Raw genomic sequence first — 243,793 nt, 5'->3', positions numbered from 1 at the left:
CTGGAATTAGTCCCCGATATGGTGATGTGCCCTATCACATGATATGGAGTACACACCAGTGGCGATGTGTGACATTTTTCAAAAGGAAAGCCGATATAAATAAAAATGCCCTAGTAATTGTATAGAGGCCAATTTAACGGAAATCAAAAACTAAGACAAACATAAATAAATCTAAAAGGGAAGCCGGTAGGAATCTGGTTATATGGACGCTTCGCCACTGAGGAAAATGGGTGCACCAGTTGCGCCTTTGCCTACCCTATCGGGGATAAATTGCCTTTTATCCCTTTATTTTAAGTGTGTATGTGTTGGGAACACATACCTACACATCATACCCTTTTATAAGTAATTACACTGGCTCGTACAATGTTCTTCAAACTTGAACAACAATTCGTGCACAACACAATCTTAGAGTAGCGATTGATGAGAAATGATACGAAACGTATGCCGATTGTTCGACATACTTATATGCCGACTGCTAGAAACATATGCCGACTGTACGAAACCAGATATGCGAAAAATGGGTGGGATATTATGACAGGTTTCACACCTTAGTTTTATACACATCAGTGGCGAAGGGTGAACATTTTCAAAAGGGAACCCGACGAAATATCTTTTTCTACAGTTAACATAATATAATACGCTGTTCACAATAAATTAAAATCAGTAAAATATCATAATACTTAATAATTTCTTTCTAACATAAAAATTATGTCTAGTCTCTAAATTTACAAAATAATCATATATTTTGAACATAGGTACCTAAAAGAGTCCAATAAGAATTAATAACGCACAAACACTAATTATACATTCTAAATTATTAAAAATATTTCACGCCAATAGCTCTACATGAAGCCGCAAATTCTCGGGTTACCCTGAAGTATGTAGACACGCACGCATAAATGTATTTGTACGTCACTTCAAAAAAAAAGACAAATCACCGCGCTGCGTGTGAAAGAGACAACAATATCTCGAGAGAAGCTTCAAGCTATGCGCAGCCGGTTCACTTCGAATACTATAAGGCGCGAGCATTGCGCGCGAGTTAGAGTTGATTAGGACATGACATAAAAAAGAGTTTGTAAGAGTAGCCTCTTTTTAGCATTGAGCCGGTACACCGTCCTACTTCAAATGAGGCGAGGCGTAGTGAGGCTCGGCGCTTCAATGCGTATCTTACAGTATTTTGTAATGTTAACCCTCAAAATATTTCCCTCTCGCTCGCGACTCGAAACGCAGTAATGTAATGTTCATTGTAAAATAAGTAACGCGACTGCCGCGATATGAAATTTTTAGTAGTACAATATATAATTTTGAGCCACTCTTATATTTTGACGTCATGTCATGTCATTAGCGCGAGTTACGATTTAACGAATTGATATGAACGACAGATATCATTGAAGTATTGATTTAATTTAATAAATATAAGATGACTTGTTTGAATATACTATTTTTATTTTAGTTATATTGTTATGTTTTTCTTTTATTATTTTTAATTAATTACAGAAGGTAACCCGGTAGGAATCGGCTTGTATGGACGCTTCGCCACTGATCCACATTGATTGTACTAGAATTATTTTCACTTAAGATATTCTTTATCAATAATCGTTCGCGTAAACGGCGAAGGAAAAAATCGTGAGTAAACTTACAATACCTGAGAACCTATACAATATTATACCTGTATACTATACGATAGCTTATTAGAATTTTGAAGGTATGAGAACTGCCAATCTGCGCTTGGCCAGCGCGGTGGACTAAAGAAATAGGCAACATAATATAATAAGAACATGATTTATTATTATTAAGGTCAGGGCTGAATAAACAGCTCTAACGTATATTGTATACCATAAAGTATAAACAAACAGTAGAATCAAGTATCAACACATCAAGGAACTAAATTTACAACACTCTTTTCAAATATAGCCATCGCAAACTTCATAGGATTTTCCCCTACATTCATAGCTTTTAATATTTATTACAAATTACCATCCTAGTGAGTAAACAGTTTAATAACACTGAATAATTTTATTTCAATGGAATTTGCTATCGTTCATACGAATTATCTGTAGAGGGACGCTATCAATGATAAAAATAAAGTTAACGACACAATGAAGTACACTACCGTGCAAAATAGCCATAGTGATATATGTCACGTTGATATGCTACAAAAATAAAATAAAAAATACGATTATTTAACCGTATTAATAGAATAATAATATGATAACCATAAAATTACATAAGTCACATACCACAAAGAAAGAAATAAACAAGCTGTTGAGAGCCACATTATGCTTAAGTTTTAGACTTGAAAACCAGCCGTTGTGTATGTCTAATCACAACTTTGGATTCATAAATAAATCCTAGTATTCACCAATGTTAAATTCTTTATCATCCTAATAATTACCATGTTTTACGCCATCGACTCTTGCGCATGATATTGGGATACAAATTTTAACTTCTAAGTATTTTAATACCGGTGTGCCTAGTACCCAGTACACCTTTGATATAGATAACAGTTAGCAGAAGTACACTTCGCGACAAGCACAGTCCGCGGGCGCACGCACCTGCTGCTATCTATGATGCTTCTAAACATTGTACGGATTTTTGTGTTGTCTATAATAATTCCTGGTCAAAATGCGGAGAGTGTTGTACGTAAAAAGTTAAGCGAATTATGCACGTGCAGTGAAATTTATAATGTGGAAAAAACGTATTTGATATTAAACATACATTGTTCGGAAACTGATAGAAAAATTCATATCACCGATTTGGACAAGATAGAATGGCCGCCGAATCCCAACGGATTGAAAATCTCAGCCACATTTGAGGGTATGCAGTTGTCCACTGTTGGCAAGTAAGTTTTTTCTGATAATTTTAGTGTTTGTCTAAGAGGTATGTAGTACTTGAAAATAGAAAAGACAATATTTTATATAAGGTTTCACGAGACAATTTAACCACGTGACGATTGGGTACTTTACTTCCAAGTGTGGCATATAAGTAAAGCGGGGTTTTGAAACCTTAGTGGAACCAAGTTTTAAATGGAAATCTCGAAAACCGGACATAATAAAATAAACGTCATTATCAACAGATATTACTCATTCTTTTATTTGAGAAATAGTATTCATGTTTCAATAATAGATAGCAAATGAAATTGATACTATAAGTAGTAAAAACAATAACTGAATAGTTGATGAAACAACGTAGCGAGATGCCGACCAGTTGAGAGTTTACACACTTTGTGCCGCCCGCCCTTTCGCTGCGCTGCGCTACCGAGTAGATCTTGAAAAAGTGAGCCAGTGTATGGCGGGATATTTGATTTAGGGACAGCCTGTCAATAGGTATCTGGCCACTGCGCAACGTTGGCATGCATTATACAAAGTTATCTCGACATTACCTTACTAATTAATAATCCCGCTGTTTGTTTTCTGGGTTTTTGATCATGCAGTGGTTTAGCTTGACATTAATGATCGTGTGAGTGTATTTCTGATTGTATTTGTCACGTTAGTATAATATACAATACAACTATGCCACCAAGATATAAAAATAATCTTTTAATATCTCTGTTTTTATTATTTATAAAATCAACACTCTATTGAGTAGAGTGTTGATTTTATATATTTACTAGTAGAAACATTCTTCGATGATTACTGTCGTAAATTTTGAAGCGATTTGGTATGTGCTTCGTACCAGATTCCCTCGAAATTTACGACAAAACACATAGGCTATGTTTTATATTCTAATTAAATGAATTCCATGCGAGCAAAGTCCAGAGCAATATATACTTTACTATCTGAAGTGGTTTCCATTGTCTATAAACATATATGAATTAGGATGAATCATGAATACACTATTCGCATTAAGTTTAAATAAGGAACATAGCAGTAAGGCAGTGTCTTAATAAATTGTGTATTATCGTCCCTCATCTCAGAAAAGGTGGAGGGCTGTCGAGTTACAGCGGTTTTCTGTAAGACACAGCATCAATTTCTACCTTTGTTAATTAAGTAGTATAGGCCACTCAACAGGCACTCAATTTGTTCCGCCCCAATGACTCACGTACTTTTGCCTGTTTTACGGTAGTTAAAAAAGTTCCACAATTGATAGAATATCTTTTTTTCATTCATGCAAGAGAAGCTGCTAGTATACAGCTAGTTTTACAATAAAGATATTAATTGGCCGTCAAAATACCATTACGTTGCCTACGTCATTTTATTTTGTTTAATTACCTTGATTCCTTATCGCTAATCATTATGTTCACAATGGTTTTAAGGGCATACTTGTTTGCAGCCACACGTAAAATAAATCTTTGTTTACAGCGTGCAGTATTTTAGTGAATGCTTTTATTTTGGCACTATGTAAAGAACGGGGAAACACTGTCACTGCCCTAAAATAATAAATGTTCATTTGTTTTGATATTTTTCCATTTCAATTAATTTGAAATTCAGAGAACTAACATGCTTTGCCGACGCCTTATAGGCATATCCAATATCCATGTCTGTATATTAGTTATAGAACTGTCATGGTCAAGTTAATATACGCCCCAAGATCAAGTTTATTTGCGCGAAAACATCCAAACATTCATGTTAATACGGACGAGGGCGGGAAATGACTGGTGGCCGCCGCGCCAGTAGCGTCGAATGCTCTATGTGCAACATTGATGTCACATTGCATCATGCTATATGCGTCCCTACATGTATGTACAACAGCGTAATGCCATTCGTAACCCAAAACACTAAAGTGAGATGACATATTACGTTTTCTCTAAAAACTGGTGATTCCCAGGTCGAGCTGGCCCATTAACGCAGTAGATGATGTACTGTATAGATAAATACGGCAGCAGCGCGGCGCAGCGTGGCTTTATCATCCTAGAATACCGAATATACAATACATGTATGGAAAAATCTAATACAGATTTGACTATATATTTGATGTATTTAAATAATGTATCCCACTCAGATTACGTCAATCATGTATATAAACATTGCAGTTGGTGACGTGCAGATTTTAAATCGCCAAACAAAGTTCATTGACGCGGTTTATCTGTATTTTTACTCATTGCGTTCCAAAACTATGAGTTAGATGATTTCTGAAGTAATGAATGCGCTGATGAGTAATCAAATCGCATCAAAATGAATATCCTAGGCATTATTGAGTATTATCTTATTTATTGTGTAACCATAATCTAGATCCTTGGTTAAGCGATTTTACTTTTTAGAAAGCATAAATAAATACTAAAGAAGTTAGTTTTTTTATGTAATGACCTATTTAATTATAATAATAATAATATATATTTTTTATTACACAACCAATAAAACACAAAGAAAAGCAAAAGAAAGCAAATACAAGACATGGTTACACAATGGGCGGTCTTATCGCTAAAAGCGATTTCTTCCAGACAACCTTTGGATGGACAGAAACAAGAGTAAAAATAGATGGCGGTGTACAATAACCACTATGAAAATTAAACTTACCTAACCTAATATACTATTTAGTTAGGTAAGTTTCATTTTCATCTTCGATACCTCCCTAGTGAGAATGCTAGAGATTTAGTTCCTTTGCTCTCTTGCGTACGCTCCGTGACATTCGTCTAACTATTGTTCCTATAAATTTTTTGTTATCAAAAATACAAATTGGACCTAAAACATAGACATAAAATAGGTCATTAGAAAAAAGTGCTGTACATTTTTTCGTTCGGGATGGTCCAATAACTAAAGGCATGAGTGTAGGCAGGTGGGGAGAGGGAAGGCCGCCGGTTGGATTGAAATTTGTGATTTTGCTCCCCTCTGAGCTAGAAACTAGCTACGTCCATGGCTAAAAGTCGTCCCTTAACTAGTTCTTCACATCCCCTTTTTGTACAGATACAGAAAACTTACTAATTTATATATTTTTTGTAAAGTTGCTTCATTAGTCACCTGATTAAAGTTCAGTGCGATAGTTTAGCATACATGATACATCCATCATGCCGTTGGCCCAGTTTGCACAGCGAATCATCACGGTCACGTTATCTTAAGTCTGTGGTCATTACACCGCATACTTTCATACAATTTTAAGGCAAATCTTAAGAGATAGGAGTAATATACCTCAATCTTATACAAGAAAAGCATGCACAATAATCAACGAGCATGCTTAATAATAAAATTTACAGTTTTATCGTTTTCACTCTATCACAAATCAAGAAATTATTCACAAGCGATTTAAAAGGTACGTAAGATCAAATAGTGGATTACGCATTGTTCGTATATTTATTATCTAGAGTAGTACACTAAATTACAGAAGCACAACTATGCACCTGAGCGTACGCCGCGCCGATGCGCTGTCAAGACACAATACACCTTGTGCGAGCGATAAAAAGTTGTCTCAGACACATTTAAAAGCTAATCGTGATTTTACAAAAGATTTCGATGTTTATGTAACAGAAAAAAAAAATCCGGTCATGTCGGATTGCTGTCTCATCGATATAGGAGAGTGAAAGAACAGAGAGTGCACCTGTGTATTGCGCACACACTTGTGCACTATAATATCTCCTGCGTACCTGGCAGTCCACCGTCAGCGATTATAGCATTATCATCAGGTGAACATGTTGCAGATAGCTTGGGAATGGAACAGACTGCCGAGATAAATGTCCGCAGGTTCAAAACCCAAGGGCATGCACGTGACTAGGCCAGAATGAGGCCTGAACCCACTCAGAAGTAAAGAAGGGGCGTGCCCAGTAGTTGACCCACTGTATACATACCAGACAGGGCTGACATTATTATACTTACGAATGACATGCTCGTGCCCCCCGATAAAACACTATTTCCATATACTTATTATATGATTTTGTATTCCAGGTTACCGCCGAACTCCCAAGTGGAGGCCCTGAGATTCACGAATAACGGCATCAAAATGTTCTGGCCGGATCCATTCGCCAACGTCCCGCATTTGAAGAAGCTCTCTTTCGCTCAGAATGACTTGATCGACTTCTCCCCTGATCTCTTCACGAATATCGAAGGATTGGAGGAATTAGACCTATCCGACAACAAATTTAATAGGTTCAACCCACTGAACTTTAAAAAATTACAGCAATTAAAACGTCTATATCTACAAGGAAACGTGTTTAATAACTTTCCCTTGGAAGCTCTCAAATCTAAGATGTTGGAAGAATTGGATATAGGAAGAAACAATATAACTGACCTGATGCTGCCAAATGAACACAAAGTTCTGTCTGGATTGAAAAGATTGCATCTTTATGGTAATAGAATAAAATCTATCTTAAAGGACTCCTTCCCAGAGAACAATAATTTGTGAGTGTTTTATGCATTTATAAAAAATATTCGTACTTAGGCGACAATATCTAAACAGAATGTAATTAAAATAAACTATGACTACACAATCTTAAGCTCCCAAAAATCAAGAATGGGTACCATGTGTAAGCTGAAATATAAGCAATTCTTAGTAAACTAGAGGCACGTCGTGGATGGCATACAAGAAATTATAAGTTTATCAATGAAGAATAAAAGTTGTCTTATTTTTTTTAATGGCACACCAAAGTTTATAGACTAAACATGCTCAAATAAAATTACTATGTTATCGATGAATCTACTCACTAATTACAAGTGTGAAGCTTATCGTGATGAGAGGAATCACGGTTCTTGTTGTGAGCAATCGGCTAATAAATAAAAAATAGACGAAACTCGATATCACTGTGGATAGCTTATAGATAGTTTCATTGTAGTTATAAAAGTTTCTAAGTATGTACAGAACACAGGTATTAGCCGGTACAGCAACGATTCAACCATTTCATAATTTCAAAAACTATTTATGTTACGCAACAACTACGCTAAAAAACATTAAAAATGTGTTCCATCACTCAATCTTTGCAATCTACCGTCTCGCAAATATTTTTTTAATGAAAAATAATAAACTTCACTCATCCAACATGAAATGGCTGATGATAATATCGTTTTTACTACTATGCTGGTCCATACGTTAGTGGATATGCAATTCACACTAGGGACCCCTGGAGAAGGTCGTGATATCAAAACCCTTAGAACTCCGTTCGTAAAACAACAAACAATAATTCTTAACCAATCAAATTAAATTTCAGGGAATTCATTGATTTATCGAACAACGCAATAGAAAATATCGAAGAAGGGTCTTTCCTAACCTGCACAAACTTAAGGGAACTAGATGTAAGTCAGAATAACATCACGTTTGTGTTCTCCTTGCCGCCGACGGTGCAGATCATGAAGCTGCGTGGCAACACTATGTACAACTGGCCGAGGTTCCCCAGCGGTATCAAGTACATAGATCTCTCATACAACAGACTGTCCGATTTGTATGATGAGGCGGCGGTCAATTTTGATAATCTTGAGGTAAGGATCCGTATCAGAATTTGTATATTGAAGATTTGATATGAAATCAATGTTGTCACAATTGTTGAGTTGGTTAAATGGGGGTAGGCAGGCAGGGGCCGCAGGGGGCTGGTGGGGGTGCGCTGCACACCTTAGATTCAACATAAGTACATACTTTTGTTAAATTATTGGGATTAGTTATGTAATAAAGTAGCTTGACCCTAAATCGAAAGCTGGCTACTCCATTGGTTGGTAGAGTTCATAACAATTTTGTTAATAATATTCATAACTTGAAATTTTAATCAAATATTAAATTAATTTAACATGAAATAAACTCGTCCTATACTATAAAGGTTTTGACGAAAATTAAATATCTTATTCGTTTTTATGGCATAGTTTTTCTCAACTGCAATATCTTATCGTATTCTACAGAGTGTTTAATCAGCCACTGCTCGTAATGTAAACAAATATGTAACCACTTATTAATTATACACACTTATTGTATACATATATATGGTATAACTCCATAAAATGTTTTGTTTCGTGTCTATTAAAGTTAATTCTAATTCATTAATACGTTTTTTTCTATGATATGGGGGTAAAAGAAGATACGGTTCACCTGATGGTAAGTGATTACCGGATATACATTGCGTGGAAGGAATATATATATAGAAATATAATGTTTATAAAATGCGGTCGAATTTCGAGTCGGCAACCACAAATATGTATATATAACAAGTTCCATAGCAAATGTAATTTATAGTAGTAGGTATATGCGTACATGCAAAGATCTTGTTATCTAGGTAGGAATAACAGAATTAATAAATCTATACAAATATTATAAAGCTGAAGAGTTTGTTTGTTTTTAAAAGCGCTAAGCTAACGAACTACTAAACCGATTTTTATTTTTTTCACTACTAGGAAGCTATATTACTTCTGCATGCTACAGGCTTATCCCGGAAATAATATTTCTCCCGGAAAAACAGTTTTTCTCAGGCGGATTCGTAGGCAGGCTGATAGAAGTTGGGTGTACGATCTCGACTTTATCTTCAGTATTTACTAATGGTAACATGTATTTAACAATTCCAGGTACTGAACATAGCTGGCAATCAAATCGCGAAAGTGGACATCAACAACAAACTACAAAAACTGTACTTCCTCGATCTCTCTTACAACAACATCAACGACATACCGAAGTCACTAAGCTCGCAGCTGTTGCCGAACTTGAGTGACCTGCGGCTAGACGGGAACCCTCTTAAAACCATATATTTCAAGAACATACTGGCTATAAACCGACTGTATATGACAGACCTCAAATCGTTAGAGGTGGTGGATGAAAAGGCGTTTAGTAATGTGTTGGGACAATCTACTGGCGAACTTCTGGAGACGCCTTGTTTCTCTTTATATTTGTCCAAATGCCCATCTCTGAGAGAGATAAAAGTCGGAGCTTTTGATGGCACGTCCTTGTGTATGGTAAGTATTAATTAGGTGGAAAGATCGAGACTGCTACTTAGTAGTGGGGTGATAGAGGATTTTTGTAGTATAGGTTAGTAAAACAGTGGGTTGCTTAAATAAGGAATATTGATCACCCATTAACAACCACCATATCAGAAAAACCATTGGTGCGCTGCCGGTTATAAAAGAGATAAATAAACTTTAGGAAGTTTTATTTCTAATATCGTGATACTTACTCCCACCACAACGTGAGAAGGAAACAGGTTATCATTCTATCTATTTTCTGTGAGAAAGAGATATTACCTTAGTCGAGTCCATTCATGCTGTAGACCTTCTTTTTAGTTTAAGTAATTATTTAATGCTATAACCTATTTCCAGCTGGACGTGAGTGAGAACAAGTTGAAGCACATATCTCAGAACCTGACGGACTGGTCGACGGTAGTGGAAGGCGTCAACTTGCAGCACAACCCCTGGACTTGCTCCTGCGAGCTGCAGTGGGTCCTCAACGAGCTCATACCGAGGATGTACAAGACGAGAACCACAAACCTTTTAGTCGAATTGAGGTGAAAATTACAGCCTACTTTATTTTTTCATATAGTCACGGTAGAGCAAGGTCGATAAAGTATGGACTGACGTGAAATACTTATCCCGCAGTCGTGACAATTATGCCGGCCTGTTTTTCTTCCCCCTGTTATTATATATACTATAAGTAGCAATATACTTTTGATAAAAAACGTATTGACGTTTAGAAGACATGCGTTCTATGTGTTCTCTATTTCAAATTTTGATAAGTAACAAGGGAGATTTTTACCATTAAATGAAAGATAAAGAAGCCGTTCTTCTGATCGTGAAAGTCATCACTCGTTAGAATAGTAGAAAGTAAAAACACCTTACAAACCATCGAATTACAAAGCTCTACGTGGCTATTTATTTTGCAAACAACATTATAAGCTTTTCAGTGCTATTTGGGTCCTAATAAGAACTATCTTAGTTGATCTTAAGTATTTTTAAAGTGCTTAAATTGAGCTTACAATAAATATTTCTTTATTTCATAATATACCAAAAAAATGTTTGCAGGTGCGAGTCGCCTCGCGAAATTAAGGGCACTAGGCTGATACACTGGTACAACAGAAGCGACGATTTCCTGTGCTCTGAAGATTACCGGGACACCGGAGCTCCTTACCCTTCCACTGTAAGTATTTAATCATTTACTAAGGTCTATGAAAGCGCAGCACAAAGAACCAGCGAGCTATGCCATAGATAATATATTTTTAAAAAGCCACAACAGGTTATATAAAGCCATGTTTAATAGCTTGATGCATTTAACATGGTGAGTGAGACCCGAGGATTTAAATTTTTAACACCTGGGTTTCTATAATCTTTTTTCCTGGCCTTTCAGGCCAGCAGTGCCTACTTACCTGGTGAAGAGCTTGATTATGACCAACCAATGCTAAAAAAAACTGAAACATTATCTAGTAGATTCTTATAATACAGTTGCAATTTATAATGTATTTTATCGTGATGTGCATTGTCCTTAATTATTTTTCTGCTAAGTATGTTAACATTAGTAAAAAAATTACATAATTATTTATTATTAGTTATTTATTTATTCACATTCAAGTTAATATTTAATTTAATATTTGTAAAATTCGTTTTCAACATGAAGTACACGAACATTGTTTCAGATGCAATCTACCGAATCAATTCTAACACCGTGGCAAATACGTCTTCTAGAGATCATTGGATGCTGCATCATCGTAATCCTTGTCATAGCTATCGTAGTAGCGTGCACGGTCAGAAGGAAGAGTTTACGAGAGAAGCGCAGACGGCAGGCCAAAGAAGATCTTAAAAATGAGAGTGTTAAGGCCCACATACAAGCCCTCAATAGAAGCTAAATAGTTCCTAATAGATCTTAATTAATTTAGGCATTGAAATAAAGTTTACGGATTTCATCGTGATTACGTTTAGGAGGCTATTCAGCCATGGACATGGGGTAACGTAAGGTACGGGACTGATTCAACTGCGAATAAATTTTCCATATTGTTACTTAGTTCTTTTTTATGATGGTGGTCATCAGAAAAGTGTAAAGTAATAAAATATAAGTATTAAGTTTTAACAGCAGTTTCCAGACAGTATAAAAAAATATTTACTTATTGTATTAATTGTTTGATTTGTTTGAGAGTTTTATTGAAAAAGATTTTGTTAATTATATTTTAGTTGGTGTTGCTCGTGACTCCGCCCTCGTAAATAGCCTCTCCCGTTACAAAGAGAGTCACAGTAACGATGCATAGCGCCATCTATACGACACCGGCGCTATCTATTTAAGATTTTAGATTATGAAATTCCAGTATTCAGGTGAAAGGTGAAATTATCCAAAAGGGAATCTGACGTGCTACATATAGATACTGATATACTTAAAGACGGTCTGCAAATTGTTTTGACGGTAATAAGATTTTACAGAAATTCTCCATAAAAAGAAGCCGGCAGGAATCTGTTTATATGAACCCTTCGGTACTGCCATTATTTCCAATGGGAGCAAATTACCGTGCCTATGTGTTAATCTAGGACATGGTTTATCCGTGTGCTAAATTTCTTCAAAATCTGTTTAGCTACTACTGCGTTTACTTATAAGAAACATTTAAATATTGTCACAAATTGTCATATTTATAATATTAGTAGATGAGACTAGTCGATACCTTATCTTATCTTTCTTCTTTCTTTCTCGTACTACGGTTAGTAGAAAGAAAGAAGAAAGATAAGATTACACGACACATCGCATAATACTGTTATAGGTAGGTACTTATAACACATTCCAGTTTTAGGTACCAGCTTTAAATTCGAAAGTGAATACTAGGTTTAATCATATAAGCACTTAATATGATTAAGGGCTGATTGTTTAATCGTTTTATATTAATTAGAGATAATTTATTTGAGTATGTTACGACTTAAAAATTTGGCGTATATCAATACTACATTATAAATGTTTTGTTCTGAAACTTATAAAAAATGATTTCGTAGATTTTTAACTTCACTTTAACTTTCTGTTTAATACTACGTTCGGACCCGCACCGTTTATAAACGCCAAATTTATAACATTATACTGAAAATCTGAATAATGATAAAGTATGATAATGATTTTATGATTATGAGGAAGATTGTTGTTATGCTAGTGCGATTATAATTATAATAGAAAAATTATGATTATGCGTGTGGTTATGATAGACTATGATTACGTGAGATAGTGATTTTGATATGAAAACTATGATCATGATATGATTACTATAAAGAGGTTAATGATTATGCTAGTGAGGTGATGATTAGTATTTTGGCCAAAGGTGTTATCAATAAATTTCATTCACAAAATAGACTAAAATGAAACATTCCCATCAATAAAAAAAAATAATCAGTCCATACTTGTTTTATGTTAATAAAATATTTCCAAACTAACCATTTTTTTCAATTGCCTTTTGCTTACGGTTTCGCCACGTGAATCGTTTCCCGTAATAACAATCCTACTGTATGTAACTTAAGTTTATAACATACTTACACTTTGTAATACAGAGAGGAACATTCATGCGGATTATATAGCGTGTTGTATACTGCGACGATAGCCTAGTTCAGCGAAACGAACTGCCGAGACGAATGTCCGCAGTTTCAAAACCCAAAGGGACGCACCTCTGACTTGTCTAAATGTGTAAATTCTTTGTGAAATGTCGCTTGCTCTATGATGCAAAATGTCGTAAGGAAACTTGCACACCCAAGAAATTTGAAGAAAGAATTTTGAAGGTATGTGGAGTCTGTCAATCCGCACTAGGCCAGCGTAGACTAAGGCCTAATCCCTCTCAATAAGATCATCATCGGGGCGTTTACATGCTAACGCGCGGTAGTAGCAGGGTGGCGCCGACAATAAGACTTTAATTTCACATTTGGGTACGACTAGCGATCAGTAATCATAAAAATAATAACAAAAAATCATAATCCGGAAATAAATTAAAAAAGAACGAACAATATAACAGGAAAAATAGCCTATAACAAAATATCCAAAATATTTTTTTTTTCACAAAGAATATTAAATCTCATGAACCCAAATATTAACTAAAATAACCACTATCCTTAGTTATTTATTGATTATTTTAATAATTACTTAAGATTTAAAAAAACCTGAACTACGATTTCATTTTGAATACTTATTTTTGATCTTACTTCTGTGTAAAATTAAAGTCGTATTGTTAGCATCACCTGTATGTAGTTACCGTGCGTTTTACTAAAATGCGCCTAAGTTTTGCCATCTGAAGAAGTTCTTATGGTTGATTCAGGAGAGCGAAATTAACTTTACTTAAAAAGAGATTATTAAAATTCTTGATACAAGGTGATTCACTATGCAGTTAAACTATTTTTCGGATGTTATCGCGGTTATATATTTTGCAGACTTTGTAGCTTTCATGGTCACAGGGGGGACTGAGGTGTTGGTCATCCGCAAAGTCAAAGTGACAAAAAACACAAAAAAAAAAACGAAAAATAGTTTAATTTCAATGTCTGATACTCGCGTAAACATAAGAAAACATTACCAAATACAATTGTTAAAATTAACTCATATTAAAAAGGGATTATTTACAATACTCCTGAAAGAAGGTAAATTTCTTGATAAAGGCTGCGCGAACACACACACACACACACATACACACACACATAGAGAGAGAGAGAGACAGACACACGCACGCACGCACGCCTATCGCCATATCGGGCACAAATTCCAGACTCCGAGCTGATACTGAGTAGAAAAACCCAAATATCACATTGCCCGACCCGGGATTCGAACCCAGGACCTCGAAGCGCTGTCGTACCGCGCATGCAGTACAACTACGCCACCGAGGGAGTCAATCAGTAAAGGATGCAGTTGTTAAATAAAAACAGAACATACAAAAATATCTTTAATATCGGCACAAGATTATACAATATACATATCTATTCACTTAACGTCATTATATAATACACAACAAAAACCATTGCATTGTTTGGCATTATTAACAATTTTTAAAAATACGTATATTTCACATTTACTTTTTTTATTGGAAGACATTTGAAAGTTTTTTATCTGTTCATATTTCATATTCTAATTATCTATAGCCATTCGATTTAATTATGCGGTATCTATTTGTCTGTACTATTTGCTATTTAAAACTGGAAGCTCCTTTACATAATGCTTGAAGTTAAATCGCTGTGGATTTATATTCAGAGCAAAATAGGTGATAGTCAAGCAAGCGACACAGTAAAACAATTTTTTCGTTTATCTTTTCTTCTGCAATTTATAAATCAACTTAAAAATTTATAAATAAATATAAAATTCTATAAAAATCCAACACTGAAGCGATTTATAGCGCAAATTACACGAAGCCAGTGCCAATTATTAAAAAAAACCATTGGAGCAAATAATTACATTGAAATCAAATTGTTTCTGAGTTTATTTAAAACAACCATCCTAATATTTTCAGAAAATATTTTCACAGGATTTATTGAGATAAACCGTCACCGGTGAAGTTAAAGTGTATCTGTGGGTGACAGATTAACTAAAACTTGTTACTTCGTTTCACTGTGTACCTTACCAATGTAGTATAATTCAAACTCATTGGACATAATATAATCGATACGTATGTTTTCCCAACACGACGATAACCATGTATTTTATCGTTGTTTGGTACAAAACCTATCAACTCTACGTAAAACCGAAAACATAATATAGCTACTGACTATTGCTTTAGTTAAATAAAATATAAATCGGACATGATTAGTGATTAAGGTCGTCGCACACTGAGAATCGCTTTCTCGCAATCAAATGTAAAATTGTATGAGGCAAGGCACAGCACACTATCCATTGATGTTCAGAATATTTTTTGTAATAACGCATTAAGCTATACCTTGCTTTAAACTAGACTGGTGTAAGTTCCGGTGGCACAATCTTCGGCCGAATTTCTTATCTACATCTATGGCCCATAAATACAGCGACCTAACTTCATAGAAACTATATTTAACTCCCTTTAAAAGACAAGAAACTTTCCAATTAAACTAAAAATGCTGAGAGCAGCATACTGGGAAAACAAACGTACGTATGTATGTATGTTTTTTTACTATACAATTCTATCTGCAATAGTGGATATAATTTATTTGACAGGAAGACGTTGCATACAACATACACATTTATATTTTGTTGTTTATTCCCATATACATTTAAGCTGGATGTACATACGATGAAACTGCGCCTTAACACATGGACATAAATGTTCTTTTTAAATGTAGTATAAATAATTTAAACATTGGAATGGTATAATAAGTACATTTCAATCACCATATTTTTATTATAAATGCTAAAAATGGTTAATAATTAAAATATAAAATACATTAATCAAAACGATGGTACAAGGAATTATTTAAACAATTCGATAATATAAGAGTATTTTCTCAATTGTAAAATTAGATGATAATTAGTATTGACTTTTATTTCATTATTATAGTCATAATTAAAATGTTTCGTTTCTTAAGAATGGTCGAAGGTAAGTTATAGTAACAAATAAATGTTAAAAGAAAGCGATTGATTAGACAAAAAAAAGAATAGATAGAAATGTTAGATTTAAAAAAGTGAAAATTGAGCTTTGTTTGAGTCCATGACTAGCACTAAAGTGGTAATTATTATCGTAATTTAATATATTATCGACAAAACGTTCCTTTTAAAATACAATTTAAATCATTAGCCGATAAATACATCCGTTACCTTAAATTTGTGCACAATTTGTGGCAGTGTTGGTCGTTATCCACGAAGGAATCTTATCGATATCGATAAATTAATCGATGGTTTTATAGCTGCTCAATATAAGTAAAATTTAAATAACTTATGTACAAAATACTGAAGTAATATTAATTAGGGTAGTCAAATTATTTACAACCTCAATTGAGGAGAATAAAAATGCTACTCGAAAAAATATATTATATCAGATATCGTTAAACAGAAAAATTTGTTCTTGATGATTAATATAAGTTTTTTGTTCTTGAAACTAAAATTTGGACTATACTACCTAAATGTGTGCTGCAATACGCATCAATACTTGTTAAGAGTGTAATAATTAAACTTCGTTCCGCACCCCACAAAGCCTGTCGATCAACAGTTCAGAGATAATAACAACCTATATATTTCAATAAAATGCCTGAAAAATAAACACTGTAAAAAGAGATCATAAACTAATAAAATAAAATCCATGATCGCATAACTAAATATCAAAAACAGCACTTAAAATTCAAATAGTACATCGATACTAATCTATTTGCAAATTAATTTATCGATGTCGATAAACGATCGCTACGAGACTAGCACGTTACCCGGTCCAGCGTGACGCGTCATAGCGCATCGTGTTCCTTGAGCAAGAAGTGTCCGACCAAACGTTTCTGTATGTCTGTCACGCCACCGTAGATCTGCGTGCCCCGGGCATCCCTATTGACAAAGTTCAATATTAAAAATCTTATAAATGTTCATGCGTAAGTTATAATAATGCCTCAGTTGCGTAGTTGTATGGCACCAGTGTAGTGAAGCGAGACCTCAGCACTGTGTGCAGTGCTGAGGTCTCGAGTTCGATCCCCGTGTCGGGCAGTGATATTGGATTTATCTACTCAATATCAGTGCAGAGTTTAGTATTTATCCCCGATATGGCGACAGGCTCGCCCCCTATCACATCACGGGACGGAATACGCACGACGAAAATTGAGTGTACCTCCAGTCGCGCTTCTGCCCATTATTTCAAGGATAAAAGGTATGAGTATGTGTGCGTAAGTTGATGTTTGTATTTGAGTGTTTTTATAGCAAGCATAACTCGCTGCTATGTACTTGGCCGTGGCGCTGTTGTTGTACAGTATAGTACACACACCTGTAATGTCTCTCGGCGGGGTAGTGCGTGGAGAGTCCGCGACCGCCGAGTATCTGCACGCAGTGGTCGGCGACGGCGGCGGCGTTGCGGCCCGCTATGTACTTGGCCATGGCGCTGTTCTTGGTGCTGACGTCGACGGCCGCGCGGTACGTCGCCATCCGCGCCGTCTCCACCAGGATGCACATGTCCGTCAGCCGGTCCTGGGGGACAATAATAGGCCTTCCTAAGTTTACATCATAAATATTTACCGTTCTTGGACTGGGTCCTGCCGACCGCCCTAGGAGCCAAATCTTGGAGGCGCAACACCCTCGAATACATTTTTAGTTAAACATTATTTTAATATTCGTTAGTTGTGATCTGAGAAAAAGTCTAAGAGTCTTTTTAAAAAAAAAAATATATATAACAATGCATCACGCAAAAATAAATATTAGTGCGCAATTTCTGAAGTAGGTTTATCTCACAAAAGGACGTACGCGGATGGTGCCAGTATATTTTTTTTTTATTGCAATATTACTTAATATTTTCAGACTATCCAATAAATGTCGCGATATCTGCAATCTTGTTACCTTAACTGACGCTAATCTAGTGAGGGGTCTGCCGAACGCCTCCCTTTTCTTCGCGTAGTCAATGGCTGTATCCAGAGCAGATTGGGCAATCCCTGTAAAAGAAAAAAAATTAACTTGAGAAATGTTTCCAGGCGGCAAAACACCTTGTCCTACCTTGATAGTTAAAATGAGTTCTACTCTGAAAAAGGAGAACGGTGATATTATGTATGCATGGGCGAAGACAAAGTTATTTTCCAGGCGCCTGACCCCAGACACCGAAAAAATCATGGTCTCCGTAAATAATAGTTTAAAAATTTGTAGTAGTAAGGTTGCTTCAAAATCGTGGGGCGAGTACCACACAACTCTAGCTTGGGGACAACCTATATATGCGCATGCACAGTCAGCCACATAACCAGCTAAACAAATTCAAAACTTTAAAACGCTTATATAAATTAAGATCAATCGAAATACTCTCTTTTTTTTATCTAAAATAAATTAAATTCTATGAAGTTTATTTTAGTGAAGAAAAAACGATTGTTGAAAAGGCAACAAGTTTAAAGGCGATATGAAATTCTGAACTTGTTCAGCCATTTTTGTAGCTGACCGTACATATCTTATGAATGTAACTCACCGACAGCATGCGCCGCGATCCCGATCCTGGCCTGGTCCAGCTGGCCCATGGCGATCTTGAATCCGTCGCCCTGGTTACCGACCATGTACGCCTGCGGGATACGCACATCCTCCATGGTGACGGTGCACGCGGTCGCCGCCCTGAGGCACACGCTTCAATTCTAATTTATAAGCCCCTTTTGTTTGCCGAAACGGGATTATATTAAAGTCAACGTGTAGTTTTTGTGTTGTTTTTTTTTTCTGATTGCCTCATTGGCGAATAGTGTTGGATTAATTAGTATTAGCATTAATTGTTAGCATGCTAAATCACATTTAGCATATCACAAATTAAATAGAGTTGCTAAATTTCGTGAAATGCTGATTGGTTTATGCGTTAGCTCGCTTCGCAATAGCAGCGCATACTTGCGCGCTCTCCTTAGCGCTCGCAGGAATAATAAATTCCGTGCTAAATGCTAATGCGAATGCTAACGCGGCCTGTTTTGAGTAGAGGAGTGAGCAAGAAAAAAGGCGCGTGTGATGCGTCGCGCGGAGTGGCACATAGAACAGTTAATATTTTTGGAAAATTATCATTACTAGGCAGAATAATATTGCACACAATAATATTATTATGCCTGAATAGAGAATTAAAAGTATTTTTATGAAAAACTTGCACATAATATAATAGTCATTCTATATTTTCTAATATACAAATTATCATAATAATTAAATTTACAAAAAAATTATAGAAGTAAATAAAATTGAGCCTTAAATTTAGTCGGTTAATTGCGCTCAAACTGCTTATTCTTCATTCTGCATTTTAATTCATGTGTCATATTAGCAATTAGCATTAGCTTGATTATTTATCATGCTAAGACATGAAAATTAGCATGCTAATGAAATTGATTTAAAATAATTGCCATCACTAATGGCGAATCTGTATCACATGCGCGGTGCGACCAATCAATCAATCCATCGCAAAAATTGACCAATCAGAATAAAGTTTTTTTGACATTTCTGTCTGTTTCTTTCCATTTTTGAGATAGATCGGAAAAGGGATTGGGATCGTTAATTGAAAATGGCGGTTAGTGCATAGTTACGCTTGCCGGTTCAAGTCGTTTGATTTTGAATGTTACGTGCTTAGTATGAAGAGTGAGGTACAAATATGAGAGGACACTTACCTAACACTCATTATAGGTTCTTTCTTTCCTCTGAACAGTCCCTCAGAGTCCATTGGCACAAGGAAACCTGATAACCATAAAATTAATACGAATTTTTTTAATAGGCATCCCACTAATATTATAAGGCGTTCCGTGTCGACTCCGCCCGCTTGGGAGCTAATTCGCGTTATAAAAAGGCATAATGTTAAATGTATATCAGTGGCGAAAAGTGTAATTTTCCAAAAGGGAAGCCGACACAATATTTAGGTACTGATATGCATGAATACAGTCTTCAAATTGTTCTATTGATGATAAGATTCTACATAATTTCTACATAAAGTGAAGCCGACGGGAATCGGGTTATATGGACCCTTCCCTACTGATGTATTCTATCCGGAGTTAAAACATAGTCTTATACTGATCCCAGTCTATCTGTATACGATATTTAATACCAAGATGTGCAACCATTCTGGTATTTACTTTGACTAATATCCATACATCTTCACAAAATTCTACATTCATATATAAGTAAGATGAGTTATATTAAAAAGAAGAAACATTTAAAATAAGTAAAAAATAATTGTTTGCTATTCACAAATCGTTCTTGGCTTTGTCTCACGGACAGTTCATGCCTTAATTAAAGGCACTTATCCCGGCAAAACCGAAACTTTGAATTTTGTAGGTAAAGAGTGCACGGGTCGAGACGAGTACAAAAACTAGTTATAAAACAAAATTTAAGCACATGATATAAAACGTAGTTTATTGATAAAAAATCAGTTATCATTTATCTGTCCGCGATAATGGTAGTGGAAAAATGTGCAATCGACAACGCCCTTGAACCCAATACTTCGATACAGACGCATGGAATACTAATAAGAATGGGGGCTCTGTACAAAATAAAATAATAATACTAACCCTGTGTTGGTAATAGGTACTTTTCCACGACACACAATGATGAGTGTAAATTTCGATCATCTTTAATATAATAGCTATAGCGGCGGGAGTGGAACGGACTGCTGAGCTGAATGTACGCAGACTCAAAACAAAAGGGCACGTAACTATGACTTTTCCAATGTCTATTTTGTAAATAATAGCTTGCTTCAACGGTGAAAGAAAACATCGTAAAAAAACCTGTCTCCCTAACAAGTTCTCCTTAAGAATTTAGAAGGTATGTGAAGTCTGCCTACCCGCACTAGGCTGGCGTAGTGGATTAAAGCCTAAACAGGTTTACATGCCAGCATAATTAGTGTGTTGATTGGCGAGGAGTTACCTCTCATTAGTCTGCACTATCTGGAACCAACTCCACTAACCCTCAGATGCTGTAGGGTCACTTTGCCGAGCTCTTAAAAAAATATCAACAAATTTTTGGAGGAATCGTATAATCCAGCAAACAGCCTGTATCTTGGAGGATTAATTACATTTACTTACACACAAGTCCCTTGTGTTTCAACTCGGGGTCAAATGTGGCGAAGGTGACAGTGGCAGCGCCCTCTATGGCGGACGTCACCCAACTCTTTTTGCCGTTCAGCGTCCAACAGTCGCCGTCCAGTTTGGCGTGCAGTTTGATACCCGCCACGTCAGTTCCCGCACCTGCCCATACAATACGATTGGTTTATATTTATTTCCTATAAACTACTCGACTAACTATAAACTACTAAATCGATTATCAAAACTTTTGGGAATCGTACTTAGCATGTCCCGTTTTACGGTCCTTATTAAAATTTCTTCAATATAAACCAAAACATACCTGGCTCACTCAATGCGAAACATCCTATACATCCCTTAGTGAAGTCCTTCAAGAATATTTCTTTTTGTTCCGGAGTGCCTTTCTCGTTGACCAGGTTCGCGTAGAGGAAGTTGTGGATGGAGACGATCATGCCCGTGCTTGCACAACCTCGTGACAATTCCTCCACAGCCACTGCGAGAGACAAGTAGTCAAGGCCAAGCCCTCCGTACTCTTTAGCCACGCAGGCGCCCATCAGTCCCATGTCGGTGAGTTTTTTAATCTATAGTAGCAGAAGAAAAATGTACAAGTCAAACGGTCAGATCAAAAAAATCTGCTCGATAAAATCCCCAGCCTCAGAAATGTACCAACGCGAGAGATACATTTGTAAGTTTTTATTGTGAATTACTTATACACTAATATTCTTGGAACGGTCGAATAATAGATTTTAAAAAGGATTTTTTAGAAAGTGGGTAGACATTGTTTACATTTCTGGCACAAGGCTGCTGAGTACATTTTACAGCGCATTATCATACACATAAATGAACATTTTTACCTTTTATTTTTTCATTGCCAAAAATTCTAACCTTAACATACATAACACGTGTATATCGTAAAGTCATTGACATTGTGGATATCCCTATATGTTGAAGATCGTATAAGAAACGATAAGAGTGATAACCTTTAAAACAAAGAAGGACGTTTGAGATAAAATAAGAACATTTAGAAGCGGTCGATAAAGAGCGCAAGCATGTGATGTATTTTTAGCGCTTCACACTTTTCCGTATTTTTTAACATTATTGGTCATATACAATATAAGGTGTTGGTAGCGGCTTCACCCGTGTGGGAAGCCTTTCCTCCTGTAAGTCACTTAAACACTAGCGGTTCATAGCGCCATCTGTACGACGCTAACGCCATCTATTTAAAAGTTCCATTATTTCCCATGAGAATAAATTACCGGGATAAAAGGTGATAAATTTGGTAAGGAGATTGTTTGAGTCCCTGGGAAGGTCAAGGAATACTTTTACACCAGTTAAATATATACCGAGACTCTTGTCCAGAAACTATATCAGGCGGGCGAAGCCGCGATCAAAATCTAGTATGATGTAAGATTATTATGCAAAGACGTAGTTTAATTATTCAAAATATAAATATCCGTTGGCCAACAGACACGATTTAAGTTTTAAGATTTAAGATTTAAGTTTTTATTTAAGTGTTTTAAGATATATTCCATCCTAATAACTAGTAAAATTCATATATACAATCATTTAGTACTGAATTTCTTAATAAATAAGTTAAAATTTCATGTTTGTAATCTGTATATTAAACTAGAGTAAGAAAGTGACGGAATAATATGCTGCTAGAAGTGCAGTCACTGACCAACAGTTTACTTTATCTCCCGCATTTATACCGAGCCATTACTGATAACCGCAAGATTATTAGAAAAATAATGTTATCATATCTTTGTTAGAAGTAAAGTAAGATAAAAACAGACAGATTGGAAAATGTTACATTTATTTATTCATTTTGACATTGCATAACTTACTGTAATCATATTGTATCTTCTTGAAAATAACATAATTAATTTTTCACAATGCGTTACGCGAACCATAGACCTAATAATAAAAAAGTGTTGTTTCGAACTAAATAAATATCAAAAAATATCTTAATGCCGTTATTACTAGTCTTAGCCGACCAGCCGATTAATAGGTTGTAGAGAAGCCGACCAGTCGGCCGACTAGTCGACCAAGCCCATGACGGTTTTGGGAGTACTCGGTAATTTCCGTGACGCTTCGTTAAGCACGGGTCAGAGCGGTAGTTTTTTATAAAAAATAAATACTATTGTTGATTAAAGTAAAACAGCTTAATTAAAATTAAATGTTAAAAAGAAAGTCTTGTGTATGGTTTTTTTTTATCAATTGGACATTGATTATAGTAAAGTCAAGTGGGCAGGGAAAAAAAGCAAATACTATTTCCACTATATACGTTTCAATGAGAAATACATACAAAGTTGGAAGCCGAATAGTCGTCGACTGATAGCCGACTATGAAAGTGGCCGGATAGTCGACTAGTCGGAACAAATCTAGAATTCATCGCAGCGGCATTATCACACTTTCAGTCAGAAATACACTCACGCATGCGCCAAATTCGCGCTAAATTACAAAATTATCAAAAATTCAGAAAAATAAAATCTGAACTTTCAATAAAAACATAAAAAAAATTATTAAAATATTGTTTAGCATAATGTTAGGAGAGGCAAACACGAGTATGTAGTTTCATTTACTAACGCAATATGAAAATGACCATTTATATTGTACAGACACATTTTTTTTTAAACTAGAAGACTAGTATTTCGCTCGTTACACAATTAATAACATTAAATATAAAATGTGCAAAATCAGCACTTTGTAATTCAAAGCTCCGTATGGTGTTTTTACTGTTTATGGGAGGACGTATCGCGTACCAGTAAACTCGTTTCGTCGTTTAATTTCAACACAAAAAATTCTGCGTCGTCCTTAAAAATATATTTTTTTATAGATAGAAGGAGACCCTAAATAAATAATTGTCAGCTGAACCTTACTTTATTAGAAAAATGTTGAAAGTTAGAAAAATGTTGAAAGCGTTTTATAGGAAGAGTTACAATACTCGGCAATGAATATCACACTGCGGGTTCGGAGTAAACAGTTACTTTCGTCTTTATAAAGTGTTTGTCGGTCACCTATGTTTTGTCTTCAGCTTGATGCGCTATGCTTACTGCTGAGTATTATAAAATTTATGTAATTTTATCTAATAGATGACATAATGTAACCGTACGTGCAATATCAAATGTTTGGCAGATGAAACCTAATCCGTATTTATCGTGTGATCTTTGACAATTTACTCCTCTTTATCTACAGCATTGATTGATGACAGATTATCGTTTTGTTTACGATAAACGATCCCAATCTTAACCGTTGATCCGATCCCGAAAATGAACCAATCAAAACAAGTTATTTGTAAGCATGTCAAAAAAAAACTTTATTCTCATTGGTCCATTTTCACTATGGACCGAAAAAGGGATTGGGTTGGATCATTGCAATCGACGGTTAGTGTAATGACTGGATATATTGGTCCGGGACTAGGTTAAATTTCTAAATCAGGCATCGTTTTTGTGTCGTTATTTTACACGATTTGCTCGGGTCCGTCGAAGAGGATAAGCGTGAGGAAGGCGGTGGTCGTAAAAACTAAACCATTTTTTTTCTGTAATATCGTGAAAAAAATTGTTGCGCCAATCCCTGTTTAGAATGAGTAGTAAATGAGAGCAAGTGCAAAAATATACAAAAGACCGATGATAGCTTTCAATATTAAGTTTGTTTGCAATGATGTTATTTTTGTAGCTATTCATACGTAAACCGGTACACACAATATTGGAAAAAAAAATCAACCAATTATATCCTGAATTTACACATACGACTTTTATTTCGAAAGAAAAGGTGGGAAGAGATTGCTAAGGCAGGACCTAAAAATAAAACAATATAAGTATATGTATATAAATTAAAAGTAAAACACTTACAGCCTCAAAAGGGAACCGCCCGTCCAAATCATGCTTAGCGGCTCTGGGCTTCAAGTATTCCGTGGTGAAGTTCTTGGTCATCTCCTGGATAGCCTTCTGCTGATCGTTGAGCTGGCAGCTGAACGTCCTTCTTTGTACAGCTACTGCTTTCATGCATTGTAGGGATGATACTGAAACAATACAATATGACTAGTAATGTAAACGCGAAGATATTGAATAAAACGATACCGCTGAACAACGATAAGTACCGGAATCTAGCGCGTTAATTGTCTCAGGAGGAGCGTAAATGGTGGTTGCCGCACAGTAATTGGCAGTAAATAAACAATGAGTTGTTAAAAACAATATTTGAAAATGAATATCACACATTGGTTTCAGAAGGTTTTATTTTTTTTAATTTAGGTATAGTAGAACGTCATCTGTGTCAGTGTTACTTACTAGTTCGCAGATTCCCTTTCAATAACTTTGCATGTAACATTTTCTGCCGAGTACGGCACAAAATATATCGAGTATACTGTCACAGATATTAAACTAAATGCTTCTTAAGGGAAAAATACCAAGTAGAGCATATTATATTACTTTTATTATATGTGCACGCCAAAGCGACTTCACTGCATCTGATGGTAAGTGGAGTGGTCCAATAGAATGTCGACTGACGATTCATGATTACTCCTCGGCAGTCGACACAATTATACCGCAGTTGGAACCGGATATACTCAGACTGATTTCGGAACGCGACACACTTACGTGCGACATTACGGCGGGTTTTAACACTTTGTGTATGGTGGTCGCTATCCGGGCGGATATAAATTATATTCTACCAGCGTATGTTTAGCTCAAATAATCTTTTGTACAGAGATATTATTATTTGTGAATAACATACACATAATAGTCAATAGATTAATTACAAATACAAACATTATATTATTGTCTTCTAGCGTTTTCACTGAATACATAATTTTAACAAAAAGTTCTATTCATTAAAGTTGTTGAATACAATATCTGCTGACATATAAATCTTTGTCCAAGTGAACACTGAAATATCTAAAAGCGATGTTTCATTTCACTTAAATTATGGATTTTATACAGAAAATATTACAAAATATAGACTGAGATATCTAAACATGTGATAATAATAAAATTATTTACTTTGCTATTAAAAGGAAACTCTTCTTTACTGAAAAGAGTTATTTTTGAAGGAAAGCTTAGAGTGCGAATATAACTAAAACAATATATAATATGTTGGTGTGACTTTAGTTTATCTTTATAAAAAAAATCGTAGAGTAAATGATATCATATTTTATAACATTGATAAAATACTTGTACAGTAGAGATAAAGCATAACAAAAATAAATGTTATACAATATAAAGTAATCAAGACACAGATAATATTTACTTAATCCAGGTCAAAAGACCATCTTATGTATAAAAATAAACAAGTTTCTCGTCACAACTACGTAATTAGTGAAAGTAAATATTGTGTGGTAAACAAAATGAATTAACAATGTGCCTTTATTACGTAAGGTTACAGTATAATATTGTTTCGTATTATCTAAAAAGGTCACAATAAAAATAATATTGAGAATGTTTTGCTTTTTACAGATAAATGTCATATATGATAAATAAAAAAGTATAATCTAGTGTGAATTCCATTTTTGGTGTTATTACAATGAGAGAAATGATTTGCCTGTCTGTTGGTATACATCATAGTACCCACATGTGGCAATTATTATACAGAATTATATGGTACTAGACTGTAATGCTGAGTAATTCTATGGCTAAAATGTCCATTCAAATGGAACAGCAAATCTAACCAGCTGCACAAGAAATCTTGTGTTAGCATATGACCCCTCTCATTTCATTGCACAAGAACTTGTGCAGTTGCCTGGTCCTTTCTCCTCTTAAGGCTGTCTGATACCTAACAGTAAGCAATTAAAAACTCATAGATAGACACTTTAAGCAAAATTTTATAGAAAATAAAGTCTATCTGGTTAATTGGTTCAGGAGTTAACTAGTTGTCTCCCCTTGTCTTTATGCTCCTTCAACTTGGGTATGATGCAACATACATCTTAAGCCAAAAATATAAGACAATATTTACAAATAACTGCCTGATGTCAACCCAGCCTAATATATGAGAATTAATAAAAAAAAAACTCATCTCAACTCATCAGCCTACAACTGTCCACTGCTGAACATAGGGCTCCCATAGAGAGCACCACATAAAAAAAAATTACATAAGAATAATAACAACATATATGTTTTACTATTCTTGTATTATGTAAGCAACATGGATTTTATTTTTTTATCTAGTTTTGTTTATCTTTCATATGAGTTCTATGAATTCTTATATAGTATACAGTTAATGATATTTCATAAAGTATAGATGCGTCATACCCAACTAATTAAATAAAAAAGGTGTTTTGTACACATACATTCTTGATATTTGAAAGAGATGTCATATTTAATCTAGCTTGAAAAAAGAAGACAGCAGGTATTTGTCATTTACACCTAATGAAAGAAAATGACACAATTGTGATAAGTTGGTGTCTTCTTCAGATTGCAAGTTTGAATAGTTTATCTGCTTTCTTAGTAACGAATATCATTGTGTACAGTAAATATTTTTAATATTTATCAACATATATTCTAAGGAGTTGCTTTTCGTATAGTTTATATAACATATAAAAATATCAGGAATTCACTAACCCTCAAAATACCCTCCGAGTGCCCACACCCACATTATTTACAGCTACCCACATTTAAAAAAATCATTGGGTATGCTTTGTGTAGGTTAATATATACTGTAGCCAAAATATACCCGCTATCTCATATTAAATAATTAAATACTTACTACTAAATTTCGATGTTTTCAGGAATACACTCGCGGCCATTTCGATTGTATGAATTATATCACAAAAGTTTTTAACCAAACACGACTCTACGTTGACACTGTACTTATTCAAATACGATAATGTATGATAATGGGCCAAGGCCGGCCAAAATATAATTTACCAACAATAACTGCCTTTACACTGCGCCTTCGACAGGTTTATACTAGTATTAAATTAAATACGATTTTGCTGCTCGGAAAAATAGGGCGTTGTTATCAACTCAGAATTTACGATTATCGGACTTATCACTGAATTTATTTACATTAAAAGTCAAAAACTGCGGTATCAATGGCAAATGCGATAGCCGGCGGAGTTGTACACAAATGTAGTATTTCTGACGCTTTGCTCACAATTTTATACATAATTATGATTTTTATAAAATGACCCTTATCTGTAAAGGAATAAGAATGCCAGTGGTAGTAAAAACCAATGTGATTACTATTTATAATGTCAATGTCATTGCTGTTGACATAAGACAGCATAACGTTCAGAAATGAGAAACAGTCAATTACATGTCTACGTTATGTGTTGATCCGTGAATTTTAAAATATTTTTATTTTTTTCTTTCTTTTTTCTACGCCCGAGCATATTATACATACATAAACTTTAGTTATTGCGTTTCGAATTACCTATACATTATCCACAGGGACAAAAAATTACAAATTTGTAGGCATATACGTTACGGAACGTAGTTATTTGACAAACGAATGACTATGTAGTATATTACTTACTCTATGCGAATGACAATCAATGATAAATGACATAAGTTTATTTTCGATTTTATATATGATTTTTTCCTGATTATAATGAACAACGATATTTTATAATTTAATGCTACAAAGTAATTCTAATGTACATTAGAAAAATCACATTCCAATAGTTTAATAGCCATAAATTGTGTGGTGATATAAAACAATACGAGAAACTCATTGTTTTCGTGACGTGATAAGAAGTTTCTTCGCTAAGATGACTTCAATTTTGGATCAGTACGAGCAAGCATCGCAGTCCACGCAGCGCGTAAAAACTCCCGCTGAACCCATGATATCGTCTGGATACATCAATATGCAGTTAGATGACAATGTACCCATGTTTTCTAAACAGAAAATGAAGTTGAGTCCGACGGATTTGATAACTCATGCGGCGGTCTCCAGCGATAATCTGGTACTTGCCATGGCCAACGGCAGACTCTTCAGACTTGACCTGAAGGCTCCAGACTGTGAAACTGGTAAGTTGTCTTTCTATTATTTATCTAAGTGTTTAAAACCCTTTTTTGTTTAATAATGTTTCACTTGGCTAGTAAAATAAAGAGTTTTAAAACATTCATGCATAGGAATTGATAGAAAATGGAAGAGCCTTTATTATGAATGTTTTTAGTGATATTGTTTATTCAAATAGATTATATCATTACAATGATACAATAAATACATTTTGTTTTAATTTATTATTTCAATTCATCCAAAATCATGTTTCATCTTAAATTTTTTGTTTTGGATACCACAAAAAAAGTGTATTTAATTATTTCTTTGTATTAATTGCTATTTGTGTACTAAAGATTAATACTTTTTGGATATCATATTTTATAACAGATAAAAAAAAACAATGATAAAACTATTCTTTTATGCAATTCTTATATTTGCAATGTTATAGTATCCATTGCACTAATGTATGATTAAAAATACATGTTCAATAAAATTGTGATAGATCTATTAGTGCAGTTAAATATTTAAACTGTATATGCACGCAGTCAAATATTTTTAGGCAAATAATAAAAATGACAATATAGACACACTATTATGTAGTAGTGTGACATGCAGTTTATAATATCCCATTTTATTGTTTGATACATAACACAAATGGTAAAGACAAATTTTGGGAAGGTCCCAGGAAATCTGTGAGGTTCAGAGGCTGGTTAACATGACTGTAAGATAAAGAGAATAAATAATATATGTCTTAGATGTAACTCTATTTCGCTCTGAAGCATGGGCTACACCAAGATTAGTTTTAGGGAGGTGCATCTGCACATATGCACTATACTACATAATATCTTTAAGTTTTTTTTTTAAATTCTAATCGCACAGGCATTATCATAAAAACCCTTTAAGGGTGCTAGGTCCCATTGTTGCGAATGTATTCAGTGACTTATATATTTTGTGATTTATTTCTGGGTAGGGGGGTTGCACATGCACCTACTTGCACCCTCCTCCTGGCGCCCATGCTCTGAAGATATCAGCTGAGATGTAGTCAAGTTAACATCAACAATTTAAAAACGTTACTATTTAATAATCAGATTTCAATAACATCCCAAATAATATCAAAGTCTCCTAAAACCTAAGATTTGTTTGTTACACACCACCAAATCAACTAAAAACTGGCACTAAATGATAACTTAAGGTTTGTTTATTGAATGGTTAAATCAATACCATAAACTTTTACTTAAAATCATACTCAAAGTCAAGACTATTTTATGAATACGGCCCTTGATGTTCCAGGGTTGCCTTGGTTCCCAATTCTATATATTTACACTAACCACTGCATTGCTGTATGGCCAAAAATCCAACTAAAATAAATATGCTGGCAGTGATGCCAGCACTGATCTTCCGTTGGGCCGTTTGTTGTTGATATCACGGAGACAAAAAGTATTTTCAATAAAAGAAATAAAATAGAAAGCATTCTATCCGGAGACTCTGTTTGTATCCTGACTCACCCTTATTGATTGCAGTACTTAGATTTTATTGCTTAGGTACTAGACATTCGGCAAACATTTTGGCTGTCTGCCAAATCTTCCTTGTCTCGGTAGATAAGTAATGTGCCATAAAAATGGCTTTACATACTTCTGTTGTTGTGATTCACAGTCAGATTTCATGTTTTTAATGGACTGATAATACCTAACATTTCTAGGACTTGTTTTAATCATGATAGATCTTATTTAACAAGATTTGTATCGGAATATATTTAATGGTATTATGTTAAGGAATAAATAAATGTAAACAATTATACTATATACCCAATAGTCAATTAATTATTGGTTTGGTTTGTGAGGTACTTTCAGTCCTGTAAGATTCAAATATATAATGTTTATCTACATGCATTTAAACTTGTCACTTTAATTAGGTATAGTCATTAAGGCAATAAGTATATTGTATGCAATTGCTTTATCTTATTTTTGTTTCAGAAATCCACTACACAAAGTTCGTGCAAGCGAATTCGAAGCTCACTGGATTATTCTTGGATCCCCTAGGGTACCACCTCCTCATGGCTTTCGCAGCGAAGACCAAGGACGGTTACCCTGAACTGGTGTACCTACATCAGAAGAGTATGAAATTGAAATCTGTCAGTAAATCTCGGAGTTACGAGGTGACGGAAGTAGGGTGGAACAGCGAGAACACATCTTCGACTACTACTGGGCCTATACTGCTAGGCACCTCTCAAGGTCATATCCTGGAGACAGAGCTGGAAGCCAACAGCGATAGAATGTTCACAGCTAGTGAACAGTATTGGAAACAGGTATATTTTAGTTCTACTTCGAATGGGATAGATGGAGTTACTAATTCTGAAATACCTTCGATTAGACTAATTAAAGAAATTAAAAGGGAGTTGGGAGGTGTTTTACTAATTACTATGTATTTCAATATATTTGATAGGTGACTATTTCTTTATAACTCTTTACTTTTTACTTGGTTATACTTACATATTCTCGGGTATTGATTGTCTGTGTAAACTCTAAACTTTAACTCAAAAATTACCGAACAGATTTCGATGCAACGTGGTATGGACATAGTTCGAGAGGAAGGACATAGGCTACTATTATCCCAAAAAAGCTCTTACGCGGGCGAAACCACGAGCAAAAGCTAGTTCATAATATATTATATCAAAATTTCAATTCCGAATATTAATTTATTATAGAGTAACATAGTCGTCCTATTTCTTTGTATGTAACTTAAAAGTAATTTTCGTTAATTTCTGTCGCAAGCTGCCCAGCTATCTGCCACTGTACGGGACGAGAGAGATTGACGGATTGGTAAATAACGAGTGTCTCATTACCTTTGCATGTTGGGTTTATTTATTTTTTTATTGCACTTTTCTCGTGACTGTAGTCTAGATTTTGATTTACTCTGGTATAATACTTTTTTATAAACGTTGTTATTCAGTGATTAATCTAATCAGCATTGGAATATGGTCAATATTGCGATCGTTTCTCTGCCTATGATGTAGTAAAATGTGGGAGCACTAGTTCGCAAGTAACCCTGAAGGGCTGTAGGCGCGGTATTATAAAAATATTATAAATGAAAATACTTTTAACTACTGTTTCGTCTATACTGGTATAAATGAGAGGACAATCGTCACCAAATCTGATTAGTTTAAACACTGTTTGATAACGTTTGTTGGTAACGGTGTAATTTGGCTTACATTTTTATTGAATAATGGGGAATTCTCATACACAATATTTATCATGGACAATATCCGGCATTCGCACTTATAAGCTATTGTTGCGACAATACTTAATCTACTTTACAACAAAGCTTGCTATTACAATTTCGACTTTAGCATCCAACACTTATAGTAGGTACTGTAAAGAAAATTGCATGTCCATCACAAAAAAAAGTTTGTAGCAAACCAAGTATCTCTTTCTAAAGGTGATACACTGCCGAATACTGTATCGTATTTATGTATAATATATCAATCCTGTATTATATAATGTCCCACTGCTGGTCACGGGCCTCCTCTTCTGCAGAGAGGCATTAGGCTTTAGTCCACCACGCTGACCTTGTACGGATTGGTAAACTTCACACTCCCTCAAATTTGTCAGGCTTGCAGGTTTCCTCACGATGTTTACCTTCACCGTTGAATCAAGTGATAATTCACAAAAAATACACAAATAATTTTAGAAACGTCAGAGGTGGGTGTACTTGGGATTTGAACCTGCGTACACTCGTCTCGGCAGACTGTTCCACACTCACCTAGGCTATTGCCGCTTTTCTGCTTTATGTATAATATTTATTATTTTTCCTGCATTTCCAGATATTCGACATCGGTAAAGGCCAAGACACGCCAATCACAGGGATACAGTTCCACAGAGTGGGAAGCACATCCAAATACTTCATATTTGTTACCACACCCACCCGTTTATACCAGTTTATAGGTCACGCTATAGTGACTGATGATAAGCCGTCGCTACAATCCGTCTTCTACGCGTACCTGACCATCCCGGAGACGGGCTTCCAAGAGATCCCCTCGACCCTGAAGTACTCCAAGTTGCAGTTCTTCTTCGACACCAATAACAAGCCGAAGACGTTTGCTTGGTTGACGGAGCCCGGTATATTTTATGGGCAGGTTAGTTTTTAATTTTAAGTACATGTGGAAAATAAATAAAACATTAACATCTCAAATTGAATGAATTATCCAAACGCCTCCATACATTTTTTGGGCTTAGTTCAAATCTTCTTTATTTAGAAAAACTTTTTACGACTTTTTACTTTCAACAGTATTTACAATCTTCTCCTCTCTGTACGTACACGCATCACACAAAAATTAATGCATGGAAATGAATTAAATTTTCACCCATATACTGCTAGAGGTCTAACTTAACATATAGGCTCCATTTTAATCCGGGAAAATGTAAATCGGGGCTTTTAGCCCGGAAAACTTTTACAAACTGGCGGAACTGTGATCAAAAGTTAGTAGACAATATTTTCGTAATAACTTACGACAATCATAAAATCGTAACATTTATGACTATTTTATTTAGATATTCAGTCTATCCAACGGTAACTAATGGTTGAAATTAAACCGTCAATTTCAGTTGGATCCAACTTCGCAACAAAATTCCAACTCCCTAGTGACTCAAGGCTCCCTCATCAACTATCCCTCAGGACCCGATGGTAAGGAGAGCGCGCCACTGTCTTTTGTCCTTACAGAGTTCCACGCAGTACTCATGTACTCCGACAGAGTCAAAGTGGTCTCTCTCCTAAACCAAGAGTTGGTTCACGAAGACATCTTCCCCGAAGTGCACGGGAAATTGAAAACGATAATCAGGGACGTCATAAAGAGAACGATATGGGTCTTCACCGACAAGACTGTGTACCGATACAAAGTTATAAGAGAAGAGCGGAATCTCTGGCGCATATACTCCGATAAAGAGGAATTCGATCTCGCCAAACAGTACTGCCAGAATAATCCTGCATTTCTGGACATGATCAATGTAAAACAAGCTGAACTATTGTTCTCCAAAGGCGAATATAAAAGTAGTGCCGAAGTGTTCGCGGAAACACAAAGGAGCTTCGAAACTATATGTCTAAAGTTCTTAGAGTGTGATCAAATTGACGCCCTGAAGGTGTACTTAACAAAAAGACTCCAATCACTCACCAGTGAAGACAAAACCTTAATATCCATGATAGTTATTTGGATGACGGAGCTGTATTTATCTCAGCTGGGGCTGCTGCGCCGCACCGGCAAAGAAAACAGCGTGGAGTACAAAGTAATACAGACTGATTTGGAACAGTTCCTCGCCCAGCCGAAGGTGGCGGATTGCATGCAGCACGTGAAGTCAGTCATATACGATCTGATGTCGTCGCACGGAGACAAACAGAATCTTTTAAAACTGACGATCATGAACGAAGACCACGAGAACGTTGTGGCGCAGTACATATACAGGAAGAATTATCTGGGCGCGATCAACACTTTACAGTCGTTGAAGAAGCCAGAATTGTTCTACCAGTTCGCGCCAGTTCTGATGGAGGAGTCGCCGAAGCATTTCGTGAACGCACTGATATCGCAGGGCGCGAGGTTGAATCCAGCGAAGCTATTACCGGCGTTCCTGTCATGTCAGAATGATGCGACGCACGTGTCAGAAGTCACGCGGTACTTGGAGTTCATGCTGCAGCACTTTAACGTGAAGAACATGGCGATTCATAACTACCTGCTGACGTTATACGCGGAGCACGATCATTTGGCTCTGATGAGGTATCTGGCGCGCGAGGGACAAAATATATCGCTCGTCAATTTTGATGTTCACTACGCTTTAAGGTGGGTTGTATTTTAAAACTACCTCTTTCGTTCTGTAATTGAAATATTTATTTTAATTACAATCTAATATTTATAAAACGTTTCATCATATTAATTATCTCTCTCGTCAGACGACACTCTATCTAGATCCTACTCCAGTTGTAATCAGGTGCAGAGGCCTCATTTTGGAGGGCCCGTCTAAAAAATCAATTCTGACTCTAATTTCTTGGTGAAAATTAGATCTATAACTCGATGGAACTTTTCCACAACTAGTTAATCTTACCATTGTCCTGTTCAAGACTATGCCGCGAGAAGAACTTGTCGGAGGCGTGCGTGAATCTGTCGGCTTTGTTGGGCCTGTGGGAGTCCGCGGTGGAGTTGGCGCTGCAGGTGGACGTGGCGCTGGCCAAGAGCGTCGCCAACATGCCCGAAGACGACGAGATGCAGAAACAGTTGTGGCTCAATATTGGTGTGTTCTTGTATTTGCTCCTAGTATTGATGTAGATCAGAGGTTTCTAAACTTTGTTTTCTCATAGAACACTTTCAAAATGTTGCTGGTTCAGGTGGACCCTTTACAGCTAAATTTCTACCATATTCTCTGGAATATGCAAGATTTTACATGTAACAGTCGCTGATCTTCTAAAAATATTATCTGCCTGCATTGTTAGGTGAAGTCAAGACTACATTTTAGTTCTTTACTATTAAAACCAGATAAATTTTCGTAGATTTACGAATTGCGAAGCCCCATTTTTTGGTCACGCCAACGTAGATACCCGTCGAGTCTCCCCTGGACCACTTAGACAATGAATGATGTAGATTGATGTCGAACATTTTATCCATTGCAAGGATGTGCCCATAGGATGGAGCACGATCTCACAAAACGACTAAACCGACGATTGATTAATGGTGAATGGTCGTGTAATGCGATTTCAATCGGGAGTACTGTAATATTACTGTTAATAACTTGTTAATTATGAGTTATAAATTGCTAAACACCAATAGAAATTATCGCTATTGTTACTCATATACAATGTCTCTCCCAGATGAGACACTCTATAGCAATAACCAGTCACGGAAGTTTAATAGGCAACATCAACATCAAAATCACGCACGTTTTGTTATCAGCCGAGCACGTGATAACAAAGAACCAGGATCTGAAGGAAGCCATGAGGTTCCTGGAGGAATGTCCACACATCAAGATCGAGGACATTCTACCGTTCTTCAGCGATGTGGTTACCATCGATCATTTCCGGGAACCTATATGCCAGTCTCTGCAGGTAAGTTTAAAAATATCTGTTGAAGTTTTATCATTTTCTCTTTTTTTATCACGGCGAAATCCGTTATCGAATTTCTGCCGGACTTGCGGGCGTAAACCGTCCTACCGACTAAAACTCCGTCATTCGCCTCTCTTTCCCGAATATCGAAGGTCAGGGGGTGTGCAACTACATGCAACGACTTTTTATCCTAAGGTATCTTGGAATTGTAAAATAAAGACTACATTTTGTGTGCAGTTCTGCTCGTACAAAACTCTTCCTGAAGTAATATGAAACCATTTATTAACTAGGATTAAAATAAGTCTATTGTGGGCTCTTGCCTATAAAATCTTATGTAGCAAATCATCCTGAACCGTGGCTCCTTTCCTACTTCAAAGAAGAAACAATCGCTCACTTTTGCATAACTTATATTGAGGTGGGAAATTTAATTCCTTACTTCTGGAACTAAATGCGTATATTTATAATTATTTAAACTATAATTCTATATTTCAACACCTTATTTATATCGCGTTTTTAGGAATATAATAACCAAATAGAAGAAACGAAAGCCGAAATAGAAGAAGCTACGAAGTCGGCGGAATATGTAAGTGAAATTCCTGTATCATATAAATACTATTTCCTGACGAGGTATAATCAGCAATAAATACACTATCTGAAAGCTACTCCACTAACCATCACAAGCGACGGAATCACTTTACCTTACCTATTAAAATATTTGTGGGATGTCAACCAATGATATTCAAGAAAAGATTTCCTATAGCACGCACTACCATACTTGGAATTATCCATATTCATAAATAGATTTTCCATTAGCACGCACTCGGAATTATCCCAATTGTGACGATTGCATACACTCCGTGTGAATGTGAAATACAAGCTGTCTTTTGTATTTATTGGTTTAAATACGTTATTTCTTCTAAACGTTATATCAACATAGTGATATATAAAAGTGTGTGTACGGAACACTTTTCGTTTCATTTATTAGGGTATGGCATATAGTTTTTGAATATCTGATATCGACACGTTGCAATGTTCTTTTATTCTAGAACTTCATTGCATGTTGTATAAAGTGCGGTTACGTTCAAGGAAAATATCCAGCTAGGGTTGTTTTCCCTCAGGTCCGCGCAGAGATCCATTCGTTCCGCAACCGCAGCGTGCGCGTGTGCGTGACGGCGGAGTGCTGCCTGTGTCACATCACGCTGCTGCTGCGGCCCTTCTACCTGTTCCCCTGCGGACATAACTTCCACAGCGACTGCCTCACCGGCGAGATCATGCCTATACTCAGTACGTATTCCAATAAAAGGACTGTGATAAAATAAAGTGAGGGCTTGTTATTGGCTATCAGTTAACTAGTTTAGTGTTATTTAGGTTTATATAGCTGTAAGTCTTCCATGCCTTAAATGAATAAATAATTATCCAAAACTAGACTTGTGCTATAATACTGATTGTCAATAACTTAGCCATATTTGAGTACATTAAATTTAAAAATATTCATATTTGAATAATCTATAAGCTACGAATAGTATATTCGACTTCGTTTTTAAACTTCATAGCTCCCAAATTATTGACTTTCAGTCAGTTTTCAGGTGACTTGCGTTATAAAATACTAGGTATTTCAAGGTACATTTATAATTTCTCAGGCCAGGCGCGTCGCAACCAACTAAACGAATTACAAACACAGCTGCGGTTACGGACCAACATAGAGTTGTCCACAGAGACCAGCACCGGGCTACCTTACCGTGAGGTGCTCAAGAACGAAATAGATGATATTGTTGCGAGCGAATGTATCTTCTGTGGCGAATACATGATCAACTGTATAGACAAGCCGTTCATCGCAGATGAGGATTGGGACCGGGTCATGAAGGAATGGGAGTGAATGAAACGTCTGATATCTATGGTTCATTTGTCAGCTGTGGAGAGAAAGTATTCCAATTTTGTAATTCGTTTTGTTTTTGTGTATATTAAATTTAAACAAAATGAACTATATAATAAATTAATATGGTAAATACATAGGTCATAACAATATATACATTTTTTACGACCTATTGATGACGAGCAGGTTAATTGTTAACGCTATGCCTGTCCATTGACTAAGAACTGTATGGAACTCACCATGTTAGTCATCTTCTGTTCACAGATATTACAGTGTAAAAATTCCTTATAAATACTGTGAATTGATTGTTATGTACTATGTATCATGTAATAATCTCTATTATATGGAGCGAATTTTGTTACACCTCTTGAAGTAGACGAGAAATTCCATTGGCATGTAATCTTTTTTTGTATTAAGTTCAAATATTTCTATATTTTATTGTTTATTTAATGTTTGATCAAGTTTGTTTAGATTAATCGTGTCATTTTGTGCAGTGTACTTTAAGCCTAGTGACTGAATTTCTGTTTTAGTGAATTAAGTTAAAGAGAGTATATTATTTTTATAGCAGTCATTTATTTCCTGTGATATAATCAGTGTTAAATAAGCTCACGTGTATATCAATAAAAGGATATAAAATAACAAAGTGGTGTACATAATTTATTATTTATTGACAAAATTGTGTTATCAAGTAAATGATAAACAATAAATTAAATTAAATATTAGGATCCGCGCGGATAATTTCAAACCCTATACGACAACAATCTCTTTACACATATGTTTAATATTAAAAACGTAAAATGTACAAACATAAACATTGTCAACACCAGTGTTATTTAGCACAAAGAATTAACACGATGAAGTAAGGCAGATATCTCAGGCCACGTGCGGCGAATTATGCTGTGTATCTACATGACATTTCACTAAGGCAAACTATGATTATTGACTAGCACCAGCGTCGACTTCCATCACTTGCGAATCCCTCTTATCACCTTTGTCGTCCACTTGCATCGCTTCCACTTTGTCCTCCTTTTGTTCCTCTGGTTTCTTATCAGTTTGTTCTACGTTTTCTTCCTTATTACTATCCTTAGGGGCACTTGCCTTATCTTTACTCTTGTCTCTCTTCTTTCCTTTTACTTTTTTGGGACTGGCTTTTTTATCTTTCTCGTCTGGTTTCTGTTCTTCTAATTTCGATTCAGTGTTCTCCTCCGGAGGTTTGCTCTCGTCGGGTCGTGTGTCAGCCGCTTGGGGTTGTGACACTTCTTTGTTTTCTGCAGGTGCAGCTTCTTTGTCGCTAGGTTGTGCTGCCTCCGCCTTATCATCTTGTGGCTTCGGCTCTTCTTTCTTTTCCTCGTGTGCAGGCATAGCAGGCGCTGGGGTCTTCTCTTTCTCTGATTGAACCTCAACCTCAGGCGCTTTTTCTTCTTTGGTGGTTTCTTTCATTTCTACTTCACCGTTTTCAGTCACTGGTTCGGGTGCCGCGGGCTGTTCAGATAATTTATCCACGTTTTCTTTCATTTCCACGTCTTGGGTTAGAGGCTGTTCTTGAGGTTGGGGTTCTGGTTCCGGTTGGGCCTGCGCTTGCCCCTGTGCCGGCGCAGCGTTTTGGCTATCTGCTTTGGCTTCTAAGACCGCAATACATTTTTGGATACATTTTATTGCCTCTTTGCGCGCCTGTCGAATATTTTCTTTGCCGTCTGTTTCAATATTATCTAATTTGATGAGATTTCTTGTGAGCATCTCGTCCAAAAATAAATATTTCTTGTCTTTTTTGGAACCGGTGAAGTTTTCCACTTCGGTCATGAGATTTAATACATCGGTTTGAATACTGAGAATCAGCGTGATTGGGTCATTCGAGGACGGTGCTTGTGGTTTGGTTTGTGGCGGAGTTTGTTCCCGCTGTGGAGGTTGTTGGGGAGGTGCGTGTTGTTGTGGGTGGTGTTGCTGCGGATGGTGTTGCGCATGTTGTTGCGGATGTTGTTGCGGGTGATGTTGCGCATGTTGCTGCTGTTGCTGGTGTGGCGGTGGTTGTTGATGTTGCTGTGGTGATTTCTGCGCTCTGGACGGAGGCTCAGTCTTTTGAGCAGGCTGATCATGATGCACTGGCACCTTTATGTAATGCTCTTCGGGGTGCATTTGAGGCTTTGGTGATTGAGATCGCTGCGGCGAAGCACCCCTAGCAAAAGCTGTCTGGGGATATACTTTCTGTTGTACGAATGGTTGAGGACCCTGTCTAAAGTTTTTGTTAAATGGTGTGCTGAAAGCCCGCGAGAAGTTAGGTGGCGGGTGGAAGCTGCCAGGGCCGTCATCCGCGAAATACTGATCCCTATCGATGTGAGGCTGCTGCGGCGGGGGCACATACGTGGGCTTCGTGTCGCCGAAGTGAGTGCCATGGTCAACAGTTTTATTAATCAGGGGCTGGTCCCTCCCCTCCACAAATATTGGTATGTGTCTAACATTGGACTGTTCCGCATGCGGAGGTTGGTGCGCTTGCTCCTGATGGTTCTGGCCGCTCATTTTGTTCTGATTGGGAGTATCTGGGGGTGCTGACATAGACCTTTGTGTCCGATCGTCGGCATCGACCAGGCTCGGGTCGGCCGCGCTCTTCTGTCCGAGGTCTACTGTGTTCCTGAGGCCGTACTGTGGAATGGAGGTCTGCTGATCCTGTTCTGTGGGCTCGGCGCCCTGTTCAGTCTGTGTGGCGGTCGTCTGTTGCTGCGGTGGTGACTGCGACTGCTGTGTGTGTTGTGTGTGCTGTGGCTCGTCGCGGGAACCGAACCTGCGGTTCCAATGTGACGGGAAGTGCTCTCTGAACTCTGGGGGTATGTCGTCGAAGGGGAATCTGTCGAAGCCGCCGAAACTGTCGCCGAAATCTGCAACCACGAAACGTTTTGTTATAACACCTGCAAACATGAATCTCAGTTCAGTGATTGCAGTATTCATGGATATTGATATTGCTATTATATTTCTTTTAAAAAATTCATGGATCGAGGGACGAAATGTATCAAAAAATATGTGGTACTAATGATTCTTATATGAAAGTAGCATTCTTACTACCTAGTTTGAAGAGCCAAAAATTTACAAATTTTTACACATACTAGTACTTTTAAAACTCAAATACCGATTTCGAGAACATAGGCATAATAATATTTCACACCTTTAAAAAAGTGAAACAAATATTGTTAAGTAGAGTTCTACTCCGAGAATCAAACCCTAACACCTATGTTAGTAGTATTATACTAACCGTCAGTGGCGTCGTGGCTGGAGGGGCGGCGCTTCCTAGCCCAAGTGGCGGGGCGCTGCCTCAGCCGCGCCGCGATGTCGGGGTGCCGCGCCGCTAGCTCGCTCCACGCGCCCGAGCCCTCCTCCTCCTCAAACGGGAATCCTCGCTGCAACAAACAGTCACACGTCAGCTAAACCCATCTTTGATATAAGAGCACACTTATAGTAAGTAGTGAAGAGAGGTTCACGAATTTCGACTTCCTACATGTCCATATCTCTTTAAGTAAAGAAATTTTAAGACTACCTCAAAGGTTTTAGAATTTTCATATTATGTTGCCGCCGTAACGATAAAACGACACGCTAAAGTAATACGATTGCAATAGTAATAAAAGTTAAAGAACATTTCCAAAATATGCTTCGTCCTTACTCATTGTCCCTACGAAACTAGTTAAAGTGCTGTAATACATAAACAGCTTGTGAAATAATTTACACTCTGAAAACAGTATAACAACAATCAATAACTCCAATAAAATAAAGTGTTTTACTGACAGATTTATTCAAGATATAACATTGTGTTATCAACTAAAAGCCCGCATTCAAGTCAAAAGACCTCAATGTTGTACTCGACCGATCCGGTTTCGTCGTCGCCTCAGCTCAATAAAACTGTCCTTATAACAAACAACAACAATTTTGTGCGTGTACATGACAATTTGCGATAACCACGTCCCCGCGACAGATATAAATAAACATAAACCGCGTCAATACAGGAAGCACTCGATTATATCTCCGATTTCGTAAAGCACCCGGACGATAAAGAAAAAAAATTCAATATGTGACAGGTGAAGCCGAAATACTCTGCGAGATCTCGTCATCTCACGTCTCGTTCTTACGTGTGGCTCGCAACTACATCAGGTCGGGAGCAAACGTGTTGCGCGCCTCGCCACCAACGCCATATAAGGCAAGGACGGCCGAGGAAGTGACCTTTGCCGCGATACTTTCGCATATTGTCAATGTGTATAATCGTGCGACTGCGCAAAGTTATCTCTAGTCGCCAAGAATATAACCGTTTATCTCCTTTACACACTAGTCATTATATGAATGGTGTATGGGACAAGTTTCATTCGAATGGCCAGTAATGACCCAGGTGAATGATATTGCCATGTATAATATGACACAATTTTGCCATATGAATGTTAAAAGGGGTGAAATTATTCTCTTTCGACACAGTAATTTATAAATTACGCATAATTACGCCTTATTGCAGTGTTATTATTTCATCGTCGAAGATCGGATAATTATGTAGGTAAATTACATTAAATTAATCTTATATGTGGCAGAGCAGCGGTGTAACTTGTTTAGCAGCATGAATGGGCCGGCTCGACCGAGGTGACACTACTGCCTGCAGAAAACCGATATACATTGCGACGTGAGGTCGCAGCCTTCTTGTAGGCTTTCGTATGACAGACGAGATTGCCTGCGACTCTAAATAAATAACTTTTTAAACGTCTAAGCCTCCTTAAAAAAATAATCAACCCAAGTTCTCCTGGGATTGTAGGCATAGCCGATAACATATTCGCTATTTGCACCATTACCAGTCTCGCACTATATTTTTTTTGTTATTTATAGGTGCCAACTGCCAAATAAGTCCTGAAAACTCTCATAAAATGTACTTTTGTCCAATATATAATTTTCTATAGAATAAGATTTTCATGCACGTAGATGTTCTAGAACAATCTACCCACGCGGCATGACTAGCCAGGTGAGGTGTAGTGAACGTAAACGTTGAATAGAAGGCAAATCATAAGGCGTCAATGCGTAGGCGAAATTTCATATTTCTTCATGTCTACGAGACTGCTAGCAGTGCGTTCAACCTTCGAAAAAAATATTCGTGGGAAGATTTCCATTCAAGAATATACTCAATCGATCGATCAATGCCATTAGGAAATGTAATATGATATTCGTAATTTCTAGAAATAAAAGGAAATCAAGCGATAAGGTCAGCACGGAAATTAATATACGAACTCCTTTCCTTTCCTATACGAACTGACTAAAATATATTCCAAATTTATGTTTTCATAATGTCTAACTGCCACGCGATATAAAAATTGCTAAGAGATTACTGTAACAAAAATATTTATTTAGAATTGGCACAGTAAAAATGTGTAGCGAAAAAATATTATGCATCACTACACCTGATAACAATTAATAATTCCAAAATAAGTTTCACTTGTCGAAAAGAGGATTTCACAGACGATGCCAAAGCTATGATTAATCAATTTAAAATTGCAAGAAGAAGTTCAATATTGTCAAAACCTTTTAAAGGACTAATGCTTTTCAGTTTTTGAAACGATTCACGTTCCAAAAGGAATTAGATAAACATTCAAAACTATCCCGTCTTGCGAAACACTTCACAAAAACTGTCGAAGCTGTCACAAAATATAAAAAATCTAGAGTCTTAAATATAGACAGAACACGTACGCGAGGACGTAATCAAGCAATGTCAACAAGAGAGCTACAGACCATTTACAAACGCTAGCTAAACAAATTATACATAACGCTTATTGAATTAACAATTCTTATGAAACATACGACGTATAAAGACACTTGACACTTATGGCTAGTGGTTATGTCAATCTTTTATAACATTTTCGAATGTTAGCAACATTCTTAAAGTTTCGATGTGTAGTTGAATTGCAATAAGTTATAGCACTCCTCGATAACTCCTCCCACTCCTTATAGACGCCTTCATATTACTATGGTTTTTAACAATAACAAAAATAAATATCATAATATAAAATGGGGAACATATAAATACTGGTATGTATAGGTAATACTTGATATATTTGCAATCACGACAGAAATTATTTAAAGATCTTTAATATTTTACCAAACCAAAATTAATCAAAGTAAATCAAATGGTGTAAACAAAACCAAAGATAGTGACATCAGTAAAGTTTAAGTAAACAACTTAGAACAAGATATTACAGGTTTTAATAATTACGGAGAATAAACAAGTTTAATCAACAGCCTTGATGACAATCTCAAACTGAATGCAATAAACGAACGAAAGACAATGCGAAATTAATTATACCTAATACATAAATATACGCGTGGGCGCCAAATAATCACGATTTGAAACGCAGCACGAAACAAAGGTAAAGAACTTAATAAAGTAAACCAAACACCGAGACAGACAATTTATATTTTGGATAACCAAAGAACCCACAGTTACCTGGTCATAAATATGGCAACGAATGATACGAAATCAACTTTCATGGGCAAGGGGGCAGCTAATGATGATTGTACACACGATGACATCAGCGTGTAGGTCGAAAGCTGAACAAAAACCGATCGCGTTGCGTCACGCCGGTGGACAAACAACAGGGCAGCGAGCGCACGTGCCCGGTCTCGTGAGCCGCGCACACGTTACAACAGATAGCGATTATATTGTTATCGCTAGTTAAACGAGGCCTAATAACAACAGTTTTAACTATTGCATGCATACCTGAATTCAACAACGTGACAGAGATAATTTGTTTACACAGTAACACTTGTAATAAGAAATAGAGCAAAAAACATTTCGAATTCTTCCATTTGTTTATCGAAAGTTACATTTTCCCAGATTTTAATCGAATGTAATTTGAACGACATATCTGCTCAATTTGTTAAAATACCTAAGCATCACAAAAGCTTTTAATGTTTATATTACCACGATAAAACTAAATTAAATCAGGTCTACAATTTTATTATTGCCTATTTCTATTCCCTACATTTTTTACGATATTTAAAGCACCGAAATTTGATTTGGAATTTAGCCAATACAGATGTCATAGAAACTTTTCCCGTTTGCGCTAATCGTTGACAAAAAAGTAATTTACTTTTTCATCTATACACAGTATGCTGAACTATAGACTACAAATAGCAATTGCACATGAATTGTTCCATTGAGATCACGATTCACGTGCAGAGCCTCACTTTGAGAGGGATAGAGTCCACGTGATAAATGACTCGGGGCGCTGAACAATACAACCGTCATTTGTTATCGTTTAGTTGCAATATGCAGCGTTTATCCTTTTAGTAATGTTCAAAACAGATGACGCAATGCTCTATATAGGTAGATTTGCTGGTTTCAAACGTCATGTCAGTGAACATCATATACGCCAGTACGATTTTTTTGTGTTTTTAATAAGGCTTTAGTAGCTCACTCTGTCGTGCCAGAGTATTAAATCTACGGTCTTATCATAGCGAGGGAAATCCCGTAAGCTGCAGCAGGATGTACACGGATAATCCAATCTTGCAGCTGTTTCTCTCTAACCTATGCCATATGATGTAAGCCTTCTAACAGCGACAAATTGCCGACACGGATTGTTAAGCAGTATTTTAGGTATTTAATATGCAATGAATTAAACGTAGGTGGTTAATGAGGCACGCAGCAAAAGGACCTCGATACATAGTGATGCTTAATTATGTAAGATTTTACTTATGCGCAGGCGCAAGTCGTTTAAAGGCTGATTGTGAGCTGGTTCTAACTAGTAAAATAGACATTTCTATAGATGTAATAGCACGATATTTAAGGATCTGAAGCTTACGCCAAAACTCTCGTGTGTTTATTCCACATAACAAACCGTAATTATTCTGACGAAGCTATTCGCGTCGATGACGTAGGTGGAGTCAACGGCCTAAAAAATGATGCTTATGGTCCAAAGTCAGGTAAAGAGATCCGTTACTTGACTGCAAGGAGGTAACAATAATTTACAAGCAGGCAGCGTTTTGGCGAGAAATGATTTCACCGTGACCTAATGCGTTCGATATATTTCAAGTGAGATCATTTCTACGTTTTCCTTATGTCATGTAACACTGGATAAGTCGTTTTAACAATAAAATATTTGTAAATAGGAAACATGTAAAAAAATACACACTACAATAACATCTAGCATTGACATTAAGTGATAAATGATAAGTGTGAGAATTTATTGTTAAAAAATATATATTGCAAGGTACACATTTTTTACTCATTAATAAGTAAATATATAATAAATATTAACACAACGTGTTTAAGGCGATACCTCAAGGTCCATTTTCATACATTTTGTTTCGGCTTTAATCTGGGTAACTAAACAAGTATTGGCAAGTAAAGAATTTAAATTCACGTCTAGTTAGTGATTAGTTCTCGCAGTTGAAGAAAAACGTAAAAATAATTAATAATCATGGATATTTCGGCCTTTAAAATTTAATATGACGAAATTTTAAAGGCAGAAATATCCATGATTATTAATTATTTTTACATTTTTCTTTCAACTGCGAGAACTAATCACTAACTAGACGTGAATTTAAATTCTTTACTTGCCAATACTTGTTTAGTTACCCAGATTAAAGCCGAAACAAAATGTATGAAAATGGACCTTGAGGTATCGCCTTAACTGAAGTTACAAATTTGTGCGATGATATCATTTATAATATTTCCCCTTACAGTTCGTTGGATGATAACATTGTCGTGTTTACAACAATAGCCGCACTAGTAGTCTACAGCAGCGTCTAGTACTGTTAAAATAAGTAATAATGTTAATAATACCAGCATTGTATCATAAATTGCTTACTTCTGAGAACGGACCTCCCCTACTACTGAGAGGGTTTTGGTCTTTGTCCACGCTGGTTTAGATAAGGTTGGCAGACCCCACAAACTTTTAAATATTTTTTTGAAAATTTTTAGTTTCCCTCACGTTGTTTTCCTAAACTGTTAAGGCGAACAACAATTATAAGGCAATACTGTTCATGACTTCGAAGTCAAAGATGGACCTTGGGTTTTGAACTTGCTCGGCTGTCTCGGCAGATCATTCTATTCCCAAGTAGGCTATCGTGTACTTATATCTAGCATCATAAGTAACTAATATCAAGTAATATAGTGAGTACGTCTGGCAGTGACCTATGCGGTGCTATCAAGCTGACTGTAAAGTGAAGTTGCACAGTTGAGTGTGGCGTTCGACCCGACTCTACCTCCACTGCAGATGCTTTCTGCCATTGCATATGCACTGCAGTAGAAATGTTCTCTTTCTAACAACACCATTACTCATCCACATTTTAAAATTTAAGTTATGTGCAGGAGCTTTGTGCTACGTTGTTTTAGTGCTAAGCAAGAGTTGCATTACTAATAAAAAATCATGTCATAATCAGAGTTAATAAGGTACTTCACAAATCTTACGAAGATTACTCGAAGCTACATCGGAATTTATTAAAGAAAGCTGTATTAAAACCGAGAAGAAAACAAACATCTCTCGGCGCCTATTTCATGTCTCGACACTGCAATTATCGTTATCCGACGCATGTGTAGCCATAACAATTTATCTTGTTAATAAACATTAATTATTTGATTGAATATTACTCGTATCGAACACTTGACCCACATTACGGCGATGTGAATCAGCGTGTGGGCACAGACGACGCTATGTGACCGTGTAAGGCCATATAAAACGTCCGGCGTCTAATAATACCTAATAGGTTTTAGAAGGAAGTGTTATTATTAGCATATTCAAATCCGTTTGTATCATTTGCATTTGTTCGAGAATATTCATTTGTAACAATTGAAAGTTGTCAGTGGTAATAATAAAAGCACTTAAATAATTGACGATTGGAATATTAACTTGACGCAAAAAGAAAAATGAGTTTTAAGGACTTAGTCCTAGCGATGAAATAAAACTAGTATACGGACATTTTCGCGATAAGTGAGTATAATTTTTACTCTCGATGTTCTAGTGTGACGTTCTAGCCTCCACGGTCACGAGGAGAGTCTACCCCAATGTCAAAAATTCGCGTAAACATAAGAAATCATTACTCCTAGGTGTCTTAGTACACAGTCTTTCCAAGAAATATTCCCATACGTAATTAAATCTATTTGTCTGATCAATATCCTCGTTTTGGAACGTAATCATTGTCACATCAACAACACAAATCCGTCCCAATAAGCATGCAAACAACAGTCCATAAAATCGTTCCGATTACGGTTTCAATCCAGGTGCAAGTGGGCGACACGTGACGCACCAACGCTCCCCACACCAGCGTTGCAGCAAACCTTCTAAGCCGCAGGGTGACATCACCGTATCAACTTAGCTCGCGTGATGTTTGCTCACCTAGCGTCCGTGAACTTGACTCTCGGATACGTGATTTACACACTTTTTATTTTGTTGGATTTAAGGCCAATTGTAGTGATTTATTTTGGTGCTAAATATATTTACCGCCAGGTTCCATTTATCTAATATACCAAGACTGTTATTGCATTAAGAAAATCGAGGCCTAATTCACTGCTGAATAATAAAATGATTTGAATAGCGTTAGTTGCGTTGCGTATCTATCTTCTAAACATTTCATCTTTACGTCATCGTTCAAATGACGTAGGTCTACATATGCAGAACCTGCACTATATTCCTAAGTAAAATTACAGAATTTACGGTACAACATAGACCAATACTAATTCCTTTTACATTTGTGTAATTTGTGACACTCTATTAATTTTGACTAGCAGCATTCTACTTAATTCAATCCATAGAAATTGATATGCAACTGTCCATTTAGCTACTAATCCGCATTATATCCACAGCCTAGTTCCACGAAGGGTGGAGGCGTCTAACAATACTGTAAGAGCAACGAACTGAAAATTCATCACACTCCAATCAACTGCAACGGAAACCCCACAGCTGTTATTTGTTATTAGAGTTGGTATTTTAAAACGGAAGAAAGTGCGCAAGTAATTTAATATTAAAATATTTTTCGTACTGTAATGAGGTGTTTTAACAAGAAAATTACACGTTGTCACGTGAATTTCGATGTAATTACATGTAATAATAACACAATCCGTTGCAACTCGTAATTAACAAAGTGGTCGGAGCGTCTCAACAGGAACATACACGGTCACTACATTACTGATCTTGCAAAAAATCTAGAAGGATGATATTGATAATATTATCTCTGGCATAAAAATATTAAGATATCATTTTCATTGATATTCGTAACGGTGGATTAAATTCAAAAGGTTACTAGCAAAACACGTATTCAATAATAAAGGATGATTTCAGATTGCAACATAGTAAGAATGAGTTTTAGGAAACTATAAAGATTTCCAATAATGATATCGATACGAACACCGATAAAGCGAGGTTTATAGTAATCTTAAACCTATTCTAGGCTATATCCTATTTTTGATACCGAATGGAGTGTTAAATAAGGAAATATCGACGCAAAACTGATAATTCGAAGAAATGTGGAAATGTTTAAAAAGCATGACACCATTTGTGGTTATCTCAAGTTGATATCTTTAGAACATCAATAGACATATAGTGCTTTTCTAAAGCCCTGATATATAGTTTCGCTAACAAGCCTATTTGTGAGAAAACTCAACTAACATTTCAGAAATGCTCCCAGTTTCCGTACAAGCTTTATACAAATACCACCGGATGCAAGTCCTGTGCCCAACCACTATTATTAATTCTGTATTTAGAACGGCACGCACTTTACAGATAAAGCAAAACAGAAGAGGGATACCGTATCTCCGAAAGCTCTAAACGTAAGTGAACGCCGCAATCGAAATCATTTCGAGATTCGCTACGATTTCACGAGCACCAGGAACTGATTGTGATTGTTTTGAAATTGCCATTTGAATATCTCTTTATAAAGTAGACTAATCTATATGCCGTTGTTTCTCACTTTTTTATCATCTCAATTACGCAAAGGAATACGTTTGATCAAGACCTCAACCCAACCGAAGACAAATGCAATGTTATTAATGAGTTTATATTTTATAATATGAACTCATAAATAACAGTTCTGACGATGCAAACACATAAACAAACCACGGCCCAAATAAATAAAGCGATGTCTCGTTAAACACAACTGATTTGTCGTAATAACACGCGTCTATAATTGGTGTTTCGATAAAGCGCGGGCGCCGGTAATGAGTCAAACGTCGCGGCGAGCCTGGCGTCAGGCGGCTCACATCTGCCTTTATTTGTTGAATGTAAATGAAGAGTGGATGAAATTGCACATCGGTGAACTTTACTTTAGAATGTAAAGTTGGTAAAACGTTATTGTTAAGAACGAAAACATGTGATAAGAAATTGATTTAGTCAATAAATAAAAAAAAAAAGAAATTGATTTCAGCGCAACTTTTTAGATTTATTTTAAGGTAAACAGAGGAGTTTCCGAATCCAGTATTGCATCTTGATCCTGGTGCCATAAGGAAACCGACGATTTCATGTGATTAGTGAACATTTCCCTAACAATACCTTTTACTTAAACAAATCTAAAATACTTCTAGACGAAAACAAAAACCAATATCTATTGAATTAAAAGACACGTATTGTGTTAAAATGTTAATGACTGTACAAGGACCAAGGAGGTGGGTACTTAACAAGGCGATAAGACTTATGAAAACAATTGAAACAAAGGGACTTGATAATTCCCGAGGACCATTATACTTCTACCTGACAATTTATACTACTTAAAGTGTTCCATGCAATAATAACAATTGCTTAATGTGTTTTCTATTTAAAACATTGCAGTATTTAGTTGTATTACGGTACACTGCAGACTGCAATGCTGAGGTCTCGGGTTCGACCCCTGGTCGGGCTAAGTGATATTGGGTTTTCTACTCAGTATCAGCTTGGAATTTGTGCTTGATACGGCGATAGGCTTGCCCCTATCACATTATGGGTCGGAAATCACACAACGTAAAGTGGCTGCACCAGTTGCGCCTCTGCCCAACCCTTTCGGGAATAAAAGGGGTGATTGTGTGTATGCAGTGTTTAGATTTTAATATTTTTACGCAGTTCCAAATATTATAACCAACATAATTAGCATCAAAAGGCTATATATAGATCAACAGCAAAACAAATAAAAATCGTTTACTTTTACGGCATAAAAATCCTTTCCTTAAACATTTTTCATAATTTGTACGATATTTTTTTATGAACACGTGACATGAAATTAATTATTTTTGTCATCAATTTACATAATATGTATAATATGTAATATTCTTAGTAACATTTTTTATCTTACTAATAAAATGATAATTGTGGCCTAATAGAGGTAATATCAGAAATTACTGATTCAATTCTAAATATTGTTGAAATAGGAAGATATCTTGGCATAATATACTTATTATTCCGGATAACGGACCTCAAAAAAAATGATGCACGCGGAGCCGCGAGTAAAAGTTAGTATTTAATATACAACAACCAAGAGTACTGAGCCTCTACCAATTAAAAATGGTTAACTTCGACAACGTGTCAAAGTTCATTCCACCCTCAACCACAAATAATGACATCATCAAATATTTACGGATTTGTTCATTTAAAACCGGACCAATTTGTCTTTTTAACGCCCGAATACTCAAACGCTACTTAAATATTTAAGATGGCCTCACGGATTTAAGCATTCGTTATCTTTGAAATTGGTATACTGAAACGTCACTTATTTCCTAACCTTAAATTTAAGGCGACAAAGGTTTAAGGTCCGCTTATTGATTCAAACGGTATTCACAAACCCTGCTTAAAGTTTGACAGCTATTTAAGGCCGCCTTATATGGCTGTTAATTGGGATTAATTTGAGAGTGCTTGCGACTACTCTCAAATTTTTACGCTAAAATATTTATTGTTGTGTTAGTAGTTATTATATTCTCTTTCGATTTAATAAAATGTCTTTTTCTTCACTATCATCACTGTCTGAAGAAGAATATAGTGTCAATCGAAGAAATCGAGAGAAATTAGACACTTTCGAAGAGTACAGTGATGATGAATTTAAAAGAAGATTCCGACTCAGCAAGGACAGTTCTTCAATTATGTTCATTAATTCAGAAATTGTCCTAAATTATACTTTTTAATTCAGGAATTGTCATTTCAGGAATGTTCATTCATCATATTGATTTAAACTGGATATTGATCCAGCCTAGCCGGTCATAAAAAGAAATACCAGATATTGATTGCCCTTCGTTTCTTTGCCACAGGCACCTATCAAAGGGTCATCTGGGATATTTTTCATGTGTAGTAACCTACGGTACATCATGTTGTACTCATATTATGGAACTAGTTGTGCCTGTGCTTATATCATGGAACTAGTTGTGTCTCTGCCTACCCCTTCTAGGATGATTAGCTTTATTATGTGTGTATGTAACAGTTTTATGGGAAATAAATTTTATTGAAAGTCTGAACATGTCTGAATGAAGAAATAATTATTAGAGAGGCAAGAAGAAACTTTATTGTAATTATATTTTTTAATTGTAATTCTTATATATCAGAGATATAAACATTACATTACAGACATTTTGCTACACATAGTACATATATATAGATATGAGTACAATATGGTATATCATATTGTACTCATATCATGGAACTAGTTGTGCCTGCGCTCATATCATGGAACTAGTTGTGCCTCTGCCTACCCCTTCTAGGATGATTAGCTTTATTATGTGTGTATGTAACAATTTTAAGGGAAATTAATTTTATTGAAAGTCTGAACATGTCTGAATGAAGAAATAATTATTAGAGAAGCAAGAAGAAACTTTATTGTAATTATTATATTTTTTAATTGTAATTCTTATATATCAGACATATAAAATTTCATTACAGACATTTTGCTACACATAGTAGATATATATAGATGCCTGCAGAAGTCTATTTATTGAATAAATTATTGATTGATTGATTATATATATATCACACAAGAGAACCCACGGCCTCTCACTTCACAGCCGGCTACTCGCCCACAGCTCACTGCCTGTGTTTTTCACGGAAGCTGCAAATAAAACAAATATATTTTTAAAAATTATTTAACAAAAAAAAATCATTATCAGCCACATGATATCCATTGCTGAATAAAGGCCTCCCGCAAAAATTTACAGATTGAATGTCGGAAGCAGCCCGCATCGAGCAATGCCCTTTTTTCTTAATTAAGTCGAGGGGCCTCCAAATAAATCCAATACTTACTTTTTCACTATATCCAGCAGTTCTTGTTTTTCTATTTACGTATAATGTCAACCCCTTTTTTGGGGTTTGTTATTTGAAGACTCCATTGATATAATTACAAAATAGAAACTTCTGTGGTAAGACGAAATAAGAATTATGAATATTGTTAACAAAGAGAATATAATCACTACGATTTAATTGTATTTGTTTGTTGAAGAAAATTTGACAGATACAGAAGTTTTTTTTCTTAAGTGACTAATGTCAATACTGATCATGCTGCCAAATGGCAAGTATAAATAAGTTGGAATGTATTTACTACATCCATGTTGAGAATTTAATAATTAAAAATCATTTTTAATTAAACTGCGTATTACGTTATTAGATTTTTTTTTATGTTTCATAAATTATGCTGCGTGAAACGACACATAAATATCATTTTATTAAAATTATGTAAACGAAAACAAACTTTTTATAATCTATAGCAAATTAACTGCTCCTCAACTGAGTTTTCCGTAAAATCTTTTAATGTACGTTCGAGAATGCCATTTAAATTAAGTAGCCTGTTAAATTTAAGTAGGCCTCAGACAAGTTGGTTAGTTGACTAGCGTTTCAGTATTCGGGCGTAAGAACCGTAAATGGTCTTGAATTTATGTTTGAATATTATAGGCTAATTAATTAGTTTGCAATTGCAAAACATAATAACAACATCGTTTTTAATATTTAATAGTGTTTTATGGATAAATGATTGGTTTTAAGTCAAAAATATATTCCAATGTCGTTAATTGTTTTAAAATATTGAAATATCGATACCATCTGGCGGCGACATTTTAAATAAACTATCGCATCAACAAACTACAAAACATTCTCGTCAAGCTGGAAATTTATTAGCAAATCGTAACCAAATTTGCAAACAAAACTTTCGAAGGATGAACTAAACTTTCGCCGCACCCAGAAAAGTAAAAAAAAAATGCAATGTACTCACATCGCTCCCATGGTACTCCGGCGGTTTGTCCACTACTACGGGCGATTCCATTTTTTACTACCCTTCTCAAATACACTTGGGAATGTATCACAAAACACTCGACAATACACTTGTAAACTTAATGAATGTACTCATAAAGCGTACGTACGTTACCGTGTCTCGATTTATACTGCAGCGATCGCCACACGCGAGTCTTATTTATACAGCGTGTGGGAAGCGCGGCGACTCTTCGAGAATTTTCTGGATCCTTCGAGAATTACTTCGACAGTTTGCGAAGAGCGATGTACATCGACATGCTCACATCGCTCGTAGCTGGCCATTGTGTACAAAAACAGCCGTGTATACACAATCGATTTACTTATTATACGACTTAGTGGTAGGGGCCAGAGAGCGCACCGCGACGCGACGCCTGCGCCCAGCTGCCCCTAGAAGATTCGAGAGCGCCTTTACGCGTGCACTGCGGGGCAACCCTCCACCCCTAATGGAAACCACTCGAAACTTGGCGTAAGTTTTTTCACTAGGAAATGGCCGTAAACGACGCGGATATCGAGACGTACGAATTTCGTGAATTTTGTTATTTTTTTACACAATTCTCCGCCGGCGATAAATTACAATGACAATTGACTGTAAAACAGTTGAGAATTAATTTATTTCGGATGTCGAGGCGTGAATCAGCTCGTCCAATCGTTCATACACGAAGACGACAACACAATGGCGTGTGTGTGTTTGTTTAATTTTTCCTTCGCAGCTCCTTATAAACCCTTCTGATTAATGGCGAAGCATTGTGTCGATGAGAAACTCATGCATCATTTCGTTATTTAATTATGTATACTGATAAAAAGTGGTCATTTAGTGTAAATGGTCATAATGCCAAATGAATATGGTGATGAGATAATGAATTCGCAGGACGGCCGTGTTGTGCACGTGTGGTAGAATATACTTTAAATTTATAATATTTATTTAATAGGTACAGCACATTTTTTTAAAATAAAATTAATTTGTATTTGTTTTGTTTTACATTCAATTTAATAGTTTGGCGACAAAAAGTTTATATAAACGTCCATGTTAAATTAACATGGGTGTAGATATGTTCCGGCGTATTCACAAATGTCATATTTATAATATTATCTTTATACAAATGGAGGTCAACGCAATCGCTGATGGTTTGCAAGGATTATATTATTTATCTAAAGTGAGATCGCGGGGGAAAAGTGCTTGTACAATTCACTTTTTAAGTATAAGATTAATCAGTTTCAAATGGGAGTGTGTTCAGTCAACAATAATAAATCTTACAATATTATAAATATGAAACTTTGTAAAGATGTTTAGAAGTTTAGATGTTTGTAAACGCCTAACCAAAACCGCTTAACCCCGAGCGGAATTATAAAATATAGATTATAAACAATAGAAATTTTACTACGTACGCAATATTATTGTAAATAGTTTTTTTCTCTACTAATTCTTTCTACGAGATGTTTATTGACAAGCTGGGGAATGTGGCGAGATCGATGTTATTGATATTTGTTAATTATAATAATTGTAAAACTATATTTTAAGAAATTTTGTAAGATGGCAAAATTTACATATTTAAAACTTCTAAATATACCTGTGTAAAATATTATACACAAATATCACCTGATGTATAGCGTTTCTATATTTACACAATAACATCATACTTCTAAATATAGATAATATATTTAGTTTCTGACAAATCATTGTCTGAAATATCTCAACGATTTTACATTTCATCGTGGATTTGTTCGTGCGTTGCATTAAATATAGAAACTATTTCAATGAGCTGACAAGGTGAGGATGACCTGCTGTTTGGTCATTGAGGTCACAAAGAATTACAACGATAATATTCTAAGTGAACGCATTAATGTAAAACTTTAAGATGTGTATCGAAATTACTTTCGCTCCAAGCGTGATATTTTTCATGGACACGCAAAACACGACGACGTTTATATAAAAATCGAATGGTTATTCAACAGTCGAATATTTTATTTGAGCGAAATAATCATGGGTCTTCAGTCTAGTCAATCCAAGCCAATCATCAAAGGACCCCTTAAAGAGTATACACTTTTAAATAAGTCCATATATGTAAGTCAAAACGAATGGTGTAAATACAACTAAATATTCCTAGAAAGCTTATACGCATGTTAAGAGAATGCGTTGACGCATGTTACCCGTGCGTTACTGTGACAAACTGCGTGAATCCTGTGAGGTTTTTAACAGGGAATCAAAAACAAATTGCTACAATGTATTTGGACTCCAGCTTAATATAAGCGCGAAAATGTTTCTAGTAGGATGGACTACCGAGACGAATGGCCGCAGGTTCAAAGCACAAGCACAAACAGCGTTGTCTTTTCTTAAATCATGTGTTTATTTTTTCGTAAATTAACGCTTGCTTTAGCGGTGAAGGAAAACATCGTGAGGAAACCTGCATACCTTAGAAGTTGCCTATAATAATTTTGAGAGCATGTGAAGTCTGCCAATCCGCAATAGGCCAGCGTGGTGGTCTAATACCTTCTCTGTAGGATAGGAGGCCCGTGCTCAGCAGTGGGACAGTATATAATACAGAGCTGATATTATTACAAGTTTTAAATTTCGTGTAAATCGCAACTAAAATAGAGATAACTTAACACATGTGAGTTGTGTATAAGGATTCTGGAATGGACCAAAAGGATTCTATCGTGAGCCTCGACCGCCCCCACCCAAATCAGTATTTAATTTGTTATGTCAGCCTCTGTATCTTCCTACATACACATGCGTACTGGAGACAACAATCGCAAATCCAAAACGTCCACAAGGTCGATTTTATTACTCATTGCATTATCTACTATCTATAGAATTATCTTCGAGAAAATTATCGAAACAATTTATTTATTTATATCTCGTCACTATTTTTGGCAATGACGTTTATTAGAAAGAGCTAGTGAATTAGATTGATATGGAACTGACAATGCAACTGTACTGTCAAATCTATTATATTAAATTATACCGATTTGGATGAAATTTGTCATACGGATAGATCATATCTGGGATTAACATGTTACACGACTTCCGTGGGAAATGTTTTATTTTTTTTATCAGTATTATTGATAGATGGCGCTGGCGTCGTACAGATAGCGCTATGGATGGCTAGTGATTTAAGAGACTTGTAATGGGAAATGTTTTTTACGGGGGCAAAGCCTCGAGCAACACCTAGTAAAGTACAAACGTATGAAATAATAAACATATTTTGTATTTACGGAATATCCTACACAAATAAGGCGATTCAGACTTCAGCACCAAACCGTTTCAATTCCAATATCAATCTATACAATACCAATAATCGTTCAGTAAATGAAGTTTTATATCCCTCCTCTACAATCTACACTATACGTTTACCCCAGTCTAAAAATACACCAGTTTCATTTTCTATCGCAATTGTATTCATAATTCAATTTACTCCAAGGTATTGTATCTCAGTGCCAATTGTGCCAAATTATTATTATTCAGGTCTATTTTGATTGTTATATTGCGAATTTTAAATTATTATAACAAGCAGCCATAGTGACATTGTCATCAACAAACAGATTTAAAATTCATAAACTCTTATAAATAGTCAAATAATTATTGAATAAAAGTATCAATCTTTGATATTTTTTATTTTTCATCTAGCCTTCCTAATTCCACGATAACTTCAAGAATCGGTGAGTAAACAAATAAAACACGAGGCACACTGCCGAACCACTTTTGGTACAATTTATAACGCCGGCAGCACAAGTACGATGATATACACGCTCGTTAAAATCACACGCGACGGTTGCATCTATCACTCCGTGTCACGCGTATTGAAATATTTTGGCAACGACAAACCTTTTACAAATATCATTGGATCTACCAAGTGATTGGATATTGACATTGTATTTTGTTAGATGGGTTTTGTGTGAAGGTTACGTGAAAATGCAAAGCTTTAAAATATTACGTATAATGCATTGTACTTAATTGTCGAAATAATTATAAAATTAGTATCATAGATTACTTAATTCGTACCTGTTTGATGATCATTTTGAGAACAAACTATAAAATATTCATTTATAGATCAGTAATATCAAAATTCAAATTCAGCAATAAATTCACAATTTACTGTTCTGTCTATACGTGTCTTCAAAAAAACACTTTTTCCTGTACATACATTACGTTGGCAATGATCACTGTTTCGATAAACTAAACAACTGACCCGTCGCAAAAATTCACCCAGTTTCGCAGAGTAGATATATATAAAATGTTTCTTACTGACATTGACGTATATTCTTTAGACACGAACGTCCATACAAACTATTTGTTCAAAATCTGAACTAAAATGGCAACCAAAACGTCACTGTTATAACCTATTTATTCACTTGAACAACAAATAATTTTACTTATTTGACTAATATTTTTATTCACGTCCAGGTTCACACTTTGACTCGAGTTCTTTGAGCGTCAATCCGTACATAACCACACGCTGTCGATGTTGAAATCATACTAAAGTCAGGTGTACGGATTGCAGTACAGTGGAGTCGAACACAATGAGTATACGGAACGCCAGATCTAGTACGTAGTTCATACACATATGTATATATCGATGGTTATTGACGACTTTCTTCCATTTTAGGTTAGCTGACGTAATACTCTTTCAAAAGTGTGACATTCCCTGCATTGACACGTATGTCGACGATCATTACGATTCCCGGTATTTATACACAATCACTCTACTTAATAGATGTTTAAATAGGCGCCTGCCACCTGCTACTAGACGGTGAACAAAGAAATAGTGCTTAGCAATTGTATAAATATGCGTGTTATGCCTTTGTGTAAATTCTTCACTAATCACTACGTGTGATTAAGAACGTTATTATAGAGTTTATTTGTTACTGAAGTTTCCTGCGTGAACGGTTTCAATAGATTTGTTTTATGTTAATTTTGAAGCTACGTCGATGGACGGGACTTTGAAGATATCTGAATTAAAAACAAAAACACTATCCTTTTATTTATAAGTCGACCGATGTTTAGGTGCCTGCTATTCTTTTCTGGCATTATCTCGACCTAAAGCCAAATTCTAGGACCTTTCCAGGGAATGTTTTATCTTATTACTGGACGTAAATAAATGGTTTGTACAATATGCTTTCATATTGACATTCGTCGTACATTTCATTATACGTTAGTCACTGAAAACATTACCTCTTCATCTAGCAAAGAACCTGCCACTTTCTCTCCTCGATTATTAAACAACAAACATCCGACTTCGAAAACTCGTCTAGCACGACTCTTTGTTTACGGAAACATGCCAATAATGTTCGTTAACCAGACGATATACGGCCCTTTGTCGTCTGCATTAACTTTATGATCGAAACAGTTTTTATTGTCGTGTAATGCATTTACATCGAGTTCGAATTCATCATCATCACTGTCACGTCAATGATGATCAGGCGCATAATGACGCGCCGATTTTGCAACAATGTATAAACGATTGCAGTTTTAAAAAACGAATTAATATCTTTTTTATGGAGATCAATTGGCCAGTTTTGAATTTGGAAGAACTCTCTTTGTTCGGAGGACTTGTGAAAGTTGGACTGATTTGTTTTGTTTATAATTAGCGTTTACCCGATAGCAAATTGGCGAAATGGTATTCCGAGAATGAACGGTTTTTACTTTATCCCAAAATTACACGCTTTTACAAACATTACTAATTTAAAACATCAAAGTTCGGAATAATTTATTTAAAATACGGTTTTTACTTAATCCGAAAATTACACGCTCTTACAAACATTACTAATTTAAAACATCGACGTTTGGAATAATTTATGCTCATTTAAAAACACCTCTATTATATTATTATAAACATTTTTGATTAAGCGGAGTTTTAAAAAACATTCTAGAGTCATGATAAACATTTATATGCAAACTTATATTTTGCGTACTACGAAGTGAAATAAATATGTAATACAAAAACGCATTTCTAATTACAATAATAATATATCTCCTCTCCGTTTACCTCCACAAGGACAAAATACTAACGCAATACCACCGAAATCTCTTGCCGCCCAAAATACCTTCCACCTTGACTCGGTCATATATCCCTGTCAACATGCTCGTAACAAATAGCCGACTCTACGAGGTGTAATGGCATAAAAAATATGAAAAGTATTAAAAATATATAACACGAAACTACACTATCAACTTGATTAAAACACGAAGTATACCTTGTCCCATTTATGATAGACGATCGAGTCGGTAGGAGTGAGACGTGGGGACCGTCGTAAGGTCTTTGGCGCCAAGAAAAAAATGTCGATAAAGAAAATTTTAGAACTGGAACTTCTTTTTGTATATCTTTCATTGATACGTGAAACAATTGTTTATCTAAATGCGCAGTAAAGGCAGCCTGAAATAAGCGAGTAAACAAATTGTTCACGATAGTGACAAATTGTTTTATTAATGTGTTAAGGAAAGCGATCCCTTTAAAGAGTAGTTTTTTGATTAGTGTACGGACAGACACCGTAAATAATGGAAGCGTTTCGTCACAGGACGTATATTTTCTCGAATAATTGAACGCTAAAATTGTGCAGTACGTATTTTCCAAATTGTTCTGACATACCATTACAAAGATCGTTAAGAAATCTGAAGGTATTCAAAAACGATGTGACGTTGCATTTTCAATTTATTTTATGATTATGAAAGTGCGTAAGAATAATTATAAGTAAGCTCAACTACAAAATCATCCATTGGACGCTCAAACTCTTACTTGACAAAATTAATTAGAAAACGAAAATATTTACCATTATATTTACTGCCCTCTTCATAAACAAGCACTACTCAAATTTAAAATTATAATAAAATAAAAAAGTGATAATTTAAAACCGCGATAAGATCCGCAAAATAGTTTTTATTTCATCTACTCAACGCGTTAAAACGAAAACGTTTGAATAAATTTCACTTTTGTCACTGCACGCACGATCGGCTACAAAGACAGACGGTGCACAAATGTCGTCATACGACGCGTTAACAGGATGTTATGATAAATTTCGTAAATGTATTTGTTAGCTTGATAATTTAATCCTTCGCTTTCCTCGCGATATATCGAGTGGTGCTCGAGAATAAAAAAAACTCCTTCAAAGTAGTTAGGGTTGTCAGGCGTCCAAATAAACAGGACTTAATTGATCTCTTTAAACACTTGTTCAGATAAACCAGTCAAATTAATTGGATTGTTTAATCCTATGGCTCCCGAGTTGAGTTTTGGTACAACGATACTCGTTCATTTGACCGGTGCCAGTATATTAAATTAGGGGTCTGGCTACTGGCTAAACAGTTTGAAATTTCGTCTTTCTCATATTAACTTGCTGCTTTGACCGGCCACATTAAATTAAAGGTCTGGCTGTTTATTGGCTAAACAATTTGGATTTTCGGCTTTCTTACATTAACATCAGGCAACCCTGTACTCATGAAATAAAAAGAAAACTGTGTTCAACATACGCGGGGCAGATGTTTCGCATTTTCACTCGGCTCGTTTGCTTCGTACAGAAATTCATTAAAATGAGACTAATTACGCGTTTTGCCTTACGTATTTCGCGTTGCTTTATTTCGTGCAGAAATGTGTAGTTAAAAATGCAGGTCACGGAGCATTTTTTTTTATTTATTATGAAAGTGCCTTTGTACAGGGGAAATGTAACTCCTTTTAGAAGTATTCTGAAATGTTAAGAAATTCCCTTACCATTGCTATAAGGGAATTGAATAACAAAACACTTGAATGACCCAACAATTTCTCAGAACATTAGACCAAACCTAAATTCAGAACAATTCAATCGATCATATCTATTGATCATTTATCAAACCTCATTACACAATGGATACGTCCCAACAGCTGACCACAGTTGGGCGCCGATGGCGGGGTCATTGACACGCCATTGTAATGTCAACATTAGGGACGGATTTGGAATACTAATGCTCTATAGTACTCGACAGGCTCCACTAATGATCAATTAGGATTCATATTGTTTGAATGAATGAATATCGATGTATGATAATACAGTTCCATTGACACTTGCATGGATTGTATTACATGATTAATTTACAACACTCCAATTTTAGCACGAGTTATGTGACATGTTTGATTAACCAAATTCCGATGCATAATAATTTACAATCTCCCTGCCCTTGCATTATTGTGTACAGACATTTTGGCGAAATAAATCTGTCCAGCCGCCTTCCTGGCGTCAACAATCAACGTGAATACTTGATCCGAGGTATCCGCGTCTGTTCTGTGTAATTTATGCAGTACTCAAACAAAGCCACGCGTTTCAAGTGAAGTGTAAGCACGCACACCAACGAATCGCCGGAGGGTTAATCAGAAAACTATAAACAACGCGCGCACGTAGGTGTGCGACCCGCTCCAAATACCGAACGCACAACATTGTGTAACATAAAAAATGGCATAAAACATTCAACATGAACAACTGGCACGAAACAATTTTAATAGAAAAAGAATTATCGCCAATTGGACGAGTCGTTTGAATTCTCCACGGCACGTTGGGCTTACAACAAAACATAAAGCAAATGTAAACAAAACATTTTGGCAAACCCCCCGTGACCCGTAGTACCGACATGCAATGCGAACACTATTCCTGTACAATACACAATAGTTATAAGTTTGTTTGCGGTTTTGTTCGCCGCTTTTAGTGTGCGCTTAATGTCAAACTTCAGTGCAAATCGTTCCTCATGAGCGCGTTTAAAACCACTCTATATTTGTACATAGCTAACAAAAACGAAAAAATACTCCATTCTTCGAAAAAAAAAACTAATTTCTATTATACATACAACTCGACTTTCAATATTAATGACCTATAGATTACGAAACATTTGTACGTCACAATAAACAGCCAGCAGATAGACGACAGTACTCACGTTTCGCTTCATATCCGCAGTCCGCACGTCGCGATACGAGTTCGATCTCTTTGTCTCCTCAACAGACGTGTATAGACGCTGTGTTACCGCCACTGAATTTCATACATCCGTCTCGGGTAAACACCACTCGCGCGCTCAAACTGTGGCGGTTTGCATACGCCGTGGGTGCGGCGGCACACAGAAATAGAACTTTTGGAATAACACACACACGCCACACAAATTATATTCATTGCGTCACTGCGCCATGACGCTCTGAAGATCAAGAACGGCTGATTAAAGATTGTCGCCAAATGTAGTTTTTGTTCCGTTAAAAAATTCGAGTACTTTACGACAGGTAGAGGTGTCGTTTAAAACTGATGAAGCTATTGAACGGACCGTTACGTTTGCTTGTGATGCATCTTGTGGATGACATTTTCTTCTTAAAGCTCATCTAGTCACCAGATTAATCATTAAAAGGTAGTTAAAACCTAAGCAAAAGAAACTTTAAAATTCTATACGGTAGATAGTTTTTTTTACTGTCGGAAATTTTATAAATTCAACGGCATCAATGCCACGGCGAGCGACCGACTGACTGAGAAACGAATAGTTGTCGGCTCGAATCTCCAGGCGCGGCCAATGTTTGTGTTATTCACAAATATTTGTATAGCTATTATGGAACCAAATTCCTACACCCACTTTTATCTTTTAAATACTCGTAAATTTATGTCTTCTACGACTCTTCCAAATGGTAACTCAGGCTCGCGCCAAAACGCAAAATAATAAGTTATTACAAATACAATATGAAATATCTAGAATTTAAAAAAGGAACTTACTATCTTTATGAAAGCGCAATCCAGTACAAGTAGTATTAATTGATCACAAAGTTTCCTCAGAACAACCCATTTACAACTGAAAGCCAAAGTACTTGGCGAGCGTGTGTTCGCACCGTACTGAACGAGGTCAATTTCGTTGTCTAAAATAGGTTAAATGCTTTGTTATATAATTATATATTGCAATAGTGTATGTTACAATAGGGAATGGAAGGGAGAAGACACACTAAGTCTCGTTTACCTTAATGGTCGCCAGAATTATGCCGGCCTACATTAATGCTGCTATGTGCCCAACCCCTCTTTTAACAATGTTTACATGACGGTATTGAACTGAATTCTACAACAGTTAAAACAACTACGAACAGTTTTATTTGCGTCAGAAGTTGCCATGTTAGCTATCCTTATGTCCCTCAGATCTAATCCGATACATACTACAAGTAACATGATAAAAGAGCATTTCAGTAAAGTCCAACTAGCAAAAGTATCTCTTGTCTCAAGAGTTAAGTACCTGGTGCATTTACTGCATAGTAAACTTTGTTCACATCACGCACTTCGCCACGTGTGCTAACAATTTCTTCCTCAACAAGTGCAGTAAAAGGGAAGTCCTTGACTACCCACGGTTTTGAATCACGACGCCCACGTAGGCTCGCCGCACGTACAATTTGCGACCCATTCGATAGGATTGTGGTTGCATTATGCGCCGCCTTACAGCCAGGGTTGACAGTTATATAAAACCCTTGTGTGGACTTTTATTGGCCAATAAACTTTTTAAACGAAATAAATTCGCCATAAAATGTGTTTTCGTATTGTTAATGGAGTGTGGGGGTATATAAAACTAAATGTCTTCATTTAATTTGGTGAACAACAAAATTGGCGTACGGTATCTCCTAGATACCATTATTTATGATCATTACGGCCTTTTTCGTTTAAATTATTTGACAGGCAATCTTATTCAATATCATCCTACTTTTAAAACACTTATTTATTAATAATCGCCAAACAGACGACGCTTAATAACTTACAGTTTACGACTCCAATATTTCACTGATAACCATAAAACGGTGCAATAAAAATATCATTAGCAATTTTTATACACACAGCCTATTTCGTCTTGTTCTTAAACATTTTAAACTTTACAAAACTAATTGCATACCATAAGCCACTGACCGACCAATTTAGAAAGCCCCATAAATCCACTTTTGGTAACATTTGAGAATAAACAAACCAGTGATAATCATTATCAGTATCAGCGAACCAATTGCGATTACACATTTTACGTGAAAATGTTATACGAGTGCGAACATACATAGTACATAGTTCTATCTTTTTTACTTCCAACTGATTAGACAAGGATGCTATTGTATATATTTTTTATATAATCACTGCGAGCCATATAACATTATTATTGAAAAAAATGACACAGGCATGATTTTTGAGCTGTACAAATTGATTAAAAAAAATTTAAGAGACTTTTTTAATGCAAAGAAAAACATCTGAATTACAGGTTACTATGATTTTGACTCAATCACACAGAATATATAACCAAACACCAATTAGAAATGCTTATTCTCAAGGCCATGCTATGTTTATGTTCTTTACTATTAAAATAAATAAATTACAATAACTGACAACCCTGCAACGCACGCAGTGTCAACTACTAGAACAAGTTTTAATAGTGATAAATAGATATTATGATGTGATCTCTACTCGGGTTACAGATTTCTCAATGACACCGGTTTCATTACGGTTATAAGTATTAACGATGAGAAATAGGGAACGAGACCTTCACTGCATGTTTTAGAATAGGCAAGCTAAAACGTCACGTGACAGTGAGTGATCTAAGTCTTTGTACTCTGTTATTATCAATATTATTTGAATGTATTGTCCAAAAACATCAACACTCGTAAATAGAATTAAGTCTATTTCCTTTTTAAAAGCCGGTATAGGTGTTAACCCATTTTTCTCTAGATTATTAGATCTAAATACTTATCATAATAATACTAGCAATATATTATAATATACTCTGTTATATTACAGTCTGTTCCAATGTTGAGCTCGGGCCTCCTCTACTACTGAGAGGGTCTACGCTTTAGTGAACGCTGGCCTAGTGCGGGTTGCCAGACTTTACATACCCTCGAAATCCTTTTTACATAATTCTGAACCATGTAGGTGTCTTCACGATATTTTCCTTCGCCGTTAAAACTAACGATAATTGGCATAGATGACATCAAAATGTCAGCGTTGGGTGTCTCTAAATACCTGATTTAATTTAATTAAGAATCACAACAATGAGCTTATTATATCAATGACCCAGTGAAAGCCGGGCGCAGGACGTGGTCACATTAACCGCTAAACCTTAATCCGCTTAATCCGAACACAAATCGAATCTAGATTCTAAACACGCGCAGTGTGTCGTCATTTCGTCGACTCGTGCCTGCACTTGACAGCTGACGGAACCTGTCACGTGTGAATTATACATGCCCTTGGAATCGTGAGGATTCCGGGAGAACTGGAACGTGTGTGTATTTTTTTTACCCAAAGAAAGTATTTGTCAGACAGTCACAGTATATTTCGTTTCAATAGAATTTATGAAAAAAGTAAAGAATAATTAAAAATTCACAAGTAACTTGTATCTATTCAAAATCACGCAACTACAAAATTTAGTCAAAATCCAAGTGACGAACAATCACCACCTTATTTAAGTTTCATACAAATTCTATGGATCTCGATAATAATTAACGAAACAATACAAATGATGAAAGGCCAGAAGAATCAAGGACGGTTCTTGTCAAAGGAAAAGATAAAGTGACAATTAATACTACAATATGTATGATGTGTTTTAATTAAAGCCCTGTTAGCGCCGTTGTGTACATATTGAATGCATAAGGTAAAATAAATGTAACTCATGATTTATAGTTACACAGCAGCGCAATAGCAAATGTTGATGTCATCAGGTAGTAACCGGTGTTATGCAAAAAATGTTTTTGTTTATTGAACATAGAGTAGTAAGTACTACGACATTGATTTTATTAGGTACAATTAAAATTGCCTTCCAATTTATCCATATTGGAATTAAGATTTTAGTGGACACCTGTTGATTGACTGTTGACATTGATTATATCCTTAAAAAAATTATACAAAACAAAGTCCACCGCCGCGTCTGTCTGTTTCAACGCGACAAACTCACAGACCGAACAGATTTCGGTAAAATTTGGTGTGGTAGTTTAAGACCCGGAGAAGGATATAGGTTACTTTCTACCCCAGAAAAACATTCACGGAAGCGAAACTGCAAGCAAAAGCTAATTATAATTAATAACAAAGAAAGCTAAAAAGCTATCTTTCTCTTCACCTAGGAAACATAAAAGTCAAAGACCAGTGAATGTACGTCAACAATCAATCAAATAGATGAAATTAACTTCATCTTCACGCAATACTTCTGAAAACCAAAGCGTAGGCAGACCAGATAGACATAAAATATGTGGTAAACAGATATCACTTTTTGTTTACTTGCGAATTCTAGAGTGTAAAGGAAAGTTGAATGGTTCTTCGAATATTGTCTATGGTCGGAGCATTGTCACGAGTTATGACGTACTTCCATCTGTGTGTACAATGTACACACCAGTTGTGTTGAGTTGTGAATAATTTATATGAAAATCAATATAGCATTGCGTGTTTGCTTTAGCGGTGGAATGTATGATTGATTTTTGTATGAAAGGGGATTTTCTTACTAGTTAAAAATTTTGAACGACAAGAAAGTGACTAGGGTTTTTACTTGTCTAACTAGAAATATTGAAAACGAAGTTGCTCTCAAATGAAAAACAGGAGAAGCGGCCAATTTTGAAAATATTCAAAACACCAACAACGAATCATCAATATGCTGAGAAATTCATATTATTCTAAATTCAATCCAATCCAACAATTTGCATGTAATCTCAGTAGACCTTGTCCCATATCTGAGGTGGTAGAAACAGGGTCAATGAGTGACATGGCCTCTCCACAAATGCTGCACCGCTCGGGACTTGATTTGATGGCGTATGCACCTACCGGAGTCTACACTGTGTCCTGGAGTTTTGCAAAATGTGTAGAAATGAAAAAAGATGATACTCGATAATCCTGGTACCATGTACAATTGTTGTTTTTGACTGTTCAATTTATGCAATTTATTCTAGGATTTTAGGCGTTATACGAAAGACCGCCGGCGGAACGCGTGAAGAGCTTTCACGTAACAAAAATCCATTTATAGCTATACCTATATACTATTTCGACATATAATGTAGTGCCCCAATTAGTAAAGGACAATAAGTGGTCTATGTGCCAAATTTTGTCCTAATCCTTTTAGGGGTTTCTGGGTCTACTTCTAGTACACATTTGAACATCTTCACAAACTTGAATTTATTAAGATTTTAATGCAGCCAAAAATGGTTTCAAGGTGCATAAATATAAGGGTACAAATTGCGCAATAATAGGATACAATAGGATGGTCACCCCGGCGACCTTGCGTCTATAAGTACATGCGACGCGTTATTTCAGCGTGCAAATCGCGTTAATGATGTCACGGCACGGACGAAATAAATAAATTTCGCAAAAATTACGAACGCAAATGAAATTTATGAATTCCGCAATGCGCAAATAGAACAAACGATTAAGAATTGGGGACTTAAGAACATGGAGATAATCGGTTTGTGATGATGTTTCAATAGAAATAGTAGCAGAAACCGCTGAACGAATTTGGGTAGAATTTGGCACATGGAAAGACCAAGTCCTTAATTAACACATAGGCTAGAAACCGTAACGAGCGATACGCCAACGCTGAATGAAGAGGTCGCCAGTCAATTCCTGTACCAAGTAATACTTTATATTAATATTTTGTATCAAGACCGTAGTTGTCTCGGAATCTAAATACCGTAGAGTAAACCCAACACATACACTTTCTTGTAACTGTATATTGAAGTATTATTTTACTGGTCACCTTCTACAAGGTGTTGAGAAATAAAATACCTACAGTACGATCTCGTTGGAGTACTGAGCAATGCTCATGCATTAAATTTCATAACCGCAACCATTATTATTGAATCTTTTCTATATAGATATAACAAATTGTGCTATACTAGTACCTAGGACAGTTATACGTCGGGAGGTTCGCGTCCCGAAGCTGTTCCACATGGACATATGTAGAACCAATGTCAGAGTTCGTGCACCTAATCATCGATTCACAAAACACATTTCCATAGTGTTGAAATTTTCTCTCTTTCAAAGCAAAAATTTAGATCAATTTATGATTTAATTCTGCTCGAATTTATTGTAAACTGTGTTTTACAGATTCGGATTATCTCATACTTGTGACCGGTATGAATGTATGTTGCTTCTTTGTAATGTTTATCTATTAACTCGTGTTTATCTATTAACAGACGTTGTCCCATCTTAACTATGAATATGCAGCGCGCATTCTGTCAATCGCTGACAGTTATTTCAAACAATTGACAGGTATATAAAATTAATATTTTCGTTAAGTTTTCTTAAATTTTCTAATTTTCCGCGCAATTTTTTGAATATTTTCTTTCGTAAGAATCTTCTCCTGACAATAACAAACACAACAATAAAAAATAGTGAAATCGGTCCAGCCATTCGCGCGTGATGGCGTGACCAAGGGAAATAGGGATTCATTTTTATATATAGATACCTATGCAATTTATTCTTAAATTATTTCTCTTAGATAAAAAAAAATATTTTTATTCAAAACATATTTTTCCGATCCCAGGTTTAAAAAACGCGACTCATCGGGTTTGTCTATAACGTCGCTATTGCTTAGCATGTGCCGGTTGTCGCTATCCGATCAGATACAAACTACGTCTGGTACCCTCCTAGCCAGCTACAACATTTAACAAAATCTATGATACAATTATTTGTTAGAACGAGAGATAGCTAGACCTACTTCTACATAAAGTTAATAATAACTTTAAAAGTCCATTAAAGTTTACTAATCAACTTAACAATATAAACAATTTCTGTAGGAAAGGTGGAAAAGTTCTACAACCGATAATGACATTCGATAGAGCTTTCATAAAAGTTTGTTACTGGCCTCAAAACATACAAAGATAATTATTCCAAACGTAATCTCCGCCGGCCTGGAATTTCACATTGCGAAAAAGTTAAAAAAAAATCCCCGTATCGCGGTACATTGACCCAAATAAATAGAGTTGGCGCAAACCGACTGGGAGCATAATTTTTCACGCACTCCAGATCTGTCAAAGATGTGAGTGTACTGATTGGAATGTTTCGCGATTAATGTTTTGTTTAGATAACGATTTAATTTTATATTCGATATATGTATCGATCTAGTCCTGAATAGATTCCTATATCATTGGTACAGTCACACATTAAAATAGTCAATAAAATTAAAACTTGAAATAGCCTTTAATTTTTTGTATATTTCATTTAATTTTTTTTGCTTTGTGTTTAATTCGAAGCTGTTCATGTCACGTGAACAAAAATTATTAAACTTCAAAGTCTCAAGATACTTAATTCTCAACTATTCAGGATACACGTTTTATCGGTAGCGGAAATGGAATCCACGACCTTTCATTTATCATCCAAACTACTTTCCCGCTACATCAATGTCACGACAGCCTTGTGGTAATATAATTTTACATAATGCATGCTAAAACATACACGCTCTTTTCGTAGACGTATTTCCTTAATTGTTAACAAGACGAAGTAATCGTTCAGCTGTTTCAAGCGCCACCAAAATCTAAAAAAAAAGCTTTTTCAAAATGCACGCAATAATAAATGAAATTTTATAGATTTTAAATTTGGTAAAAGGGGTGGCTGTCAAACGAACTTTATAGCAAACTGTGACGTCACCGAGTGTCAAAGGTCATACCGCTGCGTACATGAAATATTTCAATAATGAATAACCATATTCATGTTTCAATAAATTTTGGTGCTGTTTTAACAAAAGATTTTTTTTCGTAATATTTTCTATTATACTATATAAAGTAAAGTACAAAATAAAATATAGGAAACTATCTAATTCCTTAAAATCAGAAGCATTTCCTAATCTAGTCCCTGCAGATTAGTTAACGCAGTGATAGGTACCTGTCTACCGCGACTGACTCGCACATACAAGAGCACCAGCTCCAGTTTTTATGTATTTATCAGTCCAGTTTGCCATTTATTACAATTTCTGTAAGTAAATTAAATTGCTTCGTATTTAATGTATTGCGTGTTTGTTTCGTACAACTCAATATATAATAGTGACAAGTCTGTCACTCACTTTATTTATTGTATAGAAGATAATACTGTTTCACATTATTGTATTACACTTTTGTATTAAACCGAGTTATTTCATCTGGAAAATTATCGAATCGGATTTCCGAAACCGCAACGACCACAGACAATGCATTCATTCCTTATATTAATAAACTAGTCTATCACATTCACATTAAAAATACTACTATTACACTCGTTATACCAATTATCATGGTTAATTACTATAAAGAAGACCATGATTACTTGATAATCGCTTCCAGGGTTATTAGTTCATTCAATTTGAATCGCATTAGTTCAGATACGCGAGTCGGAACGAATCCATCGGTCACCGCTGATCAACACTAGTTTATTCTATGTACTTGTTTATTGTTCTTGAACTTTAGAATGATTAAATTAGTAACGAATCTTCAAGCTTGGTTAGGCGTTTAATTAAATAAAATATTTGATTAGAGTTATACAAATAAAAGATATGTAAGAATCCAAACTTTTTTAAAAGTAACTGATCATTCAAATTGGTCTACAATCTACGTAAACTTAAGCATTACAACGAAACATACAAAACCTTGCCAAATATTACCTGCAGTTATTTTTTTTTTAATGGCATCACGAAAAACCGTTACTTTTGAAGCTACTGGAACGTAAATTCTAAGAAGGATTTCAATTCTCAGCTGTCGCCATTGCCCGAAATGCAATGCACCTCAACATGTGTTTGAAACGGAAGTTCCATTACTGGCTGACTTTCCTTTCTACTTTGGTACGCATGTGGGATCAGAATGTCAACTCTTTCATTTTGGTCATTTGATACTACTAAGTCAATCGTGAGTTTGTAAACCAACGCCCATTGGAAAACCTAATAATAATTTGACCAAAGTGTTAGTACTGTAAGCCTAAGCGACTACTTAAAGTTCCATAGAGGCCGTGATATTGTATTATTTGAGGCTATGGTACACGATTTAAAGACGTTCACCATAATAATGAAACCTTATACTGGAATGTCATAACTCGTAACCTATAATGCAGACAGCAAGATATCGAAAACTACGACTCGAGTTTTTGTTATTAGACAGAGAGCTTCATATTATTTATACGTGCGTAAAATTTAAAAGTACTCCCTACTTAGAAAAGTCTACGTGCAAGACGGACAGAGGGCAAATCCTCGTCATAACAAAATCCTACATTTTATAAACAACGAAATCCTAAACACCTCATTAACACAATAAAAACTGCGCAATATCGATTCAGACGTTTATACTAACAAAGTTGATATTTTTAACCCATATTTTGTTATTTTATGTACACTTTATTAGACGCTTATTAACATACATTACATAAGTTGGTGTGTACACAACATTTCAGAGTCTGAGGATACGACTGCATCGTATAAGGTATCAACCATATACGTCGTGAGACGATTTTTAGAAATTTCTCGGAAATTGTATTTTATGAGACCGTTTTTGTTGTGGCGCACAAAATCTGTGTAGACTTAGCAAGCTGTTATATTTCGAAGGCTATCCCCTGACAAATATAGTCTATTGTGTCTTTAGTAAAAAAAAAATGTTCTTAAGATGTTAATGTTTTGTTTGATGATTCACTGCTTAAAATCCGATTTAAAATATAATATGAGAAGAAGTTGACACTTAAGGCTTTAACATTATACATAAATACAACGTTGCATCCATTTTTTCCCCAACATTAAAATTATTTGGATCCATACCGGAACACAGTGACTTATGAAATCATTTTACTTTGAAGTGGTGCATGTCATAAAATAATTATTCAATTCAGTTATTATACACGCGAAAGGAGTGCATTTCCGTGTGTATTCGAAGACATAAACGTACCAAGGTTATGAGATCATGGCATTAGTTTGTTTACAAAACATGAACCTTAGTTTAAGAGTGATGGGTTGTTAATTATCAAATAAAATGGTGAAAGGAAGCACAAAAAAAAAATTAAGCGTACTTGCTTTTTTACGTGTTTCATTCATTTCATTAACAAAACACTGAAATCAATTTTAAAATAAACAACTCTAATAATTTTTTACTTTGAAGAATATAACGATTTAATTACAACAGGCTTCACTTTAAACTGAAAACCGCAAATTAACATTTAAAAAAAATAGCCAACCACTGCGAAGACAGCGCATCGTCGACATTTTGCCTTTATTGGTGGATGATCCCTCGATACAATGTAACACAATAGTTGTTTTCGTGTGTGATATTATATTCCTGAGACTTCACGCTTCACGCTCTGTTTGTGTCGTTTATCGTTCATTTATTGTTGCCATTGCTCAATGTGACTGAGAGGATGTTGAAGGGCGGTGACGAAGTTTAAGTTGGACCATGTAGAGAAGAAATGATTCAACTCATAAACTACTCAAAGTTAAAGTCTTAACGATATCAAACTATCGAAAATTATGTGAGCTCTTATGTAACATTATTTTTAGTCTATCGCGTTGTCAGATCTATAAATTACGTCGTTAAAACAAAATTGGACTTTTTTACGTAAGAATACAGATCATTTCGAAATTCGACTGTTCTGAATCAATACTTAAATCTTGACTGTTGCATAATGCATTGTATTTTATTATGGCTAAAATATAATTATTGATATCAAGGATATAAGATGTGATCGTAATGACAATGGATTGGTTTCATTCGTAAGGATTACTCTCCAAGTTGCCAAATTAGACCAGTGCTTTGAGACTGCCTTCCATAACATATAATAAAACTTTTAAACAAAACCACCGCTGCCTCATCTTCGTACGAAATGATGTCAATTTGCATAAAATTAAACCTCAATGAATATTCATTGTTACAAAAATCACGCGAACGTGTTTTCCTAGCGTCTTATTCCCAGAACTGTGTTTAAAATTAAAAACCGCAGTTTAATCGAGAACTAGCTTAACATGCGACTTCGCTGTCGTTGGCATAAAATAAATATTATGCAGAAGAGCCCTTTGGTGGTTATTTACTAGTTTTTTTACCGGTATAATACAATCCTGTGAAAATTTAAGTACAAACTTCCTCTAACAAGCCCATAGATTGAATTCAAATTATTGAATAACTAGTTGTTAGGTAGGCCTCTTACATATATACAAGAATTGCTCTCTTCTCAGACAAATATTCTTTATCAACACTTTAGTCCAATACCAATATATTATTATCATCAAAACTAAACCTCTGGAACGAACACAAAATGTCAAAGACATTATCAGTCATAGTATTTCGAGGGTGTTCTAGTCTACGACTTTACGGAATCAATACATGTCTGGAGTGACTATAGCAAGCCCATTATCGCATAAAAGCCAAACAAGCACAATACGCAACAAATCAGTCTGATGTCATTCAACGGATGATTTTGTAAATCTAGGCGCACTAAAGGTACACAGTTTAAAAGGCCAGCAATATACCATTAGAGCAATTGCTTTGTCATTACATCTTGTAGTTAACATGTTTGTATTCTGCAAATATAACGTGCTCAAGTCGCTTGCAATTAGCCAAGTCTTGCGCAGCGTGAATCTTATGTGCTCTGTTTGTAATTTGTATGAATTTTAAATGTACTACGGATGCCGCACTGCAGTGTTGCTATCGTGTGATGCTTTGAGACTAATATCGTGTGATGCTTAGTTGTAATGATATTAATATTGTTTGAGACGAATCGAATAAAGATACGAAATACAATTATATCCCCTTAATACATCGATAATATAAATACGTTGACCTGAGGTTAACAATTTTGATAAGCAGTTTAATAAATCTTAAAATAAATTCAAACAACCAGACGTAGCACCATAAAAGTATTATTTGGTTGATACGCGCTGTTTGGTTTCGATCAGCGGTTTTAAACGAATGCACGCGCGATTAACTGGCGATTCGCGTTAAAAGCGTTTATGGCGCCATTGAAGAGTTCAAATTGAGGTCGGAATAATATACTTTCGTAAATGTAACGTAGATACGTTTGTATAAGCGTGCTGTATGTAAATGCGAGGATTATCGTCAATGAGATCATACAATTTTAGCCATGGAGCTTGTTCTGAGTAAATTTGGAAAATTTACATGTGATTTTCGAAAAGGGCATATGTCAATTGAATACTTGTGGGAAAAACTGTTTATTCAATCGAAACTAAGCATTAGATATAATCAGATGAATCAACAATAAAATACTTAGGGAATATACCAGTAAAGTCCAAGGACAACAAATCTTGACTCAATGTCGTTGTTACCCGAAGCTAATCATACTTAGCAATTATAAATAGGAGACAAAATCTACCCATCTTTAAAGTATTATAAATCCTTCACAAATGACCCTAAAAACAGGACATAAAAACGTCGCATACTAGGATACCCATACCACGAGCAAGGCTCAGCACACCTGTCACGCATGAGTTGCGACAGATTGATTTACGGCACTCCCTAAACGTTTGACAACATAATCAGTCAGGCCGTCCTCAGAGGTATAGCCGACTTGATTAATTATTCTCTTATTTTTTACGTATAAGTATACCGCGGCCAATGTTGACATTGAAATTCAATACGAATATTTCAACATTTATTCCGGTATAAGACTTTTGAACAATGAATAGGAAACTTTTCAAGCGCTAGCCACGATTATTATGTGAATTCCGCATGACAATTACAAATAATGGCAGTTCGTAATAATATAATTAGCCAACTTGGGCACAAGATTCGGCATACTTTAAGTATTTACTATGGCGGATTTCCTCGCTTCTCAGCAGCTCACTAAAAGGACGCGAATTTCTACAATATTTTCTATCTTGCTTTTTTAGTAAATCATCAAAACAAATCTTTAAATACGCTATATTAATGAGAACATGAACACCACAAACAAAAACGATTTAGCCATTTAATCGACAACCACCTATATAAGAACTATCATCTATGATGATTATTGTGGCCATTACCAGCGAGCTTCCTCTACAATTAAGCCTCGTCTTTCAAATTCCATTAAAATGCCAGTTGTGTTAAACAACATTGAGATAAAGGAAATAATACTAGCGCATACGAGGTTTTTGTAACCAGTAAGCAATCACAAGTGACTTTCCTTAACGTTAATCTGATTCGACCGTGGTGTGATGTAAACCCATTAGATATTCTGATCAATTACTATGAAATTGATATCAAATAGTTGTACGTAATCGAAGATTAGCTTTGAAATTAATTCTAAATTTTAGTTAACAGCTACTACAGCTCACGTGTGAGAGACGCAACTCAGGTTTTCAATATTTACCATTACTATATTTGTCTCGGCCATTTTCGAGATAAAGACTTGCACGTCCGCGGAACTGCGAAGAAAACCTAATAAAAGGAAATTGGCAAAAACAAAGATAGCATGACATCAAAACAATTACAGTGCAACGATATTTGGCGTAATTATCCAAAATGAACATTGACCTACGCGGAAACTTTGAACGATTCAATGAACACAAATACAGGTGAGTAGGTATGACTAATTGAAAACTGTGCCAAGTCCAATTTTACTATATTCTCAACATATCTTCCAGGAGCTGACGACAAAACGTAATTGCCAAAATATGTATCAAATACATTTACTATTTATGTTCAAAATATTTCTGTTCAAATAAATAGTCTAATCTTTGAACTTCATATTTCATTTGTTAGTCTGTCAATTTTAGTCTAACTGAAGCATCATTAAAATAATCACTATAGAATAAAATCAATCGGGGAACATGGAAATTAACAAAGTGACAACAAACTGAAATTACGATCCGAGTAGTGGCATTAGAATGGGCAAGTCAATTTGTAAAACTTTGAACTAAACGTTACATACCCAATGTTGTCGGTGCAGGCCAAATCGCGCACAACCATACATTACTCGAAACAATAGCATCAGATGTTCACAAAAACGATGTCAACAGTAATGAGTCAGGATGATTATTCATTCAATTGGATAAGAATCTTAACACACGATACCAATGTATTTACAATAAAAATGTTTCATTCGACCGTTTACGTACAAACAGACTGTCTTACAGGCTGTTACGTGAAGACAATAAATCAATATGACTAATAGCTGTGTGATCGTTTTCTGGGAAAGTAATTAAACCTGTGCTAATCATGACTTTTCGAAAAATTTACAAATTTCGTTTAGCATCATAGTAGACACATCTATTCTATAGATATTTACAAAGACATCGCAAATAGTGCAGTTCAATAATATTTATGAGTGATAACAGAGGAGATATTTAAGCAACATAATATGCTAAAATGGTGTACAGACATAAATATAATGATTATAGATGGCAAAGAGCATAATGCAGTGATTTGCATACAGAGGTCATCTCTATATTTTACCAGACCGTTTATTACACATGCCCCGAAGCTCCATATTACAGTTTTTAACAATAAATAAACGCCGAAACTTGTTTCAATGTTCGCTCGTTCGAAACTTGTACAAATCGAAAATATGATATTGGTTACGAAGAAAATCAAGACAAGTGGATGTTGGCACAGACTCGTGTCTAGGATAATTTTCATCTCATTTAGACGTCTGGGTTACTTGGTATAATAACCTAACTACTGAATATTTATGCGCGATAATTTGATTTATGTATTTCCAACATTGAATTATTTCAGTAAATTGGCCAGATTAAGTATCGCCTGAAACACTATACTTACTAGTACTTTCAGGTTATTATTATCTAACGTAATTTATCAATAGACCTAAAATGTTGATAAGAGCATGGTAGTTTATGGACCCCGACTTAATCCCAAATAATCAACCGCCGTCGTGAATTACATAAATATAAAATTTGGCTCTATTACGTAAACGCGAAACACGATGACTTTCAGAATTCCTCGACATTTGGCAAAAGTTTACGACCGTCTTAACGACGCGTCATGTCAACGACAATTTACAACATGCCCCAAGAAGTATGCTCGAAGATCCGAAGTTTGGAGAAACAAACAAACCAATCCATAAACATTGGCACATAATGATGAATGGCAAGGCCTCAACACCTACAGCACGCCCACTGTATGTCGGTGCCAAATCGTTCCGCGGACTCTGGGCTTCATTCATTGATTGTTATGGCCAAGTTTGGATGAATTTTTTAATCGAATCATTAAACTGATTAATCATACCGACACGGGGACAACCGAATAAGTTATTGATGCGGAAAATGATGACATTGTTATTTTTAAACATTTTAATGAAGTTTATAGTTATTAAAAACATTAAAATTCGCATAATTATTTGATTAAAAAGTATAGGATTTCTTGGATGTCATAACATATAACACTTACGTGGCTTCTTTGCTAAATGAATAACAACTATTAATTATCAAACCACCATATTATGCAGATTGATTGTTTAGTCGAAAGATAAGATTTTATCACGAGATCAAAACCTTCCTACATTGTAGAAAATATTCACGAGAGCTGTTAAAAATACACAGCTAAATACACTGATCAGAGATATAATATTATGTTAATATTGATAAGTATAGAATGAACTGAGCATTTACCAATTGAGATATTGTGACTAACTTGCAAAACATTACAGATTTAGAACTATAGATTTTAAAAGAAAAAACATCACCGATTTTTATTTAAAACAAATCATATTTATCGTTCTAAGTATTCAAAACATATTTATCAAGATAACTCTCATTACAGATACGTTTCCGCGGCACGACAATTACACACAACACAAGATATCTGACCTTGCGGATGTTTCTGAGAATCGCTCAGGTGCTTGTCATACATTCCAGCGTATTGTTTGTTCTGAACGTTCGGAGATGTGTGCTCTCGTACCACAGCTAGTAATGAAATGCATCTTGTGTGGAGAACCACATGTTAAGAATAACGAGCTATAAAATTCAGTTTGCATTGGATGACGTTGTACAGCTGGATGAGATTTGGATAACTGAAAATTGCTGGAACCGAATAAACAGGTGGACCGGTTGGTAAAACAATAGACGTTATTTGGGAGCTGAAGATCGAGAATTGATAATGAATGGTCTGCAGATTTTAATACATGGAATTGGATTGTGACATACGTTGTCATCCTTACGTATTTCCTACGCATAGTACAGGTTTAAGAGTAGAATTAGCAGCAATTTCATAATGTAGCATGAAAATAACAGTGAGTCGATAGTCAATCAAAAGGTTTTATTCGGCGTAAAAGTGATGAAAGTAGAAGCCTGTAACTACTATACAACTAATGATGAAGAAAAAAATTACAAAAATAGCGGTTTGTCTTACCAAACCTGACTAGTGGAACATAATAAAAAATCCATTGTTTCGTTTATAGAGTTTGTACTTTCACTAAATGTTGTGTAACACTCTCTTTGATGTTAGACAAATATTAAGACATTTGCAATATCATAAACGGATTTTAACCAAAATATATTGAAATGTGGAAGCAATTTTATGACGACACTATAATTTTAGAAAGTGTAGACACGTCTGATCTCAGGCAACGACTGCTTTGTTTTGGACCAACGGAGTTCGGTCAATGCGTATTATTAAATGGACCTGACTTCACTCGCTAAAGATTTTTTATAAGTGGAAACCAGCTAAAAAAAATCTAGTTATTTAAGGCAAACTAAAATGACATATCCAGGGTTTATACCATAAACTTATAACCAGTGACGGTTTTATGCTCGAAGGTAGTTACGCGCAAAGACACATTTTAACTCTTAAGAACCTATCGCTTCACAAAATGTATTGCTCAGGCAACGCAATTTAAATTTTTTTGTTACTTAAACTGCCTCTATTTTCTCTCATAATCTATAAATAACTAACATGAACTTTATTTCCCGAACCAATACAGCTAAAAATAACACTAAAAATATCTTTCCAATTAAAACATCTCTCGTAATTAGATACGGCTGTATCCAATGACGTATGTGGAACCGCGTCTGTTTCGCAATCAGTGTTCCGGCCAGATGGAATGACGATCCGCGAAAGTTCGGTAACTACATATCAAGAGTCGATGAACTGAATAATATAGCGATGGCAATAAACATTGTAAATGAGCTTGAAATTATTCAGAACTTTGATTTCAAGTTGTTTATAGGACAAATAAGCTCGGTTATTGGATGTCACCAAGCAGCAATATGCATTGTTGTATTCTAGTCTAAAAGCTATAGTAGTCTGTTTAGGTGTATGGCATTATAGGACTTAACAACTTAGATCTTAGGGTAAAGAACGCAATGTTTCGCATCACATTCCAAATCAAAACTGTAAGTTATTACTAAGTATTCTTATGCTACTGTTAATTATGAGCAATCGAGAAACTTATTATCAACCGAATTATTGTCTCGTTTTGTTAATCGTTTGTATAAATCGTTCACAGAAACTACACTAATATCAGCGTCAGTATTATGAACGAGCTAGAGTAGATGACAACATGAATTCTGATGAAATTAGCATTCTAGAACTAACGGGAACCGACACTCTCCTGTCAAAAATTAAACAGTAATATGTCAACCGACGATATAAGCATCGAAATTAAGTGACCCAATAAAGAAAACACACTATTAAATCCATTGTAAAATCTGGCCACAAAGCACATAATCGCCTAATCCTCACAAACTCCGGAACTGTCAGTCATACCGCAATGACGCTCAAATGTAACATGGTTACATGTTTATTATTAGATGAGATTACTCGTGTCTGTTGCAATAAATGTCAATCAGTGTACATCGCGTATAAATAGAGTCCGGCGAGGCGCGGCATGTGCTCCGTTATCATATAGCCCATAAGTTTTTATGGCGGAGTATGATCTGGTCATTAGTACGTCCATTTCTTCGTACCTCCCAAGTTTTATGGTGGCAATTAATAATAATGTAACATTATAAGGCTGGCAGCTTGCGTCTATATTAACAATAAATATATTCCCACTAAATTTATAATATTACGAAAAACTCAATGCGACATAATTGGTCAATATGAATAAAAACATGAATGTTTTGGGGAATCCAATCGTATCCTTAGAAAAAAATCCTAAAGTCTAGTAAATTAACAGTGAATAAACATTGTAACACATGAGTACGAAATTGTGGAGTTTATATTATACCAACGACGATCAAATAATAAACTAACAGAGCAGCGACAGGGCGACACACCCGTCTCATCCTTTGAAACTATTTTTGTATTCAATTAGCCAACATCCGGCTATTCATGTCGAGCCTCTTTCCCTTCACGGAACATTCCGTTGACAAACCCATCCTTTCTTTCGTGAAATATTCTAGAAAACTATTCACTTGAATATAAAATGGTTTCTGCAATGTGCGGAGGATAGAAGAAACGTTTAGGTTTCTACATTATTTTTAAAGGGCGTAATTTGGGAAAATACATTATTTATTTTACGAAAAGAAAATCTGAATATGTATGCAACTGGATCGATGTATAATGAGGAAGAAAAACGATTATTCAGAAGTCAGATATGCCTATGCCGTATTGTTCCCTATTGAGGGATTATAAACTTAAAATAAACCACCCTAATAATCTACATACATTAATTTACGACTACTAGCATTAATCCTTACATTAAAATATTCTCATACCATGTTTGCTTGTGCAAAGATTAATAAAGCGAGAGACATTCTGGCCTAGAACTGAAACCTTATAAAATTGGCGACGCTTCAAGGACGTATGTGAAGCCTTTGGCACCACTTGGCGCTAGCTTACATTGCAGTAAGATATATTTTCATACCCGTAAAACCAAGAGACTTCAGCCAAGACTAAAAGCCGATTTTAAATTATAAGCGAAAAATCCACATTTGCCAAGTTTCGATTTTAATTATTACATGTCACTGATGATATTTCATTATGTTACAAAAGAAAACAGAAAATGATTTGCTACACTTTAAAACTGAGATTTTAACACGTGCCTGAATAAAGTCATAAATTATGTCACTCCACCTTAAACGTATAGCATAAGCTCTCGATAAATATTGCTCATATTCCGTAGAAATGACATAAAAAAACTTTCCATTGGGTGTATCCGTATGAGGACACTTTCACTCGGTATAAAACGCGAACATTTGCAAAATGCATACTTTCTAGTTCAATACGTTTGAGCACTTTGTTCTTAATTTAGTTGTGCTAATTTTGTTTGCACTGACAACACCGCAGTGCGAATGGCAGTGACAAGAAATATTTTTTATCAAAATTTGGAAATAGCTATACATTCTTTTATATCATTGATAGCTTTTAGAGTTTAGACTTAAGGCTCTCCTCTGAGCAAACGGCCCTGAGCATTCGGCGCACGAGTTATGAGCAGGCGGCGAGTATGAAAATATAATAAATCCTTAAAAAAAAACAATTTAAGGTTGTTTTGGAAATTAAACTATAAAAATATTATTTATCTAATAATGGAGACGCACGGAATCAACAATTTCAGTGGCGGTTCCATTACGATATCAATAAAATAATATACACAGTTCATCAAAAGTAAAGAACCAAAGGAAAGATATCATATTTTAAAAATATTATATAAATTTTTCCCTCTGTATGTATTATAAATTTCGAATAGAGAGCTTCTAAAATTACGGGTAACGCGCCGTTTTGCTGTGAGCACCGCCTTAATTATTTACTCCATTATTACCAACTTACTTCAAGTAAATAGTTCTACGGATGAAAGACAATTTAATTTCTAAATCATAAAATTTTAACTCTATCGACATTTTTACCATATTCTGCGTAGCATATTACATATTGCTTCTTAGAGAGTAATATCGATATATATCGACTTTACCGGTAGTGGCACAAAAAATTACATAATAATTTTCTATAGAATTAAACATGTGATATGCAATTGCAAGTAATTGCTGTGATTCAAATCATTTTACAATTTGTACTAGACTATAGTTCAATATCATCCAAGGCATATGAGATGACCTCATGATTAGTCCAAGAAGACATTAAAAAATACAAAAACCCTTGTCGTATATTTAGCTAAAAACTGTGGACGTCTTTTAGGCACAGCAATATTATCATCAATAATTACATATGTTAAAAATATACATTAACAATTTGCAGATTATGTTAATATTATAATATTATATAATAAAATGTGTAAAAAATTTAAATAAACAAGCCGTGTATACTACAATACAGAAAATATTACAGCAAAATTCCATCCACCAAATATGTCATACAACCAACATAGATATACATATATCTAAAACATACTTTGTGTGCGCAACAGTGTCCAATGTAGATGTACTATTTATTTTTTTTTCTATACCATTATTTGTAACAAAAATATTCACAGTGGGATGTGTTAGTGCTAAAACCACTCATTGGATTCGAAAGCCTAACCTTACTGGGGAAAATTATTAAAATTAATCTTATTTTTATATTATCTTATTAAAATTAGTCAATAGCAAAAAAGTTTCTTATTTTGCAGCGGGGCAGTATATATTAATATACCTATACATAAGAAAGAGTAGATAGAGTTGCTAATACAATGCTCACAACTGGCTAAACCTATAACCATTTCATGATATAATATAGCACAAGCTTGATATCAAGTTGTAAACTTGAAACGCAGGGTATTTCAGATGCAATTTTCAAATAAAACTAACATAATTTTATGTTGCCTCACCCTTAAAGTAAACTCAAACAACAACATATTAAAGTGTACAACCTAAATACACTATCAAAATACCAATCAATTATTAACAATTAAATTTAGCTTAAAATAACATCTTTCTCCTGAACTTGACGCAAGTGTAATACCAATTTTAAGGTCATGGTAATTGGGGAACCAGTTCATCTCAATTGCTCAGTACCTCAATATCCATCAAGTGCCTCTAGCCATTGCAAGACATAGGTTCTTTCCACGCTTAATGACTATTCCAAATGAAAATTAATAAAAGATTCTTTAAGATAATCTTATCATCATAAATCGTGGATGCAGTATTGAATATCCCATATGAAATTATAGTAAGAACCATAATTGTATCCACATTTTTAATTTCATTGTTACAATTAACTATCACTAATTTGACATAGTTGAATTATAGTATGTAGTCTCAGATTTGATCCCGTGTCAGGTAAAGTGATATAGGGTTTTTCTACTTGAATAACAACCTGGAGTCTGAAATTTGTGCCCAATATGATGATTGGCACACCCCCTATCAGATCATGGGCATGGAATACTCTGGCAGAAACTAATTGCACCAGCTGTCCCTATGCCTTCCCCTTCAAGGAGAGAGGTGTTTGTTTAATATTGGTACTGATTATTTGATTAAGTAATGCACTGTTAATATCTGAGTACATATTGCAATTTTCAAGACAAACTGTTGTTTATTCTGGCAACAACATTTACAGATAAAGGTCAAAAATATTTTTATCTACAACATAAAATATAGAAACTATATGAAAACATATAGAATGTTTCAAAAGAGTGAACATCAAACATAGACACTGCTACGCGCACAATACGATTCAAAAACAAATAACATACAGATAGGCACTAACCTCAAAAGCAGGCGGTTAGGAGGCACTCGGGAACACTTGGGTTATACCAGGCACGCATCAACCGTCCTGTGAAAGACCACCAGATCAGACCTGATCACAGCACCTTATTAAAACCCAAATTAATAATTACGTTATTACACAGTCAAGGATACTATAGCTGGATTCGAGCCAAAAATGTGCTGCAACTGTAAAGCAAGCAAAACTAAAATTCATGATGCACCCGCAATGTCTGATAGATATGTTTTAGTAGGTTAGTATGTCACGACGCGTTGTCAAGGGCACCGTGAGGGATCCCGACGGAAAGCTGTTGAATGCATGCATGGAACATTAAATGCCTATGCTACGCACGACATAATGCATGAAATAAAAAAATACACGTCGTGGAACTTACGAAACTTCTTCCTCTCAAAGGCATTTCACTAAAAAGTTAAATAATCACTCAGTTCCTACACTTCGAAACGTCAAGCAACCGCAAAACACTGCAACACCGGCACAAAAGTTACAATTCCTCGTATAGACTCCTGCAGATAAAAATTGACAAGTGTTTGCAATTCTAGAACAATCATTTATTAAACATGGATTTATGAAACGCTGGATATGGTACGATAAACATTAGAACATAGATACTGATCAAAAAGATGTTATTTTTTTATTATGGCAATTGGCAAGATAGACGGTTATTATATTTTATAATAATTGTTTATAATTAATATTTATATGAAGGATTTCATGTTATCGTCTTCTCAGTAAATCCATTAAAGGTTGTTTACAGCACCAATACTTAGCAAAGTTGTCTTGATGATATTAATCTCTTCAGTTTATTATAATCTTTGAAAATTGATTTTCAAATAAAGCACTGGGTATTATTTTATTGTAATTTTTTATTACGAGTATCTTCTATTTGACCCATATAATTACTTATTATATGGCATATATGTATAATTGAAACTGATAGTCGGTGAATATCATTTCAAATATAAAAAAGTGTAGTCTAATGACTAGTGATGATCACAAGTTACAGCTACGAAAATTAGTTACTTTATAGTATAATAATATCATAAAATATGTACGTTTTATAAAGTCTTTCAAAGACTACGTTTTCAAGAATAGGTTTATAATCATTAAATTTACAAATCATTTAAATTGCCATAGGGATGTGACGAATTGTACTTATTTCTTTATGTCACGTTATTCAAGCCATAAGATAATATATTATCAATAAAAATATTAAGTAGTTATTTTAGCATGGTTTCTATAGCTTTAGTTATTTTTCTGAGTTAAAATATATACAAATTGCTACGCATAAAATGTGCATGAAGAAGTTTTGTTATCTGTATTCACCACCGCATTCAAAGATTTATTGCTCTTGGGTTTCTGGTAAACATGTTCCATTTTACGAATCAATTAATCGTTTACAAGTTTAGTTTATATAATGAGGGCGTTTTATTCGTGTAAATAACATATTAAAATAATTAAATAATGATACATGTATTCTAATTAAAATAAAAGTATTTTACTAATGGTTTTCTTCCTTTCCATCATGGTAGGAATAATAGATGGTTCTGGCGTCGTACTGATAGTATTATGGAACGCTTCAAAAATATCAGTACTCAGCTAAATAGCGAACACGTCACCCCCGTCAAGTCGCCCAGTCATGTAAAACCGGGACCAATTTTGAGAGAAGATCTCTCGCTAAGTATCGAAACTTCATCGATATTTTGATACGAAAGCTTACAGGAAATGAAAAGATTTTTTATCTTTACGAATCTCTTTGACAAGCTAAGTTGACAACTGTGAACTGACAGCAGTTATTGACATAGACTAATTGACGTGTTGTGGCATTGACAGACATGTTCATATAAAAATAATCCCTCAGAAGTATTCCATAATCTTGTCTTTGATCTTGTCCACACTTATGTCGGGTCATGTAAATATAATTTGGGTTTTAAGAAACAGAATATTGAATCAGTTATCATGGAGAAGGGCCAAGTTCGTGACAAAATGAGACTGCTGTTTAAGAAGCTAGCAGAGCCGAACTATGTGATGAGTAACTATTACGCCGACCGTTTCATAAACATGCTACGCTATGACGAACATAACGATCCAGGTAGAAATTAAATATTTTATTTTCTCTAAAGCCCTGGTGGTGGCACTGGTGGTAGGTTTCTTATATGTGGAAGTCCGCCTGGGTAGGTACAACCGCAATGTATATTTCTGGCGCCAAGTAGCAATGTGTAGTCACTGTTGTTTTCCGGTTTGAAGGACGTCGTAGCCAGTGTAACTACTGGACATAATAAGATTTAACACCATGCTCAGGATGGCGATCACAGTAGAATACCAAACAATACTTTGTACCTTGTAAGTTTGTATACAAGGCATTGGATGGTGTTTCTACTGTTTATGGGCTTTCGTATCGCTTACCATCAGGCGAACGACAAGCTTGTCTCCTCATTCAAAGAAATAAAAAAAAGTGTGGTCTTGGTAGATTATAATTTTAGCTAACAGTTAAAACATTTAATAACATTTTGCTTGGATAAACTTGCATACAGAATGTTTTCTCAGCATACAGTATTTTTTGGTAAGGATTTTGACATGTATTTGTGTAGTTATTATAAAAATGTTGTTGACCGTTTCTGCCTCATAAATACTTTTAATACATCATCTTTTGGGTACAAAGTATATATATACAATATAAATGTCATTTTAGTATAATTAATATGATATGATCATTGATAAAACTAGTGCATCTGTCGAAAGTGTGAATTTTTTCTATGGTGAAAAATGTATGTAAAAGAACTTTATTTCGAAATAAATAGTGATCTTTCTTACATGGAAAAAACAGTCCATGTAGGTGGTACATTAAGACATAGACTCAAATCTACCCTCTCTTTGTAGTAAATTACTGTTCAACATTTCCGTAACACAATATACATAAAATAACAGATACTGTTGATTGATTCTTCACTCTATGTTTACCATGCTTCCTTACATATTATAACACAAAGTCGACTCGCATCTGTCTGTCTAAAAACAATAAACTTAAAAATTTCGTATGGTGATATTTTGAGGCTCTGGGAAAAACATAAGCCACTTTTTATACTAGGAAAATATATAATTGAACATTTATCCTGGGAAAACTATATGAAGCGGGCAATACTAGTGAGAGCTAGTTACAGAAATAATTTATGTTGCCTCTCAATACTAAATAGGTTGTTCCTTTAGGTTATAATGTTGAGAGAAGTAATAGTCTTTCAAACTTATAATTATTTTCAGAATTAATTTTTATATTACACTAGATTAGTAAAGGACATGCAACCTTATTTTTAACAGGGTCATTTTGAGATTGTGTTACTAAGTGAAACTACATACTTGTGTATTTGTAAAAAAAAATCTACAATAAGTTATTCAAACTGTAGATGTAAAAAAAGTGTAATTTTTGAACATAATAAATAACAACACAAAGTCATTTTGATATTACAGGTCCTAGGAAGAATTAAGGCTATTATTGTTACTTTCAATTAGAAATACACTACACACCATATTAACACTAAACTACAGAGTGATACAAAGTTCAGAAAACTAAAACCAGGATTTTTAGAAAAAATATTCAATATTCTTAGATGATTTTTGGCACAATATTAGCATAGATAAAGATGATGAACGGAATGTTAATAGCACCCTGTATAAGTTAAATCTAGATGCCTAAACAAATTATTTAAAAAGATAAAATGTTTACCTCTTACAAACATATTCTCTTTGATATTTCCTTGAAAACAATATGAAATGAAGTTTCATTTGTTCATGTTAGTAATTAAATGGCACTTATGATATGGCAGTGTAACAAAAGAACAATATAAAAAATCAATAGTGTAGCCAGAATATTTTGTTCAAGTACTTAATTCACAAAAAATTCGCGACTGAAACTTTAAAAGGTATTAAATGTAATGGTCGACAAATTCAAAATTTTTAATAAAGTATGCATCTAGAATTCAATCAGATGAAAATCCCGGTTCGAAAAAATATTAAGTAATTTTTTTTTTATATTTCGGACATATTTGAAAATAATTTGATAAAATTTGAGCCAATTAGTATTTAACTTAAAAATACCGAAATATGCACGGTAAACGTCAAAATGTATGAATATATAAATACTACATGAATGAAAAGAATAAGTGAAAAGTCAACCACTCCGAAATTGGTAACTAGTATAATACATATAGTACCTATCTATACTATTATATAAAGCTGAAGAGTTTGTTTGTTTGTTTGTTTGTTTGTTTGAACGCGCTAATCTCAGGAACTACTGGTCCAAACCGAAAAATTCTTTTTGAGTTGGATAGCCCTTTGTTCGTGGAGTGCTATAGGCTATATATCATCACGCTATACCCAATAGGAGCGGAGCAGTAATGGCTAATCTCAGGAACTACCGGTCCAAACTGAAAAATTCTTTTTGCGTTGGATAGCCCGTTGTTCGTGGAGTGCTATAGGCTATATATCATCACGCTATACCCAATAGGAGCGGAGCAGTAATGGCTAATCTCAGGAACTACCGATCCAAAATGAAAAAATATTTTTGCGTTGGATAACTCTTTGTTCGTGGAGTGCTATAGGCTATATATCATCACGCTATACCCAATAGGAGCGGAGCAGTAATGGCTAATCTCAGGAACTACCGATTCGAACTGAAAAATTCTTTTTGGGTTGAATAGTCCTTTGTTTGTGGAGTGCTCAAAGTCATATATCATCACGCTATGACCAATAGGAGCGGAGCAGTAATGGCTAATCTCAGGAACTACCGGTTTCAACTGAAAAATTCGTTTTATGTTGGATAGCCCTTTATTTGTGGACCGCTATAAGCTATATATCATCACGCTATGACCAATAGGAGCGGAGCAGTAATGGCTAATCGCAGGAACTACCGGTTTGAACTGAAAAAATCTTTTTGTGTTGGATAGCCCTTTGTTCCTGGAGTGCTATAGGCTATATATCATCACGCTATGACCAATAGGAGCGGAGCAGTAATGAAACATGATGCAAAAACGGGAAAAATTATAAGTTTTGAGAGCTTCCGTTGCCTGCGCTGCGTAAACGGTTAAAGTTATGCAACAATGATGTATGACGGGATTGTTCCACTTTAAAAGTTCTAAAAAATATATTATAAAAACAAAAGTCCCCCGCTGCATCTGTCTGTCTGAACGTGTTAAACTCAAAAACTACCCAACGTATTAAGATGAAATTTGGTATGGAGACAGTTTGAGACCCTGGGAAGAACATAGGCTCCCGGGAAACTACTACTTTTATAACGGAAAACTTTAGCCTGAAAAACTTTATAACGCGGGCGAAGCCGCGGGCAAAAGCTAGTAATAATACAAGAGATGTAGTATTATCTTTTGTGGTTATGTTTTGAGAACATTGAGCCTTACGTGTTTTGGGAACATAATTTTCTATTTATTAGCTCTTATAAGAGCACCTTTAAACTTATGGCTAAACGAGAAGGCGTGAATCTAAAATTTGCGGATAAAAACTATCGCGATGTAGATAGAGATCACAACTTTCAATCGCTCGCTGTTTCCAAGGCTTATCAAATTTTTATTATGTGTAACACAACGTTAGATGCATATAGCTGGCCCCCTTATTGCCATATTTATTTAAAAGACCCTTAACATTGTCTCATCTGACCTTAACGCTTTTGTACCCAAGCGCCAGCCTACACAGCGGGGAGAGGCAAGGGCGAGGGGGATCTATCAAAGGGCACCAGTTAACCTAGAGATTCTTAATATGCAGTCCATTTCAATTTGCGAGGAATTTGACTTTAATTTTCATAGCACGATATCATTTCACCATTCAAAGTAGAGTTACCCAATTATCGATAGTTTCGCTATCGATACATGACCTCGAAAACTAGTAACAATATCGATAGCGCTATCGATAGTATTACTCATAAATATACGCTGATTTTCGATATCGATAGTATGAATACCATTGCCCTGTATCATACTATCGATTCTTTCGATATACTATCGATACTATTGATATGACGTCAACTATCGATAGATTATCGATAGTTTAGCGATAGTCGACTATCGATAGGCAAATATATTTCATAGGCATGTAGTGACTTTTAATACTTTTTATAATGCCCCCCCCCCTCTCTACCGGCGCCGGGTCCTCTCGCCCCTCCCTGGCCTGATTGTCCCTGCAAATCGCTTATCGAGCGTACTTTGTAGACTGTAATATTTGTTTTAAAGATATGAATCAACGTTCAATGATTAACTTTTGTACACAGAACGTAACCTTGTTATCTATATCGTGGGCAAATAGATTATTACTATGGTTTCGTATTGACAGCGAAAATTGATAGCTGTTACCTGATTACGGATGTCGAAATACTCATATTAACTTTATCACTACATAGTATAAAACAAAGTCACTTTCTCTGTCCCTATGTCGCTTTGTATGCTTAAATCTTTAAAACTACGCAACGGATTTTGATGCGGTTTTTTTTAATAGATAGAGTGATTCAAGAGGAAGGTTTATATGTAATAACATCCATTAAATAGTGGAGAAATACTGTTATTTTTTATGTTATACCCGTGCGAAGCGAGAGCGGGCCGCTATGTTTTTATATACAACGTTCACAGTTTTTCTGTAGTGTATTTAGTATCAGCATTGCACCCGTGCAAAGCCGGGGCGGGTCGCTAGTATAGAATAAATATATTATTACTGTAATATTGTAAAGTGAAAAGATTTCAGTTTTTGTATGTTTGTAATGGATAAGCTTAAAAAGTCCTTAACCGGTTTTGAAAATTCTTTTACTTGTAGGTAGCTCGCAGCGTGCTATAGGGCCATAGGGTACATTTGATCCCGGAAATGTTCGTTAAGGCGGTTGGAGCCCCGGGCAACAACTAGTATAAAATAAAAATAAAAGTTTATTAATTTGTTTGCGCGTCTTGTTCAAACTGCTAAATGGATTTCAGCGATTGCTCTGTTCTGTTAACCAAAACTGCACGAAACATTTAATTTCAACTTTTTTCCTTACCCCATTAATTTAGAAGTTACAGATAGGGTCCATAAACAGATATGTTTGTTGAATTATCCTTATTGGTGGTAGGTCTCATACGTGAGAGTCCGCCTGAGTAGGTATTTCGGCCGCCAAAAAGCAGTGTGTGGTCACTGCAGTGTTCCAGTTTGGTGGAAATTGTAGCCAGTGTAGCTACTCTACATAAAGAGACTCAACATCTCATTTCTCAGGATGGCGAGCGCAGTCGAATACTAAACAATACGGTGTTGGATGGTGTTTCTACTGTTTATGGGCGGTCGTATTGCGTCATTCAATACAAAAAAAAAGTATACAGTAGTATACCTAAAGTATCATATTTCGTACACATGCATAGTGCAAACTATACGCGGAAGAAGTCACGCGTAGCAAATAATTATTGTTGAGATAAAAACTGTTATTGCTCGCGGTTAAAATCAAGCAAAAAATGAAACTAAAAATATGTTAACAAAAAAATTCATAACTAAGCTTTTATAACGTCTTAAGTAGTACAAGAATAAAGCCGCCTTCATAAAGTTTTGCTTAACTAATATTTTACTAAGGGTTGTATTTATAAATCAATCTCAGCTTTGAGTAAAATCTCAAGTTGACATTTACAATCTTACTTATAAAAAATTCACACAGCTATGCTTAGTTACGTGTTGACTAGTCAACAAATGATTAAAAGTTTAAGAGCAGACTAGTTGCTCTTAAACTTTTAAATAAGCGATGTTTAATTTTGACTGCTATTTAAGAAATTCTTAACCACCTCTTAACGCTAACACAAGTTTGCAAGTAAAATTTTTCGTAATCAGTGGCAAAGCAATTGATTAAAACTTAACGTGTTTAAACGTAAGACTGTTAATGTATTGAATTATTGATAAACCAAGCTTAAATTGTTGTTTGAGAGCTTGTTCTCAGTTGAGTCGGGGTTGTTGAATAAGCAAGACTCAGCTGTCAAAATCCGTATATGTTGACTTAAGATATTGAGCAGGTGTTAATATGGGTTTATTAAATAACGACTATCTTCACATGCGTTGTATTTATTAATTGTATCTTAAGTATCTTGAAAGTTTCATGTCTTAGGCTCGGTACCCACACTAAGATTTGCGATAAATAAAAAAAATTATGACTAACATTCGCGTAAACATAACAAATCATTATTTAATTCAGTAATATAACTATGGACATATTAAATTAAGAATAAATCAATAAAAAAACACAATGTATACGAAAGTGGCTAGATCGGTCTGGGTAAGGTGAGATGAAAACATAACGCGTCGCGATCCCCACCGGTGAAGACGATATGAGCCCTAGCTTAGTTTACCTACCAGCCCTTCACTAACTACCTAAATGATGCCTAGTCGAAGAACAGCATAAAGAAACTCAGGGTTTATATTTTCGCCATTCAATATCCATTACGTTATTTGAAAGTCATTTGTATACAAAGTTAAATTAGTTAACTATATAGCCAGTACGTGCACATCATTATTAATATAGAATGAGTTTGAAAAGAAACCTTGACCAAGGACGTCGCCAAGGGGGGGCAGGGAGAAGCAGCTGTCCCCCCTAGAGATTCTAAAAAAAGTTGCCAAATGTAAAGCAACGAAAGCGCTAAGTCTTTGACTTGACTTGCTTGATCGATCATTCCCGTACGCGGAAACTCGAAGGAATTCACCATTTCCTTTCCTAATATTCCGTGCGCTCTATTACGCCCTGCTCTTTTTTATTGTTAATGGGGAGAGGGGAAAGAACATGAGCTTTTGACTTTACCTACAATTCATACTTTTCTCATTCTCCATATCAACTTGCCCCCCACTGGGCCATCGGCTGGCGACACTCTTGACCTTGACATGCCATGCATGTCTGGCTTTCTCGTAATTATTTCTGATTATCGAAATAAATCTTATATACAAGGTTATCATCAGTGCAAAGTTGCCATGTATTGTAAATGTCACTGAAGTCACAGTACACCAAATTTCAAATCAATCGGGCTTGTGAAAGTAGGAAATGAGCTGGTGATCTTCAAATGCTTGAATCGTAAAATCTGCATTACAGCTAATAATATTCATAACTTTTTATTTATTCTCTATCGGCACAATGTAATATTATGAAGGGAAACGTAACAGAGTTAACGGTTGGTCGCAAACGTTAAACTATATTGTTAGTTATAGACCGAACATCAGGGCCAAATTTTTGCTCCAAAAGTTATTACCAATTGGTAATAAGTCGCTGTCTTATTTGAAATGTCCGTGTGACAAGATGACACAGCGTCCTTAGATATTAATAGAGTAATAACATATTTACAGAAAATATGCTAATATTCGAATTCAAAACGTGCAAGTCATGATATGGAAAAAATATGATGTATTTTACATTGTCGTTTTGGTATTTCACGGTACATTGAGTAACAATCGCATGAGCGTAATTTTTTTCTATGAAAATCTTCCCTATGTCCGCATAATAATATCAGCCCTGTATTATATACTTGCCCACTGCTGAGCACGGGCCTCCTCTACTACTGAGAGGGATAAGGCCTTAGTCCACCACGCTGGCCTAGTGCGGATTGGTAGACTCCACACACACTCGAAATTCTTATAGAGAACTTCTCAGATGTGCAGGTTTCCTCACGATGTTTTCCTTCACCGTTAAAGCGAACGATAAATTCACAAAGAATACACACATGATTTTTTAGAAAAGTCAGAGGTGTGTGCCCTTGGGGTTTGAACCTGTGGACATTCGTCTCGGCAGTCCGTTCTACACCCAACTAGGCTATCGCTGCTGACGGTATAATCTTAGAAATCTGGTTTGTCGTCTTCTACTAATTGTTATGTAAATGAGAGATATAATAACTGAATACTTATGTCTTTAGCAGTAGCGAAGGGTCCATATAAGCCAATTCTTGCCGGCTTCCCTTTCGTAATTTATAAGAAATCATTAGAGCGCTTCGCAGAACGCATTTATTTACTACTTATATTATGTTGTGTCGGGTTACTTTCGGAAAACTTCACCCTTCGCCGTTGATCTTTAGAGCTATTACTTATTATAATTAATTATACCCCGGAGCGATTGTTGGTCTCAACCAACAAACCTAACTCCAACCGTATATGCTAACGTGCTTGTTAACATTTCCTTACAATTTGATCCTTTTCTCCCATTCTGGGAAGTTTCGTCCTGTTTTCGTTTCCAAATTTCCTAACCTGGGCTGTTGCAGTTGTTAAGTTGGAGTCTCCGTCATCTGATGTGATGAAATCCATTCCCCGATCAAAATGTCTTAAACATTCGTTGCATATTTCTACGGGTGGAAATATGCCAAGATTAACAAAATATAATTAAAAAAAAATGTTGGCCTTTTTGAAAATTTTAAATATTCCTTATTAATTTTTTTTTATGTAATACCGTTGGTAGTAAATTAACATGTGACAGATACGTGATTTTTTTTATTTTGAGAGCTGAGTTTTAATAAACAGAGTTGAGTCAGCTGATAATAGATGTTCAAATAACTGTCCAAGTTTTGTGCAAATGTTCACTTAAGATCCAGCTCACAGGTGAGATTTGTTTACCAACATAGACCGATTCATAAATCCCAGTTATCACACTTGACTGCCGCAAACTGAAAACAATATTGCAATAATTATGCAAAAACTTATAAACATTAAGGACATCCAGGTCACGAGTCATTATATTATAAACTTGTGCCAATTAAATCCATCATTACCGCAATTCTCGCGTCGCTTGAATGTTTGTGAGTAGCTCAAATATTTGTTCCAATGAGGATATTACGTTTAGAACTTGTTTTTAAGAGCCTGTTGGCTCGCCACGGCAAAAATTACCTTGTATTGATGATGTCATAATCCTTTTTAATTTATTTATAAACATAGGTTTTGTAGGCTTATATGTCTAGTGTATACAATATATTTTAAGGAAGGAAAAACTAAATAACTCTTCTGAGGTACAACCTTCCTTAAGTTCGACGTCATTGGGCTTTTCATTCTTACAAATATAAATGCGAATTTGTGAACATTTTTGGATGTTTCGATGTTTGTTAGATTACCTTTATATATACAGAAAAAAGTTGAACGGATGAGAGTAAAATTTGGCACACGGTTACATCTTATCTTGGAGCCTGGATAAATATATAGGGTACTTTTTATTCCAGTAATCTGCTGCCGTGGGAAATAATGTATTTTTTTATTCGATTTTTAAATGAACGGCGCTGGCGCCGTACTGGCAGCGCGTTGGATAGCTCTAATGTTATAAGGACTTTTGTAGTGAGAAAGGCTTTTCCCAAAAGTAAAGCCTCAAGCAGCACTGTTTACAAACATTACCCCTTTTTAAGGTTTAAATATGTTAACTTTGCTGGTGGTAGAATATATTTTATATCCGCCCGAATAGCGACCACCTTACACAAGCTGCTAAAGCCATAGTGGCCCACGTAAGTGTGTCGCATTCCGAGATCAGCCTGTGTATATCCGGTTCCAAAAGGCCGGCAATTTTTATAAGGCACCGACTCCAAAATTGGTAACCAATATATAGGTAATGTTAAATTATTTTTTGGTTTTTAGTGGTTTATGGAGGCGGTATAATTATTTGTCATTAAGAAATTTTGAAAGGTTACCTATAAAAATCGACTTAGCGCAGCCTTTTTGCTGGTATCGATTTTATCTGAATCCAGCTTATGGTGTATGCGTCAAACATCCGAAGCTCATATTTCTTTACATAAGTTACAATATGTAAGTAAACTAATAAACACATTATAAAATTACTTAAATATAGTAAAGCTGAATTATTTGTCTTGGTCCCATTTAGTACAAAGGTCGCTTCACATTTGGTGGTAATAAATTAACACTTTCATTGCATTATTCTCATCGTGACTATATATTTTGTCATTTTTATAGCATAATGATGACACCTTTTCCAGTTGTCGAAATTTTACTGCATGAAAATTAGGCTCAGATAAAGTTACTAGTCCTTAATATTTATTTTACTGAAAAAAACCACTAAGGTATCTTATCTAATTGTTGGCTATATTATCATGTTGAAGAGTACATTTATTTTATAGCTAACAAATATATATTATACTTCAAATTGTAAACATGCGCAATTTTTAAAAAGTTTGTTAATAAAAGTATACGTTTTAAAAACTAAGATAATAAAGAGTTTTGGACATAGCAATCGAATGATTTTTTTTCTGAATATTTTTCATTCAACGAAATATCCGTGATAAGCTAAAAGTAAAGTTTGTTGACCTCAAACTATATCCTCGTTTTGATAAGAACGCGACAAGTGTATAAGCTATGGAATGTCGTTCACATAATTCACATGTATTGGATAACTCAGACTCAACTTTTTATAGAAGAATGATGGGACAAGCATTTCGCTCGCATGTTGAGTGACGCCTGTTCATAAACAACTCAATGCCAAGGGCTTTTTTAATGGAGAAAACTCAGTTTTCCTCTGAAGTGCAATAGCACGTGAGAAGCTGTCAAATAAAGCCAGCATCTTAATTGGGCATTTGATTTACTTTTATAAAAAAAGTACGTCGTATAAATTTTAAAACAACAAATTATTGAAATCTGGTGACAAATCCATATTGTATTGAAATTAGGTAATAGGGGTGAGTGTCAAAAAACAAAAAATAGACAAAATACTTGCATGTGACGTCAGCAGGCATTACGATGCGTGCGAAATAGAGAGATGGAGTGATATCCCCATTCCACGCCCACTCTTGCACGTAGCAATATTTCAAATTTGAATTACTGCCTCATTTCTTATGGAATTTTAATGCTGTTTCCACAGAAAGATTTTTTTGTACTAATTGCTGTTACACCAGAATCTGGGTTTTTTAGTCTTAGGGGCACATGTCCTTTTTAAAAATAACTCCCGACACGTCTCTGGTTCTAGTACTACATTTCCTCTGTGTGCGTCATCTTTAGATTTTGAGTGTTGAGTGACAAGTCATCATGCCCACTTATTATTGATATGGTCTAAATTCCATAGTGTTCTTTAAGAAGGCTGAAAAATCCTGAGTTGGTAACCGAGTTATGAGTGTGAAAAGGCGTACAATGAATCTAGTCATTGTTATAATTGGTATGGAAGGTAACATATTTTTTCTTCCATCTGCTCCTATCGTATTCGTCTTTTTTATGCTTTGTATTTTTATCGCTTCGAATGATGATATGAGCTTCCGTTCGCCTGATGGTAAGTGATATGACCGCTCATAAAGAATAGAAACACCATACAACACTTTGAATTACAAAGTATTATTTGTTATTCCACTGCGCTCGCCATCTTGAGACATGAGATATTACGTCCAGTAGTTACACTGGCTACAATGTCCACCGGAACACAACAGTGACTAATGCTTGGTTGCAGAAAAAAGTCAGCGCGTCAATATTGACTGTAATTTATTTATATACTATTATTACCTATTTCCCATAAATGTCGGATTGCTAACAGAACTACAGGTCACATTGTTTTTTTTATAGATATCTCTTATCTCAGAATAATACCGTTCGTACCAGAAGAGCTTTACGATGCTATAATGTGCATCGACAAGCCAGAGACTGATATAAGCGTCAAAGTATTCATCATAAGGCTGCTCGCGCTCAGCTGTAAAAAAGAGGTTAATTTCACGATGTTTGTGTGTAGAAAAACGGATAATTCAGTACAGAGACTCAAAGATATCAACTCTCCGAACATGCACCTGAGTATGAAGGTGGCATATATGGAAATGGCTCTAACCATTGTAAAGCACAGTTCCGGCATATCTTGGCTCCTTGAAACTGGTATATGGAAAGAAATACTCAGTTTAGGTAATGAGAAAAGAACTGTATTCTTAGTTCGACAAACTTATAAATTTGCCGCAGAATTTCTTTGGAGACTGAACGATTTGAGATATTTAGAAGCCATAACAGAAGTTATTCATTTTATAATTAAGCCTTTAGTGGAAGGACATTATATTCAGATTGAATCGCTTACAAGTGACGAGGAAGAAGAGAGAGCCAAAGTTTTAATACCTATAACTCACATGCTAATAGCTATCATAAGCAAAGATAATAGAATTGTCCAGCCGTCTATTCTGATGGAGGTTATGGTCAAAGAAATCAAAATTGTATGGTATTTATATTGTGTGCTAGATAAAATTCATAATGAGGAACTTTTGTTGCTCGTATCGAAATCAGTATTCTGGTTGATTTTGTCGAAATGTTTACTGATAAAACCAATGACACCAGAAACGGAGTACGGGCCAGATGATTTTCTTGAATTGGGCGCTACATACTTCAATACGATACACGCGTTCATTCAACGTCGTTTAGCTACAACCGTGTTGGATTACTGCACTGATTGCGCTGTCATCTGGAGTACAGTGTTCGGGGACAAAGTCATCGTGGTCACGGACAGTGTGAAGAAGTCTCATTTGAAATTGAATATGCTGTTTATGTGCTTGGTACCGTTAGTAGTGTTCATAAAAACGAGTACGTGCGGGCGTACAGCGACCACGACTGATTATATGTACGATTATATACTCAACTTCATTAACTCCTCTTGCGAGCACACTGCCAAGGCTGCTTATGCGTTAAGAAATTTGATGCTCGAGTTGGACACGTTGCCGTTGATATTGCGTGGTGTCAAGAAGCTTACCTATTTGAAGCATCACTTGAGTGATGAACAAGCTAATCTAGTCTTCCAATCTCTATTCTATGCTCTGAAAGAATACGATCCAGTGGATGATTATGGCGAGATGAAGCAGGATGCTTCTGCCGAGGACTCGCAGGACAGAGTGTTCGTGATGACGTACGTGCTGGACATCGTACTGTCGCTGGTCAAGAATCATAACATTAACTGGCATGAGAGCCTGGAAGTGATATGTCTGCACTCGGTCGTGTTCAATATATTAAAGAGGACCAACCTGACTTGTCAGGTGAGTGTCATTTTCTTCATATCCACTCTTGGTATGGTGGTATTTATATGAAATAGCAATGGTTCTCTAACACTTCATGTATTTTTCTAATAATTCATTTCAGGCGATAATTCCCTAAAAATTAAATAAATATTAGCATGTATCCTTATAAAGGTTTTTCACAATTCTGGCGTTTGAAGTTACTGGCATGAAACGCATAGGCGTTTCATGCCAGTATTTCTATTTATAGAAATACAACACGTGTGTGGGCGGCAGTTAATAAATTTCGGGCTGGCATTAGGGCATTTACTTAATGAACGTAATGTTTTTTCATTCAAAGTAATATTATTTATCTATTTTACAGTTTATTGTAACAGCTCTGAACCTGATAGCGGTGACAGTGAAGAAGTTCCTCCCGCCGAATCTGTCGCTTCTGTTAGAGACGAAGCCGGGCTCCACGATGCACGATCTGGGCAAGCTAATATACATGAAGATGCACGACATGCACTGGGAGATCAGGGACTCGGCGCTTGAGCTGCTACACGTGTGCACTGAGCTCTCCTATATTAGTAAGTAGCCTTGCATGACTTTTATACGGATCCGCAGATTGACGGCTCTGCCCCTGATGGTAAGTGGGGGATGACAGATGACTGTCTTTCTCCACTCGACATATTTATTACTAGCTTTTGCTCGCGGCTTCGTCCGCGTGAAGAAGTTTTCCGGGATACATATTTTTTCTGTCTTACTTGATATGTATCGTTATTCGTTATATTATGACCAAATTACGTAAAATGATTATAAATTGTAGCCTATGTGTTATTCTGATGTGTAACCAATATTACTGTAAAGTTTCATCCAAATCTGTTTAGTAGATTTTTCGTGAAAGGGGGACAAACATACATACATCCATCCTGACAAACTTTCGCATTTATAATTTTAGTAGGATTTTGGTCTGTTCGAAACCAGGTATTTAAAGAACTTACAAATTCGACTACAGTAAATCGTATTGTTATTCGGTGGTAGTCTCTTACACAAATCTCTGTTTGTAAGTTATTTTATGCAAGGGCAATTTTATTTTGTTCATATGTAATTACGGCCTGCGACTGCAAATATAGAGCATTATGGAGTAACTCTAATGCCTATAATTATACATTTTATATCTCAGGATGACGATTGCAGCAAGATACGAAGTATTTCTCAATGTATTTAATGAAATCATAAGTTTTATGGGATTGGAATTTGTGATATAGATTTGAATTTGTCTTATATTAACACTATGAATTTAATCGTTCGATAGACCATGGGTGAACTTTGCTAGCCCCTCCAATGATTAGGCTCGACCTTATTATGTATTTAAATGCATTATCGCATATTAGATACTGTATTTGAACTGCTGTATGAAATCATCACTCCATTCCAATTCACACCGTCACCGCGGCTGTGACGATAACAATGACGGCGACCGTTATCATATCATGTTTCTATCACGATAATCGTATTAGCCTGAATGTCGTGTGATAGCCGGCTGGCGTGTTTTGCGTGGCGGTTGGCGAGATTTCCAAGGGCTTAGTAAACCCCAACCGTTCTTATGTCTAATCCTTTTTGGCAGACGTTCATGGTCAGTTTTTAATTAACAGGTGACAACTTAGAGTGTGGATCATTAAAAAAGGACGCGCTATGTGCATATTAATGTGAACAATACTATGTTACTTGCAGTATCACTATTACATTGAAAGAACAATAGGGATAGCCAAATATCTTAAATACGGTCGACTACTGCTGGTAGTAGTCGACCGTATTTCACGCTGGTCCAGCGTGGTGGACTAAGGCCTCTAATCCCTCTCAGCAGTAGAGGAGGCCCGTGCTCAGCAGTGGGCAAGTATCTAATACAGGGCTGATATTACTGCTGGTAGGTCTCTCATATATGTGAGTCGGCCCTGGTAGGTACTACCGCAATGTCTATATCTGCCGCCAAGCAGCAGTGTGTAGTCACTGTTTCCGGTTTGAAGGACATTGTAGCCAGAGTAACTACTGGATATATGATACGACTTAACATCTCATGTCTTAGGATGACGAGTGCAGTGGAATACCAAACGATACTTTGCCATTCACGGTGTTGGATGGTGTTTCATTGAATGAATGGAAAGCTCGTCTCGTCATTCAAAGCAAAAAAAAGTTAGCTGCAGACTTCGGTGTGAGTAATAAACTGTTTTAATCCACTTAAAGCGAATCTGGAAACTAATGTGAGAGACCTACCACCAGTAACTCTTGGGTGGTTTGCGATAGCTACGATTCCACAATAGCCTTTAATTCCTCATTATGCACTTGGTCTCCGACCGTCCACAGGGCTTGTTCTGGAGGCTGGTTCGACATAAATCATCTACGATCCGAAATCACAAACTAGCTTCCCTAACTCACAAGCTTTGTTTTTTAAAAAATATCTACGAAGCCAGTAAGCAATGTAAAGCACACTTAATTCCAATTTCGACACCACTTTCCTCATTCACAAAGTAAAAAACAAATTAACAATTTAAATAGATAACGTTACACTTTATCTACATGTTGAGTAATTCGGTAAAACAGATTCTTGTTCACGTGAAAGAAATGATTACTTCCATCCATCATTGTTGTCAAGTCATGCCAGAAGTCATGCAGACTTGTTTGGATTACGTTAAACGTCTAACAATACATAAATTATGATAACATTTTTTTTTTGTATTATGTATATTGATTATCGATACATTTCGTGGAAATCTGTGCTAACAATGATTCGGCAATAATGACGTCTCACTACTTATTAATATAAATGCAAAAGATTGTGAAAATGTTTGGATGTTCGATAAAAAACTCGTTCGTTAAGAAATAACGGAACGGATTTGGATGAAGTTTGGCTCACAAACATAGACCATGTCTTGGATTAACACGGGATATTTTCTATCGCAATAACTTGCCAGGTGTAAGAACTTATTGATATTTTTTTACCTGTTTTCTTTTTTAAATTGACGCGACGCGGGCGTTGTACAAACGGTGTTGTGGATATATATATGGTGTTTTAGGGAATTATGTAGACGCTATACTAAGGGACAGTAGTTTTAAAAGGTAGATCTATGCAATAGCGATGGTTGCCAACATCTTAGGACCGTTCGGCCTTGGTAATACCTCTGTCTCACTAAATCGTGCGAAGTGACAGCTTTCTGCTGCTATTCATATAGTAAGCGAGATTTCCAGAGATCCTAACATCGCCTGTCTTTTCCCAAACGGTTTATTGTCCTTTAATAATGGGTAGCGCATATATGTAGGTATAATAAGGGGTGTGATTATGATTTTGAAAATTATTCTATACGTAATAAACAATAGAAAAAAAGAAGTCCATTTATGAAACCAGCAATAAAATTGGTCTGGAAAAGGGAGTAAAAATTCATATTTCGTATTTCAAAAATGGCAATCTGCAGGAGTGATCGCGTAGTGAGGATAGCGCGGTAACTCTTTCTTTCGCGGACTAGTAGTTCCTGATAACGTGACAAGCTAGTATTCCATCTGTTTTGTTTTGGCCGTATTTTGATCGTGATTTCTGTTTTAAATTAAGATAATAAATCATTAATTAAAAAAGTGCCTATTATTGTCAGTGCTTATAAGTCATTTAACGATTACTATAGGGTCTGCTCTAAATCTTCGCTTTCGTAAAAAATGTGAAGAAAATTTTGTTTCTCGTAGATACGACTCAGTCGCTGTATCTGTAAAATAAAATCTAAATTTGGTTTATTTTTACTGCTCTAATCTGATCAATTACGTTTTGCTCGTTTTAAATTGTTTGTTATTCATTTTTTATCACTGATTAAAAATGAATCACCAACTATTAGGGTGCATATTTATATCGACTGTTGCAAATGACGAATTCGCCAAATTTGGAATAAGAAATAATATATCTTGTCAAATCATCGGACATAATCGACGCGACGGTTAGATATCACGTACAAACAACATGAGTGAATCTTCCGATGACTTGCAATTCTACTGCCGCGACAATGATTATCGATATATTTTGAATAACTGGTGCTGGGCGATGATTAGGCGATTTCTCGCTGTCTTGTTTACTCTGCCGTGATGGTGAAGGTTTCTGGAACCAACAGGAAATGAACTCAGTTTTTCTCGGCGCGATAGTTAATAGTGTACGTACTAGGGCTGTAACAGCTGGGAATACCGTAACAGGTTTCATTAAAAATTTAAATGTCAACGAACATAAAATGGCGTCCATTGACAGTCACCCAGCCACACCTCCTGCATATTGACCCATAAAAATTTACCGTAACTTTTCCTACTTTCAACTTTAACATTGGCAATCATCGTCTGGCAACGATAGAGCCACAATCTAAAAATTGAATTGAATTGTATAGAGGCTGCCACCGGCACGCGATTCCTTTGACTTTTAAGTATCCCTAATTCTCTTGGATTAGTTTGTTACGTTCAATACAACAATGATTTATAAAAATATTGTTCTTACAGAGTTCCCGCCATTCCAAAAGCAGATATTGGAGAACAATTTAATCAACGTGGCGGCGACGATAGCGTTCAACGATTTCGAGCCGTATGTGCAAGTGTCGGCGCTGAAGTGCCTCGGGGCGGCGAGTAAAGTCAGCGCGCTCTGGGAACAACTCAAAATGCAGTACCCTAATGTACAGGTAATATAAATATATCGACGGTCCCTACGTAAAGTATCGAATCTGCAAAATTGCGTTTGGCAGATTCAATACTTTACGTAGGGACCGTCGAATATACGTTGCTTGTTTAGTGTTATATCCCATGGCGATACGCACTTCGATACTTATTGTATTAAATAAATGCAGTTCATTTTAATAAGTACCGTTTAAATATCGACGGTCCCTACCCAAAGTATTGAATCTGCAAAATGCAATTTTGCACATTCGATACTTCATGTAGGGACCGTCGATGTATAGCCTCAAAGGACGAGCCCCCAAAGCCAACTACACCAACAGACCCATAATAAGGTATTTGACTATATTTAATTTTGTGCATTTTTTTATATGTATAGAAATTAGTATAAAAAAGAAATATTTTGTGAAAACAGCATTAAAATTCGGTAATAAAAGGCAGTAATTCAAATTTCAAACATTGCTACGTGCAGGAGTGGGCGTGGAGTGGGGATATCGCTCTATCTCTTTCTTTCGCACGCATCGTAATGCCCGCTGACGTCACATGCAAGTATTGCGTCTCTTTTCTGTTATTTGACACGCCTACTACCAAATTTTAATTGCTTGTAACTTATGGATTTTTGATCAGATTTCAATGATTTCTTCTGATTTAGAATTTAGACTACGTACATATTTTATAAAAGTTATAAAGAAAAATAAGTCAAATACCCTATTTCAAAAGAATCTTGGACGCTTTGCCGACATTCAAATAATGTGATAATGCTTTGGGATATGTGGAGGATGTAAGGTTTCGCTATGTCACGTCGAACCGGTAGTTCCTGAGATTAGCGATTACTGCTCCGCTCCTATTGGGCGTAGCGTGATGATATATATAGCCTATAGCATTCCAGGAACAAAGGGCTATCCAACACAAAAAGAATTATTCAGTTCAAACTCCTAGTTTCTGAGATTAGCCATTACTGCTCTGCTCCTATTGGTCATAGCGTGATGATATATAGCCTATAGCAATCCACGAACAAAGGGCTATCCAATACAAAATGATTTTTTTAGTTCGAACCGGTAGTTCCTGAGATTAGCCATTACTGCTCTGCTCCTATTGGGTATAGCGTGATGATATATAGCCTATAGCACTCCACGAACAAAAGGCTATCCAACGCAAAAAGATTTTTTCAATTTGGACCGGTAGTTCCTGAGATTAGGCATTACTGCTCCGCTCCTATTGGGTATAGCGTGATGATATATAGCCTATAGCACTCCACGAACATAGGGCTATCCAACGCAAAAAGAATTTTTCAGTTCGGACCGGTAGTTCCTGAGATTAGCCATTACTGCTCCGCTCCTATTGGGTATAGCGTGATGATATATAGCCTATAGCACTCCACGAACAAAGGGCTATCCAACGCAAAAAGAATTTTTCAGTTCGGACCGGTAGTTCCTGAGATTAGGCATTACTGCTCCGCTCCTATTGGGTATAGCGTGATGATATATAGCCTATAGCACTCCACGAACATAGGGCTATCCAACGCAAAAAGAATTTTTCAGTTTGGACCGGTAGTTCCTGAGATTAGCGCGTTCAAACAAACAAACAAACAAACAAACAAACTCCTCAGCTTTATATAATAGTATAGATTTTAATTTTTATTTAGAAATAATAAATATTATTCTTATAAATTGTTTTGACGTGTCATATGTGCCTGACGTGAGGTGACCTTTGTTCGCCTGATAAATGAAGTATTTTATAATTATACATTTTTAAAAGGAATATACGTTGTAGCCTAAGGTAGCCATATCTAGTCTCTGTGGCACGTCTAAAATAAGGATTGAATGCGGCTGGTGTAGATAAAATACTATAATTTGTAAAGCTTGGTTCTGACATTTCATATGCACGAAGTCGTGTCACTTGAATGCCAATGCTAAGTCTCCGGTACTCACGCAATATTATGCTAAATGTGTTCTCATATATGCAAGTTTTACAAGCAAGTGTTGTAGGCACTTCCAGTTGGTAACAGTACAGTGATATAAATTAAAAAAAATAAAATAACTACTAGATATTGGTCTATAAAACCTAAATTTGCTTTGAGTTAACAAGCAGATATGGAACTCGTCGATTCCGGGAAAACATGATAATTGCATTTTTATTATAGGTACTTAAATATGAGTGAAACATTTATCACGCAAATAACGCTTTTGTTGCAGACCATTAACTTAATTTATCTGGAAATGAGATTATACTCGCACCCCCTTACAGATAAACAATATTATTCAGTAATTTAGAAAGACATTTTTATTTTTCTTGTTTTTAATTTTTACTACGAGAAACACACCTCGCCTCTCGTAGGCGACATTAGTCTCAGTATGTACTACAGTAATGTCTGTTTTGTCGACATGCATCATTGAATCATTGATCACATTGTAATCAATGCTGCTGACATACTAAGATGCTTTAAAAGTTAATTGATTACACTAACCATGTGGTAGTATATTGTGTTTATTTTTTACTCAACATTTTTTTTATTTCAGGACCAAATAGTGTCAATATTGCGGGAAAGTCAAGAGGGTATAGTCAGGAAAGAGGCCTGTAATGTACTTTGCGATCTATACCAGAACCATAAGCTGGCGCCGACGTTCAAACAGTCGCTGTACGACCACATGGTCTCCGCCTCGCTCTGCGACTTCCACTGGGAGGTGCAGCTCAGCGCTCTGACGTTCTGGAAAATAGTTTACAAGTCACTCCTCACGGATCAAGGCATGTTGGACGGCGAGTTCCCGCCGGTCACGTTCTCAAGAGAATCGCGCAAGATAGTCAACTTGAACGCGGCCGAAATACAAAGAAGGCTGGTCAAAATCCTCAATGAGTTATCCACTATAGGATGTCTCACCGTCCTGGTCAAGTTGCTGCACGACGACACGGAACTAGAAATCATGGAGTACGCGCACTCCATATCGAATGAACTGTACGATATGTTACAAAAGCACAAAGTGCCGGATCTCATCAAATACATTCCAGGAGATGCCGCTACAGTGGAAGAGCTGATATCTCAGATAAAGGATGAGTTTGATTGGCACAACGAGGAGATGCCCGAAGTTTCCAGTAACGCGGCTTCAGATAATGTAATTGAGAGTATTTTGAATGCGGATGACATTAACCTACTGGCTAATATTTATGAACAGCACATGTCGTTACGATCGGAGCCGCCGCCGAACCCGCCGCGTCCGAGAATAAAGCTGGTGAGATTGGCGTCGCCATACCTTTTTGTGAACTACTTAAAAACCAATGACTTCCAGGCTATTATGGATCAGAAGAGGAAGTGGAATGAGGGCATACGGAGCTTCTCGTCGTTGTTAGACGATATTCTTGGTATGTATCAAGTGAAGAATGAGGTCAATGCGCTAGATTGTTATTGAATGTGGTACATACTCGTAATTTGTTACGATACAATTCGTAAATAAATTCTTTCTTTACATTGTATCATGTTTTCTTTTTATTAGAAATGTAATGGTATATTTTTACTGTAGCAATTTAGCTATATTATTAAACTAGTGGGCCCGGCATTCGTCCAGCCACAGACTGCATTTTATTTAAACTATCTCATCTTTTAGGTCTCGACAACAGCGCCACTTATCGGGTTCAAAATTATCCTATGTATCAAGCTGGAACTAACTAAATTCTGACAAAAATTTTCATTGAAATCGGTTGGGTGTTTCCGGAGATTAGCGTGACCATTGATTTTTCAAATTATTTGATACAAACTTTTTCCTGATAATTTGGAACACAATAAAAAAAAGGAATCAGTCAAGGCGATGGAGCTGTTCTCAAGTGATGCTCTTACAAATGTGGCAGCTAATTTTTTTTTATACACATTACCTGGTAAATTACAACTGGCTTATTTTCTATCAAGTCATGGAATCTGTCGCTACCTTGTTGAAATTGAGCAGGAAATGTAATAGTAAGATGTAAATCAAATAATCACCTTGATTTACCATGCACATATCTGATTGTGTGGCCTGGTTAAATAAAACCTTTTGTGAGATTCTGGCCCTTGAAAACCGTTTACTATTGCTAGATCTCTGGTTTCATTTTGAAAGTAATATAGTTAGGGTTAGAAATTTATGCCAAAAATGTTGCTCGCGGCTTCTCCGTTATAAAAAGCCTTTGCTGTTACAACATACATAAATTACTGTAGCGAACCATAGAACATTAATTTTCCTACAGGAGTAAATCGCTGGGACAAACTTTTATAAGTAACACAGCACAATAAATTTTGGGACAGAAATAAGCATAATTAATTAATAATGCTGCTTATCTGATGAAGTTATAACTACCCACAAATAGTCAGAGGGGGAAACCGAAACAAAAATAAGAAAATATAATAAAGAAAAACAAAGTGATGTTCAATTTTGCTGAAAATTATTCACATAATATTAAGTGTAACCGCCCATCCAATCAAACAAAATGATGGTTGAATATTTATTGTTTTCTAAATAATTTACAGACTATTAATAAACCTAACACTTAATCTATTCAATTTCTATAACAGCTCCAACTTTAGACAATGCCTCCTTGAGTTTCTCGGCTTCATCTTTGGAAATGTCTGCCTTCACAACAGTGGGTACACTTTCAACAAACTTCTTTGCTTGGACAAGGTTAAAACCTTCCAAAAGACTCTTGACTTCCTTGATCAGGGCTACTTTTTGTTTGTCATCAAACTTGGTCATCTTTACCTGAAATTACCAATATTTCCATAAGTGTTAAAGCAGGATACTGTATCATATGTAATAGGTACCCAGGACTAAGATTAAAATGGGACAATTGACAAAATATAATGAATATTATGCAGGCAAATACAGATTAGTGATATATTGCTAGAAATAATGTGAATTATTTCATTGTATTTTATAACAACATTGATTTCTATGTTCAGCAGTGGACATTTTGTGGCTAATGATATCACACTTTTGTATAAGGGAGAAAATTGGCACAAATTTTTAATTATGTACTAAAGAAACTATTTTTTCTAGTGTAGCTTAAAGCAATACTAACAGTAAAGCTTGTTTTGACTATCTTGGGAGCAGCATCCTCTTCTTCCGCAGCAGCGGCCGGAGCAGCCATCGCAAATCCACCGATAGGCATCGCCGGGGCGTCAGGCAAGTTCAGCCTCTTTTTCAAGACCTGGCTCAGTTCTGACACTTCAAGAAGGTTGAGGTTGGTTATGTCAGAAACTATTTTTTCGATCTTAGGCGATATGGGTTTCTCTACGCCTTCAGGGACCGGTATACTGAGAGGAGTTGCTGCCTGAACAACTTCCTGGCGGAGTATTGCGCTGAAAGTACAAAAAATATTTTTTTAATTTTATTAAATGTATATGAATGAAACATTATTTATATTATATATCCGAATGATTTTTTAAGCAACGCAGTACGCCAAGAGCCGTATCCAGTTACAATAATTGTAATATATAAATAACATATTTAAGTTTTAATAAGAGTTACGAACATAACCTAAAAGACGTAAATTTTACTCACCATCTTGAGAAAGAACGCCATTGAACTGGAACATTTCTGATAATTCTAAATGTGTTCATGTTATCCAATAAAATAAATGCAGTGCAGGGGTGTTAATTCTCAAATTTACAAACAAAATTTACTTATTATCAATCCTCAACCTTTTTGGTAAGAATAATAGTGATGACCCACAATGCCATGTTAGATTCCGTATTGTTATCGATAAAACTCATTGATTTGAATTTATTGAAGTTATTATTAGAAAATACCTGTAATAGTTTGTGAAAGAAATTTATTTATTTTAGTTTGAATGGAGTTAAAGAAAAACGATAAAAGAACCTACAAAATATCTGACAATTTATTTTTATTCTCATGACATATTCTACACTGGTAATACTGACTATAAATTGTCACTGTCATTGAAATGTCATAATAGAATTTTTATCAGCTGTATTGGATTATCTTGTGTTTTTGTGATACAAATATAAGTTTATTTAGAATTATAAAATTGTAAACACAGCAAAGCATAATTATTAATTCTCCAACTAATCTACTAGATTTGAATTAAGTGAATATTGCGGTATTGGTACTTCAAAAACAGGTAAGAATATTAATTTATCTTTTTAATACGTATTTGAATCTGCGTTAAACTATTTTTTTTTATATTAGCGTTAACGTTAACGTTATTATATTACTAGTTGCTGTATTCGCTATTATAGCTATTCGTATATAAAATTTGTAATGCAAGAAAGTAAGATTTTTTCTAAATATTTGAATTTCCCACGTTTTTCTTAATAGAGAACATAAACCTTCTTTTTTAATTAGAATAATATTGTTTCACATTTTGATCACTCTCGTGAGTAGGTATTAGAGGAGGTCCATGCTCGTTGCTCAGCCATGGGACATTATATCCCTACTAATATTATAAACCTGTTTAGTTTGTTTGTAACATAACTAATATTTATTCAACATTAGTGTATTAAAAACACAAATATTGAATAAATATTAGTTAAAGAAGGACAAATGCACCCAGGCGATTTCGTCTTATCGTAGACTAGAGAGTATTCGGAGACATTTAACAATGGAATAATTAAGTCTAAATAATCGAAATTCTGACTGTTGTAAGCGACAACTAGCTAATTTGTACCATGTGCTTATCACAAAATTAATTAACAGTGAACTGTCACACTTGAAGTAATGTTTGTATAATTATTTGCTCAAAATGCATTTATTTTTAAATACATATATCTAATTTGTTAAAATTTAAAATGTAAAATAGTATTTATCTTAGGAGTATATATAGCGATTCAAGTGAAAACTATGTTATATTTGTTGCCACATCTCCAGGCAAACAGTTTCATAACAATGGGTTTGAATGGTAAGTTTTGTTTTCATTTACTTTTTGCAAGTAATACCTAGAACATAGCAAAGTCTCTTGATACACTAACTTGTTTATGAATATAGTTGTTAGACAAATGCTTTTGTCACATATTTTCAGATACTTACATTACATATTAGTATATCTAAGTTGTGATTACACTTTGTATGTTCTATGGGTGCATTTTTTTTCATGATATATAAATATTTATCCTCTACCCAAATATTTATTTGAAATTTTGCTTTACTTGTTAGACCTATATGTGTGCTATGTGTATTTCATTTACATTTATTAATTTCAGAGTTTCGTGTATTATTCTGCTGGGTGTTGATATTATTATCGATTGTGACGGTTGCTTACAGTAAACCTGTAAATGACGTAATGAGCGAGTAAGTACAAGTGTTCTGTTAACAGCCTATTTTCCAAGCACCTGGTACAAAAGAAGACATAGTAAAAATATATAATATTACACCTAGTTGTGTAGACACTGTGTAAACAATTGTCTGTAATATGAACATGGCATTTCGACTAAGGTACCTCACAGGTACCTCACGAGAATAAACAGATTACCTACTGTTGGTTTGCTTCATACAGTTAGATTACCATAGAGCCAATTTTCTTTTATTTCACCGATTTTAGAGTAGAAAGCTTGCCTTATTAATAATTTGATTGTTCTGCCTTCATCTTATTTCCGAGTATTCACGAATGTTACGGAAGTTGATTGTTCACATTTTTATGACCGGCCCCTGACTGACATTTTTCTGAGGGATTCTATCTCGGATTTTTTTTTCGGAATTTATTCAGAAATTGTTGCACAACTTAATAATTTTACCTGGGATGTCTCCACCCAGTTAGACTAGGTGGTGTATTTGTATTTCATGCGTGGTACTACACCACTTTGAGGTCCGAATTAGAAACCTGAGTAGGTTTCTATAGGGGAATAGGTAACGAAAATTAAAAATATTTTAAAAAATTAGCTCTTTTTTTTAGAATTCCGTATGTCATTACTTTCCAGGATTTTATTGTTGTAAGCGACAATTTTAGTAGGGTAATGATAAATCGTGTTTTATATAAAATGCAACGTGTTCGATCCCTAGGTAGGAGTATACATTTTTAGAAATCCAATATTTTTTTTTTAGTTTTGGTAAAAATTGGCCCTGAACCTCCTTTGAGCGTTTTTCACTATTACTCATAGTTGTGAATTTCGTCATCCACGCCCACTTGAGACATTTACCATGTTTAGAATAATGCCTTTAGATACTGGAGGTTAGGTCTAAGGAGGTAAGAGTTCTTAATACTTGAATTTTGTTTTCAGCACTGATAAAAATCGGAGATGCGAAGGTTTATATTATGCAACGGAGTTGTCCCTTGATGTCGACTGCTAAAATTAAATAAACCCTACGGATAATTACTTTTTTTTTTACTTAATCACCCTATTACTTTACCAAACATAATGCTTACAGCTTTGTGACAAATTTGGCTTAAATATGCCGTAAAATGCTCGTGGCTAATTAATCGAATGGGAACCCGCCTAATTTGATAAATATGTTTAGTATATACATTTTTCTTGACGGCTTTTTTTTATTTTACAAAATTTTGGAGCTCCTTGAAGCCGAGGGTCTATGGCATTCTCAACGTCATTCCTCTTTGTAGTTATGCTATTGTTGCTGGCATACCTGTTATAAATATATATAAAAATAATGTGGCCTATTATAATATTGCATAGTAACATGAGGTTTTGTTTATAAGAGAACCACACAATAGCATCGTGTTTATTTCCTGGTACCACTAGTTGCTATTTTCAATGTCAATGAGATATTATTTAATTGCAGTTGTATTACACTAACGCCGTAGAGGTATCGTGACGCCAATACGAGTTTATATGTCTGCTATAATTATTTACAATTTACTTGAATATATAATTCATTGCGATGAGCAAATCACTCGTTTGATAGCGACACAGTTCGTCATAAACTGTACGTACACCATCGGAATTTTAAATTATAGTACACTGCGATGCACAGCGCTACTCTCGTTACCCTGAGTTATATGCCCATTTCTTGCCTATCATTATTATTCTGAGTGTGGATTTGGAGCTGTAAGAAGCAACTACTTGAACCCCCGTAACTCCAGATAAAAGTTTTTAGGAGACACTTTTTAACTTTTAGAAATTTTTGCCATTAAATTTTAGACCTTAGCAAGTATAATTTAAAGTACCAATTCAGCATAAGTAATATCATATATGATGTCATTATTATCACCTACTATTACAGTCGCATAGGTACAGGGTAATGACGCACACTTAGGTCTACCGTTGGGAAATTGCAAGACCTAGCAACTACTTGAACCCCCGTAACTCCAGATAAAAGTTTTTAGGAGACACTTTTTAACTTTTAGAAATTTTTGCCATTAAATTTTAGACCTTAGCAAGTATAATTTAAAGTACCAATTCAGCATAAGTAATATCCATATATGATGTCATTATTATCACCTACTATTACAGTCGCATAGGTACAGGGTAATGACGCACACTTAGGTCTACCGTTGGGAAATTGCAAGACCTAGGCGTTGCTGTGCGAAGTGAGCGCAAATGCAAGTTTGTCTACGTTTAATTGCGCAATAGTTCGAATGTAGGTCGCGGCTAGGCAAACGTGATAACAGCATCTCGAACGGCTTCAGTACTCATATAGTTTTTAATTAAAATAATCGAAGCAACTGCACACGTTTTAAATTTCTATTCCTATAAAATTTGCTTGTTAGGTTTAGAGACTTCTTGTCACAACTCGCAATCAACTATCGAATACGCCACAAGGAGTTGATAACAGTAGTGTGGCCACACATAATTTTGAAGTATGCGGCATGTATTATTAGTCCACTGTATCATCATTGTCCTACGGTGCCTAGTCATTACACTAACTATAATATGCTCCATACTGAGACAGAGCTTACAAATAGATACTTATTATGCTTTATACTTACATAAAAAATTAAATTTCCGAAAATTATTTAATGTTTTAGAGGATCACAGTATTATTTTTAGTTCTTTAATAATTTATGTGCAAATTTGATTAATTTGCCTCCGAACTAAATATTTAAAAAAAATCTATACTATTATATAAAGCTGATGATTTTGTTTGTTTGTTTGAACGCGCTATTGGTGAATAAATATTTTAGTGTTGGATAGCCCTCTGTTCATGGAATATAACATAAATAACATCACGCTATGACCAATAGAAGCGGAGCATTACTGAAAAATGTTGCAAAAACGGTAAACTTTATTCCTTTTGAGAGCTTCTGTTGCGAGCGCTGCGTATACGTTTTAAAAAAAAATCTGAAAATTTCATATAATAAAACAAAGGCCCCCGTTTCATCTTCTTGTCTGTCTGAATGCGATAAACTTAAATACTACTCAACTGATTATGATAAAATTTGGTATGGGGATAGTTTAAGACCCTGAGAAGGATGTAGGCTTCACTCTATCCTGGGAAAATATATCGCGGGATTTTTATCCCAGAAACATATGGGCGAAGCCGCGAGCAAAAGCTTGTGTTCTTATAATGTAACTATGTGATGTTATCAAGTACTAGACTTAGCTCTGTATAGATCAAGGCTATGTACTGATAAGACACGTAGGTACATAATGGCGCGCTAAAAACGTCCATAGTTACATCGACGTCGCGTTCAAGGTTACAGACTTATATTGTTTGTAAACAATGTCCAATCTATCTGGATCGAAGGACCAAAACTCGTGTTAATTATAAAACAAAATTGAAATGATTCATTGATCAACGTATTAACCTATTGTAAAGTATAACGCTTTTATAGTGAGAAACATCGTATGGAAATATTCATATATTTGAGAATTCTCCGTAAGAGTATCGACAACTTGCTTCAGGCTAGCGTGGTGGACTAAGGCCTTAGTACTCTCAGAAATAGAGGACGTCAGAGTAGCAGGGTATTTATAGATTATGACATTAATTATTACTAATATTGTTATGTTACGAGACGAGACGCATCGCATCGATTATTACAAGGGTATTAAAATGAGATGAAACACTTGGTAACAGCGTAGATAAGTTCTGTTTTGATGCTCCATTTCACGCAATTTGGTAAATTTTCATCTTAATTATTACAATAATCAGCGTAATGAAGTTTCATGCAAACATATTGTTCTACGTAATCCATTAAATTCGGATCATAATCATTTTGTTTATGTGAGCACATTCTATTGAAAACAATAAAAGCAATGACCCAAAAAGGATTGCGTAATATAATGAAAAATAAAATAAAAAAATATGTGCTTTATTCTATACAATCTTAAAGTGACGAACGCAGAGCATTTCTTGAGCAGTACTTCGTTAAAGTTCCTGGGATTATTAATCAGGGATAACCAGGCAAAATATAGAGAATTCGGGAAGGGAGTGAAATATTCAGCCTTCTTAGAGTTGAGTTAAGTGGTGTTACTGCTTTTAAACGTGTGGTTGATGATTATTTTGGTGGCATAGTTATTATGCATGTGCGGTACGATTATCGGTGAGGTCTCGAGTTTGAATCCCGGCTTGAGCAAAGTGATACTATCTGCTCAGTATCACCCCGGAGTCTAGAATTTGTTCCCGACATGGCAATAGGCTCGCTCCCTATCACATCATGGAACAAAATACACACGACAAAAAGTGGGGGCACCAGCTGTGCCTATGCTTACCCCTTCGGGGATAGAATGCTTGAGTGTGTGTGCGTGATTCACTCAGGTGAACAGCTCATATCGACGTGCAGTATATAAAATTTTAAGTGCTTATAATGTATTGATATGATGCGGAACTGTGGCTTGCCACGAGCCATGCGCCGTGCGTGCAACGCGCCGTGTTAGTAAACATTATGCGAGCGGCCTGAAAATAGGTGGCGAATATAAAACAGCCTATTCTAACGCGGCATATCTTAAGATACGTCGTAGTACTACGGTAGCGATCCGATCCTTATTTATAACTATAGCGAAAATTGCCCAATGTCGAATAAATATTGGTCCCAAGTCTATTTTTGTCTCCATCAACATAGTTCCTTTGTTTGACTGATCATGGCCGTTGATCGCTTAGTTAGGTGTATCTAGGTTTAGGCACCTGCCTATACGTACGTTATATACTGCATGCATCGATAGTACTAACATATCTACTTAGATAAATAGTGTAGTACCCATATAATATCTTCCCCGATATAAAGCTCGCTACTATGCAATGACGCATTTTCTCATTTACTTACGTAGGTATCTCTAGAAAAGCGAGCTTACTTACGTAAGTATCTCTAGAAAAGTGAGCTATTTCGGAAAAGTTTGACGCAACGTTCTTGTCCTTTAGGTGTCCTTACCAGTTTTTCATGTCCTAATATAAAATCGCAATATTTGTGTAACTGGATCAAAGAATTCGCCCTATTCAATATGTTACCCTGCCCGTACACAATTCTTTTAGCCCAAAATTGCATCATGTTATGAATGCGATTTTGAACCTTCTGTTCAATCCTGTAAGCCTCAGGCTCGATGTTTATCCGCGTATAATTGGAATCTGTAGTAATCCCTGAGCACATTGTGTAACTAAGGTGGCAATTCTTACGAAATAGACATATGTCTATCAGATAGATTGAGGTTGTAAAAAGTAGGTGTTGGTCAAATCATTTCTGTATTGCTAGAAGAAGTGCGTCACGTCCAGCGTCGAATCTACATTAAAGTTAGTTACGAAAAGGTGGAAACGACGAGGAGACATAATTATTTTGTGTTAAAGATAAATGATAGGTAGCTAGATAAAAAAAAAAAACTACATCTCATGGAGTTGGAAATTGTAATTTCTAACGATAATCATCTTTTTACAGTGGGTCTACTTCAAAAAAGGAAATCTGTAGTTTCGGATGACGGATCGCACACGACCCGTTCATCGCAATATTTCAGACATGGAATTTGTAAGAACTTATAGGGTTATGCCATCCCTTTTTAAAACCATCTGCGAGGATAAAATCGGGGAATTGATCCTACCACTAAGATAACCTACAGAACGATGACGATACCGAACTAATTTGGTAGTAAATTTAAATCCAAAGTTCATCGTTTCTTCGTTTCGGACCGACGTTTCGACGTTCGTTTTTCGAAGTATATCCTTAGGGCCCGATCTAAAGGGAATCTGATAAATAGTTAAAGTGGCAAAATTGAGGGCGCTGTGCTATGGAATCCTTAATTTTCTGTCCAGGAGAGAAAAATCTTATAAAAATTGACATGCTTAGCAGTCTGACAAGATGTATTTTTAGCCATTGTTTTTTGGAATAACAAGCCCATGAGTTATATGGCGTTAATGTAAAGGGCGGCGAATATCATTTTTGGCGGGAGTTAGATAGCTAGATGGGCCCCTGATCCTAAACAGGTGTCTATCTGCCAGCATCCATATTTATAAAACATTTCAATTCGACATTTATGACTGTTTTGCGAGAATAACCGCTCAGGGCCGATACCCTAGCCGTTGTTCTGGAAACGACAGGCAGACTGTAGCTCTAACTATTGTGATGGTTAATTGAACCGGATTACGTTCTGAAACAGATATTGTGACGACTTTAATGTAGGTATTAACGGGTCATGGTTTTATTTATCGGTTTTGTATTTTGCTGTATGAAGTACCAAACTATTGGGCTAAAAAGTTATGCGTTTTGACGTTTGTTTAAACGTGGTAGAACTATATGAACATGTTTGTCTACAGCGTGAATAGGTGGCTTGACCGGAGGAGTATCGCTGTGTCACAGAAAACATAAATAAAGTAACGGTTTTCTATTGCGTTTCTTTGGTAACTGATGCGGAGACCTAAACAGTCCTCGCTTCCTACATCTCAATTCCTTTAAGGATAACTGTGACTTCATTATTCTATTATTGTAGTCAGTGCCGGTCTGTGTAAAATTTGAAAGCTCTTTTTATGTTATTATTACTTCCACTCGTAAGTTATTAATAGTCAAGGTCCCTTATTTCGTCTACGGGGCGAATAAGGCTTTTTGCAATTACTGGCGTTCTACTCGAAGGACAGCTTTGATAGATATATAGGTAAAAGAGCATCCTGGACTCACCTGTCTTTTAATTAAAAATATAGTAATTGCAAAAAGCCACCCTCCGTTGACGGAATTGTGCCCCGTGACCTTATGTTTTATTAATTCTTCATATTTGCACTATTGTGTAGTCACAATTTGTATATCAAAGTGCAATAATGAACTGAAATAAGACCGTATGTACTCTGTAGAATCGAATTTTGTATTACATATTATATGACTTTACTGTTTGAATTTTGTTTTTTGATGTGAATGTTACAATTAAGTTAGTTAATTACTACAATGGACATAATATGTACTGTGTCATAATGTTTATACTTATGCTCGCTTATATCATGCACCATGGTATAGTTTTTGCAAACACGCATTACAAATCACACAAACTAACCGAACATTGATTGGCATGAACACGTTTGTTTCATAGTATACATTTATTAATGTTCAGTTTGTTATGTGTTCAATAGCCCTTGTTTGTGTCATTATATAGAAAAATGCATTTCTAAAATTTTCATTTATTAAATTTTTTCATGTATTTTCTATTCGACTTTAATAAGTGGCTACCTAATGGAAATATGAAATATTCCGTATAATGTTTGTCTTACACTAAGTTAAACCATTTCTCGGCTTCATGCAAACATAACTGTAAATAATATATTTTTAACATTACTTTTAGTTTCTAATACATTAACTTTGCGACAACTTGACAATTAGCAAAAAAGTCATAAGTTTTCGCAGCAAATTGTATGAACAATTTCCTTCGAAACGATCCAGAAATTAATGAAACCAATTTAAATTGAGACTTCCTTCGCGTCCTGAAACGTCGTGTGCAGTTGTTAAGTAGGGTGCGAAAAGGTCAACGTAAACTAGTTGTAGTACTTTCAAAGGTTGCTTATTGTTCGCTAGCGGAATGTTCTAGAGTGTTCATTTGCAAACGCTCTCAGTGCGCGGCTGACTCCGGTTGTAGTGACATGTGGTTTTACTTACTGTTTGAAATCGTGGATATTTGAGTAAGAATTGTAAATACGTTTCTAGCATATGCATGTTTAATGTCGGATGCAATTTGATATTGGATCTTGTTTTAGCAATTCAGAGTTTTTTAATATTCGTACAAATTTGCTTTTAATGTTATTACTTAGATAAAATATCGCATGCGATTTTTAAAAGTGCAAGTTTATATCGGAGAAAGATATATTATTGAAATTAAACTTTATTCTTTATTTATGTGTTTGCAAAATTTTAGGTTTTTTGTATGCATGCACTAAAGTATCCTTAGTAGCATTAGTATCGCCAAAAATCGAAATTGCAACGCGCGCTAATCTTTTAAAATAAACTTGTTACTTACCTAAAATAAAATTAGAATTTGTCGTCAGTGTTTGTTCATACTAACTAGTTAAGTAGTGATTACAGCTTAAATAATTCCGTTTCAAAAAATGTCCGGAGTTATTGACAATTTACCTTTTTGGTGTTATCGGCGATTTTTATAGTTCTGAAGCTAGGGTTACCACTAGATTTAAATGTGGTCATAAGCCAATCCAAATTTTCTCGACGGGGCAAGCGATAGCTTGGTGCTAAGGTGGCCTATGGTGGGTGTAGGATATTTGTATCCGCCTGGATAGCGACCACCGTACACAAGGTGTAAAACCTGCAATAGAGGCCCATGTAAGTGTGTCGCGATCTGGGATCAGCCTGTGTATATCAGGTTTTATACAGGCCGGCGTAATTGTGTCGGGTGGCGAGGAATAATAATCTCTCGGCAGTCGCCATTCTATCTACGCCGACTTCACTAACCATCAATTGCAGTAGGTCCATTTTCTCGTGACCATATAAAAAAAAACTTCTTACTTTATAATAAGAAGCATAGGCCTGAACATGCAAAATAAGACGTATTCCCTGCTTCATACATCCAAAAGCCTAAGTAGAGGTGCAATTAGTTGCCTAGCTAATTTCTGTGAAACATTACGCCTGCCTTGACAATGATATTGCGGCGCAATTCAAATGTTTATACCTATATAATATCTATCATCTATCAATGTATATAAAAATGAATCCCAATTTCCCATGGTCATCGCATCACGCGTGAACGTTTGGAACAAATTCGCTAATCCTTTTTTTGTTGTGTTAATGATTGTCAGGAGAAGGTTCTTATGAAAGAAAAAATCAAAAAAATGTGCGGAAAATTAGAAAATTTAACGAGAATATTAATCTTGTATAACTGTCAATTGTTTGAAATAACTGTCAGCGATTGACAGAATGCGCGCTCCAAATTCATAGTTAAGACGGGACAACGTCTGTCGGGTCAGCTAGTAACTTGATATTTCTCATAGAGGAACGTTTTCCTTTAAATGCAAACTAAACCACACGATAACTTTATAAACAGTTATAAAATATTATTTAATATGATTATGCGTTGATTATGCATTTATAATTATATTTATGCAAACTAACTCAAGGAAATACGGACGTTCGATCGACATAATCGTAGCCAATAGGAATTACATCATAGCACGATAATCAATCGGAGCTGTGTCACATTGAGTCGGCGGCCTTCGGGCTTCATGTTATTCTATTGTTTATCGGAAGAAATTGCAACAATTTCCCCGTGATCTTTATTTATATCTTTTATAGCTATTTGTCGAATGATGCAATTACTCGTTTGCTCGGAGGCCCGACGCCATTTACCACCATGTCATTTGTTTTTATACCAGCGTCGCATCTTTGGTTTTGTTATTATGGATGGAGATTGTTTGTTTCATGTGTGGTCATTCACTACCAGTAGCAAAGGGTCCATATAACTCGATTCCTGCCGACTTATCTTTATGTAGAATCTAATTATCAGAACGATTTGTAGACCGCATTTATGCATATTAGTATCTATATGTTGTGTCGGGTTCTCTTTCAAAAAATTCCACCTTTCGTCACTGCTCACTAATGATTACTCGTAATGGATTCTATATTAATTCTGCATTATAATAGCTGGTCTTGGGTGGTCCACTTGCCTATTTAGTATTTACCCTCTAGTCAGTATAGCTTTATCATTTAATAGGTGATGCTCGCGGCTTCACTCGCGTGTAAAGCTTTCCACTATAAGTTCCTAAAAGACTCGACTTTTAGTCTTGGTTTAAAGTCAGTACTAAATTATATTTTTGTGTTACGGCGGTGTATGAATCCAGCGCCATCGTTATTTCCCGTCGGAGCACAGAGCGGAGTAGAAAAGGCTTTTTAAAGAGCGTATGTGTTAATATAGGAAATGGTCTTCACGTGCGCCAAATTTCATCCAAATCCGTACAGTCATTTCTACGTTTACTTCTAACAAATAACCAAATATTTTTGCAAACTAAACTAAAATCTAGGTTATTCCCAAAGATTTCACAAATATTTATTTTATTTTTGTAAGTTTCGTAGAACAGCTGATGTACTTACAATTCACCCGGAATTACACACGTAAGGAAGCGTAGTAAGAAGTTGCATTGGCCATGAAACCATATTGCGAAAATGATGCAATCTCATGCATGCATCGTCGTTAATCTTGTTACTGCTCCCCGGTACACGCACACAATTACGTTTTATTGACTTGCTCGTGATACATTAGTCAATGTAGGTCTTAGTTGAGCTCTCAGTACGTATACTAGTTCAACTGTTCAATAGTGGTGTATTACATGAATATAACTTAGTGTGTTTCAGTCCAAAATACTCAAGTTTGATATTAGTATTTGTGTCCGATATACGGCTGAAATAAACGATATTGTTCGATATTTCCGGAGTATGATCGTAAGAGTTTAGATCTAAACGCTTAAGCCTTTAAAGAGACTTTAATCATGGTGCAAATGAACATCTGAATGAACATGTCGGTAATTTTTTAGGCTATGCACAATAGTAGATATCCTGAACCTGAATGATAGATCAGTGGCGAAGGGTCCATATAACTCAATTCCTGCTGGCTTCCCTTTCATAATTTATGTCAAAGCTAATTCTCCTTAAAATTCATGTAAGTACCTATATTAGGTCGGGTTCCCTTTAAGAAAATTTCACCATTCGCCACTGTGACACAATTAAACCCGAGAGTACTTAATAACGAGAAATATGAAAATTGTCTTCATTTGCTCCCAGATATTGAACTAAATTACCAAGATGCTGGGCGGAAGCGTACTGTGGTTCCGTCATGGGCTGCGACTACACGACAACCCTGCAATGCACAGCGCACTCCAGGATCGCAGCGTGCCGTTCTTCCCGCTGTTCATCTTCGACGGAGAGACGGCTGGTAAGGGATTATTTTCTAAATCAATCAAAAGGTTTTGTTTTTTATTTCGGTCTGTTTTTACCGAGATATCTAGCGAATTATTTAATAAGCGAACTCTCGGTTAAGATATTGCAGTAGTCCAGGAAATGAATCCGGGAGTGGATTAAATAAAGGGAGTTCCCAGGATAAATGAAAAGGGAAAGGAAAGGTTTGCAGACTCTGCGGGCTAGGCAAAGGCAATACTTTCCGAATCTGTACAAATACTAAACTTGGTGCTGACAGGTACAAAACTGGTGGGCTACAACCGCATGAGGTACCTTCTGGAAGCTCTGGAGGACCTGGACAGCCAGTTCAAGAAGTTTGGCGGTAGGCTGATCATGATCAAGGGGAAGCCGAGCCACGTGATCCGACGGCTTTGGGAGGAATTCGGTGAGTGCTGAAAAATCCGCTGTATATAATTGTGCGTTATGTTTTTGATATACAAGATTTCTTCTTTTATCTTCTTCTAGTTCACGCCGTTTTCACTTTTAAGGGTGGGCGAAGGTGTAGTGCGCCCAAACTTCACCAGATAATATGTTAAGTCTGCGTAATATGGGGCTAAATTTATCATAATATGAGTGTTGCGCCCATATAATTATAGATGACAATCGCGTACTAGTAAAAAGCGTATATCACTTTGTCCAAAGCGTAAATAGAACCCGAGACAACGTGGTAGTCCTGTCGCATCAGGTACAACTACTCCAATGAGGCAAACCAGTAATTTTTTTTATAGTTTTTATCTAAACATTTATTAATCATGAGGTTGGATCATTATTGCCTAATATTTACACAATTTTTATTTTCTTTTATTCACAATGAGGTAGGCAGGGGCGCAACAGTACATTCCTTTTCCGCCGTGTGTATTTCCCTCCTATAATATGATAGGGGTCGGTCACTCTACAGGCTCGCGACTGTCGCCATATCGGGTACAAATTCCAGAATCCGTGTTGATACGAAGTAGAAAAACCCAATATCAGTTTGTCTGACCCTGGGATTGAAGCTAAGACTGCACTGCAGCCGTAGTACAACTAAGCCAACGAAGCAGTAATATGTTATAGGTTATTAATTAGGATGATGGATAATTATTGCATAATATATGTTGAAGGTAAATAAAATATTTTTATAACACTAATAATATATGTATTTAAATCATTAGAAACGGTGCAATGTTTTATAGCAGTTGCTGAGTTGCAAGTTATAAATAATCGCGCGTTGTTAGCATTAAACTGGACACGCGTTACCTTAATACTTGTTATATAATATTTTGTTTATGCAAACCAAGTTACCTAATATATAGTTTATAAGTTGAGTCGATAAAATAATTTCAGCTAGACGTGTAAGTACTAAACGTGTATTGACTGTTCTCTCAAATGCATGAGCGCTTCTAGTTTGGTCTTCAACTTCCTTTGGGATCAGTGCAGGAGCACTTATCCCACTTCAATGTGTCAGCGAAATAGATGCTTCTAATAATGTTACTGATTAGGTTTGGTTTTTAAGACTGCCTGTCTTCCTAAAATCAGTCTTCTCTGAAAAATCCAATTTTGATTTTTGGATCCAATGGGATTTCCTGGTAAGTGGGAAGAACCCACTGAGAGTCTGTTCATTTTGAATCTTGACCAACAAAATAAAGTCGCAAACGATGTTGGTTTATCGTTCAATCCAAAAGTATTAAAATATTATGTTTGATATTATGTCTAAGAGCTGATTTCTCTTATACCCTGGAAATTTTACGTCCACTTATGGATAGGTAAAAGGGCGTATCTAGGTGTAAACTTGGAAGTAAGTTCTTTTTTGTCTAAGTAACAAGCGCCCGCTGGACAGCGTTTCTAGTGACCAATGGTAAAATGTTCACATATATAAATTTGGTAGACCATCTCAAGTTTGAATTGCAGGCATCCGCAAAGTGTGCTTCGAGCAGGACTGCGAGCCGGTGTGGCGGCCGCGTGACGACAGCGTGAAGAGCATCTGCCGCGAGATCGGCGTCACGTGCCACGAACACGTCTCTCACACGCTGTGGGAGCCAGACACCGTGATAAGAGCTAACGGGGGGATACCCCCGCTCACTTATCAGATGTTCTTGGTAAGACGGGTTATACAGTATCCTTTTTTGTACGGACTCGTCTAAGTGACTCCATTGCATCTAATAGTAAGTTATGTGGGCTCCAATAGAATGTCTATTGACGAGAGATTACCCCTCGGCAGTCGACACAATTATGCCGGCCTATTGGAGTCGAATATACACTAGTCGAATCTGGAACGCGACACACTTATTTAGGCCACTATGGTGGGGTGTAATGCCTTGCGTACGGTGGTCGCTATCCGGGCGGATATAAAATATATCCTACCACCAGCAATATACTGGTATACAAGGTCACGTGATATTAATTGTTCTCTCGTTTTTAAACATCCTTCATACCAGAAATATGGATGCATTAACGATATTAAAGAAGAGGAACAGGGATTGGGGAGAGGATTATTGGTAAATCTCACTGGCCATTACGAAAACAACAAGAAGCTGTCGCTATATATAAGTTTTCTGAAAGACGATAATAATAGTCCAGACGAGACCCATTCATGTTGAAGACAAATAAGTCATATTATCTACATGCATGATTCATTTATGTTTTATCTCTTTCACATTCCCAAATAAAATGCACTTCCGCACTTTAAAATCTTCGTATTTCAGCACACGGTAGCGACCATTGGCGACCCGCCGCGGCCGGTCGGAGACTTGGACCTCCTCGGCGTCAAGTTCAGCACTCTGCCCGAATGTTTCTACCAGGAGTTCACAGTATTTGATAAGGTATTTTTAGATTATTATATATTTTAATTGTTAATGATTTCTTATGTCTACGCGAATGTTAGACATCCGAAAAATAGTTTAATTTTAATATTTTTTTATATACATTTTTAAAAGTGACTTTATTTAAATAATAATTAAATATTGTCATGTACCTTGACTTATCATAAGTGTAACTGCGTTCGCCTACGTGATGAATAAAGCATTTTTTTTATTTATTATGTAATTTACAATTGAAATGAAGGTTTTTGTACGTCCTAGTAGTATGGAAGTTTCAAAATCTTTGCCGACTTCGAAGAACGAAACAGCATTTCCTTACCTTTAGTGGTACATACATATATTAAAACTCATACAAAAACATGACTAATATAATCAAGAGAATACGTCCTTTTCTTTATTATATCTAACCTCTTTGTACATAAAGAACACTCCAGAATATAAATTTTATACCAGACGCCAAAACCCGAGGATCTTGGTGTGTTCCTGGAGAACGAGGACATCCGCATGATCCGCTGGGTGGGGGGCGAGACCACCGCCCTGAAACAGATGCAGCAACGACTCGCCGTCGAGTACGACACCTTCTGCAAGTGAGTACTCATACTGGCTGTAGATCTATTCCGCCAGGTCCATCAGGGACGGCTTACTTCCACTCATCTATACTATTATATAAAGCTGAAGAGTTTGTTTGTTTGTTTGTTTGAACGCTCTAATCTCAGGAACTACCGGTCCAAACTGAAAAATTCTTTTTGCATTGGATAGCCCTTTGTTCGTGGAGTGCTATAGGCTATATATCATCACGCTATACCCAATAGAAGCGGAGCAGTAATGGCTAATCTCAGGAACTTCCGGTCCAAACTGAAAAATTCTTTTTGCGTTGGATAGCCCTTTGTTCGTGGAGTGCTATAGACTATATATCATCACGCTATACCCAATAGGAGCGGAGCAGTAATGGCTAATCTCAGGAACTACCGGTCTAAACTGAAAAATTCTATTTGCGTTGGATAGCCCTTTGTTCGTGGAGTGCTATAGGCTATATATAATCACGCTATACCCAATAGGAGCGGAGCAGTAATGGCTAATCTCAGGAACTACCGGTCCAAACTGAAAAATTCTTTTTGCGTTGGATAGCCCTTTGTTCGTAGAGTGCTATATGATATATATCATCACGCTATACCCAATAGGAGCGGAGCAGTAATGGCTAATCTCAGGAACTACCGATTCGAACTGAAAAATTATTTTTGTGTTGAATAGCCCTTTGTTTGTAGAGTGCTCTAAGTTATATATCACCACGCTATGACTAATAGGAGCGGAGCAGTAATGAAACATGTTGCAAAAACGGGGACAATTTATTAGTTTTGAGAGCTTCCGTTGCGTGCGCTGCGTAAACGGTTAGAGTTATGCAACAATGATGTATGACGGGATTGTTCCTCTTAAAAAGTTCTATAAAATATATTATAAAACAAAGTCCCCCGCTGCATCTGTCTGCCTGAACGTGTTAAACTCAAAAACTACCCAACGTATTAAGATGAAATTTGGTATGGAACAGTTTGAGACCCTGGGAAGAACATAGGCTCCCGGGAAACTACTACTTTTATAACGGAAAACTTTAGCCTGAAAAACTTTATAACGCGAGCGGAGCCACGGGCAAAAGCTAGTTTTATAATATAAGTTTATCACATAGATTCAAATCATAGAGTATATCATTGACGTATATTCTATAGACTCGAACGTCCTTATAAACTATTTGTTCAAAATCTGAACTAAAATGGCAAAACGTCACTGTTATAATTACTTGAGCAACGAATAATTTTACTGAATTGACTAATATTTTTTATTCACATCCAGGTTTATTCTCAGACTCGAGTTCTTATATTATGAGCGCCACTTCATATATAACCACACGCTGTCAATGTTGAAATCGTACTAAAGCAGGTGTACGGATCGCAGTACATTTGAGTCGAAAACACTGTTTATACGGAACACAAGATCTAGTACGTAGTAGATATATATCGATGGCTGTAGGTCTCTCGTGTGCGAGGGTGCGTCTGGGCGAAAAAGGCGACATGTTGAATTAATGAGATATTTTAAGGTACACCACATACATCAAAAACAATACAAACTTTGAACCGTGCGAGAATCAGTCTTATCGTTAAAAAGCGAACTCTTCCAAACCATCAGCGGGGTTGATAATATTGTTAAATGGTATCTGTAAGAAATTACGCACTACAAAATAACTGCACAGGATCAGTACAGTGAATGACAGAACATTGGCCAAGAGACACTGCACTTTTCGAAAGTTGCCAGATGTTGATCTGTTTGATGTCCAACAGCTGGCCCTAGGCTAGCTGTAGGTATGGCTATAGGTGGCATTGATATATGAATATGTTTTGTTTTTTTTCCAGGGGCTCTTATTTACCAACTCATGGGAATCCGGACCTGCTTGGACCTCCGATATCATTGAGTCCGGCCCTGCGCTTTGGTTGCCTCTCTGTTAGAAAGTAAGACGTTAAGGTAGTTTGGTACATACAGTGTTTATTCACGTCTAGTTAGTGAGTTTCGCAGTTGAAAAAAAATGTAAAAATAATTAATAATCATGGATATTTCTGCCTTTAAAATTTCGTCATATTAAATTTTAAAGGCCGAAATATCCATGATTATTAATTATTTTACATTTTTCTTTCAACTGCGAGAACTAATCACTAACTAGACGTGAATTTAAATTCTTTACTTGCCAATACTTGTTTAGTTACCCAGATTAAAGCCGAAACAAAATGTATGAAAATGGACCTTGAGCTACCACCTTAAATAAATAAAACAAATAATATGTAGGTATAACGGTTTAAAAGATGAGTAGCCAGAGCTCGTAAATATTTTTTTAGAGGATAAAAATGTTCCTTTGACGTTGCTGTTAAAAACATCATAGATAGCGGATTGGGGTTTATTGTAGTAATTAAATTGTTCCTGTTTATTTAAAAATAATTGTTAAGGAATAAACACATAAATATACAAATAATGTATTGAAATATGGGATTGTAAAAATATAAATTAACTTTTTTTTTTACTAAACCGAAGATCCTTCTTAATATAACCTTTTACAATGGTATTGTATATTTGCTAGGTTCTACTGGGCGGTGCAGGATCTATTCCGCCAGGTCCATCAGGGACGTCTTACTTCCACTCATTTTATAACAGGTAAGTTTATCACATAGATTCAAACCATAGAGTATATCATTGACGTATATTCTATAGACACGAACGTCCATACAAACCATTTGTTCAAAATCTTAACTAAAATGGCAACCAAAACGTCACTGTGATAACCTATTTATTCACTGGAACAACAAATAATTTTACTTATTTCATCATTTTTTTTAATTCAAATCCACGTTTATTCTTAGACTCGAGTTCTTATATCATTAGCGCCACTCCGTACACAACCACATGCTGTCAATATTGACCATGCTAAAGTCAGTTTGAATGTATTGCAGTTCAGTTCAGTTGATTACAGTGAATGTTCGGAACGCCAAATCTAGTGCGTAGTTCATATATATCCATGGATAATATATATTTTTTACTTTGTCTAAATATTCCCTACAGGTCAGTTGATATGGCGCGAGTATTTCTACACGATGAGTGTGAACAACCCTAACTACGGACAGATGGCGGACAACCCTATCTGCCTCGACATCCCGTGGAAGAATCCTGAGGGCGATGAACTGGAAAGGTAAATAATGTAACAATTTATTGCTTCTATTATAAAATAGCCAATGGTAAGGTAATTGAGCAGGTGGGTAACCTGATGGTAACTTGTCTTCCAGTTTGGTAGTCATTTTGGGACTTAATAGGTATCTAATGGCAGGGGCGAGAGTGTTTTGATTTTGTTCGTGTTGTTGCTGTTTATGGTGAACGTGACGCTTAGAGCGCCTTTGAAATCAGGAACGTTGTTGCCGCGCTGTAGTTCTGGGGCTAATTTGTCTAATTCAGTTGTAAAAAAATATCCTGTTATTCAAAATTGTAGGTGTCACTAGTACTATATTGGACTATCTTCTAATAGCAACTTGTTTTGCTAATAGGTACAGCAAATTGACCTCACTGTACATAACAGAAGCGAGGTGATAAGTTGTGTCAGTCAACACAATTATCCCGGTCTGTTTGAAACCGGATATCCGGTATCCTGGGTATCCGGGCGAAAACAAATATCACGCGCAATTTTTATATATACTTAACTACCTTTCTATTTAGCGGACCCTGCTCGCCCCACCTCACCTTTTAGTAATCACTAAAGCTAACCATGATTGAAATACAAATAAGCATCAGAGAAACACAAAAAAAAAAAAAAAAAAAAAAAAATCTACCTGTCTATGTCTGTAAGGGGGGCGAGCTACGTATCAAATAGCGGAAACTCGCTCCCTCTTTACACTCGTATCGAATAACAAGAAATTGTGAAATAAAAAAAAAAAAAAAAAAAAAAAAAACTACTTCCCTTGCCCTGATCAGATGGGCGGAGGGTCGCACCGGGTTCCCGTTCGTGGACGCGGCGATGCGCCAGCTGCGCGCCGAGGGCTGGCTGCACCACGCCGTGAGGAACACCGTCGCGTCCTTCCTCACGCGCGGCACGCTGTGGCTCTCGTGGGAGCACGGCCTCAACCACTTCCTCAAGTACTTGTTGGACGCGGACTGGTGAGTGAAGGCATTACATATAATCGGTATTTTATTTGCTTGGGATAAAAATGATTATAGAATACATTTTATACATGTAAAATTATAGGTATATAGAAAATAATTGTGTAAAAAATGCTAGATGTTGGTTAAGGCTTCGCTAGCGTGAAACATTTTTGTAATTATACAATTCTTCCTGTGTTCGGTAATGGGTAGTATATTATAGTTAATCCAGAATATAGCCTGTGTTTATATATTTTATACAACTTCATGCAGTGATTACCGAGATATAATAGTGCATATATATAAAAATAGATATCTGTAAATTATGCGAATGGCCACCATAATACTGCAGTAATAGAATAAAATGACATAAATTTAAAACAATATAAAATCATTAAAAGTCGTTTTCAAAAAACGGTCCTAATCTTTTATCTGATTGTGGAAATAAACCAATTAAAATAAAAAATATGTAAGTATGTCAAAAAACTTTGTTCTGATTGGTCCAGTTTCGCGATAGATCGACAAAAGCGATTGAGATCGTTTATTGGAAAAGGGACGAGTTTGTTTTTTTTTTTTTTTATATGTGATTAGTTCTGCTGGAGTCCGCACATGTATAGTGTGTGACGTGTGTTCAGGTCGGTGTGTGCGGGTAACTGGATGTGGGTGTCGAGCAGCGCGTTCGAGGCGCTGCTGGACTCGGGCGAGTGCGCTTGCCCGGTGCGGCTGGGCCAGCGGCTCGACCCCAGCGGCGAGTACGTGCGGCGCTACGTGCCCGAGCTGGCGCGCGTGCCCGTCGAGTACATGTACGTACTGCGTTATATTTATATATATCTTTTTTTATTGCGTTTGATACGGCCGTCCATAAACGATAGTCAAATCATACAGAACTTTGAATTATGAAGTATTCTGTGGCGTTCCACCGCGCTGCTCACCCTAAGACATAACACATTACATCTCATAATGCAGCAGAATTATTCTAGCTATAATATCCGTTCACAACTTAGAAAAAATAGCCTCGCGCTGACTTCGGCGACCATTTTTACTATTGATGCCCTCCAAAAAAAAAAATCGTACCACGCCAATGGCTATAGCATATACTTCACATGACTTATTACCAAGTACTATTACACTGAACACTCCTCAGCTACGAGCCATGGAAAGCACCACTGGACGTCCAGGAGCGTGCCTCGTGCATCATCGGCAAGGACTACCCTGCGCCCCTTGTCAATCACGTAGTCGCTGCCCAGAGAAACAGGAACGCTATGAAGGTAAGTCATATTTCATACCTTCACACTCCCACAGATACGTATAGAGACGTCAGGTGAGGTGTTGACGTCGCATGACGTCAAGTACTGGGCCTTGATTTTGTATCTGATATACTAATTTGCAAGGAATTGTGGCCTTATACTTTTTTTACTTCACTATAATCTGGAGGAATTTACGCATTATCGTATAGTATTCTTATCGAGTAAGTTCACATTTACGTCGTTCTCGATGGTTGCTGGACAATATACGTATTTAAAAAAACAAATTCGTGCTGCTGATTCCCATACATTTTAAGTTTACTTACCGTTGCAAAGTTATGTGATTTACTATTCGAAGTTTCCTCGCGCTATGTTTGCGCTGACGTATTTTAGTTCAAATTACGTTCACGGAGCGCTGTTAAAATTTCTATGGAAAATTTACTTAGACGCAACCACTGTGTGAAAGATACTATAACGCGTAAATTCGTGCTAGAGATAGAGTGTGTTTCGAACATCACGCTTAACTCATACAGCCGATTTTAATCTTTATGACCATGAAGTTACGTTACTTTACACGTTTCTATTAAAATTCATTTAAAGACTCATAAATGACTTCAGAGTGAAAGATTGATATCATAATACATAAAATTAGAAAAATTTATTATTGTGCCAACAATGGGAACCCCCATTAAACTTCTTACTGCAGTACCAGTCTGATACCACAGCGCTAAGTTTATTGAAATTCACAAATGCTTAAATTTACCGACTTTAAAGGCCATATTGTCACAGTAAAATAGTGTCTGCATGCAGGAATATTCTCTTTTTTCTCTTTTCTAATTGTTACTAATAGACCTACTACAATAGTCCATAATATAATAAAATAAATGTTCTAACTTTGTCATTACAATAGGATCATATTTCTAATAGCTGTTAGTAGTAAAATTTTCTATTTGCATGTATCGTCCAATGTTACGTAACACACGTGACGAACAAATAATACGTGATTTTGTAACAATCGGCTTGATGTTTACGTTTGCTGTAAATTTGTATGTTATTTGTTATAATGTCACGATTAATTACTACTATTAATTATTTCAGTTTTTATTATAAAATTGTTTTTGCTCGTGGGTGCGCTCGCGTGTCAGTTTTTCCGGGATAAAAGTCCCGCTTTATATTTTCCCGGGATAAAAAGGAGCCTATATTTTAAGTTATACCTCTAGGGTTACATTGATGAAAACTGCATTAAATTCTAGGCAGTAGTTTTTGCATGAAGTGGGTACAAATATACAGACAGATAAAGATTCTAAAATCTGTTATTTTGACTTCTGTTGCTCTTATGAAGAGACCTTATAATATGTGTAGATGGAATGCCGATTTTTTTTTCTGAAATATTATTTCATAGTCAAGTTATAGTCATAGGTATAGCAGGAGCATGTTAGCTATAATTAAATTATAAGTATATATTTAAGCTTCTATTTTATAAGAGGCATTTCACGTGAATCGAGCCACAAAATCAATAAGACCTAGAGCTTCATGCTACCTTTCAGCTTCACGTGAAATGCCCTTTAAGTACACTTACATACTAAATAATCATTTGCCTTTATATTGTTGTCCCACACTAAGATTGTTACCACATTACAATGTAAAATAATAAGTTCGAAATTAGCCTTTGAGGACTATAAAATTATATTTGCTTTGAAAATGTTGTTATAAATGTGGTTACACTCTTAGCTATACCAAATACTTACATAGTAAACACATATAGCTGCGAATGCGGAAAACTAGACATTAATAGAAAAAAATATGTCTTCATTCACCATTTTTTATTGCTTTGAAAAAAAAATCATTTTGTATCCTAGGGAACTGCTTGTGAACAAAAGTATATATGTTTTTGATTACAAGATAATAATATGTCTCTTTGATACGTCACTGAAATTATCGACTTTGAGTAGAATATACGTCAATGCTTTGAGTCATCTATTTTACCGCCATTTTAAAAAACGATCTCAATCGCTTCTTCCGATCTATCTCAAAATGGACCAATCAGAACAAAGTTTCGACATTTCTACAAATGAGTTATTTTGATTGGTTAATTCTCGGAATTGGATTGAAGATTGAGATTGGGATCGGTTATAGAAAACGGCTCGTCATGTATTGTACATTTTATAGTCACGTGAACTCTATTTTCATATAGATATGCTTGTTCAAAAGAATTGTTATCGTACGCCGCCATCTGTGTTTCTATAGTGTTTGGTCAAAGCCCACATGCAGATGATGAGTGTTCGTTGTTTTTCCTCAGAGGTTAAAGCGGTCGATAGGCGGCCGACTAGACAAGGACAAGTGGTTCAGTATAGTCGGGGTTCGTAGATTAAATTACCATACAATGACCCCATGGACCGAAAAATGAATAAGTAAACATATTTGAAAGTTTTAACGATTAAAATATTTAAGGTGTTCGTATTGTAATGCATTTTGTGGAAAAGCAATTTGGATTTTTTTTATTATGTCTATTGTTACGTGTTTATATAGCGCTTATTTTGGCGTATTATTATTTAGTTCAATTCTCGTCTGTACTTTTACATGAAAAAGTTTTGAATATACTTTTTTTTAATAATAATATGTTAAGGCAAAAAAAATAACAAAATTATGATTAACTTGTTTTTTTCGATCAGTAAGTGATGTCTGGTGATTTTGGTGTGGATAGGGACAATGATAAGCTTTTCCATAAAATGTATTTATATTGGTTTTATGGAAAATTGTCATTGCATTGGGCTATTATCATTTATAGGATGTAAATATGTAACATGTCGATTTGTATGTGTGTGCGTGTCTGTGTGCATGCTCTCATTTCTAGGTCCATGGTACTTAGTACTTACGCGCCTAAAATGAGTATACGTTGCAACGATCCCGTGGACTTATTTTAAGACTTATCGACAACTTGTAAAGTTCAAAATTCTTTGTAACCCTTCTACACACTAACTTCAATCGAAAAATTGCTTTTTCTTTATCTAAAATAAATTAATTTCGTTGTTTATTTTAGTAAAGAAAAATTATTGTACATAAAAAAATGTTTAGCCATTTCTGTACCTGACTGTACCTATAATGGATTGTTGTAGCATCCTTCGCCAAGAATTTTTTCTGTATTATGAAATTCAAGGGATCTTTGCAACGTGTATGAATCCTTGTAATGAATACTCTGCCGATTACACGGTAGATATTAAACCCAACTAGATAGTAACAAACTTCTACGAGTATACGGTGAAAACTCAAACTATTACATTTATTACTTACACTTCAGTCATCGACGGTCAGAAAGACAGACCAGACAGTTGTATCCGAATAAAAAAAAAAAACTTTAATAAATTAAGCCAGTTATTTATTTAATATCCGAAAAAAAAACTAATACACATTAAGCCAATTATATGCTTTTCGGTAATCTTTAACATTATTATGTTGTAAATTTCATCATTATATATCAAAATATTCTCAAAACAAGCATGTCTAAATTGTATCAAACGACAAAATGAACTACTAATTGCTGTTTACAGATTATGCATTAAAGCGCGCCAACTACACTTGACACTGTAATGTATTCTGTACATACTACCATCTTTCTCAGGAACTACGTCATATCCTGCAAAAGGCGCCGCCACATTGCTGCCCCTCTTCTGAAGATGAGATTCGACAGTTCATGTGGCTTAACGAGTAAAACATTTATCCAGTATTTAGATAGCATTTTCATCTATCACATGTTTTTGATAATTCGTGATTTATAAATGCTAATTGGGTATTTTGTTGTACTTGTACCATTTATACCTGCATATCCATACCTAATTGGAAAAATGTTTAGATTTTTAAAGTAGTGACTTACTACACAAAGGAAGGCCTGGGGCAAATTGACGGAAATTTATTGCCAATGCAAAATTCAGTGACGTATTGTTTAGGTCACAATAAGATTATTTTCTTTATGAAATAAACTATATTTAAATAGCTTGAATACGCAGCCTGTGCCTCAAGGAATCGGTGCTAATCGGTTTTTCTCTCGTGTCGGGGCCTTTAAAATTTTGCCGATATGCCACCCTATAGCTACGCCCCTGTGGAAACTCATGCTACGTCAAATATATTGAAAATTTTATCGTATTATAAACTCAATTCGTAAGTTTGCTTTCATAAACCATGCAGTAAATATTGTTCTCTGCGAAGCGGAGTTGCGTCAAGAAGAGCTTATGAATCAAAATCAAGCTTGGATTCTCGATGACCAGCATTTCAATAAATCTTCCCGGTGTGTTATATAGGCCCTGTATTATATACTGTCCCACTGCTGGGCACGAGCCTCCTCTACTACTAAGGGATTAGGCGTCTCGGTGATTAAACAGCAAAATTTTTTTTCTATGCTGGTTGCGCATAAAAAAAAAATAATCAGTAAGATTCACTGTAAATCACGAATTGTCATCGTGTGAATAAGCTCTTGATCTGTTTTAATATTCGTAACATCGGTGTTTAGTTTAATATTAAAGTTAATGTCATACAGTAAACCCATGATGCATTTAACTAAAATAAAGACGTGTATTAATTGTTCAGTTTAATGAAATAATTCTACAACAGGCACTTGAATGAGCAACAATATAGAGCCCCAGTATAAACTGAACTGTATCCACGTTTAGTCATTGTAACGCATAGGAAAGTAATATACAGAGGTGGCCTTTGGGGGAGGCGAACATGGCAACCGCCCGGGGCCTCGCGCGGTGCCTCGCAGGACCTTTACGTTCTTACCGATGGAACTGTTAAAACAGGGGAACGTTTTTTTACTCTGCCCGGGGCCCCGCGTCTGTTTCTTTTTGCTTTCGCCTGGGACCTCGCGTCGTTTAGGGCCGCCACTGATGATTTATCAACGGTTGAAAGGCTAATTGTCTTAAGCGACATTTTTTTGCGACGCTAAGTTTCGTACATATTTAATATCAGCACTTTTTCTGTTTTTTTTTTTTAATCTGGAAGCATCGGAATTTTTGCCGGCAAACATGACAGCTACATGACATTTACGTGTGTCACGGGAATATATATTATTTTCGTTAAAGCCTTTCAATCGTCGGTATATTTTTTTTATTTTTTGTTACGTGCTGCTTGGTTATATTGAGGTACGTCACGTACCTACTGCACCTTTACTTAATGACGTAATTTTTGGTGGCACATCATATAGAACATAATATAGGATTGTATATTTTTATACTGATATTAAGTACAAGGTTTTTATATAAGTTTTGAGTTATACCAAAGCCGGGATATTGCCGTGAGAAATCATCGGATGCTATGCGATTGTATAAGTATTATTTTTTTATTGTTTTGTTATGAATATAAAATTTTATTTTAATTTACTGGTGCTGTTTATCAGTTATAATGGTGCCAAATTTTGAGGTCTGAGATTTCGATTTTGGCAACAGATAACCGCGTACTGTGTGGATTGCGCCGTATTACCTTCAGATGTAGTATACAACACACATTTACTGTCAAGGGTGTTTATGAATAAGAGAAACAAATTCATCTTATCGTTGGGGACAGTACAATACTGAAGAAATTAGATAAGTTGGAATTTACACTTAAAAAAATTTCATCTTATCGGTTCACACAGTCAAAAGTTCTGAGGTAACAAAATAAAAAAAAGTCGAATTAAGAACCTCCTTCCTTTTTGAAGTCGGTTAAATATAAAGAAATGAACGATAGTTTTGATTCGATCTTTTTTTCAAAATATTTGTCAACGCGACATTGAAACTTCCTCAACGATCTATCATGTATGTTTTTTAGAAAAAATTAGCAGCATTCAAATTCATTAGTACAATGTAATTAATTTTTACGTAGCGTTTGCTTTTTAGGGACATTGATATTATTTATGTGCGCAGTTATCTGTGATTATCTTTAACGAAACTAGAAAGAGTAGTTCCTTTGTATTGTGTATGTGTAGGTCGAAATGTACCTATTTATAGTTTCATACATTTATGTGTTTGTATGAAGATATTTTTATTGTAGACAATTTTTGTAGTTTGTTACCATAATTGATTTTTCATTAGATGGAAATTTAGTAATTAATATAAAAATAAATATATTAGAGATAAATGTGTAGCTATGTTATGTATTAAAGAATACATATATGTTAAATGGAATCTCTTAGAATAATTGGTGTTAGATATCAGGGTATTTTATATATCTCATATATACTTTATAAAAATATATATATTTGATACTGCATTTACATTGTATTTGTCGGAATAAAAATAAATGTTTCGATTTACTTAATTGTTTTTTATTTAAAATCACAATAAAGGAATGATTATAATCTAAAATTTTTGGCGAATAACCTGACGTCATAATATTTTAAATATTATGGACAACACACTTCATAACCGACAACAAAATCTTATTGAAATAAAACAATATGTCGAATTATATCGCGGTTTTTTATATTAGATTTTTTTTACTATTTAATTATAATTTTGACTTCGGACGACAACACCTCAGTCCTATGAAGTCTGCAGTCTTCAAAAAGTCGGGAGAAAATTATAAAAAACCGCGGTAAAAATCCGATAAATAGTTTTATTTTAATGTCTAACATTCTCGTAAACATAAGAAATCATCAAACAAAATCTTATATAGCCTTAAAAATTGCAGAAATATGCAAGGAAATTGTGTCAGTCAGCTTTAGGTGTACAAATTAAACTTGGAACATACAAACTTGTGCAAAGTCTAATAAAATTGTGGAAGTGTGTGTTAGGAACAAAGAACACCCATTAATTTAAAACCACTAGTGTTATGAATTATTGCAGGTTGTGATAATATAAAACTACTCGTAGCGGCCACAATATATAGAAACCACATAGGTCACAGAAGGACCACACCTTTATAAAGTCAGATAGTCATATTCTATTTTTAAATAATTATTAAATACAATCGTCTACTTTATATCGCTAGAATATTGGATTTTGAGATTATTGACTTATGATATTTTCAACTTTGGAGAATGGTAGAAATACATTTTTCCACTAATTATGATATTGGTTATGAATATTTTAGTATAATATGCGTATTGTGTAAAAGTAAAGAAGTATGTGAGGTATTGAAAATACTACTTCAAAATAAAAAAAATGTCTCAAGGCCAGCTTTTCATTATACTATAATTTTTAATTGATATAAAACCATTTTTATTTCTGATAATTATTTTTGAATATAATAAAACAATACTGCTTTATTGGGCACCAAAGGTTTGTGACAATATTCTACATTAAGAAAAGCTGCCTCAGACCACCTACATATCGATTGTTGAAAGGCTTATTGACTCAAGCGACATGTTTTGCGACACTATGTTTCATACAAATTTAAAATCAGAACTGTTTTTTTTTCTTTTTTCTTTTTAGTATAGTTAAAATTTTTCGAAATAAAATGTCGCTTATGTCAATTAGCCTTCCAACCGACGATATAACCTCAAAATTATCACAATTTTTCCTACACACATTAAACTTAATCTAATTCAATACGCCAAGCTCTGCGCCAGTTCTCCGAACACCTTGCTCGTCTTTGAATCGGGAAACTCTTTAACAGCAGCAATTCCTTGACCGGCCAACTTGCCCACCCGTGGGTCTATCGGCACGCTGCCCAGGAATTTCAGTTTGGCGATCTCAGCAAGCGATTTACCGCCGCCGCTTGAGAAGATGTTTGTGCACTCACTGCAGTTTGGGCATTCATACCTGAAAGTTATAATAAAAAAAAAAATATATAGCATACTTTGACAAGGTACAGTTTTAGTCATTTTTAAGAGCTACAAGTACTATTTGAATGCAGTTATGATATATACTATACTAGCGACCCGCCCCGGCTTCGCACGGATGCAATGCTGACTATTTAATGGATGTTATTATTATACATATAAACATTCCTCTTGAATCACTCTAGCTTTTAAAAAAAACCGCATCAAAATCCGTTGCGTAGTTTTAAAGATTTAAGCACACATAGGGACAGAGAAAGCGACTTTGTTTTATACTATGTAGTGATATGCATGTCTTCTGCCATGGATTCAGTCAGGTAGATAAGCCAAGAATTGCAGCTTGCATGTATCAAAGCCTTTATGCATAACGTGGCCTCTTGTATGAGGAGGTCTGTCGGCAATCGGTTCAAAATTTAACACGTCGCAAATTACACAATAACAAATTCTTACCCGCTCATATTTTCAATAATGCCCAGTATTGGTATTCCAGTCTTCTTGCAGAATGTGATCTCCTTCCTGACGTCCTCAATGGCAACTTGTTGTGGAGTTGTCACCAATATGGCGGAGCACTGGGGCACTTGACGGAGATTCTCCATCACTGTTATATGTTCGTCTGATGTGCCTGAAAATATAATTAATACCTAAGATTTTATAATGCACATGTAGCAATGTGACCAATCTTGCAAAAGGTGTGAATAGATCAACTCAAATACAATACTATTGTTAGGCTACTGATGATCACAATAATACCCAATGGCAGTGGAGGGTCCATATAACCCGATTCCTGCCACCTTCCTTTTCGTAATCTATTTAAAATCTAATTATAATTAAAACGATTTCCAGACCAGTGTTTATGTACATTATTAGTATGTGTAAGTTGTGTTGGGTAACTTTTCTGAAAATTTCATGCATCGCCACTGCTTAATGGCCCGGAACATACAGCTAATTTTGCTGGGGTTTATGTAAATGCAAATATTGCTAACCATCAAATATGTTGCTGCTTTGCATATTGCACTATACAGTCATACAGATTAGTCTACTATAGTCATAGACATTTTCATTTTTTTATATCTGTATATATAAAATAAATATATACCTGGTGGTGTATCAATAATCAGAAAATCTAGTTCATCCCAGCAAACATCTTCCAAAAACTGCTTAATCATAGCAGTCTTCTTTGGCCCTCGCCATATCACAGGGTCGTTACGTGATTCAAGCAGAAAGGCAATGGACATGACTCCCAAGTTCTGCTCATTATCCAAGTATACCGGGACCCATCCATATGGCCCTTGGTGGATGCTTTGGCCTTCCAAGTTGAGGATGTAGGGCACACTGGGACCGCATAAATCAATGTCCAGGAGGCCGACCTGTAACAAGTTGTGACATTATGTTGGCAGATTACAGATCACAAAAAGTTATGATCCTTGAAGTATACACTTGAGCTACTTAATCTACATATCACTTGGACATTTTTATATTGGGACACTAGGCGCCATATTAACAGATCCAAATCAGTATCACTCTGAAGACAGAGTGATACTGATGACAGATATGACCAGAGATACTTCAAAGTAAAGATGAACATTTTAAGATCATCACTATTCCACAAACCATATTAATGTAAGCTTAGGTGATATCATAAGTCACAATATGTGAAGAATTTTAAAACCTAAGTGTTGTTTATTTAACAGATCTGACTTAGCTGAGGATAAGCTTTTAAATGGCAGCTTAAATTTGGTTTATTAATAGTTTGATACATTAAATGTCTACTTGAGATTATGCTTAAAGGTGAGATTAACTTATTCATACGGTCCTAGGTACATTAGTTTAGTTAATTCAATCCCATTAACACAATTGAAATTTCAATAAGGATAAGCTTTGTTCAATATAAAATGCTGTTTAGGATTTAGTCACAGAATATAAATAATAAAGTGAATAAGAACAAAATACCATTCATTAAGTATTGCAAAACTTCTAAAGCAGTGTTAGATTGATGACAATTAAAGGATCTCTTATAAGAAAATTTAAAAGAAACAATTGCTGTAATTTGATTTGAAATCTTAGAGGTAAGTTTTTTACATGAGGTGCTAAGCTTTGAAATACGGAACAAAGTTCTGGGCTGTACAGCACTCAATAACTAAGGGATCAGTGATTATATAGGCTTTAATGACCTTTAATCAAAAACTGTTATATTTAACATTTAAGTAATTAATTAATACAGCTTGTTACAAAAACACCTTTTTATTAGATGTCCAAGACTGACAGACTCCAATGACAACATACAAAACTTCCAAGGAGTAACTATGCATATTGTGTATGCTAATGTATATAACAACAACATTGCATGCAAACAGTAATAGGTATTGTGATGCTAACAATTTTCCAAATACATAATTCTCTTTGCTAATAATTACCTACCTAGATTGGTCGACAGTTAACCTAACACCGAGTGCGTAATAGAATTTTTCGGTTGATGCATCCATTTTAAATCTAATTGGATATTGATTTTCTAGGAGTCATTGTCATCTCTGCATTCGACGAGTAAGTATAAGCATAATACTAAGCGCATTTGCAGAAATACGGTTCGTTTTGAACACAAAACCTATTCTCATGTTAAATTGTCTAAGTTACCGCATATCTATATTAAAGATACGTGTAATAAGAGTAATTTTCAAAGCAACCACTGAATAATATAAAGGGTCTAACCCTATAACCGGATTCCTTTAGTGTAAGGGCTAATTGTGTGCTGACTGTGGATTTTCCAACACCGCCTTTTCCAGAAAGTACTAATATTACACGCTTCACGTAATCCAACATCTTGTTATCTCAATTTATTTTAAATTTGCAACTACACAAAACAATGCACATGAATATTTTACCAATGACATTGACAAAATTGGTCAATGACAGCTGACATTATCATCCTTTTACAACTGCGCATGCGCTATGGGTTTCGTGCGTTCATTTTAAATGATATTTTATTACTATTGTCTGATTTTTAATTGGGAAAAATGATATGAAAACTTCGCGTTCAATAATAATTATTATATTGTCGCGTTTTTATAATTACTTATATATAGAATGTATTAACAATACATAAATGTAGGTATGTACTACAGACCGCTTCTGGCACTGTATTACATGTGCGTGGCAGCCTTTATATCTTTTGACAGCGCAAGCGCCAAATGTCGACCGTGGCGCCATCATGTGCATTTATTTTCAGTTTTGTAAAGATTTTTGTAGCGGTGGTTGTGTTGTTCGTGTGCCGGTGTTCATAAAATAGGAAATGTTAAATTTTTCACATTTTATACGAGTCTATTGGACTTTTTATGACACAATAATTTCGTGATATAGTTCACTGTGTTGATTTTGTTTAACATAAAAAGTGAACATTTTGTGTTGATGTGATTTATTTTTGTAAAATAATTTCGTTGTGTGGTTGTGCAAGGATTTGTACGATTGGCTGGTGATTTGCCTAATTCAGCGTTCTATGAAGTTTACAAGGTACTTATAGCCGCTATAATAATTAGTAATGTTAAAAATATATTTTTTAAGTCAAGTAGTTGCTACGAGTATTGTTGGTAAGTCATAAATTGATTCCATGCGGGCATTTATCAAAGGCCCGCCCCTTTGTAAAAGCGAAGGGGCTTAGTTGAGGACTGTGCCGTGAAAAATACATAATTTATTGCCGGTCAATATTGGTTTAACGATTTGTGTTAGAATTTTATTGGTAGTACGGGGCGGTGGTTGATTTTCTTAGTAGTCGAGACGAACTTCGTGGCCATCGCGATGTTACGATTCACGGGAAAGTAAAGTACAAAGAAATCCAACAAGCTTCTGTGTCAGTTGTTTCTTATTGTAAAGTCAATTTCATTTTATTGATGTTTTTGGCGCCACATGTTCCGTGCAATTTTATAATTTTACTACTTACTTAAAAATACCTTCATCGATTTAGTCTGGTATATAGATATTGAAAATAAGATTCTTTTTTCCAAAACGAGTAAATGGACAATTTTACGTCTTAATTTTAATTCAGTTCCTCCAGCTTGTTAATAATATCTTTTAAATAAATATATATTACTATATAAGAAAAAAATATACATCTATCAAGTCTTTAGCCATGGAGCTCTAGTACTTAATATGTTAAAAATAAAGTAGGTTTTATATCAATATTTTCCCATCTGTCCTGTTGTACATATAAAAACTTTATTATAAAAAAAAAAAACATAACATGATGAAAAATCATTATGTAGTTAAATATGTTAATTACCTCTTTAAAGAATAGTCATTGTGTTGTGTATGTATCAATTTATTAAGAGACTATTTTTTCATTGCCACTTAAAAGTATTTCCTAACATTCTTTGATATTTATAAAGCATAAAATCAAACAAAAACTTTGTGCAGAAGCAGTTTAACAGCATCATAAATTTTACAAACACAAGATAAAAATCTTTAGATATTGATATGGCCTTCCGAAATGAAATAATGATTATTTAATGCAAAGTAAGTCATCTCTTCCTTATTTACTTACAGGTGTGTTGGTGTTAATCATTCTGTATTCAATGTTTGTGTTGCATTTAACAAGTGGTGAATATGTAATTTTAACAACCATGTGATATTTTTATATGTCCGATATAGTGTAATGAATAATAAAATTATGTCATTGCTGTGATTGGACTCATATTAAATTGATTTATAATGATATATTATAAGTTCGTTTTGGTCAATTAAAATAAAAAAATATTAACAATTTTATAATGCCATATACAGATTTTGTGAATACAAATTCCTATAAACTGTCATAAGATAACAGATCTTATAGGATGACTATGATATACATATGTATCAAGGGAAAAATTATTTAGCATATTGTCTTCTAGTTTACATGGGTATCAGTGTGTTATTTGAGATAGTCTCAAATCTGCATATGTTTATTGAAATAACATTCTTGTTGATTTTGAACATTTCACAAGATCTGTATAAATTTGTGTTTTCTAATATATGTAGGTTGTATGGCTTATATGTATAATAATTGTTAAAACTAAATGACAAAGACACATCATGCCTATATCCCCGAAGGGGGTAGGTAGACTGCAATCAGAGCACCCACTTTTGACCATGTGACGGAGATGAGTCTATCGCAGAATGGACGCGACAACTCAGCAGAAAAACCCATTATCGTATCCCGACGTGGGATCCGATCTCGGTCCCCAGAGCGGTATCCTATCGGCGATCCATAAACGAAATATAATTACGCTCAGACAGTTATGACAAATCAAGACATAATAAAAACAAAATGTTACTCATAATTTATACTGGAACAACACTAAGCTACATGCATGTAATGTGTACCAACATGAGAACGTAACTTTTCAGAACTACCTTCCATTACAAGTCTTTTACCATGTGTACTGTACAATAATTATTATTTGGAGTCTAAAATTAAGTAAATTTGAGTCTCTATAAATACCTATCAGAAACACCATAATACCACAATAAAGTATTCACAATACAGTTGTCTCAATTTATCTTCATGCACAGTAATGTATCGAATTGTAGATCCCCTAGCAATTTGGGGGGACTCCCCTATAGGATGCGCGCAGGTCATAAATACCAAGATAAGCGTATTAAGCAATTGTGAATAGGCAATGGCTTCTAATAATTGAGTTTTTTTGCCTTCATATTGTAGTTATAATATCACCTATTGAACACTTGAAATGTGCGATCTATTCACCAGCAATAGGTGGGGTGCTGGAATTTGCACATAATATTCTGGATTATTATTATTTACTTTATTTGGGAAACAATAGAATACAATTTAACTTACACATAATTTTTTTAGAACATTTTCCAAGACTACGATATCATGTAAATACACTGAGCACATTATTTATAATAATTATCCTTTTATTGAGACTATCGTATTATAAAAGAAATCTCAATATCGGAGTACGGAAGCCCCGTTGCAGTAGTTCCACTCGAACTTGGCCGGTTTTTCGATACTAGTACGAAATCTTTAAATATTGTTTGAATTCGCCAGTTGTCGGAACTGAGTAGATGCTTTTCAGATTCTGAAGTAGACAGACAATAGGCTTACAAATTTTATCCCTTGAAAGGACTTAGCCTCGGACAGAACTGTAGGTAAAATCTACTTTAATAAATTCATATTATAAGTATTTTTGAGAAAAGCTTGACGGAGGATATTTCATCAGATTTTCTACCCCGGGTTTGTATTCTCGTCAGGCGCGGCTTTAATTTCCACATTGCGACAAATATGCGTTCTAGTATATTTATAAAATTTCTAAATCTCTTTACCTTTTTTGAAGTCGCGTCATAGGTTTTTTTTCTACTACGGTGAGTGTTGACTGCCCTGTATTTACTGGACGTATGGTATTTGGCAACCCTAGTGCCAGAATTATTGGAATACCGAGCATATTTCACAAAGGTTCATTACTCTACAGCCTAATTGATAGCGCGTATCGTGTGAGATCATTGTATTCACTGTGGTTTCTGTATGGGTAACAAACTTATTATTTTTTTATTTGAACACTTTTTTAAAATTTGAGTATCTTTATAGTATGTTTGCGTGTAACTGTTGTTGTTTTTGGAGTTGTAGGACATAGTATACATTTTTTGATTATGTGATGAACACAAAGCGGCGTTTGTACTTCAAAGTTTAGGAAGATCCTTGCTTGCCTAGATAAACCTTAGCAGACGCGGCGCGTAAAATCATTAGGAAGTACAAAAAAGCGGGACGTCGATGGTTTCATTCTTAAATTAAAAATGTACAATGTACTCGAATGCATAAAGTCGATTTCGGTTATTCACTGGAATATTCTAGATAGAAGGATATCCTTCCTATATTCCAGACAGAAATTGCATTCGATTCAAACCAAACGGAATCCACTAAAGCAATATTGCATTAGAATTATGAAATGGGCCAAAACAGCATCGCGGGAATGGAATGCTTTTGGATGCATGTCCCATTTAGATAATTAAATTGATAATGGAGGAGGGACACGCGGCCTGTACGTACGACCTAGATTTAGAATAATTAAAGCGGCCTGAGCTCTCGCAAATTGTGTGTTGCGTTGAGTATCCTTTTGTTTTCTTCTCGTTCGAATGCAGGCAGTGGCTCTGACCCAAGTGGGTGAGGTATTATGCGGTGAAATAACAAACACAAAGTTGTTAGTAAATGGGAATTAAGTAAACTAAACAAACAAACAAATACACATCACGCATTTATCCCCGAAGGGATATGGCGCAACCCAGGCACCCACATGTCGCCAAGTCTGTCCCATGATGTGATAGAGGGCGAGGCTATCGCTATATTGGGCACAAATTCCAGACTCCGGGCTGATACTGAAGAGAAAAACCCGACCCGGGATTCGAACTCAGGACTTCAACGCGCTGCCGTACCGTGCATGCACTATAACTTCGCCACCGAGGCAGTCAGTAAGGGAACTAGTTTGATGAATAAACTGATGGCTTGTGCGATTCTGTTGTATTAAATTACATATTTTGCTGTTCAAATGGGTAATTTTACTTGAATATTTATATATGTATATATAATAATGTTGACAGATGAGACTGCGTATCCCGATACTCTTCTACATTATGCCGTCTCCGCTATCGAAAGTATCAATTGTCTTGATTGTCATTTAAAACAATACAGATTATAGCATGGCATACAAACGATGGATTATAAGTAATGCTATGAAATTTACTAGCTCGTAATTTAGATTTTCACGTTTGAACACTTATAGTTTGTACGATTCGATAAACTTTCTTTATTGGGATTTAAATTGCGACCAATATCTAATAGGCTCGGCGGCACTTCTTATCATAGGCATCAAACCCATGATGGCTATGATGGCATATAGAGATGCATGCCTGACTTTTATATTTTAATTAAAACGAATATGTTTTTTAACTCGAACATTCGTTTTAACTACTATTTTTGAACGCAACATCCAATATAATGTCATAATTAGTTTCAAAATAGCTTTTCTAAAAGCGATAAATTAGGCATGCCGCCCCATCGGAACGTCAGATGAAAAGTCCAAAAATAACAGCACGTTTGGAAACCGCGCTCTGTTAATTGCCGCAACCCCAAGGTCGCGCCGACCCTACTCGCAATAAATAGGGTGATGTTATTACCTCTGCCCACCCCCGTGAGTCACGTCGCGTGATGTAGGGCGGGGTATTATAACGTTGCATATTTTGTGCCTAACTTATGGGATTAACGTGATATTAAATTTGTTGGAAGTCCGTCGTTGTGGAGGGACCGGTTTCTCGTAGTTATAGTCGTTTTGTTTCGGGATTCCCCGAGATATATATATACATTTCCTCCCTAAGCTTATTTCGTTATGCTTCTGCAATTAATAGCCTTTTAGAAGTCGGTTGTTTTATATAAGTAAGCGGTGAGATAGGCGAGTTGCATGCCTGATATTAAGCGCCTAGAACTAAGAATGCCAAAAATCAATGGTATCGCTATTCAATAACAGAATTTCAGATAACGAAATAATTTTCTCCTAATGTCCATTAATTAATGGGTGGAATGTCTTTTGAAGTGTTACACAAGAGTGATTGCTGTTTCGGTTGTCCTGGTCTCAATTATTACCTTTATAAAGTCTACATTAGTACAGATGAAGGGCATGACAACATTGCATTGATTGCTGTTGCAATGATTCTCAGAAACACTAACTTTCCCAACCGCGGCATATAGGCAAAAGTAAAATAACGTAATAAATCAAAAATAAATTAAATAATCAACCGATAAAAGAGACATATTTCGCAAATTCGTCCAATTTTTGGGCTCTTGCGTATTGATTAATGCGAACTTCGGCCCGATAACCTCGAGTTGCGTGAACAAGGTAAAGGCCGGTTTACATGATGCTTAGTAATCTTGTTGACGCTGTGTTTCAATTGCAGTATAGTAGCATTGTGAAGAACGTTTATGCCCCTTTACTTTTCTATTGGCATCGATTTATTTGTAAAGAAAAAGAAAATGGTTCCAGAACAACTAAAGGAGTTGTTGAGAATCAGGTAAAAAAAGGAAAATGGTTTCCTAAAGGAGTTGGTTACAATCAGATCGAGTGAGGTTAGTTTTGTAATATTATTATTAGAATTTGTGTTAGAACATAGTATTGTTAGTTTCCTTTTCGTTCTGGTTTGGTAATAATAAATAATAATAATATCACTGCTGAGCACGGGCCTCCTCTACTACTGAGAGGGAATAGGCCTTAGTCCACCACGTTGGCCTAGTGCGGATTGGTAGACTTCACACACCTTCGAAATTCCTATAGAGAACTTCTCAGATGTAAAGGTTCCTCATGATGTTTTCCTGCACCGTTAAAGCGAACGATAAATTCACAAAGAATACACACATGATTTTTTAGAAAAGTCAGAGGTGTGTGCCCTTGGGATTTAATCCTGCGGACATTCGTCTCGACAGTCCGTTCCACACCCAACTAGGCTATCGCCGCTTATCTGCTTTGGTATTTAGGAAGAATAAAAAATTATTTATACTAGTTTTATTGATTCAAGTAATTCTTATCAATAACGTACTGAAAGTAGAGAAAGCGAAAACGTTATCGTCAGCTCGTTTTTAATCCCCACGTGTGTAAAGACCGTAAATGTTACAAAACCAGGCGTAATTATTGCACTTCCCATTGAATACAAGATTATTGCTATTTAATAGTTTCCTTGTTTTAATTGTAATTTAATATCGGAAGATGGTCGTTTCCTTGTCAATTTCGCCCCAATCATTATGAAGTTTTATTGTTATTAATTATTCGTTTTTTGCTGCCTTTAAATCTGAAGTAAATGGGTCATCTGACGTCATTGATCCAGGAAATTATGGACACATAGATTCTAGTCAGTCCTAAGCCACTACATTTGACTAATTCACTAAACTCTTGGATTTAATGAATAATGTCAATAAAAAAAATAACTACTAATAACAATAACTGTTACTATTACCTATTATTAATTTGGAATTAGCATTTATACGCGATTACGGTCGCGTGTGTAGTAGGTCCCATTCAGCCGTTTGCGGTTGTACAGCTCATAAAAATTTCGTTGATCCCCATTGAATAGTAAATAGTAAATTATTTACGTCTCATTTGGGACTTACGGTAATATACAAGAAAAGTACATTAAATGACTTCCTGTGGCAATAAAATTTATTATTCGTAGCGTTAACCCAGTTCAGCTTACGGAATGTATAGACCGATAGTCGTCATCTATAGTTTGAATAACGATAGACAAATCATAGACAATTGTTAAAATAATCTATGAATCATTCAAAACTCCATCAAAGAAGCTCTAAGTTTGTGGAGTTATCTATGGTGGTATAATTTATTTCTTCCCCTTTCATTGTTTGAAATGCAATCACACAATTTATTTGCTTTGGAGTCGGATGTCGTGTTTACCGCACGCTGTCAAGGAGACCGAAGTTAACAGAAAGTTTTATACAGCAATACCGTCTGCGCCCTGCGTAAAAAAAATCATTGAAATCCTATTTGATTTTGAGGAGTTCCCTAATGTATCTTCGAATATAAAGTCTAATACCAAAGAAATTAAAATGAGACCAACTTGTAGCTGTACAAAATTCAACGCAAAAATAATCATTAAACTGGGTAAGAACTGTAAGACAAATCAAAAAATACGAATGGGGTAGCCTCCCTTCTTTTGAAGGCTGTTATAATCCGTTTTTGAGATAAAAATTAACTGCTCGATTAGACTTAGCCCTTGAACCATTAAAAAATTTATATAAGCAAAATTATTTTGTATAACTATTGTATTTCGTATCCTGTGACGTCGCTGGACGTAAGGAGTCATGCTTAAGGCGATACCTCAAGGTCCATTTTCATACATTTTGTTTCGCCTTTAATCTGGGTAACTAAACAAGTATTGGCAAGTAAAGAATTTAAATTCACGTCTAGTTAGTGATTAGTTCTCGCAGTTGAAAGAAAAATGTAAAAATAATTAATAATCATGGATATTTCTGCCTTTAAAATTTCGTCATATTAAATTTAAATTCTTTACTTGCCAATACTTGTTTAGTTACCCAGATTAAAGCCGAAACAAAATGTATGAAAATGGACCTTGAGGTATCGCCTTAAAAGATACATTACCAGGCTACTAGTAATATAAGGCGTACAATTTCGATTTATGGTTATACAATTGAAAATTGATCACGTCTTGTCTATACTTTTATATTGAGTTGGCATTACGCCAACTGAGTCAACTTTTAATCGCGCATCGTTTGTGTCTGGAAGTGAATGGCCTCTATATTGTGTTATGTAGTTTTAACGCTGTATTATAAAGTGTAAAATAGCTGTTTTAAACATTAACTGTGAAGAACAATCTCTATTGCTTGCTCATTGATCTGATTTTGTTTAAATAACGTGACTTGGAAGCATTTAGTTTTCTGATATTTGTGTTTGACATATTTTTTTTTCGCTCGCTCATTGCACCCTAAGTCTATTTTGTCTCTCTTTATTTCTTCAATAACTATCGTGCGAGCTTATACGACGTGGAATACGAAGAACATGCATGGCTTGAGAGTGTGGCATTTGAAAGGAGAATGTCGCCCTCCACGATCTGTGAGTTATTTCTTAACTAGGTGTTGCTCGCGGCTACGTCTGTGTGAAAAATCTTTTCCAATACAAAAGTCCTCAAATTACAGTAGCGATTCATAGCGCAACCTTTACGACTTCGGTGTTATTTATATACGATAGCTGATAAAATTTCATTATTTCCCGTAGAAGGAAATTACTGGTATGAAAAGCCACGTGTTAATCCAGGACATGGTCTAAGCGTGTGCCAAATTTCGTCCAAATTCGTTCAGTTGTTTCTGTGTTTACTTCTAACAAACATTCAAATATTTTCACGAACCTTCGCATTTATATAAGTAAGAGTAACCAGTAAGATAAGATTAGAATATTAGTAAGATAGTTATAGACTCATGTTAATTTTCAAATCCACAAACTCACCACCCACCAGTGGTTGCGCAGCGTAAAACGAGAAATCAACCAAAACTCCAAAGCTTGCATACATTCATAAACCAGACAGAGGTAAGGGAAACGGGAAGCGCGCGTCTGCGACGTCCACACACGGAACCTGTCGTTTAGCGAACGTCTATACACGTTCAACGTGTCATCAATCAATCGGCCGAGTCGTTGGCTCGTCGTTGGACGGCACCGCTTGGGTTATAATTGATGCCCGTGGGATGTTCGCGGACGATTTGTTTTAATACTTTGATGTTTGTTGTGTAAATGTAAGGTTTGACATGTGATGGGAATGAATAGTGTTTATTTTTTTAATAACAATGAAATAGCGTTATTTGTTAAATTTATGCTACGGATATTCTATTGTTATAAAAATTATAAAAAGAAATGTTTTATAAGTACATCTGACTTGTTATAATTTAGGGTGTTGGATGGTATTTCTACTGTTGGGCGGGTTATATGGGCGGTCGTATCGCTTACCATCAGGCGAACGGCAAGTTTGTCTCTTCGATCAAAGCAATAAAAAAAAACAAACAAATCTAGGTACTAGACGAAAGCACGAAGCCAGAAAAAGCGTTTGGGCTATATACACGAATAGCTTTTGCCCAAGGCTCCGCCCGCGTTTAAAGTTTCTCGGGCTAAAGTTTTGCGTTATAAAAGTCACGCTATATATTTTCCCGGGAGCCTATGTTCTTCCCAGGGTCTCAAACTGTCTCCATACCAAACTTCATCTTAATACGTTGGGTAGTTTTCGAGCTTAACTCATACAGATGCAGCGGGGGACTTTGTTTTATAATATATTTTTGTTGAACTTTTTAAGAGGAACAATCCCGTCATACATCATTGTTGCATAACTTTAACCGTTTACGTAGCGCACGCAACGGAAGCTCTCAAAACTAATAAATTTTCCCCGTTTTTGCAAAATGTTTCATTACTGCTCTGCTCCTTTTGGTCATAGCGTGATGATATATAGCCTATAGCATTCCACGAACAAAGGGCTATCCAACATAAAAATATTTTTTCAGTTTGAACCGGTAGTTCCTGAGATTAGCGCGTTCAAACAAACAAACAAACAAACTCTTCAGCTTTATATAATAGTATAGATAATAAAAATACCAAATATAGTATACTAGCTTTTGCTCGCGGCTCCGCCCGCGTTATAAAGTTTTTCAGGCTAAAGTTTTCCATTATAAAAGTAGTAGTTTCCCGGGAGCCTATGTTCTTCTCAGGGTTACAAACTGTCTCCATACCAAATTTCATCTTAATACGTTGGGTAGTTTTTGAGTTTAAGACGTTCAGGCAGACGGATGCAGCGGGGGACTTTGTTTTATAATATTTTTTTAGAACTTTTTAAGAGGAACAATCCCGTCATACATCATTGTTGCATAACTTTAACCGTTTAGTTTACGCAGCGCACGCAACGGAAGCTCTCAAAACTAATAAATTGTCCCCGTATTTGCAACATGTTTCATTACTCTGCTCCGCTCCTATTGGTCATAGCGTGATGATATATAGCCTATAGCACCCCACAAATAAAGGGCTATCCAACACAAAAAGAATTTTTCAGTTCGAATCGGTAGTTCCTGAGTTTAGCCATTACTGCTCCGCTCCTATTGGGTATAGCGTGATGATATATAGCCTATAGCACTCCACTAACAAAGGGCTATCCAACGCAAAAAGATTTTTTCAGTTTGGACCGGTAGTTCCTGAGATTAGCCATTACTGCTCCGCTCCTATTGGGTATAGCGGTGATGATATATAGCCTATAGCAATCCACGAACAAAGGGCTATCCAACGCAAAAAGAATTTTTCAGTTTGGACCGGTAGTTCCTGAGATTAGCCATTACTGCTCCGCTTCTATTGGGTATAGCGTGATGATATATAGCCTATAGCAATCCACGAACAAACGGCTATCCAACGCAAAAATATTTTTTCAGTTTGGACCGGTAGTTCCTGAGATTAGCCATTACTGCTCCGCTCCTATTGGGTATAGCGTGATGATATATAGCCTATAGCACTCCACGGACAAAGGGCTATCCAACGCAAAAAGAATTTTTCAGTTTGGGCTGGTAGTTCCTGAGATTAGCGCGTTCAAACAAACAAACAAACAAACAAACTCATCAGCTTTATATAATAGTATAGATTCAAGTGAAACTGTTATATCGTTAAACATAGATTCGCAGTATAACATCCTTGATGTCGTCCGGAATCCGGATCGCATAAATCTGTTTATTGCAGCGATACATGGAAGTATAAATCCTAAAATAATCATGGCCGAATATGGACCACTATGTCCGCTTACAATGTAACTAGCACAGATTGCACCAGATGACATTTTATTAATTTTATACCCTTTTGCTTTAGGATAAGATCTTCTTTGAGAGATTTCTTAGAAATCCAACAAGTGATTTTTGAAGTCTCATTATATTTTTTTGGTTTTTCTATTTATAACAATATTTATGTGGTCGATCTGGAAATTTTTGGGGCAGGCCCGTGTTCAGCAGTGGACATCCCGCGGCTGATGATGATGATGATGATTTATAAAAATCAATATCTGCAACAATTTTCCGATTACAACTTGTGAGTGATTTTTAGGATCGTATAAAAATGCTCGAGTTGATCGTTTTGAATGAAGGAATGTAACATTTCATCAATCACTTGAATCTCGAAACATATTCTAAACTTTTTAATTAAAAAGTATGTCCGATCAAATCAAACTTGGTCTATCGGATTAATCTTCTCGGTAACATTCAAACATCGATATTAATCCGAGATTATCAAAGCGACGTTTTACATACTTGATACTGTCTTAATTGGTTGGTTTTTATTTTGGGTAGAAACATTTTGGTTAGAAAACGAGATATTAAAGGGATGCGGGTTCGAAGTGTTAAATTACACGCATTCAATTAACAAGTTTTTATTTTTGTGTAACTTGGAATCGGATCTCCGTTAGACTGGGGAGATTTATGGGTTGGACTCTACATCCCAACAAGCCTTTATTAATCACTCTGTGAATGGTTATGGTTAGATAAAGGAAAAGGTGGTTAAGAGGATTAGTGGCTATCTATTACTTCAGAACGATGGTAATCACCGTGAAAAACTCATTTAGTTTTTACATCCGTTAGTCACTGGTTAGCAGTGGTTGACGAACCCCGAGGAATTGATTCATCAATTCCCCGCAAATCATGAAAATATCGCACACGAAACTTCCTTGTTACCCAACCAATCGGACCTACCTAGGTACTCAGAATGTTTCTTAGATCCAGATCCTATCCAGATTCTACTGCCCGTGAATAAAAAATACGTGATTGCCGTGTTAGCAAATGTCAGTCCTCCTGGACACAGTTTATTTACCTCATAAAAAAACAAAGGAATCTATTTAGAATCTAAACAGTCACAGCACAGGGTCTGGCGAGATGTTTTTATCTTCAGCATTCGGCGCGGAATTGCGCCACACCGTTTATAGAAAGTTGTCTCGGCGCGGACCTCAGCGCTGCGACTGCGCAGTTCATTTTTAACGATCACAATCGACTCGTGGAAATGTTTGTGATGCTGGTAGATGCTGAACTGCGTGCTTGTTTTTTGTTATATATGATTGCATTATAGAAGGGTGGGTGGTAGAGGCATATACTAGGCAATTCGCATTTAAAAAAAACATCAAGTCAAAATAATCAAAGTAAAATATACTACAATGGTCAGACTCAGTATAGCTTTCTTTATACAAACATAACTACTTGAAATGACACATTACTTCCCTTTTTTTTTTTTTTCTATTTATTTAAGGTGGTTTTTTCACAATTGAAATGTCACCCCCATTATAGCTTACAAAATTAACATTACTTCCTTATATCGTAATTTGTAGACGAGGCGAGTTCCCCACAATACATCACGAGATTAATTAATTTACTTCGTTTGTTACAATCAATGTTATAGTAATCTTAAGAACAGTAAATTTTAGTGGCTAAGGTCATACATATTCTAAAGTGATAAAAAGTCTTCCGTCTCATTGTTCTTCGATATATTTCATGTTTTAATCGTTATGTAACATATTTTATCATTAAAATATTATGTTTTGAATAATTTTATATTAGATCTCGGGGTCGTATTTCTTTATCTCATGACCGTACGATTCAGCCAAGTCCATAACAAAAATTCAACTCGGTATTTTTATAAAAAAATATAATAAAGTTAATAAAAGTTGTAACGTGCAATAAATTATAAAACACCGTAAAAGAATTCTTTATTCTCTTTCTTACCCATATTGAATTAATTCCTTAGCAACTTTTATGATTCTGTATTTCGAAACTATAAGGAATCTTAACCGTATATCACCGCTCGACGCTCTCTTTAACAAATCAGATAAACGATCTCCATCATTTTTGAGTTAACGAGCCGTCGCTAATCGCATTCATGTTGTTGGCATCGCAATACACCTGTGTCTAATATAAAACGACATTGTTATGTCTCGAATCTTTAGCGCTTTTTATTGGAATTACGGGTGTTTTCTTAGTTTTTGTGTGGAGAGAGTTATACTTCATTTATAGACTGATTAGGAAAATAAAAAAAAACTACTTTGAGGGTGCCAGTTTTGATTTTAACGCTGTCAGTATAATAAATCAGTTCCATATATTACATGGTGAGGTTTTATATTTTCATGGTCAGGCTGTAATTTCCTGACCTTTAATTTAATGTAGAGCCTACGCAACAAACTTGTTCATGCTCGTTGCAAAAATTTGACTCAATATTTAGTTCATCCAATCCTTCTCAGTCCTCTCTGGGCACTTGTCATCTAGACTTAGTATTTATGTAGCTTAAACAAACAAGGCTCTAGATTTCTCGTATGACGAGATTCTACGGTAGGTATAACAGTTTTATCCATTTCCGCCGACAAACAGCTGTGTGCAAGCACTATCGTGTTCGGTTTGAAGGGCACCGAGGCTGGTGGAATTATTTATGAGCCTTAACATGGATGCTTCGTGGTGACAAGCGAATACCAGCATAGTTTGTGCATTAGAGCTATTTGGCTACTGTTATGGGCAGTCGTACGCTAATCGGATGACTAATCATTGGATGGAAAACGAATCTATTTGTCTACCCTTTCAGATTTGTAGGGTGGTCGCCCATTGTGCCGACGATTGATTCCGAAACCGGACTGAAAAATATGGATTTGTTCATGACAATCATATTTATCATAATAATAATCCATGTATACAATGAGTCAATCCTCTACCGGTCGGAAGTCGAACCGAATGGAAAAATATGTTGTTATGGTCATTCATTTCCGGCTGATAAGAGTTGACGGTACGTAGATAACCCCATGTAAAGAGCGCTTGATAGTATATTAAACACCATGCTATAAAAATACATACAAGTTTGATTTTTTTTGTTTACGTGCGCGGTAATTTAACATATGCCTTATTTTTGCTCGATGCTTTGTATGCCTGTTAACGAGATAAAAGTAACATATAGCACTCAGGTTTTATAGCTTCGACTACTGAAAGCATTACTATTGTTTATACAATAACTGCAGTAATATGATGTCAGTATTAATCTTGTACGTATTATTATGGACAGGGACAGTATATTGTTTTATTTATTTCAGTCAATTGCCGAGAAATCGTTTGTGAATTTGGACGCAATATCAAATTAGTATTGTGTTCCATCTCCTGAATTTCTATTTTTATTTAATAACTATAATTAATTTGAGCCACTAAATGGGCAGGATGATGATTTTGATAACCAAATTCCAATGAACAGTAACGTGAGAAAATATAAAAGCTTGAACAATCAAACCGATTGTAGAGTACAAAGTTGCATTCGGTTGCATGTGATATCGCGTCAGTTATCGTGTGCGTGGGAGGCGGTGTCCAACGACCGCTGATAGCGAACGAAAAACTCTAGCCGATGTAGGTTTAAATCCTACAGGAAGCCGACATAAGCTGAGAATGTAGGCGGACTTGTGCACCCACGACTTTTGGTATAGGCAAGACCTCCGCAGGTGAGTCTGGGCACATTTTCTTAGCACGAATAAGTAATTTGAAACAAATCCCGAACGGAGCTAATGCAATGTTTCATTCGTGGTCAAGTAAAATGAACGGTCAATTTTACTCTTGATAATACGCTAAGCCTTGTATGTAGACAGACTGGTGTGCGAAAAGTCTTCGGATTCGAATTATTACCCTGGATAACGAGTGTTTTTCTTTGAAATCTTTTGTTTATAAATCGATGATTGGGTTCACGATCTTGTGAGTTTAATGCGCTTTCTATTAATATAGAAACTATTAGAGAGAACAGTGTTAGAGAATGTCATAATAATAAGTAATGCCTTTGGGTAAAGGACCAAAGTGCAAGTCCACAATTACGAGCTTATATTTCTGTAACAAGTTCTGGGAAAGTTATCTCATACAATCAGGGATCAGCCTGTGTATAACCGGTTCCAACAGGCCGACATAATTGTTTCAACTGCCGAGAGGTAATCATGTCTCGTCAGTCGACCTTCTATTGTCTACCATCCGTTGCAGTAGGGTCACTGTACTGTTCTCATATAAAAGAAAACAAGCATGTGATATTGCTTGGCCGTTATGTGCCAAAAATATACATACAATCTATATTGTGTAGTAAACACATGGTGTGCAACAGAATACGTGTAGTATCACAAAATTTCGTAATTCGATTAAACGATCCGTCAGTCTCGCGCGCGGTGCGGTAATTAGCCGTGTGATTGCATCGCGATCGCAGTGTTGGCTTACGATCGTTTATATCAAGGAATGTGAATTTGTATGATACTTGCATCTGTAATACCAGTCCAATGCTATTTTCTCATTGTTGGGCACGGGCCTTTTATACTTAAGGGTATCAGTTCAGTGTGCTGGCCTAGTGCTATTTGGTAGGTTACAGCAGAATTATGAGAATTCACGGATCATTTCGTATTGGATATTTTTTTTATAAATGCTCGGCAGTAAGAGAGGTCTAATAAATGTCGACCGGCAAGAGATCCCTTGGCAGTGGACACAATTATGCTGGCCTGTCGGAACCGGATATACACAGGCTGATCCCGGAACGCGGCCCACGTAAGCGTGGGTAACTATAGCGGGTTGAACATATTATGTACGGTGGTTGCTATACGGGCGGATATCAAATATATTCTAACACCTGCAAAGATATTTAATATGTTGAAATATAGTACTTAATCAAATTTATTTCGTAAAAACTCTTTCACACGACCGGAGTCGCGAGCAGTGCCTAGTGTTTTATAATAACGTAACGTTGCCCATCGGTTCAATGTTCTTCGTCCATATTGAGACGGCGTGGACTATGGGCCGAGCTTCCGCATTGCGCGAGAAGGGATGTGACCACTGTACTAAATTTGATTAGCTTTCATTACTATGCATCCATGATAGGTTATAATAATATTGTCGACTCCTTGGGCTAATAAAGCTTCGACTGTGAACTGAGAGATCCTAGGTCCGAATGTTAGGTCGTTAATACTGTGCGGGTTTTCCACAATTTTAATGGGACTTGATTTCACAGCAGTGGGTTAACGCCTGGCAGTAAAAATCAGGCCAAATATATTCTAGAACATGTTAGAAAAAGTGCGTTCCTCCGACTTCACTTTAGAAATTGACAGAATCAAACGGGAGAAGAATATTGTTACCGAATCTCCACGCAACGGTCCCCCTGTGCTGATAAAGAATTCGAAGATACGCATAGATAAATATTACGCAATCTTACATACTAATGCATTTATAAGCAAACAGATTTGAGCCGGTCTCATCGCGCCCCAAGAGCCGTCCCACACATTTTACCATTTTTTCCATGTTTACATTTACATATTGATTTTTTTTCGTACCTGGCCACGTCCGGCTGCCACTATACCGTTCCGCGATATGTTATTCTTTAAGTTTAAACGGCATTTTGGAGTGTTTCTGGTTTGGTGGTATGTTACTAGTCATTTGCTGGAATGCTTGTTGCGTAAAATGTCTAGATGGTTTATTGGACACTGACGCTAAGTTAAAATGATTTATGGACAGACAATAAATCAAGTCAATTTAATAGAAATTTTAATGGAAATTGTAAATTACTTCACAAAATATCATTCTCAGTAAAAGCTGTAACGTGCCGCAGTAGTTATTTCAAATTGAAGGCATGTAATTAGTTTACTGAATATTAATTTTACACTAATAAACATATCAATATTCAAATCAATTTTATAGGAGATTATAACTATCCGCATGACTTCACAAAATGTACATCTATTTGTTGACATTTAAAGCGTTTGTTATCATAACTAATAGCTCCTAATCTCAATCTTAATGTTCCGGATATTTCACCAAACTTTATTCAACTTTGTTACAATCAATAAACAATCCACAACATCCTGTGTAATGTACACAAATATATCTGTTAAGAAACCATTACTCGGCGACAGGATGTTCTAAGCAGTGCAAGTAGACAACAGCGGACGCACTGCGTTTTGAAACAGTGCCTTCCGTGTCCCTCCAAATACGTAGCGGCTGTCGACAATAGGAAACTGACCATCTACGTGTTCATAATTTGTACGCGTTGATTGAGTGTTAGATATTATGAAATATGATGTTGTTGACACTGTTCGAATGAAGGTCAATGTGTACTACGTCCGATTTGATATGACATTTGGAAAAAATACGCTGTTATTCAGTGGCTGGGTCAAAGTTATGTGCGGAGATACTTCGAGGTTTTGTAATAGATGCTTCCTAAGGTGTCACTGGCGCTGAGTTATAAACTTATAAGCACAGAATTGTAATAGATGCTTCTTAACGTGTCACTATCGCTGAGTTATATGAGCGAGATAAGCACAGAAATGCTTATTTGAAGAGGTCATATACTACAAATTTCGAATGTATGTAATCGTATTTCACCCGCACAACAATCCGAACGGCATACGTCGATGGCGTCAATAAATCCTGAGCTATCCTATTCGATGAGGTCATTGTGCGGTTATCTCATTATTTTATGAATCATTGGTCCAGCGGTAAGTAAATAACAGAAAGCTTGTAGATCACCGTTTATTTCCATATTATTGAATTGTGGAACGAGAAGGGAAGATCGCTTGCCTGATAGGAAATGCTACGATTGTATATCAACGGTAACAATATCACGAAGTATTGAATTGACGTCCTGGTGCTTATCCTGTACTAGCTTTTGCCCGCGGCTCCGCCCGCGTTACAAAGTTTTTCGGGCTAAAGTATTCCGTTATAAAAGTCACGCTATATATTTTCCCGGGAGCCTATGTTCTTCCCAGGGTCTCAAACTGTCTCCATACCAAATTTCATCTTAATATGTTGGGTAGTTTTTGAGTTTAACACGTTCAGGCAGTCGGATGCAGCGGGGGGACTTTGTTTTATAATATATTTTTGTAGAACTTTTTAAGAGGAACAATCCCGTTATACATCATTGTTGCATAACTTTAACTGAAGCTCTCAAAACTAATAAATTTTCCCCGTTTTTGCAACATGTTTCATTACTGCTTCGCTCCTATTGGTCATAGCTTGATGATATATAGCCTATAGCATTTCATAAACAAAGTGCTATCCAACACAAAAATATTTTTTCAGTTCGATCTGATAGTTCCTGAGATTAGCCATTACTGCTCCGCTCTTATTGGTCATAGCGTAATGATATATAGCCCATAGCACTCCACGAACAAAGAGCTATCCAACACAAAAATATTTTTTCAGTTTGAACCGGTAGTTCCTGAAATTAGCCATTACTGCTCCGCTCCTATTGGTCATAGCGTGATGATATATGACTGAGCACTCCAAAAACAAAGGACTATTCAACCCAAAAAGAATTTTTCAGTTCGAATCGGTAGTTCCTGAGATTAGCCATTACTGCTCCGCTCCTTTTGAATATAGCGTGATGATATATAGCCTATAGCACTCTACGAACAAAGGGCTATCCAACGCAAAAATAATGTTTCAGTTTGGACCGGTAGTTCCTGAGATTAGCCATTACTGCTCCGCTCCTATTAGGTATAGCGTGATGATATATAGCCTATAGCACTCCACGAATAAAGGGCTATCCAACGCAAAAAGAATTTTTCAGTTTGGACCGGTAGTTCCTGAGATTAGCGCGTTCAAACAAACAAACAAACAAACTCTTCAGCTTTATATAATAGTATATAGATTATATCATTTCTAACAGGCCCGCATAATTATGTTGACTGTGGAAGCATATATTTTCAGTCATTACTCTATCTGGACCCCACTACATTTACCATCATCAAAGGGGTAACTTTGGCGTGCTTGTATAAAAAAAAAACATAATATTGTCATAATGTGTATTAATTCATAGTAACAGTGTCCTCTTTCGAACAGGAAGATTAGGATACTTGCACATTGCAATAATGTGATGATCAAGATTGAGTCGTTATTACCGCATGATAATACCTAGTATACAATATAATGTTATTTATCGGGTGTACAATGTACTGAATTTACTATTTAAATATGACATTTGTTTTGAAGCAAAGAAATTTATTATTATCGCATTGACTGTTAGTAACGGCCGTGGTCACAAGTTAATTTGGCTAAATATGAGCAATTGTGGTTCATGTTCTCTTGGTAAATTCGTGAGCAATTTGCGGTTACGGTGTGGAAGTTTTCCGAGTACTTTGAATGTTATGTTTTTCTATTATTTGTAGACTATAGGTATTAACAAATCCTTACATATTCTATAACAAAGTCTCCTGCCGCGTCCGTCTAATTCGCGATAAAATCAAAAATGACGAACGGATTTCAATGCAATTTATCATGGTGATAGTTTGAGACCCTGGGAAAATATATGGGAACACTCATTTACGCGAGCGAAGTCGTGAGCAAAAGCTAGTATTACATTAAAATAATGAATAACTTCTCAGCATAACGTTAGGTTCAAACGTTATTATGCTATTGTATTTCAAAACGCCTCTGAACCACTAAATATTGCATTTCTATTGATAGTTATAGATATACAAGAATTGTATGTTTATGAAATCACCTAATCAAATTTTCATACTGTCCAATAAACAAAACATTTAAAACGCTCATCGGCTCGTTTAAAAACGACGTGTGCGTACACCCTAAGCCATTTACTCATTTCCGTATTTACACGGGAAACATGAATGAACCTGTGATGTTTCACACTATGTTGACAATCAATGAGTTATTCAATATTTGTTTGTGTATGCCTAATGATCAGGAAAATACACACCTTTATTGACGTCACCATTTGTGTCACACGTGGTCATCCCGTGCGTTTATATGTATGAATATTATGGTCTTTTTGGTTTGATGGCAGCGTATGTGATACCGGTAAAGTGAATTATTCGAGGCACTGATAGGGTACACGTAATTTCACCAAAATAGTCGCATAAATAACAGTAATGCTTATGGCTTTTATATTCGCTATAAGATCGCAATTGGCATAGCAACCATGCTTAACTTAATTATTATTACATGTATACAATTTCTGTCTGTGTTTTCAGAGATAATAATGTTCGTAATATCAATATAATAATAATAATATCAGCCCTGTATTATATACTTGCCCACTGCTGAGCACGGGCCTCCTCTACTACTGAGAGGGATTATGCCTTAGTCCACCACGCTGGCCTAGTGCGGATTGGTAGACTTCACACACCTTCGAATTTCCTATAGAGAACTTCTCAGATGTGCAGGTTTCCTCACGATGTTTTTCTTCACCGTTAAAGCAATGTCACCGTAATATCAAATAATATCAAAATATTTTATTTCAAAACCCCACCAGACCACTAATATTGCATAAGGTCTGTAAAAAGCATTTTACGGTATCCGAATAAAAAACGTTGTAAAAAAGATAATGTTTTCGATCGGAGTACCTGGATTGCAGCAAAAAGCGCAGAAATAATCCCGTTAGACGTATAAAAAGCAACGATCGGTTTGAGATAGCGAGCTATTGATATTTCGTAGCGTTCCGTCAGTTCAGAATCCAGGCTGCACTCCCAAGCGCCACTCAACAAGGATACGCTCCATCGAACTAATTTAATTAATTGATTCGTGTCGTCCACCATCCAAACGTTTTTCAATTCAACAATTTTTCAAATCAAACCATTTAATACTCACTCTACAACCTTCAAAATACAGTTGCATTTCGAAAGTCAAGTTGCTGCAGTCTCTCTGGAATAAACTGGACGATGTTGAGCAATTGATTTGTGTATCAAAATGGATTTTATATGGAGATGGATGGATAGATATTAAGAATTCGGTTCATTACAGTTGAGATGCGTGATTATTTATGTTTGGCTGCTCTGAGGCTGTAGTCAAAATGCGTTTCTACAATCGAATGAAATAAATGTATGGGAATGGCATACTAACGATAAGACATTCGGTCAGATATGTCATTTAAATACACAAAGTTAGCGTTAACGATTGTAGAAAGGAAAAAACAAAGATCCCTTGTGATCAACTAATTTAACTAGATGTGTTTTGATTTTGTTATAAAGACATATGTAGTAAATCGTCTTCAATATCTTTGTCTTGATTAATCGGTTACGTCTCTTGGGCCTTTATTTTGATGATCGAGATAGTTAATATGACGTTTGAGAAATTATAGTATCGTTACACTTTATCATAATGAGGATAGCTGCCGTTATGACTATAAAACGGGAGGCTTTGAGGTTTGACTCTCGCAGAGAGAATAGAGAAGAATAGAGGAATGTCAGTGTTAACATTTTTTCCTGAACACACGTTCAGGGATTACATGATTCCTGTCTAAGTGTTGGTGGACGAAATTCGAAATTCCTAATATGCATGTTGTACCTGATACAAGTCTACCGGAAGACTTATATCTCAGTACACTACCATGTTGTGTACACTACCATCTTTATCACCATTCGTAGCGAAGTCTCAAATACCCGCAGTGAAGCTCTTACGACCTAATTATGCCTTACAAGTGCTTTCTCGTCTTTTCGCTTTGGCGCTCACTAGGGCTCTTAACGCTTTGTGGACTTTCGTTCTGAAAGAAGCCATATTGCGTGTAGGGTAAAGTCTATATACCTTTGATCAGATGAAAATATATTCAATATTTTGATCTGATCAAAATTCATGATAGTTGGAAAGTTTAAAAACTTCCGTGAAATATTGCTTATGGGAAATGCATGAGTCATACAATTCGGAATAGCAATAGTGGAATAAATCCCTTAAGTCTCTGAACGAGGAACGCGATGTTGGTTCACCGTAAGCCGCCCAACATTATTCAACTACGAAGTATGTTTCGACATGTTTCGGCTTTTAGAAGTAACTAAAGGATGAGTCATGGGTACGAACTTTGTTCTCTGTCGTGAATTGTAAGTCAACACTGTGATTTGAAGTTGCTCACAAATCTATCAATGGTTTCTACTTTATTGATTGATTGTGATTGTTTTATTTCGTAAAGTAGTATAGTTGGACCTGAATAATTGTGACAAAGGACATTAAACCACCATTAAATTAATGAATGGAATATAATCCTGATTGTCATCTGTATTAAATGTCAATTGTAATAAAAAAATATATTATAAAATTATTCATTATAATATCTATTTAATCACTGAAGGAATCTACTTTCTATCAATAGATGTATTGGTTGAAATTACGTGTCTTTATTCTGCAGTACCTTGACACAATAATGTTATAATTGAAGGCAAAGCAATTAATTTGGCGAATGTTCATGAGAGTCTAAAAAGCCAATTTAATGGTTTGGACGCCAATCAACATTCCATTCACACAGAGTAATATTAGTATGCTGTAGTTAGGTAATATTATATTGATATTTCTAGAACATTCTGAAATGACTAGCCTTTATTTACAAGACATTGAATTTAGTGCATATTTAAATTATGAGAATAATAGAAACAAGCGAAAATAGGTATATGAAGCCTGGTAAATATAGGCCCTCGTGGTGGAGTTAGGGCTAAAGCCTAAACCCTCTCGGTCTAAGAGAAGGTTTGTGCCCAACAGCGGGACAATATTTAACACATTTCAAGGCTGGTATAATATAATCATTTCATTTGTAAACAGCACGTTCATTACTATTTATTAAAGTTATTTAAATACAATGAAATCTCGCCAATAAAATGTACGTTATCATACATTATATTTTATTTATTATAATATTATGTTTATAATGAACAGTGTTTCGTGTTTATGGTTTTCCCCTGATAGCAATTCGGGAAATCCTATTTCTACATTTTATTTTGATATTAAAATATTCTATATATATAAAATAATCTCTATTTCCCGTGGTCATCGCATCACGCTTGAACTGGTGGAACAATTTCGCTTATTCTTTTTGTTGTTGTATTAATTATTGTCAGGAGAAGGTGCTTATGAAAGAAAAAATTAAAGAAGTTGAGCGGAACATTAGAAAATTTAAGAAAACTTAATGACTATATTAATTTTATATAACTGTCAATTGTTTGAAATAACTGTCAGTGATTGACAGAATGCGCGCTGCAAATTCATAGTTAAGACGGGACAACGTCTGTCGGGTCAGCTAATCTGAAATGATTTTTGTTGTAAATGTGGAACTTTATATTTCTATTATCATGGATGTGCATTGAATGCATCTTTATTCTTCTTTTTTTCATTCGTAGAATCTTAAAATTCTTTTCTATTTCAGAAACTATTTCTATTAGGTTTTTGTTCTTCTTTACACACGTTCTCCGCATCTCTCAAATCTCTTCAATGGCGTTTTATATTTTATATTTGCTAATATCACTAGGTATAATAACCAACCATAACCAACAAACTCCCCCATAACCAACAAAGACATATTCACGACGTACTCGTCACGGTACGTTGAAAGCGTTGTTTCAAAACTAGTAGTCGCGTCGCTCAACTTTTCCACTTGAGCTTCTGGGAAGTTGTTCTGTTTCGCTAAACCCTTCGTAGTTTCGGGTAGACGGGGAACATTATATTTTTCTTTGTTCAGTACTTCATATATTGATCTATACTTTAATAATAACGTTACTATAAGAATGTAATACTAGATCTGTATTATATAACTGTCTACTGGGTACGAGCTTCTTATACTACCGCGAGACTAAGATTTCCATGCTGGTCTAATGTCGGTATGCTACCTTCAAAATTATTATTAATTATTCTAAAATATTACCATTTTCTCAAGAGGAATTTTTTCGTTGTTGGATTTCCCTTTTATAAATCTTTTTTTTTTCAATTGCTAACCTACAATGGAAGAATGTCGATAGTCACAAGTTATAGACCAGACAAACACTTTGGTGAGCTTTAAAGCTGGTGCCGCTTATGCCGCTCCAGGTTTAATCGATTGGATTTCATGTTATGCCATGTTAACGGTGATGTGCGTGCATTAGCTTATATAACTATTGTGACTATGTACAAGAAAGACTTGGAAAAAAAATACAAAAGAAGTACAGAAGTACTGAATAATTGATGACAAAAAAGAAAGCCCGGAGTTTCTTTCTGCCTTTCTTCTTCGGGCAGTCATCATTTAGGTAGCTAGTGAAAGGCTGGCAGGTTAGTTAGGTTAGGGCTCATGTCATCGCCGGTGAGGATCGCGACGCGTTATCCTTCTATTTTCCCCTACTTGCCAGCCCGAGCTGGTTAATTCGGTTTGTATCTCATCTCTCTTCATTATAAATGTTATCCCTAATTTAAAATGTCCATAGTAATATAAGTAAATTTTATAGTTGTTTAGAAATAATAATAATTATTCTTATACTTTGTTTTGACGTATCATAAGTGCAACTTTGTTCGCCTACGTGATAAATAAAGTAATTTTTTTTTTAAACCTAAATCGTATTTTAAATATTTCAACACTCTAGCGCTGTTTATTGAATTACTAAAAATTCTGTATATTTTGTTTCAGACGAAAGACATCCACTGCTGTACGTAAGTCTAACTTTCTTTTACACAAGCATTTGGTCGTGTATTAATCGGCTTCCGTATCACCATTTTGACAATATCTACAATAACTTTCTGATGCATTAAGATAGTGCGAGTATTTTGATATTTGAGAAAGAAAGTAGCAGATTTATCTTTTGAAAATTTACGGGCTCTACATTATGTAATTGTGCTTAATATGTTAACAGTCCCTGCATAATTCAGACAGCTGTTCCATTAAAAGCAATAAAAAATTCAGAAAGTAATTACCTCTTTCACGGAGTACGGTGTGGCAAAGGTTACGGGTCGTCCATACACCAGTTTTTTTTAACCGTTGCATGACTGCCAATGTTAATGGGCGTTGCTACAGCTAATGCATTTCCAATATTCAATAACGAACGTTGCGATATCGCCTGCACAGCTATTTAGTTCACATTTTCCTCACACACACATTGTTATTTTTTAAAAATAATCAGTTTAATGGGAAATGCAGTTTTTAAATTGTGAAGCAAATGGCTCTATGTAAGGTGTGATGAAATTATTTTTTTACATCTACAGCTGTCGTAGATGACTCGTAAATTATAATCTCAATAAATAAATGTTTGCTTGCATCGATAACCAACTCTATGTTTTTATTCATTCATTTGTTAGCATTTTAACCTCATAATGCTTTTTTGAAATTATTGTTGTGGTCTGGGACATGAATTAACACATGTTTCAGTTTACTCTAGTCGGAACCGAAAGCTTTTGCTATCCGATGCTCGAGGGTCTCGTGATTTTTTGTTATGATGCACTCTTACACATTTAAGTGCTGACCGCGCCGAATGTCTCTGCTTCAATGACTCCTTTTGAGGATGAACTCAAGATCGAAAAAAATTGACATATAGATCTTCTGTGTTTTTTTTGTAATAATTTTTACTGTTCCACCACTTGCTCATAATGGCAATAATATTAAAATACGTTTGAAATTTGCAGCATGCTCGATATTCTCCTAGACCAAAATGCAAGCTGTATAAATAAAACGTGCGTTTATCTCTTTAAATACTAATTCAGTTAGGATAGTTAAGTTCTCGGTTCTCGACGCAAGCGACTGAGAATGATCGATTAAATATTAGATATAGCGTACGGTCAAAATCGATTCAGACATATTTAAATATCACTGGCAGTGACGCAAATGAAAAAATAAAGGAGAATAGAGTCCACCTTTTAAAAATGGAATTCCATAAAAACTGAATTGACTCCGATATGAAAGCCGGGTGTAGAGTTCACGACGCTGGCAATTTCCAATATGGCACGGGCTGCCAACCGAGCGGGCTCCGTTTAATGAACTGCTATCCGGACCAATCGGATTATATCTTTATTCTTGTTGGAAGTGATCCCTCAACGGCCCGCCACCAGGGATTTAGGAGTACGCTGATAAGCTTTTAGTTTATATATGAGCTGTGTTTATGACGGCTTAATGGAGCGTAATATCTAAACTGCATCCGACATGGTTAGTTAATATCAAGCTACTCTTTATACATAGGTGTATTGTGATCTTTGAGGTTTTTAGACATTTACAGCGTAACATTAAAAAAGGATAAGAATTTCCTGGTTATTAATAGTAGTAGTCTATGCTGGCATGTCGCCATTCGCCAACATGGAAGAACAATAGGCGAGAAAATTGTTTGAAAGAGTAACTCACAGTGAAAAAGGAAAAATGTAGCATCATAAAGGCTATACAACTTCTAGCATACCATTTTGTAGCCGATGCTTTTTTCCTCGAGTTATTTGAGCGAGTGATTACTTCATTTGAATAGTCTGAATTTATAACATATGACCACAAAAAAAATTACAATCGGGAGCAGGTTAATTTAATCTGCTTTAACATTCCCACAACTTAAACCAAATCATAATTGGCCTCATCAACACGATGTGACCCATTTAAACAAACATTAATTAAAAGCCAGACGATTTCGTACAAAACTAAAAGTATAAATCGCGATCGCGCGGCATATTGGATTGCATCGGATTAAATTAAAATCAACTGCGGCGGGAATTTTACCCGGTTAGTGTAGTTTAAATTAATTATCTCAAACCGTATCTGTGTCACACAGGCGGGGGATTAGTTGGTTTAAATATTTGAACGTGTGCCTTCTTAGTTCTTGTTATGGCAGGTTCATAAACTTTGGATATCTAATTAAGTTGTTTAGTTCGCTGTAGTGGTGCTTTAATATGCGTTACCATATTTGGTACGTATGGGCTGTTTGAATTCATATTAGCTATTGTAGCTTCTTGATCTTCTAATGAATTTGCATATTCGGTATCATTCGTAGGTGTTTATGGATAGTATTTCTCATTTACTAAATTATTCCACGTTTGTTATAACTCGTTACAACAGAAGAAATTTATATTGTCCAAATATTGATTGATAATATGAATCATTTATCCAATGACTAAAAATCTCCATGTTCTCATAACCAACGAGATAACAGCGACTTGTGCTATTTTCTCTACAAGCTTTCTTGCCATCTTTAGTTTAATTTTCAAACTGCACTGACCTCATCAGTATTAGTAGTTTTATTCAAACTAATACAAAACTACGACTCCACCCCAAGGGGTCTATCATGATAGACTTCCCCGTATCCGGTTAGCATCAGATTCGACGACGTACTGCAGATGAGAAAATGTTTCATGCTAATTCTATGCCATTCATTCATTTGCAATTCTTTTCGCATTTGGGTCGTTTTCCTTTAACGAAAGACCTATATGTGCTAATGATGATTAGTAATCAGTTGATTTGAAATTTAAATTATCCGAGTCCACCTAACAGATATCTTTTATGCTTGAAATTGTTTTATCGTTTAAAGAACTCTGTAATTCTTGTTTTGTCAGTGCATGTCGTTAAATTGCCATCAGAATCAATCTGGCTATAGACACGTGCCGAAGTATCTGTTGATGTTAGGTTTTACTTTACTAGTTCTTCGTTTAGTAATATTGCTCGTGAAGGTTTGGGACAGACTCAACATTTTAACTCAAAAAGAACGTGTACAGCGCACTCTTTATCGAAATATATTTACGTTTATGTTTTGATATCGTAGTTATTTTTATCGCAGGCAAAACACAGGAAATGCAAATGAATTCCAACTGTATTTTAAAGGTGGGCGATGTAATTTATTTAAATTATTCGGCGCCATCAAGTCTGGTCTTACATTATTCATACATACATTAATCGAAGTGCTTTTTATTGTTATAGGAGGACATGAATACAAAACAGTAATGTAAGTGGTTTTAGTGTTTTTGAAGTTATTTCACACGTGGTTGTGCCGGCTGAATGAAGCACGTGGGACTCGGGCGCGGTCGCTCGATACAGCGGAGGCTGCGCGCTGAGGCCTGCCCGGTAGCGTCTCACGCCAGAATTACTAGACCTCTCTCGTTTCTCAGCTTTCCATCACTTAACACACATCCCCGCAGTCCATCTCGCGTTGGTTACTTCGCGAAAAAACCAGTTTATCGCGAGCTTTTGCCTCACTTCGTAAATACATGACTAGGGGTCTATATTCAATGGACAAGAATATTAAGGATTTCTGTCTCCCGGCACTGAGCGCGAGAAATACCCGCTAATATTATGATTTACGATAATCTACGTGCGTTGGTTACTGTGCCTTATAATTTTATTGTATTATTGATGGATTTATGGTAAATTTACTGTGAGTCTGTTTGTTATTACGCTTTGTAGGTTTATAGTGTCGAAATAGATATAGTACATGGGATACTAAACAGAATTAGTTTGTATTGTTAGGTTCGTAAATAAATGCTTTGTTTTGTATTCATATTGGTACCCACCACCAGTTTTCAGTTGTTATTAACACAGCGTGATTAAATATTTTCGTATGAAGCTAATGCCCGGGTGTACTCAATTCTAAGTTCAAGGGATATTGTAATCATAATAAGCCTTGACCAATGAACGCTAAATATAATGCCAACTGCCAGCAATCAGATTTTTTTGTGGTACATTTTATTTTAACATCTTAAACTCGAATAACTTCGAATCAAAATTTTAATGTATGTACCAATTATAATTCGGAAAAAAAAATATTGCGTCACATTTTCAACAGTTATTCAAGTTATAGACTCCGTAAAATCGTGTTTAAAACAATATTACCATTTCGAATGTACCATCAATGTTTTACTACATATTTAACCCGGTTTTGGTCGCAATAAAAGCTCTCTGTAGTTACTTCCGTCTGGTGAAATAAAATATTGGAATGATAGTACGGCGACGGCATCGCTTTGGATTGTCTTGGTTTACTCGATTATTTTTAGGTCGACCGTCGAAGGAAGTGGTCCGAAGGGGGAGGTTTACAGTCGAAAGCATTATTCTGCTAGCCGATATTCCGGTCCCGAATGGCGAATGAACATAATATTACGTGTAATAGTTTTTTTTGCTGTTTCGTTTTGAGTATTTCGCTTGGGCATTGTGCATCTACGATTCATGTATTCGCTTTCGAGTTTGTGTCTGGCTAATGATATTTTTATTGATGTAATTATTTTTGCAGATTTCGTACTGTGATTAATGTTTTTAAACAATATGTTGTTTTTTATATTAATAATTTCTAATATAAATTCAAATCGTGTATTACTTATCTGGTTTCTTTGTAATTGTTTTAACCGTATTGCAATTCTTCGCGCTATACAAAGGCACTGATCCAAGTTCCACATTGATTCTTCGATATTTCCTCCTTCATAACATTCTTTGTGTCGGAAAAGTTGAAAAAAGTGGAACATGAAGTGCGATCGTCGTTTAGAACGTTTATTTTTAATTCCATATCACATTTCTGTTCGAAACGCTTCCTTATGGGTCTTACGTAACTTCTGCAAGTATCAGGTTACTTATTAAGCCGGCATTATTGTAGCGATGTAATATTCCAAAATTAAATGTACAGTGCGGTCAATTTTCTCAGATACTAACTTCTCATATTATCGGGTGTAGGATTTTGGATAAAATAAAAAAGATGTTCGGTGAACGGTTGTACTCCTCGGAAAAGTGACTGAAGATGTGGTTATGTTTTTAATCGGCTTTTTTTAGTCCCCATACTTTCGGCTTCTGCGATCGTACACATTGGCGACAAACGTCGCACAGCAAAGTTTATGACGTCACGTACCATGAACACGACGTTAATGATTTAAGTTTATGTACAAACTTCAAACCACTCACCAAGTTTCGTATTGGCAGTTACAACAGTTTACGTGGAACCCTTCACCGTAAAGCCACTTGCAACAAATCTAAGCCGGGGCTTACACTAATTCGACATTTACAACATGTCAATGTCGTTTTGTGTCTCGAGCGACGGCTTCATTATAAATCTTGATGTTATCTGCAGTCATTTTAGTTTTGTTATACATTATGAATTAAAGATTGTATTTAGAATACTTATGTGGGCTTTGTGTGTTGCAGCAACGTGCAAGAAGATGTTTAAATTTTAGGGACATTGAAGGCAATGATAATTAAATTATGAAAATCTGATGTCTTAGGGTGACGACCGTAGTGCAATATCACTGCAATTCAAAGTTTAAATGGTGTTTGTTGCTTTAATAAAGGCAGACGCCATGACGTCTATATCAAGTGCCTCGTCCATTTAAAAAGAAAAACCACAGGGAAATTGTATAATGCTATTAAAACAAATCACTGAGAGAGCACATAGTTTCGACACTAAAACGCTAATTAAAATAACAATAGACGTTAGAGAGGTCGCTTCCATCACTGCAGGGATCACATGCCGCGTGCATTCCGTGGAACTGGTTTGGACTATACACCACTGTGTCGAGGTTTCTAAACAAATATTTATTGTTAATTAATATATTTTAAGTAATGTGTGGGTTGTGTGAACTGTTACTTTTTGTTCGCGTAGGCTGTTGGAACTGAAGATGGGTGTTTGTGTATTATTTTATTGAAACTAAATATGTGGCGTAGGCAGATAATGTAGCAGGGATTGTTTATCTTTAAGTGTATTATAACTACTTGAAGTAATAAAAAAGTAGAAGAAAGTAGATGTGATGAGATAAAGAGTAAAGTTTATTCAAGTAAATGACAAGACGAGTTAATCGTTCCGCTGATAACTATGTTTGAACTGTAATTTAACATCAAGAACTTTGAATTTTTTTTAAGAATTCGATTTTTAGTAACTGCAGATGTTATAATTTCAATTGTTATTAAAATATGAAATACTGTTTGCACACTGCTGCCTCTCGGTATAAGTTGTCAATGAGTTTGTACTTACCCATACGAACTCCCTTATGAGAGACCTAGCAAGCTGTCACTTGATAATGTTATTTATTGCTAATATATTTTGGGGTATTTTCCCTTGCGACCCTATTCCCGACAGTGTCGTTAGCGATTGATGAGTGTGTGCCAATTTTATTTCATGGTCGTCGGTTTTGAATTGCACTTAAGTTACAAATAAGCTCAGTGCAATGAACATAATTCATTGAGTCATGATGTAATTGGACTCCGATGTAGTTTCAAGTCTTTATATTTACACACAGTATCATGTCTGTGAGTACTCCGAAGAAGCGCAATTAAAAGTGAAAAGCTAATAAGTGACTAGTAAAAGCAACAAAACCAAACAAATACCCTGGATCATTTACTCGGCGACGTTTCAAGGAACTCGAAACAAAATAACTAAAGTCTAGCAATTCCAAGTCCCCTGTTTGATCACAGGCAAGACGTATATTAATTTTCAGACGCAGCGTCCCCTGGTGTGTCGGGTTTCAGTATTTTATTTGCGTATTTGTTCAGAGGGAGTCGGGAAATCGTACATCAAACAGAGTTCGCACTGAGCGCGCTTTGTTTGGCCAGACGATAAAATATTGTTGTCTTAAGCTTGACGCACACTGGGACGGCTGATGTTAGCTTTGATGCGCGTTTAAATGAATAGAGACAGAGAGACCTCTAAGTTACTTCAGTACAAAAAAAATGACACTAATGTTACACCACAACAACCTACTAGTGTAACATACTAATAGGTTTTATTGCTTACTACATACACCAATTATAGAAGCTATGATCACTACAAATTATATGGTAATATACGGATATCAAAACCTAGTGGAGCTGGAGGAAAATTGTTCACTAGTAGAATTAAATAAATTTCACATTTTCAGTTCAGTTAAAACTGTATCCATCAAAATGGACAAGAAACATGTAAATGATGACTGCTGCATACAGTGCACTGTATGCAATCCTGGAAGCTCTTAATCGCGTGACGAAAGCGATGCTTTGTATGTGTATGTGCGATAGCCTTTAGGTTTAGGCCGCGTCTGCGAACGGACCGCTGTATTTATTGTTAATTAAATATAGTTACAAAGGGGAAGCAACAGTTATTTGAAAATGTTAATATTTCTTACTATGAATGACTTGTTGAAAGTGAGCGGTTGCGGTCTATATTGTAGTTAGTATAGGTATAATACTTCTTTATAACACCTTATTCAAGGGAATCACTGAACATTTAATCATATACAATAGAGAAAACTTCATGACTTGAAAACTTTAATATCTTCGTAAATTTTCTTGTAATAATACTTTTTTTCCAATGAATGTTAACTATAACAGGAGAAAATATTACATAATACAAACCCATATGTCAAGAAAATAACATTCATTGTCGAAAAGTAGGTCCGATTGGCCGGAAATGGAAAGACATTCACGTCGCGCCATATTTTAAAGCACATGTCCTGTCTCACCCGGAAATCGGCGCGGGGCGTGCAGGGTACGATAATCGATACAATAAAATCACGATTGAATCTTATCGTTGGCAAATAACGGTGTTTTGGTATGTTTAAAGTAAGGTTGGTGTGATATGATTACGATAAAGTACGAATTTCGTATAATATTTCCTTTTATAATAAAAATTAACAATTAAATACGACAATACAACATAAGGTAGAGTGAGTATATTTGTAGTTTACTGTATTATTGTATTTATAAATATGTTTTATCATTCAATTCTAAGCATAAACGCAAAATGTTATTATATCGCGAAGATTATCCCTCCACGTTGTATTCATCACTCAAACTGCTGATGGTAATATATATCTTATATCCGCCCGGATAGCGACCACCGTACACAAAGTGTTAAAACCGACCATACTGGCACGTGTAAGTGTGTCGCGTTCCGGGATCAGCCTGTGTATATCCGGCACCAACAGGCCGGCATAATTGTGTCGACTGCCGAGGGGTAATCATCTCTAGTAAGTCGATGTTCTATTGGATCCCACTATACTTACCATCAGGTGCAGTGGGGTACCTTTGCCGTACAGGTTTATATAAAAAAAACTCAAAGGCGGCTTACCTATCACCCATTGCAACATGTATATTCAATCAATACTGAGGGTATAGGGAATATTCTAATCTCGTTAGTCTTTCGATTCGATCACGATTCATAACGCATCTATCGCATCCCTAATGACATATTCGCTATACTTAATCCGATTTCAGTCGAGGCATATAATTCAAAATATACTTTATCATAACAACGGTAGGGTTTAATTCGCAATAACGTTATACGGATCGAAATCGAAGGTGTGGAACAGCCGATCGTAGATACCCAAGGTGGGTCCGAGATAATGCGGTTCATTGACCCCGGCTGGACTGCTCCCCTTATTGCGAATTCTTATTAAGTAACTTTTAGGGATAGGTACTATTAAGAGATGGCAGATTGTCGTAGTCAGCCTATCACAAATGTTTCGTGACTGTTTAAAAGCTTGAATATTTTGAAAGACGTTGAAACTCAGCTGTTGTAAGAAATGTACGTAATAATGACCCCATGAATCCTCTACTACTGAGTAGAGGATTCATACTGAGAGTATTTAGGTTTTAATTCAATTCTTCATTTTAGGGTTAGAGACCTATTTTATTCTTTTAAACCTGGTATAACAGAATACTTGAAAAGAAGCTACGGCGTCCTCATAGCGAGAATCGAACACCCTATCCATTTTTAAACCACTCTCTTACATCGCAACAAGTGCTGAGAATGTCGAGTTATCGATTAATTCGTTTACAGATTTTACAAAACCATTGAAATTACCCGTCGATAAAATGTGGCATTGAAAACCAAATAGCTCACGTATGGAAAAATAAATATTTGAATAGAATAGTATGTAAACCTTGGCATGAAATAGCAAAATTGTAGTATGAAAGATGATCCACGACGTGGAGTAGGAAGGTTTCTTTCATAGGATGTGCTGGTTCGAACGTCGAAGATTTGTGTTATGTAATAGATGGTAATACATAAATTTTTCTTCGGCCAACGTGCGGACTTCTCGATCCTGTGTGGTCTTATACATACATACTAATATATAGCTAAACAAACTCACCTCAATTTCCTTTTTCTTAATGCATATGCTCCCGGGAGCCCTTTTTGTTCCGATTTATAAATTATAATTCTCTTTGCCGACTCCGATAGTAGTTTTTTCTTCAATAATCATGTCATTCTTCTTTTTTTTTAATAATATTTGACAGTTTCTTTTACCCCCACCGAAAAGATTTTATATTCGAATACATACTATATATATATTTATGTGTGTTGTGTGTAAATTAATTTAGCCGAATCTGTCCGCGCTTCCAAATAATGAACTAATAAAAATTAAACATCCCGCCGCCCGAGAAAGGCTGTGAAAAGCCTTTATCAAATAACACAACAAGCCCCTTTCATTGAAAGTTATACTAACATTCGAAAACATAAGCACGCAATATAAATATAATAAGTAATTAACCATTAAAGCATCGGAATGGAAAGAAAAAAAAAAAAAAAAAAATCTTTATCACTGGAAACTAATCCAGCGGCAACTTCGCAATTTTTACTACAGGCCTCAGTAAATTCCCTGAGGCAGTCTTTAACCTGACAATTCGGATAACCCCATCAATCCCAGGTAAAAGTTCTAAAACTCTCCCTCTCTTCCATTTAAGGACAGGGACATTCTCCTCTTTTATTAAAACGAGGTCCCCTACTTTAGGTGGATCAACCGGCGTTGTCCATTTGTTACGATTCTGGAGACAGTGTAGGTAACGGTCACTCCATTGTTTCCAGAAACGTTGACCTATAGCCTGAACTAATCTAAAACGTCCCAACCGCGTATTAACTACGTGTTCGAAATTATACTCAGGCACAGAAAGCAATGACTTGCCGACTAAGAAATGTGCTGGGGTCAACACTTCGAGATCCGTAGGATCATTTGATAGAGGACATAGTGGGCGAGAGTTGAGTACTGCTTCAACTCTTGTGAACACTGTCGTCAATTCCTCATAAGTCAAAACCTGCTCCCCGATCATCCGCTTTAATAAGGTTTTTGCAGATTTGACAGCCGCTTCAAACAATCCCCCGAAGTGAGGTCCCGAAGGCACATTGAATAACCAAGTAATACTACTCTTGGCTGCAAAATTCTTAAGACTATTCTCAACTTCCCTATTCCGAAGATACTTGTCAACCTCGTTGAGGTGTTTGTTTGTCCCTACATAATTAGTACCATTATCAGAACGTATCACACTCGGGAGTCCGCGCCGAGATGTGAAACGCGTCAACGCAGCTCCGAACGCTTCTGTTGTCAAGTCTCCAACAACCTCCAAATGCACCGCTTTGGTTGCAGAGCAGACAAAAACACACAAATATGCCTTCAACATTTTTGAAATGTTATGTAATAGATGGTAATACATAAATTTTTCTTCGGCCAACGTGCGGACTTCTCGATCCTGTGTGGTCTTATACATACATACTAATATATAGCTAAACAAACTCACCCCAATTTCCTTGTTCTTAATGCTCCCAGCCCCTTTTGTTCCGATTTATAAATTATAATTCTCTTTGCCGACTCCGATAGTAGTTTTTTCTTCAAATCTGTTTGCACTGTATGAAATATACCAGTTGTGTTTACCCTGTCACTTGGTAATGCAGACATAACTGGCTCATCCGGCCTAGCCTTATACCTGAAACGCGATATATGCTTAAAAATTCGACTCCGAATGGCATGCCGAGCCACACGAATTTTATCCGCATTTGTCTTAAAAATACCGTGATGAGGTATAATGTACCCTTTACCTTCTGCATAGTCCTCTGGCTGCCGATCACAGATAGACATATGCCCTAATTTTTCATAATCTCGCATAAATGCAATATACTTTTCCCGCAATGCCTCATTCGAGATTAACCGCCTTTCCATAACCATGAACCGTTTCTTGGCTATCGAAATTGAATCCCCCAAATTCAGGTTTATCGTCTAAAAGGGTAACCGCACTATATATCTCCCCGTTTGATCCCGTTGATGCGTTTCACGAAACCTATTTTCGCAATCCGCATCTTCAGGATTAACTAATACCGATTCCGGTATATCTTCCACCTCCCAGAAATTTTCCAAAATCTGGTTTGTGGTAACATATGCCGCGAAAAATGTTTGAGACCGCTCATCACATTGAGAAACCTTATGGGTTACTGGACCCATCAATACGTAACCAAACACCGTATTCATTGCGCGTGGCAAATAATCATTAACTTTCACACAATCACCAATCATGATTTCACCCATGAGATCGGCACCTATTAAAATATCAACCGCTCGACTAACAAAGAATTGGTCATCCGCTAAATAGATACCTCTATACCATTCCGCAAAATTTTGAGACAGAGTTTGAGTCGGCAGGTTATGAGTGATAGTGCCTAATACTATTGCCCTTGTTACCAATCTAGGATGTTCCGAATATTTAGAACACATAACCAAATTTACGCCTCCTCTACAATCACTCACAAGTCCTCCCCTAAACCCGTTACCGAAATAGAATTGGACTTAAATCGTTTTAATCCAAGCCTTTTAACAACGGTATCGGTGATAAATGTAGTCTGACTACCCCCATCTAGTAGCGCACGAACTTCATGGTACTCCCCATATCTGTCCATGACACGTACTATAGATGTTGCTAGTAGCACTGTCCGCCTATAGTTTTTATTTATGTTAGAGACAGATAAAGCTATATCATCATCCACTGCTGACGCAGTTACCCCATGATGATCTTTAACAGGTCCCCCTACCCTAGCTGTGGTACAAGTAGCCTTTTCACCACTAGTGTCCAATTTGTGTGCAACTACCCGATTTTCATTAGCACTTGGTGAATGTGGTCCACCACCTGATCGTGGAACCCCTAACACGTCCCCTGCTGTAACCACCGGCCGCAAATCAAAGTGGATAAGGTAGTAGTGTTTATTAGAATTGCATTTGTAACATGACCAACTCGATACGCACTGATCAATACTGTGCTTCCCTAAACACCTAAAACAAAGCCGAAATTCTTTTACATGCTCCTTCCGCTGGTGTGGATTCAATGCTAAAAATTTCACACATTTTGATAAATGATGACTTCCTTGCTTACATAGCTTGCAAACCATCATTGGTTCACCTACAAACGTGGCATGGTGTGTCCGAGAATTCACAGAGCCACTTTTACTGCTTTGACCATCGCCACTAGACTCTAAGATCCTAACTTCCTTCTCCAAAAACTGAATCAAATCAGAAAAATCAGGCAATTCCTTATTAGATAACCTCGCTTCAAAACGTTTTTTCAAACTAGAGTCAAGTTTTTGAAAATTTATATAGAATAAAAGATAAGACCACTCCGATACAGGGAAATTCATTTTTCTAACCCTTTTGTATTCACAACCAAAGTGTTAAGAAATTGTTTCAAAGAAGAATAATTATTGATAACCCTAGTCGTTGCCCACAAATTATGTAACAATTTATCGGCTAATGCTCGTTTGTTACCATATTGTCTTTTCAACAAATCCAAAGCTATTGAATAATTCTCACCTGTGACGGACAAATGCTTAGTAAGACTCTTTGGCTCGTCATCAAGAGACCCCAGTAAGTAATATAATTTCTCAGTATCAGACAATTTTGGATCTTTACCAACCAATGATTCAAATAATTCCATAAAAGATGTAAATTCCTCTAATTTCCCGTTAAAGGTTTGTAACCGAACTTTTGGTAAAATGGCATGCTCGTTCCTTTTCCTATCTGTGGAAGAAGCAGTGCCATATTCAGACCGACAGCTGCCCTCAGGAAATAAATCTAAAAACTTCCGTTTCACATCATAATATTTTTGGTTATATACCATGTATTTTTGGGTAAACTCTTCTATTTCAAATTCATCCTCCAAGTTAGCTAGGTACTCCATATGACTAGAAGTGAATTCCGTGTAAATGTGTTCCAAATCGGCATATCTTATTTTGAATTCACTTCTTTCTCCCTCCGTACATAGCCCTGACTGTGAAATCTCGTGAAGTTTGTTTAAATTTAATAACGCTGTATCATACTTCACTTTTAAAAGTCTTAGTTGATTTTTAGGAGGCATTTAAGGAAATTTAAAATTATTAAATATTAAAATAAAAGAATACTCCCTCAGACAATTTGAGGCCCGCAATAAAATATCTATATTGTTATACAAAAGCAAGGAATACAAATACTTCAGGTGGATTTGAACCCGCGTCCAAGATCACACCACACTATGAAATTATACCGCACCAACCGCTAGACCGCTAAGCGACAAGAGAAAATCGCTTTTCAAATACTTTTCTGACATACAATTGTCAGACACGCAAATAAAAAAATGTCACCATAAAAATAAATTATTATTTGCGTTTTATATTAATATAATCCCTAAAACCGCATAACCGCACAAAATATATGTATATTAGACCACTTACACAAATATCAATTCTTCCACAAAGAAACGTACACAGACTAGACCAAATCAATTTCGTTGTGAGTGTGCAATGTATCTTTTGGATACGTAATGTATGTCATATTATAATAAGGGAAACGAAATAAATATATGTGTAGCCCTACCGCAATATTATGAGTTTCTCTGTGAAGTGTGAAAAGAGAAATGGCAGCTATCACTGCAAAAATATGACTTTAAACAATATTATCCGCAAAATCCGCAATATATATATTATTCGTGTTTATGATCCGCATAACCACGAATAAATATTACCTTATCAAAGTATTCATACACCGCCAGAATACTTCTAGAAGGAACCGATAGTGTTTTCTTTGTACAGAAAGAGAACCCCGCACATCAGCGGAAGCCGCTAAAAACCAGTATATCCGGCTCGAAGGACCAAATGTTATGTAATAGATGGTAATACATAAATTTTTCTTCGGCCAACGTGCGGACTTCTCGATCCTGTGTGGTCTTATACATACATACTAATATATAGCTAAACAAACTCACCTCAATTTCCTTTTTCTTAATGCATATGCTCCCGGGAGCCCTTTTTGTTCCGATTTATAAATTATAATTCTCTTTGCCGACTCCGATAGTAGTTTTTTCTTCAATAATCATGTCATTCTTCTTTTTTTTTAATAATATTTGACAGTTTCTTTTACCCCCACCGAAAAGATTTTATATTCGAATACATACTATATATATATTTATGTGTGTTGTGTGTAAATTAATTTAGCCGAATCTGTCCGCGCTTCCAAATAATGAACTAATAAAAATTAAACAATTTGATATGATATTTTCAAAAGATTATTTACCATTTAATGGATAGTTAATATTGAAAAAAGTAGTTTAAGTTAAGGCAGAGTAGTTTAAGTTAAAGCAGAAACGCGTACCATAGAGTATACTAGACCGATGTCTTCACAGAATATCATTTAAATAATTGGCATATAAATGATTATTTCGGAGGTACTATGAGAGAGGAGTAGTGTCAGTGCACCGTTCAGCCCTTTAATACATGGTGTTGGTACTCTTAGTAGGCAGATTTCACCATTAAGTTATGTAAAAACTTGAATGCCCTTGTTCTCATCATCCACTAGAATATATTACTCAAAAGTTAAAATTACCAGAATATTACTACACTGATCGAAGCTTTAGTCAAAGAATACTAGACTAATGTGCTTTTAAAATATTCCATTTGCGTGTTATTCTAATATTTAGGGAAGCCACTTCAACTGGTAATTGTTACGTCGCGTGCACATTCTAATTGTAATCAACAGCTGACGACGGCAGCTGCTTTCTGACAGTACATTTTCACAGTTGAAATGGTGACAGACAAATGTCACAAATGACATGGCATTAGGACGATCGATAGCTAATTATTGAGTACGATATAAATGGAAGTTTATGAAGAAGCTACTGAGAGTTTTTGAAAACAAAGCTTACGAAGAATTTAGATGTAGATTTGAATGTAACATTGGGAGACTTTATAATCAATGAGAATGAAATTGAAACCATGTGGTGTAAAAACAGTGGAAAATGTCGAACACTGAAGATACTAAGCCTTAATGAAATTACAGAAACACTGTTGGTGTTTCGGATTGTTTGAGTAGTACCAACAAATTCGGCTTTGAAAAACTCGATAAGAATATTATACGGGTACAATAAAAATAAACTTCAATATTGTATAATTGTAAAAAAGTCTAAATGACGCATATAGGCTGTACACATCCCTACACAATGGACGGCCGAAACCTCGTCACCTATAAACAAGACAAGAATTCTGCTTCGCGCCAGACGCTGCCAACTGGCGACAATGTGACACACGACGGCGAAAAAAATCTTTCTCACCTATTGCCCTCCCATACCAAAAAGGACTATAGCGTCAGAATCTTAAGGTTCAACTTTGGGAATACAAAGCACGTGCTGCATTCTAGGTAGTTTGAACTTTGACTTGGAATAGCCATGCGTATCTTTTTTGGAGTATGTGTCTTTCGTTGTCAGCGTTCAAAAATCTACTCTACGCGGTGTTAGTTAAGTCTCTTATTGCATGTCACCTTGGATTCATTTAAAAATATCTCAGAAGTCTGCGAAAATGCTCACGTGCGTTCCTTTTGTTGAATCTCGTACGAGGGTGCCAGCAAACATCCTTCGCGGCTGACATTTTGTGTGAATAATGGCTTATTTTTTATTCGTGTAATGCGTCGTAACCTTTCTTTAAGTATTTCCTCCACACCCTTTTTCGTGTGTCCCGTGTGTTCTACAAGACTTTGTACAATTGTTCCTTTAAAGCTGTTTAAGAATTGGCTTGTTTGGTCTTTTTAGGGAACATAAAAGCCGAGAACGGGTTAAAAGTTAACAATGAGACAAAGTGCAGTTATGCTTACAACTTTATGTGGATATTCAAGTTTGCGAATGGGTTTGATGTATTCGGTCAAGTACTGGGTCAGGGGTCACAAGAGTTCTGGTTACAAGTTCAAAAAGTGTTATGATTGTCTAAAACTGATGCGAACGAAGTAAAAAAGGGACAGAACTTTGGGGTAAGATATAAGAATTACGATAAAAAGTGTAAGGAGAAAGGAAAGTTACTCTGTGATTAAGGCTTCGAAACATTCATTCAGGTTATAAATTAATACAGATTGCGAACAAGAGGTCACTGGTTCTATCTATAAATGATAAAATGAATAGTCCATATGTTACGTGTATTTGATAGTGTATCAATATTGTGGTTCCTCATTCCCACAATACGAAGGATCTTAATGCGATTGTTACCATGGCCATATTTTTCATCGTTGTGCATAATTACAAAAATACATTTTAGGATCATGAATATTCCGTTTAAAAACATTGCCAGCATTTGTACCGGTTTCATTGCTTTTTTTATCGTGTGAATATAATGCGACCCGGCGTTTCTGTTTCGATGGACACAAAAACACGACATGCATAAGAGCAATTATGATTTTGTTTTTATTTTATATGAAACTCTAATTACCTGATGAAGTCATCTTTATTTGTATATGCAACGTTGGTTGCACCAAAAATGGTTTTGTTGTTCTTATAACTTTTATCCTTAAACCAAGACTTTAGTTTTCCTCTTTGTATTCTTAGAATAAAAAATACACTAAAAATGTTTTATGAAGAAATATTGTCAACAATAAACACGATCACATGACTTAAGTGTCATCTTCCTTGGTTATCCTTGTATAATCCTTTTTAGATCTGTAACAATAGGTACGAGTTGGTAAGGTTTTATTACGTATTGGCATATTGCTAAACATCCTTCACCCGTCGTTGCTATAATCCTTAGGTTTATAGCACTATCTTGATTCAGTTACGTGCTCCGAACGGTACCCCTTCGGCCCAGATTATTGCTAAATGACTGTAAATAATTACGAGACGATCCCGCTTCTACACACGCCTGCAGCTCCTGTGAGCCAGTATCGGCAATGCACGTATTTTAACCGACTTTAAATAAAGGTAGTTTTATATTCGACCCGTAGCCTCGTGGGTATGTAAGTTTTGGACACGAGCAGTGACGCTTCATGACTCTTCGGGAATATAGAACTGTTTTCATTAAATAATTGTTAGAATGAAAGCAATGCTTATGCATTTATTACTTTGTGTACCTATTAATATATTTATATGTATAGTATCAATATCTATTACTATTCTGTGGCATTTCTGTCTGCTTGTATACGGTCGCATGTCCCACATACATCTTATTGTTTAACCGGCGGAGTTCATTAAAGGAGTCCACAATAGCCGCCAAATATTATTGTATCACACAATGGTCATGTATACAGTATACAGAGTTGTATACAAACTATCTATTGTCCTGCTAGGCTGGGTCTGTGGGTCCGCTGTTGTAATTCAGTGTACGCAATAGTTGCGGACGCTGTTTTACCGATGTAACCGAATTTGGTTGTTTGGTGATGGGTTTATTATTTTATTGTATACATATACGCTTGTGTTGTGGTGGTGTGTGTTTGATGTAGGTTATTGCGTGGAACTGAGTCATTGTGGGAATAGGGTAGTTTGCTATTTTGGATTTTGTGCATTATATTATATACATATACAACAGCAAATAATATGAAAAAGGAATTCTATGTAATCAGTATCTATTGGTTGAAAAATGAAGCAATTAGTCATATGTGGAATATTGTTTTGAGCAAATGTGTGGGCATGTCGGAGTTATCGCGCTATTTCTTTCCCACGCAAACAACCTTATGGCCAGTGACAGTTGGTACGTCACGGTTTGCTATTATTGTTATTTAACAGTTACCTCTTCCACTAAATATCAATGATTTCTAACTAATTTATTATTGCAATAAATATTGAAAAAAATCTTTAATTTTTGAACAACATATATTTTTGCTTTATGTATTAAAAAATAAAAGTAGTCAACTACCTTATTCACACAGGCATCTCATGTTTTAGTGTTGCTATATCTAATTCTAAGTTATACGTGATGAGGATATCTTGTGAATTTACTCATTTTGTTACTAATTGTTAAAGGTGTATTTTATGCTTGCTTTTTAGCATTTATAGTAAGGCGCAGTAGTAGAGAAGGTAAAGAAGGAAGTGGAGGCTCTTTAAAGTAAGTAATCAATGACTAGCATCCATGAGTTAGTTAGTAAGGAATGAAACAAGGTCCAAATATAATAAGCAAACAAGCTTGTCAGTTATAACGAAATCTAAATTTCTCATGAATTCAACAATATTCTTATTGATTTACGTTTGAATGCCGTTTTTGGAATTCACACACGCGATACGAATCTCAGTTTTATTTGTTACGTTGATAATGCTCATATTCTGAGAGCTATATAATATAGTACGGACTTGAAAAATTGTTACAAGGTTGGAGATTTATTCGTCTGGTTGGTAAATTAATGGTATTGTTCCGAGACGATGTACCTTATTAACATAAATAATACAACGTATTATATTGTTAGGCTCGGGTTATGTTTACGACGAGCTAGTCTTTCAGCCACTCAGACGAAATGCAGATTAATAGACTTTAATACCATAGATTTATGTTACAGAATTATTAAATTAGATACACGTATATTTCGTCGCCATCTAAAGTGATAATTTGATAATTAATGTGTGAGCTTCGTGCTCTAAAAATAGAGGATTTAATTATTTTAAAAGTTTGTTCAACAACCACTAGGCTATCTCTGTTTATTTTAGTTTGAACATGTTTCATTTATGTAGAATATTAAAAGGTTGACTCAAGGTCCCCGGTTTTTATGTTATGTGATTAAATAGTATCGAGTTTGTATTATCGCGTGCTTGGTTTAATGACTTTACAACTTTGCTTTGGCTCTACGTCGGAATTTACGTCGCTCACATTCCATCCTATAATATAAATGCTTTTGGCCATATTTGACTGAATGTACGTGGCGTAAATTTAATATGGTTCTTTTTTATCCTGCCTGTGTTGTTTTTAAGCATCTGTGATAGAGATTAGAGGGTGTTTTTGTTTGGAGTTATGTTACTGACCATCTCAATGCTGGGAATGTCTAACTTCAGGCTGGTTTTCTGTCATATTACTTGTACTATTTTTATTCGGCACGGCAAAGTCATTTCTCTGCTCCTGTTGGTAAGTGAAGTAGAGTCTAAATAGAATGTCGACTGACGAGAGACGATTGCCCCTCGCCAGTTGATACAATTATGCCGGGCCGTTTGAAACCAAATATATACAGGTCGATTCTGGATCGTGACACACTTACGTGAGCCACTATCGCGGATTTTTCACGTTATGTTCAGTAGTCATTATCGCGGCGCATATAAATTTCCTACCACCAACCTATTGATTGAAGTTATTCCGTTATTGAAGTTATTCCATATACATAATAGTGAACGGCGTCGCTCTATCACTTAAGTATTTCAGTTGTTATTCTACAAGGGGGTAGACGGCGGGTGGTAGGCTGTAAGTCATGAAATTGATTAACTGTAGCGCGGTGGCCACCGGCAACACACGCAATATCCATCGGATGTTAACTTTAAACACTAAGTGGAACTCGTGTATCCGTTAGTATAGCTTGGTACGTGTTTGGTTCCTACAATAGAAGTTATGATGGATAAAATCTTAAATCTTGAACACGTGTGAGAAAATCATTATTACAAATAGATTGAAATCATTGTATTTTTGTTAGTTAAACAATAAACAACGTATTTAGCCTATTAAATCGATGTTCAAGGATCTTATCCCTGATTGAGAATTAATAATTTTAGTGTGTTAACTATTCCTGACATTCAAAATTAAACCGTCCTCGAATTCGGTATGCATGTTGCTTCTAAAACCTTTCGAGAACGCTCCTAACAACACTTTTCAAATATCGCGTTATGGTACTGCATTTGCATGTTAAAACATTAATAAGTCCAGTGGTTTTTATACAAACCAAGGATATAATTAATGTTTTATTTTAATAAACAAATAGTAAAGGTAATTTGTTTCTTGAGCTGGCTCCGAAACACGTCTAATTAATAGTACGCCAAGAGTCGATTGGGTATAGAAATAGATATTGGAGCTCGGCGGCAAAAATGGACCGGCGGATTGCATACGATAAACTAACTTTTTAAATAAAGTATTGTAATAAATTACTATCACTCTCTAAAGAAACGTATTGGACAAAGGTTCTCAGTTACCTGGCCACTCCAGTTTTAGCAACAATATCCGAGTAATCCATCAACTTGTCAGCTCTAAACTCTAGCAACAGATCACCTGGACTGATGGAATGAGGTCGCCTGACTGACGGACCGATGGTCGCCCAGTTTCGGCCACCATTGTCGTATTCAGTTTTGAAAGTAAAAAATGAATAAAAGAATGCCATTGTGAACGAAAAGTTGCGAATTGTTTGTGATTTAGTCGTTAATGGGAGCCGGTAATGAGGGTGCGGTTTTTGTAGTTGTTGAAAAGGCAGTGAAATTGAATTGCAATAGATATCTTAACGTGAAGAGCTAGTGAGCACGCGTCCAAGAGTATTTTTTGTGGAACTAAATGACGAGATGGCTATATCACTTGCTTGGCAGTAGCTAATTATATAACAAAGCGTTAGTTTGAATTACAAATCTCTGGATAATACTTAACTATGCACGGCACTTTGGCATGTTAGGTTTTAGGCTGTCTAATTAATGAAAATGGATTCAAATGGAAATAATAATAAAATGTTATTAGTTCATTATTGTCTTGTTTGTATGTAAATTAACTTCACACGCATTATCAACATTACAGAGGTTTGAATAACCAACAAATGCATCACTTGCAGATAACGATGAGTTCGGCCCATGGACAACATTTCAAGTATCCAACTATTAACATCATGTACCAAAACACACTCAGGGGTCAGTATTTTTGATTCCCTATCCCATTTGAAAAACGAGTATTAAGTTGCATAACACTATAACACGTAAAAATATTTATCAAGCTCCAATGATATCCTTTTGAGGGAATTGAATCTCTCATATTTCGTCTCAGCCCAGTATTTCTTATTGTATTTGAAAGACGCCAACTGCCGGAAAAGATCGAACCATGCCACGAACCAGTTCCTTTCCCATCTGCTTCCAAATTTTTTGGTCGCTCGAGTGGTCCTGTGCGTTTTCTTAGTGTACCGGGATTGATTCCGTGTACATCTGCTCGCCGGTTCCAATTTGATTCGCAGAGGCGATGCAGACGAGTTGAAATTGCATGTTTGGAATGACTTGCTGAACGCAATCAATTTAACCCTTCGGTAATGTTCGGTAACTGAAGTAGAAATACGCACACAGCAATCGTAACAAGATTACTTTTATTGAACAGGAATACGACAGAGTAGATTTTAGAGAATGGGATTATACGCAGTGTGTTCAAAAAGTATCATTTGTAAGATGTACCTTTTTGCTCAATGACGTGAAAATAAAATTCCCAAGGCGTCAACTGAGTTGCGTTTTACAATATTTTCTCTAGTCCCATTTTGCAATTATTATCTAAAGTGAGTTTTGGTTCAACAAGTTTTTGCCGGTTCACGTGGTCTGTGGCGCCATTAGAACGGTCGATGCAAAAAGTTTGCGCAATGTAATTGGCCCGCGCTGACAATGGATTCCGGGCGTCGGTCACACCGAGCCCGGCTATGCGCTCCACGTTCCGCTGTCTTGAATCAATTTACCTCAGCGACTGCAATGCGACGTTGTGATGAAGGAAAAGTTCTGTTTCAGGGTTTGGGTGGTCCTTTATTTCCGTTTCTAAAGTTTTAAACGAAATTCAGCCAGTGTTTCTTTGTTTGAAACTTCATTACCGTTTGTCTCCCGAGCAAAAACGATGACTTTCTTTTTTATTCTAAATTCAGCCCAACGTATACAGTAAGCCTAGATTTTCCCACACGATAATGTTTATTTGTCGCAGGATGCTGCATTGCTGTGAATCATATTACTTAGACATATACCTTTGTTCTATAAACAACAATATGGTAATAATTGATTTCTAAGTTTATTATATTTTGTTTTTTCCACCAGCTGGAAGACAGGCCAGATCAGGATGTAAACGATTTAGTTGACGTAGATCCTGAGGTCGACCCCTCGTAATCACTTCCCCACTCGCCTTGGCCTTGTTCAGAGAATATCCTGTCAGCCGTCCTCTTCGTGCCTCGATCTTAACAGGACTGCCGCCAAGTTTTCACTACGACTTGTTTAAATCTTTTGTTGTTAATTTCTTTTTAAGAGCATATAAATCATGTGATCCGAAGTTTTCATAAACATTGTTCCGGTTCGAGCATCAAAGGCGTTGCTTAGATTTTCCTTTCCGCTTCTCATCATGCATGTAATATGTAATATCTCAAAGACTCAAATACTATCATACTGTAATAATAGCATTAGGAACACTAAGATATACAATAAATTAGTAACCGTAGGGCTTTTTATCTCATAGCACGGTTCGGTGTGCACAGTCAGTGTTGGGGAAACCGCAACAGCTGCGATTGTTGAGGTGCCCAGTAATCGATACTGAATCGATGGCCGCGCTGCAGCACCTCGTTAAATATTAAAACTGCTTGCTGATTGAATCGTGCGTGCATAACATGACATAAGTATATCAGGCTTAGTTAGGATAAAAATTTTGAAGCCTGTCCATTGAGCTTAACATTTCTAGTTTTAGGATAATGAGCGCCGTGTAAATGACAATTTCTTGTATTGCTAGGTCCTACTGTTTAAGTTCTAGTTGAGTCTTTATACTATTGTAACGTCCCTAGTGATATAACGATGTATTACAATCATTCCTTTGATTTTTTTTTAATTCCGCATCTTCAGATTGGACGGGCTTAATTCGTTTTTAAACCGTCTAATTTACCACTGCATACGCTATTTCTATCTTTTTATGATTAGTGACGTTGCTACTCTGGTGCAATATACAAAAAGCTGCAGCTTTCCATTTTTTTTAAATAATATATTTCTTTGTCAATACTTGTTAATCTGCACAATAGCTTATAATTTAACTTAATATACGTTTCGTAACATTTTTGAATTGTTTGTAGCCTTCGTTTTTACTCTTACAATAGTCTAGACTCTAGGTTCTATTGCTATTCGTTACAAGGCTGCAGTTCATTTTCTATGTTTTTATTTATATTTAGTTTGTGGACTAATTCAAGTAACAGTTTTATTATTTATAGATTTCTTAAATCAATGTTATAACATATGATACTAAAACCAAAATACAAAAAAGAGCAGTAAACATAAAAATACATATACCCACAGAAACTGCCCCACAGACAGCCGTTGCGAAGGTCCGACCGTATCTTGAATAAACAATTTGTACCGAAGCAAGAACGGTGGAATATTTAAAATCAATTTCGTTTTCGACTGTATTGTAAAAAAGTAATTGTGATGACGGCGGAAAAGTGGTATTCTCTTTTGCTTTGGTTTTTATGTTCTTTTTGTCGGTCGGAACGGTCGCGTGTTTTTGATTAAATGAATTGCATGACTGGTTTGATTTGGTGTTGTGGAGTTTGGTATGTGTCATGTGACTATGTGATGTGATTTTATTATAAGTAATTGCTTTTTTCACATGATTAGTCATAAGACAAAGATGGCACTCATGCTTAGAAACCATCATCCAGAAATTATGTTTTTTACCACTGTAAATTTCTGTCGACGTTTGGAGTATACAGAAGTGTTATGTGAGCAGAATGAGAATCATTTTTTTTTTAATTAGTGTTAAAAGTTTTTACTCATTGTTCGAGGTGTATACTGGGGTTTGGTGAGTCGTTAGACATATAATAAGACGCGCCATAATTCTGGCAACTTGAAGGACGCGACGTTCAATATTTTATTTGGAATACAATGTATTGTTACCTTGGTTTAATAAAAAAGCTTCCAGACACTACATCATCGTGGTTAGAATAGTAATTACCGTTCGGTTAATTTCTACAGTTGTTAAAACGTCCGATAACGTACTACTAGGGTACAACCGTGTTACGACGTGAAGGGCCGTCGACCCGTGAGGTTGTTTGTATTGCCTTGACGTGCACTTCGACCCCGGCCGCGACTTTCTGTAATAACATTATAATATTAATAAACCGCGTTGTGAGGAATACAGACTTACATAGTTTATTGGATGTATTGTGGATTGCATTTGTCGTGTTGATTCTGGGCAAGATGTTTGTCGTTCAAGTCGTTCAGGCTTACGATGGGTTATTTTTTGTAATGGTATTTGGCAATACTATTGTAAATAAGACATTGGGAGGTAGTCTTTGGATGTAAAGTATAAAGAGAAAGATATATAAAATTGAAATATTTGTTTGTTTCAACGTGCTAAATAAACTCTGGCAATATTGATCAGATCCAATCGACATGACTGCATCCAGTTGTTGTTACCCTCAATAAATGTTAGTTATTTTTGTAGTTACCTAAACATAATGTATAGACAATAATGCTAGGACGCTATTGTTGCACATTATAATTAAGCGTTTATTATATTCGCGATCAAAACCGCGAAAACGGAAATTAATTTCAAAACAAACATTTTATTGACATTATTAATTTATTCTTGTTCAGAAGAACCGCAAATACAGTTTATAATCTGATTAAAAACAATGTATTGGAATTGTTGTTTGTAGCCATAGGGATTTTCTGTAGCATCTGAATAACTTTGCAAGGAGATGAATTTTGAAAAGATCATTTTAAGAGCTCATCTTATTTACGCGAGGAACCGTGTCCAAAATTACATTTTTGTAATTCCGCCGATTTAAAAGGTGAGTTATCGGGCACCGTCAGCCGGTTAGTGGTAACAATTTTACCAGGCAGATAATTTTTTTGTCGGCCTCACCCGCGTGAATTAACTTCCTAGAATAAAACTCCTGTGTTCTTTAGTCTCATATATCTTGTATGCGTATTTATGTGTCAATTTTCGTCTATAAACGTTTTATATTATCTAAAAGCAATCAAATATTTTTACAAACGTCCGTGTGCAAATTAGTACAGTTATTAATTTACTTCTTTTGTAATTTACACGCAATACTCTGCAATGAATCATGCGCTTTGTTCCAGGTTGGAGTCGCGTGTGCACCTCCACTTGTGGTGAGTTTATTTGTTTACATCATAAACCTGGTAGCATTTGTCCGCGGCTCGGTCTGTGCGTATTTTCCGGGATAATTAGAAGTGTAGTCATCTTTACATTTTACACTATCTACTTATTTAGTAATTATCATCATTATAGTGTTAGCGGTTTAGCATCGAAGGTACATAAATTAATAAATATAATAAAAAATGGCGATAGCCTAGTTGGGCGTGGCACGGACTGCCAAGACGAATGTCCGCAGGTTCAAATCCCAAGGGCACACACCTCTGACTTTTCTAAAATTACGTGTGCATTCTTAGCGAATTATCGTGAGGAAACCTGCATACCTCAGAAGTTTACTATAGGAATTGCAGGATGTGTGAAGTCGGCCAATCCGCACTAGGCCAGCGTGCTGGACTAAGGCCTAATCCCTCTCAGTAGTAGAGGAGGAGGTTGGGCCTATGCCCAACAGTGGGACAGCATATAATACAGGGTTGATATTATTTATTATTATACATAAATATTGACTCATTTCCATATATTAGGTATAGATACATCATTTGTATACAGTACGAAATGTATACATTATGAGGATGTTTTTATCAAGTGGTTTGAGAGTTCAAAGTTTATTTATTTGCAGATAATATTCATTTAAATATTTTTCTATATTTGTTGCTTTTGATGTTTGTTTAATTCTGGACAATTTCCGTAATTAGTCATTATGTAATGAGTCAATTTTCCACATGTAAATATAGTAGGATAATCACGGGCCCGGCACGGTTAAATCGGTAATCCTTTATTAATTTATAACAACCCTTAGACCCTTCCTTTCTTAACATTCGTTTTGACACGTCTCAAGGCCAGCGTGCAGGGTTGTCGGTCATTTGAGCCACGGCAAGGCCACGGGCGTTAACCCCACGCCGGATATAGACCACGCGTGCCCAGCTGTGAGGCTAAATCGGCCCAGACGTGTCTAAACGTTTTGTACGATGGCACATCGCCTGCCAGTGAAGGGTTGAATTGCATTTAAAAATAAATATTTATTTATCACAAATCTTACAATTGTCCGATGGGAATGGTGGTGGATATGTGATGTGAAACTAAAGGTACAGAATTCGATTCTTATGTACGTCAATAGAATTTTGTAAGTGGATAAGTTACCCGTAGTTATTTTGGGTGTCGAACCACGCAGTCAATTCCGGGAAAAACCTACGAAGAGGATACTGGAATCCACTAGAGGAAAGTTGGGATTCCTCGCATATCACCATATCTGGGGAAGGAAGTGTGGGGAAGGGGAAGGAACCTTCTTAGGATAGGCGGAGGGGAGAAGGCCAGGACATGTTCGCGAGCCCTCATAGGCCTCAATTTGAATTTGGCAACCATGAGGTATACACATTTAACTGCGTGCCTGGGGCCGCGACAAATGTCCCACGTGCATGGGCGTGCATTTTCTGTTGAGACTGAGCGAGCAAGAACTGCCTCGGGGGGTAATTACCCGTGGTTGATCACATTCGTGTTCAATAATATCGCGATGGGCTCGCTCCCTATCACACAATAGGCAGATATAACCTCGACAAAGTGTGGGTGCGGTCGTTGCGCATCTGCCTTTCTCTTCGGGGATAAAGGGCGTTATTGTGGGTGTCCATTTAAGACTTAGTTTAATACAGGACTTTATTGATTGGTTGTTTTACTCTTTCACTATCTTTGCTACGGCTTATTGCTAAGTGCCCGCTATACACATTCGTATTTCAGACAAACGAAGATTGCAACTGTGCCAAGTTATGCGATATACGTCAAACGATAATTAGATTTAAATAGAATAAAATAGGGTTCAAAATACCACTACATTGATATCAGTGCGCAAAAAGCTTCATCATGACAATATACGACTGTTATCCAATAGTCGGAATTACGATTGAAAGAGTCTATTTCAACCACAAAAGTCAACGACGGAGTACTCCTCCGATACTGTGAATATTTATGGTCTTTTATCAATTACCATCCAGTGACCCAATTACCTGATAGCTCTCACAAAATTCAGAAACCTCTGTTACTGTTTTAAAATTCAGTCACCAGACTTTCTATAGCACACAATGAATGAACATGTGACGTGAATACACGTTTAAATATACTGAAAACCCAAACACCATTGCATTTAAAATATTACTGTTCAAATGTATTCTCTGTACATTTTAAAAGCAGTCCTATTTCAAATGCAATAGGCATCATTTTATAATACCTAGTATTGATGGCACACAGCCCAGTTGAATTGAACGAGCATCGTATCGGTCCCCGCGCCAATGTTATCAAGATCATCGGAACGAAGCTATCGTCATCTTGATAATGTTACCTTTGTACGTTGTACTATGGGGCGACTTTTATTGGTTTCGAAGTCCCCCGTTCACCCTCATTTACGTTTGATCAATAGCTGATGGTATTTTTGCGTGTACTGCTTCTAATGTATCGAATGAAGGTTATATTCAGTATTTATAGGATGTTGTGAAGTCTGTATCCGTGTATCGTAATTATGGCGTAAGTCATTTTTTCGTTGTACGTTGAGGGCATGTACTCTAGATCTAAAGGTTTGAGAGGTAATCTGGCCCATGATGTGATAGGAAAGAACGTTTCTAAGAAACTTTTGTTTTTAGAATCGAATATAATTTTTTTTTGTATGGGCAAAATAGACAACATTGATTTCAAATCGCTGAATTCCGTTCATCTCACAGACAAAGTAAGAAGACCGATTGAAGTTTCAAATAAAGAACTGTGGGTCGCGTTTATTGGCGGGAGCATTTTTACGATTTCACCCAACGTCGCGAACATCGCACCGGTTCCGGGAAGTCGGTAACACTCCGAGGAATAACCGGACGCGATCGATACACCGCTTTCAGTTCTTTTTATAATGCTAAGTTTCAATGCGCAGTTAATCCTTATTTGTTTGGCCGATTGGCTCGCAACTTTATGTTGGTCATGATTGTATCTGTTGGCAAAGTTACAATTTGTAGCTCTTCATCTGGTAAAGTTACCGTAGTACATGTTAGGTGCGAGTAAGGTTCGCTTGTCAATTGCATAATGTCTTGCGGAAATTGGTTTGGTGTCATTATTCGTTAAAAAAAAGGATCAGGTTATTGATTAAAAGTTTCCATTTTATCGTGATTAAGTTTGGTCGTAAAAAATATGCTTTTTTACATATACTTTGATTACGAAGATGTCTCTTTGTAAATTAACATTTACTACTCATGTAATAATGTACAGAGACTTTGTTTCTTTCGCCACTTGAAGGATATTTAGTAGTGCAATTAAACATTGTAACCACACGTGTTTGGGTGGAAAATAATTTTATAGTTATTTTTGGAAAGTACAGAAATGTATGATGCATATTACGACTTACTGCATTGTTTAAACGGTTATAATTGCGGGGAAACCCTAACAGCTTCAATTATTTCATAGCGCTGCATAGCAATGAACACAATTCGCATAGACGAAGTGGGTAGACACTGTTATACACACTCGTGGCATTTTCCAAAAGGCGAGATATTTACTTACCTGTCTCGTCTTTTGGGGATTATTTTTTTAATACTCTTTCATCGTTTGAGGATTGCCCAACCTTGCTTATTAAGTCTAAACGTTATTTAAACGTGTAGTAAACAAAATGTAAATACGTTATTGACCTTAACATGTCTATCAGATTGTGTCACTCTAGTATTAAGGGCTGTGGATTTTGAATAAATAAATAAAATAATCTATATATTTATAAAAATAATATCTTTTTAAAGAAGTCTGGTCCTGGACTATGAGGTGTTTTACAAGTCACTACACTGCTGCCGCTATTTTGACGACCGCCATATTCTTCCGGTTGAAAGCTCGAATGAAACACTGTTTTGAAAAAGTTTATAAACAACGCGCTCGTTCGTTTGTTGTGACTACACCTTATCAGTCGTTCTTGCTTGTATACGCCGTATTTACATAAAAATCTTCAGTCTGAAGTTCGATAATCATATGAATCACGTATCAATGACACGGTGGGAACGACCAACAGACAGACATCACAACTGGCTAGTGACGTCACGACGGTATCGATACTTAGAAATTAAATATTTCTTATGTTTGCGGGAATGTTAGACATTAATATTAATGTCCGACCCATGACCACGAAGGCTATAAAATAAAAACAGCGATAAAATGAGAAAAAGTTTAATTTTAAAATAAAAAATTGTAATCTCGGAGAGTGTAAGTTGTCAGTCCAGTCAGATGATTACTGTTCTTGGAGGTAAGTTTAAAAAAGTATACCAGTAGCACATGCATTAGCGTATTACAGTTTTAAGCACGCAATACGTTAATACTTATACTAATTTAGTAGATATTAGTAGCATAAATAAAAGTTTATATAAACCCAAAGTATTTATAGGTATAGCATGAATAGGGAACAATAATACCTCCTTTGCTGGCGGCACTTTTTCGTTTTAAAGTTAACGTTTACTGTATAGAAATCAATTCTATAATTGACCTCATCATAGTTACATTTCTTATTTTCCTGCTCATGCTATATCAATGGTAGCTACCATAAACAACGACATTAAAATCTACTCGATATCGATACTCGATCGACATTCCAATCTCTACTGATAGTTTTATCAGTAAACAAGTTATCTATAAGTTCTAGTACATAAATACGTGCCCACGCGCCCGGCCTGTCTCGGTGGACGGTGAACGCCTTACCTACGACATATCACGAGATCTAATCGCCTCTTGTAATTCCACCTGAGTTATTGTGTCTTAATTTCACTCGACAATTTATCGCGTGGTTTAGTAGGATTATCGGACGCTTATCTTTTTATGGAGTTACGTTACGTCGGTCTGTTGAGATTAGTGTGAACCAGATTTGGTTTCTATTAATTTATAAACAGCTATATAATTATAATATGCTATATATAGTTTTTTTATTATTATCCTCGATAGCGTCTCTGGTAAATGTTGATGAGGGGCATTGATCACTTATCTGGTAAAATATTTGCAGAAGTTAACTTACTGCACTCATCATCAGGTACTGTGGGGCTATATAGCTGAACTCTTAAAAAAAAACGTATAAACCGTAAAACATTTGGGATAAAATTTGGTGCACATATTACATGGAGAAGATTGCCTATACCTACTACTTCAACCCCCCGAAAAAAAGTACTCAAAGTCAATGCTGAGAACACAAAAGTGAAGCGATTTGAAATTTTGAATTTGTCCAGCTATTTTTGTAGCTGACTGTACATGAATTAATTCCGCGTGGGCGTCCCGTCGCTTTCACATTGACACCTCTGTATCGCTAATGTATTTAATCGAACCCCCGTAATGGATCCGCCATGTACTCGCATTGTGGCCTTTGTGACGCGTGTGACTTGACAAAGCTTTTGTTTGGTTTTGATTGTAATTACAATGAGCCCATGGTATTAGAAAGTGTGAACATTTTGCTACTTATGTTCTATTAGGACGGGTCACGTGATGTTAAGTGAAATTAAATGAAATAATTTATTTGAATCTGTAAAACGTTAAACATTATTTAGATTCAGTTAAAGTTTTCACCTGAGAAGATCTGTCTAGAAATTACAGTGTTGCTGTTTTTAAAATCAATTCGATAATATAAAAAATTGTAAAATGATAAATTTTCAATTCCTCACGAGTGCACAACTCTCTCAAGAACCATGAAATAAGATAATTATATAAAATGAAGTAAGTAATCTACATCGCAATTGTAGAGGCATCATAGATGCATGGGCCTTGACAAAAGATTAAGAAAAGTTAGGGGATATTTGTGTGTCTAGATTTTTCAATCGTTATAGAGGCAGTGTCGCGAGGTAAAGGACTACCTCTACCTAGTTAAGACTGCACATACGTACGGTAGGAAACCTTGCTCGAAAACTATTAGGGTTTAAAAGATCCCTTTAAGGATCGGTTATCTCGATGATGGGATCTTAGTAACAGTGTCATGATGGTACAGAATCCTAAGGATGGTATAGTATGATAGTCTTTTCAAAAAAGATGAAAGAGTCTCTAAGCTAATTGATTTGGTTATTGCATGCAACATGCGCTTGCGACCACATCGATTAACACCTTGCAAGGTCGCGGTCAAAAGTAACCGGTATAGAAAAACAATGACTTTTTAATATTATGCCGTAAGGCTGTCAGAAAACTCGTGTGCTAACAGTATTTTTAGAAGCTATCTATTCTAAATTTTATATACTAATATTTAATTTATATTTAATTAATATATACATGTTCTTTTTAATTTGGTTGTTTCAAATGTTTTCACAATGTGGATATTGTTTCATTAATTTTGTAATGTGCCACTAAAATAATTGAAAATCTTTGCATATTCTAAACAATTTATTAAAAAGTTTGTAAAAAATCGAAATGTTAAATATTTCTTTCGTTCCATACAATACCAAAATTAAAATTTTAGACGTCTACATCATTTTCAACCTTGAAATTATCAACCTTCAATGCAATTGTACGAATGACGCAAGTTTTTTTTTATTCATAAAGTAAAGATAAAATCACATTAGCAATAGTACGGTAATTCGTCTCAATAGTTGCCAAATCATATATCTCAGATTTCATATACTAGAATGTGTAATATAATCATCGTTTTCGGTGGACGTGGAGGTCGATCGGATATATAATGTCTTCATATTTCCTGTGCGGCCTATCGCTGACTCGTAAGCTCTGATAAAAAAAAAAATATTTTATAACTTTCCACTCTTCTCCACTGAATAGGGGGTAGCGATAATCTTATTTATAAGAAATGCGCTGGTATTATTGAAATAACTAACGTACATTATTAGTAGTTATTGCACTTGTCAGCGAAAACTACATGTTATCCATAAATATATTATGCCAAAATAACATAGATTTTTGGCTAATACATTAAGTAAAGACTGTATAGAATTCATTTATTAATTTAAACACCTCTTAATTGAAGCCAAGCTATTTATCCCCTCTGTAAAATATAATACATATACCAATCCCCTACGAGTGTTTATACCTTATACAAATTGCAATATATCAATCAATAATAAACTAATGATTTCTTATGTTTATGCGAATGTTAGACATTTAAATTAAACTATTTTTCGGATTTTATCGCGGTTTTATTATTTCACTTTTCTCCCGACGTTTCGAAGACTTCGCAGCCTTCATGGTCACGGGGGGGATGAAAGCTGCAAAGTCTTCGAAACGTCGGGAGAAAAGTGAAATATTAAAACCGCGATAAAATCTGTACAATAATAAACTGTACACTTCATCTTACTACACAACCTTTTCAGCCCTAAAAAACCACATTTACAAAAAAAATCGTTTAGAATCTCATATTCGACACGAGCCGGCCGGCATTGACGGCGACACCCGACGGTTTCGTTATCTGTAGTGGTTCGTTAGGCGATGCTTGCAAAAGGCGAGCCACAAAGATCCGGGGTTGCCAGTGGAAATGGGCAGGGAAATGAGAGAATTTGAGGTTATGGAATGTGATTTGAAGAAGAGGTAAAAGAATTAGATTAGGTGATGGGTTAGATATAATCGATGTTTGCAGAAGGTTGAATGGTTTGTGTTGTTTCGTCTAATTGATGGTTGTTTCAGTAAAAGATATAGGTAGAACGCTCTTCCGATCGTTCTTAGTTATAATTTTGAACGCTGTAGTATATACATATACATAACTTAGACTTTACGTATTGACGTTAGAGCATGTTTTAAGATGTATTATAAAATATAGATGAGCTTTTACTTGTATATTTATAGAAACGTATAAAGTAACAGTACGACTAACGAGTGCAATTAATTCGGACGCTACACAGGAATATCGCCGAGTGCGGACGGAAATTCGTCAACTGACAACCCGTCAACCCCCCCCCCCCGCGCCCCCCACGTTTGTGGCCACCAGCAGTCTTTAGTATTTATGATGCTGGAGCGGCGTGGACCCGGCTGTTTCCTTTCCTTAATAGAAACGACAACGCTCCCCAGATTCGTAGTATACTTTCGGCAGGAAATAAAGCTGTTTGCTTCTTTGTTTCCGGTTCTCTGTCACTTTGAAAAGGTTGGAAACGAGGTCAGACATTTTGGGGGATTTGACAATTGCATAGACGGAGCGAGGTACAAAGTAGCTGTGGCATTTGTTCATGTTTAAGGCTAATACTATTGAGTAGTTTTTGCTGAATTAGTACTTTTAGTATACATGTAGTTAAAAATTAAGTATCATTTTTGAAATTGGTTTAAGATATCTAATAAAAGTAATTGGCGTTGTCAATCCGGTAACGGACGCGGCGAAAGGAGAACAGAATCAATTTAAAATAATTTCCTTGCATTTTTTATGTCATAACCTTTACAAATTAGAAAGGCGCCGTCATTCATAACTAAGAGCAGTCACCTTTTGTTTTGATGCACATTAAGCTATAAATTTCGTGAGTCACATTGGCTGACTCACCATGTCGTCGGTATGGACTCGGATTTATGGATTCGCACTCTGATTCCGATTGTGACATTCAAAGAGCCGGTTTTTGAAGTTGAACTGGTATATCCTCGCTTTTGAATGCCTTTTTGAGTATTTTTAAATGCGTTTACTAAAGTGGTTGCGTCGATTCATTGCGACCAAGTTTTAAAAAACCGTAGTGGTTGGTGATTCATTCCTGTGAATCACGGTTGGGGAACAGCGTCTATATCCAGGTCAGTCGAACTCTCGGCAATTTCATTTTTATACAAATATACTTCGTTGTATGTTGAGGCTGTAAACACAGCCGTAAACCGTATTTGAGTGCAGTAGTGTGCTTGACGCAAAATGTCGCTTCGATTTACATTCCGAATGTTTAATTTTATAGATTTCCATGTTAAAAAACTAGTAGTAAGATATTTTTTATGATCCTTACAAAATATACTCAATAGATTCCAGGGTGAAGTCAGGGTATGTTTTGTATATTATATTAAATATATTTGAACTAGATCCAAACGATAATCTTAGGATAGAACTCTCAGAATTTAGTTTCACATCTCGTTTGTAGCGCCATGAAGGCTGACAAAATTAAAATAATATAACACGCATCGAGTCACATGTATATTATACACATCCAGGCCATTCTACGTGTGCTGTCTTGCAATGATTGTTTTGGTCGCGTTGTTAAACGTAATAATTGTACGTGCTTCGAATCTGTTGTGATATCACGTTTGGTAGTTTCTGATCGATATGCTATCGGCTATCGAGGATCTTTAGTGCCGGCGCCTTTGGAGTGGCGTGTGAATGTTTAATGGACTCGTTATCGATGAAGTGCGAGAGAATGCTTAGTCCCCAAAATACCGTTTTTAAAACGAATGAATAAGGTTTATGGTGTTTGGGCCTTTGGAAATTTCGGAGAGGGAAACTCAAGCTGTCTCTTCATATGTAGTTTTTCTGTAAGACGATGAGTACTGCAGAATACCCTGGTAAACTGGTAATTTCATGCTGAAGATACTCTTTACACCCTAAGTCTCTTTGCCGTGGTAATAAAAAAATGTCAACATAAGAGATCAATAAAACCAATTTGATGGCAACAATCAGCGCACATTAATGCCGTATGAACGGCAATGCCATTCCAATGTGCCATGCAGAGCCATCATCTCACGTCGCCCATTGTGTTCGCCACAAAAGAATCGTCAAAGATAAATTTCGAGTTCAATTTGGAGACTAAAGAATCGGTTCTTTACACATATTGTGAAAATGAGATAGGAGAAAGTGTTTTTTATAAATGAAAATGATGTTCGGTTTGATGCTCTATTGAAATGCTGATTTTGACGAATGCCTGATGATTTTCGATTTTGGGATTCCGTACCTCAAAAGGACCTTTATAGGATTAACTTTATTTTTCATCTTGTCTGTCTGTCTATTTATCAAGACCTTTTTTTCCCAGGAATGCGAAGAGGTATCAAGTTGAAATATTTAAAATATACTCCGGTGTACGGTCTCTTTCAGATGTTAAAAAAGCAAAGGTTTAACTAAACGTGATTAAAAGATATGACCATTTATGTCAAGTATTTTGCCATTTCACAAGAGAATCATTAAATTTGGCAAGAAGCAAGGACTTTCAGCACAATATGTTAAGGCAAAAGGTGAAAACCATAAATGTGTACTGTAAGATCAAAAAATCTATTTTACTGTTTTAAACTTATTAATTTCTGTTGTTGCAATAACTGTGTTTAGGGAACGAATGGCCAAGTTTGTCTAGTTAGAACTTACACATATTATTATGTTCTATAAGATTGCGTGAAACCCCCTTGACGCAAGTCCAACTCGCACTTGTCCGGTTTTTCTATACTAGCTTGAAAGTTATTTCTCGGAATGAAAGTAATCAAATTTAAATAAAACATAGGCCATATTTTTTGCCAAAATAGAGTAGTTTACATTTATAATTAGTAGCACTGGCGCCACATAACAAAGCTTTCCAAACGTCCGTTCCGTTCTAAAGTCAGGCTGGCAAGCTCTCTTAAAACAACGGGCAAATTAACTAACAATCGCGAGAGCTATCTTTAGATCCATACCGAAAATAAACCAATCAAAATAAGTAACATGTGAGAGTACACTCTGTCTGATTGGACGATTTCACCATTGTTCTAGAAATATCGATCAAGATCATTTATTAATTTCTACCAGAAGATGACACATTTTATATTACTGGTAATCCTGTAGCTATTTGTTATTCTTGATAGAATTTTCTAGAAATTTCTCAATCTAGGTACACTTTACGGAAAGAGTGCAGACTTCATACATAGTTTTACCGTGTTGACATAGTTTAAAATTCGAGACGCGGAATTAAGTTTATGTCACATCACATTTCGCTTCCGATGGGATAACGTATACGGTACGTGAAGTAAAAATATTCGCGATTTACATGATTTAAACGTTCCAGAATTTTCTACGTTCTACGTTTATATTCAGACTAGCGAACAGCTTAAGCAAGTAACTGTTATGTTATAAAAATTTAGTTCTGTTACCTAAGTTTATTGTCACCATTTACTTTTGGTTTTGAGAACTAGGTGCTGTTTCTTATGTACTTATGGTCTGACCGCAATGACGGATCGTATATAGCTGTGTATTATTTACTTTAGTCATTCACTTAAATAAAAGAGGAATGAGCAAAGACTGCAAATGTTGTCACCTATTCCGAAGTCTCTTTCCTTTCCTGAAACTATCAACGCAACAACTCCCCTGGTCGCGTTCTCCTACACCTAGATCCTATCTTAAATTTATTTTATCCTCGATTGATTTACAACGAGGAAGTAATTGCGTGCCGTAGCGTTTGTTCCGTTCGAACCGCACGATTGTGAACAGATGAGTCAGTTGGGGGGCGGCAGGTCTCATTCCGCGAACTGATTAAAGGTACCTAACAGTATTATGTGGAATTCAATTCGTTTAAAATCTTCCCTTTCACCGTATCGTCTGTTGTTTGATAGGTCTGGATTAAGAGAATACGGCTGTGCTTTTATAAAAGTATACGTTACTTGTTAAATTTAATAACTTTTTAAATTATGAATAAATTATATTTTTTGTTGATGTGTGGGGATGTCCGTTAGAAGGAAACTCAATAAGTGGTGAATGAGTTGAAAATAAAATCTTCACACATTTGGACCATAATCTGGATACATTTTATCCAAGAAAAGATCTTTTATCTGATTGTAGTGGGCATCTATGAATGAGTTATAAGTGCCGCATAGTTCAGAGTTCCAGGTGTTACAACTGTTTCGTTTTATTGTTAAGCAATTGTGGTGCCTATTTTCACATGAATAACATACTCGATTAACTTTAAATTATAATACAAAAGCATCAAATCATTTCTTACAGATCAAACCAAAACGTTTCCATGTGATACGTATCGTCGATGTAATAAACACGACTGGTTTATTGGACATCTTGCGTTTTGTGAGGAGCGCACTCGGCTCGAGTGTATTGACAGATTGCCAGATGCGCACTTGACTCCTCTCGTCAAGTCAGTGTGGTGCGCTAGGGAATAGTGCGCAGAAGCGACACTGCGTCTATGTAGGTTATACCATTAACACAGAAAGTAGGATGTCTAAGTTGGCTATGACTGGTTACGCGATCATTTGGAAAGAGAGAGATTTCTTGTTGACCAATAAAAAGTATTAAATTGTATTATAACTAGTCGCTATAAGTCAACGTGGATGAGTGTGTCGTTCGTCTTCGGAATTGTGTAGGACTGTCTTCATTCGTTAGTCACGAATCGTCGTCTTCCGACAAAATTTTGACTATAATTATATTCGACCGAATATAATTATAGTCAAGATATAGTGTAGAACAAAGAGACCTCTTTGTGCTACACTATATCTTGTTCCGTCGCATCAGCCAGTTTTATCTCTTCTATATATTGTATTTATAATAATTATTCCTTGCATACTCGTGTACAATTTGTAACGACCATTAGTAAACGGAGAGAAATAATTACTATTGCTGGCCAATTATATTTGTATGAGGACATAAATTAATATTCTCTACACATTATTCTATGATGTGAGTTTGTTTCTTTTTGGGTCCCCGTCACGTCGTGACCAATAATGAAACCGTAATGGCTGTTCTTGTACTGATAATATTTGAGAGAACACAAAGTAGCCGGGCTTTATTACTCTGACAGAAAAAAACTTTCACTTCAATTGTTATTGTTAATTTCCTTTTGTTCTATTTGAAGTCTCTTTATTTGAAGAAGCTATTACGCCAGGTAATTGTGTGGAAAATCAAACTGCGAACAAATAATGTGATCTGATGTTGAAAATTTAGTCTGATTGGCGAGAAGTGTAGGGATATCTAGAAGGCATAAGTTTTTATGTTCATGTGGCATGACTATGACAATAGTATCGCTTTCTATCTCAACGGATAGGGTGGCTGACCTATTTCTTTTAACGACGTCACTGTCATTATGTGGTTGTGCCAGTTGGATAGCGCAATTTATCTACTATGGGCATATAGTATTTAAAGATTTAAAACGTGAATTGTGCTGTTGATACAGAAGAGTATCGTTACGTGTATGCTACTTATAGAAAATAAAAAACATCCTGAATCCGATTAGCGAAATTCTTCATATTAGGAGTACCATTGCTCATAAAAAGGATAGCTATATTAAGTTAGGCTTCCAAATGTCAACTACAACTGTAACCTATTTAATTAACAGTAAAGTCGAATAAGGTCATTAAGGAGTCGGAACGCTGCGCCGCCTGATTAACACATCAGCTGGTCAAATAGAACCATTCACAGTATCGCCGTTCGATAATTGAATTCCGTCGGCTTGCGGTCCCTTAGACCGGTCTGGATGCGCCTCTGAAGACTTCCTTAATTCTATCTAGATTCTAGATGCTTTGTATATAAGACTGTGTTCAGTCTTAAATGAATCTGAGTTACGACTTTTTAATTCGTTTTGACGGTATACTTGTTTGAGGGATTGTTAGAGATAAAATGGGAGGGTAGTAGTATTCGTTCGTTTATAGCGACTCCACGTGCGAATTTTAATATAAAATCTAATTTTAATGGAGATTTATAGAATGGTGAAAATTAAAAAAAATATAGAGTTCACGAACTGAAAAATACATGAACATTACTGTCGTAATTTAACTTTAGTGCTTAGTCTTAACAACCGGCGGGTTTAATACCGTCTAGAATCCAATAACTGTAGACCCCTTAGTTACGCTGAGCTACCCTTCCAAACTCCATTAAATCATTGAAAGAGAGGGGTATGAGAGACCGTCCTACAGTGGTTAGTCGAGGCGCAATTACCAGTTATAACAGACCCCCGGATTTAGTTGGGGTCGGCGTCGATCGTCCATCATTTTCGTAGTGTAGGGGAGCGCGGTAGGTCATTGGAGAGTGGTGGGTGGATTGGTACGGAGCTTAGCGCGCAGCATCCGTGGTATCGAGCGACCCCGCCCGGCCGCCACGTGCTTCATTCACCGGCACACCGCTCTAGGGTTGACAACTTGAGAAAATTTAAATAAATTATACTGAAAATTTTCACTGAATATGACTTTGTATTTCAATGTTTCATTTAAAATAAACTATTTTCTTTATAGTTAAACTGTACTTGTACAAGTATTCGTTTATAGCGATTGCTTATTTCTTCTTATTTATAGGATATTAATGTCTTCATTTTTTAAGTTTACGAATTTCGGAAGGTATTTTTCTGAAACACGCCTATGTAGTAGAAGAGGCCCATGCCTAGCCGTATAGTATATAACATAGGGTTGATTTTACTTTACGTGGCACTAACGCCCTATGTCCAATTGGGCACACCTTCCCACCAGTGGTCCGCCAACCCTACCCTATCGGACCACGTGAGTCCAACAATAGTATCGAACGAGGTGTGTAGTAGGAATAAAAATAGATCTTTACCACCACTCGTTTTACTATATCGTGTGACGTAATCAAACGACCAACACATGGTAGGGGCAATGTCTCCACACTGGCACGTTGATTAGGTTATTTCGTATGAAGACGCTTTTGCACGATTGAGTTGTTAAAGACATTTTGAATGAACTTAACTACGGTTTTCGTTTCATTTGATTGTAGCGTACCAGGGACATGAATTATGACTTATGAGCCTTCAAGTATTTAGGAGAAATTAAAATTTGTTTGGGGTTTGGCTTCGATAACGTGTTCCTTTGAATTAAACATGATAATTTGATAGTTTTACTCTACTCCTTTCGAACAGGAGTAATATCGTCAAACTGTTATTGCACTAATTTTATAGTTGTTCGTCTCTTTGGAGGACAGAGGATTGTTTTTCTATCATATAGGAACAGTTTGCTAGCAGCTGCAGCAATTTCTATAGTGTTAAATAATGTTAAGATTATGTTAAAGGAATACAGTTGCTTAGAATAGTTTATTTTATTCTGTATTGAATTGTTGTTAATTATTCAAATTATCGACTTACCTTACACAGCAGGTAAGTCGATAACTTGAATGTTAAACAGGCAGATACAGTTGAGATCAAAGATTTGTAATTGAAACAAAACACTCAAAACTCTTAACATATGTGTTAACTTGATATTAGTATTATTTAACTGAAATTCAGTTTCCCCTACACGTATAGCAACATATCATTGAAAGCAACAAAAATACAGTTCCCGTAAACGACTATGCATCAAACGTATCTGTGCATTGTTGGCCGGCGGCGCGGCTTCACGCGCCCGGGTTCATTACGACCATAAACTGGTGCATATCTGGAGCTGACACAGTTCTCGTTTTTTATTATTGTCTCTGGCACGCATGCGCCCCTCCAACCACTGAGGAAGCGATTAATATTCACCAGCCCTTGTGATAGAACGCGATTTGTATGCGGTGCTTGTGTGTATGGATTTTTTGCAATTTTTGTCTATCTTTTGCTTATAGTTTATGTTTAGGACAAGAATTATTTAAGTTTTAGTTAGGAAGATATTGTATAATTTACAAACTATGACTCATTTGGATTCATTTCGGGAATAAACATTTTATATTAATCGTTACTACGCGAATCGACGATTCATCTTTTCATCGATTGTAGTTATTTTGGACTGTATTAATATTCGTCTAGGTCAGCCGTACTCACCTTACCTCACTTCACCGGCTTAATTATGTGTCTAAAAACATATTTAAAATTCAATATTTTGCCTATTTCACAATTATCTGAATATTTTTATTCTTATGTGGTTAGCATACGAACAAGCGATTTTGAGAATAGTTTTTTTAATCTTAATGAGATTTTTGAGGTTAACTGGGACACTTGCAAAAGCCTAGCAGACCACAAATTGGGTATAACTGATCTATCTATATGGATATCAATGTTTGTTTTTTTTTGTACCGATTTGTAACTTCTACTAGTCAAAGTATCTACACGTTATAGTGTAGTTTATTAACAGCATCTCACAAATCTCGTTGCATACAATACTTTGTATACCCGACAGTCATCAGAGTCTAGTACTGCCGGCCTATATCATTGTATACCGCTGACCTCAAAACTCGAATTCATTTTGTCGAACTAAAGAAAAGTATGAATAGGTCAAGTGTTCACTAATTAAACTTCACGCTTTCGTTTTCCACTTCCGAATTAGTGCTTTGTGTTTCCTATTATAATGAAAACAAAACAAGGAATCCTTTCTCTTGCTTTTCATGATGTAATCAGCGATATTTCAATTGCTTTGAGGAATACGCGCATACGTTTTGATCGTATGGTTTTCGCAATAAAAAATTCGCTCGCCAAATTGTTCTCGAAATTCATAAAGATCACCATTCGTGTCCATAAATACACAATGACTACCTTTATTGATACTAACGAAATGTTATGAGGTGTTCTTGTGTATGTAAAATTAAATGTATTTTGCTGCATAATCGGACAAGCACTTATAAAGATTGCAATTAAAATCCCTGGGTGATATAAGATCGTGCCGTGATCATTGCATCCATTTATTTTACTCTTGACCTATTAGGACCTGATGAATAAGGTTATTGCCATATTGGCCCAAATCCTAGACCTCCGCTACTGCCGTGTGATTCTCCAATTGGAAATTTCCGGATTATAATTTTTCGCTTAAGGCATTAAGCCTCGGATCTCACTGCTACATGGTCTAACCACGGCTACAAGCAGCGATCTGCAAAGGGACGCTGGTGGGAACTTATGAAAAGTCTCATATTATGTTCCCGTATAATTGCTTGTCCACTACTCGAGCCGCTACTCGTGGTTGAGCGATAATTCTTAAAAAAAAAAAAACATTTGTATTAAACATTTTCTCAGATGTATGTTGTTTTTAAGGCCTCGTTGGATCTCGGACTGGCGACCTGCAGACGTCACGACACTCGGGCACTCCACACAGCTCGTTAGCTGTCGGTTCTTTTTTAATGATCCGTCAAAATAACTGCGCTGCGACTGATTGCTAGCGAGTGTAGTCTAAAAACGGACTATGTACGTTCTTCAGACATGTTACATTTATACATATTTTATTCATTATGTATGCGTTTTCAACTTTGGCAAATCCATTTAGTTTTTCTGTCTCGATACTTTATTTCAGTTGGATTAAATGTTTCTTTCTTTACCTTTCTTATTTTTTTTAGTATTCAAATAATTTATGTATTTGTTATTGTTAACTGTTCATACTTACACGAAAGGTTAATGCGGGTTGCAGACTTAAAATCAAGTTAAGTAGGTTTAGTTTTGCTCGCATAACTGAGAAAACACATAGGTACATAGCTTAGTTTTCATATATAGTAATAATGTTTTTCGTTGCTTTTTTTTATAAAGAAATTGCTAATACACTTGTCAATTTTACTTCCGTAAGTGGTAGGCGTCAGGCGGTGAATGATGATCCCAATATAAAACTAAATAAATCGACGTGCCATGTGTTTGACAAACATTGCTTCCAAATGTTTGTACTGTAATAAGAGGTTGATGTTTGCCTATAATTCATTCAAAATAATGTGATGCAAAATTCAGATCTCAAATTTATTTTATTTATATAGGTCATTCACGTGAAAAGAGTATCGAGTGTTTTCGTCCGTTTTCTTTAAAACATATAAACTTAGATAATTGTGTCGACTTGCAAAGGGTAATCATTTCTCGTCAGTGGACACTCGCTTTTATAATTAATTTTGTTGGATTAATATTGTGACAAATAAAAATATTTTGCATTATATATACAATTTTCACTTGGCCCTATCATATTTATTTGTGGATACACAATACCCTTTTTGACATATTATTTATGTACGATATGTATGCACTAACTTTTTATTCCGTATTAAATATAACATAAAATTTTCTCATTTAGAACCCCATGTCCGGCAGTGCGACAATAATATTCATGGTTGATGTTATCAAAGTTGTAAACAATAATGAACTCTTTGTAGTTAAAATGTTTACGTTCCGTTCGATGTTACGATGCACACATTTATTACACTTTTGATCTGAACTTGCTCGTTTTATCGTATTTTTAGGCGAAGTACACTTGTGACTTTGGCGGGGTTTTGATGTATTTATAGTGTGTTATGACGTTATTAAAAAAAAAAGCGGCGATAGCCTAGTAGGGTGTGGAACGGACTGCCAAGCAGAATGTCCGCAGGTTCAAATCCCGAGGGCACACACCTCTGACTTTTCTAAAATCATGTGTGTATACTTTGTGAATTTATCGTTCGCTTTAACGGTGAAGGAAAACATCGTGAGGATGAGAAGTTCTCTATAGGAATTCTCTCAGTAGTAGAGGAGGCCCGTGCTCATCAGTGGGCAAGTATATAATACAGGGCTGATATTGTTATTATTACGTTATTATGTGTAACACATATTATGAGGTTTTATACTTAGTAGCCCGGAGTCTGGAAATTGTGTCTGATATGGCGCTAGGTACGACCCTTATCACATTATGGGATGGAATTCATATGACGGAGAGTGGGTGCACCAAGTGTACCATTGCCTGTAGCTTCGGCGATAAAAGGCGTGAGTGTGTGTGTATGTGTATATATTACTTTGTATATCTTGCCGTAATAGTGTTTCATTGAATGTAGGCCTTTCATAATACGATGTTTTGTTTGAAATGAAATGAAATGATTTATTTGAATTTGTAAAATGTTATACATTATTTAGATTCCGTCAATATTAACTCTACCACCAGTTCGGAAAGCAGTTTTCACCAGAGAAGAACGGGCAAGAAACTCTGGTGATGCTCTTTTCAATCAGTGTAGGGTAAAGACTACAGTACCTGATAAAGTAAGAAGAAAAAAAAACAAAAAAGTTTAGAGCAGTTCATTTATAGGCTCGTGAAATAAGGAATAAATTAATTTAATTTTTTATATGACTGCACGACCCTCTCAGGGTGGTCAGTTTGGTGGGTCTTATTAGGTATTAGAGCTTTATAAATGTTATAGCTCGGTAGTAATGTATAGCGCTAATGTTCGCAGATATCTTTTTTTTGTATGATATTGCAGCCAGTTCTGTTATGAGACTAAAGCCTTATTAAAACATGCAATGTCTCAAAGTAACGGACATAGGGGTAGTGCAGTATTTTATAATTTAAAGTTTTGTATGACGTTAAAAATTTTCGCCAACAGGCCGCTTTCGTCGCGCGAGCGTATTGCTCGGTTAATCTTTTAGTGACATAAAACATATCTCACTTAATTTAGCGGACTGCATCTTGTTTGGTCTCAACCGAGCTTATAACAGGACTTATAGAAAAACTTACAAGTACAGAAAAAATCTTGTATTTTTAAATATGCGATTATTTAATAATTGACATTACGGTCTGTCGATACATGCCATTATGATTAATGCCCGTCAACTTAGGGCATAGCGTGATGTTAGCATCGATGTGTGTCAGTGCCACCAGTCACCACGGCATGTCCCCGATATGGCGATTATTGTTATTTATTGTGAGGTGGACAGCGCACGAAGTGCTACTGCTTTAATTACTATGTACAGAGTAGTTTTGTTAATTAAGTGTTTATATAGCGTGACGCTTTTCCCTTTAGGGGTAGGCAGGGTTACTTATTGACAATTCGCGATGTTAAGTTCAATTAGAAGGAACAGTGTCTTGGTTATTAAATGTATTAAATGTATAATATTTAAGCTGCGTAAAAATAATAAAACAGATATATAATATTCAGATGGAGATAATGCTCAAGTTTACTTATTCAGCAGAGCTGGCGATTTGCTAAACGGGCTGGTTGTCAAATCTGCGTAGTATCGACTTTTTCTTTTATATGGATGTATGAATTGTTTGAGGAAATGGCTTGACGGTTCATATATTATACTATAATGGGTAAATTCGTGGTAGGGGTACTGAACAGTCGTTTACGTGCGTCACATTATACAAAATGCTAATTAATAATTACTAATTTGCATTAGGAACACAATAACAGTTTTACTATTGTTATACATGTGTCATTCTATTAAAGAATATGTTTATTTTTAAAATAACTGTATATTATAATCATTCCGTACATATATATCTACAAGCGTATTTCCAAATAAACTTGAAAATATGAAATGCTAAGGTAACGCGCACATGGCGCTAGATTTCAATTTTAAATGGTACTAACTTGCAACGAAAAGCACTACCAGTCAGTACACATGTTACGGTTCTTTAATTAAGTTGACACCTGACGCGTCTGAATTTAAATGAAATACACTCACGCAGATCATCACCGAGGTTTTAGTGTACGTTGTCGATGCGAATTGGCTTTTGAGCCACATCCCTTCCCCGCCCCCGTCTCAGGCGACGGGCTACACCAGGAGGCAACGTGCAGGACCAGTTGAGGACGACCACTAGACTCTTTCCGTCAGAGACAACCCGCAGCCATTCGTAATGTGCTGAAGATGGCCATCGCGTAGATTTGGTTGATATTGGCGTGTACATGGTGTATAATATAGTGTTAGGGATTAGCTCCCCGTCCGTCGCCCGCCGTTTTTCATCTCTTCGGGCAGTCCAACGTTGGGTCGTAAGGCGATTCCAACATTGTAATTCCACAACTCTCTGTGTCGAGCCCCATGAAAGGGCGGTAGTGGTAAATCACTTTTTCTGCGAAACTATAACAAAAAGGGTAAGCAGAAACGCTTCTAATGCACCCATTTTCCGTTGCGTATATTCCATCCCTTTATGTGATAGAATTTCAGACTCCGGGCTAATAAAGAGCAGAGAAAACCAATATCACTTTACCCGACCTGGGGATCGAACCCGGTACCTCGATACTACAGTCGTACCATAATACAACTGCACCAAGGCAGTGCATATCAAAAATGAAAAATAACACACTAACCTATTTCTCAAATTAATAAAATCACAGTAGCAACAATTTAAATCTAAAAATCTCAAAAGATTCAAACAAGAATCGCCGTGATAGCGCAGTTCATTTCGTTATAAAATTATACTGGTTACATTCGCAGATCCAGACAGAATCTGGCCAAACGAAGCAATTAGACTGCCTTAACAACACGTTAAAATTTGATTGGTCACTTCCTCGCCGATGTGGGTTAGTGCGAGTATAAAGCGCTTGTCAGAATGAGGTCTATATCTATATCTATCTTTAATTTGGAAGCCACTATGACTAAAATAGTGAGCCATTTCTGTCTGTCTGTATATTATCTCAAAATGTACTGAACGGATTTTTATGAAGTTTCCTATGGAGATAGTTTATTACCCTAGGAAGGTTATACGCTACTTTCTTTCCCGGAAATATATATAGTGGGACTTTTATCCCGGAGAACTCCTTGCCTAGCAAAAGCTAATTATTGATAAATACCACATTAATCACTTTTACCGTCTAACATACACCGACTGTCTTTGTGTGGATACGGGTGTATAATTATGACACAGTGATTAGTGTTGAATCAACGGCTGTTTGAGCAATTTGTAAAGTGTAAACAGTAGAACAATTTGTGACTGATATTTGTGTAGCAATTGCTTTCGTAGTTTAAACTTTCCTATAGTTCGGTTAAAAATTAGTTGAAATTATTTGATCTCAGACTCTGGCGTTCAGAGCAAATGTAAAAAATCCCTAAATGTTAGACGACCTGGTAATGAAATATTTTATATTTACGTTGTTTTGTCTTCAGACGAGTTACGGATGTTGGGTCATCGTTACTTAATTAGCTATGTCCAATATGTTGATTAGATATCACAGGATGTACAATGCTTGAAAAATAATAGGACATATTGATAATGACATTAAAGATTTGTAAATAAAACATTCTCTTTACCAGACAAAACATTGGTTATAAACTAAAGTATCCAGACAGTAATATTATGCGCACTGCGCACATGATATTATGCCCATAATAGTTAGTATTGTCGTAAAGAACAATGCTCAATAACTCATGCGTTACGAATTATGAGCAAGATTTGTAGGAAAACTGTCATCCGATCTACAATCACGCACTCACATCGATAATTTTATGAATTGGAATGGACTGGACCCTCTGAGAATGTATGGTGTCTTGCAGAAAACGGATTTTAAGTGTAAAGCAATAGATTCGATTATCATTTAAAAAAAAACAATAACTTTGGAGTAGGCTTTGCTCCATGCGTCTGTGTCCCTTTGAAGTACCTAAGACGCGGTTTGGCTGCCTCTGGCATTGCTAAAGTCTACGAGGAGACTAACCACTATGTGACTATCAGTCGAACTACTATCTCGTATGCAACGGGCAATATAAAAAATCCAAAAAACTCCTCCTCTTAGGTGACTGGCACTATGCAAGGACAGAATACTTGAGTATTCCAAGACATAACTTAGGATAGAAGTAATAAACTGTTGGCATGCACCAAGTCTTTTATTTTTTTTTGTCTTATCTCTGGAATAACATATGTCTCAATACCCAGGACGTTAGCTTTTGTGGATCTGGCAGATTATTTATGCTTCCCACTCGAAAAGGATCACCCATAGTTACCATAATACCGGCAGCGATGATCAGGTGACATACTCGCTCACAGACCTGCCACATAGATGAGTTAGGACTTCTAGTGTGCTTAGGTCTTTATTGGACGGAGGCAGCGAATTGAGCTCTCGACCGACAAACGAGATTACCGGCGGGAAGCTAACAAGACAATTGATTTGCAATTACAGCGCACTGGGTGCTGAGGGGTCCTTGTACATAACGTCCTTTAAGCATCTGAACGTTGTTTTGAATTCAATTACAAAGAATTGTATGGTATTCGATTGCGTTTGCCATCTTGAGACGTGAGATGTTAAGTCTCAATATGTCCCGTAGTTACACTGTGTAGAATGTCCTTCAAACCGGAACACAGCAGTGATTAAACACTGCTGCTTGGCGGCAGAAATAGACATGGCGGTGGTATGTACCCAGGCGAAATCTCACATATGAGAGACCTACCACCAGTAAGTTGTATGAACATTTTGTAACGTTTTTCTACGCATAGATGTAGGGACTAATTCTCTCATATTTCATTGCCACTGCTGTAAACCTGGACTGGACTGATTCAATGACACTGGACACTGAAGTCCGGCGATCTGTCTTAATTCCGCTAATTAATTGATAGAAAGTTAGGGAAGAAATAGGAGTATAAATTTTCTACTTTAACCTCAAACTGTTCAAAACTTTGTGCAGCTTCAGTTATAAAGAAACTTATATATTAATGGCTAGTGCATATCAAATCAAGTCACAATGAATCAATCAATAAATCAATATCAATTGAACAAGCCACGTGACCACAACCTGAATACAACGTGTAAGCATGTTCCGATGATGTCTCGTGCGAACAACGCAAGCTTTCGTCAATGAGCTGAATAAATAAATTGTGAACAATCCGATCAATTTGTATATTAACAAATTGTGTTGACACGCGCAGCTGTGGGATATTTGATTTAGTAGACGTGTTCATCAATATTTACTTCCTTACTGTCCCTTACTTTATTATTTTTCAAATGTATTAACAACATTTCTAATAATATTATCGCAGCCAATAATTATCAATTATATAGAATAACTAATAACTATATATTTTCTGGTGCTGTCGTTTGCTATTTTTACTACGTAATTCGCCCTCCTCCGTGATTCTACAGCAGTGAGCATGATTACCAATTTACAAACGTCAACAGTAAATAATGCAGTAGACTGCTTGTGGATGTTGTCTTTCTTTCTCCAAAGCCGAAGGATATGAATGACGTTTATCTGGGAAAATTGCAACGTTTTTCGCGAATATCAATCCAGGGAAGAACTTGAAACATAAGAGCCACGAGCTAAAATTAGTACAAATACGAACAGTCGAACAGGTTAAATGGTGGAAGTAAGTAATAAAATTAAAATTGTGACTTCGCAGTAGTTTTGCGTCATACATTTTACGTAATTGCCGAGGTAAATAAACGCTCGGAGCATTTTGGCAGTTGAATGAGGTAACGGGTTGTGTGAAAAATAAATATTGGTATTTTTGTCTCTTTTCATACAAACAAATTTTCGCATTGTTTTATCACCACAGTTCTTCAATATTTTAAAGAGCTATTCAAAAGCGTTTATGAAACAAATCCGTATGTTGTGTATCGATTAAAATTTGGTCTAAAGCTGAGCTAATTTCAAGATTATTCACTATCTGGGTTTTGCAGCCTTTTGGCTTATTTAAATTGATATGAGTAACGTTAGCAACTGGTTAAAAAACTTCTTGATTTAGTTTATTTTTGTACTTAAGAGTCTCGTCCTCACGGCGACTTTTGTAATCCAGTATAGACATTGCTGTTCAACTTATGGACCGAGCTAAGGAAACCTGCTGGGTTTCTTAGAACACTGAATTGTCTTTAATTCACAACAAAATTAATCAAACAGAAAGTTAGAGAGAAGTTGGAGATATAAATTGTCCACTTCCCTGCAGCGCGGGGAGACAAATTAACAAACTACTGTAATTAATCTCGAGCATATGGGCCTTTAAAAAGGGGTAATGTGTAGCGATAAAGATTAAGGTAGTGACATGTTATTAAACTTGAATGACTCCGTGGTTTAGTTGTATTGCGTGCACGATACGACATCGCTCTGAGGTTCCGGGTTCGAATCCCTGGTCAGGCAAAGTGATATCGGGCTTTGATTAGATTTGGGTTTCTGCTCAGTATTAGTTCGTAGTTTGTAATCTGTGTCCGATATGTCGATAGGCTCGTCCCCTATCACATCATGGAACGGAATACATGATAAAAAGTGGGAGCCATGGTTGCACGTCTGCCTACACCTTCAGGCATAAAAGTGTTATTTGTGTATTAAACTACATTGCAGTAGTCTCTACTGTGGTCTATGGTTTATAGGTCATTACATATCTGAAAACTTCCGATTCTAACAGGAAGGTAGGTTAGGCTGGAGTCCGCCGTCCGGCCCGTCCGGCGTGTCCGGATATCGATCGGACAGAAACCGGACGCAGTGGTATCGCACCGCGTTATCAGCCGCCGCGCTGTCACTCACATCAAGCAGATGTTTCCATTGAGTTTGACAGTTTAGTTGGATGTGGTACTGATCTTGTTATCGATGATCCGGCGAACGACGACCGACTGGCTAGTTGTGATGTGATTAGTTGATTGTGTTGTGGTTGGGGAATTGTTTGCATGAGATTGATGAGCGTATATGTGAACGTGTATGGATTTTGTGGAATTATGGTCTGTAAGCTTGTAACAAATGCTTGAACACACGTTTATAATTTTATCAAAATCGGTTATTATGAAGTTAACGTTTTTGTTGGTTGCTTGAATCCACTAATCTCTGAAACTACTATTATTATGGAATATATTGAGTTCAAACTCCGTTAGAAAATATTTTACTAACAGAAAGCTAAATTATTCTTGTGTTATGGGTGACCTTTTATCTCAAGAATGGATTATCATAAGCGGAACTGTGAGCGTAACTAGTCCAATATAAACATTCACTTCGTAACTGCTAACCGCACAATGTAACAGTTGAATTAGGCTAAACGTGTTTGATCCGTTTAATCCGGCGGCACGGTCTGTGGGCCGTGTTTCGCATCACAATGCGACCATGGGCCGCCGCCCGCCACACAGTCTGCGACCACGCTGTAGCGTCCGGCAAACGCTTTTGTGCTCTGTCAATATTGGACGAATGTCTTTGATGCTGGTTAGAACGCGTGCGATTGAATAATTAGCCGATGTGAACACAGAATGGACTGATTGGGTGAGTGGAATTGGTGATAATGGTGGGATGATGTATTGGATTTGGTAGACGGAATAGATGTTGATAGTAAAAGCTATGAATACATACACATACACACCGTCACGTATTTATCCCAGAAGGAGTATGTAGAGGCGCAACTAGGGCACCCAGTTTTCGCCAAGTATGTTCCGACGCATGATATGATAGGGGGCAAGCTTATCGCCATATCGGGCACAAATTCCAGACTCTGGACTGATACTAAGCAGAAAATCCCACATATCACTTTGCCCGACCCGGGATGCAAACCCAGGACCTCAGAGGAGTGTCGTACCGCGCATGCAGTGCAACTACTTCACCGAGGCAGTCTAAACCTATGAATCGTGTTTCTGATGGATGTAATTAGGTTCCTGTATAGCTTTTTATCGTAGATGTTAATATATAGTAACTAATTTTATAATAATAAGCAAAATTTTACAACATTCCACTTAATCCAGAAAAACATCTTTCATAAGGAATATAATATCTTTAGCAGCGTTACTGATGAGCATAAAACAAAAAACGAGCAGTAAAACAAAAAAATATCCGGGCCAGACATGTGTTGGCACCGTTGGCAACAATAACAAAGACGATGAACTCTGACCTAGGAGATTTTAGATTGGGCTAGTGTTAAATGTCAGATGTATGACTCATGAGCCGCCGGGCTGGACTAATCCAGTGTTAGGTTTAGCCTAGATTCACGTGAATTTTAAATGTGCGGTTTCCGTAGTCGTTTTGTTTTATGTAGGTTGTTTCTGTTACTTTATGAGTTTTTCCTGTTTGTAATGTTTAAGTGCATTTTTAACCTTGTAACGCTAATAGATACAAGAAGTTACAGTCTCAGTTACTCAGTTCGTAGATACAAGTTTTACGTCGCGAGGTAAGAGGAATCAAGCGACTTGCTGTCCTCGGACACTCAATCTCGTAAAAAATCCACACAAAATATCGTCATCCCCATTAAGTTCTTGAAACTTACAAGTAACAAGATTTATAGTTCACCTAGCTTCTACTCGCCATTCCGTCTTCATGAATACGTTTTCCCAGGACTTATTACATCACACGGCTTATTGTAACCGAAAGCGGTCGATTAAGATCAAATGATCCCGCAAAACGGTCCTTAAGAGCGGTCACAGATAATTCATGTTGCCAACGGTGCATGGTAAATATTAAATCGCGTCGGTTCATTGCACCGCGCGCCACTACAATGCTGTGCATTGGAGACCGTGTGCGGACTGTTGTAATGCCTTTTTGCTTCTGTTGTAATACTAGTAATGTGGGAGACTATGTGTTAAATAATGTGGTCATTGAGATATTGTTCCATTTCTTTCTATCAAAAGTCAGTTGTTTAGTTGGAAGTTATTTAGCTTTCCACGTCATATAATTAGACAAAGAGGCAGGAAAGATTTAGTGCTATCGGTAATTTTGTATTTAAATTGGATCCACATTCCACACTCTTGAAACATTATTTTCTAATTACCAATTTTCAACCAAACAAGTTAAATCCAAAAACTAATATGTCTAAAGAAAAACGAGCACCTAAGTAATATCAAACAAATATAAAAATAAATGCAGAACAAATGGCACACCTGCAAAACTAGGACACCTAGAGGCTAGACTCCATATCGAGAGCTAAGTCACTGAAAATCAATATTCAGTAATTCATTGTGTTCAATATTTTTTTCTTAAAGCCAGATACGTTGATATAGCCGGGAGGTCACGAAGATTGGGCCATCGCGCCAAATATATGTGCCATTTATATGGTGTATCGAGATTGGCAACTCGGCTGGAGCTTGGCATCTACTGGATCAAAGTAGGCCGGCGGTGGCTATTGGTTCTTTGGACTAGAATTCGGCTGTGGGATTTTGTGTCTATGTTTTGGTTAGTGTTTTGTTTTTCGTGAAGTTGGAATGTGTTAGATTTATTAACTAGTTGATTTATCCATTTGTAAATTAATGAAACAAAAGTTTACAGGACCTTCTTTAATCATTATTATTTATTTATTATTTATCATATCTAACAGAAAAGAGAAAATAATGCCTTCTTCTAATTTGAAAATGCAAGAGTACTAGCTATCGTTAATATTTACGACGGATCTGAAGTTAGGTGGAGTTATTGTATTCACAAATAAGATGATATCAGCAAGCGTAAAAGACGGTTTAAGAACCTAACTTCCAAAGCCATAAAGTTTGGTAAACATACAATGGACGTCACGAATATCTGCATACGCTGAACATCCTAAAAGACTTCCTTTTACACGAATACGAATTTACGAAACATCACTCGTTCGCATTTATTCATGAGGAGTTTGAAAACGTTTCGTGCGGAGTCTTAATACGTTGTCATCTGCGGTGCAGATTGAAATGTCTCGGCATCTGGGACTGGTTTAGTTTTTGTATTGTTGGATAGTGGTTTTCGCACGCTCGATGACTCATCGGCTTTCTTTATTATATTGAAGGTTCGTTAATTGAATTTTTGCTCTGATGTGAAAGGATTGTCGGATGTAGACTGCGATTTAGTTTCTAATCCTGATGTTTAACTAGTATTATGGGACATAATTATATTTCTATGTTTCCAAATAACAACGTAGAACTTGGTGTAAATATGGTTAGACAATGAATTGAAATGTTATTGTATGAAAAATGATCTTTGGTGTATACTTGTGTCAAGTTTAACACAGAGTGTGGTAAAGTTTCCTGCGGGTCGTTTTGAACATTACGCTAATGTACATTCTGCATATAGCATACTAGCAACCAACAACTGAGATGTACCAATTTCTGTTGCCTGAAAATCGTACTTCATCGATTATACTTATCATCAAGCATTTCACAATGCGTTGGTAAGGTAAAAAGAAATAGAAAAAATCTCAAAGCTACAAAATTCTAAACCACTAAAAGGTCGTAAAGACTCGTCTGTTAATTAATCGAAGCAATCGTGCAGCCAATACGGGATTCGTATGTGAGATTCGCAAATGACGCTAGACCGACCACCGGTGACACGAAATTAATGAGTGCACCACACGATTGCACGACTCGACGCCTCGCCGAATCTCGCTCGGCTTTTACTTGATTACACTGTGGATTTTATTTTACTTTTATTACTGAGCGTCGAATGTGAGGTAAATTTTTTTTAACTCTTATTCATTGTGAACTGCGTGGTTCTGTCGAGGATTGAAGTCAGTTATTACTTGATGTCGTTTAGTGTTAGGATTCTGGATTTAAATTTGGCAATAATATTTTTGATTATTGTTATCTGGTAATTTATTACATGTTGTTATTATTAATGTTATTATTATTTCTTTTTACTTTTCAACTGAATTACAATTTCACATATCTTATCTGATATACAACGCTACGTCTGCCCATAAATATACCACGTACAAATTTCAATTACAAACTACTCATGGAATCGCATCCCATTTACAGATGTTAAATCTCATAATTTAACTGGACATTGTTCATTAGTATCCACTATAACCAAAATCCCGCGTGGAATTCTCACACAGAATACGAGCAGTGATTTGTTTTGTCCTGCGATGCATATGTATGGATGTACGTGGGCGGTTTTAATCAACGTAATATTCGTTATGTGGGTCAGCATTTTGTACGTCGCGATTCGCTGCGTCATTTTTACTATTAACTTCATTCGATTTGAACACGTGAGGTGTATGTAAATAGGTTTCAAGTTTTAATGCCAACTCATGTACCCGATGGATCAACTGATATTGAGTGATTAGGACCTTTAATCATGGTAGTATTGAAATAATATTTTGCACGGGGGATAGCAACCACCGTATACAAGGTGTTGAAACCCATCATAGTGAGCCACGTAAGCGTGTCGCGTTCCGGGATCAGCCGGTGTATACCGGTTTCAACAGGCCGGCATAATTTTGTCGACTGCCGAGGGGTAATCGTTTCTTGTCAGTCGACATTCTATTGGACTCCAACTTACTTATCATCAGGTAGAATAGGGTCACTTTCCCTGTGTGTATGCATTATAAACCTTTGCGGGAAGGCAAGCAGTTTAAAGGCCATATCAAAGAATCGTTGCTTTTGTTACCCTTTTTTAGGTTTCATGGAAGGGATGGCTTTTAGATTTACCCTTTATTTATCTGATTAATCGGTCTAATTCATCCAATAAAATGCATTGCACACTGTCTTTTGTTAGACAGTAATATTACTCCATTCGATATCAGCGAATCAATTCAAGCTATAGTCAAGTTTGATCACCGTTTTCTAAAGCTCGACTATTTTTTATCAACTACTCTTAAGTATTTTCATATTACGAGTAGGTAACGTTTTTATATCAGAAATATGAATTTATGTTGTCACTTTCAAATAATTTAAAAGAACTCCACGGAGACCGTGTACGTAAGCCTAATCACTTAACTCCTCGTCGCTCAGATATATCACAGAGTCCTGAGCCCTTCCATCATAGTGCGTTCCCTCAATAACCCGTTTAATTGAAGTTCATCCCAACAAATCGCAATGTGACCGCGTTAATGCTACAAAGCGTTTGACACCGCGGCTCTGATTAATGTGGTCACACGCGACGATCGCGGCGAGGATGTGCAATTAGCTTTAAACTCTCTTGATAAATAATAAGGTAGAGTATTTATTAAACCGTATTAATAAATATCTTATAATACTATAATTTGCTAGAACTTTGCCGTTTAATTATCGGCTGTTTTTGCTGTGAAATTGTACTTGTTTTGTTGCTTTATTTAAAATTTAAGCGAATGTAGGTGCTGGGGTATTGCGAGTCGTACCTTTAACTATCTACTAGGTTACCTTTATTGTGATTTACCTTAAAACAATTAAAACTAATAATCCTATACAACATGCATTATCAATCGAGACTACCACCCACCACACCGCCACCTCCCCCGCCACTAATTGTTATTGCCCGTGGGAATCAGTTGACTGCGCAGCGACTGGTTCATTTATGATGAGATTATCTCGTCTCGTCGGCATCACTTTTATTTATTTGGAGAAGGCTTTCGGTTCTGTTCTTGGTGGATGTGTTTTTAAATATTTTTTTGTGTATGAAATTTTTTCCCAATTTTTTTTGTATGGTTTGTTACAGCTTTAAGTATGATTAGGGATTATGTAGGTGTATAGGTATTTATGTGTACGCGCGATCTTTTTAGTGTGCACATTCGTTTATAAAAATACATAATTCACATGAATGCATTGTGTTTACGGTACATCTAGCGCGAATTTATGCCTTATACATACGTTAAGATATCGTTTTGTTAAATACATTTTTGTATGGAAATTTTTAACTGCTCCGTGACCATGTTTGGAAGTAAAAAGTACGATATTTTTGACGTATAGTATTGTCAAACTACTAGAGAAATGTGTAAACGTCATTTTATTTCATACGAAAACTGTGCTGTCATGGGCACTGTAATTGTACTTGCCGTTGAACGTGTCACCGCGTATACAATACGCTGTCGAGTACGAAGCTGTTAGATTCCCTGAAATACAGTTCGGAGACACTCGTTATCAAGAGTTGACAGAGTTCTTTAGAACTCCACACGATTTATAAAGACGGATTGCAAACGCAAAGTCCAACAAATGTTAGAATACTGACAAGTTGTAAACATCGTGCGGCAGTTATCGGCTAAAAGCATTGCCCACTTGAAGATACGCATTAAGTTAATTTAGATAATTCTGAGTGGGATAAGTGTGTAGGGTAGAGGCACCAGAAGTTGACCACCTCTGACTTGGATCGTTTATAACAATTAGTTATAATTAGTCATTTACTTACACATAAATGAGAGTCCTTTTTGTAGAGATAGGCACAGGCCTATCTCTACAAAAAGAAGGACTCTCATTTATTAGATCTACCACACCATTTTTTCACCAGCTATGGTAAGCCCTACGTGGAGCTTATTGCCTGTATGTCATATATGTATGCAGTAGAATAGCAAACACCTATTATCGAGAAGGTGAAATTATGAAATTTTATACTAAATTATTATCCCTTTGTGGAAGAAATCAATTAGCGTTTTGTCACTTTCTTCTTCACATGAAATGATTTACGAGTGAAAGAAGCTAAATACTTTACAGGTTAGATATTGTTTAAAATGGTTTAAAATAGTTTAATTGAAAGTGGTACATCTTACTAATATAAATAATAATCTTAATAATTATATGAACGTCCGCGTCTATAGAATATACTTCAATGTGGTCAGTATTACCCGACAGTGTCCGGGCGGTCGGCATTAGCGGCATGTGTGGTCTGTTTATTTTTAAATACGCCCGGTTTGACCGCCTTCGGCTGCCGTTTTGTACGATATTTGACACTTGGAGAAATGGACGTCCGTAACTTAATTGCTAGGGATTAGCTTTCGCAATTATGTGTGTTACGGTACTGCTCCTTGCCTATGTAATTTATTAGTTTAATAGTTTTATCAAACTCAATGTATAAGTACGCTTAACTATAGATTGCCATGAGTGTTAGCGGGATCCTAATTAATCTTATATGAATATAACAATATGTGTTTGTTCGTATTTTATTTCTATTTTATTGCTTGTACTTGCAGGAAGGTTGTAGGAATAGTACAAACACTTAGAGCAGGTAGATACTAGATTATACGTTTTATTCTAGTTCCATTCAAAGAAGATCAAAACTAAGATCTTGACAGAATCACAGCTTACTCTAGCCGACATTACAAACGCGAGAGATGCCGGCTGTTGTCTATATTGGATCGCCTTGGACTTAATTAGTTGCAATGCAAGGCCAAGCTGTTCAATAGCTTATAAGCGACGTTTAGATTAGTAAGAAAATTTGCTAAAGTTAACGTCCGCAACTTATTTTTATCGTGTGTAAACACACGGCAAGAAACCTTGTGCAAGTTTTGAAATTTGCAAGACTTGCGGCGAGTCGCACGTGTATAAATTTATTGAAATTGCAGCAAGTGTGAACAGATCAGTTTCTGTGCAATATATTGCTGCAACTTGCTAGTCTATACTTAGCGATAGAGATAGCTTCTTATATGGTATAAGTGCCCCACAATTTCACCACTGTTTAACTGAAATCTTACTTCAATACGTTTAGTTTTGAGTTTTTAATTCTAAATTCAACCGAAACGGCTTGTACTGAAAGTTTTGTATTGAAATGTGCTTTCCATTGTTCCAGATGTTCTCCCGGTGAGAGTGACCCGACCAGTGCTGGTCATGGTGTCGTAAGCGCATGCGTCATTTACTCGTTACGGTAAGTAGATGGTAGACGGTTGCAGGTGGTAATGAGCCGAGAGACAATGGATCGTGAATTTGATCTTGGCAATGAGATATTTGCAATTTCTAGGTGAAAGTCTAGTATATATAATTTATATAGGTATAATGGTAACTTATTAACAAGTAGATATAATTATTTTAAACATATCCTTTATAGCATTTCGAACTTCAATTAGATCAACAGTTAGATTTTTAAAGGTGAAGTACCAATTGGTAAAGGTCCTTATTAACAATTAGATGTAGATAGAGTATAGTACTCCGACACTGTCGTTTCTTTTTACTTCAGTGTTCAGTAGTATTTTTAAAACCATTTTATAGGAATCCGTCATGCCAGTAGCATGAGGAGCGATAAGAAAATTGGAGCACGCATTACGAAGACCCATCAGATCGGGATTATCGAGTTTTGACATGTGAAACTAACGGGATTACGATGTGAACGACACACTCGCCGCCGTTCCCGGATTAGGGAATAAGGAAGTTTTAAACTTAACGGAAAATTATATGTTGACCCAAATTTCTCTACTGGACGGCACTTGGGCTTCTAATTGAAAAACATTATAGTATTGCTTAGGTTAGCTCGCAGAACTGATAGCCAATGGGGCCAGAAGGTTTTGGAGTGGAGGACACGAACTGGCAAGTGCAGCATCGGACGTCATGCTGCGGCTGATGATGATAATGATGATTGCTTAGGTTGAGTAAGTGTAGCAGAATGTAAGGGATATTGTTGGCGTATTAATTGCGTAAAAGTGATTGTTGATTATTTTTGGAACAGTAACCAGCGTAGAATTGGATAGAACTTATATCTAGATCATTTCTTATGTGGATAAGAGAATCAGATCCCAGGTCTTTGCCAATTGAAAATTTAATAAGTGATTACCGTTATCAATGCCCATTTGGCCATCAAATATTTAACATAGACAAGAAACTTATCCCTGTAGATTTAATTAAGACTTGAAGTTAATTTTTTTTTTATTTATTTCTTTGGCGTATATTATTACCCCAAACTTTTACCGAGAGATAAATTGTTTCTAAGCTACAGTTCGTGCGATGGTGTGTTGCAAGCTGCCCACATATGCGCGCCATTTGTGGCTAGTTGCTAATTTTAACTCCTCATTAGTTATGTGTCACTATTGTACGATAAATGTGCGAAAATAATTATACGCACACATTCTCGCTTACGTTTTATGTGTGTGCGTGAGGTCCTTTTTTACTTTGCATTTTTTTACTCACATTATTACCAATAAAAAAAAAATACTTTAAATAATATTATGGGAATAAAAAATAAAAGGACGTTAAATAACCATATCGTTTCTTACTCATTTGGTAAAAGAGAATTGATGGAGATATTTCAATGTTTGTTAGAAGTAAAGACAGAAACCGCAGACATAGATATGGATGAAATTTACTATACACTTAGACCATATCTAGGATCAACGCGTAAGCTTATTTTTATACCAAAAATTACAACAGAGCTTATATTCTGAAAAGGGGCTATCACGCGAGCGAAGCCACTAGTAACAAATAGTTTTTATTAACCGCACGTATTGAAGTCGGGATATGAATATAATCATGATTCATGACATTTGATATAAAAACTTAATAGCACTTAATCATTTTGTATCACAATATCGTATTAATTAGGACCCATTAGAGTGAAAGTACGTGTTATTATTTAGCCGCGTTTCTAATATGTAAATATGTACGTACTTGTAATAAAAAATAAAAAAAAATACACGTCGAATTTATAATCTTCTTTTTTGAAATCGGTTAAAAATACATTCGTTTAATTTAATGCTAGCATGCATGTTTACTTTCTGCTACTGAAGCTGCGTGCAGGTTCGATCTTGTAGGTTAGTTGCATAATTGAAACGCGTCTTCACAATAAGTTTTTTTATTGACTGGCTCGGTAGCGCTGTATTGGAGTATGACTGCTGTGCTGAGATCTCAAGTTTTTGTACTCAGTATCAAGCGGAGTCTAAAATTTATGACTGATATGGCGATGGGATCGTCTCCCTATCACATCATGGGATGAATTTAATTCGGCGACAATTGAGTGCATTCGTTGCGCTTCTGTCTAACCCTTTCCGGATAACAAGCAGTGTTTGTGTGTTACAATAATTTGTTTGTTGTTTCAGGTGTGAGCGCTATACGCGGCGATGGGTGCGTCGGGTGTATCGGACGAGTACTCGCCGCCGCGGCTCTCCCGCTGGCTCCACTCGGTGCCTCATATCAACGTCACGCTGCACCGCGTCAACGACACATTCGCGCCGGACTCGCCGGTCTACCTCGAGGTAATGATCAATTGTAACTATCTTGTCTGCCTTCGATGGTGCTGGATCTCTTGTATAATAGACATTGGAAACGGACCAACCAGAGACGGCGTCATAATCTAACGACCAGTAAAATTGTCAACATATCATTGCCATACAATATCACTATAGTGTCCCCGTGACTCTAAAATCAAGCTGTTAAATTGTAAGAAATGTAGTCGATTGGAAATCTATTGTTTAATTATAATATGACTGGTGAAACTGTAACACTCTTTGTCAGTCTTGTTGGCAAGAATATTGTTTTCGATTGGAAGGCAGCCGCTGTATTACTAGTCATTATTTTAAGATTTATGAGGATAATGTCTCAAGATGACAATACCATGCGGAGCGTGATTATTCAGAGTAGGTACTGGTTGAATTTGAATTTTTGAAAAAAGCAAAGCAGCGATATCTCCGTTGGATTCAACCTCAAGGGCACACACCTTTGACTTTTCTTGATTTAACGGTAAAGGAAAACATCGTGAGGAAGCTTTCATATCTGAAAAATTCCTGATAGGAATTTTGAGAATGTGTCAAGTCTGCCTAATATGCACTAGGCTAGAGTGGTGACTAAGGCATAATCCCTCTTAGTAGTAGAGAAAGCCCGTGCCTAGCAGTGGGAGAGTATATAATACAGAGATATTGCTTTTAGTAGGTGATTTTGCTTATATGATCGGTACTTACCAGATGAAGTAAGCCTTTCTAGACTGCTATAGGAAGAAATGATGTCACCACAATAAAACTTTATGATGGTTGGAGTAGTTTACTTACTACAAAGTCATTGTCAGTCCGGTCACGGTGTACGTGCATCGGTAAGTCATCTGAATAATGATGTCAGTTAAGTGATAATAAAATTTACTTGATACGCAGATGTGTTCGAGTCATCACAATAGACATGATCAATATGTCAAGTGGTATGCGAATTGTAAATTTATTTATTTATTACACTTTATATACAAAGAGTATAAAGGCGGCTTAATGCCGAAGGCATTCTCTACCAGTCAACCTTTAGCTGGTGCAGAGACTAAAGAGGTAGGTGTACACAACGAGAGAAGGTAGTGGAGAGAACATTAACAAAGAAGACTGATATCAATTAAAAATATAAAATCTACGTCATATAAATATACCCACATACATACATACGTACATACATACATACAAACGAACAAACATACATAAATAATCTATACTATTATATAAAGCTGAAGAGTTTGTTTGTTTGTTTGTTTGTTTGAACGCGCTAATCTCAGGAACTACCGGTCCAAACTAAAAAATATTTTTGTGCTGAATAGTCCTTTGTTTGTGGAGTGCTCATAGTCATATCATCACGCTATAACCAATAGGAGCGGAGCAGTAATCGCTAATCTCAGGAACTACCAGTTTGAACTGAAAAATTCGTTTTGTGTTGGATAGCCTTTTATTTGTGGAGCGCTATAGGCTATATATCATCACGCTATGGCCAAAAGGAGCGGAGCAGTAATGAAACATGTTGCAAAAACGGGGGAAAATTATTAGTTTTGAGAGCTTCCGTTGCGTGCGCTGCATAAACGGTTAAAGTTATGCAACAATGATGTATGACGGGATTGTTCCTCTTAAAAAGTTCTAAAAATATATTGTAAAACAAAGTCCCCCGCTGCATCTGTCTGCCTGAACGTGTTAAACTCAAAAACTACCCAACGTATTAAGATGAAATTTGGTATGGAGACAGTTTGAGACCCTGGGAAGAACATAGGCTCCCGGAAAACTACTACTTTTATAACGGAAAACTTTAGCCGCGGGCAAAAGCTAGTATTATATATATTGTTTGATAACATATTGGTTAGTGCGGAGAAAACGAATTATGGCAACTATTTAGCCTTAGGGGCGATTGGACTTATGAGCTTAGTAGTTTTACTAAAGTTGTTTTGAGTGATGGTAAATATCATGCGACTGCTAGTCCGACTTTCTAACTGGGTTTGCTAGTGGTAGGATATATATTAGATTCGCCCGGATAGCGACCACCGTATACAAGGTGTTAAAATTCGGCATAATGGCCCACGTAAGTGTGTCGCGTTCCTGGATCAGCCTGTGTATGTCCGGTTCTAACAGGCCGGCATATTTGTGTCGACTGTAGAGGGGTAATCGTCTCTCGTCAGTAGACATTTTATTGGGCCCCACTCTACTGGCGTACCCATATAAAAAATACACAACCTATACTCACATAGCGTCTACATCTCTGTATGTCGTAAAGTCTCTTCGGCATATTATATAATTCTAGGATTTCTTTCTTCTTAATACTTAATCAGTTTCTTAGTTCGATGACATCAAAATGAAAGTGTGTAGTCACGAACCATAATTCAAATAGTTTTGATAATTTTCCAGAGTCTGGGCATCATCGGTTCAATACCTGGCGCCTGGTTGATCCTGACGTTGACCGTTCTACTCATATACCTGCTGACGAGATGCTGCGACAGAAAGCAACGGCCTCCCAGGAGTATCACGGCTTTGAAGGTGAGCTGTTTTGTTTTTGCGTATCGGACTCCGCAGGCAACACCGGGGGAAACTCGAGAATGGGATACTGAAATCCCCCGGCATAGCGACTGCAGGGTCCTGTAGGAAAGTTGGGAGGGGATAGTTGGGAAGGAATTGTGGGGGAAGGATAAGGAAACCTCTTAGGATGGGAGAAGGGGAGAAGGCTAGGAACTGATCGCGAGCCCTTATAGGCCTTAATGTGAATTGGTAATCATGATGTATACACACTTATCTGTGTGCATAGAGCCGCGAAAAATGTTCCCCCGTGCATGGGCATGCATTTGGTGTGGAGACCGAGCGCACAAGAATTGTCTCAGGGGGAGGCCGGTGGGGGGGGGGGGGTGAGCTGTTAAAAAAAACCATGCATATCATTGTCGGATGTTAGATGGTGTAGAAGGATACGAGTGAGCGACAAGAGCTTGGTGAAGATATTGTTCATTTAATTTGAGCCATATTACTGATTATTTTCAAGTTTGTTTTTAAATTATTTTTGGTAGGTATATAAATTGTAGTTTTTATTTCTTATAAGATTAGATAGTTAATTCAGTATTAGTACAGTATATTTAGTAATTTATTAATCAGTTATCATATTTTCTTCTTTTATTAATCTATTTATTTATTTAAAAAAAAAAATATCATAAATTCATAATTATTGTAAGTGATTATAACCATCAAAATTGACACTTCACGCCATGTTTGTTTTTTAAATTACATATTCACTCAAGAGATTTTAAATAATTACTACGAATGAGCGAAGCATGAAAACATAATTAAACACAATTTGTTTACATTACGAACATAACATGTGTAATTACAAACGCACTGGGGATTTTAAGTTTAAATATAGCGTTAAGTGACTGCTAACGTAATTAAAACGATTCCCAATTACCATACATTATGACATGTGGCCGGAATATGTAATAGATTATGCTTCGAATTAACGAAAGCTTTATTGTGTATATTTAGTCTTCGAAAAGATTTAAGTAATGTTCCCTCCTTTCTAACTTGGAGTCCTTCAAGTTGGAAAGAAGAAACAATTAGACAGGTCGGCATAGCAGTGGCGACTGTCAGGGGATGTATCTTTTTTCGGTCGATATTTTTTGGGCTTCAGGTACAGTAAGGGCCACTTTACCCTGCCTTCGATAAAAAAGTAATATGATTAGTTTTCTTGCTGTTTACTTTTATTAAGTTAGTTGTCGTAGTTATTGATTACTTATTTCTCAAAAATATTTATGTGTTGTTGTTTAAAGTTTCTTTAGATTTGTAAAGTAAAAAATCTCGCACTGTTATACATAATATAAAAATCTTATAAGCTATAAAATTGACGAGATTTAAAATTTTACATGTAACTGATAGATGGAAGTTTTATTTTATTTGTAGAATTATGTTTATGGCAATAAATAACAAACTAGCCTGTAAATTTAAAAGCAATAGTGATTAAACAAATTTTTTTAGGTGTTGAGTTTACTATAACTAAGGATCATGTTCTAGGCACATTCTTAGAGTTAATAACTCAAAAATAACTTTCTTAATGTGTTTACATATACTTTGCACTGATATTACTATTTATTCGTTGGGTTAATACAACGTAAATTTAATTGTCAGTCGCATGAATAAAATGTGTAGGTCCAATGCTCACTTTTATATTCAGGAAGATTATTTTATGCATTCATTTTAAAGAAAGATTTAAAATTCAGCCTTAATTTTTGTTGAATGAATAAACTCTATGATTTCTCGATAGCATAATATGTAAAATTAAATTATAAAAATTGTCCGACAGTTGAAAAATCATCCTCCATTCAAATAAAGACTGTATGATATACACAGCTGTTGAATGAAGTCTGTTACGGTCAAGTATAATCACATTCAAAACACATGTTAATGTCTTCGTCAGTTTTGCTGTCATGAGAATTCCGGAGCAGTTGTTGCGTCAATGAAACTCCAAGCGCCATGATTTATTAATGTATTACTGTTTTTAATATGTTTTTTATTTGAACTTTAAAGGAATACATTGGAATTATACATGTATCGTTTTGACAGTTCTGTGTGATTTTGCTATTGGTCAATGCGCAGGCGCATGATCAGACAAACGATAACATCGATAATTTTGAAAAAGGAATTTTATAGCACAAATGGAAACGTCTACATTTTTAAATATTTTAGGACCTTACTAACATTATGTTTGTCACGGAATTACACCATGGAAATAAATTTAGGTATGATTTTTTTCCCCTCTCTTTAGAAAGGCGCGGTGGTGTTAACGTTAGGTGATTCTTACTCGTTGGGCTAGGTTACATGAAAATGTATCTTAACATGCTACCATTATGGTTGCAGATAACCTTGATGATTCTGTCGGTGCTATGCTGTGCCGCGATCGGCGTCGGACTCTTCGGCAATGACGACCTGCACAACGCTATGCTGCAGAGCATCCAGGCGGGCAACCAGCTCGCAGCGCTTGTCAACACTGTCAAGAACCAGGTACGCATTATGATTAAGGAAAACGGCCCTTTCTAGTCCATAGTTTTTTGGGATTAATTTCACTTAACAACAGGGGGAGTGAACTTGGCCGTACCAGTAGAAATAATAGTATAATACGATGCGATTGTTTTTTTTAACTAAATACATTAAACATGATGAACGTAGTAGTAGTGACGTCACTCATAACATGGTGTTACAAATTGCTGTGTTGCGCTCGTCAGCATTAGAAATTAAAAGTGTCGTAGTACTCAGTAATTGCTATATCTTTAAGGCTTCAAATTGCAAGAGAACAGTATTCGCTAACTATTGGTTTGTAGTAGAAAATAAATGCCATATTACTTTTCAGTCAAGTATCCTAGAGGAGGCGATGGGATCTCGTGCGCGTGCGCCGCTGGCGCGGCTGGCGGATGCGCTGGACGCGCCGGTCGCCAACCAGACAGCGCTCGGTACGCTGCTGCGCGCCCTCTCCGCGCTGCGCAACAACGCCAGCGCCGCCGCCTCCGCCGCGGACAACTTGCGCCGCCCGCTCGCAGAGCTTAACCTTGATGCGTTCATGAAGGTACGTGATGATAAATTTTGGGTGTGAATAACTTTTACCAATGATGAAGTTCAATGGATGCTGGTAGTAAGTAATTTGCGTTCGTCGTGATGGCATCACGGTATACAAGGTGCCCACAGTGGCCCATGTTAGTGTGTTGTTTTCTGGAATCAGATATGTAAATCCGGTTTGATTGAAGACTGCATAATTATATAGATTAGCGACGGATAATCATTTCTCGTTATTGCATACTCTATCTGTTGCAGTGGAGACATTTAGTTGTGGCCGTATAAACAAAAAAAAAAATATATTTGACTAAAGCTTGAAGGCGATGTCGTGCCAACATCGTTATTGTCATACAAGTGCGTTTATAAATAATTTTTGTATTGTTTTGTCAGAGGCTGTGGGTGTGGGAGGCGGCGCGGTGGGTGGGCGGCATGGCGGGGTGGTGCTGCGGCGGCGCGGTGTGCGTGGCGCTGCTCGCCGCCGCCGCGCGCCGCTCCCGCCGGGCGCTGCTGCTGCTCTGCGTGAGTATATCGCCTCGTGTTTGTACCGCACGGAGAGGTCTCGGATACATCGGAACTGCTACTTACTTATCTATATCTTAAAGGATAACAACACTTGTCTTCTTACATGTTTGCATGAATTTAGTGTGATAATTGTGTTGCAGGTGGGTGCCTTGGGCGCGCTGGTGGCGTGCTGGGTGGCGGCGGCGCTGCTGGCGGCGGGCGCGGTGGCGGCGGCCGACGCGTGCCAGGACCCCGCCGCCGCGCTCGCGCATCACGCGCCGCACCGACTGCCGCCCGACGTACGTATTGCTATACTATACCATTTCATCATTATCAGTTATATGAAGTTTACTGCTGAATATAGGTTTTCTCTAAAGAATTCTAAACGGTTCTGTGAAAAGCGGTCGGCATCCAGCATTTTCCATGTGTGTGCACGTGATTGTTTCTATTTCATGTCGCACTGTAATGAAATAATATTTTGTAGCAATTATTAAAACTTTTTAAAATCTTGTATTTAGGATACTGGTGTGATTTAAAAAAAGTAATTGTTTTCCTAAAATGTGGTATAATAAGGAACACAACATGAAGGTCCGTGACGTTCAGTCGTGTGCCAATGACACGGCCCGGAGTGTGTGGTGGTGTGTGTGAGTAGCGCGCGTGTGGCGCGTGTGTGCGCAGATGGTGCACTACTACGTGTCGTGCGTGGTGTCGCGCGAGAACGCGCTGACGGCGGAGCTGCGCGCGGCGCAGCGCGCGGTGGTGGCGGTGCGGCAGGCGCTGGCGGTGCTGGCGCGCGGCGCGCCGGCGCTGTTCGCGGACGCGGCGCTGCCGGCGGCGCTGGGCGCGCTGGGCGCGGGCACGGCCGAGGCGGAGCGCGCGCTGGTGTCGCTCGGCGCCGCGCTGGAGTGCCGCATGGCGCGCGCCTACTTCGTCAGCGCCGCGCGGGCCGCCTGCGACGCCGGCTTGCAGGTGGGCGACCACAACTTACTCTTGTCGCTTACGCGGTATTATTTGTATTCTAGCTCTTCCCTTTCTTTCTATTTGGTTCATTTCGTTGCGGGATAAAAACAGTTTATTGTCCCTTGAGACTCGCCGAGTTTGACCGCTCGGTGTTATAAAATCCTTGCCACTGCTGCTCCTGGCTTACAGGAGTTGTAATGGTGGGTGTAAGGGCGTTAAAGTCTCTTACGGGATATAACACTATTACCGGCGACTTAAATTATAAATGGTAGTGTGGATGGTCAGGATTCATGCTGCCGCTCACGTCAGACATTTTTAAGCGCGCGGAGGCTTTGAGCCCGACACATGCCTCACGTTAATTAATATACTACCGTCATAATCTTAGCGATCTGTTTTATTAGATGTTTACCGTCTAATAGCAATACGCGTTCACTGAGTGCGATATATACATTATGATGATTGGTAAAAAAATTATTCAATATAATCAAACTGCTATTATGATGTTTCAGGCGCTGGCTTTACAACTACTCGCGGCGGTGGCGGCCGGCTTTCTCTTTACCGCCATTGTGCTAGTCGACTCGCACGCCTGGATCTACATCAACACTAAGTGAGTTCATTTGTTTTATATATTTCATTACAAAACGATTATCAAATCAGGAACTTATTACTTACAGCAATAAGGTGCATTATACAATGATACATGTTTACTTATTTTGTTATATTGTATTGTTTGTTGAATTTGAAATCTAATGCCGTATGTAGTAAGGTGCATTGTCGTGTGCGCAGACGGTCCGGCAGCGGCGAGGAGCAGGCGCCGTTCCTGTCGAGCGGCGGCAGCAGCGCGGCGAGCCGCACGCTGCCGCGCGCCGCGCCCTACAACAACGGCAAGCCGCCCTCCTACAGCGCCGCCGTGCAGCTCATGGACCTGGCCGACCGCGACCGACCCAGGTGCGACCTCACACACGACCACAAGTAAAAACACAATCATTTATTTATACATTATCCACTTCAATTCTAAATCGTAACATCTGAATTATATTTATAAACTGCGGTGATCACTTATCAAAAAGTTAAGCGCGAGCAAATCAATATCTTACAGAAAAATTGCGTTTGTAATAATTTGTATATGTTTAACATTATTCAATCGAGACTTATAGACGATTATTCAATTTGGCTTTATCGCATTACTATCTTGTCATTCAAGTAATTGAACGAATGTGTTAACGGGTAACAGTCTTGCCCCCAGACTACGCATGTCGGGCAGCGCGACGCTCGGGCGCGGCTCGAGCGGCGGCGGCGGCGCGGGCGCGCCCCCCGGACCCGCGCTCGGCGCGCACACGCTCGGCCGCGCCCACAACGGCAAGTACGCCACGCTCAGCAAGCAGTGCAAGACGCTCGAGAGCAACGACTTCTACTGAGACCGGCCCGGCGGCGGCGGCGGCGGCAGCGGCACGCAACACCACGAACACAACGCAGGTCAGTCACATACTTTATTACATTAACCATCTGGGTCGGAGGACCATTCGGTCCTTCGAACTGATTTTTATAAGCGTTAAAATATGGGATCATATTAATATTATGATAGTTAATCCAACTAAATTTGCTTTATACTGGTGCAGGCACAATGGGTCGCGCGACGAGCCTCAACCGTTTCGACCCGAAGTACGCGTCGTTCGGACCGCGCGCGCCCCGGGCTCGGCACCACGCGCCGCTCGACAAGTACGCCACGGTGCGGCCCGCCCGCCGCGCCGAGCCGCAGCCGCTGTCGGCCGCCGCGCTGGAGTACCGCTCGCTGCAGCGCGTGGAGCGGCCCCACCACGACCAGCGCGACCTGTACGCGGTCACCGAGCTCTAGGGATCGGTCACGCGCCTGAGGTTTGTGTCGCCGTCCGACAATCAAATCAGGAGCGTTCTACTCACACGGGCCGAGCACCGCGACTGCGCAGACGGGATTTGTTAATTTCACCGTAGCACATACTTACCAACTATTTATTATCATCTTCTCTTATCTCTTATTCTAACTTAATCATGTCATTTTTTCTCACCAAATTGTAAGCGAGGCTGGATTTCAAAGAAAATATACAAATCTTGCGTCGGTGTATTATCCTTTTCTATTATTTTCCCTGTATATCTGCTAGTTGGAAGTGAAATCAACAAATGCAAATCGATGGCGACACAAACCTAAGTACCCGAATCAGTGATTGAACTAGTTCCACGGATTAATTTCCACTGTGTTACGCTGCCGACTTCAAGACTACGACTCGAAAAAAGACTTATTCGACCCGAATTTTAACCACGTGCGTGTGTTTTTTTGAAGTGTTTACGATCCACATGAGTGTCTCAGGATTTTTTTATGAACTACGAAAATATTCAGCGACACGAGAGATTGGAATTCATTCTGAAATTGAGAACGAATCTCAGTTGTGAGTCTAGGAATGTTTACAGAGTGCGTCAGAAAAGACATTAATTATAATAGTGTAGAGAGATATGAAGGTTTGAATAATCGTGATAGATGAAATATAATAAGTAAACTAATTAAAATGGTATTGTAAATTCAACAAAAAAAAAATTACCTAGTTCAGTAATGGTTTCAGAATCGATTCCAATAGTCGCATGCGCATTTATTGAACTTTGAAATTTCATATGGTCTAAATCTTTATGTGGTAAACGAACGACAATCTACGATACATATTGCTCAAGAACTATGTAACAATATTATGAATGCCGGTCTAATTTTATTTTGTATATTTTATATATACCATTTTATGGTATTTAATATCTTTTCTTAAATAACTATTAAGCACAAATAATGCAAAACGAAGGCTGGAGTGTTAAAGCGAAGCCTGTAAATATTATGTTTCCTTAGTTTTGTTTTAATCCGTTATTTATTTTATAACTATGTTTTAATAACGGCTATCGACCAATGAGTATAGTTATTTACTTGTTTCTTGTAAAAAATAATGACTGTATCTCATCACAGACAATGGCTGTACGTTTTTGGACTCGAGTATTCGCTCAATCTAGTATTTAAGGTTCTGATTATGGTCTAATAACGGTTATAAGTTATAACTAACGGTAACCGTTGCTACTTAGCTAACGATAGGACATGGAGCCAAATGTAGGAAGCATTATTGGCGTGTTTAAAAAAATTGTAGGCCCCGAGCGAATGTAGTTTGATCGTATTTTATATCTAAATATAATGTATATATAGGAAAATAAATATATATCTGTTTTTGTGTGATCTTTTGTATGTTATACATACATATTGAATATGGGACGCGGATGATATGTTTTGAATCGAATCTCCGATAGAGGGCTTAGTTTCATTACGGCTCAACGATAGCGTGGACCTAATGTATTATAGCATCGGAACATTTATTTAGCCAATAAATTATTTTATTTACAGCTTAATAACGATATTAATTGTAAATAAAATAAACGTAAGCATTCCATCTTGTGTGAAATGTATGGACGTGGTCGCACGATGTATTTAATTCTATGTAAATATAAGGGAATGATAACTGCCATTTGAAAAAAAAATATTAAAAAAAAACTGTTTATAAATTATTGTAGTTGTAACAGTATTGCTCTTGCTATGACACCACGAAGTAAATAACGTATACTAGGTATTTAATCGTCGGTAACGACGTTATAATATAATAACGCGATAACGGTTATCCGTTACTTTAGTAAATAACTGCGATTGCGTTATTTTCTCGAATACTTTTCTAACTGTTTCTTGTTAGTCGTATGTATTTAAAGTAGATTTAAGATGACGGAAGGTACCAGTTCTCAGTAACGAAATGTTTTTGTAAGTCAGTATTAAAAATAGGAATTTTTGTGAGACTTTACAACGACGTTCGTACGTTTTCTAATGATCATTGTATATTTTAATATGTGTGTATGGAATGTTACAAATCAAAAATTATATTCGAGTGAATTTCGAAGAAAAATTTTCGTATTTTGGTGCTTTAGGTTGTTTCAAGTTTATGGATACCAGTTTCTCCTTAATTAAGTTGTACGGTTATGTACATTGATCTTTGTCACAATAATAATTACATATAATTAACAATAATTTGAATGAAGGTGACGCTCTGCTGTGACGTGCTAACGACAACCTATCCAAACTATATACGTTTCCTCACCTATGTGGAGTACCAAACACACGTCTTGCATTAATAATCTATACTAAGTGGGATTTAAGAAATAATCGGTGAATTTTACTATTATAAGTTTACTTTAGCACCAATGGACGTTAGCGGGCAGTCTCTGGTCTAGAAAACATCTAGAAACGTCTTTGCGGTAAGAGGGATCTCGCGTGTTAAAACTTTTTGTTGAATTCGGTGACTTTTCCTGCTATCTACCTCTACTAGAGACAATCCGCAGCTACAATAAATCTCTGATCTTGTAACACCTCCAACTGTATACTTCACTGCTCAAATGATGACTCATGTCCGTAACATAAATATTCTTGTTAAATATTCCATGTTTATTACTATTCTCAGGATTTTTAGTGGGGGCACGCACTGTCCACAGTAGAAATTTCGAGAATATCGAAAAAAATACCATTAAAAAGTACCGTAAGGGAGGTGGGTAGAAAAATTTGGGATTTACAACTTTCGAGAATTAGCGTGCTCCCAAAAAATCGGGCCAGTTATTACTTATATAAAAATATAGTTCATTTTTAATTAATTTGTCGATAATATATCACCGACTTATCAAACGTCCCTAATTTACTACTGATAAGAGATTACGATCATAATATAATGATATAATAACATGTTTATGTTTATAATGGATATTTGCGATGAAATAGCGATTAATTCTGTCGTCACAACAGCGTGCGACTACTGCGAAATTGTTTAGTCAAAAATCAACTTTAATGGTTTAACAATAAAGTATTATGTGTAAAGTAGTCGGACAACAATCACGCGGCAATATAGATTATAATAATATGATCAATAATATACAAGATACGTATTTTTGGTGACGATGCAAAAAGTCCCGGTTGACACGTTTTTCCATTGCTTTGAATGACTAGACGAGCTTGCCGTTCGCCTGATGGTAAGCGATACGACCGATAAACAGTAGAAACACCATTCAACACCTTGAATTACAAAGTATTGTTTGGTATTCCACTGCGCTTGCCATTCTGACATAAGAGATGTTAAGTTTTATGTCCAGTAGTTACACTGGCTACAATGTCTTTTAAACCGGAACATAACAGTGACTATACACTGCTGCTGGGCGGCAGAAATAGACATTGCAGTGATACCTGCCCTGGCGGACTCTCACATATGAGAAACCATCAGTAAGCGACATATTTTTTTATTCATATTTCATTTTCATATTTCGATCATAGCCTGTTTCAGTGGAACAAGGAGACATCTTTTAATAAATAAAATCAAAATGATTATTAAAAACCTTATTACGTACTTGCATTATCTATAACTTCTACGTTCGATGTCCCGGTGGGTTTAAATAAATTTCTAAAATGTTCTCAATTACTTACTTAACAGTTTCCATATTGAACTCTAAAGTGTGAATAAACGTTTAATAGTAATAAAATATCGAGGTCACCTCTCCTAATTCCTTCAACTACAATGCGGGCCAAATATTTAGGCCTCTCAACCATGGACATATTTATGATTTAAAAACTTATTTTGTAACATTCTGTACACACCACGGTACCATAAGCAGTGTATTCGCCAAAGATAATGCATAATTTATAATTAAGTATTGGATACATAGTGTAAGATAAATTAAGAGTTTGTACAGCTACGACTGTGTTTTTATTTTCTAAATATACTATCAAGGAGTTACTTGCAGTTGGTCTTTACTATCCTTCCCTATAGATATGAACTATAAAAATGTATAGTTTCTACCGACAATAAAAAGTTTTTATAAATTGTATCATGAATAAAATGTTGATGTCTTATGTCTGGCCTTATGTTCGTTATTCCTTTGCCTGTTTTCACATACAAGCAGCTTCACTATAAAAAAAAAAACAGCGTAATGTTGAAATCTATCTTCTATTTATTTGTACATCGCTGAGGTGGGCCGTAATTGTTTTTGTTTCTATTATTCCTAATATAACCTTATCTCCTTGATAGTATAAATGTACATTTACATATAGATATTCCGTTAAATTAATTGATTATGATTAACTATTCGAATTATTTAACATATTTGGTTCGTAGATTTTTTTTTTAATATTTTATAAAAAAGAAATTTTATTCTTGGCCTTTCATTGTGAACGTTCTATATTTGAAATTAAATTTTGGAATAAAAAGGCCATTATAATTTACACTGCATTTCAAAATATTCGTTTACATTAATTTATAAAAACCATTCAAGAAATTATATGCAATAAAGGAAAATATACTATCGGTAAGGTGATAAGAATTCACAATTTCTCAATGTAATTACTGCACACTATTTATAATCGTAAATATATTAAACACTTAGACGGAATACGTTGCGAGGTGAATTAAGTTTTCACGGGCTAATAGTACCCTTTAGAGTAGGATAGACGTTTAAAAATTTCTCATATCCTTTGGTTAAAAAACAGCAAGGAAACTGACTTCGTGAATTGTTTTTGGTTGTTCTGGCACTGATTTGTATATTTTTCAATTAAATTAAATTTTCAATAGTAAAGTAATTTATTATAAAAAACAAGTGAGCATGTCTTTTAATAAAATGCAGAATAAACGAAGGCATTTTTTTATTTATTTTTCGTAATTTTTTTTCTTTTTGATTAAAATAACTAACACAGTTTAAACGTGGAAGTTATAAAAGACATGTTCACTAAAAATACAATTTGTTTAAAACATCCAATTCTTTTTGCACGCCAGTGTACTCTACGGAAAAAGTTACCATAGTTGGTGTTTCGCGTTTATATTTTGGTGTTTAACTCGTGCCATATGTTGTTGGAAATGATTTCGGTGCAAATATAAAGAAATTATAATTCGTCATGTTTAGTATATGTTTTGTTTTAAATTATTAATTTGATTACTTTATTTTGTGAAGTCAATTATGGTGCGCCCGATATATGCGTTTGGTGCGTTGCAAGTAATAAATAATTTATATCTATACATGTCTTATGTCATTTTAATAGTAGTGATCGATTTTAATCATTTATTTTAATTGCAATCTGGACTCATTGCTGGTGGTAGAATATTTTTTAAACGGTCGGATAGTGACCACCGTACATAAGGTTTTTAAACTCGCCATAGTGGGTCACGTAAGTGTGTCCGGGATAAGCCTGTGTATATCCGGCACCAACAGGCCGGCATAATTGTGTCGACTGTCGTAGGTTAATCATCTCTCGTCAGTCGACGTTCTATTGGACTCCACTCCACTTACCATCAGGTGCAGTGGGGTCCTATAGCCGCGAGCGTAAATAGAAAACAATGGACCAATCAGAATGTTTTGTTGGACATACATACAAATTATTTATTTTGATTGGCATATTCTCGGGATCGACTCAAAGATACCAATAAAGTTTATTAATATATACAAAGTTTAACACGCGTCGTCTCCTATCTGCATGAAATTTATGATTTTAACGTGTACCAAAATATATACGGATTTTGATGTGTGTTTTTTATACTAGGACAATGTATTGAGGAAGAGGATACGTTTCAAATAGTGGAAGCTCCCCCCCCCCCCCGCGACAAACCATCTGTGTAAAATATGTCAGCCAATGTGAAATAATATATGTTACACATTGAACATCGTTAGAAAAAAATATATATCCAGGGTCATTGTTACATTGTGTTCTAAATGAAACCACGTCCTCGTCTTTACTTCTGCTAATATTGTGCCAAAAATCATTGGAGAATAACAAATATTTTCGCCATAAATCTCGGTTTTAATTGTCTGATTTTTTTTATCATTTTGTAGTTCAGTGTGAATATGGTGTGTAAGTGTATGTCTCACTGAAAAAATGATGTTGCCGCTCCGACAAACTCTATTCGCTTAGTAGCAGTGTCTAGGGCAAACTTAAAATTACTTTATATAAATCTTATATTTACGTCTACGGTTAGAATAACTGATGGTAGTGTCTTCAATAAGATAAGCATAACTTTTCATTTATCAACGTAATGTTAAAATTATCCTGTATATACATTTTAGGAAGGTCTTATAACCTGCATCTATAAGAAACCGCCTGAACATTAAGTCGCTTAAACTTGCTCTAATATTTTTCCAATGAAAGTAATTAGGAGATAGATAATTAGCAAGAGTCTGGGTATATTTCATAGTTAATTTCAAGAACCAGTTTAGTAATTTTATATATCTAGCTCTCGAGTCGCAAATACTAATAAAGTCCACGTAAGCCTGATTTTATAATCGTTATCGAAATTAGCGTGTAATAGTAATGTATTAGGATGATTATTAAAATTTATCAATATATATGACCGGAAGTCATGAAAATGCTTTTATTGTGATGCATGTCGCACAGGAACGCTCGGGCACGTTTTTCAATGAATTTTATCGCGTGCAGACATATGATAGAGACAGGAGTTGGAAATATTAATTGTACATACAAAATTATGAACTAAGGAGACATTTTAACCTCAAGTATGGGGACGTTTACAACCAGTAAAATCAGTTAAAGTACAGTAAAACTTGTTTCATTTGCGTACAAATTATTTTTATTGGTTTATTCTTGCTTTTGGTCCGCAGTTAGGGATTAAGATTTTTGTTAAAATTGCTCATTAATGGTATCGTGTTATCAACTGTATAATAACTGTATAATAAAAGCCACGCCCAGTACTCACACCTCTACATTTCCTAAGCGGGATTTCAATTAGCAAAAAAGCATGCAGAAGTTTGCCACAAGCGATTTTATCGTGAAAACACGGCAAACTGACTTCTGCTTTTGCTGGTGGCAGGATATATTTTTCACACAAGTTGTAAAAACCCATCGTAGTGTTCCACGTAAGTGTGTCGCGTTTCGGGACCAGCTTGTGTATATCCAGTTTTAACAGGCCGGCATAGACTGCCGAGGGGTAATCTTTTTTAACAAGCCGGCATAATTGTGTCGACGCTTTAGGGCTCATCATCTCTCGTCAGTCGACATTATATTAGATCCCACTCTATTTACCATCACGTACAGAGGGGTCACTATGCCGTTCATGGATAAAAAAAACTTCGAAATTTGCAGCTAGTCGTATGTCTATAGAATTATT

At 36.1% G+C, this 243,793-nt stretch overlaps 9 protein-coding genes across 19 annotated transcripts; 5 read left to right on the top strand and 4 right to left on the bottom strand.

Moving 5' to 3' along the window:
• Window positions 1-2,513: 2,513 nt before the first annotated feature.
• LOC115444833 (protein artichoke) lies at window positions 2,514-13,220 on the top strand. Its single transcript, XM_030170768.2, has 7 exons — window positions 2,514-2,842; window positions 6,816-7,268; window positions 8,072-8,339; window positions 9,408-9,791; window positions 10,152-10,336; window positions 10,851-10,965; window positions 11,459-13,220. The coding sequence occupies exons 1-7, from the start codon at window positions 2,568-2,570 to the stop codon at window positions 11,666-11,668; spliced, it is 1,890 nt and encodes a 629-aa protein (XP_030026628.1). The 5' UTR covers window positions 2,514-2,567; the 3' UTR covers window positions 11,669-13,220.
• A 1,471-nt stretch (window positions 13,221-14,691) lies between these two features.
• On the bottom strand, window positions 14,692-28,500 carry LOC115444821 (short-chain specific acyl-CoA dehydrogenase, mitochondrial). 2 transcript variants are annotated; one of them, XM_030170749.2, is made up of 9 exons: window positions 28,116-28,500; window positions 25,271-25,440; window positions 21,742-22,000; window positions 21,423-21,584; window positions 20,016-20,082; window positions 18,860-19,011; window positions 18,250-18,341; window positions 17,684-17,883; window positions 14,692-17,253 (listed from the first exon to the last, which is right to left on the bottom strand). In XM_030170749.2, the coding sequence occupies exons 1-9, from the start codon at window positions 28,153-28,155 to the stop codon at window positions 17,160-17,162; spliced, it is 1,236 nt and encodes a 411-aa protein (XP_030026609.1). In that variant the 5' UTR covers window positions 28,156-28,500; the 3' UTR covers window positions 14,692-17,159. The 2 variants fall into 2 exon arrangements, with proteins under 2 accessions (XP_030026609.1, XP_030026610.1); XM_030170750.2 differs by having other exon boundaries at window positions 18,860-18,999; window positions 28,116-28,499.
• A 377-nt stretch (window positions 28,501-28,877) lies between these two features.
• On the top strand, window positions 28,878-38,947 carry LOC115444823 (vacuolar protein sorting-associated protein 18 homolog). 2 transcript variants are annotated; one of them, XM_030170751.2, is made up of 10 exons: window positions 28,878-29,380; window positions 31,328-31,659; window positions 32,126-32,173; window positions 33,175-33,486; window positions 33,956-35,178; window positions 35,457-35,626; window positions 36,283-36,434; window positions 36,949-37,014; window positions 37,550-37,715; window positions 38,072-38,947. In XM_030170751.2, exons 1-10 carry the CDS (start codon window positions 29,122-29,124, stop codon window positions 38,305-38,307), a joined length of 2,964 nt encoding a protein of 987 aa, XP_030026611.1. In that variant the 5' UTR covers window positions 28,878-29,121; the 3' UTR covers window positions 38,308-38,947. The 2 variants fall into 2 exon arrangements, with proteins under 2 accessions (XP_030026611.1, XP_030026612.1); XM_030170752.2 differs by lacking the exon at window positions 32,126-32,173 and having other exon boundaries at window positions 28,879-29,380.
• A 6-nt stretch (window positions 38,948-38,953) lies between these two features.
• On the bottom strand, window positions 38,954-85,556 carry LOC115444824 (BAG domain-containing protein Samui). 4 transcript variants are annotated; one of them, XM_030170754.2, is made up of 3 exons: window positions 85,329-85,556; window positions 41,546-41,690; window positions 38,954-41,174 (listed from the first exon to the last, which is right to left on the bottom strand). In XM_030170754.2, exons 1-3 carry the CDS (start codon window positions 85,350-85,352, stop codon window positions 39,241-39,243), a joined length of 2,103 nt encoding a protein of 700 aa, XP_030026614.1. In that variant the 5' UTR covers window positions 85,353-85,556; the 3' UTR covers window positions 38,954-39,240. The 4 variants fall into 4 exon arrangements, with proteins under 4 accessions (XP_030026614.1, XP_030026618.1, XP_030026616.1 ...); XM_030170758.2 differs by lacking the exon at window positions 85,329-85,556 and adding an exon at window positions 63,382-63,485; XM_030170756.2 differs by lacking the exon at window positions 85,329-85,556 and adding an exon at window positions 61,260-61,437.
• A 1,192-nt stretch (window positions 85,557-86,748) lies between these two features.
• LOC115444825 lies at window positions 86,749-108,015 on the top strand. The gene is made up of 5 exons (XM_030170759.2): window positions 86,749-87,044; window positions 98,462-99,897; window positions 100,241-100,445; window positions 104,380-104,555; window positions 107,067-108,015. Exons 1-5 carry the CDS (start codon window positions 86,912-86,914, stop codon window positions 107,949-107,951), a joined length of 2,835 nt encoding a protein of 944 aa, XP_030026619.1. The 5' UTR covers window positions 86,749-86,911; the 3' UTR covers window positions 107,952-108,015.
• Window positions 108,016-109,000: 985 nt separating this feature from the next.
• Window positions 109,001-110,309, bottom strand: LOC115444826 (39S ribosomal protein L12, mitochondrial). The gene is made up of 3 exons (XM_030170760.2): window positions 110,070-110,309; window positions 109,588-109,867; window positions 109,001-109,268 (listed from the first exon to the last, which is right to left on the bottom strand). The coding sequence occupies exons 1-3, from the start codon at window positions 110,126-110,128 to the stop codon at window positions 109,065-109,067; spliced, it is 543 nt and encodes a 180-aa protein (XP_030026620.1). The 5' UTR covers window positions 110,129-110,309; the 3' UTR covers window positions 109,001-109,064.
• Window positions 110,310-110,475: 166 nt separating this feature from the next.
• LOC115444812 (cryptochrome-1) lies at window positions 110,476-136,157 on the top strand. 6 transcript variants are annotated; one of them, XM_037437774.1, is made up of 15 exons: window positions 111,068-111,426; window positions 111,728-111,815; window positions 122,599-122,749; window positions 123,011-123,157; window positions 124,660-124,847; window positions 125,454-125,570; window positions 126,021-126,154; window positions 127,970-128,065; window positions 128,686-128,759; window positions 129,165-129,291; window positions 130,065-130,247; window positions 130,865-131,032; window positions 131,374-131,497; window positions 133,773-133,832; window positions 135,093-136,157. In XM_037437774.1, exons 3-15 carry the CDS (start codon window positions 122,620-122,622, stop codon window positions 135,180-135,182), a joined length of 1,638 nt encoding a protein of 545 aa, XP_037293671.1. In that variant the 5' UTR covers window positions 111,068-111,426; window positions 111,728-111,815; window positions 122,599-122,619; the 3' UTR covers window positions 135,183-136,157. The 6 variants fall into 6 exon arrangements, with proteins under 6 accessions (XP_030026591.1, XP_037293671.1, XP_030026589.1 ...); XM_030170731.2 differs by lacking the exons at window positions 111,068-111,426; window positions 111,728-111,815 and adding an exon at window positions 110,476-110,649; XM_030170729.2 differs by lacking the exons at window positions 111,068-111,426; window positions 111,728-111,815 and adding an exon at window positions 119,395-119,498.
• Window positions 136,158-137,746: 1,589 nt separating this feature from the next.
• On the bottom strand, window positions 137,747-142,134 carry LOC115444813 (cytosolic Fe-S cluster assembly factor NUBP2 homolog). The gene is made up of 4 exons (XM_030170735.2): window positions 141,930-142,134; window positions 140,320-140,590; window positions 139,674-139,845; window positions 137,747-139,206 (listed from the first exon to the last, which is right to left on the bottom strand). The coding sequence occupies exons 1-4, from the start codon at window positions 142,038-142,040 to the stop codon at window positions 138,990-138,992; spliced, it is 771 nt and encodes a 256-aa protein (XP_030026595.1). The 5' UTR covers window positions 142,041-142,134; the 3' UTR covers window positions 137,747-138,989.
• A 290-nt stretch (window positions 142,135-142,424) lies between these two features.
• Window positions 142,425-236,301, top strand: LOC115444836 (protein tweety). The gene is made up of 15 exons (XM_037437864.1): window positions 142,425-142,727; window positions 167,123-167,141; window positions 192,398-192,427; window positions 225,197-225,271; window positions 227,430-227,585; window positions 229,965-230,093; window positions 232,449-232,592; window positions 232,939-233,151; window positions 233,529-233,657; window positions 233,801-233,938; window positions 234,318-234,608; window positions 235,109-235,206; window positions 235,386-235,571; window positions 235,846-236,075; window positions 236,219-236,301. Exons 5-14 carry the CDS (start codon window positions 227,451-227,453, stop codon window positions 236,015-236,017), a joined length of 1,635 nt encoding a protein of 544 aa, XP_037293761.1. The 5' UTR covers window positions 142,425-142,727; window positions 167,123-167,141; window positions 192,398-192,427; window positions 225,197-225,271; window positions 227,430-227,450; the 3' UTR covers window positions 236,018-236,075; window positions 236,219-236,301.
• The last annotated feature ends 7,492 nt before the right edge of the window (window positions 236,302-243,793 follow it).

Source organism: Manduca sexta, chromosome 12 (assembly GCF_014839805.1).
Source record: "Manduca sexta isolate Smith_Timp_Sample1 chromosome 12, JHU_Msex_v1.0, whole genome shotgun sequence".
In the NCBI taxonomy this organism is placed as follows: Eukaryota; Metazoa; Arthropoda; class Insecta; order Lepidoptera; family Sphingidae; genus Manduca; species Manduca sexta.
This window is presented reverse-complemented; position numbering and strand designations above follow the sequence as displayed.

Bases quoted from the DNA above. Each gene is read 5' to 3' on its own strand.
- LOC115444833 (XM_030170768.2), top strand. From the start codon at position 2,568: ATGATGCTTCTAAACATTGTACGGATTTTTGTGTTGTCTATAATAATT. The intron at 9,792-10,151 runs GTAAGTATTAAT...ACCTATTTCCAG, and splicing joins ATGGCACGTCCTTGTGTATG to CTGGACGTGAGTGAGAACAA. The intron at 10,966-11,458 runs GTAAGTATTTAA...ACATTGTTTCAG, and splicing joins GAGCTCCTTACCCTTCCACT to ATGCAATCTACCGAATCAAT.
- LOC115444821 (XM_030170749.2), bottom strand. From the start codon at position 28,155: ATGGCCGCGAGTGTATTCCTGAAAACATCGAAATTTAGTA. The intron at 25,441-28,115 runs GTAAGTATTTAA...GTATTGTTTCAG, and splicing joins GAAAACATCGAAATTTAGTA to TATCATCCCTACAATGCATG. The intron at 19,012-20,015 runs GTAAGTGTCCTC...TTAGAATTGAAG, and splicing joins GAACCTATAATGAGTGTTAG to CGTGTGCCTCAGGGCGGCGA.
- LOC115444823 (XM_030170751.2), top strand. From the start codon at position 29,122: ATGACTTCAATTTTGGATCAGTACGAGCAAGCATCGCAGTCCACGCAG. The intron at 31,660-32,125 runs GTATATTTTAGT...TTCTGTCGCAAG, and splicing joins GTGAACAGTATTGGAAACAG to CTGCCCAGCTATCTGCCACT. The intron at 36,435-36,948 runs GTAAGTTTAAAA...TCGCGTTTTTAG, and splicing joins CTATATGCCAGTCTCTGCAG to GAATATAATAACCAAATAGA.
- LOC115444824 (XM_030170753.2), bottom strand. From the start codon at position 54,507: ATGGAATCGCCCGTAGTAGTGGACAAACCGCCGGAGTACCATGGGAGC. The intron at 41,691-54,456 runs GTGAGTACATTG...TGTTTGTTGCAG, and splicing joins CGGAGTACCATGGGAGCGAT to CGAGGATTCCCGTTTGAGGA. The intron at 41,175-41,545 runs GTTAGTATAATA...TCGTGGTTGCAG, and splicing joins CAGCCACGACGCCACTGACG to ATTTCGGCGACAGTTTCGGC.
- LOC115444825 (XM_030170759.2), top strand. From the start codon at position 86,912: ATGGAGAAGGGCCAAGTTCGTGACAAAATGAGACTGCTGTTTAAGAAG. The intron at 87,045-98,461 runs GTAGAAATTAAA...TTTTTTTTATAG, and splicing joins TGACGAACATAACGATCCAG to ATATCTCTTATCTCAGAATA. The intron at 99,898-100,240 runs GTGAGTGTCATT...TCTATTTTACAG, and splicing joins GGACCAACCTGACTTGTCAG to TTTATTGTAACAGCTCTGAA.
- LOC115444826 (XM_030170760.2), bottom strand. From the start codon at position 110,128: ATGAACACATTTAGAATTATCAGAAATGTTCCAGTTCAATGGCGTTCT. The intron at 109,868-110,069 runs GTGAGTAAAATT...TTGTACTTTCAG, and splicing joins TGGCGTTCTTTCTCAAGATG to CGCAATACTCCGCCAGGAAG. The intron at 109,269-109,587 runs GTTAGTATTGCT...TGGTAATTTCAG, and splicing joins TAGTCAAAACAAGCTTTACT to GTAAAGATGACCAAGTTTGA.
- LOC115444812 (XM_030170731.2), top strand. From the start codon at position 122,620: ATGCTGGGCGGAAGCGTACTGTGGTTCCGTCATGGGCTGCGACTACAC. The intron at 126,155-127,969 runs GTGAGTACTCAT...TTTTTTTTCCAG, and splicing joins GAGTACGACACCTTCTGCAA to GGGCTCTTATTTACCAACTC. The intron at 133,833-135,092 runs GTTCGTAGATTA...CATCTTTCTCAG, and splicing joins AGTGGTTCAGTATAGTCGGG to GAACTACGTCATATCCTGCA.
- LOC115444813 (XM_030170735.2), bottom strand. From the start codon at position 142,040: ATGTTGGATTACGTGAAGCGTGTAATATTAGTACTTTCTGGAAAAGGC. The intron at 139,846-140,319 runs GTATATATTTAT...TTATATTTTCAG, and splicing joins GATTATTGATACACCACCAG to GCACATCAGACGAACATATA. The intron at 139,207-139,673 runs GTAAGAATTTGT...TATAACTTTCAG, and splicing joins ATTATTGAAAATATGAGCGG to GTATGAATGCCCAAACTGCA.
- LOC115444836 (XM_037437864.1), top strand. From the start codon at position 227,451: ATGGGTGCGTCGGGTGTATCGGACGAGTACTCGCCGCCGCGGCTCTCC. The intron at 233,939-234,317 runs GTACGTATTGCT...GTGTGTGCGCAG, and splicing joins CGCACCGACTGCCGCCCGAC to ATGGTGCACTACTACGTGTC. The intron at 235,207-235,385 runs GTGAGTTCATTT...TCGTGTGCGCAG, and splicing joins TGGATCTACATCAACACTAA to ACGGTCCGGCAGCGGCGAGG.